The 288,358-nt window shown below is 32.5% G+C and overlaps 24 protein-coding genes and 2 pseudogenes across 24 annotated transcripts; 18 read left to right on the top strand and 8 right to left on the bottom strand.

Annotated features, from left to right (window-relative positions):
* Positions 1 to 5,389: 5,389 nt before the first annotated feature.
* Positions 5,390 to 7,090, bottom strand: LOC117933742 (stilbene synthase 4-like). Its single transcript, XM_034855260.1, has 2 exons — positions 6,846 to 7,090; positions 5,390 to 6,637 (listed from the first exon to the last, which is right to left on the bottom strand). Exons 1-2 carry the CDS (start codon positions 7,021 to 7,023, stop codon positions 5,637 to 5,639), a joined length of 1,179 nt encoding a protein of 392 aa, XP_034711151.1. The 5' UTR covers positions 7,024 to 7,090; the 3' UTR covers positions 5,390 to 5,636.
* Positions 7,091 to 8,664: 1,574 nt separating this feature from the next.
* On the top strand, positions 8,665 to 10,559 carry LOC117933741 (stilbene synthase 3). Its single transcript, XM_034855259.1, has 2 exons — positions 8,665 to 8,921; positions 9,281 to 10,559. Exons 1-2 carry the CDS (start codon positions 8,744 to 8,746, stop codon positions 10,279 to 10,281), a joined length of 1,179 nt encoding a protein of 392 aa, XP_034711150.1. The 5' UTR covers positions 8,665 to 8,743; the 3' UTR covers positions 10,282 to 10,559.
* A 2,387-nt stretch (positions 10,560 to 12,946) lies between these two features.
* On the top strand, positions 12,947 to 14,475 carry LOC117933731 (stilbene synthase 4-like). The gene is made up of 2 exons (XM_034855250.1): positions 12,947 to 13,214; positions 13,351 to 14,475. Exons 1-2 carry the CDS (start codon positions 13,037 to 13,039, stop codon positions 14,349 to 14,351), a joined length of 1,179 nt encoding a protein of 392 aa, XP_034711141.1. The 5' UTR covers positions 12,947 to 13,036; the 3' UTR covers positions 14,352 to 14,475.
* A 10,290-nt stretch (positions 14,476 to 24,765) lies between these two features.
* Positions 24,766 to 26,555, top strand: LOC117933732 (stilbene synthase 2). Its single transcript, XM_034855251.1, has 2 exons — positions 24,766 to 25,019; positions 25,376 to 26,555. The coding sequence occupies exons 1-2, from the start codon at positions 24,842 to 24,844 to the stop codon at positions 26,374 to 26,376; spliced, it is 1,179 nt and encodes a 392-aa protein (XP_034711142.1). The 5' UTR covers positions 24,766 to 24,841; the 3' UTR covers positions 26,377 to 26,555.
* Positions 26,556 to 34,241: 7,686 nt separating this feature from the next.
* Positions 34,242 to 36,110, top strand: LOC117934281 (stilbene synthase 4). The gene is made up of 2 exons (XM_034855956.1): positions 34,242 to 34,515; positions 34,854 to 36,110. Exons 1-2 carry the CDS (start codon positions 34,338 to 34,340, stop codon positions 35,852 to 35,854), a joined length of 1,179 nt encoding a protein of 392 aa, XP_034711847.1. The 5' UTR covers positions 34,242 to 34,337; the 3' UTR covers positions 35,855 to 36,110.
* An 18,349-nt stretch (positions 36,111 to 54,459) lies between these two features.
* On the top strand, positions 54,460 to 56,144 carry LOC117934317 (stilbene synthase 4-like). The gene is made up of 2 exons (XM_034856003.1): positions 54,460 to 54,737; positions 54,929 to 56,144. Exons 1-2 carry the CDS (start codon positions 54,560 to 54,562, stop codon positions 55,927 to 55,929), a joined length of 1,179 nt encoding a protein of 392 aa, XP_034711894.1. The 5' UTR covers positions 54,460 to 54,559; the 3' UTR covers positions 55,930 to 56,144.
* Positions 56,145 to 57,886: 1,742 nt separating this feature from the next.
* LOC117934238 (stilbene synthase 2-like) lies at positions 57,887 to 59,556 on the top strand. The gene is made up of 2 exons (XM_034855902.1): positions 57,887 to 58,164; positions 58,301 to 59,556. Exons 1-2 carry the CDS (start codon positions 57,987 to 57,989, stop codon positions 59,299 to 59,301), a joined length of 1,179 nt encoding a protein of 392 aa, XP_034711793.1. The 5' UTR covers positions 57,887 to 57,986; the 3' UTR covers positions 59,302 to 59,556.
* An 18,213-nt stretch (positions 59,557 to 77,769) lies between these two features.
* On the top strand, positions 77,770 to 79,447 carry LOC117933515 (annotated as a pseudogene).
* Positions 79,448 to 81,203: 1,756 nt separating this feature from the next.
* LOC117933516 (stilbene synthase 4-like) lies at positions 81,204 to 82,885 on the top strand. Its single transcript, XM_034854905.1, has 2 exons — positions 81,204 to 81,476; positions 81,668 to 82,885. The coding sequence occupies exons 1-2, from the start codon at positions 81,299 to 81,301 to the stop codon at positions 82,666 to 82,668; spliced, it is 1,179 nt and encodes a 392-aa protein (XP_034710796.1). The 5' UTR covers positions 81,204 to 81,298; the 3' UTR covers positions 82,669 to 82,885.
* Positions 82,886 to 84,598: 1,713 nt separating this feature from the next.
* LOC117933517 (stilbene synthase 2-like) lies at positions 84,599 to 86,270 on the top strand. Its single transcript, XM_034854906.1, has 2 exons — positions 84,599 to 84,878; positions 85,015 to 86,270. Exons 1-2 carry the CDS (start codon positions 84,701 to 84,703, stop codon positions 86,013 to 86,015), a joined length of 1,179 nt encoding a protein of 392 aa, XP_034710797.1. The 5' UTR covers positions 84,599 to 84,700; the 3' UTR covers positions 86,016 to 86,270.
* Positions 86,271 to 99,922: 13,652 nt separating this feature from the next.
* On the top strand, positions 99,923 to 101,694 carry LOC117932931 (stilbene synthase 4-like). The gene is made up of 2 exons (XM_034854253.1): positions 99,923 to 100,172; positions 100,511 to 101,694. Exons 1-2 carry the CDS (start codon positions 99,995 to 99,997, stop codon positions 101,509 to 101,511), a joined length of 1,179 nt encoding a protein of 392 aa, XP_034710144.1. The 5' UTR covers positions 99,923 to 99,994; the 3' UTR covers positions 101,512 to 101,694.
* A 19,260-nt stretch (positions 101,695 to 120,954) lies between these two features.
* LOC117934067 (stilbene synthase 4-like) lies at positions 120,955 to 122,573 on the top strand. The gene is made up of 2 exons (XM_034855665.1): positions 120,955 to 121,217; positions 121,410 to 122,573. Exons 1-2 carry the CDS (start codon positions 121,040 to 121,042, stop codon positions 122,408 to 122,410), a joined length of 1,179 nt encoding a protein of 392 aa, XP_034711556.1. The 5' UTR covers positions 120,955 to 121,039; the 3' UTR covers positions 122,411 to 122,573.
* Positions 122,574 to 124,467: 1,894 nt separating this feature from the next.
* On the top strand, positions 124,468 to 126,025 carry LOC117934066 (stilbene synthase 4-like). Its single transcript, XM_034855664.1, has 2 exons — positions 124,468 to 124,673; positions 124,810 to 126,025. The coding sequence occupies exons 1-2, from the start codon at positions 124,496 to 124,498 to the stop codon at positions 125,808 to 125,810; spliced, it is 1,179 nt and encodes a 392-aa protein (XP_034711555.1). The 5' UTR covers positions 124,468 to 124,495; the 3' UTR covers positions 125,811 to 126,025.
* An 8,455-nt stretch (positions 126,026 to 134,480) lies between these two features.
* Positions 134,481 to 136,377, bottom strand: LOC117934064 (stilbene synthase 5-like). Its single transcript, XM_034855663.1, has 2 exons — positions 136,113 to 136,377; positions 134,481 to 135,766 (listed from the first exon to the last, which is right to left on the bottom strand). Exons 1-2 carry the CDS (start codon positions 136,288 to 136,290, stop codon positions 134,766 to 134,768), a joined length of 1,179 nt encoding a protein of 392 aa, XP_034711554.1. The 5' UTR covers positions 136,291 to 136,377; the 3' UTR covers positions 134,481 to 134,765.
* A 10,887-nt stretch (positions 136,378 to 147,264) lies between these two features.
* On the top strand, positions 147,265 to 149,048 carry LOC117934063 (stilbene synthase 4-like). The gene is made up of 2 exons (XM_034855662.1): positions 147,265 to 147,526; positions 147,865 to 149,048. Exons 1-2 carry the CDS (start codon positions 147,349 to 147,351, stop codon positions 148,863 to 148,865), a joined length of 1,179 nt encoding a protein of 392 aa, XP_034711553.1. The 5' UTR covers positions 147,265 to 147,348; the 3' UTR covers positions 148,866 to 149,048.
* A 15,190-nt stretch (positions 149,049 to 164,238) lies between these two features.
* Positions 164,239 to 165,924, top strand: LOC117932869 (stilbene synthase 4-like). The gene is made up of 2 exons (XM_034854168.1): positions 164,239 to 164,517; positions 164,709 to 165,924. The coding sequence occupies exons 1-2, from the start codon at positions 164,340 to 164,342 to the stop codon at positions 165,707 to 165,709; spliced, it is 1,179 nt and encodes a 392-aa protein (XP_034710059.1). The 5' UTR covers positions 164,239 to 164,339; the 3' UTR covers positions 165,710 to 165,924.
* Positions 165,925 to 167,724: 1,800 nt separating this feature from the next.
* Positions 167,725 to 194,916, top strand: LOC117933801 (annotated as a pseudogene).
* Positions 171,118 to 172,699, top strand: LOC117933799 (stilbene synthase 4-like). Its single transcript, XM_034855344.1, has 2 exons — positions 171,118 to 171,400; positions 171,537 to 172,699. The coding sequence occupies exons 1-2, from the start codon at positions 171,223 to 171,225 to the stop codon at positions 172,535 to 172,537; spliced, it is 1,179 nt and encodes a 392-aa protein (XP_034711235.1). The 5' UTR covers positions 171,118 to 171,222; the 3' UTR covers positions 172,538 to 172,699.
* Positions 176,945 to 178,885, bottom strand: LOC117933798 (stilbene synthase 5-like). Its single transcript, XM_034855343.1, has 2 exons — positions 178,615 to 178,885; positions 176,945 to 178,256 (listed from the first exon to the last, which is right to left on the bottom strand). Exons 1-2 carry the CDS (start codon positions 178,790 to 178,792, stop codon positions 177,256 to 177,258), a joined length of 1,179 nt encoding a protein of 392 aa, XP_034711234.1. The 5' UTR covers positions 178,793 to 178,885; the 3' UTR covers positions 176,945 to 177,255.
* A 14,071-nt stretch (positions 194,917 to 208,987) lies between the features above and the next one.
* On the top strand, positions 208,988 to 210,658 carry LOC117933800 (stilbene synthase 4-like). Its single transcript, XM_034855345.1, has 2 exons — positions 208,988 to 209,264; positions 209,441 to 210,658. Exons 1-2 carry the CDS (start codon positions 209,087 to 209,089, stop codon positions 210,439 to 210,441), a joined length of 1,179 nt encoding a protein of 392 aa, XP_034711236.1. The 5' UTR covers positions 208,988 to 209,086; the 3' UTR covers positions 210,442 to 210,658.
* A 1,780-nt stretch (positions 210,659 to 212,438) lies between these two features.
* LOC117933765 (stilbene synthase 4-like) lies at positions 212,439 to 214,082 on the top strand. The gene is made up of 2 exons (XM_034855286.1): positions 212,439 to 212,725; positions 212,862 to 214,082. The coding sequence occupies exons 1-2, from the start codon at positions 212,548 to 212,550 to the stop codon at positions 213,860 to 213,862; spliced, it is 1,179 nt and encodes a 392-aa protein (XP_034711177.1). The 5' UTR covers positions 212,439 to 212,547; the 3' UTR covers positions 213,863 to 214,082.
* Positions 214,083 to 223,009: 8,927 nt separating this feature from the next.
* Positions 223,010 to 224,919, bottom strand: LOC117933764 (stilbene synthase 5). The gene is made up of 2 exons (XM_034855285.1): positions 224,658 to 224,919; positions 223,010 to 224,300 (listed from the first exon to the last, which is right to left on the bottom strand). Exons 1-2 carry the CDS (start codon positions 224,833 to 224,835, stop codon positions 223,300 to 223,302), a joined length of 1,179 nt encoding a protein of 392 aa, XP_034711176.1. The 5' UTR covers positions 224,836 to 224,919; the 3' UTR covers positions 223,010 to 223,299.
* Positions 224,920 to 230,725: 5,806 nt separating this feature from the next.
* Positions 230,726 to 232,569, bottom strand: LOC117934282 (stilbene synthase 3-like). Its single transcript, XM_034855957.1, has 2 exons — positions 232,297 to 232,569; positions 230,726 to 231,938 (listed from the first exon to the last, which is right to left on the bottom strand). The coding sequence occupies exons 1-2, from the start codon at positions 232,472 to 232,474 to the stop codon at positions 230,938 to 230,940; spliced, it is 1,179 nt and encodes a 392-aa protein (XP_034711848.1). The 5' UTR covers positions 232,475 to 232,569; the 3' UTR covers positions 230,726 to 230,937.
* A 15,390-nt stretch (positions 232,570 to 247,959) lies between these two features.
* Positions 247,960 to 248,961, bottom strand: LOC117933339 (stilbene synthase 5-like). Its single transcript, XM_034854703.1, has 2 exons — positions 248,695 to 248,961; positions 247,960 to 248,336 (listed from the first exon to the last, which is right to left on the bottom strand). The coding sequence occupies exons 1-2, from the start codon at positions 248,870 to 248,872 to the stop codon at positions 247,960 to 247,962; spliced, it is 555 nt and encodes a 184-aa protein (XP_034710594.1). The 5' UTR covers positions 248,873 to 248,961.
* Positions 248,962 to 260,331: 11,370 nt separating this feature from the next.
* LOC117934174 (stilbene synthase 2-like) lies at positions 260,332 to 262,151 on the bottom strand. The gene is made up of 2 exons (XM_034855806.1): positions 261,905 to 262,151; positions 260,332 to 261,546 (listed from the first exon to the last, which is right to left on the bottom strand). The coding sequence occupies exons 1-2, from the start codon at positions 262,080 to 262,082 to the stop codon at positions 260,546 to 260,548; spliced, it is 1,179 nt and encodes a 392-aa protein (XP_034711697.1). The 5' UTR covers positions 262,083 to 262,151; the 3' UTR covers positions 260,332 to 260,545.
* A 17,091-nt stretch (positions 262,152 to 279,242) lies between these two features.
* LOC117933114 lies at positions 279,243 to 281,140 on the bottom strand. Its single transcript, XM_034854501.1, has 3 exons — positions 280,816 to 281,140; positions 280,188 to 280,276; positions 279,243 to 279,587 (listed from the first exon to the last, which is right to left on the bottom strand). The coding sequence occupies exons 1-3, from the start codon at positions 281,021 to 281,023 to the stop codon at positions 279,546 to 279,548; spliced, it is 339 nt and encodes a 112-aa protein (XP_034710392.1). The 5' UTR covers positions 281,024 to 281,140; the 3' UTR covers positions 279,243 to 279,545.
* Positions 281,141 to 288,358: the final 7,218 nt, after the last annotated feature.

The raw sequence follows: 288,358 nt of genomic DNA, 5'->3' as shown, positions 1-288,358 counted from the left end.
TAATCCTAATAAATATGTCCTTAGTTTTCAAAATCACATTGGAAAAATAGGAAGACTTCCACACTTGAGAAGAATTAGAAAAAACTTCCCTTCAAGACTTAACAAGTTCATCAAAGTCTTAATTCAAAGATTTTAAAACCAAGTTTGAAACTCTTAATTGTTGGTTTGTAGATTCAAAGATCAAGTTTGGAGCTTCAAATATCAAATTCGAGGCATATTTAATCCAAAATAAAACATTTATGCCTTTGATGAATGTCAATGAAACCAAGGTCCAAACCTAATTAAGTTTAAGACACACCAGAATCAAAACTCATACCTAAGACCTGATAAAGTCTAAGCCTAGGCTAAGACAAATTAAGGTCCAAACTGAGTTAAGACCCAAGTCAAGTTAATTTCTTATGATCAAAAGAATCAGATAACCAACTAGAGATCATAACCTAAATATTATCTAAATCAATAAATTTTCAATATGACCACTGGTTTTTCTTCAAGAAAGCCTCATGTGTACATTCCTGCTCTTACATTATTCTTTAAAAGATCTTTAGCCATGTGAAAGGACAATTTCAGCTCCATGAGAACATTGATGATACAATACAACATCACTCTTCTAGTAGATAGTTTGAGGCATTTCATCACCAAGATTCTACGAAATACAAGGTGAGATACTCAAGACATTTTTAATTTAGTCATATGCTCGCTCTTAATGACCCCAAAATAGTAATTAGTGTTATCCATTGTGGCACATTGATCCATTCTAATCTCCTCCACAAATCCGTTGATGACTACATACTAAGATATTTCAAGATTAAAAGTGATAAAAGAATGTTGGGAAGATAAAAGGAGAGATCTAGAATATTCTCCTGCCAAGGTTAAAAGATTTCTCCACAATAATAACCACCACTCAATAATAATAACCACCCCTCAACAATAATAACAACCTAACAAGAATCAAGAATGATAAGCAAGAACATTCAACCAAATATAACATGAAAAACCTCCAAATTGAGGTAAAAAACCATGGAAAAAATTTCTTCCACTTCAATAAATGAGGATACAATATTAAGTCCTTAGGTTTTTTCACCTTGAAAACTTATATAAATATCTCAATACTTGAGGCGGAAATCCATCACCCTAGGAAATATGAACAAAAAGAAATCAAGGAAAAAACATACCACAGAGACTTGCCCAAAAGGTTGATGAAAGAACCTATAACTTCACCTTGAGCCCTAGAATAGTGCCCAGAAAACAACCCTAATTTTTTTTTTCTCAGTCAAATCTCCCTTCTCACTCAAAATACCAAAGACCTAATGCTATTTATATACCTATATTTGGTCTCAGAGAATACCCAAATGTGGCTTTCCCTCATTAATTACTAACATGTACTTAGAAGAGGGACATCTAGTAGAGGGATGATGCTCTTTAGTAGACCTTCTAGCTTGGGTTACCAAATCCTCCTGCTGAAGTGATTGTTCTTCCTTCTCATCATGCTCAACTAGCTCTTATGCATGTATGTCACTAGTACTATCATCTCTTGGTAGCTCATCAATTTTCTTTTTTTTTTTCTTTTTTTTCATTTTTGGGTTGCTTTAATAATAGAGGAATAGGTACCAACTCAATGAAGTCGTCACTTGTACCTTTAGATTGATTAGCTTTGTCAAAATCTCCCAACATTCGATTCTCTTAGAAGGCCACATCTCTACTTCTCACCAATTTCTTCTTGGTTGGATCCTACAATTTGAATCCAAACTCTTCATCACCATACCTAACAAAGACATGTAGAACTGCCTTATTATCAAGTTTGGATCTCTGTTCTTTGGGAACATGCACAAAAGTTTTACATCCTGAAATACCCTTAAGTGGGAATAGAAAACCTCTTTTCTTGTCCATGCCTTCTCTGGAACCTCAAAGTTCAATGGACCTGATGGAGATCTATTTATCAAATAGCAGGCAATTTGAGTAGCTTCACCCCAAAATGCCTTAGACAACTTTACAATCTTCAGCTTACACTTAACCCTCTCAATGATGGTGCGATTCATTCTTTCAGCCACACCATTATGCTATGGAGTGCGAGGAATTGTTTTTTCATGACTTATACCATTCTTAGTGCAGTAAGTTTCAAACTCCCTTGAGGTGTACTCACCTCCATTATCAATCTTGATACGCTTCAATTTCCTTCTAGTCGCTTTTTCAACCATGGCTTGAAACTATAGAAAATACTGAAAGACTTGATCATTTGATATGAGCAAATAAATTCATACCTTCCTGGTAGCATCATCAATAAAAATGACAGTGTTTGTTTCCTCTAAGAGTTTCCATTTCCATGGGGCCACTAACATCAGAGTATACCAACTCCAACTTCTTTAAATTCTTTTTAGATATGCTACTAAAAGAAACACTACATTGTTTTCTAACCAAACAATGATCACAAGAAGACAAGGATTCATTTTTGGCCAAAGGAATTAAGAACTTCCTTGCCAAAACTTGCAATCCTTTCTCACTCATATGTCCTAACCTTTTATGCCACAACTTCAAGGAAGTAGCCTCTATAGCATATAACTCATCATTACAAACTTTCCCTTAGGTTTTGTACAAAGTGCAACATGTTTCTCTTTTTGCAACAGCCAATGGGCCCTTAGTGAGCTTCCATTTGCCTTTGCCAAAGTGATTTTCATAACCTTGATTGTCCAAGACAGAACTTGACATTAGATTAAAGCGTAAATCTGGAACATGACTTACATATTTCAATGTCAACTTATGCCCCATATTGGTTTCAAAGCAAACATCACCCATTCCTACAATCTTGGAGTGACTAGAGTTTCCCATCTTGATTGTGCCAAACTCTCCAACTCTACAATCAGAAAACAACTCCAAGTGAGGAGTAGTATGGTAGAAGGCTATAATGTCTACAATCTACTCAACTCCTTTCTCATCTACATGCAAACACTCATCTAAGAGCACTAAAACTTCATCATTGTTTGATATAGGGGTTGTGGTATTCTTGTCATCTTTTTCTTGATTCTGTTTCCTTTTCCAAATTTGACAATTCATTTTCATATGCCTCTCTTTTCCACAATGAAAACATTTGATTTTATCTCTGGATTGGGACCTTCCTCAAACTTGTCATGACCTTTCTGTCATTTATTCTTGTTTCTTCCTCTACTTCCTGTGATGAGGGTCTGTGCCTTTTCTATGTCATAAGCCTTCCTTCTTGTCTCTTTATTGAACAAATTTCCTTTTACAAGCTCTATAGACAATGCACCATTCGGAACAGAGTTGCTAATAGTCACAACAAAAGTTTCCCAACTATCTAGCAATGAATACAACAACAAAGATGCTTGCATCTCATCATCCATAACCATTTTCATAGTAACCAATTGATTAACAATACTTTGAAAAGAATTTAAGTGATTTGTCATTAATGTTCCTTCATTTAACTTCATGTTCACTAATTTCAATTTCTTCCAGGGATTATAGGCATTTGTTTCATTTTCCGCATGGTTGCGTGAGGATGTGTCAATCCATTACCTAATATAGGTAATTGCCTTTTTGTTCATTTTTTTCCATTCCAAATCAGAAATATCTTTGTGTCTGGATGTTTCACCCTCAAGAGTATCTAACAAATCTTTGATGGTGAGAAAATATTCCATCATGGACTTCCACATAGCCCTATTTGAATTGTTAAGTTTTATCATGTAGGTTCAGTTCCCTTCTATCTCCATAATTTTAAAAAATAAACGTTCCCACAACTAGGCTCTGATACCACTTGTTGGGAAGATAAAAGGAGAGATCTAGAGTATTCACCTATCAAGGTTAAAAGATTCTTCCACAATAATAACCACCACTCAACAATAATAACCACCCCTCAACAATAATAACCACCTAACAAGAATAAAAAATGATAATCAAGAATATTCAACCAAAAAGAGGACATCAAATACAACATGGAAAACCCCTCCAAATTGAGGTAAAAAAACCACGGAGAAAATATCTTCCACTTCAATAAATAGGGATACAATAATTAAGTTCTTAGGTTTCTTCACCTTGAAAGCTTATATAAATATCTCAATGCTTGAGGTGGGAATCCATCACCCTAGGAAACATGAAAAAAAAAATTAGGAAGAAAACATACCATAGGAACTTTCCAAAAGGTTGATGAAAGAACCTGTAACTTCACCTTGAGCCCCATAACAGTGTCCAAAAAACAACTCTAATTTTCTTTTCTTTTCTCAATCAAATCTCCTTTCTCACTCGTAATATCAAAGATCTAATGGTATTTATATATCTATATTTGGGTTTAAGGAATACCCAAATATAAAATAGTCTAAATATGGGCGCATGGGCTGGACAAAACATTGCCCAACAAAGAAAAGAGAGGTATAATTTTATGCGGACTACTGCAGGAAGCTGGCTTCCTAAAGAAGTGTGTGGAAGTTTATGACACCATGGCTTTTGAATTTGCTTTTTGGTTCCAGTGGAGGGGGTGATTATATGAATTCAGCCTCGGCCTGCAACTGCAAGCAAGCAGATCGTCATTTTTAGATTATATTTTAAACTAATGAGAAGGAGAAGTCAACAATAACACAACATTCTATAATTGCGGCATTATTTTTTTCTAAATTCGGTACATGTTTGCTTCGTCCGAAGTCGCCAAGAAAAAGGATAAATCTCTATACTGGTTGGTCTCAATATGATGAATAATTAAAGTTTCATTTGACCCATATTTTTATTTTTTTTGTTGACCAAAGCAGTTTTTATTGTTTAAATATTTTGTAGGATTAATTAATAAGGAAGCTAGACTCAACTTGAATTCCGAGTTCTTGGAAAACAATTATGTTAATAGACGATTTTTCAAAGTTAAGTTGACATGAAATCATGTTTTTATTCTTATTATAAAGATTTGTTTTTTTAAATTCTTGGAAAACAATTATGTTAATCAACTTTTTATTTAAAAAATTATTTTGAGGGTATGAAAAGGATAAGAATACACAAATAAACATATTAATTTATTTAAAATGTTTAAAAATATTAATTTCTTTTTTAAATAAAATAAAAAATAAAACTATTTCCAAATGACTTGATAGATTGGTTATGAAAGAACAACTCAGTTTATAACTCAATTTATGTTATGCAAGAACTTTAGGCTAATAGAATAATAGGACAATTTTATGAAAGAATAACTCATTTTCAAATATGATAATATGATAAAAAAATTTATAATAATAGAAAGTTTTATCAATATAGAAATAGCCTTGTATATGTTTTAGTCTAATAGGAGTCATGAAAGGTGGATTCTTCAAATTTTAGGTTAGTGTTCATCCTTTTAATCTTAATTTTCTAAAAAAAAAAAATTAGACACGTTGGTGTTCAAGTAGAACTCAAACTACATCAGTATGGGAAAATTCATATGTTGAAAATTTCGTACTTAATTACATGCATAAGCAAAGCTCAAATCCATTCCTTCTTTTTATTACATTTTGATAACATACATAAGAATAAACAATGACTACTAACTTTGAGGAATGGTCGGCCTACTACAATGGTGGGAACTTGGACTCTCATGGTTTTAACTTGAAGTATATGAGGAAGTTAAAACCATCTCTTCTATGGCTCACAAATTATTTTTTCTGTTGTTTGACTTAGTTTGAATCCATACAAATGCTATGCAGCACAACAGTCTCGATGGTTAGGCCTGGTCCAAAGCCAAACAAAACACCCCAATCCAATCCTTCGCCTGTAGTTGTTTTTCCTTCCTTAAGCGATTTCTTTCTCATCTCATCCAAGATAAACAACACACATGCACTTGACATGTTTCCATATTCACTTAGAATATGCCTTGTTGCATTGAGTTTTTGCTTATCTAAACTGAGTTTTGCTTCAACCGCGTCAAGAATTGCAGGGCCACCTGGGTGAGCAATCCAAAATAACGAGTTCCAATCGCTAATACCAAGTGGGTCAAAAGCCTGAGTCAAACATTTCTCTATGTTCTCAGAAATTAAAGTAGGCACATTTGGCCATAAATGAAAAGTGAGACCCACTTCACGTAAGTTGCCTGCAATGGCACCTTGGGTATTAGGGATGAATGTTTGGGCAGCTGAGACGAGTTGAAAGAGTGGTCGTTCAATTGAGATATCTGGATCTGATCCAATGATCACAGCTGCAGACCCATCACCAAAAAGGGCTTGGCCAACTAAAGAGTCCAAAGCGGCTTCGGAAGGCCCACGGAATGTAACAACAGTGATCTCAGAGCATACCACAAGAACTCGTGCTCCTGCATTATTCTCCGCAAGATCCTTAGCGGTTCGAAGGACAGTTCCACCTGCATAGCACCCTTGATGGTACAACATCACTCTTCTGACAGATGGTTCGAGGCCTAAAAGATTAGCGAGTTTATAATCTGCACCGGGCATTTCTACACCTGAAGTGGTACAGAATACAAGGTGGGTGATCTTCGATTTAGGCTGACCCCACTCTTTAAGAGCCTTCAATGCTGCTTCCTTACCAAGCTTGGGTACCTCAGCAGTGATAATCTCTTGGCGTATGTTAAGAGATGGAGCCATATAAGCACCAATGTTTGGGTGCTCCTCAAGCATTTCTTCCGTCAAATGAATATAACGCTTCTTGATCATTGATTTGTCACCTGTGTATAAATTAAATGATACTAATTTATGAGCTCAAGGCACACTAGCAATTAAAACAAAACTAATTCAGTAATATGTAGATTCGTTGTTCAAGATGATCAACATTGTTAAAATGAATGTAAAAAGATTCATTTGAGTACCATATAAAAGCATTATCATATGTATACATAACTGTATGCATGTTATGGACATTAAAGTTATACTTACAAATGCGGTTGAACTTCTTCTTAAGCTCGGTCATGTGCTCGCTCTTAGTGACCCGAAAATAGTAATCAGCGAAATCAGACTGATACAGACAGTTGTCCGGTGTAGCTGTGCCAATGGCTAGAACGGTGGCCGGACCCTTGGCACGCTGAGCATTTCTAATTTCCTCCACAGACGCCATTGATGGTGTGATGACTACTCAAAAGTTGAAGAAGGAAAGAGAAGTGAAACCTTTGGAGCACAGGTGCTTAGAGGTGGCTGGCCAAAGTTGTGTCTTAAGGTTGGTATTTATAATCACCCACAAATGCTGTGTCCCACCAACTCTCATCCACTTGCATGGTGTATGCTTGCCCTTTTGGACCAAAGTAGGTGAAACATGTTGAAGCCAGAAGCTCACCCTTTTTGACTCCATGCTGGTAGCTAGGATCACTTTCATATCCCCCAAGTACCATAATGGTTGACCACTGAGTTCGGTTTCTTGACTTGCACTGACAAAAACCCAATGTCTTTCACGTGCTGGGCCAAGCTCATGATTCCAAATTTTTAAATTTGGAATGAAAGTTATTTTAGTCTATAATTTTTTGGACATGTAACACCTATTGGAAATTTTTTAAAATTATGAGTTTTCTATTAATCAAGATCTTTTTTTTTAAATAAAAAATAAAAAATTGCGATCAATAAAATGGGTCTTATGTGTTGGTAATTTTGACCCTTATTTTCTATTTTTTATTTATACAAAAGTGATCAATACTTGTTGAGTTTGGATTCGGATAAATTACCTTTCTAAGTTTAATTAACATTAAGGTACTTATTTTTAGGGTTAGTCTATAGGACTAATAAAATTTTACTAATTACTGTGCTCTTTTTTTAAATTAAGTCGGCTTTAAGATGAGGTACATCACTATTTCTCCAATTAAAGAGAGATAGAGAGAGTAATAAAGAATAACAAAATTCTATTATTGGGTTATAAGGACTTCATTGGTACATAAGTTGATATGACTAAGTGACGATTGAAAACAAAATTACTTCCAATTAATCACTTAGCTATATTGGGAAGCAATGCATATAACATTTAAATATGTTTTACAGACTTGTCTAATTTCAATAGCTATATTGTTTTCCTTGAATGAATTTTACTTTCAATTGCTTTAATGTAATTAGGAATGCTATGAAGTATTGCTAAAATGCTATATATGAATATATTTTTAATCAAATTTATGTTAAAAAAAAATTAAAATAAAAAAGGGAATCTTTGAACTTGAAATGAATTTAAAAAATCAAACGAATGCCCAGCAACTTATATCACGAAATAGTGTCTTACCTTTGTTGAATGCCCAGCAATTTAAAAAATAAAAATGACATATTTGTTGAATTACCTTTCGAATAAGTTAAATGACATGTGATGTAATACTGAACAAGAAAAATAGTCTCTTAGTCGTTGAGATTATAACTTCAAATTTAGAAATCCAACTTTGAATGACTTTGATATCATCAACAATAAGAAAGTTGGTAGCAGCCACCCACAAGTGGAAAAGTCAAATGAAGAAGGGATTGATTTCCAGTTAGAGGCTGGACAAGTCCTTATCTCTATATAAAAAAAAATGTTATAATGAGAAGCCGTAACCCGATTGAATGCTCTCTCGTCATATATGGGTAGGTGAAGAACATAAAACAACACAAATGCATTAACACATGCATACGTGTCTGAGAATCCAAAAATAAACTCACGCACACCAACTTTGAAGCCAACTGATCATTGACTGCCAATGGATGAGAGTTGGTGAGACACGGGTTATAAAAGCCCAACACTCGCACCCAGCTTTCTCAAGCCAACTCCAAGCACTCCTCTTTCCTTCCTCAACTTAATCTCAAGTTTCAATTTGAGTACGTAGCTGGCATCAATGGCTTCAGTTGAGGAAATCAGAAATGCTCAGCGTGCCAAGGGTCCGGCCACCATCCTAGCCATTGGCACAGCTACCCCCGACCACTGTGTCTACCAGTCTGATTATGCTGATTACTATTTCAGGGTCACTAAGAGCGAGCACATGACTGAGTTGAAGAAGAAGTTCAATCGCATATGTAAGTATATTCATGCATTAATTTCTTACATGCATAACAGTTCTGTATATATGTGACTGACACTAGGTGAGGCTCAACTCCAAGGGAATGAATGTTGCAATCTTTCTAGAGTATAGCTTTTAGATAAAATACTACAGAAAACTTGAAAATTATTTTACTTCAGTAATTAATATTCATTTCATCTGACTGTAATGGCTTGAAGAGCTGTTCTTTGATTAATCATGTCGCATTGCTAGCTATAATTAAGAATAACCTTTTATACTTGCTTTGTTGTTAAATGCAAGTCGATCATCTTAAACAATATTCTATATCACTTGTTGATTGGTAAAACTAATGTGTTCATGTTATTTCATTTACAGGTGACAAATCAATGATCAAGAAGCGTTATATTCATTTGACGGAAGAAATGCTTGAGGAGCACCCAAACATTGGGGCTTATATGGCTCCATCTCTTAACATACGCCAAGAGATTATCACTGCTGAGGTACCCAAACTTGGTAAGGAAGCAGCATTGAAGGCTCTTAAGGAGTGGGGTCAACCCAAATCAAAGATCACCCATCTTGTATTTTGTACCACCTCGGGTGTAGAAATGCCTGGTGCAGATTATAAACTCGCTAATCTCTTAGGCCTCGAAACATCGGTTAGAAGAGTGATGTTGTACCATCAAGGGTGCTATGCAGGTGGAACTGTCCTTCGAACAGCTAAGGATCTTGCAGAGAATAATGCAGGAGCAAGAGTTCTTGTGGTGTGCTCTGAGATCACAGTTGTTACATTTCGTGGCCCTTCCGAAGATGCTTTGGACTCTTTAGTTGGCCAAGCCCTTTTTGGTGATGGGTCTGCAGCTGTAATTGTAGGATCAGATCCAGATGTCTTAATTGAACGACCACTCTTCCAGCTTGTCTCAGCGGCCCAAACATTTATTCCTAATTCTGCAGGTGCAATCGCAGGAAACTTACGTGAGGTGGGACTCACCTTTCATTTGTGGCCCAATGTGCCCACTTTAATTTCTGAGAACGTAGAGAAATGTTTGACTCAGGCTTTTGACCCACTTGGTATTAGCGATTGGAACTCGTTATTTTGGATTGCTCACCCAGGTGGCCCTGCAATTCTTGATGCAGTTGAAGCAAAACTCAATTTAGATAAAAAGAAACTTGAAGCAACGAGGCATGTGCTAAGTGAGTATGGAAACATGTCAAGTGCATGTGTGTTGTTTATTTTGGATGAGATGAGAAAGAAATCCCATAAGGGGGAGAAGGCCACCACAGGTGAAGGATTGGAGTGGGGAGTATTATTCGGTTTTGGACCAGGCTTGACTATTGAAACTGTTGTGTTGCATAGCATTCCTATGGTTACAAATTAAGGGAAGGAAAAGAGAATGGTCCTTCAATGTCCTATTATGTCAAATAGGAGTAAGTTATTTATCTCCTAAACTAATTATACTCTTATACTATTTTATTATTTTCTCTAAATTTATATTGTAATCTAGTGATTGTTAGACCCTCTTGGTGAGCTCAAATTAAACGGTTGAGTTTCAAGTTCAGACTGTTTTATTATCTTGAAGATTCCTCAAACATTGTAATGTTGTGTTCATATGAACATTATTGAAAAGTAAATAAAAGAAATATTGGATTTTATAGCTATAGTTGTCATTGAATTGGTTTCTCCTTTGCTTATATTTGATGATATATGAATGGGGACTTGTATGTGGGTAGATGTGCATTTGAATAATCCAGTGAAACATGATCTGATGTCCAAGTTGGTAGGCTGCCGTTTTCATTCATTAATTTTTTTTTGCTTTTGTCTTTCTTCTTCCCCTATACCTGTTGTTCTTATATGCCTCCGCTGGAAGTAGGAACTGAGAAAGTATTCAATTGGATTACGTTTATTTGGCTTTCTCTATATATGTTTGAAAATAAGGGCGATAAAAGTTGTGAGTAATTTGAACCAACCTCAGCAACCTGGGTAACTACCACCACCGGCAGAATATCCATAAAAATAGCAAATTATTTTTAAAATTTGCTATATTTGTTAAAATAAATAAACAAATAAAAATAAAAACATCTTGTAGCCAGAAGCTTACCCTTTTTATCTCCACACTGGTAGGACCACTTTCATATCCCCCCAAGTTCCATAATGTTTGACCATTGAGTTGGGATTCTTGACTTGCAAGGTCAAAGACCCAGTGTCTTTCACGTGCTGGGCCAAGCAAACCATTCGATATTAATACAGAATTTTATGATATCTATGATGAGGTTGATTATATATTCAAGTCATAAAATTAATTATTTTTTATTGAAGTTATTAAAGTTAAATTTTAATTTAACATTATTAAATAACCTTATGATTAATGTAAAATTCAAGTAATATGTAACAACATGTTCCTAACAATAAAGATATTGCTCACTCTGAGCCTAAAATGTCTCAAGTTTTAAAAGGTATTCACAAAGTTAAAAAGAACTCATACATATATAATACTGAAAACTTTTTATCCTATCCAATATGAAATATCACAATCATTTCCCATACAGGTCCTTCATAATCAGTCTTTAACTCAACAACTTGCAATTACTGTTGATAAAAAAATTACATATATATGCGATGAGTAATGCAATTTGCAATGGATTGAGTAGGTGTCTTGGAAATTTATGACAACTTAAATCTATTACAAAAGTAAACTTAAGTGGGTTGGCAAAACTCAATTTTTTTGTAGTGAACAATTATATGAGTTTGAAGATGAATGAAGGAATTGATGTTCATATAAATAAATTTAATAAATGTATAACCTATTTATTGAGCGTAAAGGTCAACATTGACGAGGAAGATGAAACTACTATTTTATTGGCATCCCTACCAAAATCATATGAGACATTGGTTACTACACTTTTAATGGAAAGAAAGAGGGAGTATCTTTGATACATTTTGGATTACTTTTCCGCTCTTTGTTTTCTCTATAATAGATAGAGGATTGAATTTTAGATACTTAGTAAATTATTCCTCCTTGCTTGCGTTTTTATTCTTGATTTTCTTATATTTGTCGTTTTGTTGAAAAAATATGTCATTTTGTTGAAAAAATTGGAAGGTCAAACCAGAAAGTTTATTGAGTTCATTGATTATATATATATATTAAATAATTATTTTTTTAAACAAATTCCAATACACTAAAACAACTTTCATTCAAAATTTAGAAGGTTAGTTAGAAAGTGTTATTTTTTATCAATCATATTTTTCTCTCAAGTGATATTCGATATCAATTTTGTTCAAAGAAGTTCTGATGTAAATAACTTTGACAAAAAGGTATATATTAATTTATGACTTGAATATATAATCTGCCACATTACATATTTCCTAAATTTCTGTATTAATACCGATAATTAGCTTGGCCCAACATGATGTGGAAGATCAAGTCAAGAATTCCAACTCAATGGTCAAATATTATTGTACTTGGGAATATGAAAATGACCCTACCAGCTTGGAGTCAAAATGGGTGAGCTTCTGCCTTCAAAATTAAGGAATTCTTTTTTAAAAAAAAGACTAAATAATATCAAATATAAAAACTTTTAAAAATAATTTTCATAACAAATATCCTCATTAATTAACGAATATTTATGTTCGTTAATAGTAACTAATTTTTACCTTCATTGTTGTTAAACAATAAATTTATTTGTTCAACATCTATATTTATGCTTGGTCCAGCCGGCAGCAGCTGGCCCAGCACGTGAAAATTTTGGGTCTTTTGTCAAATAGTACTCGGGGGATATGAAAGTGATGCTACCAACTTGGAGTCAAAAAGGGTAAGCTTCCAACCGCCTTACGTGGGTTAAGAAGACCAAAAGAGTTTTAGAGGAAGAAGAAAGACAGAAAAATAAAATAAAGAATGAAAACCGAAGCCTACCAAGTTGGAAATCAAACCCCATGGCACCGGATTATTCAAATGCAAGCCTACCTACATGGAAGTGGATGAGAGTTGGTGAGACAGCATTTGTGGTGATTATAAATACCAACCTCAAGACACAACTTTGGCCAGACAGCTCCAAGCACTTGTGCTCCTAAAATTTCATTTCTCTCTCCTTCTTCAACTTTGAAGCTTCCATTTCAGTAGTCATCACAGACTATCCATGGCGTCTGTGGAGGAAATTAGAAATGCTCAGCGTGCCAAGGGTCCGGCCACCGTTCTAGCCATTGGCACAGCTACCCCGGACAACTGTCTGTACCAGTCTGATTTCGCTGATTACTATTTTCGGGTCACTAAGAGCGAGCACATGACCGAGCTCAAGAAGAAGTTCAACCGCATTTGTAAGTCTAATTTTAACATCCTTTTCATACATATAATTGTGTATCCATATACTCACTTGAACAATGTTGATCATCTTGAACAATCAAACTGGTTCCTTGAACTAACATATTAGTATTATTAATAATTTATATACAGGTGATAAATCAATGATCAAGAAGCGTTATAGTCATTTGACCGAAGAAATGCTTGAGGAGCACCCAAACATTGGTGCTTATATGGCTCCATCTCTTAACATACGTCAAGAGATTATTACTGCTGAGGTACCCAAGCTTGGTAAGGAAGCGGCATTAAAGGCTCTTAAAGAGTGGGGTCAACCCAAATCCAAGATTACCCATCTTGTATTTTGTACAACTTCGGGTGTAGAAATGCCCGGTGCCGACTATAAGCTTGCTAATCTTTTAGGCCTCGAACCATCTATCAGAAGAGTGATGTTGTACCATCAAGGGTGCTATGCAGGTGGAACTGTCCTTCGAACCGCTAAAGATCTTGCAGAGAATAATGCAGGAGCACGAGTTCTTGTGGTGTGCTCTGAGATCACTGTTGTTACATTTCGTGGTCCTTCCGAAGATGCTTTGGACTCTTTAGTTGGCCAAGCTCTTTTCGGTGATGGGTCTGCAGCTGTAATCATTGGATCAGATCCAGATACCTCGATTGAACGACCACTCTTTCAACTTGTTTCAGCAGCCCAAACATTTATTCCTAATTCAGCAGGTGCTATTGCAGGCAACTTACGTGAAGTGGGTCTCACCTTTCATTTGTGGCCTAATGTGCCTACCTTGATCTCTGAAAACATTGAGAATTGTTTGACTAAGGCTTTTGACCCAATTGGTATTAGTGATTGGAATTCCTTATTCTGGATTGCTCATCCAGGTGGCCCAGCTATTCTTGACGCAGTTGAAACAAAACTCGGTTTAGATAAACAGAAACTCAAAGCAACAAGGCATATTCTAAGTGAATATGGGAACATGTCAAGTGCATGTGTCCTATTTATTTTGGACGAGATGAGAAAGAAATCGCTCAAGGAAGGCAAAACGACGACAGGTGAAGGATTGGATTGGGGTGTCTTGTTTGGCTTTGGGCCAGGCCTAACCATTGAGACCGTTGTGATCCATAGCGTTGGTACAGATTCAAACTAGGTGAAATGATGGGAAAAGTTATTCATGAGTCATGTTTTATTAATCAAATAAAAGGTAGTAAAGATATTGAATTGTTATTTTACGATTGTTGGAGGACCTCTTCAAAGACCTCAAGTTAAAATCATTGTTTATTCTTGTGTATGTTATCAAAATGAAAGAAGAATATATCTGAGTTTTTGTTAAGCATACAAGAAAATCTTCAACATATGCTGCTGATTTGAAAAATATGTAAAATGAGTGGAATTCAGGTGGGGTACTATACAGTTCATATAAGTTAAATAAGATAGCCACCACCACAACATGGGTGACGTCTACGGCTGTACTATCACCCTTACCTAAAAATGCTGTAAGAAAAATATCACTTTTCATAAGTCCTATTAGACTGAGACATATGCAAGACTAATTCTATACTCATTATACGAAAATCCGATAATTTTTTTTAAAAAATAAAACAAATAAACAAACAAATTTCAGAATACAAAAATCCGACAACTTCTTGATTTAAAAAAAAATCAAATTTTGCTTTATAATTAAGACTACAAACATAATTTTATCTAAACTTCCGCTAAAGACATTGCTGTAATTACAGAAATGTGTCCTTCTCATGAGTTTAAAATCTACACAAAAATTCTTAAAGTTGATGAATTAATTTCCTTAAAAGACGAAATGGACGATCGGGCTTGCAGCTGGCGGCTGGTGCTGAATTTGTTACTTTCACCCTCCACCAAAAAGAGCATTCAAAATCAGCATGAGATCATTGAACAAGTCTCCGCCGCCATCCACAATCTGCCATTATTATAATATGCGAAGATCACGTCCTCTGCCATCTCAGCAAAGATAACGTGTAAGGTACAGATGATAGACACGCTTGAGAAGTGGGCCCATGTAAGAGCAGTGGATAACTTGGCAACAGTTGCCAAGTGCGAAGGTTGGTGGGTGGATAACATGGCTGGACTTGATTGGTTGGCTTGGATTAGAAGAATATGGTGGGCGTTGAATCTGGTTCATGCCGGCTGCTGCTGTGCCCTTGAGGGGCCTGTGAATATTTCTAAAGATTTATTTTATTTGGAATGAGGAGTTTATTTTAATATATATATATATATATATATATATATATATATATATATATATATATATTTAAAATAAAATAAAATAAAATAAAAGGTCTCCTGTGCTAGGGCTATGGCTGCAGGTGAGACTTTAGGATAATTTTGTGACTGTAAATTAGATCTAGGTTTTTGACAAAAATAGTGAATTGAATTTTAGAGCTTCCAATAAATTTACTATTAGACTTACTAAATAAATGTTTTTAAAAAGTTGTAAAAATTTTATAATCCACAACACTTTTAATCATAAATTTGAGTAATAACGGTAATTACATTTATTATTATTTTTTTTCATTTTTCTCATATATTCATATGATTTTTGACATTCAATAATTAGATAAATGTCAATGAAATTAACATTTTTCTTTTAATAAACTTTTTTTAATGAATTTTTTTTTCATAATTATATTTAAAAAATTATACTAAAATGCTTTAACAATGTTAAAATATATTCAATCCCTATTTATCTTTAGTTTCCTTAGATTCCAATCATTGTGATGTCATTCTAATTTCTATCTCAATTTCTCCTTAGTTCCTTTGGCCTTCTTCATTACGATACCATTCTAGATTCTATCTCAGTTTATCCTTGGTTCCCTTGGATTCTTGTCGTTGCGACACGATCCTAGGTTCTATATTAGTTTATCCTTAATTCCTTTTCACTCTCGTCATTACCACATCATCCTAGGTTCTACCTAAGTTTATTCTTAGCTCCTTTGGACTCTTGTCATTGTGACACGTACAATCCTAGTTTCTTTCTTAGTTTATCCTTAGTTCCTTTGGATTCTTGTCATTGCAACGTCATCCTAGGTTCTATCTAAGTTTATACTTAGCTCAATTGGATTCCCGTCATTGTGACACCATCCTATGTTCTATCTTTATTTATGCTTAGTTCCTTTAGACTCTTATTATTACGATGTTATCTTAGGTTTTATCTCAATTTATCCTCATTTCCTTTGTATTCCTCTCATTGTGACACCATTTTATGTTCTATTTATGATGTCATCCTAGGCTTTATATCAATTTATGGTTCGTTCCTTTGGATGCCCATTATTATGACTTCCTCCTAGTTCTATCTAAGTTTATTCTTAGCTCCTTTGGACTCCCATCATTTCCACGTCATCCTAGACTCTATCTCAATTCATTTGGACTCCTATCATTGTGACATCATCCTTGGTTGATCTATCTCAATTTTTCCTTGGTTCCCTTGGATTCTCATCATTGCGAGATCATCATAGGTTATATCTCAGTTTATCGATAGTTCCTTTGAACTCATCATTGCAACGCCATCCTAGGTTCTATCTAAGTGTATGCTTAGCTCCTTTGGACTCCCATGATTACGATGTCATCCTCGGTTTTATCTTAGTTTATCCTTAGTTCCTTTAAATTCTCATCATTACAACGTTATCCTAAGATCTATCTAAGCTAGCTTATTCTTAGCTACTTTGGACTCTTGTCATTTCAACATCATCCTAGTTTTTATCTTAGTTTATCCTTAGTTTCTTTGGACGCTCGTCATTGTGACACCATGCTAGGTTTTACTCAGTTTACACTCCCATCATTACAACGTCATCCTAGGTTCTATCTCAATTTTGGTAACCTTTATTAAAATAAACTCTTTATCATGAGACTTTCTGAAAACTTTGAAAACTTTGAAGGTCTCGTACCTCTCTTTCTTTCTCTAAAAATGAAAGATGACTTTTTGAAAAGTGATTATGAAACCTTAACCCCTAAGGGGATATTTATATGGTTTCCCTACTAAACTTAAGTGAGTTAAACCATATAAGCTCAGGTCACTTATACATAAGAGTGGACCTATAATCAATCCAACTCTCATAAACCATGTCATCATGGTATATGAGCTTAGAGTGGGGACCACTAGGACCCATAAGAGTCCTTGCTCCTTTAAAATCAAATTATGAAGTTGATTCAGCATCCTATTACAAAGAATCAGCTGCACTTCAATACCCTATGTAAATAATAATGAGACAAAGCTTGGGTCTATCATTTATTATCCACTACATGTAGACTCTCTATGAATTGGTGTTTATAATATAACAAGGTAGTGTTATCACCTAACAAGATCACCTCACTAATATTTGAGTTATAGATCTCATTCATTATATGATCAATTGATGTACTCTAGCTCTAATGGGCATATGTTAAATTTCCATTAAAAGAAATACTATGGTCATAGTCTTCTAGATCACATGTCCTTTGGATTACCCAAAGGGACACGATGTCTCAAACCTATAAGATATCACAATGTCTTTATTTACAATACCTGTTGCTACCAACCTCCATCAATAGTGACTCGATTCATAGAGACATGTGACCACCTCAAGGCCTCAGTCAAAGATCAAAGCCTTTTATTGACTTTAACACGAACTCAATATGCTCTCAAGGTTGAAAGTCCATGTAGTATAGTAGTTTAATGATGTTGGGAAATTTGGATTTCTCCATTCCCTAAACTTGAATATCGTAATGTCCATTTAAATTATCCTAGGGCTTCTCTAAATCTACCAAAAGGGAAACATATGGCTACAAAAACCATATTAAGATAAAGATCTAGAGAAGAAAAACTCATACCCTAGCTTAGATGTTCCCAGATCAATTCCATGTTGATAAGAAGAAGTCTAAAGGTCTTGTACACCTAAGATCTTCTACTTGATGACTCAAACCATGATTTTGGCACTCCAAAGTATGGGTAATGGAAAAGAAAAGGCTTTAACCATCTCTCTCTCTCTCTCTCTCTCTCTGGAGGTGGAAAATGACTAATTGAAAGTCATTAGGAAACTATAATCCCTAAAAAGGTATTTATTGGGTTACTCACTAGGCTTACGTGACTTGTGCCCATCGAGGCTTGAGTCACTTAATCTAATCCAAAACAAGTCCTAATTTATCAACTAACCACATAGGGCTTTCTAATTAATCTATTAGACCAATCTAGAGACCTTTTTCACTATCCTTTGTGTTACCTTGCATAATTACTAAAACACTCCTATGTATAAGAGTGAACTTAGAGCTCCAACCTTCATAAATTGTGTCATCATGATATATGAGCTCAGAGTGGGGACCATTGGGATCCATAGGAGTATTGGCTTCCTCAAAATCTAATTTTGAAGTTGATTCAACATTCCACTAAAGAGAATTAACTATATTCTAGTACCTTATGTAAATAACAATGACACGAAGCTTGGGTCCATGACCTATTATCCACTACATGTTGACTCCTCATGAATTAGTATATGTAATCTAATAAGGTAGTTCTATCACCTATCAAGATTATCTCTATAATCCTTAAGTCACAAACCTCGCTTATTATATGATCAATTGACATACTCTAACCCATAAAGAGCATATATCAAATTCCACTTAAGGAATTACTACGACGTTATAGATTTCATGATCACATGTCCTTTGGATCATCTAAGGGGACACACTGCGTCAATTTCATGAGATATCATGATACATTTATTGAAAATACCTATTACCACTAGCCTCCATCAAGAATAACTCAATCTATAAGGATATATGACTACTTTAGGATCTCACTCATAAGTTAAAGCCTCTTGTTGATTTTGACATAGGTTCAATATCCTCTCAAGGTTGAGAGCCTACACAATATAGTAGCTTGGTAAATCATGACAATTGATAGTCTTATGTCATCATTCATCATATGTCTTGTCCAGTATACACTAGTGCACTCACTATGGGAAATTAGTGTTGATGGTTAAGATAAACCATCCTTCAAATGAGGAGGTAATGCACTACAGTCTCTATTGGATTGCCAAATCCATAAATTGACTATGGACAACTTATCTATTTACATGAATCTAATGACTTGTATCCTTTATACAACTCCTAATCCACCCAAGTCATGTACAATGTAAGAGATATGAGTTGAATGTTCAAATCAAAGTCAATGCATAAAAGGGATAACCTGGGGATAGTAAAATCTTACTTTGTTACATTATTTCTTGCTTTTAAAGGCTCAATCCTAACAAGTGAATCATGATAACTAATAGCCTTACGTCATGATTTACCATAAGTCTTGTCCAATGTACATCACATACAATAGTGCACTCGCCATGGGAAAACCATCCCGATGACCAGTACAAGTCATCTCCCCAATTAGGAGATAATGCACTACAATTTCAAATAGATTGCCCAAATCCATTAAAAAACTATAGACAACTCATCACTTTTCAAGGAACCCATGACTTACATCATGATTCGCCATAAGTCTTGTCCAATGTGCATTACATATAATAGCACACTTACCATGGGAAAACCATCCCTATGACTAGAACAAGTCATCCCCCCAATTAGGAGGTAGTGCAATACAGTCTCAAATAGATTGCCCAAATCCATTAACCAACTATGGACAACTCATCACTGTGTAAGGAACCCATGACTTGGATTTTCTATGTAACTCCTAATGCTCCCAAGCTATGTACAATACAAGTGATGTGGGTGTGTATACTCAAATTAGTAACTAATTAATGGAAATATGATAATAAATGAAAAACCAAGAAACATAGATAAAAAATTTATAAATGAATCTCAATCTATTATATCATATCATGTTTTTTTGGACTCAATCCTAACAGTGCAAAAGAAAAATGTGAAATATTTATACACCTTAATTGAGAAGACAATTTTAGGTGAAGCTATAAGGGTGAAGCCACACCATAGAGAGTATTTTCCTAGTGTTAAAGAAGTTGTCAAAGTAGAAAAGTGGAACAAGATGATCAAGATTGTATTTTCAAATAAGAGTACTCATTAGCATAAGAATGATACTAATTGCAAAAGGAATAAAGTTATCAAAAAAGAGAAAAATAGTTTCTCGAGTCTAGTTTGACGAAAATTTGAACTTGATACATGTTTATTCTCATTAATTATGTAAGATTGAATGAATCTGAGTCAATATTGAGGTTTTTGGAAGTTACCTCAAATAACTTATTCTTTATTTTTAGGAAAGACAATATTTATAGAGTTTGTATTTTAATAAATCACCTTTTTAAGTTTGACTAGGATTATGAAACTATTGATTTAGGTTTAAACCATAAAGCTCTATAAATATGTGGTTTTACATATGATTTCAAGAGGGAGTGAAAAACTTAACAACGAGTTAAGAAAGTTAGGCAAAGAGTGTATTAGGTTTATAGTAAAGGGAGGTTGAGAGAGTTTGAGTTTGTATTTATGAAGTTTATTAATAAATTTGACCTCTCTGTGTAGTGGATATAAGCAATTTGGCCAAACCATGTAAATCTTTTCTTCTCTAGTTTATTTTATTTTACTAACTTCATTTAGGTCAAACGAAAGGAATAGAACAAGGAAGCCACATTTTCTCGGTGTTTATGAATATATTTTTACACCAATTCAATATCAAAACAATTTCCTTTTGAATACTAGTTAAATCCATCCTTTTTATGTACGAATCACAAAGCTTATTAAGTATGCAAACTTATTTTTGCCCCACAAACAAAATAGAATAGAATAATTGGTTTTAGGCTATGAGGAAGCCCTTGGACCTAATGGGTCTAAAACTCACAAAAATCATATGATGGGACAATTGGTGAACTGGCAATAAATTCATCTCAAGCTGATAGTTTTATTCATAGGGGGGTGTAAAGGTGGGTATCAAAAAAAAGATAACCTTACATGTAGAATGAGAGAACTTGAGTCAAGGTGGAGATTGTTGGTAAATTTGACTCAAATTATTTATTTTTTAATTTGAGGAAAGTCAATATTTGTAGAGTTTATGTTTGAGTAAATTGGCTTTTTAAGTTTGACAAGGATTCAAAAACTTATCATTAAGGGTTAATCTATAAGACTTTATTAATATATGGTTTTTTTCATAGGATTTCAAAAGAGAGGTCAAAAAGAGAACAAAAAGTGAAGAAAGATAGGCAAAGTTGTTAGGAAAATCACAACACTCAAATACAATAGGAAAAATAAAATAAATTAGAGAAGATAAAAGATTTACATGGTTTGACCTAATTGCCTATGTCCGCAATAGAAGGAGATCAATTTTATAATAAACTTTAAAATGAAAAAATAACAACACCTAAATACAATTGGAAAAATAAAATAAATTAGGGAAGAGAAACAATTTATTTGGTTCAACCTAATCACCTATGTCTATTATAGAGGGAGATTGAATTTATTAAAAAACTTAAAAAATATAGACTCAAACTGTATCAACCTCTCTCTACCCAAAACCCAATGCACCATTTTCTTATTTCTCTTCACTCTTCATTCATTTTTTTCCATCTCTCATGAAATCCTATGTAAAGTCACATGTGGATAGAGTCCTATATGCTAACCCTAAAGGATAAGTTTTAAAATCCTAGTCAAACTTAGAAAGGTAATTTACCCAACCATAAACTCTACAAATATTGACTTTCCTAAAAATAAACAATAGATATTTTGATTCAAAATAACCAACAGTCTTTACCTCGACTCAAATTCTCTCAATCTATATGTATATTTATCTCTACTTGATATCTAACTTTGCAACCTCATGAGTAGGAAGCCACTACTACACAATTAATGAGAACAAACATGTGTCAAGTTCAAATGCTCATTGAACTTGTCTTGAGAAATCATCTTTATCTTCTTTATAGCTTCATTTGTTTTCCAATTAGTCTCATCTTTATGCCTATAAGTACCTTTACTTGAAAATAGAGTCTTGATCATCTTGCCTTAGTGTTTTTTTTTTCTTTTTGAATGGGAGAAACAAAATGAATTGAATGAGAAATGAATGGTACGAACTGAAAAGTTTTTGGATGGGTGAAGAATGCACATAAAGAGACTGAATGGATATGTATGAAAAGTCATATATAAAGGAAATTAATGGATATGAATGATTATGTATGAAAAGTCACTGTAGGAAATGAAACGATGTGAAAAAAACTTTTTTTTTAATAATAATCTTTTTTTTAATGAAAAATATAAAATAAATAGATAATGACTCTTAATATTTATTTTGATAAATAAATATTCATAAAAAAATCATTTTGAATTGATATAACAATGAATACTTTGAATCAAAATAATAATAAATACATGATAGATGAACAATTTATTAAATTTTTAGCGAACAAATTATATCATCTTGAAATATTAATTTTTTTAAAATGAAATAACCATTAAATCCTATTTAAAATTTGGATTAAAAAGACAAATTAATTCAAAACAATTTTTTTATATTTATTTGATTTTTTATCTAAATTTATTTTTTATTGAATAAATTATGAATGGAAACTTAGTTTATGATAATTTTTTTTATAAAGAGAATCATTATCTAAATTAGGTTTTTTTTTAAAAAAAAAACATATATAATTATTTTTTTGAAAGAAAAATATTATCTAAATTAATTTATAGGTTGTCCAAAAACATTATCTCAATTAATTAAATAAAATAATGATGAATATAACTGTATATAAGTGAGATGATACGGCCAAGGAAAAAAAAACTCGACAAACACTTCAGTCTTTTAAATGTAGTATAGATAAATTAAGAATAAAAACTTAAATTATTATATATATATATATATATATATATATATATATATATATATATATATTTATGGAGGACCCTTATCTAATCCCCTCCCCCCCCCCCCCCCCCTCCTTTTTTTTTTATCCAGATATGAAAATTATTGTTAATTAAATTATTATAAATTTTTTGAAAAGTAGGTTGTCCTTGAAGAAAACAAATATTATCTGAATTAATTAAAACATTATTTGAATTATTAATTACATCTAATAATGATAGGATATAAGCATTTGTAATAGAAAAAATATGTAATTCGGATTCTAAAAAAAATACTATTTTGTATTTATGTAACTTTAATTTTATCTAATTTTTTTAATTCAATAAATTAATAATAACAACTTAAATTATCATCATTTTAAAAATTTTAAAGAGGATATTTATCTAATTTAAGTTTTTTTTATGAAGATATTAAAATTATTTTAATTTCATTATAATAATTTTTATAAAGAGTAGGTTGTCCTTCGAAAAATAAACATTATATGAATTAATTACATATAATAATAATGATAGGATATAAGCGCATATAATAGAAATGATAAGACTATTTTTGGGAAAAAAATATCAAAACACTTTGTGTTAAAAACCAAAATTATTATCATTTTTTTAAAAGAGGAATTTTTTTTTATATATCCAAATCTTTTATGAACATATTAAAATTATTTTAATTACATTATAATAATTTTTATAAAGAGTAAATTGTCCTTAGAAAAAATAAACATTATTTGAACTAATTACATATAATAATGATATCATATAAGCGCATAAAATCGAAATAATAAAGTTATTTTTGAAAAAAAAAAGGTTCAAAACACATTGTGATTTTTTATATTGTATAGATAAAAGGAAATTAATGTTTTATAAGGACTTTATAGTGCCTTTTTGGAAAGAAACGTTTTACAAAAATAGCCTATGGGAATGAATTGTTGTCAACTGAAAGAATGATGGAAACTCAAAAGGGCAACATAATAATTAAAGAGTTTTATTGAAGGAGCATTAAAGGTTGGTGTCAATTGAAAAGTGAATCACTAAATGACAAAATAGGTTAAATAAAAATGAGATATTTGTTGAATTACTTTTGAATAAGTAAAATGAAATGTGATGTAATCCTGAAAAAGAAAAATAATGCATTAGGTATTGGGTTGTTGAAGTTATTTCAAATTTAGAAATCCAAATTTAAATTACTTTGATGAATTCTTCAATGTGTGTGAGAGAGAGAATCAAACGAGTTCTTAGCAAGTTAGATGACGAAATAGGTTAAATAAAAATGAGATATTTGTTGAATTACTTATTGAATAAGTTAAATAACATGTGATGTAATCCTGCAAAAGAAAAATAATGCATTAATTATTGGGTTGTTGAGGTTATTTCAAATTTAGAAATCCAAATTTGAATGACTTTGATGAATTCTTCAATAAGAAAGTTGGTAGCAGCTTCCCACACATGGAAAAGTCAAATGAACAATGAATTAATTTCGAGGAGGCTGGAAAAGTCTTTATCTCTATATATAACAAATGTGACCGGATTGAATGCTTTCTCCTTCCTATGGGTAGGTGAAGAACAGAAAACAACACAAATACATTAACACATGCATACATGTCTGAAAATCAACCCCACCAGGAAAAAAACTCAGGCACACAAACTTTGACGCCAACTAATAATTCAAAGACTACCAATGGATGAGAGTTGGTGAAACACGGGTTATAAAAGCCCAACACTCACACCGAGCTTTCTCAAGCCAACTCCAAGCACTTGTGCACACTGAGTTCTCTTTCCTTCCTCAACTTAATCTTAGGCTTTAATTTGAGTACGTAGCTGGGATCAATGGCTTCAGTCGAGGAAATTAGAAACGCTCAACGTGCCAAGGGTCCGGCCACCATCCTAGCCATTGGCACAGCTACCCCCGACCACTGTGTCTACCAGTCTGATTATGCTGATTACTATTTCAAGGTCACTAAGAGCGAGCACATGACTGCGTTGAAGAAGAAGTTCAATCGCATATGTAAGTATATTCATGCATTAATTTCTTACATGCATAACAGTTCTGTATATATGTGACTGACACTAGGTGAAGTTCATCTCCAAGTGAATGAATGTTGCAATCTTTCTAGAGTATAGCTTTTAGATAAAATACTACAGAAAACTTGAACATTATTTTACTTCAGTAACTAATATTCATTTCATCTGACTGTAATGGCTTGAAGAGCTGTTCTTTGAATCATGTCGCATTGCCAGCTGTAATTAAGAATAACCTTTTATACTTGCTTCAATGTTAAATGCATGTCAATCATCTTCAACGATATTCTATATCACTTGTTGATTGGTAAAACTAATGTGTTCATGTTATTTCATTTACAGGTGACAAATCCATGATCAAGAAGCGTTACATTCATTTGACCGAAGAAATGCTTGAGGAGCACCCAAACATTGGTGCTTATATGGCTCCATCTCTTAACATACGCCAAGAGATTATCACTGCTGAGGTACCCAAGCTCGGTAAGGAAGCAGCATTGAAGGCTCTTAAAGAGTGGGGTCAGCCTAAATCGAAGATCACCCACCTTGTATTTTGTACCACCTCAGGTGTAGAAATGCCTGGTGCAGATTATAAACTCGCTAATCTTTTAGGCCTCGAACCATCTGTCAGAAGAGTGATGTTGTACCATCAAGGGTGCTATGCAGGTGGAACTGTCCTTCGAACCGCTAAGGATCTTGCAGAGAATAATGCAGGAGCACGAGTTCTTGTGGTGTGCTCTGAGATCACAGTTGTTACATTTCGCGGCCCTTCCGAAGATGCTTTGGACTCTTTAGTTGGCCAAGCCCTTTTTGGTGATGGTTCTGCAGCTGTAATCGTAGGATCAGATCCGGATATCTCAATTGAACGACCACTCTTCCAGCTTGTCTCAGCAGCCCAAACATTTATTCCTAATTCTGCAGGTGCCATTGCAGGAAACTTACGTGAGGTGGGACTCACCTTTCATTTGTGGCCCAATGTGCCCACTTTAATTTCTGAGAACGTAGAGAAATGTTTGACTCAGGCTTTTGACCCACTTGGTATTAGCGATTGGAACTCGTTATTTTGGATTGCTCACCCAGGTGGCCCTGCAATTCTTGATGCAGTTGAAGCAAAACTCAATTTAGATAAAAAGAAACTCGAAGCAACGAGGCATGTGCTAAGTGAGTATGGAAACATGTCAAGTGCATGTGTGTTGTTTATTTTGGATGAGATGAGAAAGAAATCCCTTAAGGGGGAGAGGGCCACCACGGGTGAAGGATTGGATTGGGGAGTATTATTCGGTTTTGGACCAGGCTTGACTATTGAAACTGTTGTGTTGCATAGCATTCCTATGGTTACAAATTAAGTGAAGGAAAAGAGAATGGTCCCTTCAATGTTTATGTTGAATAGGAGTAAAGTATTTATCTCCGAAACTAAATTATACTCTTATACTATTTTATTATTTTTTTCTAAATTTAGATTGTAATCTAGTGATTCTTAGACCCTCTTGGTGAGCTCAAATGAAACGGTTGAGTTTCAAGTTCAGACTGTTTTATCATCTTGACGATTCCCCAAACATTGTAATGTTGTGTTCATATGAACATTATTGAAAAGTAAATAAAAGAAATATTGGATTTGATAGCTCTAGTTGTCATTGAATTGGTTTCTCCTTTGCTTATATTTGATGATATATGAATGGGGACTTGTATGTAGGTAGATGGGCATTTGAATAATCCAGGGAAATATGATCTGATGTCCAAGTTGGTAGGCTGCCGTTTTCATTCATTAATTTATTTTTGCTTTTGTCTTTCTTCCTCCCCTATACCTGTTCTTCTATTCCTCCGCTGGAAGTAGGAACTGAGAAAGTATTCAACTGGATTACGTTTCTATTCCTCCCCTATATGTTTGAAAATAAGGGCCATAAAAGTTGTGAGTAATTTGAAGCAACCTCAGCAACTGGGCAACTACCACCGCCGGCAGAATATCCATAAAGAATTATGCTCGTTTTAGGTTTTGATCTAATGTCCATGTCGGCGCTTCCATGCATGGTACAAAGAGCAGTAAATTTAAAAATAGAAAATTATTTTTAAAATTTGCTCTATTTGTTAAAAAGAATAAATAAATAAAAATAAAAACAACTTTTTGTCTCCAAGCTGGGAGGATCACTTTCATATGCCCCACATACCATATTGTTTGACCATTGAGTTGGGATTCTTGACTTCTAAGCTAACGATTCGATGTTAATACAAAATTTTATGAAATCTATAATGAGGTAGATTATATATTCAGTCATAATAAAATATCAAAATACGACAAAATTTGTAACATTAGATAATAACGTATAAAAATTAAAACACATTTATTTGATATACCACTAAAATAAGATCTATATAATTTGGATGTATTTAAGAATATAAAAGAAATTATAATATATGTATAATTATTATTTTTAAAATTATGTAATTTTATTTATGAGCTTATATTTCTCTTGAATTTAATCAATATATAAAAGATATAAAAAATATTAATTTATTAAAAAGATTATCATGATAGTTTTTATATTTTTAATAACCAATTAAATGAAATTTAAAAATAAGATTATTAAAATTTATTTATTTATTAAAATTGTATTTAAATATTTCATTTTTTTATATGAATATATTAGAAATATTAGAAGATATAAAATTAGTATATATAAAACTTATGCACATATGTTAATAGGGATGGAGTTTTGCACTTGGCGAGGTCATTCTAGATGCCATCGTGGTATAAGGCAAATCCCAATAAATTTGGTGAAAATCCGAAAAAACTTTTCTACCAATTATTCACTCCTTATATCATATTAGCCATAATCGATACACTAAAAAATATTTGATCTTTTGACGTATTTTCGTAATATTTTAATATATGGTTACAATAGATTAATTCTTACATTTAGATTGGATTAATTAAGACTGTGTAGGAGTATTAACTTAATTAGATTAGGAGTTCTATGATGAGTGATACTTCGTTGATGATTTGTATAAATAAGTTGGATCATCTCTCTTGTCCAAGCATAATACTCACATATATTTAACCATAACTTATTTTGTTTGATTACGATCTCAAAATTTAAAATGAAAAACGTATAAGAAAGTTTCATTGGAGACAAAAAGACTTCGTTTAGAAGAATTTGAGAATATGCTTACTACCTTATTAGGAAATTGATATCAATGAATATATAACATTTGTGATCAATAGAGTGGGCCTTATGTGTTGGTAATTTTAACTCAATTTTTTCTTTTTCTTTTTGGGAAAGTCAATATAGTTTAGATTTGGATAAATTACTTTTTTAAGTTCAACTCGCTAGCATTAAAAAATCTTATTGTTTAGTGTTGCCCTATAGGATTTTCATGGAAAGTGGACTGTGCATATCTTCCTTCCGATTGCAGCCTTGTGGAGTTTAAATGGTATGCGTGGATTCTCCTCCCAATTGCGTGTAGATGGTAAGTCAATGACAGTCCCTCCAAAAGCTAATCATGTCAAAATAAAATTGAAGAAAAAGTATAAATAAATAAATAAGATAAGAAATCATGCCATTAAAAAAAAATATGTAAAAAATAAGTCAGTTATATGTACACAAAAAATCAAGACATCTATTTATGCTATTAAGAACATCAATCTCATGCAATATTCTATAAAATAAATAAATAAATAGTACGAGCGGAAATATAAATATAAAAATCGAATGTATATAATAAAAAGAAATCAAGATATTAAACGAAAAGCAATAAATAATAAGATAGAAATATCACACTCACACAAGTGAATGTTAGAAAGCCATTTCATGCAATAAAAGAACGGAAAATGGAATCAAGTAAAAAAAAACTCACTCAACCCTAAAACTCAAAAATGAACCAAAAACCAAAAACCAAACCTAAGTGAACTAAGCCTAGTGAAGAGTCTAAGTGAAAACCATCCCAAAGCGGTGTTTAAGTGACCTAAGTCTCTAAGACATTGTCTAGGGGAACTAAGTGGAAACGCAACTAAATGAAGCCTAACCTAAGGTTGAAAGGCAACCAAGGTCACAGTGCAGGTCTAGATAAATCCATCAACAAAGGATCCTTGAAGGTGGCTAAAAAAAGTAGCTATTTGAGTATCGATGGGTCACCAAGGGATGATTACAAGGCAAGAGAAAAATATTTGGGAAAACAATTAGTATCACATGTGCTAAGGGGACAAAATGGAAGGTCTACACTTACATAATCAGTCTAAACTCAAGAACTTGTAATTACTGTTCACAAAAAATTACATACATATATAAGCAACAACTTAAATCCATTACAAAAGTAAACTTAAGTGGGTTGGTAAAACTCAAATTTTTTGTAGTGAACAATTATATGAATTTGAAGATGAATGAAGGAATTGATCTTCATATAAATAAATTTAATAAATGTATAGCCTATATATATATTGAGCGTAAAGGTCAACATTGATGAGGAAGTTGAAACTACTATTTTATGGAAAGAAAACGTTTATTATGGATGAGATGTCAATTGCTGATCTGGAAACAAAAATTATTAAGTAGCCAAATAGTTCATCTCATATCCAATAAACTCTTATGATGAAGTCTCAATTATAATATGGTAGGGGTAAATCATAAGGGAGATATTAAGATAGAAGAACTAATCATTTCCAATCACACTATTGGAGAGATGTGGAGTGTTACTATTTCACAAAAGGAACGTATCATAAGATACCGTGAAGAAATGACAAAACACCTAGAAGAAAAGAAAATTCTTGAATCTTAAGAAACTTCAAAATCTATTAATTGATGTTGTTGATGAAAAGTTTGATAAGGTAATGTTTTTTCTACTATAGTTGATGAAAATTTTTATGACTCTTTGATGTTTAATTCATACGGACCTCCATATAAGGAGTGGTCTGATATCTATAAGGCATGCAATGCTAATATAGTTTTAATGATAAATGGTTCAAGCACTAAAACCTTTAGGATTGGTATTGCGAATGTGAAGATTTTTTATGGTGTTGTCAAGACATTGACTAATCTTAAGCAAGTTCTAAAGTTGAGAAGGATTATGATTTCTTTGAAAACTCTAAGCATTGGGTTTTGGGTAAAGAGAGCTTGACAAAATTTGATTCTGTATTTCTAAAGTTTATTAATAAATTCGATCTCCCTCTATAATAGACTTAGGCGATTAAGTTGAACCAAGTAAATCTTTTCTTTTCTCAAATTTATTTTACTTTTCCTGTGTGTATTTAGGTGTTGTAATTTTTCCATTTTGAATTTTATTGTATATTTGATCTCCCTTTATAGTAGACCTAGATGATTAGGTCGAACCATATAAATCTCTTATCTTTTCTAATTTATTTTGTTTTTCCTATTGTATTCGGGTATTGTGATTTTCCCAAAACTTTCCCTATCTCTCTTCACTTTCCATTCACTTTTCTATCTCTCTCTTGAAATCCTATGAAAAAAACCACATATTTATGAAGTCCTAAAGGCTAACCTAAATGATAAGCTCTTGAATCCTTGCCAAACTTAAAAAGTTATTTTACTCAAACATAAACTCTACAAATATTGACTTTCCTAAAATTAAAAAATAAATCATTTGAGTCAAAATTTCCAACAATATCACCTTGACTCAAGTTATCGCAATCCACATGTAAGGTTATCTTTCTTTGATACCTGCCCTTACACCCCTTATAAGTAGAACCATTAGTTTGAGATGTATCCATTGCAAGTTCATCCACTATCTCATTGTATGATTTTTGCAAGTTTGAGATCCATTAGGTCTGAGGGCTTCATCAAAACCTAAAACCAATTGTGCTATTCCTTCTTGAATTTCATTAATGGGCTTGCATACTTAATCGATAAGCTTTGTGATTCCTTTATAAAAGGATGGATTTAAGCAACATTTGAAAGGAAACCATTTTGATATTGAATTAGTGTAAAAATATATTCATAAAAACCAAGGAAATGGGCTTCCTTGTTGTATTCCTTTTGTTTGACCCAAATGAAGTTGGTAAAATAAATTAAATTAGAGAAGAGAAAATATTTACATAGTTTGGCCTAATTGCCTACGTCCACTACACAAGGAGATTAAATTTATTAATAAACTTCATAAATACAAACTCAAACACCGTCAACCTCTATCTGCCCAAAATCTAAGACACTCTTTGCCTAATTCTCATAGCTCTTTTTTAACCTTTTCACTCTCTCTTGAAATTATATATAAAACCACATATTTACAAAGCCCTATGGTTTAAATCTAAATTAATAGTTTCCTAATCCTAGTCAAACTTAAAATGGTAATTTACTAAAATACAAACTCTATAAATATTTGACTATCCTAAAAATAAAGAACAAATTATTTGAACCAACTTCCATAAACCTTCACCTTGACTCAAATTCTCTCAATCTTGCATAATTAATGATAATAAACATGTATCAAGTTCAAATCCTTGTCAAACTAGACTCAAGAAAATTTTATATATATATATATATATATATATAACTTCATTCCTTTTGCAATTAGTATCATCCTTATGCCATTGAGTACTCTTAGGTGAAAATGGAGACTTGGTCATCTTGTTGCACTCTTCTACTTTGATAACTTCTTTATCACTAGCAAAATACTCTTCATGGTGTGGCTTCACCTAAAATTATCTTCTCAATCAAGGTGTATAAATATTTGAACTTTTTCTCTTTCATAGCTATCAAAGTACCTTGATTAATTTTTATTACATAGTTATTTGCTGAAAAATCATAACCCAAAGAGCCCTAAGCCCCCCAAAAAATAATATTCCCTAAATTAGGAACATGCATGCTTAACATTACACAATATCCTCACAACACAATCAAACATCTTCACTATCATGGTGTCAATCCCAATCAATTTAAAGCTTGATTCATTATCCATTCATATAGTACTAGCATCACATTCATTATAGATATCAAACCTCTCCTTATTTGGGCACATATGAAAAGAACACAAAAACCAAAAATCGAAGAGCCAACAAAAATTTCATCAACAATATTAGTAGAGTCTCATGGGATTCAATATTTTTTCTTGTTTCTACATGCTTTGTCAATTCTTCATAGTGCCTTTTAATATGTCCTTTTCTTGGGTAGTAATAAATTTCCATATCAGTTCAAAAGTGTGATTTAGAAATGATAATCTCTCCTATCATAATATCTCTATCATGACTTGGTGTTACCACGATGTGATTTAAAATTCATCACAAGAGCTTGTTTTGTATGAGATGAACTACTTGGCTACTTAATTTTTTGTCTCTAAAAGAGCAATTGATGGCTTATCGACTATTAACATCATCTTTCCAACTAAGAGCACAGTTACCATTTACTCATATTATTTTGGTAGGGATGCCGATAAAAATAATATGTTAATCTTCCTCATCAATCTTAACCGCTACACTTAATAATTGGGCGATGCGCTTATTAAATTTATTTATATAATCCCTACCATCTATTCTTCATCCATCTTCCATTCAAATAGTTGTTTCTTCAAATATAACCTATTTGTTAGCGATTTTTACATATAAATGTTTTCTAGCTTCTCCAATGAATCACAAGGAGATTTCTCATTCAAAACCTTGTGTTTTATTTCAAGAGTCAGACTTAAGCAAATAGCTTCTCCAATGTTCCATTGAAATCTTATTTTATTCAGTTATGTTTTATTCTTTTTAATTTTGAACTTCATTTGAATTCTAAAAATTAATTTTTTTTTCTTTGTATCCTATAAAATAGTTTTTTATACTCTATTATATCTAGATTACTTAATTTTCTAAAAAATTGTAATTATAAGAGGATGTAGGTATTCGATCAAAAGATTGTCAAAAGTGTCCAATCTTAAATTTTAGAGAATTTAGAGAATTATTTAAAACTCCTTGTGACCCTAAATAATTTTAGGTTTTGGGATGCTTTGAACCTCCTTCTGACCATAGAGAATTTTAGGTTTGATTTGAACTTCCTTTATCACTAAAGAAATATAATATATAAGAAGTTGGATCAATAAGATTTAGACTTTTATGCATGGTTGGTTTTTGATGTATTAGGTCGAAAGAGGGAGTATCTTTGATACATTTTGGATTATTTTTCCACTCTTTGTTTTCCCTATAATAGATAGAGGATTGAATTTTAGATACTTAGTAAATTATTCCTCCTTGCTTATGTTTTTATTCTTCATTTTCTTATATTTCTCGTTTTGTTGAAAAAAAAATGTCATTTTGTTGAAAAAATTGGAAGGTCAAACCAAAAAGTTTATTGAGTTCGTTGATTATATTTATTTAATATATATATATTAAATAATTATTTTTTTAAACAAATTCCAATACACTAAAACAACTTTCATTCAAAATTTAGAAGGTTAGTTAGAAAGTGTTATTTTTTATCAATCATATTTCTCTCTCAAGTGATATTCGATATCAACTTTGTTCAAAGAAGTTCTGATGTAAATAACTTTGACAAAAAGGTATATATTAATTTATGACTTGAACATATTAGCTGCCACATTACAGATTTCCTAATTAAATTTCTGTATTAATACCGATAATTAGCTTGGCTCAACATGATGTGGAAGATCAAGTAAAGAATTCCAACTCAATGGTCAAATATTATTGTACTTGGGAATATGAAAATGACCCTACCAGCTTGGAGTAAAAAAAGGTGAGCTTCTGCCTTCAAAAATTAAGGATTTAAAAACAAAAACCAAAAAAAAAAAAAAAACTAAATAATAGCAAATATAAAAACTTTTAAAAATATTTTTCATAACAAATATCCTCATTAATTAACGAATATTTATGTTCGTTAATAGCAACTACTTTTTACCTTCATTGTTCTGCATTAATATCGATCATCGACTTGGTCCAGCCGGCAGCAGCTGGCCCAGCACGTGAAAATTTTGGGTCTTTTGTCAAATAGTACTCGGGGGATATGAAAGTGATGCTACCAACTTGGAGTCAAAAAAGGTAAGCTTCCAACCGCCTTACCAACCGCCTTACGTGGGTTAAAAAGACCAAAAGAGTTTTAGAGGAAGAAGAAAGACAGAAAAATAAAATAGAGAAGGAAAACCGAAGCCTACCAAGTTGGAAATCAAACCCCATGGCACCGGATTATTCAAATGCACGCCTACCTACATGGAAGTGGATGAGAGTTGGTGAGACAGCATTTGTGGTGATTATAAATACCAACCTCAAGACACAACTTTGGCCAGACAGCTCCAAGCACTTGTGCTCCTAAAATTTCATTTCTCTTTCCTTCTTCAACTTTGAAGCTTCCATTTCAGTAGTCATCACACACTATCCATGGCGTCTGTGGAGGAAATTAGAAATGCTCAGCGTGCCAAGGGTCCGGCCACCGTTCTAGCCATTGGCACAGCTACCCCGGACAACTGTCTGTACCAGTCTGATTTCGCTGATTACTATTTTCGGGTCACTAAAAGCGAGCACATGACCGAGCTCAAGAAGAAGTTCAACCGCATTTGTAAGTATAATTTTAACATCCTTCATATACATATGATTCCCCTACGACCACTGAAACATCTTTTTCAAGCTTTCTGTGTACTCATTTTAAATTTATACAACGCATCTATGAGTGATGGTATGAGCAGGTGCTCTTTGAATCACATGGTATAATGCATGGGATCACGTTATTAATTGATGCAATAAAAAATAAGCTTTTATATTGTATTAAGATGAATCTTTTTACCCTCAGTTGAACAATGTTTGATCATCTTGAACAATCAATCTACCCATTGAATTGATTTTGTTTCACTAGTGTGCCTTGAGCTTACATATTACTGTTATTTAATTTATATACAGGTGACAAATCCATGATCAAGAAGCGTTACATTCATTTGACCGAAGAAATGCTTGAGGAGCACCCAAACATTGGTGCTTATATGGCTCCATCTCTTAATATACGCCAAGAGATTATCACTGCTGAGGTACCCAAGCTTGGTAAGGAAGCAGCATTGAAGGCTCTTAAAGAGTGGGGTCAGCCTAAATCGAAGATCACCCACCTTGTATTTTGTACCACCTCAGGTGTAGAAATGCCTGGTGCAGATTATAAACTCGCTAATCTTTTAGGCCTCGAACCATCTGTCAGAAGAGTGATGTTGTACCATCAAGGGTGCTATGCGGGTGGAACCGTCCTTCGAACCGCTAAGGATCTTGCAGAGAATAATGCAGGAGCACGAGTTCTTGTGGTGTGCTCTGAGATCACTGTTGTTACATTTCGTGGTCCTTCCGAAGATGCTTTGGACTCTTTAGTTGGCCAAGCCCTTTTTGGTGATGGGTCTGCAGCTGTAATCGTTGGATCTGATCCAGATATCTCGATTGAACGACCACTCTTTCAACTTGTTTCAGCAGCCCAAACATTTATTCCTAATTCAGCAGGTGCTATTGCAGGCAACTTACGTGAAGTGGGTCTCACCTTTCATTTGTGGCCTAATGTCCCTACCTTGATCTCTGAAAACATTGAGAATTGTTTGACTAAGGCTTTTGACCCAATTGGTATTAGTGATTGGAATTCCTTATTCTGGATTGCTCATCCAGGTGGCCCAGCTATTCTTGACGCAGTTGAAGCAAAAGTCGGTTTAGATAAACAGAAACTCAAAGCAACAAGGCATATTCTAAGTGAATATGGGAACATGTCAAGTGCATGTGTCTTATTTATTTTGGATGAGATGAGAAAGAAATCGCTCAAGGAAGGCAAAACGACGACAGGTGAAGGATTGGATTGGGGTGTCTTGTTTGGCTTTGGGCCAGGCCTAACCATTGAGACCGTTGTGCTCCATAGCGTTGGTACAGATTCAAACTAGGTGAAATGATGGGAACAGTTATTCATGAGTCATGTTTTATTAATCAAATAAAAGGTAGTAAAGATATTGAATTGTTATTTTACGATTGTTGGAGGACCTCCTCAAATACCACAAGTTAAAGTCATTGTTTATTCTTGTGTATGTTATCAAAATGAAGGAAGAATATATCCGAGTTTTTGTTAAGCATACAAGAAAATTTTCAACATATGCTACTAATTTGAAAAATATGTAAAATGAGTGGTATTCAGGTGGGGTACTCTACAGTTCATATAAGTTAAATAAGATAGCCACCACCACAACACGGGTGACGTCTACAGTTGCACTATCACCCTTACCTGAAAATGTTGTAAGAAAAATATTACCTTTCATAAGTCTTATTAAACTGAGATGGTGTTTGTTTTTTTACTTAATTCTAAATAGAACCTTAATACTTAATAGTGTTAAATATTAGGTTGTTTGTTTTTGTAGTATTTTATTTCTATTAAATATTAAAAAGTAAAAAAAAACCAATATGTTATTTTTTCTATTTAAAAAAAGCTACATATTTTGGCTTTTTCTATTTAGTAAAAAGTTTATAATAAGTCATGAAAAAGTAGAAAAACAAACAACCTAAATTCTAAAACTAAATTACTTTCAGTAAAAAGTCAAAAAAACAAACACCACCTGAAACATATGCAAGACTAATTCTATATTCATTATACGAAAATCCGACAATTTTTTTTTTTAAATAAAACAAATAAACAAACAAATTTCAGAATACAAAAATCTGACAACTTCTTGATTAAAAAAAAATTCAAATTTTTCTTTATAATTAAGACTAAAAACATAATTTTATCTAAACTTCCGCTAAAGACATTGCTGTAATTACAGAAATGTGTCCTTCTCATGAGTTTAAAATCTACACAAAAATTCTTAAAGTTGATGAATTAATTTCCTTAAAAGACGAAATGGACGATCGGGCTTGCAGCTGGCGGCTGGTGCTGAATTTGTTACTTTCACCCTCCACCAAAAAGAGCATTCAAAATCAGCATGAGATCATTGAACAAGTCTCCGCCGCCATCCACAATCTGCCATTATTATAATTTGCGAAGATCACGTCCTCTGCCATCTCAGCAAAGATAACGTGTAAGGTACAGATGATAGACACGCTTGAGAAGTGGGCCCATGTAAGAGCAGTGGATAACTTGGCAACAGTTGCCAAGTGCGAAGGTTGGTGGGTGGATAACATGGCTGGACTTGATTGGTTGGCTTGGATTAGAAGAATATGGTGGGCGTTGAATCTGGTTCATGCCGGCTCCTGCTGTGCCCTTGAGGGGCCTGTGAATATTTCTAAAGATTTATTTTATTTGGAATGAGGAGTTTATTTTAATATATATATATATATTTAAAATAAAATAAAATAAAATAAAAGGTCTCCTGTGCTAGGGCTATGGCTGCAGGTGAGACTTTAGGATAATTTTGTGACTGTAAATTAGATCTAGGTTTTTGACAAAAATAGTGAATTGAATTTTAGAGCTTCCAATAAATTTACTATTAGACTTACTAAATAAATGTTTTAAAAAAGTTGTAAAATTTTATAATCCACAACACTTTTAATCATAAATTTGAGTAATAACGGTAATTACATTTATTATTATTATTTTTTCATTTTTCTCATATATTCATATGGTTTTTGACATTCAATAATTAGATAAATGTCAGTGAAATTAACATTTTTCTTTTAATAAACTTTTTTTAATGAAGTTTTTTTTCATAATTATATTTAAAAAATTATAGTAAAATGCTTTAACAATGTTAAAATATATTCAATCCCTATTTATCTTTAGTTTCCTTAGATTCCGATCATTGTGATGTCATTCTAAGTTCTATCTCAATTTCTCCTCAGTTCCTTTGTCATTCTAGATTCTATCTCAATTTATCCTTGGTTCCCTTGGATTCCTATCATTGCTGCACCATCCTAGGTTCTATATTAGTTTATCCTTAATTCCTTTTCACTCTCGTCATTACAACATCATCCTAGGTTCTACCTAAGTTTATTCTTAACTCCTTTGGACTCTTGTCATTGTGACGCAATCCTAGATTCTTTCTTAGTTTATCCTTAGTTCTTTTTGATTCTTGTCATTGCAACGTCATCCTAGGTTCTATCTAAGTTTATACTTAGCTCCTTTGGATTCCCATCATTGTGACACCATCCTAGGTTCTATCTTTATTTATGCTTAGTTCCTTTAGACTCTAATTATTATGATGTTATCTTAGGTTTTATCTCAATTCATCCTTATTTCCTTTGTATCCCTATCATTGTGACACCATCTTATGTTCTATTTGTGATGCCATCCTAGGCTTTATCTCAATTTATGCTTAGTTCCTTTGGATGCCCATCATTATGACTCCATCCTAGTTGTATCTAAGTTTATTCTTAGCTCCTTTGGACTCCCATCATTTCCACGTCATCCTAGACTCTATCTCAATTTGCCCTTAGTTCATTTGGACTCCTACCATTGTGACATCATCCTAGGTTCTATCTCAGTTTTTCCTTGGTTCCCTTGGATTCTCATCATTGCATGATCATCATAAGTTCTAGCTCAATTTATCCATAGTTCCTTTGAACGCCTATCATTGTGATGCCATCCTAGGTTCCATCTAAGTGTATGCTTAGCTCCTTTGGTCTCTCATGATTACGATGTCATCCTCGATTTTATCTCAGTTTATCCTTAGTTCATTTGAATTCTCATCATTACAACGTCATCCAAAGTTCTATATGAGCTTATTCTTAGCTACTTTGGACTCTTATCATTTTGACATCATCCTAGTTTTTATCTTAGTTTATCCTTAGTTTCTTTGGACGCTCGTCATTGTGACACCATGCTAGGTTTTACTCAGATTACCTTTAATTCTTTTGGACTCCCATCATTACAACGCCATCCTAGGTTCTATCTCAATTTTGGTAACCTTTCTTAAAATAAACTCTTTATCATGACATTTTCTAAAACCGTTACTTATTTCTTAAACCGGGACTCCTATGCTAAAGAATTGCTCTTTTATTCTTTTATCCTTGAACCATCTATATCCACGAAAGTCTTTCTTCTCTTAAAGGGGAGAGCCTAAAAGACTTGGTAGTTTTGTCCTTATCTTCGGGGAAAAGAGCCAGGAGGACCACTATCACTAGAGGTGTCATTATCTTTCTCTTAGGGGGAAGAGTTTGGAGAACCACCTATCCAAACCAAGTGGATAGTCTCAAAAAGAAATAACAATATGACTTTTAACAACCAGTTTTAGAAAAATAACAATGGAAAATACTTCTCATGAAATTTATTTTTCTTTAAGAAAAATCCCTAAGGCCATGGGATAAACAAAAATCCAGGTAAAACAACCATTAGCATACCTTAGAAAGCTTATATCATGTTGTTTACTAACCTAAGGCTCCGATACCAATTGTAGGAAACCCCATATATTTTTAACCCTAACCCAAACTTAGGTTAAGTATATGAAACTTTCCCTAGGGCTTCTATATCCTAGCAATGAAGCAATAATAATAATAATAATAATAATAATAATAATAGTAATAAATAATAATAATAATAATAATACATAAGGATATATAAGGACATGGAATAACAAAGCTTTAAAAAACTGTCTAGATTTGGATGTTCCCAAATCAAATCTATGCGGTGAAGAAGATGCTTGAAAACTTTGAAGGTCTCGTGCCTTTCTCTCTCTCTCTAAAAAAATGAAAGATGACTTTTTGAAAAGTGATTATGAAACCACTACAAGAAAAAAGGTCATTGTTGACAGTTTTTTACTATTAAGATAAGGTATATCTGTCAAGATAGGTTACTATCTGCATATGTCATCTATGCCGATGTTAAGAAAAGTCTAAAGCTAGCTTGACATATACATATGTCAAGATTTCTCTATTTCTACTAATGATGAAATCTTAATAGTATGATATCTATCAATGTTTCTTTTACTTCTGTCAATGTTAAATTTAACATATGACAAGATTACTTGATCTTATGTCAAGGTTAACTTACTCTTTTGTTAAGGTTACTCCAACAAGTGTCAAGGTCAGACGTCATATATGTCATGATTAATCCCACATATGTCAAGATTTCTAAATATATATGTCAAGGTTAGATTTTATATCTATATCATAATTGCTTTATATATGTCAATGTTTGGTATCACATATGTCATAGTTGCCGGTGCACATGTCAATATTGGGCATGAGCCATATGTCAATATAACTTATAAAAAATTTAATATTATTTTATTATAATTTTTATTTTTTAATGGAAAATGAACATGTTATATACCATATGAAACCTATCTCAAAATTAAATTTGGTATATTTTTAATTATGATAATCACAATCAAGTCCCTAAAATAATTTAAATAAATTACTATTTAAGGAAAAAAATTATTACATATACATTAAATATTAAGAACACAATTCCATAAATGTTTTTCAAGTACTTCTCTATTTTCTATATACAAACAAAACCTAGCTAAAAACATTCAATTAAAATAATATACAAACTTAAATTGAAAAGTACAACATTATTTTCATAAGAGGTGATCTTTCTTTTTGCATCATTGTCTTCTTCTTGATGTATTTCTTAGATACCTAGTAGAATAAACACAAAAATATAAAATTAAGTAACAAATACCAAAAAATTAAAAGATTTTTTTTCGTAAGACAGTAAATATACTAACCTTCAATATCACATAGATAAAATAAATACACCTATTGACCTTGAATATCATCAATTGTAATTGAATTGATTTTGTGATTCTAGATTCAATTTAAAACACGGCGGATATTCAAACTCACATATCCTCCAAGATGAAGCCTCATCCATACTTATCTCTTGCTTGAAACCCAATCAATGGTGAAGCATGACCTCAACAATCCTGAGGTTCAACAAAACTCCATGGCTCTCAAAGAACCAACCCGCTTATGTGTGCTTGATACTCTTATTATTGGGCTCAACCAAATGAAACACAAGGCCCAAGTAATAAAATATTATAACATCAAACCCATACACCAAATATTTGAAGCCCAATCATAAAGCAAATGAGACCCAAGCCCATATAAAAATTAAATTAAAACTACCTCAACATGTACTGTAGAGATCAAAGGAAACTTACCTACATCTCTTGAAGCCCTAAGATGAAGAATGAAGTGGCAACCACGGAGATGGTGGTGTTGATGTCAGTCCAACAAAATTCAATGGGTAGTGCAGGAGGTACCAAGGTCGTGGGCTGCAACAATGGTGGCTATGATGGTGATGGAACATTAAGAATCGCATTGGGGCTATGGCGAAACAATTGCAACAGTGTCGAGACTGTGGTGAAACATTGGGAAACACGTTTGAGTTGTAGCGAACATGGGAACAATAGCCATGGGGGAATATAAAGATGGTGGCATGGTGGGTGTGGGACTCATGGATGGTAACAACACGGGAGATGGAGGTGGTGGCGTAGGGGCTGCCATGAATATGAGGATGAGAGGATGAAAAAAGAAAAAAGAAAAAAGAAGAAAGAAGAAAAAAAAATAGGAAAAGAAGAGAAAAAGGAAGATGGGGCGGCTATAAGTGGAAGGAAATGGAATAGAAAGGAAAAAAAACTTATTTATTAAGCTTTTTTTATGGCTCAGGCAAAAGCATAAATGTAATGGGCCCAAACTAAATAAAACGGGCTTAAAATATTTTAAAAGAAATGGGTCTATGGATTGATTTTATGGGTCTACGGTTAGTTATAATACCTAAATACTAATTAAGTTATTCTTAGTAGATTTAATGTCTAATTAAACACATAAATAATAATTTAATTACCTAATACTTGTGAGACCCCGACCCAAGTTAGTGGCAATATATTTTAATTCCAACAATTAGAAATATAGAGACATAACTTAGTGTCTTATCCAAAATATTAAAATAAGATTATAGGTATAGTTTTCAATATATTGATATTATTTTTAAATGGAAACATTATCTTATCCTTTTTAATCACAAATTTCTATTCAAAATAATAATGAATATTCTTGTAAAAACTACCAAAATTTGATAAAATTGCCTTAAATTAGGATTTTGTTTTTCAATAACTCAACCTTAATAAATTAAAATAAAATAGGCTTATTTTCACTTACAAATTATATGTTAAAGTGACGCTGCCAAATATTCTAATCTTAAAATATTAATTTATTAAATATTTATTAACTAATAAATTTCTATTAAGGTTGTGTCATTATAAACCATATAAAAATTTAGCAAATGCATATATGTCATTATTACTTTTATTTAGGTAGAAAAGATTAACTATACTTTGACTAATGAATTTTTAGTCAAGATTGCATATCATTAAACCAAGAAAAATTTAGCAAATAATATATATATATATATATATATATATATATATATATATATATATATATATATATGTCATTATTGCTTTCATTTTGGTACCTTGACATATGAACATATTAATTATAGATTGACTTATAAATTATTTGTCAAGGTTGCATCATCATAAGTCATGGAAAAATGCAATAACTATTATATAGACAATCTTCACATATATTATCTTAAGTCAAGATGATATATGTCAATAATGACCTTTTTTCTTGTAGTGAACCTTAACCCCTAAGGGGATATTTATATGGTTTCCTTACTAAGCTTAAGTGAGTTAAACCACATAAGCTTAGGTTACTTAATGTAGCCCAAAAAGGGTCTTAATTGATTAATTGATCACACAAGATCATCTAATTAATTAATTAGCCTAATCTAGAAACCTTATTCACCACCCCCTATGCAACCTTATGTAATTATCAAAACGCTCTTATGCACAAGAGTGAATCGAGAGTCGATCCAACACTCGTAAACCTTGTCATCATGGTATATGAGCTTAGAGTGGGGACCACTAGGACCCATAAGAGTACTTGTTCCTTTAAAATCAAATTATGAAGTTGATTCAGCATCCCGTTATAGAGAATCAATTGCACTTCAATACCCTATGTAAATAACAATGAGACAAAGCTTGGGTCTATGACTTATTATCCACTACATGTAGATTCCCTATGAATTGGTGTTTATAATCTAACAAGGTAGTGCTATCACCTATAAAATTACCTCTCTAATATTTGAGTTATAGATCTCATTTATTATGTGATCAATTAACGTACTCTAGCTCCAATGGGCATATGTGAAATTTCTACTAAAAGAAATACTATGGTCATAGTCTTCTAGATCACATGTCCTTTGGATTACCCAAATGGACACAATGTCTCAAACCTATAAGATATCATGGTGTCTTTATTTACAACACCTATTGTTGCCAACCTCCATCAATAGTGACTCAATTCATAAGGACATGTGACCACCTCAAGGTCTCACTCATAGATTAAAGCCTTTTATTGACTTTAGCACAAACTCAATATCCTCTCAAGGTTGAAAGTCCATGCAGTATAGTAGTTTAATGATGTTGGGAAATCTGGATATCTCCATTCTCTAAACTTGAATGTTGTAAAGTGCACGTAAATTATCCTAGGGCTTCTCTAAATCTACCAAAAGGGAAACATATGGCTACAAAAACCATATTAAGATAAAGATCTAGAGATGAAAAAGAAAAACTCATACCCTAACTTAGATATTCCCATATCAATTCCATGTGGATAAGAAGAAGTCTGAAGGTCTTGTACACCCAAGATATTCTACTTGATGACTCAAACCATGATTTTGGCACTTCAAAGTATGGGTAATGGAAAAGAAAAAGCTTTGACTATCTCTCTCTCTCTCTCTTCGGAGGTGTAAAATGACTAATTGAAAGTCATTAGGAAACTATAATCCTTAAAAGGGTATTTATAGGGTTAGCCACTAGGCTTAAGTAACTTGTGCCCATCGAGGCTTGAGTCACTTAATCTAATCCAAAAGAAGTCCTAATTTATTAACTAACCACATAGGGCTTTCTAGTTAGTCAATTAGACCAATCTAGAGACCTTTTTCACTATTCTGTGTTACCATGCATAATTACTAAAACACTCTTATGTATAAGAGTGAACTTAGAGCTTCAACCTTCATAAATTGTGTCATCATGGTATATGAGCTCGGAGTGGGGACCATTGGAACCCATAGAAGTATTGGCTCCCTTAAAATCTAATTTTGAAGTTGATTCAACATTCCACTAAAGAAATTTAACTGTATTCTAGTACCTTATGTAAATAACAATGAGACGAAGATTGGGTCCATGACCTACCATCCACTGCATGTTGACTCCTCATGAATTGGTATCTGTAAACTAATAAGGTAGTGTTATCACCTATCACCTATCAAGATTATCTCTATAATCCTTGAGTCACAACTCTCACTTATTATATTATCAATTGATGTATTCTAACTCATAAAGAACATATGTTAAATTTCACTTAAGGAATTACTGCGACATTATAGATTTCATGATCACATGTCATTTGGATCATCTAAGGGAACACACTGTGTCAATTTCATGAGATATCATGATGCATTTATTGAGAATACGTATTATCACTGACCTCCATCAAGAATAACTCAATTTATAAGGATATATGACTACTTTAGGATTTCACTCATAAGTTAAAGCCTCTTGTTGATTTTAACATAGTTTCAATATCCTCACAAGGTTGAGAGTCTACACAATATAGTAGCTTAGTAAATCATGACAATAGATAGTCTTATGTCATGAGTCATCGTATGTCTTGTCCTATATACACTACTGCACTCACTATGGCAAATTAGTTTTGATAGTAAAAATAAACCATCCCTCAAATTAGGAGGTAATGCACTACAGTCTCTATTGGATTGCCAAAATCCATAAATTGACTATGGACAACTTATCTATTTACATGAATCTAATGACTTGTATCCTTTATCCAACTCCTAATACACCCGTCATGTACAATGTAAGATATATGAGTTAAATGTTCAAATCAATGTCAATGCATAAAAGGGATAACCCAGGGATAGTAAAGTCTAACTTTGTTACAGTATTTCTTGCTTTTAAAGGCTCAATCCTAACAAGTGAATCATGATAACTAATAGCCTTACGTCATGATTTACCATAAGTCTTGTTTAGTGTACATCACATACAATAGTGCACTCGCCATGGGAAAACCATCCCGATGACCAGTACAAGTCATCTCCCCAATTAGGAGGTAGTGCACTATAGTTTCAAAATAGATTTCCCAAATCCATTAACCAACTATGGACAACTCATCACTTTTCAAAGAACCCATGACTTACATCATGATTCTCCATAAGTCTTGTCCAGTGTGTATTACATATAATAGTGCACTTACCATGGAAAACCATCCCGATGACTAGAACAAGTCATCCCCCCAATTAGGAGGTAGTGCAATACAGTCTCAAATGGATTGCCCAAATCCATTAACCAACTATGGACGGCTCATCACTTTGTAAGGAACCCATGACTTGGATCTTCTGTGTAACTCCTAATGCTCCCAAGCTATGTACAATACAAGTGATGTGGGTGTGTATACTCAAATTAGTAACTAATTAATGCAAATAGGATAATAAATGAGAAAACAAGAAACATAGATAAAAAATTTATAAATGAATCTCAATCTATTATATCATATCATGTTTTTTTGGGCTCAATCCTAACAACGCAAAAGAAAAATGTGAAATATTTATACACCTTAATTGGGAAGACAATTTTAGGTGAAGCTATGAGGGTGAAGCCACACCATAGAGAGTATTTTCCTAGTGTTAAAGAAGTTGTCAAAGTAGAAAAGTGGAACAAGATGATCAAGATTCTATTTTCAAATAAGAGTACTCATTAGCATAAGGATGATACTGATTGAAAAAGGAATAAAGTTATCAAAAAAGAGAAAAATAGTTTCTCGAGTCTAGTTTGACGAAAATTTGAACTTGATACATGTTTATTCTCATTAATTATGTAAGATTGAATGAATTTGAGTCAATATTGAGGTTTTTGGAAGTTACCTCAAATAATTTATTCTGTATTTTTAGTAAAGACAATATTTATAGAGTTTGTATTTTAAAAAATTACCTTTTTAAGTTTGACTAGGATTATGAAACTATTGATTTAGGTTTAAACCATAAAGCTCTATAAATATGTGGTTTTACATATGATTTCAAGAGAGTGAAAAGGTTAACAAAGAGTTAAGAAAGTTAGGCAAAGAGTGTATTAGGTTCATAGTAAAGGGAGGTTTAGAGAGTTTGAGTTTGTATTTATGAAGTTTATTAATAAATTTGACCTCTCTGTGTAGTGGATATAAGCAATTAGGCCAAACCATGTAAATCTTTTCTTCTCTAGTTTATTTTATTTTACTAACCTCATTTAGGTCAAACGAAATGAATAGAACAAGAAAGCCCCATTTTCTCGGTGTTTATGAATATATTTTTACACCAATTCAATATCAAAACAATTTCCTTTTGAATACTGGTTAAATCCATCCTTTTTATGTACGAATCACAAAGCTTATTGAGTAAGTATGCAAACTTATTTTTGCCCCACAAACAAAATAGAATAGCATAGTTGGTTTTAGGCTATGAGGAAGCCCTTGGACCTAATGGGTCTAAAACTCACAAAAATCATACGTTGGGACAATGGGTGAACTGGCAATAAATGTATCTCAAGCTTATAGTTTCACTCATAAGGGAGTGTAAATGTGGGTATCAAAAAAAGATAACCTTACATGTAGAATGAGAGAACTTGAGTCAAGGTGGAGATTGTTGGTAAATTTGACTCAAATGATTTATTTTTTAATTTGAGGAAATTCAATATTTGTAGAGTTAATGTTTGAGTAAATTGCCTTTTTAAGTTTGACAAGGATTCAAAAACTTATCATTAAGGGTTAATCTATAAGACTTTATTAATATATGGTTTTTTTCATAGGATTTCAAAAGAGAGGTCAAAAAGAGAACAAAGAGTAAAGAAAGATAGGCAAAGTTTTTAGGAAAATCACAACACTCAAATACAATAGGAAAAATAAAATAAATTAGAGAAGATAAAAGATTTACATGGTTTGACCTAATTGCCCATGTCCTCAATAGAAGGAGATCAATTTTATAATAAACTTTAGAATGAAAAAATAACAACACCTAAATACAATTGGAAAAATAAAATAAATTAGAGAAGAGAAACAATTTATTTGGTTCAACCTAATCACCTATGTCTATTATAGAAGGAGATTGAATTTATTAATAAACTTAAAAAATATAGACTCAAACTGTATCAACCTCTCTCTACCCAAAACCCAATGCAGCATTTTCCTATTTCTCTTCACTCTTCATTCATTTCTTTTCCATCTGTCATGAAATCCTATGTAAAGCCACGTATGGATAGAGTCCTATATGCTAACCCTAAAGGATAAGTTTTCAAATCTTAGTCAAACTTAGAAAGGTAATTTACTCAACCATAAACTCTACAAATATTGACTTTCCTAAAAATAAACAATAAATAATTTGATTCAAAATTACCAAAAATCTTTACCTTGACTCAAATTCTCTCAATCTATATGTATATTTATCTCTCCTTTCAAATGCTCACTGAACTTGTCTTGAGAAATCGTCTTTATCTTCTTTATAACTTCATTTGTTTTCCAATTAGTCTCATCTTTATGCCTATAAGTACTTTTACTTGAAAATAGAGTCTTGATCATCTTGCCTTAGTGTTTTTTTTTTTTTTTAATCTTATATCAACATCTTGTCATGTTCTTCTAAATCTAATCTAATAATTTCTTTAGGATAAAACTCTTCATGGTTGCTCCATCACCATAACTCCACCTAACATTGTCTTCCCAATCAATGTTTTAAAAATGTTTCATCTTTTTCCTTTTTTATAGCTATCAAAGCCCCTTTATTAATGTTCATAATATTGTTCTTTGTAGAAAAATTATAACCCATAATTCTTAGAGTTCCCAAAAAAATTAAAATCTTTCTTAACTTTAGAACATGTTTAACATTAGTCAATGTCCTTACAATACCATTTAACATCATCACTTTTATAGTACCAATCCTAATGATTTTGGAGCTTGAACAATTTCTTATTAAAGTTGTAGTAGCATTGCATTCCTTATAGGTATCAAACAACTCCTTATATGGGCCCATATGAAATAAACATCAAGAATCTAAAATCTAAAAGTCATAAAAATTTTCATCACCTATAATAATAAAAACATTACCTTATCAAACTTTTTATCAGTAATATTAATAGATTTTGAAGTTTCTTGAGATTCAGGAATTTTCTTTTCCTCTTGTTGCTTTGTCATTTCTTCATGATACCTTATGACGTTTTTTTTTTTTTTTTTTTTTTTTTTTGTGGAAATAATAACACTCCACATACCCCTAATAGTCTGATTCAAAATGATCAATTCCTCTATCTTAATATCTCTCTTATGATTTACTCCTACCACGATGTGATTCATACTTCACAATAAGAACTTATTCAACATGAAACGAACTACTTGGTTTCTTATAGATTTTTATTTCTAGACGAGCAATTGACACCTCATCCACAATAAACGTTTTCTTTCCAATTAAAAGCTTAATCACCAATGTCTCATTTTATTTTGATAGGGATGCCAATAAAATAATAATTGCATCTTCCTCCTCACTATTGACCTTTATGCTCAATAAATAGGTTATACACTTATTAAATTTATTTATATGAATATAAATTCCTTCATTCATTTTCAAACTCATAAATTGTTCACTAGCAAATATATATATATATATATATATATATATATATATATATATATATATATATATATTGAGTTTTGTCAACCCACCTAAGTTTACTTTTTTAATGGATTTCAGTTGTTACGAATTTCTAAGACACCTACTCCATTGTATTAAATTACCCATTACTTATATATGTAATTATTTTATCAACAATAAATGCAATAGTAAATATCCGTTGACAAAAGAGTATTATTGTGATGGATTTAAACCATTGCAAATCGACTAATATACTTTGATATAAAAGTAATTTATCCATAAAAAATAAATGACCTCTCCCAAACAATTTTCTTACATAATACCATACATTTATAGAGTTTATAGGCTAATCCTAAATAATAAGCTTCCTATGATTAGTGTGCTAGTGTGTATAGTTACACATTGGACAAGACCTATGTTATGTCATGACTTAAGACTATCAAGTAGTCATGACTTCCTTATGTTGCTTCATTGTGTTGTCTCTCAACCTTGAGAGAATATTGAGCTTAAAGTTAGCATTGACTTTGACCTATGGGTGAGATCGTAAGTTGATCATATATTCCTTATGGATTAGGTCACTATTGATGGAAACCGATAGTAATAGTTATTCTCAATACAGACACCATAATATCCCATAAGATTGAGACAAAGTGTCCCCTTAGATAATCCTTAGGAGGTGTGTTCATGTAAACTATGGTCATAATAGTTCCTTAAGTGCAACTTGACATAAGCTCTTAGAGAGCTAAGATATGTTAGCTGAATACACAATAGGAGGATTTGTAACTTAAGGATAGTGAGGTACTTTTGAAAGACTGATAACTTTGTTAGACTACGAACATCGGTTCATGGAAAAACTAAATGTAATAGATAGCAAGTCACAAAGCCGAGCACTTAGTGTCTCGTTGTTATTTATATAGGGTACTGGAATGCAATTGATGATTTATAGTGGAATGTTGAATCAACTCCAAAATTGGATTTTATAGAAGCTAGTATTATCCTATGGGCCTTAATGGTCCATTCTCAAACTCATATACCTTGTTGGCATGGTTTATGATGATTAGATTGACTCTAGGTTTATTTTTGGACATTAGGGTGTTTTGAAAATTATACAAAGTTGCATAGGGGTTAGTGAACAAAGTCTTTAGAAATTGGCTAACTGATTAATTAGATGATTGTATTAGGTTAATTAATTAATTAGGACATGTTTTGAGATAGATTAAGTGACCCAAGCCCTTAATGGGCTCAAGTCACTTAAGCCGAGTTGGAGAACCTTATAAATACCCCTTAGGGGTCTATCATTTTTTCATAAGTGAGTCATCTTCCACCATCTAGAGTGAGAGTCATAGTCTCCATCCTCACTTTTTCTCAACCAGTTGTGCACCAGGATTAAGGAAGAGCCATCAAACAAAAGATCTTAGGTATATTCGAGACCTCCAACAACTTTTATTTTCATCTTTATTGTATGGATTAGATTTCAGAATGTCCGAATCTCAAGTGATATTTTCTAATGAACATTTTGAATCCTATTAATGTTTAAAATTGCAATTTTTCTATTGTGCATAGGATTTAGAAAAACCTAAAAAGTTTTGCATGTAGTTAATCTGCTTTTGGGATATGAAATTAAGAAATATAGGATAGGTTTATCTCTCTTTGGTACCTACCTTTGCACCCTCAATGTGTAAGGTGCTACCACTACACAATTATAATAAATGTGTCAAGTTCAAACTTTTGTTGAGCTTAACTCAAGATACCACCCTTGCCTTCTTCATAACTTCATTTGTTTTGCAATTAGTCTCATCTTTGTGCCAATAAGCCTTTAGTTGAAAATGGAGTCTTGATCATCTTATCATTGTGTTTTCTTACAATACTAACATCTTGTCACATTTTTTTCTAAATCTAGTCCAATAACTTCTTTATCATAAAACTCTTCATGAAATTATTCCACCATCACAATTCCAACTAACAATGTCTTTCCAGACTAAGTGTATAAAATGTTTCACCTTTTTTTCTTTTTATAGCTATCAAAACATCTTTATTAATATTTATAATATCGTTTTTTGTAGAAAAGTTATAACCCACAGTGCTTGGAGTTGTCAAAGAAATTAAACTCCCTCCTCAACTTTAGAACATGCTTAACATTAGATAATGTCATTACAACACTATCAAACAACTTCACTTTCCTAGTACCAATCCTAATGGTTTTAGAGCTTGAACCAATTTCTATTTAAACAGTACTAGCATTACATTCCTAATAGGTATCAAACCACTTCTTATATGGGCCCATATGAAGTGAACATCAAGAATCTAAAATCCAAGAGTTACAAAAACTTTAATCAACTATAATAGAAAGAACATCACCTTACTTATTAAACTTTTTATCAACAATATTAGTAGATTTCAAAGCCTCTTGAAATTCAATATTTTTCTTTTCTTCTAGGTGCTTTGTCATTTTTTCACAATACCTCGTGATACATCCCTTTTATGGAAATAATAACCCTCTACATTCCTCTAGTAGTGTGATTGGAAATGATCAACTCTCCTATCTTAATATCTCCTTCATGATTTACTCCTATCACAATGTGATTTAGACTTCATCATAAGAGCTTGTTTAGTATGAAACAAACTACTTACTAATTAATAATTTTTGTCTCTAAACAAGCAGTTAACACCTTATCCATAGTAAACATTGTCTTTCCAACTAAAAAGCATACTCACCAATGTCTTAGATGATCTTGGTAGGGATGCCAATAAAATAATAGTTTCTCATTAATGTTGACCTTTACACTCAACAAATGGGTCATACACTTATTAAATTTATTTATATAAATATGAACATCAGTTCTTTAATCCATATTCGACTTATATAATTGTTTCTTGAAATATAGTCTATTTGTTAAGGGATTTTGATATATCAATTTTCTCTAACTTTTCCCTTAATTGAGAAGGATATTACTTATTCAAAACAATATATTTTATTTTATGAGTCAAACTTAAATGAATAGTGCCTATCGCTCTTACATCTAATTCTTCTCATTTTTCATTCATCATGTTCTCTAGTTTCTTACCTAGTAACACTTTGAGAAGTCATTGTTGCACCAAACTATCTCTAACAGTACCATGCTAGATACTAAAATTATTCTTTCCATCAAAGTACTCAATATCATACATTATGTCAAACATCATTTTCTAAATAATTTTCCCATGATCTTCACAACATGACTCTTGTACCACTTGTTAGGAAATCACAACACCCAAACACACTAAGAAACATAAAGTGAAATAGAAAAGTCAAAAGATTTGCATGGTTCTACATAATCACCTACATCTATGGGAAAGAGGAATCAAATTTATTAGTAAAGTTAAAAAAATACACAACAATACTCTCTCAACCTATTTCTACCCAAAATCTGATACACACGTTGTCTATCTTTGTTCATTTTTCGTTTATTTTTTCACTCTCTTGAAATCTTATATAAAACCACATATCTATAGAGTCGTATAGATTAATCCTAAACGATAAGTTTCCGAATCCTACTCAATGTTATAAGGATAATTTATCTAAACCTAAACTCTTTGAATATTGACTTTCATAAAAATAAAAAGTAAAAAATTTAAGTCAAAATTACCAACAAATAAGGCCCATTCTATTGATAACAAATGCTATATATTCATTGACATAGATTTTCAAATAATATAGCAAGTGTATTCTCAAATGTTTCTAAACAAACTCTTTCTATCTTTTTTAATTTACTTTAGATCTTAAGTTCGTAATTAACCCAAAATAAGATATAGGTAAATGTATGTGAATATTATGTATGAATAAGAGAGATGATCCAACTTATTAATTTATAAATGACATCAACAAAGTATTGCTCATTATAAAACTCTTGATCTAATTAAGTTAATACTCCTACATTGTCTCAATTCAATCTAAATATCAATAAGAAATAATGTAGTGTGATCATAGATTAAAATATCACAAAAAGTCATTGAAATATCAAATATTTTTAAGTATATCGACTATGACGATTATGATACAAGGAAGAGATAATTGGTGGAGAGGTGAATTTTGGAATAATTTCACTATTTTTTTTTTCCAGGATTTCCATGGTATCACATTGGCACAACACCTAAACTCTATTTTTAAGGCATAAAAGGGAAAGGGGTCATTAGTATGGCCCTCACCAAGCAGGGAGGTAGGAATGGCAACGGGGCAGGTTCGGGACGGATCACCCCCATCCCAACCCCACTTGTTTATTAAAAACAATTCCCATCCCCGGCCCCGTTTAACTTTTTTTTAAATTTTTTTTAAAAAAAATTACTTTTAAAATTTTTAATTACATTAAAATAAATATATTTTATAAATAATAAAATTATTATATTTTTTATAACTTATTTTATTAAATTTTTTTATTATTATCTATAGATTAAAAATAGCAAAATTAAATTTAAATTAAATTAATTTTAAAATTTAAATTAAATTTAATTTTAAAATTAATTTTATATATAATTAGTGCAGGGCGGGGCCGGATGGGGCAATACCCGAACCCGCCCCTGGTTTAAAAAAAAATCTCATACTTGTCCCAAACCCGTTTATTAAAATTAAACCCCGTCCCATTAGGGGCGAGTACCCGAAAAAACCCGCCCCATTGCCATCTCTACAGGGAGGCCCATATGTACTTAGGTTTCATATATACTAATTTAATTTTAGTAAATAGATTAATTTTAATTATCTTATTTTTAAATTTCATTTGACTCATTATTGAAAATATAAAAGCAATCATGGTAATTTTCTTAATAAATTAATATTTTTTTATATCCCTTTATATAATAAATAAATAAAATATATATATTTTCAAACAAATAATAATAATTATACATATATCATAATTTCTTTTATATCTTTAAATACATTTAAACTACATAGATCATTATTTTAGTAATAAATGAAATAAACTTATTTCAAGTACTATTGTAAATTTTTTTTAATAAAGTAACTTTAATATTTGTATTATTATTTATTTTATAATTTATTGAAGTTTTTTTTTTTTAAATATTTTTATAAATTTTGATTTTTTTTTTAAATGGATCTTTGATTGAGACATAGGCCATCATGGGCAAAGAATCTCCATAATTACAGCTCAATAGTTAGTGTATCCTCCTTGGACTGCATATTTGATCTGATTTTCATAATTTTTTTTTTAAATCATGATTGGTGAAAAATCATAATTTAAAAAGGAAAATTCAAATAGGTATTATATGGCCTAAAAAATTATACACTAAAAAGCCTTTCATTCAAAATGTAGGAAATTTAAAATTAATTAGAAAGTGTCATTTTTATCAATCATATTTTTCTCTCAAGTGATATTTGATATCAACATTATTCAAAGAAGTTCCGATATTAATAACTTTGATTAAAAAATTATTAATTTATGACTTGAATATATAATCTACGTCAGTATAGATTTTCTAAAATTCTGTATTAATATCGATCTTTAGCTTGGTCCAGCCGGCAGCTGCTAGCCCAGCATGTGATAAATATGGGTCTTTGTCCCGGCAAGTCAAGAATCCCAACTCAATGGCCAAGTATTAATTATTGTACTTGGGGCCCACATGGACACTACCAACTTGGAGTCAAAAAGGGAAAGCTTCCAACCACTTACATGAGCTGAAGACAAAGAGAAAAGAGTTATAAAGGAAGAAGAAAGACAAAAAGAAAAATAAAATAATGGAAACGGAAGCCTACCAAGTTGGAAATCAAACCCCATGTCACTGGATTATTCAAATGCACACCCACATACATGCAAGTGGATGAGAGTTGGTGAGACAAAGCATTTGTGGTGATTATAAATACCAACCTCAAGACAACACTTTGGCCAGCCAGCTCCAAGCAAGCTCCTAAAATTTCATTTCTCTTTCCTTCTTCAAATTTGAAGCTTCGATTTCAGTAGTCATCACACACTAATCAATGGCGTCTGTGGAGGAAATTAGAAATGCTCAGCGTGCCAAGGGTCCGGCCACCGTTCTAGCCATTGGCACAGCTACCCCGGACAACTGTCTGTACCAGTCTGATTTCGCCGATTACTATTTTCGGGTCACTAAGAGCGAGCACATGACCGAGCTCAAGAAGAAGTTCAACCGCATCTGTAAGTACAATTTTAACATCCTGTGTACTCGTTTTAAATTAATTCAATGCATCTGTGCGCGATGGTATGAGCAGAATAAGCTTTTATATTGTACTAAGACGAATTTTTTTACACTCACTTGAACGATGTTGATCATCTTGAACAATGAATGCCTCGAGCTCACATATTACTCCTGTTTAATTTATATACAGGTGATAAATCCATGATCAAGAAGCGTTACATTCATTTGACCGAAGAAATGCTTGAGGAGCACCCAAACATTGGTGCTTATATGGCTCCATCTCTTAACATCCGCCAAGAGATTATCACTGCTGAGGTGCCCAAGCTTGGCAAGGAAGCAGCATTGAAGGCTCTTAAAGAGTGGGGTCAGCCTAAATCGAAGATCACCCACCTTGTATTTTGTACCACCTCAGGTGTAGAAATGCCTGGTGCAGATTATAAACTTGCTAATCTCCTAGGCCTTGAAACATCTGTCAGAAGAGTGATGTTGTACCATCAAGGGTGCTATGCAGGTGGAACTGTCCTTCGAACTGCCAAGGATCTTGCAGAGAATAATGCAGGAGCACGAGTTCTTGTGGTATGCTCTGAGATCACTGTTGTTACATTTCGTGGTCCTTCTGAAGATGCTTTGGACTCTTTAGTTGGCCAAGCCCTTTTTGGTGATGGGTCAGCAGCTGTAATCATTGGATCAGATCCCGATATCTCGATTGAACGACCACTCTTCCAACTTGTTTCAGCAGCACAAACATTTATTCCAAATTCAGCAGGTGCTATTGCCGGCAACTTACGTGAAGTGGGTCTCACCTTTCAATTGTGGCCTAATGTGCCTAGTTTGATATCTGAAAACATAGAGAAGTGTTTGACTAAGGCTTTTGACCCAATTGGTATTAGTGACTGGAATTCCCTATTTTGGATTGCTCACCCAGGTGGCCCAGCTATTCTTGATGCGGTTGAAGCAAAACTCAGTTTAGATAAACAAAAACTCAAAGCAACAAGACATATTCTAAGTGAATATGGGAACATGTCAAGTGCATGTGTCTTGTTTATTTTGGATGAAATGAGAAAGAAATCGCTCAAGGAAGGAAAGACAACCACAGGTGAAGGACTGGATTGGGGTGTTTTGTTTGGCTTTGGGCCAGGCTTGACCATTGAGACCGTTGTGCTACATAGCGTTCAAATGGATTCAAACTAAGTGAAATAATAGGAAAAATGATTCACGAGCCATGTTCTATTAATCAAATATAGATAGTAAAGATATATCACCATGAAATCATCTTTATTTAGAATTTATTATTTGTTATTTATAGTTGTTGGAGGACTTTTTCAGAAACCTCAAGTTAAAATCATTGTTTATCCTTGTGTATGTTATCAAAATGAAAGAAATAATGGATTTAAGTTTTGTTTAGACATGCAAGTGAGAAAATTTTCCAACATATTCCTTTTCCCGTGCTGATTTAGTTTGAGTTCTGCTTGAAAACCCCATGTAAGAATTTTCTTTTCTTTCCAAAAAAATCTTATCCAACTGAAGCCTTAAAAGTGACGCGGACTATTCATTTGAAAAATATGGAAACCAGGTTGGGTCTATAGTACATATAAATTAAATAAGATGGCCACCACAGCAACAACAAGGGTGACGTCTACTGCTACCTGAACATGCTGTAAGAAAAATATTACCTTTCATATGTCCTATTCCAGAAGTCACTTTTGGAGCTGAGAAAGCTCTTTTAATCAAATAGCATTTTTTTTTCATATTTAAACTCCTAAATAGAATTTTATTTTTCAAACAATTAAAAATAATTTAAGAATTATACTCTTTTTTTGTTTGTTTTGCAGCCTTTTTTATAGTCCCTATTGCAGTGAAGTTTTCATACAAATTTCCAGAAAAATTGGACTCCATATAATTCGGACTTGAGTAATTTGAATAGAAAAATCTTCCTTCGGTGAAAATGATTTCAATATTTTTTATTTTTTATTCATTTAGTTTTCCTTTCTTCTAGTCTAGCAATCCTTTCAGAAGACACTGACTTTATCATCTTTGCAGTCAACTAAAAGTGAAAAAGTTATGAATTATTTTCCTTATTATTTTATTTTAAAAACTTAAATAAATATGTTTAATTATAGAAATGTGTGGATTCTCCTTCTCATAATTTGCAGCCGGTCGGCTGATGCTGAATTTGTCACTTCCCCCCTCCACCCCAAAGAGCATTCAAAAACCATCTGATATAATTTAAATCAGCATGAGATCGTTGAACAAGTCTCGGCCACCATCTATGACTTTATCAGCCTACCAGCTGCTAGTGGATTGGGAGCTGGTGGAAGTGCATGAATCCAAACCTATTAAAAATTTAAGCTAAGATATTAACTATGATATGTAAATATTCTTAATATAAGTTTTAAACCTGAGTTAAGATTCTCAAGTTGAGTTTGTAAAACTTAATGTCTTTTATTTGATGATTTAAGTTGAATATAAATTTAATTATTGTTAAATTGTTGAGTTAAAACACATTATTAGAATTTTACTTTAAGCACTTAGCTTATTTAATAAAGTTTAAGTTAAAATTTATTTTAAATGATTAAATTAACATATTTATATTCACTAGTTGTAATTAATTTTTACCTTCATTAGTCTTAAATAGTAAATTTGACTACATAATCTACCTCATTGTAGATTTCCAAACGTCCAGCCGGCAGCAGCTAGCCCAGCATGTGAAAGATTTGGGTCTTTTATCATTGCAAGTCAAGAAGCCCAACTCCATGGTCAAATTATAGCATTCGGGGCATATGGAAGTGGTCCTACCAACTTCGAGTCAAAGAGGGTAAGCTTCCAACCACCTTACGTGGGCTAAAGACAAGAGGGTAAGCTTCCAACAACCTTACATGGGCTAAAGACAAAAGGATTAGAGTTATAGAGAAAGATCTAAAGAATGAAAACCGAAGCCTACCAAGTTGGAAATGATCAAAACCCATGTCACTGCAGCATGGATTATTCAAATGCACGCCTACCTACATGCAAGTCCCTGCCCTTTCATGTATCATCATGTATCCATTGACTGGGCAGGACACCATTCAATTTCAATAGCGTCCAAGTGGATGAGAGTTGGTGAAACACAGCATTCCTTATGATTATAAATACCAACCTCAAGATACAACTTTTTCCAGCCAGCTCCAAGCACTCTGTGCTCCGAAACATTCACTTCTCTTTCCTTCTTCAACTTTTAAGCTTCGATTTCAGCAGTCATCCTACTATCAATGGCGTCTGTGGAGGAAATTAGAAATGCTCAGCGTGCCAAGGGTCCGGCCACCGTTCTAGCCATTGGCACAGCTACCCCGGACAACTGTCTGTACCAGTCTGATTTCGCTGATTACTATTTTCGGGTCACTAAGAGCGAGCACATGACCGAGCTCAAGAAGAAGTTCAACCGCATTTGTAAGTCTAATTTTAACATCCTTTTCATACATATAATTGTGTATCCATATACTCACTTGAACAATGTTGATCATCTTGAACAATCAAACTGGTTCCTTGAGCTAACATATTAGTATTATTAATAATTTATATACAGGTGATAAATCAATGATTAAGAAGCGTTATAGTCATTTGACCGAAGAAATGCTTGAGGAGCACCCAAACATTGGTGCTTATATGGCTCCATCTCTTAACATACGCCAAGAGATTATCACTGCTGAGGTACCCAAGCTGGGTAAGGAAGCAGCATTGAAGGCTCTTAAAGAGTGGGGTCAGCCTAAATCGAAGATCACCCACCTTGTATTTTGTACCACCTCGGGTGTAGAAATGCCTGGTGCAGATTATAAACTCGCTAATCTTTTAGGCCTCGAACCATCTGTCAGAAGAGTGATGTTGTACCATCAAGGGTGCTATGCAGGTGGAACTGTCCTTCGAACCGCTAAGGATCTTGCAGAGAATAATGCAGGAGCACGAGTTCTTGTGGTGTGCTCTGAGATCACAGTTGTTACATTCCGCGGCCCTTCCGAAGATGCTTTGGACTCTTTAGTTGGCCAAGCCCTTTTTGGTGATGGGTCTGCAGCTGTAATCGTAGGATCAGATCCGGATATCTCAATTGAACGACCACTCTTCCAGCTTGTCTCAGCAGCCCAAACATTTATTCCTAATTCTGCAGGTGCCATTGCAGGAAACTTACGTGAGGTGGGACTCACCTTTCATTTGTGGCCCAATGTGCCCACTTTAATTTCTGAGAACATAGAGAAATGTTTGACTCAGGCTTTTGACCCACTTGGTATTAGCGATTGGAACTCGTTATTTTGGATTGCTCACCCAGGTGGCCCTGCAATTCTTGATGCAATTGAAGCAAAACTCAATTTAGATAAAAAGAAACTCGAAGCAACGAGGCATGTGCTAAGTGAGTATGGAAACATGTCAAGTGCATGTGTGTTGTTTATTTTGGATGAGATGAGAAAGAAATCCCTTAAGGGGGAGAGGGCCACCACGGGTGAAGGATTGGATTGGGGAGTATTATTCGGTTTTGGACCAGGCTTGACTATTGAAACTGTTGTGTTGCATAGCATTCCTATGGTTACAAATTAAGTGAAGGAAAAGAGAATGGTCCCTTCAATGTCCTATTATGTTGAATAGGAGTAAGGTATTTATCGACGAAACTAAATTATACTCTTATACTATTTTATTATTTTTTCTAAATTTAGATTGTAATCTAGTGATTGTTAGACCCTCTTGGTGAGCTCAAATTAAACGGTTGAGTTTCAAGTTCAGACCCAAACATTGTAATGTTGTGTTCATATGAACATTGTTGAAAAGTAAATAAAAGAAATATTGGATTTGATAGCTCTAGTTGTCATTGAATTGGTTTCTCCTTTGCTTATATTTGATGATATATGAATGGGGACTTGTATGTAGGTAGATGGGCATTTGAATAATCCAGTGAAATATGATCTGATGTCCAAGTTGGTAGGCTGCCCTTTTCATTCATTAATTTATTTTTGCTTTTGTCTTTCTTCCTCCCCTATACCTGTTCTTCTATTCCTCCGCTGGAAGTAGGAACTGAGAAAGTATTCAACTGGATTACGTTTCTATTCCTCCCCTATATGTTTGAAAATAAGGGCCATAAAAGTTGTGAGTAATTTGAAGCAACCTCAGCAACTGGGCAACTACCACCGCCGGCAGAATATCCATAAAGAATTATGCTCGTTTTAGGTTTTGATCTAATGTCCATGTTGGTAATGTCCATGTCGGCGCTTCCATGCATGGTACAAAGAGCAGTAAATTTAAAAATAGAAAATTATTTTTAAAATTTACTCTATTTGTTAAAAAGAATAAATAAATAAAAATAAAAACAACTTTTTGTCTCCAAGCTGGGAGGATCACTTTCATATGCCCCACATACCATATTGTTTGACCGTTGAGTTGGGATTCTTGACTTCCAAGCTAACGACTCGATATTAATACAAAATTTTATGAAATCTATAATGAGGTAGATTATATATTCAAGTCATAATAAAATATAAAAATACGACAAAATTTGTAACATTAGATAATAACGTATAAAAATTAAAACACATTTATTTGATATACCACTAAAATAAGATCTATATAATGTGGATGTATTTAAGAATATAAAAGAAATTATAATATATGTATAATTATTATTTTTTAAAATTATGTAATTTTATTTATGAGCTTATATTTCTCTTGAATTTAATCAATATATAAAAGATAAAAAAAAATTTAATTTATTAAAGAGATTATCATGATAGTTTTAATATATTTAATATATTTTTAATAACTAGTTAAATGAAATTTTAAAATAAGATGATTAAAATTAATTTATTTATTAAAATTGTATTTAAATATTTCATTTTTTATATGAATATATTAGAAATATTAGAAGATATAAAATTAGTATACATAAAACTTATGCACATATGTTAATAGTGATGAAGTTTTGCACTTGGCGAGGTCATCTAGCCATCGTGGTATAAGGCAAATCCCAATAAATTTGGTGACAATCCGAAAAAACTTTTCTATGTTGTAAAGTTATAAAGTGAAAGGAGAAGAAAACAAGAGAAATCAAAATGTAGGAAGAGAATAGAATGCACGGGAAAACTCTATATTCAATTTCATTAAGGGTCTCTCCCTTTTAAGGAAAGTTACAAGAGATATTTATGGATGATCATCCACAAGTTATCATAATGGTACAAAATCTCATATTTTATAACACTCTCCCTTGGATGATCATAAGAATATGCCTCATTAAAACCTTACTAGGAAAAACCCTATGGGAAAAACCTTAGTGAAGGAAAAAGAGTACAATATTCTTTTGGATTACTATAACTGCCTCGTTAAAAACCTTGCTAGTAAAACCCATTGGGACAAAACCTGGACGAAGGAAAAAAGAGTGCAGTATATCCATATTATCATTCTCCCCCTCATATAAACATGATTATGATTTCTTCAACATTTCAAATGGTAAATCTCTCAATCTTCGTATTCCAAAGTCATACCTTAACTTTTTCAATGCAGTCGAAGGTAACGCCTTTATGAATAAATCTGCTAGATTATTGCATGATCGAATATGTTGAACATCGATCTCACCTTTCTTTGGGAGCTCATGAGTATAGAATAATTTAGGGGAGATATGCTTAGTTATGTCACCTTTTATGAATCCTCCTTTAATTTGTGCAATACAAGCAGCATTATCTTCATGTAACTTGGTTGCATTGCCTCTAATGGAAGGTAGTCCGCATGTTTCTTGAATATGTTGGATCATTGACCTTAAACATACATATTCACAACTTGCTTCATGAATTGCAAGAATTTCTGAATGATTTGATGACGTGACCACCATTGTTTGTTTGATATATCTCCATGAGATAGCAGTACCATTGTAATTAAACACATACCATGTTTGTGACTTACCTTTATATGGATCTAAAAGATATTCTGCATCTGCATATCCAAGCAATTGTTGCTTTGATTCTCTTGAGTAAAATAGACTCATACTAGTAGTTTCGCAAAGATAACGCAATATATGTTTGATACCATTCCAATGTCTTCGAGTTGGAGCGAAACTATATCTTGCTAATAAATTGATAGAAAAAGCAATGTTTGGACGTATACAATTGGCAAGATATATAAGTTCACCAATAGCACTAAGATATGGTACTTCAGGACCAAATAATTCTTCATCCTTTTTCGCAAGGACGAAATGGGTCATTTTTCACATCAAGTGATCGGAAAATCATTGGAGAACTTAAAGGATGCACTTTATCCATATAAAAATGCTTCAAAACTTTCTTAATATATGTTGATTGATGTACTAAAACTCCATTTGGAAAATGCTCAATCTGCAAACCGAGACAAAATTTTGTTTTTCCAAGATCTTTCATCTCAAATTCATTTTTCAAGTAATTTGTTGTTTTTGTGAGCTCTTCAAGAGTTCCAACAAGATTTAAGTCATCAACATACACTGCAATAATTGCAAATCCAGTTTCTGATTTCTTAATGAAGATGCATGGGCATAAAAGATTATTCATATACCCTTCTTTTAGCAAGTATTCACTAAAGCGATTGTTCCACATGCATCCAGATTACTTTAATCCATACAAGGATCGTTGTAACTTGATTGAGTACATGCTACGAGGCTTTGTACAATTTGCTTCAGACAATTTAAATCCTTTAGGGATTTTCATGTATATATCATTATCCATGGATCCATATAAATATACTATAATAACATTCATGAGACACATATCTAGTCCTTCTTGGATTGCCAAACTAATTAAGAAATTATATGTGATTGCGTCCATGAGGGTAGAGAATGTTTCCTCATAGTCAATACTAGGTTTTTGCGAGAAACCTTGTGCTACTAATTGCACTTTATATCTTATGATCTCATTATTCTCATTGTGTTTTCGTACAAATACCCAATAGACTTTACATCTTCATGTGTTTGGACTACAAGTCCAAAAACTTCTCATTTTGTTAATGAGTTTAACTTTGCCTGTATAACTTTAATATTTTGGCCAATCATTTTTATATCGGCATTCTTCTACATCGTGGTTCAAGATCTTCATCATTTCTTATGCAGGCCACTTGGAAAGTGAAAATAATATTATTTTGATCCCATTTTTCTCCCGTGTATACATAACTTATTGAGATCTCACAATTTTCAGGTACCTGTGCCTTTTCAAGGGCTTCTTGTTCAATATATGTGCCTCTTCAGGGGTTTCTTGTATTATTTGTACATTTTCTAAGGCTATAGATTTATCAATTTTAAACTGATCAGTTATTTTTTATAGCATTTTTTAGAGTGCCAAGTTTTTTTTGGATTCTCCTCTTCCGGGGAGTTACATCCTTTGAGCCAATAGGTCTACCATGCTTCAGGTGTATCTTAGATTAATTTGTTAACTGTCCTGCAGGGACATCAATCCGTACTGGAGTATTTGCAGTCGGGATATATGACTTTGTCACTTTCTTTGTATCAATGAATGCGTCTTGTAATTGATTTGTAAGATTTTGCAAATGAATAGTCCTTTGAACTTCTAGTTCACATTGATTTGTATGAGGATCAAGATGAGTCAAAGTCGATGCATTCCAAATAATTTCACGTCGTTCTTCTGGAACCTCTTCTCCCCCTAACGGCGAGAAAATTGTCTCATTAAAATGATAATCTGCACAACATGTCATTCTACCTTTTAAGTGTATAGGTAGACTAGTCACTAATTAAAAACTTCTGGTTTTGTAATGTACATCCATATGACCTTTTACCCCGGGGGACCAAGTTGGTCTTACAAGATTCTTTTGGATCTATCATCGTATAAAGTGTCATTCACATGGAATCAAATACTACTAGTGACATAGTATAAGCTCTTCTGGAGCCTTTAATCAGGTTTCTATCACCTGATATAGTATTAATATTGTTTGTCATCAATGTTGTGCAATTAATGAGACAAGAGTTTCATCAAATTAACAAGTCATAAAACATTGTCATAAAGACTTTGTCTTTGTAGAGTTGAAGAAATGTTATCATAGAGTTAGAGTTAAAATCAATGGAAAAATATTAGTCATCGATGATGACTTAACTTAATAAGTTGTGTAAAAGCAATGAGAGCATATATAACACAATAAAACAAATATGAAAAGATAATTTAAAGTTATATATTTCGTAAGTATCTCACACATTTGATTCTGTAAGTGTGGAACAATTTATACATGAAATAACAAGGTAGTATTTCAATAATCAAACTAATTGTAGTGATGGATCAAGATATGAGAGAGATCCATATATCTTCAAGTATAAATAAAGAAAAGAATTTAAATGATAAATAATGAAATGTGAAATAAACTATAAAAGATGAACAATAAACAATGTGTTTAAAGATGATAACAAAATAAACCTATTTGCAAATAACTAAACATAATGTTTAATCATAACAAACATTTCCATCACCAATTAGATGGTCAATTTTCCCATTAGGATTCTCAAAGAAATTCAAAGCTTCTAAATAGGTTAGATCCACTTGGCCATTACTATCAATGAAGTTCATTTCAACTTTCTTTCCTTTTATTCATGCTTAGTAAAGGTCGACCAAATGTTTGGGCGTACGATAGGTACGCAACCAATGCCCCTTCATACCACATCTATAACAATTATTCTCATGATTCTTAGGAGGTTTATCTTGTAAACACTTCTCATTTTCTTGTTTTACCTCAGTATTATTCCACTTCTGGTGGTGCAATGAGGCTTTCATTTTCTGAGAATTTGGTGAATTATTACGATAAGAACCATGGTATCGGGGATTTCTTCCACGACCACGACCATGTCCTAGTCATCGTCCAGGAGTTTGGGACAATATGGCATTCACTTCAGGGAATGATTCAGATCTAGTTGGACGAGACTGGTGATTTCTCATCAAAAGCCCATTTTTGTTAAACTTTCATGGAGATGATGACGAAGGAAAATCAGTGTTTTTACGCGATCCTGCGGGGATGCTTGATTTCCTTCTTTAATCATAGCTCCAAGATTCATTGACAATTTTGTTTTGAATAACTTCTGGTTATACAAGAGAATTAGAAATTGTATGCATAACTTCTGGCTATGAAACAATTGTTAATAAAAATTGTTTTCCATAATTCCTGTTGTGAAAAATAAATGAGTACAAAATAAAAATTAAATCCAATATTTTTCATAACTTTGAGTTATGATTATTTTGTCAAAACAAGAAAATATTCAAATTTGTACATAGCTTCAGGCTATGAACTATTTATGTATAACTTCTAGTTACACAATATAATTAAAAGAAATTAAAGAAATTAAAAGTTAATATCTTTCATAGCTTCAGACCATGATTATTTTGTCAGAACAAGAAAATATTTAAATTTGTACATAACTTAGGCTATGAGCTATTTTTTTTTTATATAAATTTGTATATAGCTTCAAGCTATGAACTATTCATTGGGTAGATTTGTGCATAGCTTCGAGCTATGAACTTTCATTATGTAGATTTGTACCTAACTTCGGGCTATGAACATTTATTTATTTATTTTATAGCTTATGGCTATATAATATTGTTTGGTATAACATCTAGTTATACTGTATAATTAAAAATAAATAATTAGAGATCATATGCATAACTTCTTGTCATGTATCTGTAATTCTGTCATTTTTCCTCATAACTTCTGGTTATAGGAATTGTACATGTTTTTCATAACTTCTGGTTATGAATTTACCCCATAATTTATAATTTTACCCTATAACTTCTGGTTATAGGGATTATACATATTTATGTATTCAAATAAAATAACTGAAAATAGAGATCAAAGGGTAATAAAATAGAAAATCATGATATAAGTTTATCACGTACCTTTTTGTGAGAAAGAAGAGAGAAGATCTTTCTATTTTTCTGAATAGAGAAAAATCTTTCTATTTCTTTTTTAGAGACTAGTCGTGCTGATAACGTGTTGTAAAATTATAAAGTGAAAGGAGAAGAAAACAAGAGAAATCAAAATGTAGGAAGAGAATAGAATGCACGGAAAAACTCTATATTCAATTTCATTAGGGGTCTCTTCCTTTTATAGGGAGTTACAAGAGATATTTATGGATGATCATCCACAAGTTACCATAGTGGTACAAAATCTCATATTTTATAACATCCTACCAATTATTCACTCCTTATATCATATTAGCCATAATCGATACACTAAAAAATATTTTATCTTTTGACGTATTTTCGCAATATTTTAATATACGGTTACAATATATTAATTCTTACATTTAGATTGGATTAATTAAGACTGTGTAGGAGTATTAACTTAATTAGATTAGGAGTTCTATAATGAGTGATACTTCATTGATGATTTGTATAAATAAGTTGGATAATCTCTCTTGTCCAAGCACAATACTCACATACATTTAACCATAACTTATTTTGTTTGATTACGATCTCAAAATTTAAAATGAAAAATGTATAAGAAAGTTTCATTGGAGACAAAAAGACTTCTTTTAGAAGAATTTGAGAATATGCTTACTACCTTATTAGGAAATTGATATCAATGAATATATAACATTTGTGATAAATAGAGTGGGCCTTATGTGTTGGTAATTTTAACTAAATTTTTTCTTTTTCTTTTTGGAAAGTCAATATAGTTTAGATTTGGATAAATTACTTTTTTAAGTTCAACTAGATAGCATTAAAAAATATTATTGTTTAGTGTTACCCTATAGGACTTTATAGCCCTATCCTTGATGCGTGTTGTGGAAATTTTCATGGAAAGTGGACTCTGCATATCTTCCTTCCGATTGCAGCCTTGTGGAGTTTAAATGGTATGTGTGGATTCTCCTCCCAATTGCGTGTAGATGGTAAGTCAATGACAGTCGCTCCAAAAGCTAATCACGTCAAAATAAAATTGAAGAAAAAGTATAAATACATAAATAAGATAAGAAATCATGCCATTAAAAAAAATAATATGTAAAAAATATGTCAGTTATATGTACACAAAAAATCAAGACATCTATTTATGCTATTAAGAACATCAATCTCATGCAATATTCTATAAAATAAATAAATAAATAGTACGAGCGGAAATATAAATATAAAAATCGAATGTATATAATAAAAAGAAATCAAGCTATTAAACGAAAAGCAATAAATAATAAGATAGAAATATCACACTCACACAAGTGAATGTTAGAAAGCCATTTCATGTGGATAAGAAGAAGTCTGAAGGTCTTGTACACCCAAGATCTTCTACTTGATGACTCAAACCATGATTTTGGCACTTCAAAGTATGGGTAATGGAAAAGAAAAAGCTTTGACTATCTCTCTCTCTCTCTCTCTCTCTCTCTCTCTCTCTCTCTCTTCGGAGGTGTAAAATGACTAATTGAAAGTCATTAGGAAACTGTAATCCTTAAAAGGGTATTTATAGGGTTAGCCACTAGGCTTAAGTAACTTGTGCCCATCGAGGCTTGAGTCACTTAATCTAATCCAAAACAAGTCCTAATTTATTAACTAACCACATAGGGCTTTCTAGTTAGTCAATTAGACCAATCTAAAGACCTTTTTCACTATTCTGTGTTACCGTGCATAATTACTAAAACACTCTTATGTATAAGAGTGAACTTAGAGCTTCAACCTTCATAAATTGTGTCATCATGGTATATGAGCTCAGAGTGGGGACCATTGGAACCCATAGAAGTATTGGCTCCCTTAAAATCTAATTTTGAAGTTGATTCAACATTCCACTAAAGAAAATTAACTGTATTCTAATACCTTATGTAAATAACAATAAGACGAAGCTTGGGTCCATGACCTACCATCCACTGCATGTTGACTCCTCATGAATTGGTATCTGTAAACTAATAAGGTAGTGTTATCACCTATCACCTATCAAGATTATCTCTATAATCCTTGAGTCACAACTCTCACTTATTATATTATCAATTGATGTATTCTAACTCATAAAGAACATATGTTAAATTTCACTTAAGGAATTACTACGACATTATAGATTTCATGATCACATGTCCTTTGGATCATCTAAGGGAACACACTGTGTCAATTTTATGAGATATCATGATGCATTTATTGAGAATACGTATTATCACTGACCTCCATCAAGAATAACTCAATTTATAAGGATATATGACTACTTTAGGATTTCACTCATAAGTTAAAGCCTCTTGTTGATTTTAACATAGTTTCAATATCCTCACAAGGTTGAGAGTCTACACAATATAATAGCTTAGTAAATCATGACAATAGATAGTCTTATGTCATGATTCATCGTATGTCTTGTCCAATATACACTACTCCACTCACTATGGCAAATTAGTTTTGATAGTAAAAATAAACCATCCCTCAAATTAGGAGGTAATGCACTACAGTCTCTATTGGATTGCTCAAATCCATAAATTGACTATGGACAACTTATCTATTTACATGAATCTAATGACTTGTATCCTTTATCCAACTCCTAATACACCCGTCATGTACAATGTAAGAGATATGAGTTAAATGTTCAAATCAATGTCAATGCATAAAAGGGATAACCTAAGGATAGTAATGTCTAACTTTGTTACAGTATTTCTTGCTTTTAAAGGCTCAATCCTAACAAGTGAATCATGATAACTAATAGCCTTACGTCATGATTTACCATAAGTCTTGTCTAGTGTACATCACATACAATAGTGCACTCGCCATGGGAAAACCATCCCGATGACTAGTACAAGTCATCTCCCCAATTAGGAGGTAGTGCACTATAGTTTCAAAATAGATTTCCCAAATCCATTAACCAACTATGGACAACTCATCACTTTTCAAAGAACCCATGACTTACATCATGATTCTCCATAAGTCTTGTCCAGTGTGTATTACATATAATAGTGCACTTACCATGGAAAACCATCCCGATGACTAGAACAAGTCATCCCCCCAATTAGGAGGTAGTGCAATACAGTCTCAAATGGATTGCCCAAATCCATTAACCAACTATGGACGGCTCATCACTTTGTAAGGAACCCATGACTTGGATCTTCTGTGTAACTCCTAATGCTCCCAAGCTATGTACAATACAAGTGATGTGGGTGTGTATACTCAAATTAGTAACTAATTAATGCAAATAGGATAATAAATGAGAAAACAAGAAACATAGATAAAAAATTTATAAATGAATCTCAATCTATTATATCATATCATGTTTTTTTGGGCTCAATCCTAACAACGCAAAAGAAAAATGTGAAATATTTATACACCTTAATTGGGAAGACAATTTTAGGTGAAGCTATGAGGGTGAAGCCACACCATAGAGAGTATTTTCCTAGTGTTAAAGAAGTTGTCAAAGTAGAAAAGTGGAACAAGATGATCAAGATTCTATTTTCAAATAAGAGTACTCATTAGCATAAGGATGATATTGATTGAAAAAGGAATAAAGTTATCAAAAAAGAGAAAAATAGTTTCTCGAGTCTAGTTTGACGAAAATTTGAACTTGATACATGTTTATTCTCATTAATTATGTAAGATTGAATGAATTTGAGTCAATATTGAGGTTTTTGGAAGTTACCTCAAATAATTTATTCTGTATTTTTAGTAAAGACAATATTTATAGAGTTTGTATTTTAAAAAATTACCTTTTTAAGTTTGACTAGGATTATGAAACTATTGATTTAGGTTTAAACCATAAAGCTTTATAAATATGTGGTTTTACATATGATTTCAAGAGAGTGAAAAAGTTAACAAAGAGTTAAGAAAGTTAGGCAAAGAGTGTATTAGGTTCATAGTAAAGGGAGGTTTAGAGAGTTTGAGTTTGTATTTATGAAGTTTATTAATAAATTTGACCTCTCTGTGTAGTGGATATAAGCAATTAGGCCAAACCATGTAAATCTTTTCTTCTCTAGTTTATTTTATTTTACTAACCTCATTTAGGTCAAACGAAATGAATAGAACAAGAAAGCCCCATTTTCTCGATGTTTATCAATATATTTTTACACCAATTCAATATCAAAACAATTTCCTTTTGAATACTGGTTAAATCCATCATTTTTATGTACGAATCACAAAGCTTATTGAGTAAGTATGCAAACTTATTTTTGCCCCACAAACAAAATAGAATAGCATAGTTGGTTTTAGGCTATGAGGAAGCCCTTGACCCTAATGGGTCTAAAACTCACAAAAATCATACGTTGGGACAATGGGTGAACTGGCAATAAATGTATCTCAAGCTTATAGTTTCACTCATAAGGGAGTGTAAATGTGGGTATCAAAAAAAGATAACCTTACATGTAGAATGAGAGAACTTGAGTCAAGGTGGAGATTGTTGGTAAATTTGACTCAAATGATTTATTTTTTAATTTGAGGAAATTCAATATTTGTAGAGTTAATGTTTGAGTAAATTGCCTTTTTAAGTTTGACAAGGATTCAAAAACTTATCATTAAGGGTTAATCTATAAGACTTTATTAATATATGGTTTTTTTCATAGGATTTCAAAAGAGAGGTAAAAAAGAGAACAAAAAGTGAAGAAAGATAGGCAAAGTTGTTAAGAAAATCACAACACTCAAATACAATAGGAAAAATAAAATAAATTAGAGAAGATAAAAGATTTACATGGTTTGACCTAATTGCCCATGTCCTCAATAGAAGGATATCAATTTTATAATAAACTTTAGAATGAAAAAATAACAACACCTAAATACAATTGGAAAAATAAAATAAATTAGAGAAGAGAAACAATTTATTTGGTTCAACCTAATCACCTATGTCTATTATAGAAGGAGATTGAATTTATTAATAAACTTAAAAAATATAGACTCAAACTGTATCAACCTCTCTCTACCCAAAACCCAATGCAACATTTTCCTATTTCTCTTCACTCTTCATTCATTTCTTTTCCATCTGTCATGAAATCCTATGTAAAGCCACGTATGGATAGAGTCCTATATGCTAACCCTAAAGGATAAGTTTTCAAATCTTAGTCAAACTTAGAAAGGTTATTTACTCAACCATAAACTCTACAAATATTGACTTTCCTAAAAATAAACAATAAATAATTTGATTCAAAATTACCAAAAATCTTTACCTTGACTCAAATTCTCTCAATCTATATGTATATTTATCTCTCCTTTCAAATGCTCATTGAACTTGTCTTGAGAAATCGTCTTTATCTTCTTTATAACTTCATTTGTTTTCCAATTAGTCTCATTTTTATGCCTATAAGTACCTTTACTTGAAAATAGAGTCTTGATCATCTTGCCTTAGTGTTTTTTTTTTTTTAATCTTATATCAACATCTTGTCATGTTCTTCTAAATCTAATCTAATAATTTCTTTAGGATAAAACTCTTCATGGTTGCTCCATCACCATAACTCCACCTAACATTGTCTTCCCAATCAATGTTTTAAAAATGTTTCATCTTTTTCCTTTTTTATAGCTATCAAAGCCCCTTTATTAATGTTCATAATATTGTTCTTTGTAGAAAAATTATAACCCATAATTCTTAAAGTTCCCAAAAAAATTAAAATCTTTCTTAACTTTAGAACATGTTTAACATTAGTCAATGTCCTTACAATACCATTTAACATCATCACTTTTATAGTACCAATCCTAATGATTTTGGAGCTTGAACAATTTCTTATTAAAGTTGTAGTAGCATTGCATTCCTTATAGGTATCAAACAACTCCTTATATGGGCCCATATGAAATAAACATCAAGAATCTAAAATCTAAAAGTCATAAAAATTTTCATCACCTATAATAATAAAAAAATTACCTTATCAAACTTTTTATCAGTAATATTAATAGATTTTGAAGTTTCTTGAGATTCAGGAATTTTCTTTTCCTCTTGTTGCTTTGTCATTTCTTCATGATACCTTATGACGTTTTTTTTTTTTTTTTTTGTGGAAATAATAACACTCCACATACCCTTAATAGTCTGATTCCAAATGATCAATTCCTCTATCTTAATATCTCTCTTATGATTTACTCCTACCACGATGTGATTCATACTTCACAATAAGAACTTATTCAACATGAAACGAACTACTTGGTTTCTTATAGATTTTTATTTCTAGACGAGCAATCAACACCTCATCCACAATAAACGTTTTCTTTCCAATTAAAAGCGTAATCACCAATGTCTCATTTTATTTTGATAGGGATGCCAATAAAATAATAATTGCATCTTCCTCCTCACTATTGACCTTTATGCTCAATAAATAGGTTATACACTTATTAAATTTATTTATATGAATATAAATTCCTTCATTCATTTTCAAACTCATAAATTGTTCACTACCAAATATATATATATATATATTGAGTTTTGTCAACCCACCTAAGTTTACTTTTTTAATGGATTTCAGTTGTTACGAATTTCTAAGACACCTACTCCATTGGAAATTAAATTACCCATTACTTATATATGTAATTATTTTATCAACAATAATTGCAATAGTAAATATCCGTTGACAAAAGAGTATTATTGTGATGGATTTAAACCATTGCAAATCGACTAATATACTTTGATATAAAAGTAATTTATCCATAAAAAATAAATGACCTTTCCCAAACAATTTTCTTACATAATACCATACATTTATAGAGTTTATAGGCTAATCCTAAATAATAAGCTTCCTATGATTAGTGTGCTAGTGTGTATAGTTACACATTGGACAAGACCTATGTTATGTCATGACTTCCTTATGTTGCTTCATTGTGTTGTCTCTCAACCTTGAGAGAATATTGAGCTTAAAGTTAGCATTGACTTTGATATGGGTGAGATCGTAAGTTGATCATATATTCCTTATGGATTAGGTCACTGTTGATGGAAACCGATAGTAATAGTTATTCTCAATATAGACACCATAATATCCCATAAGATTGAGACAAAGTGTCCCCTTAGATAATCCTTAGGAGGTGTGTTCATGTAAACTATGGTCATAATAGTTCCTTAAGTGCAACTTGACATAAGCTCTTAGAGAGCTAAGATATGTTAGCTGAATACACAATAGGAGGATTTGTAACTTAAGTATAGTGAGGTACTTTTGAAAGACTGATAACTTTGTTAGACTACGAACATCGGTTCATGGAAAAACTAAATGCAATAGATAGCAAGTCACAAAGCCGAGCACTTAGTGTCTCATTGTTATTTATATAGGGTACTGGAATGCAATTGATGATTTATAGTGGAATGTTGAATCAACTCCAAAATTGGATTTTATAGAAGCTAGTATTATCCTATGGGCCTTAATGGTCCATTCTCAAACTCATATACCTTGTTGGCATGGTTTATGATGATTAGATTGACTCTAGGTTTATTTTTGGACATTAGGGTGTTTTGAAAATTATACAAAGTTGCATAGGGGTTAGTGAACAAAGTCTTTAGAATTGGCTAACTGATTAATTAGATGATTGTATTAGGTTAATTAATCAATTAGGACATGTTTTGAGATAGATTAAGTGACCCAAGCCCTTAATGGGCTCAAGTCACTTAAGTCGAGTTGGAGAACCTTATAAATACCCCTTAGGGGTCTATCATTTTTTCATAAGTGAGTCATCTTCCACCATCTAGAGTGAGAGTCATAGTCTCCATCCTCACTTTTTCTCAACCAGTTGTGCACCAGGATTAAGGAAGAGCCATCAAACAAAAGATCTTAGGTATATTCGAGACCTCCATCAACTTTTATTTTCATCTTTATTGTATGGATTATATTTCAGAATGTCCGAATCTCAAGTGATATTTTCTAATGAACATTTTGAATCCTATTAATGTTTAAAATTACAAATTTTCTATTGTGCATAGGATTTAGAAAAACCTAAAAAGTTTTACATGTAGTTAATCTGCTTTTGGGATATGAAATTAAGAAATATAGGACAGGTTTATCTCTCTTTGGTACCTACCTTTACACCCTCAATGATTAAGGTGCTACCACTACACAATTATAATAAATGTGTCAAGTTCAAACTTTTGTTGAGCTTAACTCAAGATACCACCCTTGCCTTTTTCATAACTTCATTTGTTTTGCAATTAGTCTCATCTTTGTGCCAATAAGCCTTTAGTTGAAAATGGAGTCTTGATCATCTTATCATTGTGTTTTCTTACAATACTAACATTTTGTCACATTTTTTTCTAAATCTAGTCCAATAACTTCTTTATCATAAAACTCTTCATGAAATTATTCCACCATCACAATTCCAACTAACAATGTCTTTCCAGACTAAGTGTATAAAATGTTTCACCTTTTTTTTTTTTCTTTTTACAGCTATCAAAACATCTTTATTAATATTTATAATATCATTTTTTGTAGAAAAGTTATAGCCCACAGTGCTTGGAGCTGTCAAAGAAATTAAACTCCCTCCTCAACTTTAGAACATGCTTAACATTAGATAATGTCATTACAACACTATCAAACAACTTCACTTTCCTAGTACCAATCCTAATGGTTTTAGAGCTTGAACCAATTTCTATTTAAACAGTACTAGCATTACATTCCTAATAGGTATCAAACCACTTCTTATATGGGCCCATATGAAATGAACATCAAGAATCTAAAATCCAAGAGTTACAAAAACTTTCATCAACTATAATAGAAAGAACATCACCTTACTTATTAAATTTTTTATCAACAATATTAGTAGATTTCAAAGCCTCTTGAAATTCAATATTTTCTTTTCTTCTAGGTGCTTTGTCATTTTTTCACAATACCTCGTGATACATCCCTTTTATGGAAATAATAACCCTCTACATTCCTCTAGTAGTGTGATTGGAAATGATCAACTCTCCTATCTGAATATCTCCTTCATGATTTACTCCTATCACAATGTGATTTAGACTTCATCATAAGAGCTTGTTTAGTATGAAACAAACTACTTACTACTTAATAATTTTTGTCTCTAAACAAGCAGTTAACACCTTATCCATAGTAAACATTGTCTTTCCAACTAAAAAGCATACTCACCAATGTCTTAGATGATCTTGGTAGGGATGCCAATAAAATAATAGTTTCTCATTAATGTTGACCTTTACACTCAACAAATGGGTCATACACTTATTAAATTTATTTATATAAATATGAACATCAGTTCTTTAATCCATATTCGACTTATATAATTGTTTCTTCAAATATAGTCTATTTGCTATGGGATTTTGATATATCAATTTTCTCTAACTTCTCCCTTAATTGAGAAGGATATTAGTTATTCAAAACAATATATTTTATTTTATGAGTCAAACTTAAATGAATAGTGCTTATCGCTCTTACATCTAATTCTTCTCATTTTTCATTCATCAGATTCTCTAGTTTCTTACCTAGTAACACTTTGAGAAGTCATTGTTGCACCAAACTATCTCTAACAGTACCATGCTAGATACGAAAATTATTCTTTCCATCAAAGTACTCAATATCATACATTATGTCAAACATCATTTTCTAAATAATTTTCCCATGATCTTCACAACATGACTCTTGTACCACTTGTTAGGAAATCACAACACCCAAACACACTAAGAAACATAAAGTGAAATAGAAAAGTCAAAAGATTTGCATGGTTCTACATAATCACCTACATCTATGGGAAAGAGGAATCAAATTTATTAATAAAGTTAAAAAATACACAACCAAACTCTCTCAACCTATTTCTACCCAAACTTTGATACACACATTGTCTATCTTTGTTCATTTTTCGTTTACTTTTTCACTCTCTTGAAATCCTATAGAAAACCACATATCTATAGAGTTGTATAGATTAATCCTAAACGATAAGTTTCTGAATCCTACTCAATGTTATAAGTATAATTTATCTAAAACCGAAACTCTATGAATATTGACTTTAGTAAAAATAAAAAAATAAAAAATTTGAGTCAAAATTACCAACACATAAGGCCCATTCTATTGACTTTCAAATAATATAGCAAGTGTATTCTCAAATGCTTCTAAACAAAGTCTTTCTATCTCTTTCTTTACTTTAGATCTTGAGTTCATAATTAACCCAAAATAATATATAGGTAAATGTATGTGAATATTATGTATGAATAAGAGAGATGATCCAACTTATTAATTTATAAACGACATCAAGAAAGTATTGCTCGTTATAAAACTCCTGATCTAATTAAGTTTATACTCCTACATTGTCTCAATTCAATCTAAATATCAATAAGAAATAATGTAGTGTGATCATAGATTAAAATATCACAAAAAGTCATTGAAATATCAAATATTTTTATGTATATCGACTATGACGATTATGATACAAGGAAGAGATAATTGGTGGAGAGGTGAATTTTGGAATAATTTCACTGTTTTTTTTTTTCCCAAATTTCCATGGTATCACATTGGCACAACACCTAAACTCTATTTTTAAGGGAAATGGGTCATTAGTATGGCCCTCACCAAGCAGGGAGGTAGGAATGGCAACGGGGCAGGTTCGGGACGGATCACCCCCATCCCAACCCCACCCCGTTTATTAAAAACAATTCCCATCCTCGGCCCCATTTAACTTTTAAATTTTTTTTTTTAAAATTACTTTTAAAATTTATAATTACATTAAAATAAATATATTTTATAAATAATAAAATTATTATATTTTTTATAACTTATTTTATTAAATTTTTTTATTATTATCTATATATTAAAAATAGCAAAATTAAATTTTAAATTAAATTTAATTGTAAAATTAATTTTATATATAATTAGTGCGGGGCGGGGCGGGATGGGGCAATACCCGAACCCGCCCCTGGTTTAAAAAAAAATCTCATACCTGTCCCAAACCCGTTTATTAAAATTAAACCCCGTCCCATTAGGGGCGGGTACCCGAAAAAACCCGCCCCATTGCCATCTCTACAGGGAGGCCCATATGTACTTAGGTTTCATATATACTAATTTAATTTTAGTAAATAGATTAATTTTAATTATCTTATTTTTAAATTTCATTTGACTCATTATTGAAAATATAAAAGCAATCATGGTAATTTTCTTAATAAATTAATATTTTTTTATATCCCTTTATATAATAAATAAATAAAATATATATATTTTTCAAACAAATAATAATAATTATACATATATCATAATTTCTTTTATATCTTTAAATACATTTAAACTACATAGATCATTATTTTAGTAATAAATGAAATAAACTTATTTCAAGTACTATTGTAAAATTTTTTTAATAAAGTAACTTTAATATTTGTATTATTATTTATTTTATAATTTATTGAAGTTTTTTTTTTAAATATTTTTATAAATTTTGATTTTTTTTTTTTAAATGGATCTTTGATTGAGACATAGGCCATCATCGGCAAAGAATCTCCATAATTACAGCTCAATAGTTAGTGTATCCTCCTTGGACTGCATATTTGATCTGATTTTCATAATTTTTTTTTAAATCATGATTGGTGAAAATTCATAATTTAAAAAGGAAAATTCAAATAGGTATTATATGGCCTAAAAAATTATACACTAAAAAGCCTTTCATTCAAAATGTAGGAAATTTAAAATTAATTAGAAAGTGTCAGTTTTATCAATCATATTTTTCTCTCAAGTGATATTTGATATCAACATTATTCAAAGAAGTTCCGATATTAATAACTTTGATTAAAAAATTATTAATTTATGACTTGAATATATAATCTACGTCAGTATAGATTTTCTAAAATTCTGTATTAATATCGATCTTTAGCTTGGTCCAGCCGGCAGCTGCTAGCCCAGCATGTGATAAATATGGGTCTTTGTCCCGGCAAGTCAAGAATCCCAACTCAATGGCCAAGTATTAATTATTGTACTTGGGGCCCACATGGACACTACCAACTTGGAGTCAAAAAGGGAAAGCTTCCAACTACTTACATGAGCTGAAGACAAAGAGAAAAGAGTTATAAAGGAAGAAGAAAGACAAAAAGAAAAATAAAATAATGGAAACGGAAGCCTACCAAGTTGGAAATCAAACCCCATGTCACTGGATTATTCAAATGCACACCCACATACATGCAAGTGGATGAGAGTTGGTGAGACAAAGCATTTGTGGTGATTATAAATACCAACCTCAAGACAACACTTTGGCCAGCCAGCTCCAAGCAAGCTCCTAAAATTTCATTTCTCTTTCCTTCTTCAAATTTGAAGCTTCGATTTCAGTAGTCATCACACACTAATCAATGGCGTCTGTGGAGGAAATTAGAAATGCTCAGCGTGCCAAGGGTCCGGCCACCGTTCTAGCCATTGGCACAGCTACCCCGGACAACTGTCTGTACCAGTCTGATTTCGCCGATTACTATTTTCGGGTCACTAAGAGCGAGCACATGACCGAGCTCAAGAAGAAGTTCAACCGCATCTGTAAGTACAATTTTAACATCCTGTGTACTCGTTTTAAATTAATTCAATGCATCTGTGCGCGATGGTATGAGCAGAATAAGCTTTTATATTGTACTAAGACGAATTTTTTTACACTCACTTGAACGGTGTTGATCATCTTGAACAATGAATGCCTCGAGCTCACATATTACTCCTGTTTAATTTATATACAGGTGATAAATCCATGATCAAGAAGCGTTACATTCATTTGACCGAAGAAATGCTTGAGGAGCACCCAAACATTGGTGCTTATATGGCTCCATCTCTTAACATCCGCCAAGAGATTATCACTGCTGAGGTGCCCAAGCTTGGCAAGGAAGCAGCATTGAAGGCTCTTAAAGAGTGGGGTCAGCCTAAATCGAAGATCACCCACCTTGTATTTTGTACCACCTCAGGTGTAGAAATGCCTGGTGCAGATTATAAACTTGCTAATCTCTAGGCCTTGAACATCTGTCAGAAGAGTGATGTTGTACCATCAAGGGTGCTATGCAGGTGGAACTGTCTTCGAACTGCAAGGATCTTGCAGAGAATAATGCAGGAGCACGAGTTCTTGTGGTATGCTCTGAGATCACTGTTGTTACATTTCGTGGTCCTTCTGAAGATGCTTTGGACTCTTTAGTTGGCCAAGCCCTTTTTGGTGATGGGTCAGCAGCTGTAATCATTGGATCAGATCCCGATATCTCGATTGAACGACCACTCTTCCAACTTGTTTCAGCAGCACAAACATTTATTCCAAATTCAGCAGGTGCTATTGCCGGCAACTTACGTGAAGTGGGTCTCACCTTTCAATTGTGGCCTAATGTGCCTAGTTTGATATCTGAAAACATAGAGAAGTGTTTGACTAAGGCTTTTGACCCAATTGGTATTAGTGACTGGAATTCCCTATTCTGGATTGCTCACCCAGGTGGCCCAGCTATTCTTGATGCGGTTGAAGCAAAACTCAGTTTAGATAAACAAAACTCAAAGCAACAAGACATATTCTAAGTGAATATGGGAACATGTCAAGTGCATGTGTCTTGTTTATTTTGGATGAAATGAGAAAGAAATCGCTCAAGGAAGGAAAGACAACCACAGGTGAAGGACTGGATTGGGGTGTTTTGTTTGGCTTTGGGCCAGGCTTGACCATTGAGACCGTTGTGCTACATAGCGTTCAAATGGATTCAAACTAAGTGAAATGATAGGAAAAATGATTCACGAGCCATGTTCTATTAATCAAATATAGATAGTAAAGATATATCACCATGAAATCATCTTTATTTAGAATTTATTATTTGTTATTTATCGTTGTTGGAGGACTTTTTCAGAGACCTCAAGTTAAAATCATTGTTTATCCTTGTGTATGTTATCAAAATGAAAGAAATAATGGATTTAAGTTTTGTTTAGACATGCAAGTGAGAAAATTTTCCAACATATTCCTTTTCCCGTGCTGATTTAGTTTGAGTTCTGCTTGAAAACCCCATGTAAGAATTTTCTTTTCTTTCCAAAAAAATCTTATCCAACTGAAGCCTTAAAAGTGACGCGGACTATTCATTTGAAAAATATGGAAACCAGGTTGGGTCTATAGTACATAAAAATTAAATAAGATGGCCACCACAGCAACAAGGGTGACGTCTACTGCTACCTGAACATGCTGTAAGAAAAATATTACCTTTCATATGTCCTATTCCAGAAGTCACTTTTGGAGCTGAGAAAGCTCTTTTAATCAAATAGCATTTTTTTTTTCATATTTAAACTCCTAAATAGAATTTTATTTTTCAAACAATTAAAAATAATTTAAGAATTATACTCTTTTTTTGTTTGTTTTGCAGCCTTTTTTATAGTCCCTATTGCAGTGAAGTTTTCATACAAATTTCCAGAAAAATTGGACTCCATATAATTCGGACTTGAGTAATTTGAATAGAAAAACCTTCCTTCGGTGAAAAAGATTTCAATATTTTTTATTTTTTATTCATTTAGTTTTCCTTTCTTCTAGTCTAGCAATCCTTTCAGAAGACACTGACTTTATCATCTTTGCAGTCAACTAAAAGGGAAAAAGTTATGAATTATTTTCCTTATTATTTTATTTTAAAAACTTAAATAAATATGTTTAATTATAGAAATGTGTGGATTCTCCTTCTCATAATTTGCAGCCGGTCGGCTGATGCTGAATTTGTCACTTCCCCCCTCCACCCCAAAGAGCATTCAAAAACCATCTGATATAATTTAAATCAGCATGAGATCGTTGAACAAGTCTCGGCCACCATCTATGACTTTATCAGCCTACCAGCTGCTAGTGGATTGGGAGCTGGTGGAAGTGTATGAATCCAAACCTATTAAAAATTTAAGCTAAGATATTAACTATGAAATGTAAATATTCTTAATATAAGTTTTAAACCTGAGTTAAGATTCTCAAGTTGAGTTTGTAAAACTTAATGTCTTTTATTTGATGATTTAAGTTGAATATAAATTTAATTATTGTTAAATTGTTGAGTCAAAACACATTATTAGAATTTTACTTTAAGCACTTAGCTTATTTAATAAAGTAAAGTTAAAATTTATTTTAAATGATTAAATTAACATATTTATATTCACTAGTTGTAATTAATTTTTACCTTCATTAGTCTTAAATAGTAAATTTGACTACATAATCTACCTCATTGTAGATTTCCAAACGTCCAGCCGGCAGCAGCTAGCCCAGCATGTGAAAGATTTGGGTCTTTTATCATTGCAAGTCAAGAAGCCCAACTCCATGGTCAAATTATAGCATTCGGGGCATATGGAAGTGGTCCTACCAACTTGAAGTCAAAGAGGGTAAGCTTCCAACCACCTTACATGGGCTAAAGACAAAGGGTAAGCTTCCAACAACCTTACATGGGCTAAAGAAAAAAAGAATATAGTTATAGAGGAAGATCAAGAAAGCAAAAAATAATGAATGAAAATCGAAGCCTACCGAGTTAGAAATGATCAAATCCCATGTTACTGCAGCATGGGTTATTCAAATGCACACCTACCTACATGGGAGACCCTTCCCTTTCACATATCATCAAGTATCCATTGACTGGGCAGGACACCATTCAATTTCAATAGCGTCCAAGTGGATGAGAGTTGGTGAAACACAGCATTTCTTATGATTATAAATACCAACCTCAATACGCAACTTTGGCCAGCCAGCTCCAAGCACTTGTGCTCCTACAATTTCACTTCTCTTTCCTTCTTCAACTTTTAAGCTTCGATTTCAGTAGTCATCACACACTATCAATGGCGTCTGTGGAGGAAATTAGAAATGCTCAGCGTGCCAAGGGTCCGGCCACCGTTCTAGCCATTGGCACAGCTACCCCGGACAACTGTCTGTACCAGTCTGATTTCGCCGATTACTATTTTCGGGTCACTAAGAGCGAGCACATGACCGAGCTCAAGAAGAAGTTCAACCGCATCTGTAAGTATAATTTTAACATCCTGTGTACTCATTTTAAATTAATTCAATGCATCTGTGCGCGATGGTATGAGCAGAATAAGCTTTTATATTGTACTAAGATGAATTTTTTTACACTCACTTGAACGGTGTTGATCATCTTGAACAATGAATGCCTTGAGCTCACATATTACTGCTGTTTAATTTATATACAGGTGACAAATCCATGATCAAGAAGCGTTACATTCATTTGACCGAAGAAATGCTTGAGGAGCACCCAAACATTGGTGCTTATATGGCTCCATCTCTTAACATACGCCAAGAGATTATCACTGCTGAGGTACCCAAGCTTGGTAAGGAAGCAGCATTGAAGGCTCTTAAAGAGTGGGGTCAGCCTAAATCGAAGATCACCCACCTTGTATTTTGTACCACCTCAGGTGTAGAAATGCCTGGTGCAGATTATAAACTCGCTAATCTTTTAGGCCTCGAACCATCTGTCAGAAGAGTGATGTTGTACCATCAAGGGTGCTATGCAGGTGGAACTGTTCTTCGAACAGCTAAGGATCTTGCAGAGAATAATGCAGGAGCACGAGTTCTTGTAGTATGCTCTGAGATCACTGTTGTTACATTTCGTGGTCCTTCTGAAGATGCTTTGGACTCTTTAGTTGGCCAAGCCCTTTTTGGTGATGGGTCTGCAGCTGTAATTGTTGGATCAGATCCAGATATCTCGATTGAACGACCACTCTTCCAGCTTGTTTCAGCAGCACAAACATTTATTCCAAATTCAGCAGGTGCTATTGCCGGCAACTTACGTGAAGTGGGTCTCACCTTTCAATTGTGGCCTAATGTGCCTAGTTTGATATCTGAAAACATAGAGAAGTGTTTGACTAAGGCTTTTGACCCAATTGGTATTAGTGACTGGAATTCCTTATTCTGGATTGCTCATCCCGGTGGCCCAGCTATTCTTGATGCGGTTGAAGCAAAACTCAGTTTAGATAAACAGAAACTCAAAGCAACAAGACATATTCTAAGTGAATATGGGAACATGTCAAGTGCATGTGTCTTGTTTATTTTGGACGAGATGAGAAAGAAATCGCTCAAGGAAGGAAAGACAACCACAGGTGAAGGATTGGATTGGGGTGTTTTGTTTGGCTTTGGGCCAGGCTTGACCATTGAGACCGTTGTGCTACATAGCGTTCAAATGGATTCAAACTAAGTGAAATGTTAGGAAAAACCATTCACGGGCCATGTTCTATTAATCAAATATTGGTAGTAAAGATATATCACCATGAAATCATCTTTACTCAGAATTTATTATTTGTTATTTATCGTTGTTGGAGGACTTTTTCAGAGACCTCAAGTTAAAATCATTGTTTATCCTTGTGTATGTTATCAAAATGAAAGAAATAATGGATTTCTATTTTGTTTAGGCATGCAAGTGAGAAAAATTTTCATATTCCTTTTCCCGCGCTGATTTAGTCTTAGTTTTGCTTGAAAATTCCAAAAAATCATATCCAACTCAAGGCCTAAAAGTGACCGACTACGAATTTGAAAAATATGGAAACCAGTTGGGTTCTACAGTGCATATAAATTAAATAAGATAGCCACCATCGAAACAAGGGTGATGTCTTACCTCTCATTAGTCCTATTAGATTAAGACATATACAAGACTGGTTCTATACTAACAAAACTTTCAATTATTATTCAAAATCTTATGATGTTGTTACAATTATATCATTTAAACCTAACTTTTTACATAAGATAACATAACCCAAAATTTTGTTTAGAAGTCACTTTTGGAGCTGAGAAAGCTCTTTTAATCAAATAACAAATTTTTTTCAAACAATTAAAAATAATTTAAGAATTATACTCTTTTTTTTTCTTTTTCTTTTTCCTTTTTGTGTTTTGCAGCCTGTTTTTAAGTCCCAATTTTCAGTGACGTTTTCATACATATTTCCAGAGAACTTTGACTCTGTATAATTCGGACTTGAGTAATTTCAATAGAAAAATCTTCCTTTGTTGAATATGACTTCATCGTCTTTTGCAGCCAACTGAAAGGGAAAAAGTTATGAATTATTTTACTTAATAAATAAATAAATAAATAAATAAATATGTTTAATTATAGAAATGTGTGGATTCTCCTTCTTATAAGTTTAAAATATAGAAATGTGTTCTACACAAAATTTCTTAAGTTGATGAATTAATTTGCAGCCCCGGTCGACTGATGCTGAATTTGTCACTTTCCCCCTCCTCCCAAAAGAGCATTAAAAAAACCATCTGATATAATTTAAATAAGCATGAGATTGTTGAACGAGTGTCCGCCACCATCTGACTTTATCAGCCTACCAGCTGCTAGTGGATTGGGAGCCGGTGAAAGTGTATGAATCCTTACTAAATATTTGAGTTAAGATATTAATTATGAAATGTAAATATTCTTAATATAAGTTTTAAATTGTCGAGCTATGGGTCAATTGAAAAAGTGATTCCCAAGCTGACCGGTTAAAACTTAATGTTTTTTATTTGATGATTTAAGTTGTATTTAAATTAAATTATTGAGTTAAAACTCATTATTAAAATTTTACTTTAAGCACTTAGCTTATTTAATAAAGTTAAGTTAAAATTTATTTTAAATAGTAAATTTGACTACATAATCTACTTCATTGTAGATTTCCGAACGTCCAGCCGGCAGCAGGTAGCTCAGCATGTGAAAGATTTGGGTCTTTTATTATTGCAAGTCAAGAAGCCCAACTCCATGGTCAAATTATAGCATTCGGGGGATATGGAAGTGGTCCTACCAACTTCGAGTCAAAGAAGGTAAGCTTCCAACCACCTTACGTGGGCTAAAAGACAAGAGGGTAAGCTTCCAACAACCTTACATGGGCTAAAGACAAAAGGATTAGAGTTATAGAGAAAGATCTAAAGAATGAAAACCGAAGCCTACCAAGTTGGAAATGATCAAAACCCATGTCACTGCAGCATGGATTATTCAAATGCACGCCTACCTACATGCAAGTCCCTGCCCTTTCATGTATCATCAAGTATCCATTGACTTGGCAGGACACCATTCAATTTCAATAGCGTCCAAGTGGATGAGAGTTGGTGAAACACAGCATTCCTTATGATTATAAATACCAACCTCAAGACACAACTTTTTCCAGCCAGCTCCAAGCACTCTGTGCTCCGAAACATTCACTTCTCTTTCCTTCTTCAACTTTTAAGCTTCGATTTCAGCAGTCATCCTACTATCAATGGCGTCTGTGGAGGAAATTAGAAATGCTCAGCGTGCCAAGGGTCCGGCCACCGTTCTAGCCATTGGCACAGCTACCCCGGACAACTGTCTGTACCAGTCTGATTTCGCTGATTACTATTTTCGGGTCACTAAGAGCGAGCACATGACCGAGCTCAAGAAGAAGTTCAACCGCATTTGTAAGTCTAATTTTAACATCCTTTTCATACATATAATTGTGTATCCATATACTCACTTGAACAATGTTGATCATCTTGAACAATCAAACTGGTTCCTTGAGCTAACATATTAGTATTATTAATAATTTATATACAGGTGATAAATCAATGATTAAGAAGCGTTATAGTCATTTGACCGAAGAAATGCTTGAGGAGCACCCAAACATTGGTGCTTATATGGCTCCATCTCTTAACATACGCCAAAAGATTATCACTGCTGAGGTACCCAAGCTGGGTAAGGAAGCAGCATTGAAGGCTCTTAAAGAGTGGGGTCAGCCTAAATCGAAGATCACCCACCTTGTATTTTGTACCACCTCGGGTGTAGAAATGCCTGGTGCAGATTATAAACTCGCTAATCTTTTAGGCCTCGAACCATCTGTCAGAAGAGTGATGTTGTACCATCAAGGGTGCTATGCAGGTGGAACTGTCCTTCGAACCGCTAAGGATCTTGCAGAGAATAATGCAGGAGCACGAGTTCTTGTGGTGTGCTCTGAGATCACAGTTGTTACATTTCGCGGCCCTTCCGAAGATGCTTTGGACTCTTTAGTTGGCCAAGCCCTTTTTGGTGATGGGTCTGCAGCTGTAATCGTAGGATCAGATCCGGATATCTCAATTGAACGACCACTCTTCCAGCTTGTCTCAGCAGCCCAAACATTTATTCCTAATTCTGCAGGTGCCATTGCAGGAAACTTACGTGAGGTTGGACTCACCTTTCATTTGTGGCCCAATGTGCCCACTTTAATTTCTGAGAACATAGAGAAATGTTTGACTCAGGCTTTTGACCCACTTGGTATTAGCGATTGGAACTCGTTATTTTGGATTGCTCACCCAGGTGGCCCTGCAATTCTTGATGCAGTTGAAGCAAAACTCAATTTAGATAAAAAGAAACTCGAAGCAACGAGGCATGTGCTAAGTGAGTATGGAAACATGTCAAGTGCATGTGTGTTGTTTATTTTGGATGAGATGAGAAAGAAATCCCTTAAGGGGGAGAGGGCCACCACGGGTGAAGGATTGGATTGGGGAGTATTATTCGGTTTTGGACCAGGCTTGACTATTGAAACTGTTGTGTTGCATAGCATTCCTATGGTTACAAATTAAGTGAAGGAAAAGAGAATGGTCCCTTCAATGTCCTATTATGTTGAATAGGAGTAAGGTATTTATCGACGAAACTAAATTATACTCTTATACTATTTTATTATTTTTTCTAAATTTAGATTGTAATCTAGTGATTGTTAGACCCTCTTGGTGAGCTCAAATTAAACGGTTGAGTTTCAAGTTCAGACCCAAACATTGTAATGTTGTGTTCATATGAACATTGTTGAAAAGTAAATAAAAGAAATATTGGATTTGATAGCTCTAGTTGTCATTGAATTGGTTTCTCCTTTGCTTATATTTGATGATATATGAATGGGGACTTGTATGTAGGTAGATGGGCATTTGAATAATCCAGTGAAATATGATCTGATGTCCAAGTTGGTAGGCTGCCGTTTTCATTCATTAATTTATTTTTGCTTTTGTCTTTCTTCCTCCCCTATACCTGTTCTTCTATTCCTCCGCTGGAAGTAGGAACTGAGAAAGTATTCAACTGGATTACGTTTCTATTCCTCCCCTATATGTTTGAAAATAAGGGCCATAAAAGTTGTGAGTAATTTGAAGCAACCTCAGCAACTGGGCAACTACCACCGCCGGCAGAATATCCATAAAGAATTATGCTCGTTTTAGGTTTTGATCTAATGTCCATGTCGGCGCTTCCATGCATGGTACAAAGAGCAGTAAATTTAAAAATAGAAAATTATTTTTAAAATTTACTCTATTTGTTAAAAAGAATAAATAAATAAAAATAAAAACAACTTTTTGTCTCCAAGCTGGGAGGATCACTTTCATATGCCCCACATACCATATTGTTTGACCATTGAGTTGGGATTCTTGACTTCCAAGCTAACGACTCGATATTAATACAAAATTTTATGAAATCTATAATGAGGTAGATTATATATTCAAGTCATAATAAAATATAAAAATACGACAAAATTTGTAACATTAGATAATAACGTATAAAAATTAAAACACATTTATTTGATATACCACTAAAATAAGATCTATATAATGTGGATGTATTTAAGAATATAAAAGAAATTATAATATATGTATAATTATTATTTTTTAAAATTATGTAATTTTATTTATGAGCTTATATTTCTCTTGAATTTAATCAATATATAAAAGATATAAAAAAATTTAATTTATTAAAGAGATTATCATGATAGTTTTAATATATTTAATATATTTTTAATAACTAGTTAAATGAAATTTTAAAATAAGATGATTAAAATTAATTTATTTATTAAAATTGTATTTAAATATTTCATTTTTTATATGAATATATTAGAAATATTAGAAGATATAAAATTAGTATACATAAAACTTATGCACATATGTTAATAGTGATGAAGTTTTGCACTTGGCGAGGTCATCTAGCCATCGTGGTATAAGGCAAATCCCAATAAATTTGGTGACAATCCGAAAAAACTTTTCTATGTTGTAAAGTTATAAAGTGAAAGGAGAAGAAAACAAGAGAAATCAAAATGTAGGAAGAGAATAGAATGCACGGGAAAACTCTATATTCAATTTCATTAAGGGTCTCTCCCTTTTAAGGAAAGTTACAAGAGATATTTATGGATGATCATCCACAAGTTATCATAATGGTACAAAATCTCATATTTTATAACACTCTCCCTTGGATGATCATAAGAATATGCCTCATTAAAACCTTACTAGGAAAAACCCTATGGGAAAAACCTTAGTGAAGGAAAAAGAGTACAATATTCTTTTGGATTACTATAACTGCCTCGTTAAAAACCTTGCTAGTAAAACCCATTGGGACAAAACCTGGACGAAGGAAAAAAGAGTGCAGTATATCCATATTATCATTCTCCCCCTCATATAAACATGATTATGATTTCTTCAACATTTCAAATGGTAAATCTCTCAATCTTCGTATTCCAAAGTCATACCTTAACTTTTTCAATGCAGTCGAAGGTAACGCCTTTATGAATAAATCTGCTAGATTATTGCATGATCGAATATGTTGAACATCGATCTCACCTTTCTTTTGGAGCTCATGAGTATAGAATAATTTAGGGGAGATATGCTTAGTTATGTCACCTTTTATGAATCCTCCTTTAATTTGTGCAATACAAGCAGCATTATCTTCATGTAACTTGGTTGCATTGCCTCTAATGGAAGGTAGTCCGCATGTTTCTTGAATATGTTGGATCATTGACCTTAAACATACATATTCACAACTTGCTTCATGAATTGCAAGAATTTCTGAATGATTTGATGACGTGACCACCATTGTTTGTTTGATATATCTCCATGAGATAGCAGTACCATTGTAATTAAACACATACCATGTTTGTGACTTACCTTTATATGGATCTAAAAGATATTCTGCATCTGCATATCCAAGCAATTGTTGCTTTGATTCTCTTGAGTAAAATAGACTCATACTAGTAGTTTCGCAAAGATAACGCAATATATGTTTGATACCATTCCAATGTCTTCGAGTTGGAGCGAAACTATATCTTGCTAATAAATTGATAGAAAAAGCAATGTTTGGACGTATACAATTGGCAAGATATATAAGTTCACCAATAGCACTAAGATATGGTACTTCAGGACCAAATAATTCTTCATCCTTTTTCGCAAGGACGAAATGGGTCATTTTTCACATCAAGTGATCGGAAAATCATTGGAGAACTTAAAGGATGCACTTTATCCATATAAAAATGCTTCAAAACTTTCTTAATATATGTTGATTGATGTACTAAAACTCCATTTGGAAAATGCTCAATCTGCAAACCGAGACAAAATTTTGTTTTTCCAAGATCTTTCATCTCAAATTCATTTTTCAAGTAATTTGTTGTTTTTGTGAGCTCTTCAAGAGTTCCAACAAGATTTAAGTCATCAACATACACTGCAATAATTGCAAATCCAGTTTCTGATTTCTTAATGAAGATGCATGGGCATAAAAGATTATTCATATACCCTTCTTTTAGCAAGTATTCACTAAAGCGATTGTTCCACATGCATCCAGATTACTTTAATCCATACAAGGATCGTTGTAACTTGATTGAGTACATGCTACGAGGCTTTGTACAATTTGCTTCAGACAATTTAAATCCTTTAGGGATTTTCATGTATATATCATTATCCATGGATCCATATAAATATACTATAATAACATTCATGAGACACATATCTAGTCCTTCTTGGATTGCCAAACTAATTAAGAAATTATATGTGATTGCGTCCATGAGGGTAGAGAATGTTTCCTCATAGTCAATACTAGGTTTTTGCGAGAAACCTTGTGCTACTAATCGCACTTTATATCTTATGATCTCATTATTCTCATTGTGTTTTCGTACAAATACCCAATAGACTTTACATCTTCATGTGTTCGGACTACAAGTCCAAAAACTTCTCATTTTGTTAATGAGTTTAACTTTGCCTGTATAACTTCTTTCCATTTTGGCCAATCATTTTTATATCGGCATTCTTCTACATCGTGGTTCAAGATCTTCATCATTTCTTATGCAGGCCACTTGGAAAGTGAAAATAATATTATTTTGATCCCATTTTTCTCCCGTGTATACATAACTTACTGAGATCTCACAATTTTCAGGTACCTGTGCCTTTTCAAGGGCTTCTTGTTCAATATATGTGCCTCTTTAGGGGCTTCTTGTATTATTTGTACATTTTCTAAGGCTATAGATTTATCAATTTTAAACTGATCAGTTATTTTTTATAGCCTTTTTTAGAGTGCCAAGTTTTTTTTGGATTCTCCTCTTCCGGGGAGTTACATCCTTTGAGCCGATAGGTTTACCATGCTTTAGGTGTATCTTAGATTAATTTGTTAACTGTCCTGCAGGGACATCAATCCGTGCTGGAGTATTTGCAGTCGGGATATATGACTTTGTCACTTTCTTTGTATCAATGAATGCATCTTGTAATTGATTTGTAAGATTTTGCAAATGAATAGTCCTTTGAACTTCTAGTTCACATTGATTTGTATGAGGATCAAGATGAGTCAAAGTCGATGCATTCCAAATAATTTCACGTCGTTCTTCTGGAACTGACTCTTCTCCCCCTAACGGCGAGAAAATTGTCTCATTAAAATGATAATCTGCACAACATGTCATTCTACCTTTTAAGTGTATAGGTAGACTAGTCACTAATTAAAAACTTCTGGTTTTGTAATGTACATCCATATGACCTTTTACCCCGGGGGACCAAGTTGGTCTTACAAGATTCTTTTGGATCTATCATCGTATAAAGTGTCATTCACATGGAATCAAATACTATTAGTGACATAGTATAAGCTCTTCTGGAGCCTTTAATCAGGTTTCTATCACCTGATATAGTATTAATATTGTTTGTCATCAATGTTGTGCAATTAATGAGACAAGAGTTTCATCAAATTAACAAGTCATAAAACATTGTCATAAAGACTTTGTCTTTGTAGAGTTGAAGAAATGTTATCATAGAGTTAGAGTTAAAATCAATGGAAAAATATTAGTCATCAATGATTACTTAACTTAATAAGTTGTGTAAAAGCAATGAGAGCATATATAACACAATAAAACAAATATGAAAAGATAATTTAAAGTTATATATTTCGTAAGTATCTCACACATTTGATTCTGTAAGTGTAGAGCAAGTTATACATGAAATAACAAGGTAGTATTTCAATAATCAAACTAATTGTAGTGATGGATCAAGATATGAGAGAGATCCATATATCTTCAAGTATAAATAAAGAAAAGAATTTAAATGATAAATAATGAAATGTGAAATAAACTATAAAAGATGAACAATAAACAATGTGTTTAAAGATGATAACAAAATAAACCTATTTGCAAATAACTAAACATAATGTTTAATCATAACAAACATTTCCATCACCAATTAGATGGTCAATTTTCCCATTAGGATTCTCAAAGAAATTCGAAGCATCTAAATAGGTTAGATCCACTTGGCCATTACTATCAATGAAGTTCATTTCAACTTTCTTTCCTTTTATTCATGCTTAGTAAAGGTCGACCAAATGTTTGGGCGTACGATAGGTACGCAACCAATGCCCCTTCATACCACATCTATAACAATTATTCTCATGATTCTTAGGAGGTTTATCTTGTAAACACTTCTCATTTTCTTGTTTTACCTCAGTATTATTCCACTTCTGGTGGTGCAATGAGGCTTTCTTTTTCTGAGAATTTGGTGAATTATTACGATAAGAACCATGGTATCGGGGATTTCTTCCACAACCACGACCACGTCCTCGTCATCGTCCATGAGTTTGGGACAATATGGCATTCACTTCAGGGAATGATTCAGATCTAGTTGGACGAGACTGGTGATTTCTCATCAAAAGCCCATTTTTGTTAAACCTTCATGGAGATGATGACGAAGGAAAATCAGTGTTTTTGCGCGATCCTGCGGGGATGCTTGATTTCCTTCTTTAATCATAGCTCCAAGATTCATTGACAATTTTGTTTTGAATAACTTCTGGTTATACAAGAGAATTAGAAATTGTATGCATAACTTCTGGCTATGAAACAATTGTTAATAAAAATTGTTTTCCATAATTCCTGTTGTGAAAAATAAATGAGTACAAAATAAAAATTAAATCCAATATTTTTCATAACTTTGAGTTATGATTATTTTGTCAAAACAAGAAAATATTCAAATTTGTACATAGCTTCAGGCTATGAACTATTTATGTATAACTTCTAGTTACACAATATAATTAAAAGAAATTAAAGAAATTAAAAGTTAATAACTTTCATAGCTTCAGACCATGATTATTTTGTCAGAACAAGAAAATATTTAAATTTGTACATAACTTAGGCTATGAACTATTTTTTTTTTTATATAAATTTGTATATAGCTTCAAGCTATGAACTATTCATTGGGTAGATTTGTGCATAGCTTCGAGCTATGAACTTTCATTATGTAGATTTGTACCTAACTTCGGGCTATGAACATTTATTTATTTATTTTATAGCTTATGGCTATATAATATTGTTTGGTATAACATCTAGTTATACTGTATAATTAAAAATAAATAATTAGAGATCATATGCATAACTTCTTGTCATGTATCTGTAATTCTGTCATTTTTCCTCATAACTTCTGGTTATAGGAATTGCACATGTTTTTCATAACTTCTGGTTATGAATTTACCCCATAATTTACAATTTTACTCTATAACTTCTGGTTATAGGGATTATACATATTTATGTATTCAAATAAAATAACTGAAAATAGAGATCAAAGGGTAATAAAATAGAAAATCATGATATAAGTTTATCACGTACCTTTTTGTGAGAAAGAAGAGAGAAGATCTTTCTATTTTTTTGAATAGAGAAAAATCTTTCTATTTCTTTTCTAGAGACTAGTCATGCTGATAACGTGTTGTAAAATTATAAAGTGAAAGGAGAAGAAAACAAGAGAAATCAAAATGTAGGAAGAGAATAGAATGCACGGAAAAACTCTATATTCAATTTCATTAGGGGTCTCTTCCTTTTATAGGGAGTTACAAGAGATATTTATGGATGATCATCCACAAGTTACCATAGTGGTACAAAATCTCATATTTTATAACATCCTACCAATTATTCACTCCTTATATCATATTAGCCATAATCGATACACTAAAAAATATTTTATCTTTTGACGTATTTTCGCAATATTTTAATATACGGTTACAATATATTAATTCTTACATTTAGATTGGATTAATTAAGACTGTGTAGGAGTATTAACTTAATTAGATTAGGAGTTCTATAATGAGTGATACTTCATTGATGATTTGTATAAATAAGTTGGATAATCTCTCTTGTCCAAGCACAATACTCACATACATTTAACCATAACTTATTTTGTTTGATTACGATCTCAAAATTTAAAATGAAAAATGTATAAGAAAGTTTCATTGGAGACAAAAAGACTTCTTTTAGAAGAATTTGAGAATATGCTTACTACCTTATTAGGAAATTGATATCAATGAATATATAACATTTGTGATCAATAGAGTGGGCCTTATGTGTTGGTAATTTTAACTAAATTTTTTCTTTTTCTTTTTGGAAAGTCAATATAGTTTAGATTTGGATAAATTACTTTTTTAAGTTCAACTAGATAGCATTAAAAAATATTATTGTTTAGTGTTACCCTATAGGACTTTATAGCCCTATCCTTGATGCGTGTTGTGGAGATTTTCATGGAAAGTGGACTCTGCATATCTTCCTTCCGATTGCAGCCTTGTGGAGTTTAATTGGTATGTGTGGATTCTCCTCCCAATTGCTTGTAGATGGTAAGTCAATGACAGTCCCTCCAAAAGCTAATCATGTCAAAATAAAATTGAAGAAAAAGTATAAATACATAAATAAGATAAGAAATCATGCCATTAAAAAAAATAATATGTAAAAAATATGTCAGTTATATGTACACAAAAAATCAAGACATCTATTTATGCTATTAAGAACATCAATCTTGTGCAATATTCTATAAAATAAATAAATAAATAGTACGAGCGGAAATATAAATATAAAAATCGAATGTATATAATAAAAAGAAATCAAGATATTAAACCAAAAGCAATAAATAATAAGATAGAAATATCACACTCACACAAGTAAATGTTAGAAAGCCATTTTATGCAATAATAGAATGGAAAATGGAATCAAGTAAAAGAAAACTCACTCAAGCCTAAAACTCAAAAATGAATCAAAAACCAAACCTAAGTGAACTAAGCCTAGTGAAGAGTCTAAGTGAAAACCATCCCAAAGCGGTGTCTAAGTGACCTAAGTCTCTAAGACAATGTCTAGGGGAACTAAGTGGAAACGCAACTAAATGAAGCCTAACCTAAGGTTGAAAGGCAACCAAGGTCATAGTGCAGGTCTAGATAAATCCATCAACAAAGGATCCTTGAAGGTGGCTAAAAAAAAGTAGCTATTTGAGTATCGACGGGTCACGAAGGGATGATCACAAGGCAAGAGAAAAATATTAGGGAAAATAATTAGTATCACATGTGCTAAAGGGACAAAATGGAAGGTCTACACTTACATAATCAGTCTAAACTCAAGAACTTGTAATTACTGTTCACAAAAAATTACATATGTAAGCGACAACTTAAATCCATTACAAAAGTAAACTTAAGTGGGTTGGTAAAACTCAAATTTTTTGTAGTCAACAATTATATGAATTTGAAGATGAATGAAGGAATTGATCTTCATATAAATAAATTTAATAAGTGCACAACCTATATATTGAGCGTAAAGGTCAACATTGATGAGGAAGTTGAAACTACTATTTTATGGAAAGAAAACGTTTATTATGGATGAGATGTCAACTACTGATCTGGAAACAAAAATTATTAAGTAGCCAAATAATTCATCTCATATCCAATAAGCTCTTATGATGAAGTCTAAATTATAATCTGGTAGGGGTAAATCATAAGGGAGATATTAAGATAGAAGAACTAATCATTTCCAATCACATTATTGGATATATGTGGAGTGTTACTCTTTCACAAAAGGAACGTATCATAAGATACCGTGAAGAAATGACAAAACACCTGGAAGAAAAGAAAATTCTTAAATCTTAAGAAACTTCAAAATCTATTAATTGATGTTGTTGATGAAGATTTTGATAAGGTAATGTTTTTTCTACTATAGTTGATGAAAATTTTTATGACTCTTTGATGTTTATTTCATATGGACCTCCATATAAGGAGTAGTCTGATATCTATAAGGCATGCAATGCTAATATAGTTTTAATGATAAATGTTTCAACCACTAAAACCTTTAGGATTGGTATTGCGAATGTGAAGATTTTTTATGTTGTCAAGACATTGACTAATCTTAAGCAAGTTCTAAAGTTGAGAAGGATTTTGATTTCTTTGAAAACTTAAAGCATTAGGTTTTGGGTAAAGAGAACTTGACAAAGTTTGATTCTGTGTTTCTAAATTTTATTAATAAATTCGATCTCCCTCTATAATAGACTTAGGCGATTAAGTTGAACGAAGTAAATCTTTTCTTTTCTCTAATTTATTTTACTTTTTCCTGTGTGTATTTAGGTGTTGTGATTTTTCCATTTTGAATTTTATTATATATTTGATCTCCCTTTAAAGTAGACCTAGATGATTAGGTCGAACCATGTAAATCGCTTATCTTTTCTAATTTATTTTGTTTTTCCTATTGTATTTGGGTATTGTGATTTTCCCAAAACTTTCCCTATCTCTCTTCACTTTCCATTCACTTTTCTAACTCTCTCTTGAAATCCTATGAAAAAAACCACATATTTATGAAGTCCCAAAGGCTAACCTAAATGATAAGCTCTTGAATCCTTGCCAAACTTAAAAAGTTATTTTACTTAAACATAAACTCTACAAATATTGACTTTCCTAAAATTAAAAAATAAATCATTTGAGTCAAAATTTCCAACAATATCACCTTGACTCAAGTTATCGCAATCCACATGTAAGGTTATCTTTCTTTGATATCCGGCTTTACACCCCTTATAGGTAGAACCATTAGTTTGAGATGTATCTATTGCCAGTTCATCCACTATCTCATTGTATGATTTTTGCAAGTTTCAGATCCATTAGGTTTGAGGGCTTCATCAAAACCTAAAACCAATTGTTAATGGGCTTAATCAATAAGCTTTGTGATTCCTCCATAAAAGGATGGATTTAAGCAACATTTGAAAGGAACCCATTTTGATATTGAATTAGTGTAAAAATATATTCATAAAAACCAAGGAAATGGGCTTCCTTGTTGTATTCCTTTTGTTTGACCCAAATGAAGTTGGTAAAATAAATTAAATTAGAGAAGAGAAAAGGTTTTGTGATGCTTTGAACCTCCTTCTGACCATAGAGAATTTTAGGTTTGATTTGAACTTCCTTTATCACTAAAGAAATATAATATAAGAAGTTGATCAATAACATTTTGGATTATTTTTCCGCTCTTTGTTTTAGAGCTTCCAATAAATTTACTCTTAGATTTATTAAATAAATGTTTTAAAAATTTTATAATCCGCAACACTTTTAATCATAAATTTGAGTAATAACGGTAATTACATTTATTATTATTACTCTTTTTTTTTTCTTTTTTCTTTTTTTATCATTTTTCTCATATATTCATATGATTCTTGACATTTAATAATTAGATAAATGTCAATGAAATTAACATTTTTCTTTTAGTAATCTTTTTTTTTTTTAAAGTTTTTTTTTTCATAATTATAGTAAAATGCTTTAACAATGTTAAAATATATTCAATCCCTATTTATCTTTAGTTTCCTTATATTTTGATCATTATGATGTCATTCTAAGTTCTATCTCAATTTCTCCTTAGTTCCTTTGGCCTTCTTCATTACGATACCATTATAGATTCTATCTCAATTTATCCTTGGTTCCCTTGGATTCTTGTCGTTGCGACACGATCCTAGGATCTATATTAACATACGCCATCTCTTAACATTCATTTGACCGAACATTCATTTGACCGAAGAAATGCTTGAGGAGCACCCAAACATTGGTGCTTATATGGCTCCATCTCTTAACATACGCCAAGAGATTATCACTGCTAAGGTACCCAAGCTCGGTAAGGAAGCAGCATTGAAGGCTCTTAAAGAGTGGGGTCAGCCTAAATCGAAGATCACCCACCTTGTATTTTGTACCACCTCAGGTGTAGAAATGCTTGGTGCAGATTATAAACTCGTTAATCTTTTAGGCCTCGAACCATCTGTCAGAAGAGTGATGTTGTACCATCAAGGGTGCTATGCAAGTGGAACTGTCCCTTAAATTTATTTATATAATCCCTACCGTCTATTCTTCATCCATCTTCCATTCAAATAGTTGTTTCTTCAAATATAACCTATTTGTTAGCGATTTTTACATATAAATGTTTTCTAGCTTCTCCAATGAATCACAAGGAGATTTCTCATTCAAAACCTTGTGTTTTATTTCAAGAGTCAGACTTAAGCAAATAGCTTCTCCAATGTTCCATTGAAATCTTATTTTATTCAGTTATGTTTTATTCTTTTTAATTTTGAACTTCATTTGAATTCTAAAAATTAATTTTTTTTTCTTTGTATCCTATAAAATAGTTTTTTATACTCTATTATATCTAGATTACTTAATTTTCTAAAAAATTGTAATTATAAGAGGATGTAGGTATTCGATCAAAAGATTGTCAAAAGTGTCCAATCTTAAATTTTAGAGAATTTAGAGAATTATTTAAAACTCCTTGTGACCCTAAATAATTTTAGGTTTTGGGATGCTTTGAACCTCCTTCTGACCATAGAGAATTTTAGGTTTGATTTGAACTTCCTTTATCACTAAAGAAATATAATATATAAGAAGTTGGATCAATAAGATTTAGACTTTTATGCATGGTTGGTTTTTGATGTATTAGGTCGAAAGAGGGAGTATCTTTGATACATTTTGGATTATTTTTCCACTCTTTGTTTTCCCTATAATAGATAGAGGATTGAATTTTAGATACTTAGTAAATTATTCCTCCTTGCTTATGTTTTTATTCTTCATTTTCTTATATTTGTCGTTTTGTTGAAAAAAAATGTCATTTTGTTAAAAAAATTGGAAGGTCAAACCAAAAAGTTTATTGAGTTCGTTGATTATATTTATTTAATATATATATATTAAATAATTATTTTTTAAAACAAATTCCAATACACTAAAACAACTTTCATTCAAAATTTAGAAGGTTAGTTAGAAAGTGTTATTTTTTATCAATCATATTTCTCTCTCAAGTGATATTCGATATCAACTTTGTTCAAAGAAGTTCTGATGTAAATAACTTTGACAAAAAGGTATATATTAATTTATGACTTGAACATATAATCTGCCACATTACAGATTTCCTAAATTTCTGTATTAATACCGATAATTAGCTTGGCCCAACATGATGTGGAAGATCAAGTAAAGAATTCCAACTCAATGGTCAAATATTATTGTACTTGGGAATATGAAAATGACCCTACCAGCTTGGAGTAAAAAAAGGTGAGCTTCTGCCTTCAAAAATTAAGGATTTAAAAACAAAAACCAAAAAAAAAAAAAAAAACTAAATAATAGCAAATATAAAAACTTTTAAAAATATTTTTCATAACAAATATCCTCATTAATTAACGAATATTTATGTTCGTTAATAGCAACTACTTTTTACCTTCATTGTTGTTAAACAATAGATTTATTTATTCAACATCTATATTTATGACTTGAAATATTATAGGTTTCCTAACGTTCTGCATTAATATTCATCATCGGCTTTATATCTTTCTTCATTACCTATACCTATACCAATTACCAGAGAAATATTCAAATGCTTTACTTTGAGCCCCTCATAGTAGATCTTTAGATATGGATCAATTTTACCGGAGAGAAACCTACAATTTATTGAAAAAGGTCGATGATGATGTTATTTTAATTTAAACTAGAACTGTTAGAATTTTCTTCAGGGACGCCATTGATGACTACAGTACTGAATCGGTATTATACCCAAAAAAAAAAAAACTCATGTCTGTTTTAAATTAAGAGAGTAATCTGTTCTCCTATTTTCTCTTTTCATTTGTCTCTTCTTCCTCTGTTCTTTCTCCCTCACGACTTCATTTTATCCGTCTGCTTTCATTTTTTCTTTTCAGATTCATCGTTGTAGTCATCGTGGAAGATATAAAAACCTCCTCTCATCACATAAATATTGTCGTACTTGAACGGCATTTTGGGTATGCAAATGGTAGGAAATAGAGTTGCCTTTGAATCTTGTCACAAATGACAAATCACAGGCTTATGCATCGGCACTCCCAAAGAATGGAAAAAGAATCGCATGCCTGCATGCGTTGGCAGAACTGACAAATCACACGGTTATGCATTCGGATTCCCAAAGAATGGAAACAGAATCACATGCCTGCATGCTTTGGCAGATCCCATGTTTGCTTTTTACACGTGAATCCAACCCAAAAAACACACCTTCTAGGTAATTTCCCTCCCACCAACCAAAATTAAAACGTATCGGAAAGGTCACCACAGAATTGCCGGCAAACTGTTTTCAACAATTATTTTCTATTATTGAAAATAGAAAACACTAAAAATATATTTAAGAAAGGGAGTGTGTTTTTATTTTCTATATTTTTTGTGTTTTAATTTTTTTTTTTTAAGAATAATAAAAAAATATTATCCTTCATATTTTCATTATTTTTTCACTATTCAAATAACAGATTATTCTTTCATTTTTTGTGTTTTAGTGAACTCTATCCCATCACCACAACCTCACCACCAAACTCTTTTTTCTTTCTTAAATTATTAAAATTAATATCCTTACATATGATTACAAATTCATCATTTGCTTTAAAAAAATTATAATTAGTGTAAAATATTTAAAAAATAATAATTTTTTTAATTTAAATGAATTATACATATAAATATTATTTATATATTTTTAATAGTAAATTAATTGAAAAAACACTTTATTAATTAAAAAACAATTTTCAAACATGTTTTTTTTTTTATTTATTCTAAAAAACTTCTTTATTAATTCAACCAAACATGTTTTTTTTTTTAAATAAAAACTATTTTATTTTGGGTCCAGCCGGCAGCAGCTGGTGAAAATTTTGGGTCTTTTTGTCAAATAGTACTCGGGGGATATGAAAGTGATGCTACCAACTTGGAGTCAAAAAGGGTAAGCTTCCAACCGCCTTACATGGGTTAAAAAGACCAAAAGAGTTTTAGAGGAAGAAGAAAGACAGAAAAATAAAATAAAGAATGAAAACCGAAGCCTACCAAGTTGGAAATCAAACCCCATGGCACCGGATTATTCAAATGCACGCCTACCTAGATGGAAGTGGATGAGAGTTGGTGAGACAGCATTTGTGGTGATTATAAATACCAACCTCAAGACACAACTTTGGCCAGACAGCTCCAAGCACTTGTGCTCCTAAAATTTCATTTCTCTTTCCTTCAACTTTGAAGCTTCCATTTCAGTAGTCATCACACACTATCAATGGCGTCTGTGGAGGAAATTAGAAATGCTCAGCGTGCCAAGGGTCCGGCCACCGTTCTAGCCATTGGCACAGCTACCCCGGACAACTGTCTGTACCAGTCTGATTTCGCTGATTACTATTTTCGGGTCACTAAAAGCGAGCACATGACCGAGCTCAAGAAGAAGTTCAACCGCATTTGTAAGTATAATTTTAACGTCCTTCATATACATATGATTCCCCTACGACCACTGAAACATCTTTTTCAAGCTTTCTGTGTACTCATTTTAAATTAAAACAATGCATCTATGAGTGATGGTATGAGCAGGTGCTCTTTGAATCACATGGTATAATGCATGGGATCACGTTATTAATTGATGCAATAAAAAATAAGCTTTTATATTGTATTAAGATGAATCTTTTTACACTCAGTTGAACAATGTTTGATCATCTTGAACAATCAATCTACCCATTGAATTGATTCTGTTTCACTAGTGTGCCTTGAGCTTACATATTATTGTTATTTAATTTATATATAGGTGACAAATCCATGATCAAGAAGCGTTACATTCATTTGACCGAAGAAATGCTTGAGGAGCACCCAAACATTGGTGCTTATATGGCTCCATCTCTTAACATACGCCAAGAGATTATCACTGCTGAGGTACCCAAGCTTGGTAAGGAAGCAGCATTGAAGGCTCTTAAAGAGTGGGGTCAACCTAAATCGAAGATCACCCACCTTGTATTTTGTACCACCTCAGGTGTAGAAATGCCTGGTGCAGATTATAAACTCGCTAATCTTTTAGGCCTCGAACCATCTGTCAGAAGAGTGATGTTGTACCATCAAGGGTGCTATGCGGGTGGAACCGTCCTTCGAACCGCTAAGGATCTTGCAGAGAATAATGTAGGAGCACGAGTTCTTGTGGTGTGCTCTGAGATCACTGTTGTTACATTTCGTGGTCCTTCCGAAGATGCTTTGGACTCTTTAGTTGGCCAAGCCCTTTTTGGTGATGGGTCTGCAGCTGTAATCATTGGATCTGATCCAGATATCTCGATTGAACGACCACTCTTTCAACTTGTTTCAGCAGCCCAAACATTTATTCCTAATTCAGCAGGTGCTATTGCAGGCAACTTACGTGAAGTGGGTCTCACCTTTCATTTGTGGCCTAATGTCCCTACCTTGATCTCTGAAAACATTGAGAATTGTTTGACTAAGGCTTTTGACCCAATTGGTATTAGTGATTGGAATTCCTTATTCTGGATTGCTCATCCAGGTGGCCCAGCTATTCTTGACGCAGTTGAAGCAAAAGTCGGTTTAGATAAACAGAAACTCAAAGCAACAAGGCATATTCTAAGTGAATATGGGAACATGTCAAGTGCATGTGTCTTATTTATTTTGGACGAGATGAGAAAGAAATCGCTCAAGGAAGGCAAAACGACGACAGGTGAAGGATTGGATTGGGGTGTCTTGTTTGGCTTTGGGCCAGGCCTAACCATTGAGACCGTTGTGCTCCATAGCGTTGGTACAAATTCAAACTAGGTGAAATGATGGGAAAAGTTATTCATGAGTCATGTTTTATTAATCAAATAAAAGGTAGTAAAGATATTGAATTGTTATTTTACTATTGTTGGAGGACCTCCTCAAATACCACAAGTTAAAGTCATTGTTTATTCTTGTGTATGTTATCAAAATGAAGGAAGAATATATCCGAGTTTTTGTTAAGCATACAAGAAAATTTTCAACATATGCTACTAATTTGAAAAATATGTAAAATGAGTGGTATTCAGGTGGGGTACTCTACAGTTCATATAAGTTAAATAAGATAGCCACCACCACAACATGGGTGACGTCTACAGCTGCACTATCACCCTTACCTGAAAATGCTATAAGAAAAATATTACCTTTCATAAGTCTTATTAGACTGAGGTGGTGTTTGCTTTTTTACTTAATTCTAAATAGAATCTTAATACTTAATAGTGTTAAATATTAGGTTGTTTGTTTTTGTAGTATTTTATTTCTATTAAATATTAAAAAGTAAAAAAAACCAATATGTTATTTTTTCTATTTAAAAAAAGTTACATGTTTTGACTTTTTCTCTTTAGTAAAAAGTTTATAATAAGTCATGAAAAAGTAGAAAAACAAACAACTTAAATTCTAAAACTAAATTGCTTTCGATAAAAAGTAAAAAAAAACAAACACCACCTGGGACATATGCAAGACTAATTCCATATTCATTATACGAAAATCCGACAATTTTTTTTTAAATAAAACAAATAAACAAACAAATTTCAGAATACAAAAATCCGACAACTTCTTGATTAAAAAAAAAATCAAATTTTGCTTTATAATTAAGACTAAAAACATAATTTTATCTAAACTTCACATTGCTGTAATTACAGAAATGTGTCCTTCTCATGAGTTTAAAATCTACACAAAAATTCTTAACGTTGATGAATTAATTTCCTTAAAAGACGAAATGGACGATCGGGCTTGCAGCTGGCGGCTGGTGCTGAATTTGTTACTTTCACCCTCCACCAAAAAGAGCATTCAAAATCAGCATGAGATCATTGAACAAGTCTCCGCCGCCATCCACAATCCGTCATTATTATAATATGCGAAGATCACGTCGTCTGCCATCTCAGCAAAGATAACGTGTAAGGTACAGATGATAGACACGCTTGAGAAGTGGGCCCATGTAAGAGCAGTGGATAACTTGGCAACAGTTGCCAAGTGCGAAGGTTGGTGGGTGGATAACATGGCTGGACTTGATTGGTTGGCTTGGATTAGAAGAATATGGTGGACGTGGAATCTGGTTCATGCCGGCCTCCTGCTGTGCCCTTGAGGGGCCTGTGAATATTTCTAAAGATTTATTTTATTTGGAATGAGGAGTTTATTTTAATATATATATATATATATATTTAAAATAAAATAAAATAAAATAAAAGGTTTCCTGTGGTAGGGCTATGGCTGCAGGTGAGACTTTAGGATAATTTTGTGACTGTAAATTAGATCTAGGTTTTTGACAAAAATAGTGAATTGAATTTTAGAGCTTCCAATAAATTTACTATTAGACTTACTAAATAAATGTTTTAAAAAAGTTGTAAAAATTTTATAATCCACAACACTTTTAATCATAAATTTGAGTAATAACGGTAATTACATTTATTATTATTTTTTTTTCATTTTTCTCATATATTCATATGGTTTTTGACATTCAATAATTAGATAAATGTCAGTGAAATTAACTTTTTTCTTTTAATAAACTTTTTTTAATGAAGTTTTTTTTCATAATTATATTTAAAAAATTATAGTAAAATGCTTTAGCAATGTTAAAATATATTCAATCCCTATTTATCTTTAGTTTCCTTAGATTCCGATCATTGTGATGTCATTCTAAGTTCTATCTCAATTTCTCCTCAGTTCCTTTGGCCTTCTTCATTACAATGTCATTCTAGATTCTATCTCAATTTATCCTTGGTTCCCTTGGATTCCTATCATTGCTGCACCATCCTAGGTTCTATATTAGTTTATCCTTAATTCCTTTTCACTCTTGTCATTACAACATCATCCTAGGTTCTACCTAAGTTTATTCTTAACTCCTTTGGACTCTTGTCATTGTGACGCAATCCTAGGTTCTTTCTTAGTTTATCCTTAGTTCCTTTTGATTCTTGTCATTGCAACGTCGTCCTAGGTTCTATCTAAGTTTATACTTAGCTCCTTTGGATTCCCATCATTGTGACACCACCCTAGGTTCTATCTTTATTTATGTTTAGTTCCTTTAGACTCTAATTATTATGATGTTATCTTAGGTTTTATCTCAATTCATCCTTATTTCCTTTGTATCCCTATCATTGTGGCACCATCTTACGTTCTATTTGTGATGCCATCCTAGGCTTTATCTCAATTTATGCTTAGTTCCTTTGGATGCCCATCATTATGATTTCATCTTAGTTGTATCTAAGTTTATTCTTAGCTCCTTTGGACTCCCAGCATTTCCACGTCATCCTAGACTCTATCTCAATTTGCCCTTAGTTCATTTGGACTCCTACCATTGTGACATCATCCTAGGTTCTATCTCAGTTTTTCCTTGGTTCCCTTGGATTCTCATCATTGCAAGATCATCATAGGTTCTAGCTCAATTTATCCATAGTTCCTTTGAACTCCTATCATTGTGATGCCATCCTAGGTTCCATCTAAGTGTATGCTTAGCTCCTTTGGTCTCTCATGATTACGATGTCATCCTCGATTTTATCTCAGTTTATCCTTAGTTCATTTGAATTCTCATCATTACAACGTCATCCAAAGTTCTATATGAGCTTATTCTTAGCTACTTTGGACTCTTATCATTTTGACATCATCCTAGTTTTTATCTTAGTTTATCCTTAGTTTCTTTGGACGCTCGTCATTGTGACACCATGCTAGGTTTTACTCAGATTACCTTTAATTCTTTTGGACTCCCATCATTACAACGCCATCCTAGGTTCTATCTCAATTTTGGTAACCTTTCTTAAAACAAACTCTTTATCATGACATTTTCTAAAACCGTTATTTATTTCTTAAACCGGGACTCCTATGCTAAAAGAATTGCTCTTTTATTCTTTTATCCTTGAACTATCTATATCCACAAAAGTCTTTCTTCTCTTAAAGGGGAGAGCCTAAAAGACTTGGTAGTTTTGTCCTTATCTTCGGGGAAAAGAGCCAGGAGGACCACTATCACTAGAGGTGTCATTATCTTTCACTTAGGGGGAAGAGCTTGGAGAACCACCTATCCAAACCAAGTGGATAGTCTCAAAAAGAAATAACAATATGACTTTTAACAACTAGTTTTAGAAAAATAACAATGGAAAATACTTCTCATGAAATTTATTTTTCTTTAAGAAAAATCCCTAAGGCCATGGGACAAACAAAAATCTAGGTAAAACAACCATTAGCATACCCTAGAAAGCTTATATCATGTTGTTTACTAACCTAAGGCTCCGATACCAATTGTAGGAAACCCCATATATTTTTAACCCTAACCCAAACTTAGGTTAAGTATATGAAACTTTCCCTAGGGCTTCTATATCCTAGCAATGAAGCAAAAATAATAATAATAATAATAATAATAATAATAATAGTAGTAGTAGTAGTAGTAGTAGTAGTAGTAGTAGTATAGTAGTAGTAGTAGTAGTAGTAATAATAATAATAATAATAATAATAATAATAATAATACTTAAGGATATATAAGGATATGGAATAACAAAGCTTTAAAAAACTGTCTAGATTTGGATGTTCCCAAATCAAATCTATGCGGTGAAGAAGATGCTTGAAAACTTTGAAGGTCTCGTGCCTTTCTCTCTCTCTCTCTCTCAAAAAATGAAAGATGACTTTTTGAAAAGTGATTATGAAACCTTAACCCCTAAGGGGATATTTATATGGTTTCCTTACTAAGCTTAAGTGAGTTAAACCACATAAGGTTAGGTTACTTAATGTAGCCCAAAAGGGGTCCTAATTGATTAATTAATCACACAAGATCATCTAATTAATTAATTAGCCTAATCTAGAAACCTTATTCACCACCCCCTATGCAACCTTATGTAATTATCAAAACGCTCTTATGCACAAGAGTGAATCGAGAGTCGATCCAACACTCGTAAACCTTGTCATCATGGTATATGAGCTTAGAGTGGGGACCACTAGGACCTATAAGAGTACTTGCTCCTTTAAAATCAAATTATGAAGTTGATTCAGTATCCCGTTATAGAGAATCAACTGCACTTCAATACCCTATGTAAATAACAATGAGACAAAGCTTGGGTCTATGACTTATTATCCACTACATGCAGATTCCCTATGAATTGGTGTTTATAATCTAACAAGGTAGTGTTATCACCTATTAAAATTACCTCTCTAATATTTGAGTTATAGATCTCATTTATTATGTGATCACTTAACGTACTCTAGCTCCAATGGGCATATGTGAAATTTCTACTAAAAGAAATACTATGGTCATAGTCTTCTAGATCACATGTCCTTTGGATTACCCAAATGGACACAATGTTTCAAACCTATAAGATATCATGGTGTCTTTATTTACAACACCTATTGTTGCCAACCTTCATCAATAGTGACTCAATTCATAGGGACATGTGACCACCTCAAGGTCTCACTCATAGATTAAAGCCTTTTATTGACTTTAGCACAAACTCAATATCCTCTCAAGGTTGAAAGTCCATGCAGTATAGTAGTTTAATGATGTTGGGAAATCTGGATATCTCCATTCTCTAAACTTGAATATTGTAAAGTGCATGTAAATTATCCTAGGGCTTCTCTAAATATACCAAAAGGGAAACATATGGCTACAAAAACCATATTAAGATAAAGATCTAGAGATGAAAAAGAAAAACTCATACCCTAACTTAGATATTCCCAGATCAATTCCATGTGGATAAGAAGAAGTCTGAAGGTCTTGTACACCCAAGATCTTCTACTTGATGACTCAAACCATGATTTTGGCACTTCAAAGTATGGGTAATGGAAAAGAAAAAGCTTTGACTATCTCTCTCTCTCTCTCTCTTCGGAGGTGTAAAATGACTAATTGAAAGTCATTAGGAAACTGTAATCCTTAAAAGGGTATTTATAGGGTTAGCCACTAGGCTTAAGTAACTTGTGCCCATCGAGGCTTGAGTCACTTAATCTAATCCAAAACAAGTCCTAATTTATTAACTAACCATATAGGGCTTTCTAGTTAGTCAATTAGACCAATCTAGAGACCTTTTTCACTATTCTTTGTGTTACCATGCATAATTACTAAAACACTCTTATGTATAAGAGTGAACTTAGAGCTTCAACCTTCATAAATTGTGTCATCATGGTATATGAGCTTAGAGTGGGGACCATTGGAACCCATAGAAGTATTGGCTCCCTCAAAATCTAATTTTGAAGTTGATTCAACATTCCACTAAAGAAAATTAACTGTATTCTAGTACCTTATGTAAATAACAATGAGACGAAGCTTGGGTCCATGACCTACCATCCACTGCATGTTGACTCATCATGAATTGGTATCTGTAAACTAATAAGGTAGTGTTATCACCTATCACCTATCAAGATTATCTCTATAATCCTTGAGTCATAACTCTCACTTATTATATTATCAATTGATGTATTCTAACTCATAAAGAACATATGTTAAATTTCACTTAAGGAATTACTACGACATTATAGATTTCATGATCACATGTCCTTTGGATCATCTAAGGGGACACACTGTGTCAATTTCATGAGATATCATGATGCATTTATTGAGAATATGTATTATCACTGGCCTCCATCAAGAATAACTCAATTTATAAGGATATATGACTACTTTAGGATTTCACTCATAAGTTAAAGCCTCTTGTTGATTTTAACATAGTTTCAATATCCTCACAAGGTTGAGAGTCTACACCATATAGTAGCTTAGTAAATCATGACAATAGATAGTCTTATGTCATGATTCATCGTATGTCTTGTCCAGTATACACTACTGCACTCACTATGGCAAATTAGTTTTGATAGTAAAAATAAACCATCCCTCAAATTAGGAGGTAATGCACTACAGTCTCTATTGCATTGCCAAAATCCATAAATTGACTATGGACAACTTATCTATTTACATGAATCTAATGACTTGTATCCTTTATCCAACTCCTAATACACCCGTCATGTACAATGTAAGAGATACGAGTTAAATGTTCAAATCAATGTCAATACATAAAAGGGATAACCCAGGGATAGTAAAGTCTAACTTTGTTACAGTATTTCTTGCTTTTAAAGGCTCAATCCTAACAAGTGAATCATGATAACTAATAGCCTTACGTCATCATTTACCATATGTCTTGTCTAGTGTACATCACATACAATAGTGCACTCACCATGGGAAAACCATCCCGATGACCAGTACAAGTCATCTCCCCAATTAGGAGGTAGTGCACTACAGTTTCAAAATAGATTTCCCAAATCCATTAACCAACCATGGACAACTCATCACTTTTCAAAGAACCCATGACTTACATCATGATTCGCCATAAGTCTTGTCCAGTGTGTATTACATAAAATAGTGCACTTACCATGGAAAACCATCCCGATGACCAGAACAAGTCATCCCCCCAATTAGGAGGTAGTGCAATATAGTCTCAAATGGATTGCCCAAATCCATTAACCAACTATGGACGGCTCATCACTTTGTAAGGAACCCATGACTTGGATCTTCTGTGTAACTCCTAATGCTCCCAAGCTATGTACAATACAAGTGATGTGGGTGTGTATACTCAAATTAGTAACTAATTAATGCAAATAGGATAATAAATGAGAAAACAAGAAACATAGATAAAAAATTTATAAATGAATCTCAATCTATTATATCATATCATGTTTTTTTAGGCTCAATCCTAACAACGCAAAAGAAAAATCGTGAAATATTTATACACCTTAATTGAGAAGACAATTTTAGGTGAAGCTATGAGGGTGAAGCCACACCATAGAGAGTATTTTCCTAGTGTTAAAGAAGTTGTCAAAGTAGAAAAGTGGAACAAGATGATCAAGATTCTATTTTCAAATAAGAGTACTCATTAGCATAAGGATGATACTGATTGAAAAAGGAATAAAGTTATCAAAAAAGAGAAAAATAGTTTCTCGAGTCTAGTTTGACGAAAATTTGAACTTGATACATGTTTATTCTCATTAATTATGTAAGATTGAATGAATTTGAGTCAATATTGAGGCTTTTGGAAGTTACCTCAAATAATTTATTCTGTATTTTTAGTAAAGACAATATTTATAGAGTTTGTATTTTAAAAAATTACCTTTTTAAGTTTGACTAGGATTATGAAACTATTGATTTAGGTTTAAACCATAAAGCTCTATAAATATGTGGTTTTACATATGATTTCAAGAGAGTGAAAAAGTTAACAAAGAGTTAAGAAAGTTAGGCAAATAGTGTATTAGGTTCATAGTAAAGGGAGGTTTAGAGAGTTTGAGTTTGTATTTATGAAGTTTATTAATAAATTTGACCTCTCTGTGTAGTGGATATAAGCAATTAGGCCAAACCATGTAAATCTTTTCTTCTCTAGTTTATTTTATTTTACTAACCTCATTTAGGTCAAACGAAATGAATAGAACAAGGAAGCCCCATTTTCTCGGTGTTTATGAATATATTTTTACACCAATTCAATATCAAAACAATTTCCTTTTGAATACTGGTTAAATCCATCCTTTTTATGTACGAATCACAAAGCTTATTGAGTAAGTATGCAAACTTATTTTTGCCCCACAAACAAAATAGAATAGCATAGTTGGTTTTAGGCTATGAGGAAGCCCTTGGACCTAATGGGTCTAAAACTCACAAAAATCATACGTTGGGACAATGGGTGAACTGGCAATAAATGTATCTCAAGCTTATAGTTTCACTCATAAGGGAGTGTAAATGTGGGTATCAAAAAAAGATAACCTTACATGTAGAATGAGAGAACTTGAGTCAAGGTCGAGATTGTTGGTAAATTTGACTCAAATTATTTATTTTTTAATTTGAGGAAATTCAATATTTGTAGAGTTAATGTTTGAGTAAATTGGCTTTTTAAGTTTGACAAGGATTCAAAAACTTATCATTAAGGGTTAATCTATAAGACTTTATTAATATATGGTTTTTTTCATAGGATTTCAAAAGAGAGGTCAAAAAGAGAACAAAAAGTGAAGAAAGATAGGCAAAGTTGTTAGGAAAATCACAACACTCAAATACAATAGGAAAAATAAAATAAATTAGAGAAGATAAAAGATTTACATGGTTTGACCTAATTGCCCATGTCCTCAATAGAAGGAGATCAATTTTATAATAAACTTTAGAATGAAAAAATAACAACACCTAAATACAATTGGAAAAATAAAATAAATTAGAGAAGAGAAACAATTTATTTGGTTCAACCTAATCACCTATGTCTATTATAGAGGGAGATTGAATTTATTAATAAACTTAAAAAACATAGACTCAAACTGTATCAACCTCTCTCTACGCAAAACCCAATGCACCTTTTCCTATTTCTCTCCACACTTCATTCATTTTTTTCCATCTCTCATGAAATCCTATGTAAAGCCACGTATGGATAGAGTCCTATATGCTAACCCTAAAGGATAAGTTTTCAAATCTTAGTCAAACTTAGAAAGGTAATTTACTCAACCATAAACTCTACAAATATTGACTTTCCTAAAATAAACAATAAATAATTTGATTCAAAATTACCAAAAATCTTTACCTTGACTCAAATTCTCTCAATCTATATGTATATTTATCTCTCCTTTCAAATGCTCATTGAACTTGTCTTGAGAAATCCTCTTTATCTTCTTTATAACTTCATTTGTTTTCCAATTAGTCTCATCTTTATGCCTATAAGTACCTTTACTTGAAAATAGAGTCTTGATCATCTTGCCTTAGTGTTTTTTTTTTTTTTAATCTTATATCAACATCTTGTCATGTTCTTCTAAATCTAATCTAATAATTTCTTTAGGATAAAACTCTTCATGGTTGCTCCATCACCATAACTCCACCTAACATTGTCTTCCCAATCAATATTTTAAAAATGTTTCATCTTTTTCCTTTTTTATAGCTATCAAAGCCCCTTAATGTTCATAATATTGTTCTTTGTAGAAAAATTATAACCCATAATTCTTAGAGTTCCCAAAAAAATTAAAATCTTTCTTAACTTTAGAACATGTTTAACATTAGTCAATGTCCTTACAATACCATTTAACATCATCACTTTTATAGTACCAATCCTAATGATTTTGGAGCTTGAACAATTTCTTATTAAAGTTGTAGTAGCATTGCATTCCTTATAGGTATCAAACAACTCCTTATATGGGCCCATATGAAATAAACATCAAGAATCTAAAATCTAAAAGTCATAAAAATTTTCATCACCTATAATAATAAAAACATTACCTTATCAAACTTTTTATCAGTAATATTAATAGATTTTGAAGTTTCTTGAGATTCAGGAATTTTCTTTTCCTCTTGTTGCTTTGTCATTTCTTCACAATACCTTATGATGTTTTTTTTTTTTTTTTTGTGGAAATAATAACACTCCACATACCCCTAATAGTCTGATTGAAAATGATCAATTCCTCTATCTTAATATCTCTCTTATGATTTACTCCTACCACGATGTGATTCAGACTTCACAATAAGAACTTATTCAATATGAAACGAACTACTTGGTTTCTTATAGATTTTTATTTCTAGACGAGCAATTGACACCTCATCCACAATAAATGTTTTCTTTCCAATTAAAAGCGTAATCACCAATGTCTCATTTTATTTTGATAGGGATGCCAATAAAATAATAATTGCATCTTCCTCCTCACTATTGACCTTTATGCTCAATAAATAGGTTATACACTTATTAAATTTATTTATATGAATATAAATTCCTTCATTCATTTTCAAACTCATAAATTGTTCACTACCAAATATATATATATATATATATATATATATATATATATATATATATATATTGAGTTTTGTCAACCCACCTAAGTTTACTTTTTTAATGGATTTCAGTTGTTATGAATTTCTAAGACACCTACTCCATTGTAAATTAAATTACCCATTGCTTATACATGTAATTATTTTATCAACAATAATTGCAATAGTAAATATCCATTGACAAAAGAGTATTATTGTGATGGATTTAAACCATTGCAAATCGACTAATATACTTTGTTATAAAAGTAATTTATCCATAAAAAATAAATGACCTCTCCCAAACAATTTTCTTACATAAAACCATACATTTATAGAGTTTATAGGCTAATCCTAAATAATAAGCTTCCTATGATTAGTGTGCTAGTGTGTATAATTACACATTGGACAAGACCTATGTTATGTCATGACTTAAGACTATCAAGTAGTCATGACTTCCTTATGTTGCTTCATTGTGTTGTCTCTCAACCTTGAGAGAATATTGAGCTTAAAGTTAACATTGACTTTGACCTACGGGTGAGATCGTAAGTTGATCATATATTCCTTATGGATTAGGTCACTGTTGATGGAAACCGATAGTAATAGTTATTCTCAATAGAGACACCATGATATCCCATAAGATTGAGACAAAGTGTCCCCTTAGATAATCCTTAGGAGGTGTGTTCATGTAAACTATGGTCATAATAGTTCCTTAAGTGCAACTTGACATAAGCTCTTAGAGAGCTAAGATATGTTAGCTGAATACACAATAGGAGGATTTGTAACTTAAGGATAGTGAGGTACTTTTGAAAGACTGATAACTTTGTTAGACTACAAACATCGGTTCATGGAAAAACTAAATGCAATAGATAGCAAGTCACAAACTCGAGCACTTAGTGTCTCGTTGTTATTTATATAGGGTACTGGAATGCAATTGATTATTTATAGTAGAATGTTGAATCAACTCCAAAATTGGATTTTACAGAAGCTAGTATTATCCTATGGGCCTTAATGGTCCATTCTCAAACTCATATACCTTGTTGGCATGGTTTATGACGATTAGATTGACTCTAGGTTTATTTTTGGACATTAGGGTGTTTTGAAAATTATACAAAGTTGCATAGGGGTTAGTGAACAAAGTCTTTAGAATTGGCTAACTGATTAATTAGATGATTATATTAGGTTAATTAATCAATTAGGACATGTTTTGAGATAGATTAAGTGACCCAAGCCCTTAATGGGCTCAAGTCACTTAAGCCGAGTTGGAGAACCTTATAAATACCCCTTAGGGGTCTATCATTTTTTCATAAGTGAGTCATCTTCCACCATCTAGAGTGAGAGTCATAGCCTCCATCCTCACTTTTTCTCAACCAGTTGTGCACCAAGATTAAGGAAGAGCCATCAAACAAAAGATCTTAGGTATATTCGAGACCTCCAACAACTTTTATTTTCATCTTTATTGTATGGATTAGATTTCAGAATGTCTGAATCTCAAGTGATATTTTCTAATGAACATTTTGAATCCTATTAATGTTTAAAATTGCAATTTTTCTATTGTGCATAGGATTTAGAAAAGCCTAAAAAGTTTTGCATGTAGTTAATCTGATTTTGGGATATGAAATTAAGAAATATAGGACAGGTTTATCTCTCTTTGGTGCCTACCTTTGCACCCTCAATGAGTAAGGTGCTACCACTACACAATTATAATAAATGTGTCAAGTTCAAACTTTTGTTGAGCTTAACTCAAGATACCACCCTTGCCTTCTTCATAACTTCATTTGTTTTGCAATTAGTCTCATCTTTGTGCCAATAAGCCTTTAGTTGAAAATGGAGTCTTGATCATCTTATCATTGTGTTTTCTTACAATACTAACATCTTGTCACATTTTTTTCTAAATCTAGTCCAATAACTTCTTTATCATAAAACTCTTCATGACATTATTCCACCATCACAACTCCAACTAACAATGTCTTTCCAGTCTAAGTGTATAAAATGTTTCACCTTTTTTTTCTTTTTATAGCTATCAAAACATCTTTATTAATATTTATAATATCGTTTTTTGTAGAAAAGTTATAGCCCACAGTGCTTGGAGCTGTCAAAGAAATTAAACTCCCTCCTCAACTTTAGAACATGCTTAACATTAGATAATGTCATTACAACACTATCAAACAACTTCACTTTCCTAATACCAATCCTAATGGTTTTAGAGCTTGAACCAATTTCTATTTAAACAGTACTAGCATTACATTCCTAATAGGTATCAAACCACTTCTTATATGGGCCCATATGAAATGAACATCAAGAATCTAAAATCCAAGAGTTACAAAAACTTTCATCAACTATAATAGAAAGAACATCACCTTACTTATTAAACTTTTTATCAACAATATTAGTAGATTTCAAAGCCTCTTGAAATTCAATATTTTTCTTTTCTTCTAGGTGCTTTGTCATTTTTTCACAATACCTCGTGATACATCCCTTTTATGGAAATAATAACCCTCTACATTCCTCTAGTAGTGTGATTGGAAATGGTCAACTCTCCTATCTTAATATCTCCTTCATGATTTACTCCTATCACAATGTGATTTAGACTTCATCATAAGAGCTTGTTTAGTATGAAACAAACTACTTACTACTTAATAATTTTTGTCTCTAAACAAGCAGTTAACACCTCATCCATAGTAAACATTGTCTTTCCAACTAAAAAGCATACTCACCAATGTCTTAGATGATCTTGGTAGGGATGCCAATAAAATAATAGTTTCTCATTAATGTTGACCTTTACACTCAACAAATGGGCCATACACTTATTAAATTTATTTATATAAATATGAACATCAGTTCTTTGTTTCTTCAAATATAGTATATTTGTTAAGGGATTTTGATATATCAATTTTCTCTAACTTCTCCCTTAATTGAGAAGGATATTTCTTATTCAAATCAATATATTTTATTTTATGAGTCAAACTTAAATGAATAGTGCCTACCGCTCTTACATCTAATTCTTCTCATTTTTCATTCATCATGTTCTCTAGTTTCTTACCTAGTAACACTTTGAGAAGTCATTGTTGCACCAAGCTATCTCTAACAGTACCATGCTAGATACTAAAATTATTCTTTCCATCAAAGTACTCAATATCATACATTATGTCAAACATCATTTTCTAAATAATTTTCCCATGATCTTCACAACATGACTCTTGTACCACTTGTTAGGAAATCACAACACCCAAACACACTAATAAACATAAAGTGAAATAGAAAAGTCAAAAGATTTGCATGGTTCTACATAATCACCTACATCTATGGGAAAGAGGAATCAAATTTATTAATAAAGTTAAAAAATACACAACCAAACTCTCTCAACCTATTTCTACCCAAACTCTGATACACACGTTGTCTATCTTTGTTCATTTTTCGTTTACTTTTTCACTCTCTTGAAATCCTATATAAAACCACATATCTATAGAGTTGTATAGATTAATCCTAAACGATAAGTTTCTGAATCCTACTCAATGTTATAAGGATAATTTATCTAAAATCTAAACTCTATGAATATTGACTTTAGTAAAAATAAAAAAATAAAAAATTTGAGTCAAAATTACCAACTCATAAGGCCCATTCTATTGACTTTCAAATAATATAGCAAGTGTATTCTCAAATGCTTCTAAACAAAGTCTTTCTATCTCTTTCTTTACTTTAGATCTTGAGTTCATAATTAACCCAAAATAATATATAGGTAAATGTATGTGAATATTATGTATGAATAAGAGAGATGATCCAACTTATTAATTTATAAACGACATCAACAAAGTATTGCTCGTTATAAAACTCCTGATTTAATTAAGTTAATACTCCTACATTGTCTCAATTCAATCTAAATATCAATAAGAAATAATGTAGTGTGATCATAGATTAAAATATCACAAAAAGTCATTGAAATATCAAATATTTTTAAGTATATCGACTATGACAATTATGATACAAGGAAGAGATAATTGGTGGAAAGGTGAATTTTGGAATAATTTCACTGTTTTTTTTTTCCCAAATTTCCATGGTATCACATTGGCACAACACCTAAACTCTATTTTTAAGGGAAAGGGGTCATTAGTATGGCCCTCACCAAGCAGGGAGGTAGGAATGGCAACGGGACGGCTTCGGGACGGATCACCCCCATCCCAACCCCACCCCGTTTATTAAAAACAATTCCCATCCCCGCCCCGTTTAACTTTTTTTTTTTTTTTAAATTACTTTTAAAATTTTTAATTACATTAAAATAAATATATTTTATAAATAATAAAATTATTATATTTTTTATAACTTATTTTATTAGATTTTTTATTATTATCTATATATTAAAAATAGTAAAATTAAATTTTAAATTAAATTAATTTTAAAATTTAAATTAATTTAATTTTAAATTAATTTAAATTTAAATTAAATTTAATTTTAAATTAATTTTATATATAATTAGTGTGGGGCGGGGCGAGATGGGACAATACCCGAACCTGCCCCTGGTTTAAAAAAAAATCTCATACCCGTCCCAAACCCGTTTATTAAAATTAAATCTCGTCCATTAGGGGCGAGTACCCGAAAAAACCTGCTGTAGACCCCTCCAAGAGAGAAAAGAGAGTTGAGATTGTTTTTTTTTTCTTTTCTTTTTCTTTTTGTATATAATCTTCTGACCACCCCGGGAATTAAGCTGATGGGGTGGCCAGATGGGACGTGAACAGGAAATGGAGGCTTGGCTTGCTGAAGAAGACATCAACAGAAGAAGAAGAGATTTTTTTTTTTTTGGAGAGGAGTTTTGCTGAGGAAAAGGGCTGGAAGGAGGAGGGGTGCCTTGGCTGCCACACAGAAGAAACTCTCTAGGTTCATAGGTATGATTTATTTTCTGTTGATTGGTTTGGGCATCAAAAATTACTGATTTGTTTTGCTAAAGCTGTTTATGTGTATGCATGCTCTGTTTAATTTTTCTTTGGCTTCCTAGGCTTCCCCTGCGAACATTTGACGCGTGACTTCATTCACGAATCTGATATGGATAAAAGAATCATGCTCTTGTCTCATGTTTATGATGCCCGCCCCCAGCTCTATTGACTACCCATGAAATATAGCTAGGTTCACTCTATATTTCCATGTTTTTCTTCCTCTCTTTATCACTCTGTTTTTGACTGATTGGTGGAGCAATGCCTTCACTAACTAACCTGCTGAGGTTCAGTGAACCAGGTCATCCTCTCAAAAATCTTCATGCACTTCTCACTTGCACTTACCGAACTTCTCACACCCGCTTTCTCTCATTAAACTCCTCATACCCATCCCACCACTTTGTGATTCATATCCCCATTATCTCCAGCCGTCCATGCTATCAATAATGTCCCCACTCATCTTCATACCCATTTGTTTCACCATCTTGGATTCCCATGCAAGCGGTGCCCCATGCACGCAAGCTGCCCCATCCTTCGTTTTTCCTTTTTGCTGCAAGCATCCTGGGACTGCCGCCACTGCTCCTCACCAGGCCGCAGCTGCAGGCTCCAGTCCCGAATGCGACGGCGAACGCGGCGCGAGTGGCGATAGTCGAGGCGGCGGCGCGGAAAGCGGGCAGCCTGGACAAATTTTGAGGCCCTCCGGCACTGCCTCTTTCACCTTCATTTCCTCCGTCGCCGTCTCCGGAGGTAAGGAAGAAGGGCATGTGATGAAGGGCCCAAGGAGAGATGAAGATTAACTTGGGCCTTAGTGGGCTGGACCAGTTGAAAAGGTCCAGATTTGTTTTGCTGGTAGTGAGTGCTTTGGGTTTAAGTTGTGGCACTAGGCCCAAATGCATGATGGATGATTGCTTTGGGCTTGCCCATGAAAGCATTAGACTTGGGTTTGTGACATTATTTCTATTATTATTATTATTAACTATTATCATTATTATTATTATTACCATAGTCATTATTATTATTAATTCAAATTAGAACTCTCGAAATCTTATTAATATTATTATTATTATTATTATTAATTCAAACTCTCAAAATCTTATTATTATTATTATTATTAATTCAAACTTTCAAAACCTTATTATTATTATTATTATTAATTCAAACTTTCAAAATCCTATTATTGTTATCATTAATTAGAGCTCTCGAAATCTTATCAATATTATTATTATTATTATTACTATTTCAAACTCTCAAAATCTTATTATCATTATTATTATCAATTCAAATTTTGAAATCTTATTGTTATTATTATTATTATTATTATTATTATTATTATCATTAATTCAAACATTCAAAATCCTATTATTATTATTGTTATTATTAATTCAAACTTTCAAAATCCTATTATTATTATTATTATTATTAATTCAAACTTTCAAAATCCTATTATTATTATCATTAATTAGAACTCTCGAAATCTTATTAATATTATTATTATTATTATTATTATTATTATTAATTCAAACTCTCAAAATCTTATTATTATTATTATTATTATTATTAATTCAAACTTTCAAAATCCTATTATTATTATCATTAATTAGAACTCTCGAAATCTTATCAATATTATTATTATTATTATTATTAATTCGAACTCTCAAAATCTTATTATTATTATTATTATTAATTCAAACTTTCAAAACCTTATTATTATTATTATTATTAATTCAAACTTTTAAAACCTCATTATTATTATTATTATTAATTCAAACTCTCAAAATCTTATTATTATTAATTCAAACTTTCAAAACCTTATTATTATTATTACTATTAATGCAAACTTCCGAAATCTTATTGTTACTATTATTATTATTATTATTAACATCATTATTAATTCAAGCTATCAAAATCTTACCATTATTATTAACATTATTATTAATTCAAACTTTCAAAATCTGGTTACTATCATTAGTGTTATTTCAACTTTCAAAATCTTATTATTATTTTTATCATTAATTCAACTTTTAAAAATCTTATTATTATTATTAACATTATTATTAATTCAAGCTTTCAAAATCTTACCATTATTATTATTATTATCAGTTCAAACTTTCGAAATCTTATTATTATTATTGCTATTATTATTATTATTATCATTAATTCAACTTTTAAAAATCTTATTATTATTATTAGCATTATTATTAATTCAAGCTTTCAAAATCTTACCATTGTTATTATTATTATCAATTCAAACTTTCGAAATCTTATTATTATTATTGTTATTATTATTATTATCATTAATTCAACTTTTAAAATCTTATTATTATTAACATTACTATTAATTCACACTTCCAAAATCTTATTATTAGTATTATTATTAATTCAAACCTTCAAAATCTTATAATTGTTATTATCATTATCATTAATTCAAACTTTCGAAATCTTATTATTATTATTATTATTATTAATTCAAACTTTCAAAATCCTATTATTACTATTATTATTATTAATTCAAACCTTCAAAACCTTATTATTATTATCACTATTAATTCAAACTTTCGAAATCTTATTATTATTATTATTATTATCATTATCATAAATTCAACTTTCAAAGGTCTATGGTCTCACAGTTCAATTTCCTAAAGTCCGTTTCTCATTTTCTTTAACAAATTTCGATTTAGTTACCGGGGCTCAAATCTTTTAAATTTAATTCCAAATACTTCAATCTTCAAATAAACTCCAAGGATCCAGTTTTCACTCGAATAGTTTTAATCCCCTTTCAGTTCCTAAATAATCTTCTGATAAGCAATAATGAATTCTTCATAATTCTAAAACACGGAATTTGTGAGACTAGTTCGTGAATAATAAATTGGGCTTTGGTGGGGGGCCCTATGTTTGATCCCTATTGATTGTCAACCGTTGTGTTTAATATATTTTGCTTAATCTTCGTTTTGCACTCCGACATGCATGAGCTATAATTTGTATTTGTTAATTGTGTACTAATCTCATCTCTTGAAAGCGCATTGTGGCTCGTGGCCCAGGTACGCATACACTCTCATTTTGATACTTCACTATACATGTTCCGATTCTCATATGTGCATGATCATCCAGGATATTAATTGATTTCCTCATCAATTGCCATGATTGCTTCATTTTATCAGTAGAGACCCGACTTTAGGGACTTAGAGGGGTGCTACGGTCTCTACCGTACCTTCCCGATAAGTAACCTGACCCCCGAACCCGATCCGGTTTTTCACAAACCACCTTTTCCGAAACAAGGAGTCACACTTAGGGTTTTTCTTTCTTATTTTGTTTACCCTTTTAAAAATAAAACAAAAATAAGTGGCGACTCCAAGTCATGTTTGTTTTTATAAATCAAATCATTTTTCAAATTTTAAAATCGAGCTCACCATCGAGTGGGAAATGCATGAGCCGAAATGCGGGGTCCACACCCGCCTCATTGCCATCTCTACAGGGAGGCCCATATGTACTTAGGTTTCATATATACTAATTTAATTTTAGTAAATAGATTAATTTTAATTATCTTATTTTTAAATTTCATTTGACTCATTATTGAAAATATAAAAGCAATCATGGTAATTTTCTTAATAAATTAATATTTTTTATATCCTTTTATATAATAAATAAATAAAATATATATATTTTTCAAACAAATAATAATAATTATACATATATCATAATTTCTTTTATATCTTTAAATACATTTAAACTACATAGATCATTATTTTAGTAATAAATGAAATAAACTTATTTCAAGTACTATTGTAAATTTTTTTTAATAAAGTAACTTTAATATTTGTATTATTATTTATTTTATAATTTATTGAAGTTTTTTTTAAATATTTTTATAAATTTTGATTTTTTTTTTTTTTAAATGGATCTTTGATTGTGACAAAGGCCATCATCGCCAAAGATTCTCCATAATTACAGCTCAGTAATTAGTGTATCCTCCTTGGACTACATATTTGATCTGATTTTCATAATTCTTTTAAAATCATGATTGGTGAAAAATCATAATTTAAAAAGGAAAATTCAAATAGGTATTATATGGCCTAAAAAATTATACACTAAAACAACTTTCATTCAAAATGTAGGAAATTAAAAATTAATTTGAAAGTGTCATTTTTATCAATAAATTATTAATTTATGACTTGAATATATAATCTACGTCATTATAGATTTTCCAAAATTCTGTATTAATATCGATCTTTAGCTTGGTCCAGCCGGCAGCTGCTAGCCCAGCATGTGATAAATATGGGTCTTTGTCCCGGCAAGTCAAGAATCCCAACTCAATGGCCAAGTATTAATTATTGTACTTGGGGCCCACATGGACTCTACCAACTTGGAGTCAAAAAGGGAAAGCTTCCAACTACTTACATGAGCTGAAGACAAAAAGAAAAATAAAATAATGGAAACGGAAGCCTACCAAGTTGGAAATCAAACCCCATGTCACTGGATTATTCAAATGCACACCCACATACATGCAAGTGGATGAGAGTTGGTGAGACAAAGCATTTGTGGTGATTATAAATACCAACCTCAAGACAACACTTTGGCCAGCCAGCTCCAAGCAAGCTCCTAAAATTTCATTTCTCTTTCCTTCTTCAAATTTGAAGCTTCGATTTCAGTATTCACCACACACTAATCAATGGCGTCTGTGGAGGAAATTAGAAATGCTCAGCGTGCCAAGGGTCCGGCCACCGTTCTAGCCATTGGCACAGCTACCCCGGACAACTGTCTGTACCAGTCTGATTTCGCTGATTACTATTTTCGGGTCACTAAGAGCGAGCACATGACCGAGCTCAAGAAGAAGTTCAACCGCATCTGTAAGTATAATTTTAACATCCTGTGTACTCGTTTTAAATTAATTCAATGCATCTGTGCGCGATGGTATGAGCAGAATAAGCTTTTTATATTGTACTAAGATGAATTTTTTTACACTCACTTGAACGCTGTTGATCATCTTGAACAATGAATGCCTTGAGCTCACATATTACTCCTGTTTAATTTATATACAGGTGATAAATCAATGATCAAGAAGCGTTACATTCATTTGACCGAAGAAATGCTTGAGGAGCACCCTAACATTGGTGCTTATATGGCTCCATCTCTTAACATCCGCCAAGAGATTATCACTGCTGAGGTGCCCAAGCTTGGCAAGGAAGCAGCATTGAAGGCCCTTAAAGAGTGGGGTCAGCCTAAATCGAAGATCACCCACCTTGTATTTTGTACCACCTCAGGTGTAGAAATGCCTGGTGCAGATTATAAACTCGCTAATCTTTTAGGCCTCGAACCATCTGTCAGAAGAGTGATGTTGTACCATCAAGGGTGCTATGCAGGTGGAACTGTCCTTCGAACTGCCAAGGATCTTGCAGAGAATAATGCAGGAGCACGAGTTCTTGTAGTGTGCTCTGAGATCACTGTTGTTACATTTCGTGGGCCTTCTGAAGATGCTTTGGACTCTTTAGTTGGTCAAGCCCTTTTTGGTGATGGGTCAGCAGCTGTAATCATTGGATCAGATCCCGATATCTCGATTGAACGACCACTCTTCCAGCTTGTTTCAGCAGCACAAACATTTATTCCAAATTCAGCAGGTGCTATTGCCGGCAACTTACGTGAAGTGGGTCTTACCTTTCAATTGTGGCCTAATGTGCCTAGTTTGATATCTGAAAACATAGAGAAGTGTTTGACTAAGGCTTTTGACCCAATTGGTATTAGTGACTGGAATTCCTTATTCTGGATTGCTCATCCCGGTGGCCCAGCTATTCTTGACGCGGTTGAAGCAAAACTCAGTTTAGAAAAACAGAAACTCAAAGCAACAAGACATATTCTAAGTGAATATGGGAACATGTCAAGTGCATGTGTCTTGTTTATTTTAGACGAGATGAGAAAGAAATCGCTCAAGGAAGGAAAGACAACCACAGGTGAAGGACTGGATTGGGGTGTTTTGTTTGGCTTTGGGCCAGGCTTGACCATTGAGACCGTTGTGCTACATAGCGTTCAAATGGATTCAAACTAAGTGAAATGATAGGAAAAATGATTCACGAGCCATGTTCTATTAATCAAATATAGATAGTAAAGATATATCACCATGGAATCATCTTTACTTAAAATTTATTATTTGTTATTTATCGTTGTTGGAGGACTTTTTCAGAGACCTCAAGTTAAAATCATTGTTTATCCTTGTTTATGTTATCAAAATGAAAGAAATAATGGATTTCTATTTTGTTTAGGCATGCAAGTGAGCAAAATTTTCATATTCCTTTTCCCGCGCTGATTTAGTCTTAGTTCTGCTTGAAAATTCCAAAAAATCATATCCAACTCAAGGCCTAAAAGTGAGAGACTACGAATTTGAAAAATATGGAAACCAGTTGGGTTCTACAGTGCATATAAATTAAATAAGATAGCCACCATCGAAACAAGGGTGATGTCTTACCTCTCATTAGTCCTATTAGATTAAGACATATATAAGACTGGTTCTATACTAACAAAACTTTCAATTATTATTCAAAATCTTATGATGTTGTTACAATTATATCATTTAAACCTAACTTTTTACATAAGATAACATAACCCAAAATTTTGTTTAGAAGTCACTTTTGGAGCTGAGAAAGCTCTTTTAATCAAATAACAATTTTTTTTCAAACAATTAAAAATAATTTAAGAATTATACTCTTTTTTTTTCTTTATCTTTTTCCTTTTTGTGTTTTGCAGCCTGTTTTTAAGTCCCAATTTTCAGTGAAGTTTTCATACATATTTCCAGAGAACTTTGACTCCGTATAATTCGGACTTGAGTAATTTCAATAGAAAAATCTTCCTTTGTTGAATAACTTCATCGTCTTTTGCAGCCAACTAAAAGGGAAAAAGTTATGAATTATTTTACTTAATAAATAAATAAATAAATATGTTTAATTATAGAAATGTGTGGATTCTCCTTCTCATAAGTTTAAAATGTAGAAATGTGTTCTACACAAAATTTCTTAAGTTGATGAATTAATTTGCAGCCCCGGTCGACTGATGCTGAATTTGTCACTTTCCCCCTCCTCCCAAAAGAGCATTAAAAAACCATCTGATATAATTTAAATAAGCATGAGATTGTTGAACGAGTCTCCGCCACCATCTGACTTTATCAGCCTACCAGCTGCTAGTGGATTGGGAGCCGGTGAAAGTGTATGAATCCATACTTACTAAAAATTTGAGTTAAGATATTAATTATGAAATGTAAATATTCTTAATATAAGTTTTAAATTGTCGAGCTGTGGGTCAATTGAAAAAGTGATTCCCAAGCTGACCGGTTAAAACTTAATGTTTTTTATTTGATGATTTAAGTTGTATTTAATTAAATTATTGAGTTAAAACTCATTATTAAAATTTTACTTTAAGAACTTAGCTTATTTAATAAAGTTAAGTTAAAATTTATTTTAAATGACTAAATTAACATTTTTATATTCGTTATTTTAAATAGTAAATTTGACTACATAATCTACTTCATTGTAGATTTCCGAACGTCCAGCCGGCAGCAGGTAGCTCAGCATGTGAAAGATTTGGGTCTTTTATTATTGCAAGTCAAGAAGCCCAACTCCATGGTCAAATTATAGCATTCGGGGGATATGGAAGTGGTCCTACCAACTTCGAGTCAAAGAGGGTAAGCTTCCAACCACCTTACGTGGGCTAAAGACAAGAGGGTATGCTTCTAAAGATGTTGATTCTCCCTTATCAGCTTCCAACAACCTTACATGGGCTAAAGACAAAAGGATTAGAGTTATAGAGAAAGATCTAAAGAATGAAAACCGAAGCCTACCAAGTTGGAAATGATCAAAACCCATGTCACTGCAGCATGGATTATTCAAATGCACGCCTACCTACATGCAAGTCCCTGCCCTTTCATGTATCATCAAGTATCCATTGACTGGGCAGGACACCATTCAATTTCAATAGCGTCCAAGTGGATGAGAGTTGGTGAAACAGCATTCCTTATGATTATAAATACCAACCTCAAGACACAACTTTTCCAGCCAGCTCCAAGCACTCTGTGCTCCGAAACATTCACTTCTCTTTCCTTCTTCAACTTTTAAGCTTCGATTTCGCAGTCATCGTACTATCAATGGCGTCTGTGGAGGAAATTAGAAATGCTCAGCGTGCCAAGGGTCCGGCCACCGTTCTAGCCATTGGCACAGCTACCCCGGACAACTGTCTGTACCAGTCTGATTTCGCTGATTACTATTTTCGGGTCACTAAGAGCGAGCACATGACCGAGCTCAAGAAGAAGTTCAACCGCATTTGTAAGTCTAATTTTAACATCCTTTTCATACATATAATTGTGTATCCATATACTCACTTGAACGATGTTGATCATCTTGAACAATCAAACTGGTTCCTTGAGCTAACATATTAGTATTATTAATAATTTATATACAGGTGATAAATCAATGATCAAGAAGCGTTATAGTCATTTGACTGAAGAAATGCTTGAGGAGCACCCAAACATTGGTGCTTATATGGCTCCATCTCTTAACATACGTCAAGAGATTATTACTGCTGAGGTACCCAAGCTTGGTAAGGAAGCGGCATTGAAGGCTCTTAAAGAGTGGGGTCAACCCAAATCCAAGATTACCCATCTTGTATTTTGTACAACTTCGGGTGTAGAAATGCCCGGTGCCGACTATAAACTCGCTAATCTCCTAGGCCTTGAAACATCAGTCAGAAGAGTAATGTTGTACCATCAAGGGTGCTATGCAGGTGGAACTGTCCTTCGAACCGCTAAGGATCTTGCTGAGAATAATGCAGGAGCACGGGTTCTCGTGGTGTGCTCTGAGATCACCGTTGTTACATTCCGTGGGCCTTCTGAAACTGCTTTGGACTCTTTAGTTGGCCAAGCCCTTTTTGGTGATGGTTCTGCAGCTGTAATTGTTGGATCAGATCCAGATTTCTCGATTGAACGACCACTCTTCCAGCTAGTCTCAGCGGCCCAAACATTCATCCCCAATACCCAAGGTGCTATTGCAGGCAACTTACGTGAAGTGGGTCTCACCTTTCATTTATGGCCTAATGTGCCAACTTTGATCTCCGAAAATATAGAGAAATGTTTGACTCAGGCTTTTGACCCAATTGGAATCAGCGATTGGAATTCCTTATTTTGGATTGCTCATCCAGGTGGCCCAGCTATTCTTGATGCAGTTGAAGCAAAATTGAGTTTGGATAAACAAAAACTTAAAGCAACAAGACATGTTCTAAGTGAATATGGGAACATGTCAAGTGCTTGTGTCTTGTTTATTATGGACGAGATGAGAAAGAAATCGTTGAAGGAAGAAAAAACAACAACAGGTGAAGGATTGGATTGGGGCGTCTTGTTTGGCTTTGGACCAGGCCTAACCATCGAGACTGTTGTCCTCCATAGTATTCCTAGGGATTCCAATTGAGTGAAAAGGTAGAAAATATGATTGTTCAGTCATGTGCTATTAATCATATCAAGGTAGAAAAAGATATACAATAACAAAGTTATCGCAACTTAAATTAATGTATTGTTATCTATGAATTGTTGGAGGATTTCCTTGGAGATCTTAAATTAAAATCATTGTTTATTCTTGTGTATGTTATCAAAAGGAAATAAAATGAAAGAATGGATTTGTGTTTTGCTTATGAGTGTAAGTCAGAAAATTTTCGACATATGGCGTTTTCCCCTGCTGATCTAGTTTGAAATTTTCTTGAAATTAAAACCAACGTGCTCCATTTTTCTTTTCCTTTTTCAAATAGTCTTAATCCAACTCACGGGCTAAAAGTTGAGTACTGCTGATTTGAAAAATACATAAAATGGGTGGAGACCATGTGGGGTCTAAAGTATATATAAATTAATTAAGATAGCCACCACCAGAACATGGTTGACGTCTAGTTTGGCTGCACTAGAATACATCCAGAGCTTGCATAACTTTTATCCAAACATCAATATTTATCTGACCACACTTCATTAAGAAAATTGCTTTCATAATATAACCTCTTTCCTTGCTTTTGTATTGATAATTATGGTTTTTTTTTTCAAAATTTTTATTTGGGATTATTGGTAACTATTTTCAAAAACAGTTCTAAAAACAATTTATGAGAATAGTTTTTGAAATATGTTCTTTAATGTTTTATAAAATAAAATCCTGTTTGAAAACCTAAAATGTTTTTAACCTATTTTTAATATTAATTATTTTAAAAAATTATATCTACTTTTTATTTTTATCATTCTATTTTTTTAAAAATAACATTTAAAAAACAAGTGAAAATAGTATAAAATAATTAAAAGATATTATTTGAAAACACCTTATTTTTTGTTCTTAAAAATATAAAATATTAAATTTTTTATTGGCAAACATGTTTTCCTAATTTTTTTTTGTTTTGAAGAACAAAAAATTGTTCTAAACAATAGTTGTCAAACAAGCCTCTTTTTTTTTTTTTTTTCCGAGAAAGTAACCAAAACTAAAAAGACTATGGATTCTTTTATAAGTCCAATAAAATTTGAACTTTTACCAATGGATGCACAATAAACCTCTACATCAAGGTACCATTTGGAAAATGTTATACTTTTTTATTTTATTTCAAATATTTAAAAAGTTCTAAAAAAAATTAAATAAACATGTTTAGACTAGTGTATCCTTAAAATAATGTTGCCAAATTTTGAAGAAAAAAAATTCAGAGTACAAAAATCTCGATGACTTCTTGAATATTAAAACAAAATTGGTTTAAAATAAGAATACAAACATAATTATTTCGTATTAATATAATTGTTTGCCAAAAATTAGGAATTCAAGTTGAGATTCCTTATTAATTAAACTTGTAAAATATTTAAACAATAAAAAATGCTTTAGAAAAAAAAAGTTCTAAAGAAAGTTTAATCATCCATCATATTCATGTGAAGGAGGTTGATATTCATATTGATCCTAAATCTAGGAAGCTTAAATTTTTATGAAAATTGATAGTTCAATATTGTATCAAAATTTGGTTCGATTGATATAAATCCAAATTATGTTTATTTTTTAAACTTAATGTTAAGTGCAATTTATTTTCATATTTTAGATAGTTTGTTAATATTTTTTTTTACTTATTACTTTTTTAAAATGTTTTTTTACTAAATTTAAAAAATAAAATATTTGGCATTTTATTGAACGCTAAAAATAATTTTTTAAAACAATCAAAATATAACCTTAACATGACTCTCACCCCTATTGATCCTTAATACTCAACAAAAATAAAATAATAGAAAAACTAACAATTTAATACTTAATATTATTAAATTGAAACTGTTGTCCTGTTTATTTTGAGTTTGGATGAACAAAAACTCAAAGCAACAAGACATGTTCTAAGTGAATATGGGAACATGTCAAGTGCTTGTGTCCTGTTTATTTTGGACTAGTTGAGAAAGAAATCGTTGAAGGAACAAAAAAAATAACCACAGGTGAAGAATTGGATTGGGGTGTCTTGTTTGGCTTTGGACTAGGCCTAACCATCGAAACGGTTGTCTTGCACAGCATTCCTACGGATTCAAATTGAATGAAAATGTAGGAAGTATGATTGGTGGGGCATGCGCTATATGAAAAATATACATCTATGAAGTTATTGTCAGTTAAATCATTGTTTATTCTTGTGTATGCTATCAAAAGAAAATAAAATGAAAGAATGGATTTGAGTTTTGCTTATCGGGGAATGTAAGAAAATTTTCAACAAATATTCTCGTGCTGATCTACTTTGAATTCGGCTTGAAAACCAACGTGCCTGAGTTTTCCTTTCTTTTTTGGATACAATCTCATCCAACTCGGGGGCTAAAAGTGGAGGATTGCTGATTTGATACCACCATTACCTGAACATGCTGCAAGAAAAATGTTACCCAAGGTTTAAGAATCCACTTTCAAAAGTCTTATTAGACTAAGACATAGAGGAAGAAAATATCTTTCTTTTGCTCGGGATGTATCTTACATGGGGTGTAAGAAGCCTTTTATAGGCTTCACAATATGAACTCCCATTACTCATCTTAAAGATGAGTAAATGAAGTTCATAAATAACCATCAATGTGGTCATTCACCATTGTATTTACAACACTCTCTCTTAGATGACCACCATATTAAAAGAATATGTCTCATTAAAACCTTACTAGTGAAAAACCTTATAGGAAAAACCTAGTGAAGGAAAAGAGTACAATATTCTTTTCTTGGTATGTTAGGACTGCCTCATTAAAAACCTTGCCAGTAAAACCCAATAGGACAAAACCTGGACGAAGGAAAAAAAAAGTACAGTACACTAACACCCTTTTACAAGCATACTCCTCCTCATGTTGATATCCTTGAGTTGACTCATTCCAATCCTGTGTATTAACTTCTTGAATGTTGAGGTTGGCAATGATTTTGTGAATAAATCTGCTAGATTATCACTTGAGCGTATTTGTTGCACATCAATTTCACCACTCTTCTGGAGTTCATGTGTATAAAAGAATTTTGGTGAAATGTGTTTAGTTTTATCTCCTTTAATTTAACCCCCTATTATTTGTGCAATGCATGCAACATTATCTTCAAATAATATTGTTGGGTCACCTTTGATAGAGAAGAGTCCACATGATTCCCGAATATGTTGGATCATAGATCTTAGCCATATACATTCACGACTTGCTTCATGAATTGCCAGTATTTTTGAATGATTTTATGATGTGGCCACCATTGTTTGTTTGACATATCTCCATGAAATAGCAATACCATTGCAATTAAACACATACCCTATTTGTGACCTACCTTTATGTGGATCTGAAAGATATCCTGTATCTACATATCCAAGCAATTGTTGCTTTGATTCCCTTGAGTAAAATAAACCTATATAAGTAGTTCCGTGAAGATAACACAATATATGTTTAACATTATTCCAATGTCTTCGAGTTGGAGCGGAACTGTATCTTGCTCATAAATTGATAGAAAAAAGCAATGTCTGGACGTGTACAATTGGCAAGATACATAAGTGCATCAATAGCACTAAGATATGGTACTTCAGGACCAAGTAACTCTTCATCTTTTTCTTAAGGACGAAATGGGTCCTTTTTCACATCAAGTGATCAGACAACCATTGGAGAACTTAAATGATGCGCTTTATCCATATAAAAATGTTTCAAAACTTTCTTAATGTATGTTCATTGATATACTAAAACTCCATTTGGAAAATGCTCAACCTGTAGGCCAAGACAAAATTTTGTTTTTCTAAGATCTTTCATCTCAAATTCCTTTTTCAAGTAATTTGTTGTTCTAATGAGCTCTTCAAGAGTTCCAACAAGATTTAAGTCATCAACATACACTGCAATAATTGCAAATCTGGTTTCTAATTTCTTAATGAAGATGCATGGGCATATAGGGTTATTCACATACCCTTCTTTTAGCAAGTATTCGCTAAGGTGATTGTACCACATGCGTCCAGATTGCTTTAATCCATACAAGAATCATTGTAACTTGATTGAGTACATGCTACGAGGCTTTGTACTATTTGCTTCAGGAAATTTAAATCCTTCAGGGATTTTCATGTATACATCATTATCCATGGATTCATATAAATATGTTGTAATAACATCCATGAGACTCATATCCAGTCCTTCTGAGACTGCCAAACTAATTAAGAAACAAAATGTCATTGCATCCATGACGGGAGAATATGTTTCCTCGTAGTCAATATCAAGTCTTTGCGAGAAACCTTGTGCTACTAATCGCGCTTTATATCTTATGATCCCATTATTCTCATTGCGCTTTCGTACAAATACACATTTGTACCCAACAGGCTTTACATCTTTAGGTGTTTGGACTACAAGTCCAAAAACTTCTCATTTTGTTAATGAGTTTAACTCTGCCTATATAGCTTCTTTCCATTTTGGCCAATCATTTCTATGCCGACATTCTTCCACATTTTATGGTTCGGGATCTTCATTATTTCTTATGATATCAAAGGCTACTTGGAAAGCAAAAATATTGTTAATAACAATGTTATTTCGATCCCATTTTTGTCCTGTGTGTACATAACTTATTGAGATCTCACAATTTTCAGGTACATGTGCCTCTTCAGGGGCTTCTCGTTCAATATGTGGCTCTTCAGGGGCTTCTTGTTCAATATGTGCCTCTTCAGGGGCTTCATGTTCAATATGTGCAAGATTTTGCAAGATTTTGAAAATGAATGATCCTTTGAACTTCTAGTTCACATTGATTTGTACGAGGATCAAGATGGGTCATAGTAAATGCCTTCCAACTAATTTCTTGTTGTTCTTTAGGAATCGACTTTTCTCTCTCTAATGACGGGAAACACTCTCATTAAAATGACAATCCGCAAAGTAGGCTGTAAAAACATCACCTGTCAAAGGTTCAAGATATCTTATGATAGATGGAGAATCAAAACCTACATAAATCCCAAGTCTTCATTGGGGACCCATTTTAGTGCGTTGTGTAGGTGCAATTGGTACATATACTACACAACCAAAGATTCGTAAGTGAGAGATATTTGGTTGTTTTCCAAGCACAAGTTGTGAAGAGGAGCATTCATGGTAAGTTGTAGGTCGAATACGGACTAAAACTGCAGCATGCATAATAGCATGTCCCCAAGCGGAAGTAGGTAATTTGGTTTTCATTAGTAATGGTCGAAGCTATTAATTGGAGACGTTTGATGAAGGATTCTGTTAAACCATTTTGGGTATGAGTATGAGCAACAGGATGCTCAATATTTATCCCTACTGACATGCAATAGCCAATGAATGTTTGAGAAGTAAATTCGCAGCATTATCAAAACGTATTGTCTTAATTGGATAATCTAGAAATTGTGTTCGTAATATGATTATTTGTGCAAGGAGTCTAGCAAAGGCAACGTTACATGTAAAAAGGATACAAACATATGACCACCTAGTAGAAGCATCTATTAAGATCATAAAATAACGGAATTGTCCACATGGTGGATGGATAGGCCCACATATGTCCCCATGTATTATTTCTAAAAAGACCGATGACTCAGATATGATTTTAGTATAAGATGGTCTGACTATCAATTTACCTTCAGAGCAATTCGTGCTGATAATGTGTTGTAAAATGAGAATAAATGTGACTCAAATAAAAGTAGAGATAGTTATGTATTACTTTAATAATATATATATATATATATATATATAGAGAGAGAGAGAGAGAGAGAGAGAGAGAGAGAGGAGAAAGAAATCAAAGAAGAGAAATGTTGAGAGAATGAAAGAAAGAGAGAAAGAGAATATCTTTCTTTTGCTCGGGATGGATCTCACATGAGGTGTAAGAAGCCTTTTATAGGCTTCACAATATGAACTCCCATTACTCATCTTAAAGATGAGTAAATGGAGTTCATAAATAACCATCAATGTGGTCATTCACCATTGTATTTACAACACATTTTGATTAGTTGTAACTAATTTTTATTTTTATTAACCTTAAGCAATAAATTTATTTGTTAAACATTCATATTCAAAATTTTATAAACACATAAAATAACTATAAAGTATTTATCATGAAATATCAATTAGAGATGTGGAGTCATCGGCTCCACATCGGCAAAAGGGGATTTGAAATTTAAAATAAGTTAGTCATTTTAACTTAATACAAAAAATTATTTTTAACTTTAAGTTGTAATATTTAATTATTTTATTAAACATATTTAATCAATTTTTAATTACTTAAATTAAATTAACAAATTATATGAAGTCATTAAATTTATTTATCAAATACTTTCTACCTTATGGATTGAATTAAAAACCCTAGATTCCTCTCAAAAAGCTTTGAACTAATTTTTTACAAAGGTGCTTACAACTTACAAATGAAGAGGAAACCCTATTTACAACTTACAATTTAAGAATAACTTAAATCCCATTTAAATCATCAAGTTAAAAACATTAAGTTTCACAAACTCAACTTTCAAATCACTTTTTTCACTAACCCACAACTCAACAAAGTAAATCAATGTAAACGTTAAGGATGTTTACGTTTAATAAGCAATATCTTAACTCAAATTTTTAATGGGTAATTGATTCATGCACTTTCACCAACTTCCAATCCACTTGCAGCTGGTAGGCTGATGAAGTCATAGATGGTGGCGGAGACTTGTTCAATCACATGGGTTTTTTTTATGATCTTATCAGTGGAGGGGGAAAATGACAAATTCAACATCAACCTCCAACTGCAAGCCGATTGTCCATTTCGTCTTCTAATGAAATTAATTCATCCACTTAAGAGATTTTGTGTTAGACTTATGAGAAGGAGAATTCAACAATAACCAACCCTTTTTTTTATAATTGCGGCATTATTTTTATCTAAATTTCGTATATGATAGTAATTAATATACAAATTTCTGTTAGGTGAAAATCTTCCTCAGCTCCAAAATTAACTTGTGAAGTGATACAAATTTTGGTGCTTACACTTTAGGATGACATTCATGTGCAAGAAGTTTATTTTGAGTTATGTTATGCTATGTAAAAACTTTAGGTTAAAAGGGTAATCTTAGAAAAGAACAACTCATTAGCATGTCGTATTTGTAGGTGATAAATTTTTTATTAATAATCCACAGTTTTATTAACACAGAATTATTCTTGTATATGTCTTGGTCTAATAAGACTTATTAAAGGTGGAATCTTAAATCTTCGGTAATATTTTTCTCACAGCACCTGGTTTCCAACCATTTTATGTATTCTTCAAATCAGGATTTAGCCCCGGAGTTGGATGAGTTGTTTGCAAAAGAGAAAAGAAAAGAAAACTCAGGCAAGTTGGTTTTCATGCCGAAGTCGAAGTAGATCAGCACGGGAAAAGCCATATGTTGAAAATTTTCTTACACTCACCCATAAGCAAAACTCAAATCCATTCTTTCGTTTTATTTCCTTTGGATAACATACACAAGAATAAACAATGATTTAACTCAACGTCTCCGAGAAGGTCCTCCAACAGTCGATAAATAATACTTGATTAAATTTATCTAACAATAACTTCATAGTAGCAGTAATTGTGAGCATGCAGGCTGGCAAATAATTGGCTTCCTTACGTCTTAAAGCTCTTGAGAAGTACGGTTTAAAATTACTCTCCTGCCGGAAGGACCAAAAGGATTTGGCCACCTGCTCAGATGAAATTATTGGACCATGCTATTTATTACAATATCTTCCCAGCTGGGCATCAACAGGAGAGGAGGCATTTGAGGTTTGAAGTGCTTTATGCCATGTTCAAAGGGGAATATGCAGACCTTCCAGCTCTCATTGAAGACAACTTCATCTAGGCTAATGAAAATGCCAAGGTTCCTGACTGAATGCCTTCTAGCAAAGAACCATCCCATTGCTGACGATGAAGAAAAGTTCAATGATTTGAGGATAGGGAGAAGAATCTGCCCAAGATAAGGTTTGGATTTAAAAAGATTGAAGAAGAGTTGAAAGAACATGGTCTGTTGTTAGCTGCAGAAGGAAGGCCTTCTAGTGCCAAATCAGAGCGAGTCCCTCAAGTACATCAACTTCCTCCATTACCTACCGGACTGGAACTTGTTTTCATCCATTCTCTATGCCACATTTCTAAATTCATCCATCCTCTATGGGTTTGACCCCTTACTCCTGGGGTACTATGTCAAAGATTCCATAGCCGAGAGCTGCAGATTCCTTAGCGGAGAGCAGGCAGCAATCTCAGCTGTGTTAACTTGATTGAGGGTCATTTCAAGGAAAAAAAGACGCCCCAAGGGATCCCCTAAGCCTCAACAATTTTGCAAAAGCCTTGTTGATTAAATTTCAGCTGTTGCTCATTTCAATTGCTGGCCTATTTTCAACAAAATCCATCAACCCCATTTTCAAAAAATTGAGCGAGAATTTACCTCCAAAAATTCTATTCATCCACGAGATTATCTCCCTTGCACCTTGATGATCATCTCCCTGTGCTTTGACACCCGATTCAGCGGGAAATTACACTACAACTAATTCTTTATACTTAGGGAAATGACGCTTTGGATTATTAGCATATTTTTTTATCATATTTGTATTTAACCAAAATTCAAATTAATGAAAGTAAAAACGTTACATTGAAATTTTCTTGGTTTACACAAGTAAAACTCGAACTGGTGCTGTATATCTAATTCATTCTTTCTTTTCAGTGGCATTTATAAGAACAAAAAATTTCAACTCTCAGGAAACTTCGCGATAAATGACAAGCACTTGCAGTTTCATCCACTTGCCTGACGTGGCTGCACCCTCCAACAATCACTAAATTACAATCCCTCAATGTTAGGATAGGAATAAAAGATTTAGGAGTACTATTATTAACTTTGAAGATACATGTACATATCTTTCGTAGCACCTCCTCTGTAATACAATAAGACATGTCCCCTATATCATTTCTCTTACCGTTTTCCACTCAATTTGTAACCATAGGAACGCTATGCAGCACAACGGTCTCAATGGTCAAGCCTGGCCCAAAACCGAATAGTACTCCCCAATCCAATCCTTCACCTGTGGTGGCTTTTTCCCCCTTTAGGGATTTCTTTCTCATCTCATCCAAAATAAACAAGACACATGCACTAGACATGTTACCATACTCACTTAACACGTGCCTTGTTGCTTCAAGTTTCTTTTTCTCTAAATTGAGTTTTGCTTCAACTGCATCAAGAATTGCAGGGCCACCAGGATGAGCAATCCAAAATAACGAGTTCCAATCGCTAATACCAAGTGGGTCAAAAGCCTGACTCAAGCATTTCTCTATGTTCTCGGAAATCAAAGTAGGCACATTAGGCCACAAGTGAAAGGTGAGTCCCACCTCACGTAAGTTACCCGCAATAGCACCTGCTGAATTAGGAATAAACGTTTGGGCTGCTGAAACAAGTTGGAAGAGAGGTCGTTCAATCGAGACATCTGGATCTGATCCAACAATCACAGCTGCTGACCCATCACCAAAAAGGGCTTGACCTACTAAAGAGTCCAAAGCATCTTCGGAAGGCCCACGAAATGTAACAACAGTGATCTCAGAGCACACCACAAGAACTCGTGCTCCTGCGTTATTTTCTGCAAGATCCTTAGCAGTTCGAAGGACAGTTCCACCTGCATAGCAACCTTGATGGTACAACATCACCCTTCTAACCGATGTTTCAAGGCCTAAGAGATTAGCGAGTTTGTAATCTGCACCGGGCATTTCTACACCGGAGGTTGTACAAAATACAAGATGGGTGATCTTGGACTTTGGTTGACCCCATTCTTTAAGAGCCTTCAATGCTGCTTCTTTACCAAGTTTAGGTACCTCAGCAGTGATAATCTCTTGGCGTATGTTGAGAGACGGAGCCATATAAGCCCCAATGTTTGGGTGCTCCTCAAGCATTTCTTCGGTCAAATGAATGTAACGCTTCTTGATCATTGATTTGTCACCTGTAAAAGAAGTAACATGAACACATTAGTTTTACCAATCGACTAGTCATATAGTATATTGTTCAAGATGATCAACATGCATTTAACATTGAAGAAAGTATAAAAGGTTATTCTTAATTATAGCTAGCAATGCTACATGATTCAAAGAACAGCTCTTCAAGCCATTACAGTCAAATGAAAGGAATATCGGTTACTGAAGTAAAATGATTTTCAAGTTTCCTAAAGTAATTTATCTAAAAGCTTGAAACATTCATTCACTTGGAGGTGACCCTCACTTAATACCACACTCGTATATGTATAGAAATGTTGTGAATGTAAGAATTAATGCATGAATATATATACTTACATATGCGATTGAACTTCTTCTTCAACTCAGTCATGTGCTCGCTCTTAGTGACTCTGAAATAGTAATCAGCATAATCAGACTGGTAGACACAGTGGTCGGGAGTAGCTGTGCCAATGGCTAGGATGGTGGCCGGACCCTTGGCACGTTGAGCGTTTCTAATTTCCTCAATTGAAGCCATTGATCCTAGCTACGAACTCAAATTGAAGCTGAAGATTGAGGAAGGAAAGAGAAGAGTGCTTGGAGCTGGCTTGAGAAAGCTGGGTGTGAGTGTTGGGTATTTATAAGCTAGCTGTGTCTCACCAACTCTCATCCATCGGCAGTCAATGATCAGGTGGCTTCAAAGTTTGTGTGCGTGAGTTTATTTTTGGATTTTCAGACATGTATGCATGTGTTAATGTATTTGTTTTGCTCTCTGTTCTTCACCTACCCATATATGATGAATGCAACCCACAGGAAGGAGAGAGCAATCAATCTGCTTACGGTTTCTCATTATAACATTTTTTATATAGAGAGATAAAGACTTTTCCAGCCCCTTGACTGGAAATTAATACATTTTCCACTTGACTTTTGAAAAGGAGGCAATCCCACGGGAGGGAAGCTGCTACCAACCTTCCTAATGTTACTGAAATCAAAGTCACTCAACGTCCGAATTTCAAACCTCAACAACCCAATAGCCAATACATAACATGTCATTTAGCAAAAATATCTCATTTTAATTTATTTGACCTATTTCGTCATCCAAGTTGGACCACTCGTTTGATTCCCAAAAATAATTGAAGAAGGAAAAGTAAATATTAATAAAGATGATCAAGAGAAGATATTTAAGTGATCCACGAAACAACTTGACTTTGGTGGGCCCATAGGTCGTTCAAAGTAGGCGCAGGTGTCTTTCTGATCACAAGTTAGGAGGTATTGGGGGCGATTCATCGGGTAAAGGTTTTAATAATAAGTGAGCGTTAATAATTGACTTCACTTGCCTTACGAAATGAGTCTAATTCCAAGATTCAACAGCTTTAAATAATAATTTACTTCTAGCAAAAACTGAGTATTTATATATAATTATATTTTTAATGAAATAAGTGTGTAGTTCTTAAAACTGAGTATTTATTAATTAATGATTTAAATTGATTTTAAATTAAATTATTTTTAATTATTGACTTTAAACTTAATACTTATTTTTTACTATTAAGGTTTTTTAATAAAGTTAACTTAAAATTTATTCCAAATTATTAAATTAATACATTTATCATCATTAATTTTAATTAATAATTATCCTCATTGATTTTAGCTATATTTATTCTCATTAATTTTAAACAATAAATTTTTTTATAAAATATTCATATTTAAAGTGTTATATATATATATTCAAAAAAAAATATTATAAAAAACGAGTCATGAACGTGGAATCATAATTCTTAAATATGTTCTTACTAACATGGGCAAATGAGACAAAAAATAAAAATAAATTTGAAAATAAGAATAAATTAACTATTTTGACTTAATATTTAAAATTATTTTTATTTTAAGTTGTGGTATTAAGTTATTTTACCAAATATACTTAATCTATTTAATAATTTAAATTAGGTTATTAAATCAAATTAAATTAAATCATTAAATTAATTTATCAAATACAATCTAAGTGTTGAAATGAAACAAATCATAATCTATGGAGTCATAAACTGCTAATATGAGCCTGATAAACATCTCAAACTATGGGCTTAGTCAAAGGATTTCAACCATGAGACTCATGGAAATGTGATCCACAATCACTTCGTTTAGAGCTAACCATGTCTTGAATGTGTAATGATATCAAACATCAATGTGTATAAAATTAAGAAATATATGCTACAGTCATACTCTGTGCAACAAATGTTGTAAAATGGCCACTAAGAACACCATTGATGATTTCATTATAGGAGACGAATTAAACAACAATAATTATGATGTGGCACAAAAAATCCAATACTTGTTAAATGAACAAGAGGGCCTTAAAGGTCCTAACTTGATCCCATGATCCAACCTAAGGAAAAGGAATTTAGTCAAACAACATCGTGATATGAAAGCTTATCAGTTCTAGGTTAAGAAAGACCATTGCGCACATTTTAACATGTCGAGTGGTATTTATAACGACTTGATAAGGGAATTGAGCACTACCTCAGTTTTCATGCGATATGGAATAAGTCCAAATTTTCTATGGTTTGATATCTACAACTATAATGTGTGCAATCACTTTGAAGTTTGAGCAATAGGTCATGGATCCTAAACTCATAATGGTTAAGCATTTGAGGACAATGTAAACCTTAATTCATGAATTAAATCCACTAATGAGCAACATATCACAATTGTTATATGCTCTTGCATGAATCATGTGGCCAAATGAAACTTGTGCTCACATGGGACAACGATATTTCTCACTTAATTGAGTTAGAAAAAAAATGTCTAGGGGTGCAATTCACCTTACTTATTACCCAAGAAAGATAATGTCAAGTTAACAAGCCTAAGCATGATAGATAAGGAAAACATGGTAGTCTAGGTAACTTAGGGCCAAAGAAAGGCAATAAAAAAAACATTAGAGAGGCTAATGTGATGGGAATAAGGATAAGGCCAAAATGAAATGCTACAACTTTGAAAAGTTGAGTCACTATGCTCGTAAGCGCACTGAGCCAAAGAAGGTACACCTTAATCCCAAATATTTCTTTTCATATATTTGAATACATGTATTAGTTTCTCATTCTATTCTTAGTGGAGTGTAGACTTAAGAGCAACAAACCATGTTGTAAGGGATCAAGTGAGATTTATGGATTACAAAATGAAACTAATAGGTCAATAGTATATTACCCCTCTCCCCCAGTAACAGATGAATGAGGTGTAGGGAATCCCGGATCTCTTTGTCTCTATCCATGATCAAGTTAGGTTTGTAAGGATTGAGTCACTAAAAATAAGACATGATGCAACAAAGTCATACTTGACTATCTCATTGCTATCATTTTTATACATTGACATTGATTTGAGCATTCAGCTCATATCTCTTACATTATGCATAACATAGGTGCATTAAGAGTTGCACAAAGAATACAAGTCATAGATTTCTTATAAGTAGATAATATATCCACAATCAATTCATAGATTTAAGAAATCCAATAGAGATTGTAGTGCATTACCTCATAATTAAAAGGATGGTTTGTCTTGGCCGTTGAGATGGGTTTCCCATAGTGAATATATTAGTGATGTGATGCACATTAGATAGGACCTATGGTGAATCATGATGTAAGGTTATCAGTTATAGCGATTTACCAAGCTACTATACTACATAAACTCTCAACCTTGAGAGGATATTGAACATACGTTAAAATCAACAAAAGGCTATGACATATAGGTGAGATTCTAAAGAGGTCATATATCCTTGTAGATTAGGTCACTATTGATAAAGGTTGGTGGCAACAGGTATTATTAATAAAGGCACCATGATATCTCATGGGTTTGAGACAGTATGTCCCCTTTTTGGTGATCTAAATGATATGTGATTATGAAATATGTGGTCATAGTAATTCCTTTAGTAGATTTGACATATGCTCCTTAAAGTTAGAATATGTCAATTGATCATATAATAAGTGGTATTTGTAACTCAAATATTTGAGATGTAATCTTGATAGGTGATAGCTCTATCTTGTTAGATTATAAATACCAGCTCATGGGGATCTGCATATAGTGGATAGTAGGTCATAAACCTGAACTTTGTCTCATTATTTACATATGGTATTGAAGTACAATTGATTCTCTATAGTAGGATGTTAAATCAACTTCAAAATTAGATTATGAGGGATTCAATACTCTTATGGGTCCTAATAGTCCCCACTTTAAACTCATATACCATGCTAGCACAAATTATGAGGGTTAGATTGGCTCTTAATTAACTCTTATGCATAAGGGTATTTTGCTAATTATGTAATATTATACAACAGATAGTGAATAAGGTCTCTAGATTAAGCTAATTGATCAATTAGATGACCCAATATGGTTAATTAATCAATTAAGACCTATTTTAGGTTAAATTAAGTAAGCCAAGCCCATGTGGGCTTAAATCACTTAAGCCTAGTAAGGAAACTCTATAAATACCTTTTTATGAGGTTAGGGTTTTCGAATGGCCTTGTAATCGTTGTCTTCTAGATCTAGAAAGAAAGTGAGAATCTAGGCATCCACTCTTTCAAATGCCACTCTTGAGTGTCATGGCCATGGTTCGAGTCATCGGACAAAAGACATTGGGTGTATGAGACTTTTAAATCATTCAAGTACACTCTTCATTGAATAGATTTCGATCTGGGAATATCCAGATCATAGGTATGAGTTTTAATCTCTAGATTTATATTATTCTATTATTTTTTAAGCCATTTTTTTTTATGTTAGATTTAGAGATCCCTAAAGATAGATGCATGCACCCTACAAGTTCTAGGGTATCAAAACGGAGTAATTTGAGGTTCCCAACAAGGTGCATGTGAAACTTTCCTCGACTTTCTTTTAAATACTACGCACGACAAAAACATGTATTTATAAAAAAAATAAGATTTAAAATATTCATTAGAAAACATTACCTTGTTTGGATGTTACCAAATCAAATCCATGCAGTGAAGAATTTGAACAAAGTCATAGGTTGTCATGTAGACCCACAATCTTCCACCATGATAACTCAACCTTACACTTGGCACACAACCGATACACACAACCGGTACACACAACTGATAAGAGGTATGAGAGAGTGGAGGCTATGGCTCTCTCTTTTGATGGTAGAAGACGGTTATCTTGAAAACTCTAACCCTTAAAGAGGTATTTGTAAGGTTCTCTAACTGAGCTTAAGTAACTTGAGCCCACCAAAAGGTTGGGTCACTTAATCTAACCTAAAATAAATCCTATTTGATTAATTAAAATCATGATGTAGACCCTCCATTTTGTCCCTTAGCACATGCCTTAAGTGTTCTTTTAGTATTCTATAGCATGTTCCTTAGTGGTCCATTGATACTCACACAAGCTTATTTTTTTTAGTCACCTTAGAGACTCTGGTTAAGGGATTTATCTGGCCCCCCATTATGACCTTGGCAGTCATGATTTAGACTTAGGTTTTTCCTTCCTTTTTATGATAGGTTATTTAGGTACACCATTAGGATAACATATTTTGGCCTATTTAGGTACACTTTTTAGGTCACTTAGATGCATCCTAAATTGCCTAGATTCACTTAAACACTTCTTAAGCACACCTAGGCACCTTCTAGCTTGCACACACTTGCCCGAGGTCACTTAGGCACCTTTTAGATTACACACACTCACCCTAGGTCACTTAGGTACCTTGTTGATCACCTTAGGTCACTTAGGCTCACCCTAGGTCACTTAGGCACATCATATTTCACCTAGATTCACCTAGTCCCATTTAGACTCACTTAGCCCACCTAGGTCCACAATCAGGCAACACCTTAGGCTCATTTAGGTTCACTTAGGCCCATTTAGGTTACTTAGGCCCACTTAGGCATGCCCTAACCCATTTAGGCATCTTATACCTATTTAGGCCCCCCTAGGCCCATTTAGGCATACCATGCCCACCTAGGCCCATTTGGACACCCCTGGGCCTATTAAGACTCATTAGGCCCACCTAGGTCACTTAGGCCTACTTAGGCCCGTTTGGCTCATTTAGGATCACCCTAGCTTTTTTTTTTAGGTCACCCAAGCCCCTTTAGGCTACTTAGGTTCACTTAGACACACTTGGCACACTTAGATTCACCTAGGCACACCTAGGTTCACCTAGACCCATTTAGGCACATTTGGCCCATCTAGGCTCACTCAGCCCACCTAGGCCTAATTAGACCCACCTATATTCACCTAGGTCCACCTAGGTTCATCTAGGTACACTTAGGTTCACATAGGTCCACCTTAAGTACACTTAGGTCATCTTTTAGGCATTCTTTGTGTGACTTGTATGACTTGCATTGTTGCATGGCTTGCGTGGCTCATTTTTTTTATATGTTTATTTATTTATTTATTTTTATTTTCATTTGTTATCTTCTTTTTTTATTATTTATTTATTTAATTAATTAACTTATTTATTTATTATTGTTTTATCGTTTTCTAATTTATTTATTTATTTATTCATTCAATTATTTAATTTAATAAATTTGATGTTTTTGCAAGAAAACTTACCAATGGAAAAAAATGGTTGACATTAGTTCTTTTTTTTTTTTAATTGAAGAATCGGATTTAAAAAAAAAAGTTTTTAAATTGGAAAATAAAAATATTTATTTAAAAAAGAGATGATAAGTTTTAAAATGTGGGACGATAATATTTTTAAAAAAATGAGAACGGAAAAATTAGGAAAATGATAGGATTTTTGGGGGAGGTTTTTTTTTAGGGTTCACAATCAGGTATTCAATAGAGACAACAACACTAATGATTCTCCATATAAAAGTCACGCACAACATGCGAAGTGAAGAGATTCTAGAGATAAAACCATGAACAACATACATTTAGGGCACAGTTGGGCATTGTGGAGCCTAGTTTTGTTTGATCCTGTTTATGACCCGACCCGAATAATATTGCATGGTTTTTTTATGGGAGATTTATTGAGGCTTAGTCCATGGAGTGAAGGCTTGGGCCGATAGACCCGTTTAGCCCATTGTGGAACCACATTTTGTAATTAGGGTTTTTTAGTGTGGTGTGGTTGTTGTGTTATATATAGAGAGAAAAGATTGTAGCCATAGGTTGTACTCTGTATTCTTCCCTGATAATAGTGATATCCCTGCAGCTCTGTGGACGAAGGCAAATTGTCGAACCACTTAAATATTGTCTTGTGCGTGTGATTGTTTTTCTTTGGCGTGTGTTTTCTCTATTTTTGTTTCTCATAAGTTGGGAATTCAACTTGATTCCTTACAATTGTGACACCATCTTATGTTCTATTTATGATGCCATCCTAGGCTTTATCTCAATTTATGCTTAGTTTCTTTGGATGCCCGTCATTATGACTCCATCCTAGTTCTATCTAAGTTTATTCTTAGCTCCTTTGGACTCCCATCATTTCCATGTCATCCTAGACTCTATCTCAATTTGTCCTTAGTTCATTTGGACTCCTGTCATTGTGACATCATCCTAGGTTCTATCTCAGTTTTTCCTTGGTTCCCTTGGATTCTCATCATTGTGAGATCATCATAGGTTCTATCCCAGTTTATCCATAGTTCCATTGAATTCATATCATTGTGATGCCATCCTAGGTTCTTTCTAAGTGTATGCTTAGCTCCTTTGCACTCCCATGATTACGATGTCATCCTCGGTTTTATCTCAGATTATCCTTAGTTCCTTTGAATTCACATCATTACAACGTTATCTTAAGTTCTATCTGAGCTTATTCTTAGCTACTTTGGACTCTTGTCATTTCGACACCATCCTAGTTTTTATCTTAGTTTATCCTTAGTTTCTTTGGACGCTCGTCATTGTGACACCAAGCTAGGTTTTACTCAGTTTACACTCCCATCATTACAACGCCATCCTAGGTTCTATCTCAATTTTGGTAACCTTTATTAAAATAAACTCTTTATCATGAGATTTTCTAAAACCGTTTTTTATTTCTTCAACCAGGACTCCTATGCTAAAAGAATTGCTCTCTTATGCATTTTCTCTAATTTATTTTATTTTTCCTGTGTGTATTTAGGTGTTGTGATTTTTCCATTTTTAATTTTATTATATATTTGATCTTCCTTTATAGTAGACCTAGATGATTAGGTCGAACCATGTAAATCTCTTATCTTTTCTAATTTATTTTATTTTTCCTATTGTATTTGGGTATTGCGATTTTCCCAACAACTTTCCCTATTTCTCTTCACTTTCCATTCACTTTTCGAACTCTCTCTTGAAATCCTATGAAAAAAACCACATATTTATGAAGTCCTAAAGGCTAACCTAAATGATAAGCTCTTGAATCCTTGCCAAACTTAAAAATTGATTTTACTCAAACATAAACTCTACAAATATTGACTCTCCTAAAATTAAAAAATAAATAATTTGAGTCAAAATTTCCAACAATATTCACTTTGACTCAAGTTATCGCAATCCACATGTAAGGTTATCTTTCTTTGATACCCGCCTTTACACCCCTTATGGGTAGAACCGTTAGTTTGAGATGTATCTATTGCCAATTCATCCACTATCTCAATGTATGCTTTTTGCGAGTTTCAGGTCCATTAGGTCCAAGGGTTTCATCATAACCTAAAACCAATTGTGCTATTCCTTCTTGAATTTCATTAATGGGCTTGCATACTTAATAGATAAGCTTTGTGATTCCTACATAAAAGGATGGATTTAAGCAACATTTGAAAGGAAACCATTTTGATATTGAATTAGTGTAAAAATATATTCATAAAAACCAAGGAAATGGGGCTTCCTTGTTGTATTCCTTTTGTTTGACCCAAATGAAGTTGGTAAAAAAATTAAATTAGAGAAGAGAAAAGATTTACATAGTTTGGCCTAATTGCCTACGTCCACTCCACAAGGAGATTAAATTTATTAATAAACTTCATAAATACAAACTCAAACACCGTCAACCTCTATCTACCCAAAACCTAAGACACTCTTTGCCTAATTCTCCTAACTCTTTGTTACCTTTTCACTCTCTCTTGAAATTATATATAAAACCACATATTTACAAAGCCCTATGGTTTAAATCTAAATTAATAGTTTCCTAATCCTAGTCAAACTTAAAAGGGTAATTTACTAAAATACAAACTCTATAAATATTTTACTATCCTAAAATTAAAGAACAAATTATTTGAACCAACTTCCATAAACCTCCACCTTGACTCAAATTCTCTCAATCTTCCATAATTAATGATAATAACATGTATCAAGTTCAAATTCTCGTCAAACTAGACTCGAGAAACTTATATATATATATATATATATATATATATATATAACTTCATTCCTTTTGCAATTAGTATCATCCTTATGCCATTGAGTACCCTTAGTTGAAAATGGAGTCTTGATCATCTTGTTGCACTCTTCTACTTTGATAACTTCTTTATCACTAGCAAAATACTCTTCATGGTGTGGCTTCACCTAAAATTATCTTCTCAAGCAAGGTGTATAAATATTTGACCTTTTTCTCTTTCATAGATATCAAAGTACCTTGATTAATTCTTTTACTTAGTTATTTGCTGAAAAATTATATCCCAAAGAGCCCAAAGCCCCCCAAAAAATTATACTCCTTAAATTAGGAACATGCATGCTTAACATTAGATGATATCCTCACAACACAATCAAACATCTTCACTATCATGGTGTCAATCCCAATCAATTTAGAGCTTGATTCATTATCCATTCAAATAGTACTAGCATCACATTCATTATAGATATCAAACCACTCCTTATATGGGCACATATGAAAAGAACACCAAAACCAAAAATCCAAGAGCCCACAAAAATTTCATCAACAATATTAGTAGAGTCTCATGGGATTCAAGATTTTTCATTGTTTCTACGTGCTTTGTCAATTCTTCATAGTGCCTTTTAATATGTCCTTTTCTTGGGTAGTAATAAATTTCCATATCAGTTCAGAAGTGTGATTTAGGAATGATAATCTCTTCTATCATAATATCTCTATCGTGACTTGCTCTTACCACGATGTGATTTAAAATTCATCACAAGAGCTTGTTCTGCATGAGATGAACTACTTGGCTACTTAATAATTTTTTGTCTCTAAAAGAGCAATTGATGGCTTATCCACTATTAACATCATCTTTCCAACTAAGAGCATAGTTACCATTGTCTCATATTATTTTGGTAGGGATACCGATAAAAATAATATGTTAGTCGTCCTCATTAATCTTAACCTCTACACTTAATAATTGGGCGATGCGCTTATTAAATTCATTTATATGATCCCTACCATCTATTCTTCATCCATCTTCAATTCAAATAGTTGTTTCTTCGAATATAACCTATTTTTTAGAGATTTTTACATTTAAATTTTTTCTAGCTTCTCCAATGAATCACAAGGAGATTTCTCATTCAAAACATTGTGTTTTATTTCAAGAGTCAGACTTAAACAAATAGTACTTATCGCTCTTACTTCAATTCTTTCCATTTTAATATTTTATTTTTTTATTTGGATATATTAAAAGGCTTAGGAGACATAAAATTAGTATATTTTGGTATATTAGGCTATGTAAAAATTATCATATGTAAGTTATCCAATGAGTAACATATTTTTCTTGATCTCTAGAACAACTAAGTCTTTCTTAAGATCTTAGTTTCCATGTCCAGTTTTAAATTTAGCATCATCAATATGGGAAATCCTTTAGGATTCTCCATTCCCAACACACACACGCGCACACAAAGGAGAAAAAAATTATCATTTTCTTCATATGGAACAACTTTGGATATCTTATCAGGATTGCTTAGTGTGTGGCTTGTGGCTCCTAAGTCAGCATAGAAGTTGGGATCACCTTCTTCATTTAGTGTCATAACAACCAATGCTTGAGGGATTTCTTTTGATTGATAGGAGTAATAAAATCTGTTATAACAATCCAAATTAAGGATTTATAAACAAAAACCAAAAAAAAAAAAAAAAACTAAATAATAACAAATATAAAAGCTTTTAAAAATATTTTTCGTAACAAATATCCTCATTAATTAACGAATATTTATGTTCGTTAATAGCAACTAATTTTTACCTTCATTGTTGTTAAACAATAAATTTATTTATTCAACATCTATATTTATGACTTGAAATATTACAGGTTTCCTAACGTTCTGCATTAATATTGATCATCGGCTTGGTCCAGCCGGCAGCAGCTGGCCCAGCACGTGAAAATTTTGGGTCTTTTGTCAAATAGTACTCGGGGGATATGAAAGTGATGCTACCAACTTGGAGTCAAAAAGGGTAAGCTTCCAACCGCCTTACGTGGGTTAAAAAGACCAAAAGAGTTTTAGAGGAAGAAGAAAGACAGAAAAATAAAATAAAGAATGAAAACCGAAGCCTACCAAGTTGGAAATCAAACCCCATGGCACTGGATTATTCAAATGCACGCCTACCTACATGGAAGTGGATGAGAGTTGGTGAGACAGCATTTGTGGTGATTATAAATACCAACCTCAAGACACAACTTTGGCCAGACAGCTCCAAGCACTTGTGCTCCTAAAATTTCATTTCTCTTTCCTTCTTCAACTTTGAAGCTTCCATTTCAGTAGTCATCACACACTATCCATGGCGTCTGTAGAGGAAATTAGAAATGCTCAGCGTGCCAAGGGTCCGGCCACCGTTCTAGCCATTGGCACAGCTACCCCGGACAACTGTCTGTACCAGTCTGATTTCGCTGATTACTATTTTCGGGTCACTAAAAGCGAGCACATGACCGAGCTCAAGAAGAAGTTCAACCGCATTTGTAAGTATAATTTTAACATCCTTCATATACATATGATTCCCCTACGACCACTGAAACATCTTTTTCAAGCTTTCTGTGTACTCATTTTAAATTAATACAACGCATCTATGAGTGATGGTATGAGCAGGTGCTCTTTGAATCACATGGTATAATGCATGGGATCACGTTATTAATTGATGCAATAAAAAATAAGCTTTTATATTCTATTAAGATGAATCTTTTTACCCTCAGTTGAACAATGTTTGATCATCTTGAACAATCAATCTACCCATTGAATTGATTCTGTTTCACTAGTGTGCCTTGAGCTTACATATTATTGTTATTTAATTTATATACAGGTGACAAATCCATGATCAAGAAGCGTTACATTCATTTGACCGAAGAAATGCTTGAGGAGCACCCAAACATTGGTGCTTATATGGCTCCATCTCTTAACATACGCCAAGAGATTATCACTGCTGAGGTACCCAAGCTTGGTAAGGAAGCCGCATTGAAGGCTCTTAAAGAGTGGGGTCAGCCTAAATCGAAGATCACCCACCTTGTATTTTGTACCACCTCAGGTGTAGAAATGCCTGGTGCAGATTATAAACTCGCTAATCTTTTAGGCCTCGAACCATCTGTCAGAAGAGTGATGTTGTACCATCAAGGGTGCTATGCGGGTGGAACTGTCCTTCGAACCGCTAAGGATCTTGCAGAGAATAATGCAGGAGCACGAGTTCTTGTGGTGTGCTCTGAGATCACTGTTGTTACATTTCGTGGTCCTTCCGAAGATGCTTTGGACTCTTTAGTTGGCCAAGCCCTTTTTGGTGATGGGTCTGCAGCTGTAATCGTTGGATCTGATCCAGATACCTCGATTGAACGACCACTCTTTCAACTTGTTTCAGCAGCCCAAACATTTATTCCTAATTCAGCAGGTGCTATTGCAGGCAACTTACGTGAAGTGGGTCTCACCTTTCATTTGTGGCCTAATGTGCCTACCTTGATCTCTGAAAACATTGAGAATTGTTTGACTAAGGCTTTTGATCCAATTGGTATTAGTGATTGGAATTCCTTATTCTGGATTGCTCATCCAGGTGGCCCAGCTATTCTCGACGCAGTTGAAGCAAAAGTCGGTTTAGATAAACAAAAACTCAAAGCAACAAGGCATATTCTAAGTGAATATGGGAACATGTCAAGTGCATGTGTCTTATTTATTTTGGACGAGATGAGAAAGAAATCGCTCAAGGAAGGCAAAACGACGACAGGTGAAGGATTGGATTGGGGTGTCTTGTTTGGCTTTGGGCCAGGCCTAACCATTGAGACCGTTGTGCTCCATAGCGTTGGTACAGATTCAAACTAGGTGAAATGATGGGAAAAGTTATTCATGAGTCATGTTTTATTAATCAAATAAAAGGTAGTAAAGATATTGAATTGTTATTTTACGATTGTTGGAGGACCTCCTCAAAGACCTCAAGTTAAAGTCATTGTTTATTCTTGTGTATGTTATCAAAATGAAGGAAGAATATATCCGAGTTTTTGTTAAGCATACAAGAAAATTTTCAACATATGCTGCTAATTTGAAAAATATGTAAAATGAGTGGAATTCAGGTGGGGTACTCTACAGTTCATATAAGTTAAAAAAGATAGCCACCACCACAACATGGGTGAGGTCTATAGCTGCACCATCACCCTTACCTGAAAATGCTGTAAGAAAAATATTACCTTTCATAAGTCCTATTAGACTGAGACATATGCAAGACTAATTCTATATTCATTATACGAAAATCCGACAATTTTTTTTTAAATAAAACAAATAAACAAACAAATTTCAGAATACAAAAATCCGACAACTTCTTGATTAAAAAAAAATTCAAATTTTGCTTTATAATTAAGACTAAAAACATAATTTTATCTAAACTTCCGCTAAAGACATTGCTGTAATTACAGAAATGTGTCCTTCTCATGAGTTTAAAATCTACACAAAAATTCTTAAAGTTGATGAATTAATTTCCTTAAAAGACGAAATGGACGATCGGGCTTGCAGCTGGCGGCTGGTGCTGAATTTGTTACTTTCACCCTCCACCAAACAGAGCATTCAAAATCAGCATGAGATCATTGAACAAGTCTCCGCCGCCATCCACAATCTGCCATTATTATAATATGCGAAGATCACGTCCTCTGCCATCTCAGCAAAGTTAACGTGTAAGGTACAGATGATAGACACGCTTGAGAAGTGGGCCCATGTAAGAGCAGTGGATAACTTGGCAACAGTTGCCAAGTGCGAAGGTTGGTGGGTGGATAACATGGCTGGACTTGATTGGTTGGCTTGGATTAGAAGAATATGGTGGACGTTGAACCTGGTTCATGCCGGCTCCTGCTGTGCCCTTGAGGGGCCTGTGAATATTTCTAAAGATTTATTTTATTTGGAATGAGGAGTTTATTTTAATATATATATATATATATATATATATATATATATTTAAAAATAAAATAAAATAAAATAAAAGGTTTCCTGTGCTAGGGCTATGGCTGCAGGTGAGACTTTAGGATAATTTTGTGACTGTAAATTAGATCTAGGTTTTTGACAAAAATAGTGAATTGAATTTTAGAGCTTCCAATAAATTTACTATTAGACTTACTAAATAAATGTTTTAAAAAAGTTGTAAAAATTTTATAATCCGCAACACTTTTAATCATAAATTTGAGTAATAACGGTAATTACATTTATTTATTTTTTTTTTCATTTTTCTCATATATTCATATGATTTTTGACATTCAATAATTAGATAAATGTCAGTGAAATTAACATTTTTCTTTTAATAAACTTTTTTTAATTAAGTTTTTTTTTCATAATTATATTTAAAAAATTATAGTAAAATGCTTTAACAATGTTAAAATATATTCAATCCCTATTTATCTTTAGTTTCCTCAAACTCCGATCATTGTGATGTCATTCTAAGTTCTATCTCAATTTCTCCTCAGTTCCTTTGGCCTTCTTCATTACAATGTCATTCTAGATTCTATATCAATTTATCCTTGGTTCCCTTGGATTCTTATCATTGCTGCACCATCCTAGGTTCTATATTAGTTTATCCTTAATTCCTTTTCACTCTTGTCATTACAACATCATCCTAGGTTCTACCTAAGTTTATTCTTAACTCCTTTGGACTCTTGTCATTGTGACGCAATCCTAGGTTCTTTCTTAGTTTATCCTTAGTTCCTTTTGATTCTTGTCATTGCAACGTCGTCCTAGGTTCTATCTAAGTTTATACTTAGCTCCTTTGGATTCCCATCATTGTGACACCATCCTAGGTTCTATCTTTATTTATGCTTAGTTCCTTTAGACTCTAATTATTATGATGTTATCTTAGGTTTTATCTCAATTCATCCTTATTTCCTTTGTATCCCTATCATTGTGACACCATCTTACGTTCTATTTGTGATGCCATCCTAGGCTTTATCTCAATTTATGCTTAGTTCCTTTGGATGCCCATCATTATGACTCCATCCTAGTTGTATCTAAGTTTATTCTTAGCTCCTTTGGACTCCCATCATTTCCACGTCATCCTAGACTCTATCTCAATTTGCCCTTAGTTCATTTGGACTCCTACCATTGTGACATTATCCTAGGTTCTATCTCAGTTTTTCCTTGGTTCCCTTGGATTCTCATCATTGCAAGATCATCATAGGTTCTATCTCAGTTTATCCATAGTTCCTTTGAACTCCTATCATTGTGATGCCATCCTAGGTTCTATCTAAGTGTATGCTTAGCTCCTTTGGTCTCTCATGATTACGATGTCATCCTCGATTTTATCTCAGTTTATCCTTAGTTCATTTAAATTCTCATCATTACAACGTCATCCAAAGTTCTATATGAGCTTATTCTTAGCTACTTTGGACTCTTATCATTTTGACATCATCCTAGTTTTTATCTTAGTTTATCCTTAGTTTCTTTGGACGCTCGTCATTGTGACACCATGCTAGGTTTTACTCCGTTTACCTTTAATTCTTTTGGACTCCCATCATTACAACGTCATCCTAGGTTCTATCTCAATTTTGGTAACCTTTCTTAAAATAAACTCTTTATCATGACATTTTCTAAAACCGTTATTTATTTCTTAAACCAGGACTCCTATGCTAAAAGAATTGCTCTTTTATTCTTTTATCCTTGAACTATCTATATCCACAAAAGTCTTTCTTCTCTTAAAGGGGAGAGCCTAAAGACTAGGTAGTTTTGTCCTTCTCTTCGGGGAAAAGAGCCAGGAGGACCACTATCACTAGAGGTGTCATTATCTTTCTCTTAGGGGGAAGAGATTGGAGAACCACCTATCCAAACCAAGTGGATAGTCTCAAAAAGAAATAACAATATGACTTTTAACAACCAGTTTTAGAAAAATAACAATGGAAAATACTTCTCATGAAATTTATTTTTCTTTAAGAAAAATCCCTAAGGGCATGGGATAAACAAAAATCCAGGTAAAACAACCATTAGCATACCCTAGAAAGCTTATATTATGTTGTTTACTAACCTAAGGCTCTGATACCAATTGTAGGAAACCCCATATATTTTTAACCCTAACCTAAACTTAGGTTAAGTATATGAAACTTTCCCTAGGGCTTCTATATCCTAGCAATGAAGCAAAAATAAATAAATAAATAATAATAATAATAATAATAATAATAGTAGTAATAATAATAATAATAATAATAATAATAATAGTACATAAGGATATATAAGGATATGGAATAACAAAGCTTTAAAAAACTGTCTAGATTTGGATGTTCCCAAATCAAATCTATGCGGTGAAGAAGATGCTTGAAAACTTTGAAAGTCTCGTACCTTTCTCTCTCTCTCAAAAAATGAAAGATGACTTTTTGAAAAGTGATTATGAAACCTTAACCCCTAAAGGGGATATTTATATGGTTTCCCTACTAAGCTTAAGTGAGTTAAACCACATAAGCTTAGGTTACTTAATGTAGCCCAAAAGGGGTCCTAATTGATTAATTAATCACACAAGATCATCTAATTAATTAATTAGCCTAATCTAGAAACCTTATTCACCACCCCCTATGCAACCTTATGTAATTATCAAAACGCTCTTATGCACAAGAGTGAATCGAGAGTCGATCCAACACTCGTAAACCTTGTCATCATGGTATATGAGCTTAGAGTGGGGACCACTAGGACCCATAAGAGTACTTGCTCCTTTAAAATCAAATTATGAAGTTGATTTAGCATCCCGTTATAGAGAATCAACTACAGTTCAATACCCTATGTAAATAACAATGAGACAAAGCTTGGGTCTATGACTTATTATCCACTACATGTAGATTCCCTATGAATTGGTGTTTATAATCTAACAAGGTAGTGCTATCACCTATTAAAATTACCTCTCTAATATTTGAGTTATAGATCTCATTTATTATGTGATCAATTAACGTACTCTAGCTCCAATGGGCATATGTGAAATTTCTACTAAAAGAAATACTATGGTCATAGTCTTCTAGATCACATGTCCTTTGGATTACCCAAATGGACACAATGTCTCAAACCTATAAGATATCATGGTGTCTTTATTTACAACACCTATTGTTGCCAACCTCCATCAATAGTGACTCAATTCATAGGGACATGTGACCACCCCAAGGTCTCACTCATAGATTAAAGCCTTTTATTGACTTTAGCACAAACTCAATATCCTCTCAAGGTTGAAAGTCCATGCAATATAGTAGTTTAATGATGTTGGGAAATCTGGATTTCTCCATTCTCTAAACTTGAATATTGTAAAGTGCATGTAAATTATCCTAAGGCTTCTCTAAATCTACCAAAAGGGAAAACATATGGCTACAAAAACCATATTAAGATAAAGATCTAGAGATGAAAAAGAAAAACTCATACCCTAACTTAGATATTCCTAGATCAATTCCATGTGGATAAGAAGAAGTCTAAAGGTCTTGTACACCTAAGATCTTCTACTTGATGACTCAAACCATGATTTTGTCACTTCAAAGTATGGGTAATGGAAAAGAAAAAACTTTGACTATCTCTCTCTCTCTCTCTCTTTGGAGGTGTAAAATGACTAATTGAAAGTCATTAGGAAACTGTAATCCTTAAAAGGGTATTTATAGGGTTAGCCATTAAGCTTAAGTGACTTGTGCCCATCGAGGCTTGAGTCACTTAATCTAATCCAAAACAAGTCCTAATTTATTAACTAACCACATAGGGCTTTCTAGTTAGTCAATTAGACCAATCTAGAGACCTTTTTCACTATCCTTTGTGTTACCGTGCATAATTACTAAAACACTCTTATGTATAAGAGTGAACTTAGAGCTTCAACCTTCATAAATTGTGTCATCATGGTATATGAGCTCAGAGTGGGGACCATTGGAACCCATAGAAGTATTGGCTCCCTCAAAATCTAATTTTGAAGTTGATTCAACATTCCACTAAAAAGAATTAACTGTATTCTAGTACCTTATGTAAATAACAATGAGACGAAGCTTGGGTCCATGACCTACCATCCACTGCATGTTGACTCCTCATGAATTGGTATCTGTAATCTAATAAGGTAGTGTTATCACCTATCACCTATCAAGATTATCTCTATAATCCTTAAGTCAAAACTCTCACTTATTATATTATCAATTGATGTATTCTAACTCATAAAGAACATATGTTAAATTTCACTTAAGGAATTATTGCGACATTATAGATTTCATAATCACATGTCCTTTGGATCATCTAAGGGGACACATTGTGTCAATTTCATGAGATATCATGATGCATTTATTGAGAATACGTATTATCACTGGCCTCCATCAAGAATAACTCAATTTATAAAGATATATGACTACTTTAGGATTTCACTCATAAGTTAAAGTCTCTTGTTGATTTTAACATAGTTTCAATATCCTCACAAGGTTGAGAGTCTACACAATATAGTAGCTTAGTAAATCATGACAATAGATAGTCTTATGTCATGATTCATCGTATGTCTTGTCCAGTATACACTACTGCACTCACTATGGGAAATTAGTTTTGATGGTTAAGATAAACCATCCCTCAAATTAGGAGGTAATGCACTACAGTCTCTATTGGATTGCCAAAATCCATAAATTGACTATGGACAACTTATCTATTTACATGAATCTAATGACTTGTATCCTTTATCCAACTCCTAATACACCCAAGTCATGTACAATATAAGAGATATGAGTTAAATGTTCAAATCAATGTCAATGCATAAAAGGGATAACCTAGGGATAGTAAAGTCTAACTTTGTTACAATATTTCTTGCTTTTAAAGGCTCAATCCTAACAAGTGAATCATGATAACTAATAGCCTTATGTCATGATTTACCATAAGTCTTGTCCAGTGTACATCACATACAATAGTGCACTCGCCATGGGAGAACCATCCCGATGACCAGTACAAGTCATTTCCCCAATTAGGAGGTAGTGCACTACAATTTCAAAATAGATTTCTCAAATCTATTAACCAACTATGGACAACTCATCACTTTTCAAAGAACCCATGACTTACATCATGATTCGCCATAAGTCTTGTCCAGTGCGTATTACATATAATAGTGCACTTACCATGGAAAACCATCCCGATGACTAGAACAAATCATCCCCCCAATTAGGAGGTAGTGCAATACAGTCTCAAATAGATTGCCCAAATCCATTAACCTACTATGGACAGCTCATCACTTTGTAAGGAACCCATGACTTGGATCTTCTGTGTAACTCCTAATGCTCCCAAACTATGTACAATACAAGTGACGTGGGTGTGTATACTCAAATTGGTAACTAATTAATGCAAATAGGATAATAAATGAGAAAACAAGAAACATAGATAAAAAATTTATAAATGAATCTCAATCTATTATATCATATCATGTTTTTTTGGGCTCAATCCTAACAACGCAAAAGAAAAATGTGAAATATTTATACACCTTAATTGAGAAGACAATTTTAGGTGAAGCTATGAGAGTGAAGCCACACCATAGAGAGTATTTTCCTAGTGTTAAAGAAGTTGTCAAAGTAGAAAAGTGGAACAAGATGATCAAAATTCTATTTTCAAATAAGAGTACTCATTAGCATAAGGATGATACTAATTGAAAAAGGAATAAAGTTATCAAAAAAGAGAAAAATAGTTTCTCGAGTCTAGTTTGACAAAATTTTGAACTTGATACATGTTTATTCTCATTAATTATGTAAGATTGAAAGAATTTGAGTCAATATTGAGGTTTTTGGAAGTTACCTCAAATAATTTATTCTGTATTTTTAGTAAAGACAATTTATAGAGTTTGTATTTTAAAAAATTACCTTTTTAAGTTTGACTATGATTATGAAACTATTGATTTAGGTTTAAACCATAAAGCTCTATAAATATGTAGTTTTACATATGATTTCAAGAGAGTGGAAAAGTTAACAAAGAGTTAAGAAAGTTAGGCAAAGAGTGTATTAGGTTTATAGTAAAGGGAGGTTTAGAGAGTTTGAGTTTGTATTTATGAAGTTTATTAATAAATTTGATCTCTCTGTGTAGTGGATATAAGCAATTAGGCCAAACCATGTAAATCTTTTCTTCTCTAGTTTATTTTATTTTACTAACCTCATTTAGGTTAAACGAAATGAATAGAACAAGGAAGCCCCATTTTCTCGGTGTTTATGAATATATTTTTACACCAATTCAATATCAAAACAATTTCCTTTTGAATACTGGTTAAATCCATCCTTTTTATGTACGAATCACAAAGCTTATTGAGTAAGTATGCAAACTTATTTGCCCCACAAACAAAATAGAATAGCACAATTGGTTTTAGGCTATGAGGAAGCCCTTGGACCTAATGGGTCTAAAACTCACAAAATCATACGTTGGGACAATGGGTGAACTGGCAATAAATGTATCTCAAGCTTATAGTTTCACTCATAAGGGAGTGTAAATGTGGGTAACAAAAAAAGATAACCTTACATGTAGAATGAGAGAACTTGAGTCAAGGTCGAGATTGTTGGTAAATTTGACTCAAATTATTTATTTTTTAATTTGAGGAAATTCAATATTTGTAGAGTTAATGTTTGAGTAAATTGGCTTTTTAAGTTTGACAAGGATTCAAAAACTTATCATTAAGGGTTAATCTATAAGACTTTATTAATATATGGTTTTTTTCATAGGATTTCAAAAGAGAGGTCAAAAAGAGAACAAAAAGTGAAGAAAGATAGGCAAAGTTGTTAGGAAAATCACAACACTCAAATACAATAGGAAAAATAAAATAAATTAGAGAAGATAAAAGATTTACATGGTTTGACCTAATTGCCCATGTCCGCAATATAAGGAGATCAATTTTATAATAAACTTTAGAATGAAAAAATAACAACACCTAAATACAATTGGAAAAATAAAATAAATTAGAGAAGAGAAACAATTTATTTGGTTCAACCTAATCGCCTATGTCTATTATAGAAGGAGATTGAATTTATTAATAAACTTAAAAAATATAGACTCAAACTGTATCAACCTCTCTCTACCCAAAACCCAATGCACTATTTTCCTATTTCTCTTCACTCTTCATTCATTTCTTTTCCATCTGTCAAGAAATCCTATGTAAAGCCACGTATGGATAGAGTCCTATATGCTAACCCTAAAGGATAAGTTTTCAAATCTTAGTCAAACTTAGAAAGGTAATTTACTCAACCATAAACTCTACAAATATTGACTTTCCTAAAAATAAACAATAAATAATTTGATTCAAAATTACCAAAATCTTTACCTTGACTCAAATTCTCTCAATCTATATGTATATTTATCTCTCCTTTCAAATGCTCATTGAACTTGTCTTGAGAAATCGTCTTTATCTTCTTTATAACTTCATTTTTTTTTCCAATTAGTCTCATCTTTATGCCTATAAGTACCTTTACTTGAAAATAGAGTCTTGATCATCTTGCCTTAGTGTTTTTTTTTTTAATTTTTTTAATCTTATATCAACATCTTGTCATGTTCTTCTAAATCTAATCTAATAATTTCTTTAGGATAAAACTCTTCATGGTTGCTCCATCACCATAACTCCACCTAACATTGTCTTCCCAATCAATGTTTTAAAAATGTTTCATCTTTTTCCTTTTTATAGCTATCAAAGCCCCTTTATTAATGTTCATAATATTGTTCTTTGTAGAAAAAGTATAACCCATAATTCTTAGAGTTCCCAAAAAAATTAAAATCTTTCTTAACTTTAGAACATGTTTAACATTAGTCAATGTCCTTACAATACCATTTAACATCATCACTTTTATAGTACCAATCCTAATGATTTTGGAGCTTGAACAATTTCTTATTAAAGTTGTAGTAGCATTGCATTCCTTATAGGTATCAAACAACTCCTTATATGGGCCAAGAATCTAAAATCTAAAAGTCATAAAAATTTTCATCACCTATAATAATAAAAACATTACCTTATCAAACTTTTTATCAGTAATATTAATAGATTTTGAAGTTTCTTGAGATTCAGGAATTTTCTTTTCCTCTTGTTGCTTTGTCATTTCTTCACGATACCTTATGACATGTTTTTTTTTTTTTTTGTGGAAATAATAACACTCCACATCCCCCTAATAGTCTGATTGAAAATGATCAATTCCTCTATCTTAATATCTCTCTTATGATTTACTCCTACCACGATGTGATTCAGACTTCACAATAAGAACTTATTCAATATGAAATGAACTAGCTACTTGGTTTCTTATAGATTTTTATTTCTAGACGAGCAATTGACACCTCATCCACAATAAACATTTTCTTTCCAATCAAAAGCGTGATCACCAATGTCTCATTTTTTTTTTATACGGATGCCAATAAAATAATAATTGCATCTTCCTCCTCACTATTGACCTTTATGCTCAATAAATAGGTTATACACTTATTAAATTTATTTATATGAATATAAATTCCTTCATTCATTTTCAAACTCATAAATTGTTCACTACCATATATATATATATATATATATATATATATATATATATATATATATTGAGTTTTGTCAACCCACCTAAGTTTACTTTTTTAATGGATTTCAGTTGTTACGAATTTCTAAGACACCTACTCCATTGTAAATTAAATTACCCATTGCTTATACATGTAATTATTTTATCAACAATAATTGCAATACTAATATCCGTTGACAAAAGAGTATTATTGTGATGGATTTAAACCATTGCAAATCGACTAATATACTTTGTTATAAAAGTAATTTATCCATAAAAAATAAATGACCTCTCCCAAACAATTTTCTTACATAAAACCATACATTTATAGAGTTTATAGGCTAATCCTAAATAATAAGCTTCCTATGATTAGTGTGCTAGTGTGTATAGTTACACATTGGACAAGACCTATGTTATGTCATGACTTAAGACTATCAAGTAGTCATGACTTCCTTATGTTGCTTCATTGTGTTGTCTCTCAACCTTGAGAGAATATTGAGCTTAAAGTTAGCATTGACTTTGACCTACGGGTGAGATCGTAAGTTGATCATATATTCCTTATGGATTAGGTCACTATTGATGGAAACCGATAGTAATAGTTATTCTCAATAGAGACACCATGATATCCCATAAGATTGAGACAAAGTGTCCCCTTAGATAATCCTTAGGAGGTGTGTTCATGTAAACTATGGTCATAATAGTTCCTTAAGTGCAACTTGACATAAGCTCTTAGAGAGCTAAGATATGTTAGCTGAATACACAATAGGAGGATTTGTAACTTAAGGATAGTGAGGTACTTTTGAAAGACTGATAACTTTGTTAGACTACGAACATCGGTTCATGGAAAAACTAAATGCAATAGATAGCAAGTCACAAACCAGAGCACTTAGTGTCTCGTTGTTATTTATATAGGGTACTGGAATGCAATTGATTATTTATAGTGGAATGTTGAATCAACTCCAAAATTGGATTTTACAAGAGCTAGTATTATCCTATGGGCCTTAATGGTCCATTCTCAAACTCATATACCTTGTTGGCATGGTTTATGACGATTAGATTGACTCTAGGTTTATTTTTGGACATTAGGGTGTTTTGAAAATTATACAAAGTTGCATAGAGGTTAGTGAACAAAGTTTTTAGAATTGGATAACTGATTAATTAGATGATTATATTAGGTTAATTAATCAATTATGACCTGTTTTGAGATAGATTAAGTGACCCAAGCCCTTAATGGCCTCAAGTCACTTAAGTTGAGTTGGAGAACCTTATAAATACCCCTTAGGGGTCTATCTTTTTTAATAAGTGAGTCATCTTCCACCATCTAGAGTGAGAGTCATAGCCTACATCCTCACTTTTTCTCAACCAGTTGTGCACCAGGATTAAGGAAGAGCCATCAAACAAAATATCTTAGGTATATTCGAGACCTCCAACAACTTTTATTTTCATCTTTATTGTATGGATTAGATTTCAGAATGTCCGAATCTCAAGTGATATTTTCTAATGAACATTTTGAATCCTATTAATGTTTAAAATTGCAATTTTTCTATTGTGCATAGGATTTAGAAAAGCCTAAAAAGTTTTGCATGCAGTTAATCTGATTTTAGGATATGAAATTAAGAAATATAAGACAGGTTTATCTCTCTTTGGTACCTACCTTTGCACCCTCAATGAGTAATGTGCTACCACTACACAATTAGAATAAATGTGTCAAGTTCAAACTTTTGTTGAGCTTAACTCAAGATACCACCCTTGCCTTCTTCATAACTTCATTTGTTTTGCAATTAGTCTCATCTTTGTGCCAATAAGCCTTTAGTTGAAAATGGAGTCTTGATCATCTTATCATTGTGTTTTCTTCTAATACTAACATCTTGTCACATTTTTTTCTAAATCTAGTCCAATAACTTCTTTATCATAAAACTCTTCATGACATTATTCCACCATCACAACTCCAACTAACAATGTATTTCCAGTCTAAGTGTATAAAATGTTTCACCTTTTTTTCTTTTTATAACTATCAAAACATCTTTATTAATATTTATAATATCGTTTTTTGTAGAAAAGTTATAACCCACAATGCTTGGAGCTGTCAAAGAAATTCAACTCCCTCCTGAACTTTAGAACATGCTTAACATTAGATAATGTCATTACAACACTATCAAACAACTTCACTTTCCTAGTACCAATCCTAATGGTTTTAGAGCTTGAACTAATTTCTATTTAAACAATACTAGCATTACATTCCTAATAGGTATCAAACCACTTCTTATATGGGCCCATATGAAATGAACATCAAGAATCTAAAATCCAAGAATTACAAAAACTTTCATCAACTATAATAGAAAGAACATCACCTTACTTATTAAACTTTTAATCAACAATATTAGTAGATTTCAAAGCCTCTTGAAATTCAATATTTTCTTTTCTTCTAGGTGCTTTGTCATTTTTTCACAATACCTCGTGATACATCCCTTTTATGGAAATAATAACCCTCTACATTCCTCTAGTAGTGTGATTGGAAATGATCAACTCTCCTATCTTAATATCTCCTTCATGATTTACTCCTATCACAATTTGATTTAGACTTCATCATAAGAGCTTGTTTAGTATGAAACAAACTACTTACTACTTAATAATTTTTGTCTCTAAACAAGCAGTTAACACCTCATCCATAGTAAACATTGTCTTTCCAACTAAAAAGCATACTCACCAATGTCTTAGATGATCTTGGTAGGGATGCCAATAAAATAATAGTTTCTCATTAATATTGACCTTTACACTCAACAAATGGGTCATAAACTTATTAAATTTATTTATATAAATATGAACATCAGTTCTTTAATCCATATTCGCTTATATAATTGTTTCTTCAAATATAGTCTATTTGTTAAGGGATTTTGATATATCAATTTTCTCTAACTTCTCCCTTAATTGAGAAGGATATTTCTTATTCAAAACAATATATTTTATTTTATGAGTCAAACTTAAATGAATAGCGGCTACCACTCTTACATCTAATTCTTCTCATTTTTCATTCATCATGTTCTCTAGTTTCTTACCTAGTAACACTTTGAGAAGTCATTGTTGCACCAAACTATCTCTAATAGTACCATGCTAGATACTAAAATTATTCTTTCCATCAAAGTACTCAATATCATACATTATGTCAAACATCATTTTCTAAATAATTTTCCCATGATCTTCACAACATGACTCTTGTACCACTTGTTAGGAAATCACAACACCCAAACACACTAAGAAACATAAAGTGAAATAGAAAAGTCAAAAGATTTGCATGGTTCTACATAATCACCTACATCTATGGGAAAGAGGAATCAAATTTATTAATAAAGTTAAAAAATACACAACCAAACTCTCTCAACCTATTTCTACCCAAACTCTGATACACATGTTGTCTATCTTTGTTCATTTTTCGTTTACTTTTTCACTCTCTTGAAATCCTATATAAAACCACATATCTATAGAGTTGTATAGATTAATCCTAAACAATAAGTTTCCGAATCCTACTCAATGTTATAAGGATAATTTATCTAAAACCTAAACTCTATGAATATTGACTTTAGTAAAAATAAAAAAATAAAAAATTTGAGTCAAAATTACCAACACATAAGGCCCGTTCTATTGACTTTCAAATGATATAGCAAGTGTATTCTCAAATGCTTCTAAACAAATTCTTTCTATCTCTTTCTTTACTTTAGATCTTGAGTTCATAATTAACCCAAAATAATATATAGGTAAATGTATGTGAATATTATGTATGAATAAGAGAGATGATCCAACTTATTAATTTATAAATGACATCAACAAAGTATTGCTCATTATAAAACTCCTGATCTAATCAAGTTAATACTCCTACATTGTCTCAATTCAATCTAAATATCAATAAGAAATAATGTAGTGTGATCATAGATTAAAATATCACAAAAAGTCATTGAAATATCAAATCTTTTTAAGTATATTGACTATGACGATTATGATACAAGGAAGAGATAATTGGTGGAGAGGTGAATTTTGGAATAATATCACTGTTTTTTTTTTTTTTTTTCCAGGATTTCCATGGTATCACATTGGCACAACACCTAAACTCTATTTTTAAGGCATAAAAGGGAAAGGGGTCATTAGTATGGCCCTCACCAAGCAGGGAGGTAGAAATGGCAACGGGGCGGGTTCGGGACGGATTACCCCCATCCCAACCCCACCCCGTTTATTAAAAACAATTCCCATCCCCGCCTCGTTTAACTTTTTTTTTTTTAATTTTTTTTAAATTACTTTTAAATTTTTTAATTACATTAAAATAAATATATTTTATAAATAATAAAATTATTATATTTTTATAACTTATTTTATTAAATTTTTTATTATTATCTATATATTAAAAATAGTAAAATTAAATTTTAAATTAAATTAATTTTAAATTTTAAATTAAATTTAATTTTAAAATTAATTTTATATATAATTAGTGCGGGGCGGGGCGGGATGGGGCAAAACCCGAACCCGCCCCTGATTTTAAAAAAAATCTCATACCCGTCCCAAACCCGTTTATTAAAATTAAACCCCGTCCCATTAGGGGCGGGTACCCGAAAAAACCCGCCCCATTGCCATCTCTACATGAAGGCCCATATGCACTTAGGTTTCATATATACTAATTTAATTTTAGTAAATAGATTAATTTTAATTATCTTATTTTTAAATTTCATTTGACTCATTATTGAAAATATAAAAGCAATCATGGTAATTTTCTTAATAAATTAATATTTTTTTATATCCCTTTATATAATAAATAAATAAAATATATATTTTTTTCAAACAAATAATAATAATTATACATATATCATAATTTCTTTTATATCTTTAAATACATTTAAACTACATAGATCATTATTTTAGTAATAAATGAAATAAACTTATTTCAAGTACTATTGTAAATTTTTTTAATAAAGTAACTTTAATATTTGTATTATTATTTATTTTATAATTTATTGAAGTTTTTTTTAAATATTTTTATAAATTTTGAATTTTTTTTTTTAAATGGATCTTTGATTGTGACAAAGGCCATCATCGCCGAAGATTCTCCATAATTACAGCTCAGTAATTAGTGTATCCTCCTTGGACTACATATTTGATCTGATTTTCATAATTCTTTTAAAATCATGATTGGTGAAAAATCATAATTTAAAAAGGAAAATTCAAATAGGTATTATATGGCCTAAAAAATTATACACTAAAACAACTTTCATTCAAAATGTAGGAAATTAAAAATTAATTTGAAAGTGTCATTTTTATCAATAAATTATTAATTTATGACTTGAATATATAATCTACGTCATTATAGATTTTCTAAAATTCTGTATTAATATCGATCTTTAGCTTGGTCCAGCCGGCAGCTGCTAGCCCAGCATGTGATAAATATGGGTCTTTGTCCCGGCAAGTCAAGAATCCCAACTCAATGGCCAAGTATTAATTATTGTACTTGGGGCCCACATGGACACTACCAACTTGGAGTCAAAAAGGGAAAGCTTCCAACTACTTACATGAGCTGAAGACAAATAGAAAAGAGTTATAAAGGAAGAAGAAAGACAAAAAGAAAAATAAAATAATGGAAACGGAAGCCTACCAAGTTGGAAATCAAACCCCATGTCACTGGATTATTCAAATGCACACCCACATACATACAAGTGGATGAGAGTTGGTGAGACAAAGCATTTGTGGTGATTATAAATACCAACCTCAAGACAACACTTTGGCCAGCCAGCTCCAAGCAAGCTCCTAAAATTTCATTTCTCTTTCCTTCTTCAAATTTGAAGCTTCGATTTCAGTAGTCATCACACACTAATCAATGGCGTCTGTGGAGGAAATTAGAAATGCTCAGCGTGCCAAGGGTCCGGCCACCGTTCTAGCCATTGGCACAGCTACCCCGGACAACTGTCTGTACCAGTCTGATTTCGCCGATTACTATTTTCGGGTCACTAAGAGCGAGCACATGACCGAGCTCAAGAAGAAGTTCAACCGCATCTGTAAGTACAATTTGAACATCCTGTGTACTCGTTTTAAATTAATTCAATGCATCTGTGCGCGATGGTATGAGCAGAATAAGCTTTTATATTGTACTAAGACGAATTTTTTTACACTCACTTGAACGATGTTGATCATCTTGAACAATGAATGCCTTGAGCTCACATATTACTCCTGTTTAATTTATATACAGGTGATAAATCCATGATCAAGAAGCGTTACATTCATTTGACCGAAGAAATGCTTGAGGAGCACCCAAACATTGGTGCTTATATGGCTCCATCTCTTAACATCCGCCAAGAGATTATCACTGCTGAGGTGCCCAAGCTTGGCAAGGAAGCAGCATTGAAGGCTCTTAAAGAGTGGGGTCAGCCTAAATCGAAGATCACCCACCTTGTATTTTGTACCACCTCAGGTGTAGAAATGCCTGGTGCAGATTATAAACTTGCTAATCTCCTAGGCCTTGAAACATCTGTCAGAAGAGTGATGTTGTACCATCAAGGGTGCTATGCAGGTGGAACTGTCCTTCGAACTGCCAAGGATCTTGCGGAGAATAATGCAGGAGCACGAGTTCTTGTGGTATGCTCTGAGATCACTGTTGTTACATTTCGTGGTCCTTCTGAAGATGCTTTGGACTCTTTAGTTGGCCAAGCCCTTTTTGGTGATGGGTCAGCAGCTGTAATCATTGGATCAGATCCTGATATCTCGATTGAACGACCACTCTTCCAGCTTGTTTCAGCAGCACAAACATTTATTCCAAATTCAGCAGGTGCTATTGCCGGCAACTTACGTGAAGTGGGTCTCACCTTTCAATTGTGGCCTAATGTGCCTAGTTTGATATCTGAAAACATAGAGAAGTGTTTGACTAAGGCTTTTGACCCAATTGGTATTAGTGATTGGAATTCCCTATTTTGGATTGCTCACCCAGGTGGCCCAGCTATTCTTGATGCGGTTGAAGCAAAACTCAGTTTAGATAAACAAAAACTCAAAGCAACAAGACATATTCTAAGTGAATATGGGAACATGTCAAGTGCATGTGTCTTGTTTATTTTGGATGAAATGAGAAAGAAATCGCTCAAGGAAGGAAAGACAACCACAGGTGAAGGACTGGATTGGGGTGTTTTGTTTGGCTTTGGGCCAGGCTTGACCATTGAGACTGTTGTGCTACATAGCGTTCAAATGGATTCAAACTAAGTGAAATGATAGGAAAAACGATTCACGAGCCATGTTCTATTAATCAAATATTGGTAGTAAAGATATATCACCATGAAATCATCTTTACTTAGAATTTATTATTTGTTATTTATCGTTGTTGGGGGACTTTTTTAGAGACCTCAAGTTAAAATCATTGTTTATCCTTGTGTATGTTATCAAAATGAAAGAAATAATGGATTTGAGTTTTGTTTAGACATGCAAGTGAGAAAATTTTCCAACATATTCTTTTTCCCGTGCTGATTTAGTTTGAGTTCTGCTTGAAAACCCCATGTAAGAATTTTCTTTTCTTTCCAAAAAAATCTTATCCAACTCAAGCCTTAAAAGTGACGCGGACTATTCATTTGAAAAATATGGAAACCAGGTTGGGTCTATAGTACATATAAATTAAATAAGATGGCCACCACAGCAACAAGGGTCACGTCTACTGCAAGGAAAATATTACCTTTCATATGTCCTATTCCAGAAGTCACTTTTGGAGCTGAGAAAGCTCTTTTAATCAAATAGCATTTTTTTTTTTTCATATTTAAACTCCTAAATAGAATTTTATTTTTCAAATAATTAAAAATAATTTAAGAATTATACTCTTTTTTTGTTTGTTTTGCAGCCTTTTTTATAGTCCCTATTTCAGTGAAGTTTTCATACAAATTTCCAGAAAAATTGGACTCCATATAATTCGGACTTGAGTAATTTGAATAGAAAAATCTTCCTTTGGTGAAAATGATTTCAATATTTTTTATTTTTTATTCATTTAGTTTTCCTTTCTTCTAGTCTAGCAATCCTTTCAGAAGACACTGAGTCACTGACTTTATCATCTTTGCAGTCAACTAAAAGTGAAAAAGTTATGAATTATTTTCCTTATTATTTTATTTAAAAAACTTAAATAAATATGTTTAATTATAGAAATGTGTGGTTTCTCCTTCTCATAAGTTTAAAATGTGAAAATGTGTTCTACACAAAAATTTCTTAAGTTGATGAATTAATTTGCAGCCGGTCGGCTGATGCTGAATTTGTCACTTCCCCCCTCCACCCCAAAGAGCATTCAAAAACCATCTGATATAATTTAAATCAGCATGAGATCGTTGAACAAGTCTCGGCCACCATCTATGACTTTATCAGCCTACCAGCTGCTAGTGGATTGAGAGCTGGTGGAAGTGTATGAATCCAAACCTATTAAAAATTTAAGCTAAGATATCAACTATGAAATGAAAATATTCTTAATATAAGTTTTAAACCTGAGTTAAGATTCTCAAGTTGAGTTTGTAAAACTTAATGTCTTTTATTTGATGATTTAAGTTGAATATAAATTTAATTATTGTTAAATTGTTGAGTTAAAACACATTATTAGAATTTTACTTTAAGCACTTATCTTATTTAATAAAGTTAAGTTAAAATTTATTTTAAATGATTAAATTAACATATTTATATTCATTAGTTGTAATTAATTTTTACCTTCATTAGTCTTAAGTAGTAAATTTGACTACATAATCTACCTCATTGTAGATTTCCAAACGTCCAGCCGGCAGGAGGTAGCCCAGCATGTGAAAGATTTGGGTCTTTTATCATTGCAAGTCAAGAAGCCCAACTCCATGGTCAAATTATAGCATTCGGAGCATATGGAAGTGGTCCTACCAACTTGAAGTCAAAGAGGGTAGCTTCCAACCACCTTACATGGGCTAAAGACAAAGGGTAAGCTTCCAACAACCTTACATGGGCTAAAGAAAAAAAAAATATAGATATAGAGGAAGATCAAGAAAGCAAAAAATAAAGAATGAAAACCGAAGCCTACCAAGTTAGAAATGATCAAATCCCATGTTACTGCAGCATGGGTTATTCAAATGCACACCTACCTACATGGGAGGCCCTTCCCTTTCACATATCATCAAGTATCCATTGACTAGGCAGGACACCATTCAATTTCAATAGCGTCCAAGTGGATGAGAGTTGGTGAAACACAGCATTTCTTATGATTATAAATACCAACCTCAATACGCAACTTTGGCCAGCCAGCTCCAAGCACTTGTGCTCCTACAATTTCACTTCTCTTTCCTTCTTCAACTTTTAAGCTTCGATTTCAGTAGTCATCACACACTATCAATGGCGTCTGTGGAGGAAATTAGAAATGCTCAGCGTGCCAAGGGTCCGGCCACCGTTCTAGCCATTGGCACAGCTACCCCGGACAACTGTCTGTACCAGTCTGATTTTGCCGATTACTATTTTCGGGTCACTAAGAGCGAGCACATGACCGAGCTCAAGAAGAAGTTCAACCGCATCTGTAAGTATAATTTTAACATCCTGTGTACTCATTTTAAATTAATTCAATGCATCTGTGCGCGATGGTATGAGCAGAATAAGCTTTTATGTTGTACTAAGGTGAATTTTTTTACTCACTTGAACGATGTTGATCATCTTGAACAATGAATGCCTTGAGCTCACATATTACTCCTGTTTAATTTATATACAGGTGACAATCAATGATCAAGAAGCGTTACATTCATTTGACCGAAGAAATGCTTGAGGAGCACCCAAACATTGGTGCTTATATGGCTCCATCTCTTAACATACGCCAAGAGATTATCACTGCTGAGGTACCCAAGCTTGGTAAGGAAGCAGCATTGAAGGCTCTTAAAGAGTGGGGTCAGCCTAAATCGAAGATCACCCACCTTGTATTTTGTACCACCTCAGGTGTAGAAATGCCTGGTGCAGATTATAAACTCGCTAATCTTTTAGGCCTCGAACCATCTGTCAGAAGAGTGATGTTGTACCATCAAGGGTGCTATGCAGGTGGAACTGTTCTTCGAACTGCCAAGGATCTTGCAGAGAATAATGCAGGAGCACGAGTTCTTGTGGTATGCTCTGAGATCACTGTTGTTACATTTCGTGGTCCTTCTGAAGATGCTTTGGACTCTTTAGTTGGCCAAGCCCTTTTTGGTGATGGTCTGCAGCTGTAATTGTTGGATCAGATCCAGATATCTCGATTGAACGACCACTCTTCCAGCTTGTTTCAGCAGCACAAACATTTATTCCAAATTCAGCAGGTGCTATTGCCGGCAACTTACGTGAAGTGGGTCTCACCTTTCAATTGTGGCCTAATGTGCCTAGTTTGATATCTGAAAACATAGAGAAGTGTTTGACTAAGGCTTTTGACCCAATTGGTATTAGTGACTGGAATTCCTTATTCTGGATTGCTCATCCCGGTGGCCCAGCTATTCTTGATGCGGTTGAAGCAAAACTCAGTTTAGATAAACAAAAACTCAAAGCAACAAGACATATTCTAAGTGAATATGGGAACATGTCAAGTGCATGTGTCTTGTTTATTTTGGACGAGATGAGAAAGAAATCGCTCAAGGAAGGAAAGACAACCACAGGTGAAGGATTGGATTGGGGTGTTTTGTTTGGCTTTGGGCCAGGCTTGACCATTGAGACCGTTGTGCTACATAGCGTTCAAATGGATTCAAACTAAGTGAAATGATAGGAAAAACAATTCACGATCCATGTTCTATTAATCAAATATTGGTAGTAAAGATTTATCACCATGAAATCATCTTTACTCAGAATTTATTATTTGTTATTTATCGTTGTTGGAGGACTTTTTCAGAGACCTCAAGTTAAAATCATTGTTTATCCTCGTGTATGTTATCAAAATGAAAGAAATAATGGATTTCTATTTTGTTTAGCCATGCAAGTGAGAAAAATTTTCATATTCCTTTTCCCGCGCTGATTTAGTCTTAGTTCTGCTTGAAAATTCCAAAAAATCATATCCAACTCAAGGCCTAAAAGTGACAGACTACGAATTTGAAAAATATGGAAACCAGTTGGGTACTACAGTGCATATAAATTAAATAAGATAGCCACCATCGAAACAAGGGTGATGTCTTACCTCTCATTAGTCCTATTAGATTAAGATATATACAAGACTGGTTCTATACTAACAAAACTTTCAATTATTATTCAAAATCTTATGATGTTGTTACAATTATATCATTTAAACCTAACTTTTTACATAAGATAACATAACCCAAAATTTTGTTTAGAAGTCACTTTTGGAGCTGAGAAAGCTCTTTTAATCAAATAACAAATTTTTTTCAAACAATTAAAAATAATTTAAGAATGATACTCTTTTTTTTTTTCTTTTTCTTTTTCCTTTTTGTGTTTTGCAGCCTGTTTTTAAGTCCCAATTTTCAGTGAAGTTTTCATACATATTTCCAGAGAACTTTGACTCCGTATAATTCGGACTTGAGTAATTTCAATAGAAAAATCTTCCTTTGTTGAATATGACTTCATCGTCTTTTGCAGCCAACTAAAAGGGAAAAAGTTATGAATTATTTTACTTAATAAATAAATAAATAAATAAATATGTTTAATTAGAGAAATGTGCGGATTCTCCTTCTCATAAGTTTAAAATGTAGAAATGTGTTCTACACAAAATTTCTTAAGTTGATGAATTAATTTGCAGCCCCGGTCGACTGATGCTGAATTTGTCACTTTCCCCCTCCTCCCAAAAGAGCATTAAAAAACCATCTGATATAATTTAAATAAGCATGAGATTGTTGAACGAGTCTCCGCCACCATCTGACTTTATCAGCCTACCAGCTGCTAGTGGATTGGGAGCCGGTGAAAGTGTATGAATCCATACTTACTAAAAATTTGAGTTAAGATATTAATTATGAAATGTAAATATTCTTAATATAAGTTTTAAATTGTCGAGCTGTGGGTCAATTGAAAAAGTGATTCCCAAGCTGACCGGTTAAAACTTAATGTTTTTTATTTGATGATTTAAGTTGTATTTAAATTAAATTATTGAGTTAAAACTCATTATTAAAATTTTACTTTAAGCACTTAGCTTATTTAATAAAGTTAAGTTAAAATTTATTTTAAATAGTAAATTTGACTACATAATCTACTTCATTGTAGATTTCCGAACGTCCAGCCGGCAGCAGGTAGCTCAGCATGTGAAAGATTTGGGTCTTTTATTATTGCAAGTCAAGAAGCCCAACTCCATGGTCAAATTATAGCATTCGGGGGATATGGAAGTGGTCCTACCAACTTCGAGTCAAAGAGGGTAAGCTTCCAACCACCTTACGTGGGCTAAAGACAAGAGGGTAAGCTTCCAACAACCTTACATGGACTAAAGACAAAAGGATTAGAGTTATAGAGAAAGATCTAAAGAATGAAAACCGAAGCCTACCAAGTTGGAAATGATCAAAACCCATGTCACTGCAGCATGGATTATTCAAATGCACGCCTACCTACATGCAAGTCCCTGCCCTTTCATGTATCATCAAGTATCCATTGACTGGGCAGGACACCATTCAATTTCAATAGCGTCCAAGTGGATGAGAGTTGGTGAAACACAGCATTCCTTAAGATTATAAATACCAACCTCAAGACACAACTTTTTCCAGCCAGCTCCAAGCACTCTGTGCTCCGAAACATTCACTTCTCTTTCCTTCTTCAACTTTTAAGCTTCGATTTCAGCAGTCATCCTACTATCAATGGCGTCTGTGGAGGAAATTAGAAATGCTCAGCGTGCCAAGGGTCCGGCCACCGTTCTAGCCATTGGCACAGCTACCCCGGACAACTGTCTGTACCAGTCTGATTTCGCTGATTACTATTTTCGGGTCACTAAGAGCGAGCACATGACCGAGCTCAAGAAGAAGTTCAACCGCATTTGTAAGTCTAATTTTAACATCCTTTTCATACATATAATTGTGTATGCATATACTCACTTGAACAATGTTGATCATCTTGAACAATCAAACTGGTTCCTTGAGCTAACATGTTAGTATTATTAATAATTTATATACAGGTGATAAATCAATGATCAAGAAGCGTTATAGTCATTTGACCGAAGAAATGCTTGAGGAGCACCCAAACATTGGTGCTTATATGGCTCCATCTCTTAACATACGTCAAGAGATTATTACTGCTGAGGTACCCAAGCTTGGTAAGGAAGCGGCATTGAAGGCTCTTAAAGAGTGGGGTCAACCCAAATGCAAGATTACCCATCTTGTATTTTGTACAACTTCGGGTGTAGAAATGCCCGGTGCCGACTATAAACTCGCTAATCTTTTAGGCCTCGAACCATCTGTCAGAAGAGTGATGTTGTACCATCAAGGGTGTTATGCAGGTGGAACTGTTCTTCGAACAGCTAAGGATCTTGCAGAGAATAATGCAGGAGCACGAGTTCTTGTGGTATGCTCTGAGATCACTGTTGTTACATTTCGTGGTCCTTCTGAAGATGCTTTGGACTCTTTAGTTGGCCAAGCCCTTTTTGGTGATGGTTCTGCAGCTGTAATTGTTGGATCAGATCCAGATATCTCGATTGAACGACCACTCTTCCAACTTGTTTCAGCAGCACAAACATTCATCCCCAATACCCAAGGTGCTATTGCAGGCAACTTACGTGAAGTGGGTCTCACCTTTCATTTATGGCCTAATGTGCCAACTTTGATCTCCGAAAATATAGAGAAATGTTTGACTCGGGCTTTTGACCCAATTGGAATCAGCGATTGGAATTCCTTATTTTGGATTGCTCATCCAGGTGGCCCGGCTATTCTTGATGCAGTTGAAGCAAAATTGAGTTTGGATAAACAAAAACTTAAAGCAACAAGACATGTTCTAAGTGAATATGGGAACATGTCAAGTGCTTGTGTCTTGTTTATTATGGACGAGATGAGAAAGAAATCGTTGAAGGAAGAAAAAGCAACAACAGGTGAAGGATTGGATTGGGGCGTCTTGTTTGGCTTTGGACCAGGCTTAACCATCGAGACTGTTGTCCTCCACAGTATTCCTAGGGATTCCAATTGAGTGAAAATGTAAAAAATATGATTCATCAGCCATGTGCTATTAATCAAATGAAGGTAGAAAAAGATATACAATAACGAAGTTATCGAAATTTAAATTAATGTATTGTTATTTATGGATTGTTGGAGGATTTCCTTGGAGACCTTAAATTAAAATCATTGTTTATTCTTGTGTATGTTATCAAAAGGAAATAAAATGAAAGAATGAATTTGTGTTTTGCTTATGAGTGTAAGTCAGAAAATTTTCGACATATGGCGTTTTCCCCTGCTGATCTAGTTTGAATTTTTCTTGAAAACCAACGTGCCCCATTTTTCTTTTCCTTTTTCAAATAGTCTTAATCCAACTCACGGGCTAAAAGTTGAGTATTGCTGATTTGAAAAATACATAAAATGGGTGGAGACCATGTGGGGTCTAAAGTATATATAAATTAATTAAGATAGCCACCACCAGAACATGGGTGACGTCTAGTTTGGCTGCACTAGAATACATCCAGAGCTTGCATAACTTTTATCCAAACATCAATATTTATCTGACCACACTTCATTAAGAAAATTGCTTTCATAATATAACCTCTGTCCTTGCTTTTGTATTGATAGTTATGGTTTTTTTTCAAAATTTTTATTTGGGATTATTGGTCACTAATTTCAAAAACAGTTCTAAAAACAGGTTATGAGAATAGTTTTTGAAATATGTTCTTTAATGTTTTATAGAATAAAATCATGTTTGAAAACCTCAAATGTTTTTAACTTATTTTTAATATTTTAAAATAATTTGTATATCTACTTTTTATTTTTTATCATTCTATTTTTTAAAAAATAACATTTAAAAAACAAGTGAAAATAGTATAAAATAATTAAAAGATATTATTTGAAAACACCTTATTTTTTATTGTCAAACATGCTTTTCTAATTTTTTTGTTTTGAAGAACAAAAAATTGTTCTAAACAATAGTTGTCAAACAAGCCCCTTTTTTTTTCAATCTAATACTCTTAGCAAAAAAAAAAAAAAACTATATCGTTATTGAAAGTAACCAAAACTAAAAAGACTATGGATTCTTTTATAAGTCCAATAAAATTTGATAAATTATTTTTTTTATTACTTCAAACTCATTTTATTTATTTTAACTCATCAATATAAAGATTAAATAATTTAAAAATACATAAGTTTTTAATTAGTTTTAATTATATTTTATATTTTTCATAAGAGAATCAAACGTGAAAAAATCATTTTCCTTTACATTTTTTTCTTTCCTTATTATTTTCCGAAACCAAACATAATCAAAATGATTTAAAAAATACATAAAATATATAAAAATACAGTATATATAAATTAATTAAGATAGCCACCACCATTACTTGACCATACTGCAAAAAAAAATATTACCTATGATTAATAAAACTGTGGATTATTATTAAAAAATTTATCATGTTGTTACAGTTACATTAATTATCACCTACAAATGCAACATGATAATGAGTTACTCTTTCCTAAGATTACCCTTTTAACGTAAAGTTTTTACTCAACCTAACATAACTCAAAATAAACCTCTTGCACATGCATGTCATCCTGTAAAGTGTTAGCACCAAAACATGTTGAATTTGAGTTAAGATATTGCTTATTACATGTTAACATTTTTTTACTTTGTTCAGTTGTGGGTTAGTGCAAAAAGTGATTTGTAAGTTGAGTTTGTGAAACTAAACGTTTTTAACTTGACGATTTAAGTGAGATTTACGTTAAGTTATTCTTATTGAGCTAAAACAAATTATTTGAATTTTAGTAATTTAACCATTTAGGTTATTTAATAAAGTTAATTAAAATTTATTTTAAATTATTATATTGACAAATTTACTCCCATTAGTTGAACAATATTCATTTTGATTAGTTGTAACTAATTTTTATTTTTATTAACCTTAAGCAATAAATTTATTTGTTCAACATCCATATTCAAAATTTTATAAACACATAAAATATCAATTAGAGATGTGGAGTCATCAGCTCCACATCGGCAAAAGGGGATTTGAAATTTAAAATAAGTTAGTCATTTTAACTTAATACAAAAAATTATTTTTAACTTTAAGTTGTAATATTTAATTATTTTATTAAACATATTTAATCAATTTTTAATTACTTAAATTAAATTAACAAATTATATGAAGTCATTAAATTTATTTATCAAATACTCTCTACCTTATGGATTGAATTAAAAACCCTAGATTCCTCTCAAAAAGCTTTGAACTAATTTTTGACAAAGGTGCTTACAACTTACAAATGAAGAGGAAACCCCTATTTACAACTTACAATTTAAGAATAACTTAAATCCCATTTAAATCATCAAGTTAAAAACATTAAGTTTCACAAACTCAACTTACAAATCACTTTTTTCACTAGCCCACAACTCAACAAAGTAAATCAATGTAAACGTTTTGATTCATGCACTTTCACCAACTTCCAATCCACTTGCAGCTGGTAGGCTGATGAAGTCATAGATGGTGGCGGAGACTTGTTCAATCACATGGGTTTTTTTTATGATCTTATCAGTGGAGGGGGAAAATGACAAATTCAACATCAACTTCCAACTGCAAGCCGATTGTCCATTTCGTCTTCTAATGAAATTAATTCATCCACTTAAGAGATTTTGTGTTAGACTTATGAGAAGGAGAATTCAACAATAATCAACCCTTTTTTTTTATAATTGCGGCATTATTTTTATCTAAATTTCGTATATGATAGTAATTAATATACAAATTTCTTTTAGGTGAAAATCTTCCTCAGCTCCAAAATTAACTTGTGAAGTGATACAAATTTTGGTGCTTACACTTTAGGATGACATTCATGTGCAAGAAGTTTATTTTGAGTTATGTTATGCTATGTAAAAACTTTAGGTTAAAAGGGTAATCTTAGAAAAGAATAACTCATTAGCATGTCGTATTTGTAGGTGATAATTAATATAATTGTAACAACATGATAAAATTTTTACTAATAATCCACAGTTTTATTAATACAGAATTATTCTTGTATATGTCTTGGTCTAATAAGACTTATGAAAGGTGGATGAGTTGGATGAGTTGTTTGCAAAAAAGAAAAGAAAAGAAAACTCAGGCAAGTTGGTTTTCATGCCGAAGTCGAAGTAGATCAGCACGGGAAAAGCCATATGTTGAAAATTTTCTTACACTCACCCATAAGCAAAACTCAAATCCATTCTTTCGTTTTATTTCCTTTGGATAACATACACAAGAATAAACAATGATTTAACTCAACGTCTCCGAGAAGGTCCTCCAACAGTCGATAAATAATACTTGATTAAATTTATCTAACAATAACTTCATAGTAGCAGTAATTGTGAGCATGCAGGCTGGCAAATAATTGGCTTCCTTACGTCTTAAAGCTCTTGAGAAGTACGGTTTAAAATTACTCTCCTGCCGGAAGGACCAAAAGGATTTGGCCACCTGCTCAGATGAAACTATTGGACCATGCTATTTATTACAATATCTTCCCAGCTGGGCATCAACAGGAGAGGAGGCATTTGAGGTTTGAAGTGCTTTATGCCATGTTCAAAGGGGAATATGCAGACCTTCCAGCTCTCATTGAAGACAACTTCATCTAGGCTTATGAAAATGCCAAGGTTCCTGACTGAATGCCTTCTAGCAAAGAACCATCCCATTGCTGACGATGAAGAAAAGTTCAATGATTTGAGGATAGGGAGAAGAATCTGCCCAAGATAAGGTTTGGATTTAAAAAGATTGAAGAAGAGTTGAAAGAACATGGTCTGTTGTTAGCTGCAGAAGGAAGGCCTTCTAGTGCCAAATCAGAGCGAGTCCCTCAAGTACATCAACTTCCTCCATTACCTACCGGACTGGAACTTGTTTTCATCCATTCTCTATGCCACATTTCTAAATTCATCCATCCCCTATGGGTTTGACCCCTTACTCCTGGGGTACTATTTCAAAGATTCCATAGCCGAGAGCTGCAGATTCCTTAGCGGAGAGCAGGCAGCAATCTCAGCTGTGTTAACTTGATTGAGGGTCATTTCAAGGAAAAAAAGACGCCCCAAGGGATCCCCTAAGCCTCAACAATTTTGCAAAAGCCTTGTTGATTAAATTTCAGCTGTTGCTCATTTCAATTGCTGGCCTATTTTCAACAAAATCCATCAACCTTATTTTCAAAAAATTGAGCGAGAATTTACCTCCAAAAATTCTATTCATCCACGAGATTATCTCCCTTGCACCTTGATGATCATCTCCCTGTGCTTTGACACCCGATTCAGCTGGAAATTACACTACAACTAATTCTTTATACTTAGGGAAATGACGCTTTGGATTATTAGCATATTTTTTATCATATTTGTATTTAACCAAAATTCAAATTAATGAAAATAAAAACGTTACATTGAAATTTTCTTGGTTTACACAAGTAAAACTCGAACTGGTGCTGTATATCTAATTCATTCTTTCTTTTCAGTGGCATTTATGAGAACAAAAAATTACAACTTTCAGGAAACTTCGCGATAACAGAATGACAAGCACTTGCAGTTTCATCCACTTGCCTGGCGTGACTGCACCCTCCAACAATCACTAAATTACAATCCCTCAATGTTAGGATAGGAATAAAAGATTTAGGAGTACTATTATTAACTTTGAAGATACATGTACATATCTTTCGTAGCACCTCCTCTGTAGTACAATAAGACATGTCCCCTATATCATTTCTCTTACCGTTTTCCACTCAATTTGTAACCATAGGAACGCTATGCAGCACAACGGTCTCAATGGTCAAGCCTGGCCCAAAACCGAATAGTACTCCCCAATCCAATCCTTCACCTGTGGTGGCTTTTTCCCCCTTCAGGGATTTCTTTCTCATCTCATCCAAAATAAACAAGACACATGCACTAGACATGTTACCATACTCACTTAACACGTGCCTTGTTGCTTCAAGTTTCTTTTTCTCTAAATTGAGTTTTGCTTCAACTGCATCAAGAATTGCAGGGCCACCGGGGTGAGCAATCCAAAATAACGAGTTCCAATCGCTAATACCAAGTGGGTCAAAAGCCTGATTCAAGCATTTCTCTATGTTCTCGGAAATCAAAGTAGGCACATTAGGCCACAAGTGAAAGGTGAGTCCCACCTCACGTAAGTTACCCACAATAGCACCTGCTGAATTAGGAATAAACGTTTGGGCTGCTGAAACAAGTTGGAAGAGGGGTCGTTCAATCGAGACATCTGGATCTGATCCAACAATCACAGCTGCTGACCCATCACCAAAAAGGGCTTGACCTACTAAAGAGTCCAAAGCATCTTCGGAAGGCCCACGAAATGTAACGACAGTGATCTCAGAGCACACCACAAGAACTCGTGCTCCTGCGTTGTTTTCTGCAAGATCCTTAGCAGTTCGAAGGACAGTTCCACCTGCATAGCAACCTTGATGGTACAACATCACCCTTCTAACCGATGTTTCAAGGCCTAAGAGATTAGCGAGTTTGTAATCTGCACCGGGCATTTCTACACCAGAGGTTGTACAAAATACAAGATGGGTGATCTTGGACTTTGGTTGACCCCATTCTTTAAGAGCCTTCAATGCTGCTTCTTTACCAAGTTTAGGTACCTCAGCAGTGATAATCTCTTGGCGTATGTTGAGAGATGGAGCCATATAAGCACCAATGTTTGGGTGCTCCTCAAGCATTTCTTCGGTCAAATGAATGTAACGCTTCTTGATCATTGATTTGTCACCTGTAAAAGAAGTAACATGAACACATTAGTTTTACCAATCGACTAGTCATATAGTATATTGTTCAAGATGATCAACATGCATTTAACATTGAAGAAAGTATAAAAGGTTATTCTTAATTATAGCTAGCAATGCTACATGATTCAAAGAACAGCTCTTCAAGCCATTACAGTCAAATGAAAGGAATATCGGTTACTGAAGTAAAATGATTTTCAAGTTTTCTGAAGTAATTTATCTAAAAGCTATTCTCTAAGCTTGAAACATCCATTCACTTGGAGGTGACCCTCACTTAATACCACACTCGTATATGTATAGAAATGTTGTGAATGTAAGAATTAATGCATGAATATATATACTTACATATGCGATTGAACTTCTTCTTCAACTCAGTCATGTGCTCGCTCTTAGTGACTCTGAAATAGTAATCAGCATAATCAGACTGGTAGACACAGTGGTCGGGAGTAGCTGTTCCAATAGCTAGGATGGTGGCCGGACCCTTGGCACGTTGAGCGTTTCTAATTTCCTCAATTGAAGCCATTGATCCTAGCTACGTACTCAAATTGAAGCTGAAGATTAAGTTGAGGAAGGAAAGAAGAGAGTGCTTGGAGCTGGCTTGAGAAAGCTGGGTGTGAGTGTTGGGTATTTATAAGCTGTGTCTCACCAACTCTCATCCATCGGCAGTCAATGATCAGGTGGCTTCAAAGTTTGTGTGCGTGAGTTTATTTTTGGATTTTCAGACATGTTTGCATGTGTTAATGTATTTGTTTTGTTCTCTGTTCTTCACCTACCCATATATGATGAATGCAACCCACAGGAAGGAGAGAGCAATCAATCTGCTTACGGTTTCTCATTGTAACATTTTTTTATATAGAGAGATAAAGACTTTTCCAGCCCCTTGACTGGAAATTAATACATTTTCCACTTGACTTTTGAAAAGGAGGCAATCCCACGGGAGGGAAGCTGCTACCAACCTTCGTAATGTTAATGAAATCAAAGTCACTCAATGTCCGAATTTCAAACCTCAACAACCCAATAGCCAATACGTAACATGTCATTTAACAAAAATATCTCATTTTAATTTATTTGACCTATTTCGTCATCCAAGTTGGGCCACTCCTTTGATTCCCAAAAATAATTGAAGAAGGAAAAGTAAATATTTAAGTGATCCACGAAACAACTTGACTTTGGGAGGCTAGGTGTCGTTCAAAGTAGGCGCAGGTGTCGTTCATCGGGTAAAGGTTTTAATAATAAGTGAGCGTTAATAATTGACTTCACTTGCCTTACGAAATGAGTCTAATTCCAACATTCAACAGCTTTAAATAATAATTTACTTCTAACAAAAATTTAAAAATATTTTTTGAACACGATAATTAATTGAAACTTTAAATTTATATATAATTATATTTTTAATGAAATAAGTGTGTAGTTCTTAAAACTGAGTATTTATTAATTAATGATTTAAATTGATTTTAAATTAAATTATTTTTAATTATTGACTTTAAACTTAATACTTATTTTTTACTATTCAGGAAAGTTAACTTAAAATTTATTCCAAATTATTAAATTAATACATTTATCATAATTAATTTTAATTAATAATTATCCTCATTGATTTTAGCTATATTTATTCTCATTAATTTTAAACAATAAATTTATTTATAAAATATTCGTATTTAAAGTGTTATATATATATATTCAAAAAAAATTATTATAAAAAACGAGTCATGAACGTGGAATCATAATTCTTAAATATGTTCTTACTAACATGGGCAAATGAGACAAAAAATAAAAATAAATTTGAAAATAAGAATAAATTAACTATTTTGACTTAATATTTAAAATTATTTTTATTTTAAGTTGTGGTATTAAGTTATTTTACCAAATATACTTAATCTATTTAATAATTTAAATTAGGTTATTAAATCAAATTAAATTAAATCATTAAATTAATTTATCAAATACAATCTAAGTGTTGAAATGAAACAAATCATAATCTATGGAGTCATAAACTGCTAATATGAGCCTGATAAACATCTCAAACTATGGGCTTAGTCAAAGGATTTCAACCATGAGACTCATGGAAATGTGATCCACAATCACTTCGTTTAGAGCTAACCATGTCTTGAATGTGTAATGATATCAAACATCAATGTGTATAAAATTAAGAAATATATGTTACAGTCATACTCTGTGCAACAAATGTTGTAAAATGGCCATTAAGAACACCATTGATGATTTCATTATAGGAGACGAATTAGACAACAATAATTATGATGTGGCACAAAAAATCCAATACTTGTTAAATGAACAAGAGGGCCTTAAAGGTCCCAACTTGATCCCATGATCCAACCTAAGGAAAAGGTATTTAGTCAAACAACATCGTGATATGAAAGCTTATCAGTTCTAGGTTAAGAAAGACCATTGTGCACATTTTAACATGTCGAGTGGTATTTATAACGACTTGATAAGGGAATTGAGCACTACCTCACTTTTCATGCGATATGGAATAAGTCCAAATTTTTCTATGGTTTGATATCTGCAACTATAATGTGTGCAATCACTTTGAAGTTTGAGCAATAGGTCATGGATCCTAAACTCATAATGGTTAAGCATTTGAGGACAATGTAAACCTTAATTCACGAATTAAATCCACTAATGAGCAACATATCACAATTGTTATATGCTCTTGCATGAATCATGTGGCCAAATGAAACTTGTGCTCACATGGGACAACGATATTTCTCACTTAATTGAGTTAGAAAAAAAATGTCTAGGGGTGCAATTCACCTTACTTATTACCCAAGAAAGATAATGTCAAGTTAACAAGCCTAAGCATGACAGATAAGGAAAACATGGTAGTCTAGGTAACTTAGGGCCAAAGAAAGGCAATAAAAAAAACATTAGAGAGGCTAGGGTGATAGGAATAAGGATAAGGCCAAAATGAAATGCTACATTAACTTTGAAAAGTTGAGTCACTATGCTCGTAAGCGCACTGAGCCAAAGAAGGTACACCTTAATCCCAAATATTTCTTTTCATATATTTGAATACATGTATTAGTTTCTCATTCTATTCTTAAGTGGAGTGTAGACTTAAGAGCAACAAAACATGTACACTACAAGGAAAAAGGTATATGGTGACATTTATAACGAGTCACCATAAACATAGGGTGTCATTACAACATAGCGTCACCTTCTCCACTGACACCATAGAGGGTACCAATTGGTGACGTATTTGGAAGTGACACCAACGTAGATAAATGGTGACCCATTCGGAAGTGACACCATATATTTCTAGTGATGATAGGGTGTCACATTAAATACATCATCTTTGAGTTATGATGTCACATTAAATGCATCACCTTTAAGTTATGGTATCACATCATTGTAAATTATTGTGGAAGATATGATTGGTTTTAGTTGTTGATTTTTGTAATGCTTATGAATTAATAAGATTAACCTATTTATATTTTGTCCATAAATATAACAATCATATTATATTTAACTCATTTTTCTGTAATGTTTCTGGAATAACTCATAATACATTGATCATCTAATAATATTTGTATATCAAATGTTCACAAAAGGATAGTACGTCTAACATATCAAACCCATCAAAACTAAAAAAGAAGAGTGAATACATACCAAAACATGATTTAGAAATGTTAAAGATCCCAAGATTCATGTATACCTCCATTTCCTAAGCATAAAACTGGCTAACCATAAAATGACATAAAAGTCCCATCTAAAAATCTAAATTTCTCAATTGCAATTAAAGTAACGTTTATGTCATACAACATATAACATAAGAGTTGCATTTAAAAACCCAAAATCTTGTTGCCTTCTTCTTTCTTTTTATTCTCTATTTCACCATCCCAAGAGTGTATACCTGCATTTCAAAATTTAATGAGTTTTAGAGATTTTTATTGAAGAAAAGAAACATGGATCGATGTTATCATAAATGAACAAATCTAAGAACTATTTTTTTTTTTCAAATAGAAACATTATTCAAAGAATAAGCATTACTATACAATACCTATGGAAAAATTCATGTAGTAGCTAAGGGACTCACCATGCATGGTGATCATGATGCATTAACATGATTCATGATTAGTTGTAGCACAAAAGTAGCCCATTCTCCTCTAATTTCATCGAAAGGCGCTTCTTCTGATGAATAAATGGAAATATAATTCTACTTGAGAATATGTTTTTTTTTATCACAAAACTGAAATCAAATAAGAAAATAACATTAAAATGCATAACATTTGGAAGCCTAAAACTATGTACAATTCATTAAATAAGTAATACCTTTGAAGAAATAATTGTAGGATAAAAAATTATCTCTTTAATGAATCTCATAACAAAGTAGCCACATTCGAACCCTCCTTCTTGTCTTGGACACTAATCGATCAATTATAAAATAACATTAGTACTCACATATATAAATGGTGCAAATGCATAAGCTAATGTGTAAAGAAAATTTTTTGGATGTCACTTGCACTAGTTGTTAAGATGACTCCCTCTTAGATGTTTTCTTTGTAGATATTCGAAGAGTCCTATGTAAATAAGTTCAATGGGTACATTTTAAAAATAGGTAAATGTTATATGTTTTAATATATATAAATAATAAAAAAATGTGTTTGAGGTGAATGTATTTTTTTTATTTAAAAATAATACTATGAAAAATAATAGGAAAAACTTACATGTTTACGATATCCTTTAAGTCCTCACATGGTTTGTGATGCATAGGGTCAAGATAGTGGACTATCATTTTCCTTAGCTCAAGCACTACCTAAATATAAACCCTTTAAGTCCTCATATCTATTTTTATTAACAAAATATAAAAACTTTCCAAAACTCAACTACTTAAATATAAAAACAAAATCAAATAAAATATCTAGCTAATTGGATTTTAGAAACTAAATAAACTATAAATAAACTAAATATAAAAACTAAATAAAATATCTATGCCCATGAATTAATTGAAGGGGATAGAAAGACACAGAGAGAACATGGCTATGGTTATGATTTCCATCTTATCATCTCCCGTCAATACCACACATGCCCATTTTAAGGTTGGACACTACTTTTGTTGATGGACTTGGAAAAGGAACTTCAAAATTGAAAACATAAATAAACCCTTATGTAAAAAAAAAAAAAAAAACATTAAAATATAATTGAGCATTAAAATATTTACTCTCTTTCATCACTTTCATTTGAATATTAATAATCTCTTATTGAGATAGATACTTACAATTTAACAAAATAGAAATTCCTAATAATAAAAAATATAAAAATTTCTATTTCTATTAACAAAATATAAAAACTTTCCAAAACTCAACTACTTAAATGTAAAAATAAAATCAAATAAGATATCTAGCTAATTGGATTTTAGAAACTAAATAAACTATAAATAAACTAAATATAAAAACTAAATAAAATATCTATGCCCATGAATTAATTAAAGAGGATAGAAAGACATAGAGAGATCGAACATGGCTATGGTTATGATTTCCATCTTATCATCTCCCGTCAATACCACACATGCCTTCCCGAATTGGTCCTTTTGGGGTTGGATACTCTCAACGAAATTCTATATCTCATTCCCACTTAGATACAAACAGAAAAATCATTTTTTTTTTCCTCTCTCGTTTTTTAGAAAGGATGAAGATTATGTGATAGTATATCTCAAAAAAATTCTGTACTTGTCATTCTCACACAAATAGATATTAAAAATCATTCATTTTTTTTCCTGTTTTTCACTTTTTTTAAGGATTTGATCATGTGTTTGGTTTAGATTAAAAAATCAATTAATCTACAGTTTTTTCTTCTATGCTAGAAGATTAAACCTAAATTTTTCTTCCCTACAACTCAAGAATACACAATTCACAAAAACCATAATACAAAGATGTTGAAACAATTAATATAATGACATTAATAAAAGAAAAAAAAAATGATAGATCCAAGAGATTTTGGGTTACCTGGGAGTCCACAAAGTGAAGAATGTCGGTTGTGAGCGTGTTGACTATGGGTGAGAGAAAAGGTTGAAGAAGATCACGATTTTATATATAGGATTTATATATTGAGATTTTTTGGATTGTGGGTGAGATATGGAAACAATGGGATTTTTATATAGTATCCATCATTATTAATTCTAAAAATGGGTTATAATACTTAAAAAAAATTATTTTATATGATGTCACTTCCCAAAAAATGACACTAGAAATATAAAATTAATATCATCTAACTACCTCAATTGAAGATTTTTTATATGATATGTCACCTTTATTAATTATAAATCCTATGGTGTCATTATTTTAAAAGTGACACCGTAAATAGTGACACCATAAACTATTTTTGTAGTAGTGGTAGTAAGGGATCAAGTGAGATTTATGGATTACAAAATGAAACTAATAGGTCAATAGTATGTTACCCCCTCCCCCGGTAATAGACGAATGAGGTGTAGGGAATCCCGGATCTCTTTGTCTCTATCCATGATCAAGTTAGGTTTGTAAGGATTGAGTCACTAAAAATAAGACATTATGCAACAAAGTCATACTTGACTATGTCATTGCTATCATTTTTATACATTGACATTGATTTGAGCATTCAGCTCATATCTCTTACATTATGCATAACATAGGTGCATTAAGAGTTGCACAAAGAATACAAGTCATAGATTTCTTATAAGTAGATAATTTATCCACAATCAATTCATAGATTTAAGAAATCCAATAGAGATTGTAGTGCATTACCTCATAATTAAAAGGATGGTTTGTATTGGCCGTTGAGATGGGTTTCCCATAGTGAATGTATTAGTGATGTGATGGACATTAGATAGGACGTATGGTGAATCATGATGTAAGGCTATCAGTTATAGCGATTTATCAAGCTACTATACTACATAAACTCTCAACCTTGAGAGGATATTGAACATACATTAAAATCAACAAAAGGCTTTGACATATAGGTGAGATTCTAAAAAGGTCATATATCCTTGTAGATTAGGTCACTATTGATAAAGGTTGGTGGCAATAGGTATTATTAATAAAGGCACCATGATATCTCATGGGTTTGAGACAGTATGTCCCCTTTTTGGTGATCTAAATGATATGTGATTATGAAATATGTGGTCATAGTAATTCCTTTAGTAGATTTGACATATGCTCCTTAAAGTTAGAATATGTCAATTGATCATATAATAAGTGGTATTTGTAACTCAAATATTTGAGATGTAATCTTGATAGGTGATAGCTCTATCTTGTTAGATTAGAAATACCAGTTCATGGGGATCTGCATATAGTGGATAGTAGGTCACAAACCCGAACTTTGTCTCATTATTTACATATGGTATTGAAGTACAATTGATTCTCTATAGTAGGATGTTAAATCAACTTCAAAATTAGATTCTGAGGGATTCAATACTCTTATGGGTCCTAACAGTCCCCACTTTGAACTCATATACCATGCTAGCACAAATTATGAGGGTTAGATTGGCTCTTAATTAACTCTTATGCATAAAGGTATTTTGCTAATTATGTAATATTATACAACAGATAGTGAATAAGGTCTCTAGATTAAGCTAATTGATCAATTAGATGGCCCAATATGGTTAATTAATCAATTAAGACCTATTTTAGGTTAAATTAAGTAAGCCAAGCCCATGTGGGCTTAAATCACTTAAGCCTAGTAAGGAAACTCTATAAATACCTTTTTATGAGGTTAGGGTTTTCGAATGGCCTTATAATTGTTGTCTTCTAGATCTAGAAAGAAAGTGAGAGTCTAGGCATCCACTCTTCCAAATGCCACTCTTGAGTGTCATGGGCATGGTTCGAGTCATCGGACAAAAGACATTGGGTGTATGAGACTTTTAAATCATTCAAGTACACTCTTCATTGAATAGATTTCGATATGGGAATATCTAGATCATAGGTATGGGTTTTAATCTCTAGATTTATATTATTCTATTATTTTTTAAGCCATTTTTTTTTATGTTAGATTTAGATATCCCTAAAGATATATGCATGCACCCTATAAGTTCTAGGGTATCAAAACGGAGTAATTTGAGGTTCCCAACAAGGTGCATGCAAAACTTTCCTCGACTTTCTTTTAAATACTATGCACAACAAAAACATGTATTTATAAAAAAATAAGATTTAAAATATTCATTAGAAAACATTACCTTGATTTGGATGTTACCAAATCAAATCCATGCAGTGAAGAATTTGAACAAAGTCATAGGTTGTCATGTAGACCCACAATCTACCACCATGATAACTCAACCTTACACTCGGCACACAATTGATAAGAGGTATGAGAGAGTGGAGACTATGGCTCTCTCTTTTGATGGTAGAAGACGGTTATCTTGAAAACTCTAACCCTTAAAGAGGTATTTATAAGGTTCTCTAACTGAGCTTAAGTAACTTAAGCCCACCAAAAGGTTGGGTCACTTAATCTAACCTAAAATAAATCCTATTTGATTAATTAAAATCTTGATGTAGACCCTCCATTTTGTCCCTTAGCACATGCCTTAAGTGTTCTTTTAGTATTCTATAGCATGTTCCTTAGTGGTCCATTGATACTCACACAAGCTTATTTTTTTTAGTCACCTTAGAGACTCTGGTTGAGGGATTTATCTGGCCCCCCATTATGACCTTGGCAGTCATGATTTAGACTTAGGTTTTTCCTTCCTTTTTATGATAGGTTATTTAGGTACACCATTAGGATAACATATTTTGGCCTATTTAGATACACTTTTTAGGTCACTTAGATGCATCCTAAATTGCCTAGATTCACTTAAACACTTCTTAAGCACAGCTAGGCACCTTCTAACTTGCACACACTCGCCCGAGGTCACTTAGGCACCTTTCAGATTACACACACTCACCCTAGGTCACTTAGGTACCTTGTTGATCACCTTAGGTCACTTAGGCTCACCCTAGGTCACTTAGGCACATCATATTTCACCTAGATTCACCTAGTCCCATTTAGACTCACTTAGCCCACCTAGGTCCACAATCAGGCAACACCTTAGGCCCATTTAGGTTCACCTAGGCCCATCTAGGTTACTTAGGCACGCCCTAACCCATTTAGGAATCTTATACCTATTTAGGCACCCCTAGGCCCATTTAGGCATACCATGCCCACCTAGGCCCATTTGGACACCCCTGGGCCTATTAAGACTCATTAGGCCCACCTAGGTCACTTAGGCCTACTTAGGCACGTTTGGCTCATTTAGGATCACCCTAGCTTTTTTTTAGGTCACCCAGGCCTCTTTAGGCTACTTAAGTTCACTTAGACACACTTGGCACACTTAGATTCACCTAGGTTTACCTAGACCCATTTAGGCACATTTGGCCCATCTAGGCTCACTTAGCCCACCTAGGCCTAATTAGACCCACCTATATTCCACCTAGGTCCACCTTAAGTACACTTAGGTCATCTTTTAGGCATTCTTTGTGTGACTTGTATGACTTGCATTGTTGCATGGCTTGCGTGGCTAATTTTTTTTATATGTTTATTTATTTATTTATTTTTATTTTCATTTGTTATCTTCTTTTTTTATTATTTATTTATTTAATTAATTAACTTATTTATTTATTATTGTTTTATCGTTTTCTAATTTATTTATTTATTTATTCATTCAATTATTTAATTTAATAAATTTGATGTTTTTGCAAGAAAACTTACCAATGGAAAAAATGGTTGACATTAGTTCTTTTTTTTTTTTTTTTTTAAATTGAAGAATCGGATTTTTTTAAAAAAAGTTTTTAATTGGAAAATAAAAATATTTATTTAAAAAAGAGATGATAAGTTTTAAAATGTGGGACGATAATATTTTTTAAAAAATGAGAATGGAAAAATTAAGAAAATGATAGGATTTTTGGGGGAGATTTTTTTTTAGGGTTCACAATCTGGTATTCGATAGAGGCAACAACACTAATGATTCTCCATATAAAAGTCACGCACAGCATGCGGAGTGAAGAGATTCTAGAGATAAAAGCCATGAACAACATACATTTAGGGCAAAGTTCGGCTTTGTGGAGCCTAGTTTTGTTTGATGCGGTTTATGACCCGACCCGAATAATATTGCATGGTTTTTTTATGGGAGATTTACTGAGGCTTAGTCCATGGAGTGAAGGCTTGGGCCGATAGACCCGTTTAGCCCATTGTGGAACCGCCTTTTGTAATTAGGGTTTTTTAGTGTGGTGTGGTTGTTGTGTTATATATAGAGAGAAAAGATTGTAGTCGTAGGTTGTACTCTGTATTCTTCCCTGATAATAGTGATATCCCTGCAACTCTGTGGACATAGGCAAATTGTCGAACCACGTAAATATTGTCTTGTGCGTGTGATTGTTTTTCTTTTGCATGTGTTTTCTCTATTTTTGTTTCTCACAGGTTGGGAATTCGACTTGATTCCCTACAATTGTGACACCATCTTATGTTCTATTTATGATGCCATCCTAGGCTTTATCTCAATTTATGCTTAGTTCCTTTGGATGCCCGTCATTATGAATCCATCCTATTTCTATCTAAGTTTATTCTTAGCTCATTTGGACTCCCATCATTTCCATGTCATCCTAGACTCTATCTCAATTTGTCCTTAGTTCATTTGGACTCCTATCATTGTGACATCATCCTAGGTTCTATCTCAGTTTTTCCTTGGTTCCCTTGGATTCTCATCATTGTGAGATCATCATAGGTTCTATCTCAGTTTATCCATAGTTTCATTGAACTCATATCATTGTGATGCCATCCTAGGTTCTTTCTAAGTGTATGCTTAGCTCCTTTGCACTCCCATGATTACGATATCATCCTCGGTTTTATCTCAGATTATCCTTAGTTCCTTTGAATTCACATCTTTACAACGTTATCTTAAGTTCTATCTGAGCTTATTCTTAGCTACTTTGTACTCTTGTCATTTCGACACCATCCTAGTTTTTATCTTAGTTTATCCTTAGTTTCTTGGACGCTCGTCATTGTGACACCAAGCTAGGTTTTACTCAGTTTACACTCCCATCATTACAACGCCATCCTAGGTTCTATCTCAATTTTGGTAACCTTTATTAAAATAAACTCTTTATCATGAGATTTTCTAAAACAGTTTTTTATTTCTTCAACCAGGACTCCTATGCTAAAAGAATTGCTCTCTTATTCATTTTCTCTAATTTATTTTATTTTTCCTGTGTGTATTTAGGTGTTGTGATTTTTCCATTTTTAATTTTATTATATATTTGATCTTCCTTTATAGTAGACCTAGATGATTAGGTCGAACCATGTAAATCTCTTATCTTTTCTAATTTATTTTATTTTTCCTATTGTATTTGGGTATTGTGATTTTCCCAACAACTTTCCCTATTTCTCTTCACTTTCCATTCACTTTTCGAACTCTCTATGAAAAAAACCACATATTTATGAAGTCCTAAAGGCTAACCTAAATGATAAGCTCTTGAATCCTTGCCAAACTTAAAAATTGATTTTACTCAAACATAAACTCTACAAATATTGACTCTCCTAAAATTAAAAAATAAATAATTTGAGTCAAAATTTCCAACAATATTCACTTTGACTCAAGTTATCGCAATCCACATGTAAGGTTATCTTTCTCTGATACCCGCCTTTACACCCCTTATGGGTAGAACCGTTAGTTTGAGATGTATCTATTGCCAATTCATCCACTATCTCAATGTATGATTTTTGCAAGTTTCAAGTCCATTAGGTCCAAGGGCTTCATCATAACCTAAAACCAATTCTGCTATTCCTTCTTGAATTTCATTAATGGGCTTGCATACTTAATAGATAAGCTTTGTGATTCCTACATAAAAGGATGGATTTAAGCAACATTTGAAAGGAAACCATTTTGATATTGAATTAGTGTAAAAATATATTCATAAAAACCAAGGAAATGGGGCTTCCTTGTTGTATTCCTTTTGTTTGACCCAAATGAAGTTGGTAAAAAAATTAAATTAGAGAAGAGAAAAGATTTACATAGTTTGGCCTAATTGCCTACGTCCACTACACAAGGAGATTAAATTTATTAATAAACTTCATAAATACAAACTCAAACACCGTCAACCTCTATCTACCCAAAACCTAAGACACTTTTTGCCTAACTCTTTGTTAACCTTTTCACTCTCTCTTGAAATTATATATATAACCACATATTTACAAAGCCCTATGGTTTAAAACTAAATTAATAGTTTCCTAATCCTAGTCAAACTTAAAAGGGTAATTTACTAAAATACAAACTCTATAAATATTTGACTATCCTAAAATTAAAGAACAAATTATTTGAACCAACTTCCATAAACCTCCACCTTGACTCAAATTCTCTCAATCTTGCATAATTAATGATAATAAACATGTATCAAGTTCAAATTCTCATCAAACTAGACTCGAGAAACTTTTATATATATATAACTTCATTCCTTTCGCAATTAGTATCATCCTTATGCCATTGAGTACCCTTAGTTGAAAATGGAGTCTTGATCATCTTGTTGCACTCTTCTACTTTGATAATATCACTAGCAAAATACTCTTCATGGTGTGGCTTCACCTAAAATTATCTTCTCAAGCAAGGTGTATAAATATTTGACCTTTTTCTCTTTCATAGATATCAAAGTACCTTGATTAATTTTTTTACTTAGTTATTTGCTGAAAAATCATATCCCAAAGAGCCCAAAGCCCCCCAAAAAATTATACTCCTTAAATTAGGAACATGCATGCTTAACATTAGATGATATCCTCACAACACAATCAAACATCTTCACTATCATGATGTCAATCCCAATCAATTTAGAGCTTGATTCATTATCCATTCAAATAGTACTAGCATCACATTCATTATAGATATCAAACCACTCCTTATATGGGCACATATGAAAAGAACACTAAAACCAAAAATCCAAGAGCCCACAAAAATTTCATCAACAATATTAGTAGAGTCTCATGGGATTCAAGATTTTTCATTGTTTCTACGTGCTTTATCAATTCTTCATAGTGCCTTTTAATATGTCCTTTTCTTGGGTAGTAATAAATTTCCATATCAGTTTAGAAGTGTGATTTAGGAATGATAATCTCTTCTATCATAATATCTCTATCGTGACTTGCTCTTACCACGATGTGATTTAAAATTCTTCACAAGAGCTTGTTCTGCATGAGATGAACTACTTGGCTACTTAATAATTTTTTGTCTCTAAAAGAGCAATTGATGGCTTATCCACTATTAACATCATCTTTCCAACTAAGAGCATAGTTACCATTGTCTCATATTATTTTGGTAGGGATACCGATAAAAATAATATGTTAGTCGTCCTCATTAATCTTAACCTCTACACTTAATAATTGGGCGATGCGCTTATTAAATTCATTTATATGATCCCTACCATCTATTCTTCATCCATCTTCAATTCAAATAGTTGTTTCTTCGAATATAACCTATTTTTTAGAGATTTTTACATATAAATTTTTTCTAGCTTCTCCAATGAAGCACAAGGAGATTTCTCATTCAAAACATTGTGTTTTATTTCAAGAGTCAGGCTTAAACAAATAGTACTTATCGCTCTTACTTCAATTCTTTCCATTTTAATATTTTATTTTTTTATTTGGATATATTAAAAGGCTTAGGAGATATAAAATTAGTATATTTTGGTATATTAGGCTATGTAAAAATTATCATATGTAAGTTATCCAATGAGTAACATATTTTTCTTGATCTCTAGAACAACTAAGTCTTTCTTAAGATCTTAGTTTCCATGTCCAGTTTTAAATTTAGCCTCATCAATATGGGAAATCCTTTAGGATTCTCCATTCCCAACACACACACGCGCACACAAAGGAGAAAAAAATTATCATTTTCTTCATATGGAACAACTTTGGATATCTTATCAGGATTGCTTATTGTGTGGGTTGTGGCTCCTAAGTCAGCATAGAAGTTGGGATCACCTTCTTCATTTAGTGTCATAACAACCAATGCTTGAGGGATTTCTTTTGATTGATAGGAGTAATAAAATCTGTTATAACAATCCAATATAGAGTGATTAATCTTATTATAGATTTGGCAAATAAGTTTTGAGGTTACTGCTTCTAGAGTGATTAGGAACATTTTAATTGATCTATAAAATGATATTTATAAGTATATATTCATTTATGACTTGAATATATAATCTGCCACATTACAGATTTCCTAAATTTCTGTGTTAATACCGATAATTAGCTTGGCCCAACGTGATGTGGAAGATCAAGTAAAGAATCCCAACTCAATGGTCAAATATTATTGTACTTGGGAATATGAAAATGACCCTACCAGCTTGGAGTAAAAAAAGGTGAGCTTCTGCCTTCAAAAATTAACGATTTAATAACAAAAACCAAAAAAGAAAAAAAACTAAATAATAACAAATATAAAAACTTTTACAAATATTTTTCATAACAAATATCCTCATTAATTAACGAATATTTATGTTCGTTAATAGCAACTAATTTTTACCTTCATTGTTGTTAAACAATAAATTTATTTATTCAACATCTATATTTATGACTTGAAATATTACAGGTTTCCTAACGTTCTGCATTAATATTGATCATCGGCTTGGTCCAGCCGGCAGCAGCTGGCCCAGCACGTGAAAATTTTGGGTCTTTTGTCGAATAGTACTCGGGGGATATGAAAGTGATGCTACCAACTTGGAGTCAAAAAGGGCAAGCTTCCAACCGCCTTACGTGGGTTAAAAAGACCAAAAGAGTTTTAGAGGAAGAAGAAAGACAGAAAAATATAATAAAGAATGAAAACCGAAGCCTACCAAGTTGGAAATCAAACCCCATGGCACCGGATTATTCAAATGCAAGCCTACCTACATGGAAGTGGATGAGAGTTGGTGAGACAGCATTTGTGGTGATTATAAATACCAACCTCAAGACACAACTTTGGCCAGACAGCTCCAAGCACTGTGCTCCTAAAATTTCATTTCTCTTTCCTTCTTCAACTTTGAAGCTTCCATTTCAGTAGTCATCACACACTATCCATGGCGTCTGTGGAGGAAATTAGAAATGCTCAGCGTGCCAAGGGTCCGGCCACCGTTCTAGCCATTGGCACAGCTACCCCGGACAACTGTCTGTACCAGTCTGATTTCGCTGATTACTATTTTCGGGTCACTAAAAGCGAGCACATGACCGAGCTCAAGAAGAAGTTCAACCGCATTTGTAAGTATAATTTTAACATCCTTCATATACATATGATTCCCCTACGACCACTGAAACATCTTTTTCAAGCTTTCTGTGTACTCATTTTAAATTAATGCAACACATCTATGAGTGATGGTATGAGCAGGTGCTCTTTGAATCACATGGTATAATGCATGGGATCACGTTATTAATTGATGCAATAAAAAATAAGCTTTTATATTGTATTAAGATGAATCTTTTTACACTCAGTTGAACAATGTTTGATCATCTTGAACAGTCAATCTACCCATTGAATTGATTCTGTTTCACTAGTGTGCCTTGAGCTTACATATTACTGTTATTTAATTTATATACAGGTGACAAATCCATGATCAAGAAGCGTTACATTCATTTGACCGAAGAAATGCTTGAGGAGCACCCAAACATTGGTGCTTATATGGCTCCATCTCTTAACATACGCCAAGAGATTATCACTGCTGAGGTACCCAAGCTTGGTAAGGAAGCAGCATTGAAGGCTCTTAAAGAGTGGGGTCAGCCTAAATCGAAGATCACCCACCTTGTATTTTGTACCACCTCAGGTGTAGAAATGCCTGGTGCAGATTATAAACTCGCTAATCTTTTAGGCCTGAACCATCTGTCAAAGAGTGATGTTGTACCATCAAGGGTGCTATGCGGGTGGAACTGTCCTTCGAACCGCTAAGGATCTTGCAGAGAATAATGCAGGAGCACGAGTTCTTGTGGTGTGCTCTGAGATCACTGTTGTTACATTTCGTGGTCCTTCCGAAGATGCTTTGGACTCTTTAGTTGGCCAAGCCCTTTTTGGTGATGGGTCTGCAGCTGTAATCGTTGGATCTGATCCAGATATCTCGATTGAACGACCACTCTTTCAACTTGTTTCAGCAGCCCAAACATTTATTCCTAATTCAGCAGGTGCTATTGCAGGCAACTTACGTGAAGTGGGTCTCACCTTTCATTTGTGGCCTAATGTGCCTACCTTGATCTCTGAAAACATTGAGAATTGTTTGACTAAGGCTTTTGACCCAATTGGTATTAGTGATTGGAATTCCTTATTCTGGATTGCTCATCCAGGTGGCCCAGCTATTCTCGACGCAGTTGAAGCAAAAGTCGGTTTAGATAAACAGAAACTCAAAGCAACAAGGCATATTCTAAGTGAATATGGGAACATGTCAAGTGCATGTGTCTTATTTATTTTGGACGAGATGAGAAAGAAATCGCTCAAGGAAGGCAAAACGACGACAGGTGAAGGATTGGATTGGGGTGTCTTGTTTGGCTTTGGGCCAGGCCTAACCATTGAGACCGTTGTGCTCCATAGCGTTGGTACAGATTCAAACTAAGTGAAATGATGGGAAAAGTTATTCATGAGTCATGTTTTATTAATCAAATAAAAGGTAGTAAAGATATTGAATTGTTATTTTACGATTGTTGGAGGACCTCCTCAAAGACCTCAAGTTAAAGTCATTGTTTATTCTTGTGTATGTTATCAAAATGAAGGAAGAATATATCTGAGTTTTTGTTAAGCATACAAGAAAATTTTCAACATATGCTGCTAATTTGAAAAATATGTAAAATGAGTGGAATTCAGGTGGGGTACTCTACAGTTCATATAAGTTAAATAAGATAGCCACCACCACAACATGGGTGACGTCTACAGCTGCACTATCACCCTTACCTGAAAATGCTGTAAGAAAAATATTACCTTTCATAAGTCCTATTAGACTGAGACATATGCAAGACTAATTCTATATTCATTATACGAAAATCCGACAATTTTTTTTTTAAATAAACAAATAAACAAACAAATTTCAGAATACAAAAATCCGACAACTTCTTGATTAAAAAAAATTCAAATTTTGCTTTATAATTAAGACTAAAAACATAATTTTATCTAAACTTCCGCTAAAGACATTGCTGTAATTACAGAAATGTGTCCTTCTCATGAGTTTAAAATCTACACAAAAATTCTTAAAGTTGATGAATTAATTTCCTTAAAAGACGAAATGGACGATCGGGCTTGCAGCTGGCGGCTGGTGCTGAATTTGTTATTTCACCCTCCACCAAAAAGAGCATTCAAAATCAGCATGAGATCATTGAACAAGTCTCCGCCGCCATCCACAATCTGCCATTATTATAATATGCGAAGATCACGTCTCTGCCATCTCAGCAAAGATAACGTGTAAGGTACAGATGATAGACACGCTTGAGAAGTGGGCCCATGTAAGAGCAGTGGATAACTTGGCAACAGTTGCCAAGTGCGAAGGTTGGTGGGTGGATAACATGGCTGGACTTGATTGGTTGGCTTGGATTAGAAGAATATGGTGGACGTGGAATCTGTTTATGCCGGCTCCTGCTGTGCCCTTGAGGGGCCTGTGAATATTTCTAAAGATTTATTTTATTTGGAATGAATATATATATATATATATATATTTAAAAATAAAATAAAATAAAATAAAAGGTTTCCTGTGCTAGGGCTATGGCTGCAGGTCAGACTCTAGGATAATTTTGTGACTGTAAATTAGATCTAGGTTTTTGACAAAAATAGTGAATTGAATTTTAGAGCTTCCAATAAATTTACTATTAGACTTACTAAATAAATGTTCTAAAAAAGTTGTAAAAAATTTATAATCCGCAACACTTTTAATCATAAATTTGAGTAATAACGGTAATTACATTTATTATTATTATTTTTTCATTTTTCTCATATATTCATATGATTTTTGACATTCAATAATTAGATAAATGTCAGTGAAATTAACATTTTTCTTTTAATAAACTTTTTTTAATGAAGTTTTTTTTTCATAATTATATTTAAAAAATTATAGTAAAATGCTTTAACAATGTTAAAATATATTCAATCCCTATTTATCTTTAGTTTCCTTAGATTCCTATCATTGTGATGTCATTCTAAGTTCTATCTCAATTTCTCCTCAGTTCCTTTGGCCTTCTTCATTACAATGTCATTCTAGATTCTATCTCAATTTATCCTTGGTTCCCTTGGATTCCTATCATTGCTGCACCATCCTAAAGTTCTATATTAGTTTATCCTTAATTCCTTTTCACTCTCGTCATTACAACATCATCCTAGGTTCTACCTAAGTTTATTCTTAACTTCTTTGGACTCTTGTCATTGTGACGCAATCCTAGGTTCTTTCTTAGTTTATCCTTAGTTCCTTTTGATTCTTGTCATTGCAACGTCGTCCTAGGTTCTATCTAAGTTTATACTTAGCTCCTTTGGATTCCCATCATTGTGACACCATCCTAGGTTCTATCTTTATTTATGCTTAGTTCCTTTAGACTCTAATTATTATGATGTTATCTTAGGTTTTATCTCAATTCATCCTTATTTCCTTTGTATCCCTATCATTGTGACACCATCTTACGTTCTATTTGTGATGCCATCCTAGGCTTTATCTCAATTTATGCTTAGTTCCTTTGGATGCCCATCATTATGACTCCATCCTAGTTGTATCTAAGTTTATTCTTAGCTCCTTTGGACTCCCATCATTTCCACGTCATCCTAGACTCTATCTCAATTTGCCCTTAGTTCATTTGGACTCCTACCATTGTGACATCATCCTAGGTTCTATCTCAGTTTTTCCTTGGTTCCCTTGGATTCTCATCATTGCAAGATCATCATAGGTTCTATCTCAGTTTATCCATAGTTCCTTTGAACTCCTATCATTGTGATGCCATCCTAGGTTCTATCTAAGTGTATGCTTAGCTCCTTTGGTCTCTCATGATTACGATGTCATCCTCGATTTTATCTCAGTTTATCCTTAGTTCATTTGAATTCTCATCATTACAACGTCATCCAAAGTTCTATATGAGCTTATTCTTAGCTACTTTGGACTCTTATCATTTTGACATCATCCTAGTTTTTATCTTAGTTTATCCTTAGTTTCTTTGGACGCTCGTCATTGTGACACCATGCTAGGTTTTACTCCGTTTACCTTTAATTCTTTTGGACTCCCATCATTACAACGCCATCCTAGGTTCTATCTCAATTTTGGTAACCTTTCTTAAAATAAACTCTTTATCATGACATTTTCTAAAACCGTTATTTATTTCTTAAATCGGGACTCCTATGCTAAAAGAATTGCTCTTTTATTCTTTTATCCTTGAACTATCTATATCCACAAAAGTCTTTCTTCTCTTAAAGGGGAGAGCCTAAAAGACTTGGTAGTTTTGTCCTTTCTTCGGGAAAAGAGCCAGGAGGACCACTATCACTAGAGGTGTCATTATCTTTCTCTTAGGGGGAAGAGTTTGGAGAACCACCTATTCAAACCAAGTGGATAGTCTCAAAAAGAAATAACAATATGACTTTTAACAACCAGTTTTAGAAAAATAACAATGGAAAATACTTCTCATGAAATTTATTTTTCTTTAAGAAAAATCCCTAAGGCCATGGGATAAACAAAAATCCAGGTAAAACAACCATTAGCATACCCTAGAAAGCTTATATCATGTTGTTTACTAACCTAAGGCTCTGATACCAATTGTAGGAAACCCCATATATTTTTAACCCTAACCCAAACTTAGGTTAAGTATATGAAACTTTCCCTAGGGCTTCTATATCCTAGCAATGAAGCAAAAAAATAAATAAATAAATAATAATAATAATAATAATAATAATAGTATATAGTAATAATAATAATAATAATAATACATAAGGATATATAAGGATATGGAATAACAAAGCTTTAAAAAACTGTCTAGATTTGGATGTTCCCAAATCAAATCTATGCGGTGAAGAAGATGCTTGAAAACTTTGAAGGTCTCGTACCTTTCTCTCTCTCTCAAAAAATGAAAGATGACTTTTTTGAAAAGTGATTATGAAACCTTAACCCCTAAGGTGATATTTATATGGTTTCCATACTAAGCTTAAGTGAGTTAAACCACATAAGCTTAGGTTACTTAATGTAGGCCAAAAGGGGTCCTAATTGATTAATTAATCACACAAGATCATCTAATTAATTAATTAGCCTAATCTAGAAACCTTATTCACCACCCCCTATGCAACTTTATGTAATTATCAAAACGCTCTTATGCACAAGAGTGAATCGAGAGTCGATCCAACTCTCATAAACCATGTCATCATGGTATATGAGCTTAGAGTGGGGACCACTAGGACCCATAAGAGTACTTGCTCCTTTAAAATCACATTATGAAGTTGATTCAACATCCCATTATAGAGAATCAACTGCACTTCAATACCCTATGTAAATAACAATGAGACAAAGCTTGGGTCTGTGACTTATTATCCACTACATGTAGATTCCCTATGAATTGGTGTTTATAATCTAACAAGGTATCACCTATTAAAATTACCTCTCTAATATTTGAGTTATAGATCTCATTTATTATGTGATCAATTAACGTACTCTAATTCCAATGGGCATATGTGAAATTTCTACTAAAAGAAATACTATGATCATAGTCTTCTAGATCACATGTCCTTTGGATTACCCAAATAGACACAATGTCTCAAACCTATAAGATATCATGGTGCTTTATTTACAACACTATTGTTGCCAACCTCCATCAATAGTGACTCAATTCATAGGACATGTGACCACCTCAAGGTCTCACTCATAGATTAAAGCCTTTTATTGACTTTAGCACAAACTCAATATCCTCTTAAGGTTGAAAGTCCATGCAGTATAGTAGTTTAATGATGTTGGGAAATCTGGATTTCTCCATTCTCTAAACTTGAATATTGTAAAGTGCATGTAAATTATCCTAAGGCTTCTCCAAATCTACCAAAAGGGAAACATATGGCTACAAAACCCATATTAAGATAAAGATCTAGAGATGAAAAAGAAAAACTCATACCCTAACTTAGATATTCCCAGATCAATTCCATGTGGATAAGAAGAAGTCTGAAGGTCTTGTACACCCAAGATCTTCTACTTGATGACTCAAACCATGATTTTGGCACTTCAAAGTATGGGTAATGGAAAAGAAAAAACTTCGACTATCTCTCTCTCTCTCTCTCTCTCTCTCTCTCTCTCTCTCTCTCTCTCTCTTTGGAGGTGTAAAATGACTAATTGAAAGTCATTAGGAAACTGTAATCCTTAAAAGGGTATTTATAGGGTTAGCCACTAGGCTTAAGTGACTTGTGCCCATCGAGGCTTGAGTCACTTAATCTAATCCAAAACAAGTCCTTATTTATTAACTAACCACATAGGGCTTTCTAGTTAGTCAACTAGACCAATCTAGAGACCTTTTTCACTATCCTTTGTGTTACCGTGCATAATTACTAAAACACTCTTATGTATAAGAGTGAACTTAAAGCTTCAACCTTCATAAATTGTGTCATCATGGTATATAAGCTCAGAGTGGGGACCATTGGAACCCATAGAAGTATTGGCTCCCTCAAAATCTAATTTTGAAGTTGATTCAACATTCCACTAAAGAAAATTAACTGTATTCTAGTACCTTATGTAAATAACAATGAGACAAAACTTGGGTCCATGACCTACCATCCACTGCATGTTAACTCCTCATGAATTGGTATCTGTAATCTAATAAGGTAGTGTTATCACTTATCACCTATCAAGATTATCTCTATAATCCTTGAGTCACAACTCTCACTTATTATATTATCAATTGATGTATTCTAACTCATAAAGAACATATGTTAAATTTCACTTAAGGAATTACTGCAACATTATAGATTTCATGGTCACATGTCCTTTAGATCATCTAAGGGGACACATTGTGTCAATTTCATGAGATATCATGATGCATTTATTGAGAATACGTATTATCACTGGCCTCCATCAAGAATAACTCAATTTATAAGGATATATGACTACTTTAGGATTTCACTCATAAGTTAAAGCCTCTTGTTGATTTTAACATAGTTTCAATATCCTCACAAGGTTGAGAGTCTACACAATATAGTAGCTTAGTAAATCATGACAATAGATAGTCTTATGTCATGATTCATCGTATATCTTGTCCAGTATACACTACTGCACTCACTATGGGAAATTAGTTTTGATGGTTAAGATAAACCATCCCTCAAATTAGGAGGTAATGCACTATAGTCTCTATTGGATTGCCAAAATCCATAAATTGACTATGGACAACTTATCTATTTACATGAATCTAATGACTTGTATCCTTTATCCAACTCCTAATACACCCAAGTCATGTACAATGTAAGAGATATGAGTTAAATGTTCAAATCAATGTCAATTCATAAAAGGGATAAGCCAGGGATAGTAAAGTCTAACTTTGTTACAATATTTCTTGCTTTTAAAGGCTCAATCCTAACAAGTGAATCATGATAACTAATAGCCTTACGTCATGATTTGCCATAAGTCTTGTCCATTGTACATCACATACAATAGTGCACTCGCCATGGGAAAACCATCCCGATGACCAGTACAAGTCATCTCCCCAATTAGGAGGTAGTGCACTACAGTTTCAAAATAGATTTCCCAAATCCATTAACCAACTATGGACAACTCATCACTTTTCAAAGAACCCATGACTTACATCATGATTCGCCATAAGTCTTGTCCAGTGTGTATTACATATAATAGTGCACTTACCATGGAAAACCATCCCGATGACCAGAACAAGTCATCCCCCCAATTAGGAGGTAGTGCAATACAGTCTCAAATAGATTGCCCAAATCCATTAACCAACTATGGACGGCTCATCACTTTGTAAGGAACCCATGACTTGGATTTTCTATGTAACTCCTAATGCTCCCAAGCTATGTACAATACAAGTGATGTGGGTGTGTATACTCAAATTAGTAACTAATTAATGCAAATAGGATAATAAATGAGAAAACAAGAAACATAGATAAAAAATTTATAAATGAATCTCAATCTATTATATCATATCATGTTTTTTTGGGCTCAATCCTAACAACGCAATAGAAAAATGTGAAATATTTATACACCTTAATTGAGAAGACAATTTTAAGTGAAGCTATGAGGGTGAAGCCACACCATAGAGAGTATTTTCCTAGTGTTAAAGAAGTTGTCAAAGTAGAAAAGTGGAACAAGATGATCAAGATTCTATTTTCAAATAAGAGTACTCATTAGCATAAGGATGATACTAATTGAAAAAGGAATAAAGTTATCAAAAAAGAGAAAAATAGTTTCTCAAGTCTAGTTTGACGAAAATTTGAACTTGATACATGTTTATTCTCATTAATTATGTAAGAATGAATGAATTTGAGTCAATATTGAGGTTTTTGGAAGTTACCTCAAATAATTTATTTTGTATTTTTAGTAAAGACAATATTTATAGAGTTTGTATTTTAAAAAATTACCTTTTTAAGTTTGACTAGGATTATGAAACTATTGATTTAGGTTTAAACCATAAAGCTCTATAAATATGTGGTTTTACATATGATTTCAAGAGAGTGGAAAAGTTAACAAAGAGTTAAGAAAGTTAGGCAAAGAGTGTATTAGGTTTATAGTAAAGGGAGGTTTAGAGAGTTTGAGTTTGCATTTATGAAGTTTATTAATAAATTTGACCTCTCTGTGTAGTGGATATAAGCAATTAGGCCAAACCATGTAAATCTTTTCTTCTCTAGTTTATTTTATTTTACTAACCTCATTTAGGTCAAACGAAATGAATAGAACAAGGAAGCCCCATTTTCTCGGTGTTTATGAATATATTTTTACACCAATTCAATATCAAAACAATTTCCTTTTGAATACTGGTTAAATCCATCCTTTTTATGTACAAATCACAAAGCTTATTAAGTATGCAAACTTATTTTTGTCCCACAAACAAAATAGAATAGCATAATTGGTTTTAGGCTATGAGGAAGCCCTTAGACCTAATGGGTCTAAAACTCACAAAAATCATACGTTGGGACAATGGGTGAACTTGCAATAAATGTATCTCAAGCTTATAGTTTCACTCATAAGGGAGTGTAAATGTGGGTATCAAAAAAAGATAACCTTACATGTAGAATGAGAGAACTTGAGTCAAGGTCAAGATTGTTGGTAAATTTGACTCAAATTATTTATTTTTTAATTTGAGGAAATTCAATATTTGTAGAGTTAATGTTTGAGTAAATTGGCTTTTTAAGTTTGACAAGGATTCAAAAACTTATCATTAAGGGTTAATCTAAAAGTCTTTATTAATATATGGTTTTTTCATAGGATTTCAAAAGAGAGGTCAAAAAGAGAACAAAAAGTGAAGAAAGATAGGCAAAGTTGTTAGGAAAATCACAACACTCAAATACAATAGGAAAAATAAAATGAATTAGAGAAGATAAAGGATTTACATGGTTTGACCTAATTGCCCATGTCCACAATAGAAGAAGATCAATTTTATAATAAACTTTAGAATGAAAAAATAACAACACCTAAATACAATTGGAAAAATAAAATAAATTAGAGAAGAGAAACAATTTATTTGGTTTAACCTAATCACCTATGTCTATTATAGAAGGATATTGAATTTATTAATAAACTTAAAAAATATAGACTCGAACTATATCAACCTCTCTCTACCCAAAACCCAATGCACCATTTTCCTATTTCTCTTCACTCTTCATTCATTTCTTTTCCATCTGTCATGAAATCCTATGTAAAGCCACATATGGATAGAGTCCTATATGCTAACCCTAAAGGATAAGTTTTCAAATCTTAGTCAAACTTAGAAAGGTAATTTACTAAACCATAAACTCTACAAATATTGACTTTCCTAAAAATAAACAATAAATAATTTGATTCAAAATTACCAAAAATCTTTACCTTGACTCAAATTCTCTCAATCTATATGTATATTTATCTCTCCTTTCAAATGCTCATTGAACTTGTCTTGAGAAATCATCTTTGTCTTCTTTATAACTTCATTTGTTTTCCAATTAGTCTCATCTTTATGCCTATAAGTACCTTTACTTGAAAATAGAGTCTTGATCATCTTGCCTTAGTGTTTTTTTTTTTTTTTAATTTTTTTAATCTTATATCAACATCTTGTCATGTTCTTCTAAATCTAATCTAATAATTTCTTTAGGATAAAACTCTTCATGGTTGCTCCATCACCATAACTCCACCTAACATTGTCTTCCCAATCAATGTTTTAAAAATGTTTCATCTTTTTCCTTTTTTATAGCTATCAAAGCCCCTTTATTAATGTTCATAATATTGTTCTTTGTAGAAAAATTATAACCCATAATTCTTAGAGTTCCCAAAAAAATTAAAATCTTTCTTAACTTTATAACATGTTTAACTTAGTCAATGTCCTTACAATACCATTTAACATCATCACTTTTATAGTACCAATCCTAATGATTTTGGAGCTTGAACAATTTCTTATTAAAGTTGTAGTAGCATTGCATTCCTTATAGGTATCAAACAACTCCTTATATGGGCCCATATGAAATAAGCATCAAGAATCTAAAATCTAAAAGTCATAAAAATTTTCATCACCTATAATAATAAAAACATTACCTTATCAAACTTTTTATCAGTAATATTAATAGATTTTGAAGTTTCTTGAGATTCAGGAATATTCTTTTCCTCTTGTTGCTTTGTCATTTCTTCACGATACCTTATGACATGTTTTTTTTTTTTTTTTTGTGGAAATAATAACACTCCCTAGTAGTTTGATTGAAAATGATCAATTCCTCTATCTTAATATCTCTCTTATGATTTAGTCCTACCACGATGTGATTCAGACTTCACAATAAGAACTTATTCAATATGAAACGAACTACTTGGTTTCTTATAGATTTTTATTTCTAGACGAGCAATTGACACCTCATCCACAATAAACGTTTTCTTTCCAATTAAAAGCGTAATCACCAATGTCTCATTTTATTTTGATAAGGATGCCAATAAAATAATAATTGCATCTTCCTCCTCACTATTGACCTTTATGCTCAATAAATAGGTTATACACTTATTAAATTTATTTATATGAATATAAATTCCTTCATTCATTTTCAAACTCATAAATTGTTCACTACCAAATATATATATATATATATATTGAGTTTTGTCAACCCACCTAAGTTTACTTTTTTAATGGATTTCAGTTGTTACGAATTTCTAAGACACCTACTCCATTGTAAATTAAATTACCCATTGCTTATACATGTAATTATTTTATCAACAATAATTGCAATAGTAAATATCCGTTGACAAAAGAGTATTATTGTGATGGATTTAAACCATTGCAAATCGATTAATATACTTTGTTATAAAATTAATTTATCCATAAAAAATAAATGACCTCTCCCAAACAATTTTCATACATAAAACCATACATTTATAGAGTTTATAGGCTAATCCTAAATAATAAGCTTCCTATGTTTAGTGTGCTAGTGTGTATAGTTACACATTGGACAAGACCTATGTTATGTCATGACTTAAGACTATCAAGTAGTCATGACTTCCTTATGTTGCTTCATTGTGTTGTCTCTCAACCTTGAGAGAATATTGAGCTTAAAGTTAGCATTAACTTTTACCTACAGGTGAGATTGTAAGTTGATCATATATTCCTTATGGATTAGGTCACTGTTGATGGAAACCGATAGTAATAGTTATTCTCAATAGAGACACCATGATATCCCATAAGATTGAGACAAAGTGTCCCATTAGATAATCCTTAGGAGGTGTGTTCATGTAAACTATGGTCATAATAGTTCCTTAAGTGCAACTTGACATAAGCTCTTAGAGAGCTAAGATATGTTAGCTGAATACACAATAGGAGGATTTGTAACTTAAGGATAGTGAGGTACTTTTGAAAGACTGATAACTTTGTTAGACTACGAACATCGGTTCATGGAAAAACTAAATGCAATAGATAGCAAGTCACAAACCCGAGCACTTAGTGTCTCGTTGTTATTTATATAGGGTACTGGAATGCAATTGATTATTTATAGTGGAATGTTGAATCAACTCCAAAATTGGATTTTACAGGAGCTAGTATTATCCTATGGGCCTTAATGGTCCATTCTCAAACTCATATACCTTGTTGGCTTGGTTTATGACGATTAGATTGACTCTAGGTTTATTTTTGGACATTAGGGTGTTTTGAAAATTATACAAACTTGCATAGAGGTTAGTGAACAAAGTCTTTAGAATTGGCTAACTGATTAATTAGATGATTATATTAGGTTAATTAATCAATTAGGACATGTTTTGAGATAGATTAAGTGACCCAAGCCCTTAATGGGCTCAAGTCACTTAAGCCGAGTTGGAGAACCTTATAAATACCCCTTAGAGGTCTATCATTTTTTCATAAGTGAGTCATCTTCCACCATCTAGAGTGAGAGTCATAGCCTCCATCCTCACTTTTTCTCAACCAATTGTGCACCAGGATTAAGAAAGAGCCATCAAACAAAAGATCTTAGGTATATTCGAGACCTCCAACAACTTTTATTTTCATCTTTATTGTATGGATTAGATTTCAAAATGTCCGAATCTCAAGTGATATTTTCTAATGAACATTTTGAATCCTATTAATGTTTAAAATTGCAATTTTTCTATTGTGCATAGGATTTAGAAAAGCCTAAAAAGTTTTGCATGCAGTTAATCTGATTTTGGGATATGAAATTAAGAAATATAGTACTAGCATTACATTCCTAATAGGTATCAAACCACTTCTTATATGGGCCCATATGAAATGAACATCAACGATCTAAAATCCAAGAGTTACAAAAACTTTCATCAACTATAATAGAAAGAACATCACCTTACCTATTAAACTTTTTATCAACAATATTAGTAGATTTCAAAGGCTCTTGAAATTCAATATTTTTCTTTTCTTCTAGGTGCTTTGTCATTTTTTCACAATACCTCGTGATGCATCCCTTTTATGGAAATAATAACCCTCTACATTCCTCTAGTAGTGTGATTGGAAATGATCAACTCTCCTATCTTAATATCTCCTTCATGATTTACTCCTATCACAATGTGATTTAGACTTCATCATAAGAGCTTGTTTAGTATGAGACAAACAACTTACTACTTAATAATTTTTGTCTCTAAACAAGCAGTTAACACCTCATCCATAGTAAACATTGTCTTTCCAACTAAAAAGCATACTCACTAATGTCATAGATGATCTTGGTTGGGATGCCAATAAAATAATAGTTTCTCATTAATATTGACCTTTACACTCAACAAATGGGTCATACACTTATTAAATTTATTTATATAAATATGAACATCAGTTCTTTAATCCATATTCGACTTATATAATTGTTTCTTCAAATATAGTCTATTTGTTAAGGGATTTTGATATATCAATTTTCTCTAACTTCTCCCTTAATTGAGAAGGATATTTCTTATTCAAAACAATATATTTTATTTTATGAGTCAAACTTAAATGAATAGTGCCTACCACTCTTACATCTAATTCTTCTCATTTTTCATTCATCATGTTCTCTAGTTTCTTACCTAGTAACACTTTGAGAAGTCATTGTTGCACCAAACTATCTCTAACAGTACCATGCTAGATACTAAAATTATTCTTTCCATCAAAGTACTCAATATCATACATTATGTCAAACATCATTTTCTAAATAATTTGCCCATGATCTTCACAACATGACTCTTGTACCACTTGTTAGGAAATCACAACACCCAAACACACTAAGAAACATAAAGTGAAATAGAAAAGTCAAAAGATTTGCATGGTTCTACATAATCACCTACATCTATGGGAAAGAGGAATCAAATTTATTAATAAAGTTAAAAAATACACAACCAAACTCTCTCAACGTATTTCTACCCAAACTCTTATACACACGTTGTCCATCTTTGTTCATTTTTCGTTTACTTTTTCACTCTCTTGAAATCCTATATAAAACCACATATCTATAGAGTTGTATAGATTAATCCTAAACGATAAGTTTCCGAATCCTACTCAATGTTATAAGGATAATTTATCTAAAACCTAAACTCTATGAATATTGACTTTAGTAAAAATAAAAAAATAAAAAATTTGAGTCAAAATTACCAACACATAAGGCCCATTCTATTGACTTTCAAATAATATAGCAAGTGTATTCTCAAATGCTTCTAAACAAATTCTTTATATCTCTTTCTTTACTTTAGATCTTGAGTTCATAATTAACCCAAAATAATATATAGGTAAATGTATGTGAATATTATGTATGAATAAGAGAGATGATCCAACTTATTATTTTATAAACGACATCAACAAAGTATTGCTCGTTATAAAACTGCTGATCTAATTAAGTTAATACTCCTACATTGTCTCAATTCAATCTAAATATCAATAAGAAATAATGTAGTGTGATCATAGATTAAAATATCACAAAAAGTCATTGAAATATCAAATATTTTTAAGTATATCGACTATGACGATTATGATACAAGGAAGAGATAATTGGTGGAGAGGTGAATTTTGGAATAATTTCACTGTTTTTTTTTTTCCAGGATTTCCATGGTATCACATTGGCACAACACCTAAACTCTATTTTTAAGGCATAAAAGGGAAAGGGGTCATTAGTATGGCCCTCACCAAGCAGGGAGGTAGGAATGGCAACGGGATGGGTTCGGGACGGATCACCCCCATCCCAACCCCACCCCGTTTATTAAAAACAATTTCCATTCCCGCCCCGTTTAACTTTTTTTTTAATTTTTTTTTTAAAAATTACTTTTAAATTTTTTAATTACATTAAAATAAATATATTTTATAAATAATAAAATTATTATATTTTTATAACTTATTTTATTAAATTTTTTTATTATTATCTATATATTAAAAATAGTAAAATTAAATTTTAAATTAAATTAATTTTAAATTTTAAATTAAATTTAATTTTATATATAATTAGTGCGGGGCGGGGCAGGATGGGGCAATACCCGAACCCGCTCCTTGGACTACATATTTGATCTGATTTTCATAATTCTTTTAAAATCATGATTGGTGAAAAATCATAATTTGAAAAGGAAAATTCAAATAGGTATTATATGGCCTAAAAAATTATACACTAAAACAACTTTCATTCAAAATGTAGGAAATTAAAAATTAATTAGAAAGTGTCATTTTTATCAATCATATTTTTCTCTCAAGTGGCATTTGATATCAACATTATTCAAAGAAGTTCCGATATTAATAACTTTGATTAAAAAATTATTAATTTATGACTTGAATATATAATCTACGTCATTATAGATTTTCTAAAATTCTGTATTAATATCGATCTTTAGCTTGGTCCAGCCGGCAGCTGCTAGCCCAGCATGTGATAAATATGGGTCTTTGTCCCTGCAAGTCAAGAATCCCAACTCAATGGCCAAGTATTAATTATTGTACTTGGGGCCCACATGGACACTACCAACTTGGAGTCAAAAAGGGAAAGCTTCCAACTACTTACATGAGCTGAAGACAGAGAATAGAGTTGTAAAGGAAGAAGAAAGACAAAAAGAAAAATAAAATAATGGAAACGGAAGCCTACCAAGTTGGAAATCAAACCCCATGTCACTGGATTATTCAAATGCACACCCACATACATACAAGTGGATGAGAGTTGGTGAGACAAAGCATTTGTGGTGATTATAAATACCAACCTCAAGACAACACTTTGGCCAGCCAGCTCCAAGCAAGCTCCTAAAATTTCATTTCTCTTTCCTTCTTCAAATTTGAAGCTTCGATTTCAGTAGTCATCACACACTAATCAATGGCGTCTGTGGAGGAAATTAGAAATGCTCAGCGTGCCAAGGGTCCGGCCACCGTTCTAGCCATTGGCACAGCTACCCCGGACAACTGTCTGTACCAGTCTGATTTCGCTGATTACTATTTTCGGGTCACCAAGAGCGAGCACATGACCGAGCTCAAGAAGAAGTTCAACCGCATCTGTAAGTATAATTTTAACATCCTGTGTACTCATTTTAAATTAATTCAATGCATCTCTGCGCGATGGTATGAGCAGAATAAGCTTTTATATTGTACTAAGATGAATTTTTTTACACTCACTTGAACAATTAATGAATGCCTTGAGCTCACATATTACTCCTGTTTAATTTATATACAGGTGACAAATCAATGATCAAGAAGCGTTACATTCATTTGACCGAAGAAATGCTTGAGGAGCACCCAAACATTGGTGCTTATATGGCTCCATCTCTTAACATCCGCCAAGAGATTATCACTGCTGAGGTGCCCAAGCTTGGCAAGGAAGCAGCATTGAAGGCCCTTAAAGAGTGGGGTCAGCCCAAGTCAAAGATCACCCATCTTGTATTTTGTACCACCTCAGGTGTAGAAATGCCTGGTGCAGATTATAAACTCGCTAATCTCCTAGGCCTTGAAACATCTGTCAGAAGAGTGATGTTGTACCATCAAGGGTGCTATGCAGGTGGAACTGTTCTTCGAACAGCTAAGGATCTTGCAGAGAATAATGCAGGAGCACGAGTTCTTGTGGTATGCTCTGAGATCACTGTTGTTACATTTCGTGGTCCTTCTGAAGATGCTTTGGACTCTTTAGTTGGCCAAGCCCTTTTTGGTGATGGGTCTGCAGCTGTAATTGTTGGATCAGATCCAGATATCTCGATTGAACGACCACTCTTCCAGCTTGTTTCAGCAGCACAAACATTTATTCCAAATTCAGCAGGTGCTATTGCCGGCAACTTACGTGAAGTGGGTCTCACCTTTCAATTGTGGCCTAATGTGCCCAGTTTGATATCTGAAAACATAGAGAAGTGTTTGACTAAGGCTTTTGACCCAATTGGTATTAGTGACTGGAATTCCTTATTCTGGATTGCTCACCCAGGTGGCCCAGCTATTCTTGATGCGGTTGAAACAAAACTCAGTTTAGATAAACAGAAACTCAAAGCAACAAGACATATTCTAAGTGAATATGGGAACATGTCAAGTGCATGTGTCTTGTTTATTTTGGACGAGATGAGAAAGAAATCGCTCAAGGAAGGAAAGACAACCACAGGTGAAGGACTGGATTGGGGTGTTTTGTTTGGCTTTGGGCCAGGCTTGACCATTGAGACTGTTGTGCTACATAGCGTTCAAATGGATTCAAACTAAGCGAAATGATAGGAAAAACGATTCACGAGCCATGTTCTATTAATCAAATATTGGTAGTAAAGATATATCACCATGAAATCATCTTTACTTAGAATTTATTATTTGTTATTTATCGTTGTTGGAGGACTTTTTTAGAGACCTCAAGTTAAAATCATTGTTTATCCTTGTGTATGTTATCAAAATGAAAGAAATAATGGATTTGAGTTTTGTTTAGACATGCAAGTGAGAAAATTTTCCAACATGTTCTTTTTCCCGTGCTGATTTAGTTTGAGTTCTGCTTCAAAACCCCATGTAAGAATTTTCTTTTCTTTCCAAAAAAATCTTATCCAACTCAAGCCTTAAAAGTGACGCGGACTATTCATTTGAAAAATATGGAAACCAGGTTGGGTCTATAGTACATATAAATTAAATAAGATGGCCACCACAGCAACAAGGGTCACGTCTACTGCAAGGAAAATATTACCTTCCATATGTCCTATTCCAGAAGTCACTTTTGGAGCTGAGAAAGCTCTTTTAATCAAATAGCATTTTTTTTCATATTTAAACTCCTAAATAGAATTTTATTTTTCAAACAATTAAAAATAATTTAAGAATTATACTCTTTTTTTGTTTGTTTTGCAGCCTTTTTTATAGTCCCTATTTCAGTGAAGTTTTCATACAAATTTCCAGAAAAATTGGACTCCATATAATTCGGACTTGAGTAATTTGAATAGAAAAATCTTCCTTTGGTGAAAATGATTTCAATATTTTTTATTTTGTATTCATTTAGTTTTCCTTTCTTCTAGTCTAGCAATCCTTTCAGAAGACACTGAGTCACTGACTTTATCATCTTTGCAGTCAACTAAAAGTGAAAAAGTTATGAATTATTTTCCTTATTATTTTATTTAAAAACTTAAATAAATATGTTTAATTATAGAAATGTGTGGTTCTCCTTCTCATAAGTTTAAAATGTGAAATGTGTTCTACACAAAAATTTCTTAAGTTGATGAATTAATTTGCAGCCGGTCGGCTGATGCTGAATTTGTCACTTCCCCCCTCCACCCCAAAGAGCATTCAAAAACCATCTGATATAATTTAAATCAGCATGAGATCGTTGAACAAGTCTCGGCCACCATCTATGACTTTATCAGCCTACCAGCTGCTAGTGGATTGGGAGCTGGTGGAAGTGTATGAATCCAAACCTATTAAAAATTTAAGCTAAGATATCAACTATGAAATGTAAATATTCTTAATATAAGTTTTAAACCTGAGTTAAGATTCTCAAGTTGAGTTTGTAAAACTTAATGTCTTTTACTTGATGATTTAAGTTGAATATAAATTTAATTATTGTTAAATTGTTGAGTTAAAACACATTATTAGAATTTTACTTTAAGCACTTAGCTTATTTAATAAAGTTAAGTTAAAATTTATTTTAAATGATTAAATTAACATATTTATATTCACTAGTTGTAATTAATTTTTACCTTCATTAGTCTTAAATAGTAAATTTGACTACATAATCTACCTCATTGTAGATTTCCAAACGTCCAGCCGGCAGCAGGTAGCCCAGCATGTGAAAGATTTGGGTCTTTTATCATTGCAAGTCAAGAAGCCCAACTCCATGGTCAAATTATAGCATTCGGGGCATATGGAAGTGGTCCTACCAACTTGAAGTCAAAGAGGGTAAGCTTCCAACCACCTTACATGGGCTAAAGACAAAGGGTAAGCTTCCAACAACCTTACATGGGCTAAAGAAAAAAGAATATAGTTATAGAGGAAGATCAAGAAAGCAAATATAAAGAATGAAAACCGAAGCCTACCAAGTTAGAAATGATCAAATCCCATGTTACTGCAGCATGGGTTATTCAAATGCACACCTACCTAGATGGGAGACCCTTCCTTTTCACATATCATCAAGTATCCATTGACTGGGCAGGACACCATTCAATTTCAATAGCGTCCAAGTGGATGAGAGTTGGTGAAACACAGCATTCCTTATGATTATAAATACCAACCTCAAGACACAACTTTTTCCAGCCAGCTCCAAGCACTCTGTGCTCCGAAACATTCACTTCTCTTTCCTTCTTCAACTTTTAAGCTTCGATTTCAGCAGTCATCGTACTATCAATGGCGTCTGTGGAGGAAATTAGAAATGCTCAGCGTGCCAAGGGTCCGGCCACCGTTCTAGCCATTGGCACAGCTACCCCGGACAACTGTATGTACCAGTCTGATTTCGCTGATTACTATTTTCGGGTCACTAAGAGCGAGCACATGACCGAGCTCAAGAAGAAGTTCAACCGCATTTGTAAGTCTAATTTTAACATCCTTTTCATACATATAATTGTGTATCCATATACTCACTTGAACAATGTTGATCATCTTGAACAATCAAACTGGTTCCTTGAGCTAACATATTAGTATTATTAATAATTTATATACAGGTGATAAATCAATGATCAAGAAGCGTTATAGTCATTTGACTGAAGAAATGCTTGAGGAGCACCCAAACATTGGTGCTTATATGGCTCCATCTCTTAACATACGTCAAGAGATTATTACTGCTGAGGTACCCAAGCTTGGTAAGGAAGCGGCATTGAAGGCTCTTAAAGAGTGGGGTCAACCCAAATCCAGGATTACCCATCTTGTATTTTGTACAACTTCGGGTGTAGAAATGCCCGGTGCTGACTATAAACTCGCTAATCTCCTAGGCCTTGAAACATCAGTCAGAAGAGTAATGTTGTACCATCAAGGGTGCTATGCAGGTGGAACTGTCCTTCGAACCGCTAAGGATCTTGCTGAGAATAATGCAGGAGCACGGGTTCTCGTGGTGTGCTCTGAGATCACTGTTGTTACATTCCGTGGGCCTTCTGAAACTGCTTTGGACTCTTTAGTTGGCCAAGCCCTTTTTGGTGATGGTTCTGCAGCTGTAATTGTTGGATCAGATCCAGATCTCTCGATTGAACGACCACTCTTCCAGCTAGTCTCGGCGGCCCAAACATTCATCCCCAATACCCAAGGTGCTATTGCAGGCAACTTACGTGAAGTGGGTCTCACCTTTCATTTATGGCCTAATGTGCCAACTTTGATCTCCGAAAATATAGAGAAATGTTTGACTCAGGCTTTTGACCCAATTGGAATCAGCGATTGGAATTCCTTATTTTGGATTGCTCATCCAGGTGGCCCAGCTATTCTTGATGCAGTTGAAGCAAAATTGAGTTTGGATAAACAAAAACTTAAAGCAACAAGACATGTTCTAAGTGAATATGGGAACATGTCAAGTGCTTGTGTTTTGTTTATTATGGACGAGATGAGAAAGAAATCGTTGAAGGAAGAAAAAACAACAACGGGTGAAGGATTGGATTGGGGCGTCTTGTTTGGCTTTGGACCAGGCCTAACCATCGAGACTGTTGTCCTCCACAGTATTCCTAGGGATTCCAATTGAGTGAAAAGGTAGAAAATATGATTGTTCAGCCATGTGCTATTAATCAAATAAAGGTAGAAAAAGATATACAATAACGAAGTTATCGCAACTTAAATTAATGTATTGTTATCTATGAATTGTTGGAGGATTTCCTTGGAGACCTTAAATTAAAATCATTGTTTATTCTTGTGTATGTTATCAAAAGGAAATAAAATGAAAGAATGGATTTGTGTTTTGCTTATGAGTGCAAGTCCGAAAATTTTCGACATATGGCGTTTTCCCCTGCTGACCTAGTTTGAATTTTTCTTGAAAACCAACGTGCTCCATTTTTCTTTTCCTTTTTCAAATAGTCTTAATCCAACTCACTGGCTAAAAGTTGAGTACTGCTGATTTGAAAAATACATAAAATGGGTGGAGACCATGTGGGGTCTAAAGTATATATAAATTAATTAAGATAGCCACCACCAGAACATGGTTGACGTCTAGTTTGGCTGCACTAGAATACATCCAGAGCTTGCATAACTTTTATCCAAACATCAATATTTATCTGACCACACTTCATTAAGAAAATTGCTTTCATAATATAACCTCTTTCCTTGCTTTTTGTATTGATAATTATGGTTTTTTTTTTCAAAATTTTTATTTGGGATTATTGGTAACTATTTTAAAAAACAGTTTTAAAAACAATTTATGAGAATAGTTTTTGAAATATGTTCGTTAATGTTTTATAAAATAAAATCTTGTTTGAAAACCTAAAATGTTTTTAACCTATTTTTAATATTAATTATTTTTTTTAAAAAAATTATATCTACTTTTTATTTTTTATCATTCTATTTAAAAAAAATAACATTTAAAAAACAAGTGAAAATAGTATAAAATAATTAAAAGATATTATTTGAAAACACCTTATTTTTTGTTCTTAAAAATATAAAATATAAAATTTTTTATTGGCAAACATGTTTTCCTAATTTTTTTTGTTTTGAAGAACAAAAAATTGTTCTAAACAATAGTTGTCAAACAAGCCTTTTTTTTTTTTTTTTTTTCCCGAGAAAGTAACCAAAACTAAAAGGACTATGGATTCTTTTATAAGTCCAATAAAATTTGAACTTTTACCAATGGATGCACAATAAACCTCTACATCAAGGTACCATTTGGAAAATGTTATACTTTTTTATTTTATTTCAAATATTTAAAAAGTTCTAAAAAAATTTAAATAAACATGTTTAGAATAGTGTATCCTCAAAATAATGTTGCCAAATTTTGAAGAAAAAAATTCAGAGTACAAAAATCTCGATGACTTCTTGAATATTAAAACAAAATTGGTTTAAAATAAGAATACAAACATAATTATTTCGTATTAATATAATTGTTTGCCAAAAATTAGGAATTCAAGTTGAGATTCCTTATTAATTAAACTTGTAAAATATTTAAACAATAAAAAATGCTTTAGAAAAAAAAAAGTTCTAAAGAAAGTTTAATCATCCATCATATTCATGTGAAGGAGGTTGATATTCATATTGATCCTAAATCTAGGAAGCTTAAGTTTGTATGAAAATTGATAGTTCAATATTGTATCAAAATTTGGTTCGATTGATATAAATCCAAATTATGTTTATTTTTTAAACTTAATGTTAAGTGCAATCTATTTTCATGTTTTAGATAGTTTGTTAATATATTTTTTTTACTTATTACTTTTTTAAAATGTTTTTTTACTAAATTTAAAAAATAAAATATTTGGCATTTTATTGAACGCTAAAAATAATTTTTTAAAACAATCAAAATATAACCTTAACATGACTCTCACCCCTATTGATACTTAATACTCAACAAAAATAAAATAATAGAAAAACTAACAATTTAATACTTAATATTATTAAATTGAAACTGTGGTCCTGTTTATTTTGAGTTTGGATGAACAAAAACTCAAAGCAACAAGACATGTTCTAAGTGAATATGGGAACATGACAAGTGCTTGTGTCCTGTTTATTTTGGACTAGTTGAGAAAGAAATCGTTGAAGGAACAAAAAAAACAACCACAGGTGAAGAATTGGATTGGGGTGTCTTGTTTGGCTTTGGACTAGGCCTAACCATCGAAACGGTTGTCTTGCACAGCATTCCTATGGATTCAAATTGAATGAAAAGGTAGGAAGTATGATTGGTGGGGCATACGCTATATGAAAAATATACATCTATGAAGTTATTGTCAGTTAAATCATTGTTTATTCTTGTGTATGCTATCAAAAGAAAATAAAATGAAAGAATGGATTTGAGTTTTGCTTATGGGTGAATGTAAGACAAATTTCAACAAATATTCTCATGCTGATCTACTTTGAATTCGGCTTGAAAACCAACGTGCCTAAGTTTTCCTTTCTTTTTTGGATACAATCTCATCCAACTCGGGGGCTAAAAGTGGAGGATTGCTGATTTGATACCACCATTACCTGAACATGTTGCAAGAAAAATGTTACCTAAGGTTTAAGAATCCACTTTCAAAAGTCTTATTAGACTAAGAGATAGAGGAAGAAAATATCTTTCTTTTGCTCGGGATGGATCTTACATGGGGTGTAAGAAGCCTTTTATAGGCTTCACAATATGAACTCCCATTACTCATCTTAAAGATGAGTAAATGGAGTTCATAAATAACCATCAATGTGGTCATTCACCATTGTATTTACAACACTCCCTCTTAGATGACCACCATATTAAAAGAATATGTCTCATTAAAACCTTGCTAGTGAAAAACCTTATAGGAAAAACCTAGTGAAGGAAAAGAGTACAATATTCTTTTCTTGGTATGTTAGGACTGCCTCATTAAAAACCTTGCCAGTAAAACCCAATAGGACAAAACCTGGACGAAGGAAAAAAAAAGTACAGTACACTAACACCCTTTTACAAGCATACTCCTCCTCATGTCGATATCCTTGAGTTGACGCATTCCAATCCTGTGTATTAACTTCTTGAATGTTGAGGTTGGCAATGATTTTGTGAATAAATCTGCTAGATTATCACTTGAGCGTATTTGTTGCACATCAATTTCACCACTCTTCTGGAGTTCATGTGTATAAAAGAATTTTGGTGAAATGTGTTTAGTTTTATCTCCTTTAATTTAACCCCCTATTATTTGTGCAATGCATGCAACATTATCTTCAAATAATATTGTTGAGTCACCTTTGATAGAGAAGAGTCCACATGATTCCTGAATATGTTGGATCATAGATCTTAGCCATATACATTCACGACTTGCTTCATGAATTGCCAGTATTTTTGAATGATTTTATGATGTGGCCACCATTGTTTGTTTGACAGATCTCCATGAAATAGCAATACCATTGCAATTAAACACATACCCTATTTGTGACCTACCTTTATGTGAAGCTGAAAGATATCCTGCATCTACATATCCAAGCAATTGTTGCTTTGATTCCCTTGAGTAAAATAAACCCATATCAGTAGTTCCGCGAAGATAAAACAATATATGTTTGACATTATTCCAATGTCTTTGAGTTGGAGTGGAACTGTATCTTGCTAATAAATTGACAGAAAAAAGCAATGTCTGGACGTGTACAATTGGCAAGATACATAAGTGCACCAATAGCACTAAGATATGGTACTTCAGGACCAAGTAACTCTTCATCTTTTTCTTAAGGACGAAATGGGTCCCTTTTCACATCAAGTGATCGGACAACCATTGGAGAACTTAAATGATGTGCTTTATCCATATAAAAATGTTTCAAAACTTTCTTAATGTATGTTGATTGATGTACTAAAACTCCATTTGGAAAATGATCAACCTGTAGGCCGAGACAAAATTTTGTTTTTCCAAAATCTTTCATCTCAAATTCCTTTTTCAAGTAATTTGTTGTTCTAATGAGCTCTTCAGGAGTTCCAACAAGATTTAAGTCATCAACATACACTATAATAATTACAAATCCGGTTTCTAATTTCTTAATGAAGATGCATGGGCATATAGGGTTATTCACATACCCTTCTTTTAGCAAGTATTCGCTAAGGTGATTGTACCACATGTGTCCAGATTGCTTTAATCCATACAAGAATCATTGTAACTTGATTGAGTACATGCTACGAGGCTTTGTACTATTTGCTTCAGGCAATTTAAATCCTTCAGGAATTTTCATGTATACATCATTATCCATGGATTCGTATAAATATGTTGTAATAACATCCATGAGACGCATATCCAGTCCTTCTGAGACTACCAAACTAATTAAGAAACAAAATGTCATTGCGTCCATGACAGGATAATATGTTTCCTCGTAGTCAATATCAAGTCTCTGCGAGAAACCTTATGCTACTAATCACGCTTTATATCTTATGATCCCATTATTCTCATTGCGCTTTCGTACAAATACATATTTGTACCCAACAGGCTTTACATCTTTAGGTGTTTGGACTACAGGTCCAAAAACTTCTCATTTTGTTAATGAGTTTAACTCTGCTTATATAGCTTCTTTCCATTTTGGCCAATCATTTCTATGCCGACATTCTTCCACATTTTGTGGTTCGGGATCTTCATTATTTCTTATGATATCAAAGGCCACTTGGAAAGCAAAAATATTGTTAATAATAATGTTATTTCGATCCCATTTTTCTCCTCTATGTACATAACTTATTGAGATCTCACAATTTTCAGGTACCTATGCCTCTTCAGGGGCTTCCCGTTCAATATATGGCTCTTCAGGGGCTTCTTGTTCAATATGTGCCTCTTCAGGGGCTTCATGTTCAATATGTGCCTCTTCAGGGGCTTCTTGTTCAATATGTGCCTCTTTAGGGGCTTATTGTTCAATATGTGCCTCTTCAGGGGCTTTCTGCATTATTTGTGCCTCTTTTAGGGCTATAGATTTATTAATTTTAAACTGATCAGTCATTTTGATGGCCTCTTCTAGAGTGTCAAGTTTTTCTTGGGTTCTCCTCTTCTGGGGAGTTACATCCTTTGAGCTGACAGGTCTGTCACACTTCAGGCATATCTTAGATTCATTTGTTAACTGTCTTACATGAACATCAATCCGTGCTGGAGTATTTGTAGTCGGGATATGTGACTTTGTCACTTTCTTTGTATCAATGAATGCATTGGTAATTGATTTGCAAGATTTTGCAAATGAATGATCCTTTGAACTTCTAGTTCACATTGATTTGTACGAGGATCAAGATGGGTCATAGTAAATGCCTTCCAACTAATTTCTTGTCGTTCTTCAGGAATCGACTTTTCTCTCTCTAATGACGGGAAACACTCTCATTAAAATGACAATCCGCAAAGTGGGCTGTAAAAACATCGCCTGTCAAAGGTTCAAGATATCTTATGATAGATGGAGAATCAAAACCTACATAAATCCCAAGTCTTCATTCGGGACCCATTTTAGTGCGTTGTGTAGGTGTAATTGGTACATATACTACACAACCAAAGATTCGTAAGTGAGAGATATTTGGTTGTTTTCCAAGCACAAGTTGTGAAGGGGAGCATTCATGGTAAGTTGTAGGTCGAATACGGACTAAAGCTGCAGCATGCATAATAGCATGTCTCCAAGCGGAAGTAGGTAATTTGGTTTTCATTAGTAATGGTCGAGCTATTAATTGGAGACGTTTGATGAAGGATTCTGTTAAACCATTTTGGGTATGAGTATGAGCAACAGGATGCTCAATATTTATCCCTACTGACATGCAATAGTCAATGAATGTTTGAGAAGTAAATTCGCCAGCATTATCAAAACGTATTGTCTTAATTGGATAATCTAGAAATTGTGCTCATAATCTGATTATTTGTGCAAGGAGTCTAGCAAAGGCAACGTTACATGTAAAAAGGATACAAACATATGACCACCTAGTAGAAGCATCTATTAAAATCATAAAATAACGGAATTGTCCACATGGTGGATGGATAGGCCCACATATGTCCCCATGTATTATTTCTAAAAAGACCGGTGACGCAGATATGATTTTAGTAAAAGATGGTCTGACTATCAATTTACCTTCAAAGCAATTCGTGCTGATAATGTGTTGTAAAATGAGAATAAATGTGACTCAAATAAAAGTAGAGATAGCTATGTATTACTTTAATAATATATATATATATATATATAGAGAGAGAGAGAGAGAGAGAGGAGAAAGAAATCAAAGAAGAGAAATGTTGAGAGAATGAAAGAAAGAGAGAAAGAGAATGAGAGGAAGAGAATATCTTTCTTTTGCTCATGATGGATCTTACATGGGGTGTAAGAAGCCTTTTATAGGCTTCACAATATGAACTCCCATTACTCATCTTAAAGATGAGTAAATGGAGTTCATAAATAACCATCAATGTGGTCATTCACCATTGTATTTACAACACATTGTGATTAGTTGTAACTAATTTTTATTTTTATTAACCTTAAGCAATAAATTTATTTGTTAAACATCCATATTCAAAATTTTATAAACACGTAAAATAACTATAAAGTATTTATCATGAAATATCAATTAGAGATGTGGAGTCATCGGCTCCACATCGGCAAAAGGGGATTTGAAATTTAAAATAAGTTAGTCATTTTAACTTAATACAAAAAATTATTTTTAACTTTAAGTTGTAATATTTAATTATTTATTAAACATATTTAATCAATTTTTAATTACTTAAATTAAATTAACAAATTATATGAAGTCATTAAATTTATTTATCAAATACTCTCTACCTTATGGATTGAATTAAAAACCCTAGATTCCTCTCAAAAAGCTTTGAACTAATTTTTGACAAAGGTGCTTACAACTTACAAATGAAGAGGAAACCCCTATTTACAACTTACAATTTAAGAATAACTTAAATCCCATTTAAATCATCAAGTTAAAAACATTAAGTTTCACAAACTCAACTTACAAATCACTTTTTTCACTAACCCACAACTCAACAAAGTAAATCAATTTAAACGTTAAGGATGTTTACATTTAATAAGCAATATCTTAACTCAAATTTTTAATGGGTAATTGATTCATGCACTTTCACCAACTTCCAATCCACTTGCAGCTGGTAGGCTGATGAAGTCATAGATGGTGGCGGAGACTTGTTCAATCACATGGGTTTTTTTTATGATCTTATCAGTGGAGGGGGAAAATGACAAATTCAACATCAACCTCCAACTGCTAGCCGATTGTCCATTTCGTCTTCTAATGAAATTGATTCATCCACTTAAGAGATTTTGTGTTAGGACACATTTTTGTACATATGTTAAACTTATGAGAAGGAGAATTCAACAATAACCAACCTTCTTTTTTTTTTTTTTTATAATTGCTGCATTATTTTTATCTAGATTTCGTATATGATAGTAATTAATATACAAATTTTTTTAGGTGAAAATCTTCCTCAGCTCCAAAGTTAACTTATGAAGTGATACAAATTTTGGTGCTTACACTTTAGGATGACATTCATGTGCAAGAAGTTTATTTTGAGTTATGCTATGTTATGTAAAAACTTTAAGTTAAAAAGGTAATCTTAGAAAACAATGACTCATTATCATGTTGTATTTGTAGGTGATAATTAATATAATTGTAACAACATGATAAAAATTTTATTAATAATCCACAGTTTTATTAATACAGAATTATTCTTGTATATGTCTTAGTCTAATAAGACTTATGAAAGGTGGAATCTTAAACCTTCGGTGATATTTTTCTCACAGCATGTTCAGGTAATGGTGGTGGCTATATTAATTAATTTATATATACTGTAGAACCCACCTTGTTTCCAACCATTTTATGTATTCTTCAAATCAGCAATCCTCCACTTTTAGCCCCTGAGTTGGATGAGATTGTTTGCAAAAAAGAAAAGAAAACTCAGGCACGTTGGTTTTCATGCCGAAGTCGGAGTAGATCAGCACGGGAAAAGCCATATATTGAAAATTTTCTTACACTCACCCATAAGCAAAACTCAAATCCATTCTTTCGTTTTATTTCCTTTGGATAACATACACAAGAATAAACAATGATTTAACTCAACGTCTCCGAGAAGGTCCTCCAACAGTCGATAAATAATACTTGATTAAATTTATCTAACAATAACTTCATAGTTGCAGTAATTGTGAGCATGCAGGCTGGCAAATAATTGGCTTCCTTACGTCTTAAAGCTCTTGAGAAGTACGGTTTAAAATTACTCTCCTGCTGGAAGGACCAAAAGGATTTGGCCACCTGCTCAGATGAAATTATTGGACCATGCTATTTATTACAATATCTTCCCAGCTGGGCATCAACAGGAGAGGAGGCATTTGAGGTTTGAAGTGCATTATGCCATGTTCAAAGGGGAATATGGAGACCTTCCAGCTCTCATTGAAGACAACTTCATCTAGGCTTATGAAAATGCCAAGGTTCCTGACTGCATGCCTTCTAGCAAAGAACCATCCCATTGCTGACGATGAAGAAAAGTTCAATGCCTTGAGGATAGGGAGAAGAATCTGCCCAAGATAAGGGTTGGATTTAAAAAGATTGAAGAAGAGTTGAAAGAACATGGTCTGTTGTTAGCTGCAGAAGGAAGGCCTTCTAGTGCCAAATCAGAGAGAGTCCCTCAAGTACATCAACTTCCTCCATTACCTACCGGACTGGAACTTGTTTTCATCCATCTCCATCATCCATTCTCTATGCCACATTTCTAAATTCATCCATCCCCTATGGGTTTGACCCCTTACTCCTGTGGTACTATTTCAAAGATTCCATAGCCTAGAGCTGCAGATTCCTTAGAGGAGAGCAGGCAGCAATCTCAGCTATGTTAACTTGATTGAGGGTCATTTCAAGGAAAAAAAGACGCCCCAAGGGATCCCCTAAGCCTCAATAATTTTGCAAAAGCCTTCTTGATTAAATTTCAGCTGTAGCTCATTGCAATTGCTGGCCTATTTTCAACAAAATCCATCAACCCCATTTTCAAAAAATTGAGAGAGAATTTACCTCCAAAAATTCTATTCATCCACGAGATTATCTCCCTTGCACCTTGATGATCATCTCCCTGTGCTTTGACACCCCCGATTCAGCGGGAAATTACACTACAACTAATTCTTTATACTTAGGGAAATGACGCTTTGGATTATTAGCAAATTTTTTATCATATTTGTGTTTAACCAAAATTCAAATTAATGAAAGTAAAAACGTTACGTTGAAATTTTCTTAGTTTACACAAGTAAAACTCGAACTGGTGCTGTATATCTAATTCATTCTTTCTTTTCAATGGCATTTATGAGAACAAAAAATTACAACTTTTCAGGAAACTTCGCGATAACAAAATGACAAGCACTTGCAGTTTCATCCACTTGCCTGACGTGACTGCACCCTCCAACAATCACTAAATTACAATCCCTCAATGTTATGATAGGAATAAAAGATTTAGGAGTACTATTATTAACTTTGAAGATACATGTACATATCTTTCGTAGCACCTCCTCTGTAATACAATAAGACATGTCTGCTATATCATTTCTCTTACCGTTTTTCACTCAATTTGTAACCATAGGAACGCTATGCAGCACAACGGTCTCAATGGTCAAGCCTGGCCCAAAACCGAATAGTACTCCCCAATCCAATCCTTCACCTGTGGTGGCTTTTTCCCCCTTTAGGGATTTCTTTCTCATCTCATCCAAAATAAACAACACACATGCACTAGACATGTTACCATACTCACTTAGCACGTGCCTTGTTGCTTCAAGTTTCTTTTTCTCTAAATTGAGTTTTGCTTCAACTGCATCAAGAATTGCAGGGCCACCAGGGTGAGCAATCCAAAATAACGAGTTCCAATCGCTAATACCAAGTGGGTCAAAAGCCTGACTCAAGCATTTCTCTATGTTCTCGGAAATCAAAGTAGGCACATTAGGCCACAAGTGAAAGGTGAGTCCCACCTCACGTAAGTTACCCGCAATAGCACCTGCTGAATTAGGAATAAACGTTTGGGCTGCTGAAACAAGCTGGAAGAGGGGTCTTTCAATCGAGACATTTGGATCTGATCCAACAATCACAGCTGCTGACCCATCACCAAAAAGGGCTTGACCTACTAAAGAGTCCAAAGCATCTTCGGAAGGCCCACGAAATGTAACAACAGTGATCTCAGAGCACACCACAAGAACTCGTGCTCCTGCATTATTTTCTGCAAGATCCTTAGCAGTTCGAAGGACAGTTCCACCTGCATAGCACCCTTGATGGTACAACATCACCCTTCTAACGGATGTTTCAAGGCCTAAGAGATTAGCAAGCTTGTAATCTGCACCAGGCATTTCTACACCGGAAGTTGTACAAAATACAAGATGGGTGATCTTAGACTTTGGTTGACCCCATTCTTTAAAAGCCTTCAATGCTGCTTCCTTACCAAGTTTAGGTACCTCAGCAGTGATAATCTCTTGGCGTATGTTGAGAGATGGAGCCATATAAGCACCAATATTTGGGTGCTCTTCAAGCATTTCTTCGGTCAAATGAATGTACCGCTTCTTGATCATTGATTTGTCACCTGTAAAGGAAGTAACATGAACAACTTAGTTTTACCGATCGACAAGTCATATAGTATATTGTTCAAGATGATCAACATGCATTTAACGTTGAAGAAAGTATAAAAGGTTATTCTTAATTATAGCTAGAAATGCTACATGATCCAAAGAACAGCTCTTCAAGCCATTACAGTCAAATAAAAGGAATATTGGTTACTAAAGTAAAATGATTTTCAAGTTTCCTGAAGTAATTTATCTAGAATATACTCTAGAAAGCTTGAAACATTCATTCACTTGGAGGTGAGCCTCACCTAATAGCACACACTCTAACATGTATAGAAGTGTTATGTATATAAGAATTGATGCATGAATATACTTACATATGCGATTGAACTTCTTCTTCAACTCAGTCATGTGCTCGCTCTTAGTGACCTTGAAATAGTAATCAGCATAATCAGACTGGTAGACACAGTGGTCGGGAGTAGCTGTGCCAATGGCTAGGATGGTGGCCGGACCCTTGGCACGTTGAGCGTTTCTAATTTCCTCAACTGAAGCCATTGCTGCTACTCCAATCGAAGCTTAAAATTGAGTTGAGGAAGAAAAGAGAAATTAAATTTCAAGTGGTTGGAGCTGGGTTGCAAAAACTGGGTGTGAGAGTTGGGTATTTATAAGCTGTGTCTCACCAACCTTCATCCACTTGATGGTAGGCGGATGTGAACTGATAACAAAAGTGCGTGATATAATTGAGCTTCGCAGTCAACAAAGAATGATGAAATCAATGAAAGGGGTTTTACTTTCATTCTCCCCTGTTCGATCTTTCACCTACCCATTGATGCATCGCAGTCAATGATATATGATATGAAGAAGAAAGCATCCGATCCACTTACGTCTATTGTTGAATGAAAACGAGGTTAGGTTTTAAAATTTGAAATAGACTCAACAACCCTTGTTTTTGACCAGGTACTCTAAATATTCTAAATTATATCAGTCAATATATTAATTGTGCACTGATTTGAATTTTGTTTAAAATCATATCAAGCTCAAACCAAGATTTAATAAATACAATAATTGAGCACTCCGTCCTTGGCCAGCAAGAACTGAATGAAGACAAATAAAAATATAACAATTCGTCTCATTTCTGCTAGAAAGATGAGGGAAGGTTAGTGATATGAAAAAAAAAATAAAAGAAGGTAAATCTTCCATGTTTTGCATGCTGTACTGCATCTCATCTTGCAAATAATTCCGATAGGAAACTGCCATCTGTCGGTAGCCTTGACATTTGGTTGGTGGGAGCAGCCATTGGTTGGTGAGGACAGTGGACTGTTGACCGCCTCTAACTTGACTTTGAAGAGCTTCCTTAATTAAATAATTAATTTAATATCTTAAAACTCTTTCTATTATCTCTTTAAATGTATTTTATCTTATTTAGGTTATTTTTGAAAAATTTGAAGGAAAAATTCAAGGAAATAAAATAGAGAGGAAAAGTAAAAAAAAATAAAAATTGGAGGAAAAAAATATAAAATTAAAGTTAATAAATTATTTTTTATATGTTGCTTCAATTTTATTTAACTTATTTCAACTCTTTTATACAAAGATTAAATAAATTTAAAATACATGATTTTTTAATTAATTTTCATTAATATATTTAATTTTCTTTCATATTTTACATAATAAAATCAAATATAAGAAAATTATTTCTCTTAGAAATTGTTTTCTTTGCTTAATATTTTTCAAGAACCAAACATAACCTTAAATTTTCTTTAAAAACTATAAATTTTAATTCAAAAAAGTAGAAATTAGTGTATTAGAAATAACTATATCCCTCTTGTATCGCTTCTTGGTACAAATATCCCAATTTTACTATTTTAACATGTCATTTTGCTCCACTTCCTATGAACAATATATCAACTTATTGTAAGTCCCTCAATGGGTAAATAAGTTTTGAATGGAGTTAGTTAACTTCTTCAAAATTTTCTATTAGGTAAACGAATTTTGAATCAAGTAAGATTTAATAATAATTCTATTAATTTTTAAAAATAATTTAAAAATTAAAAATTGAGTAAATCAATATCATATATTCCCTCTTTTTAACTTCAAAAACATAAAACAAACAAAAATGGAATATAAAACATATGTAGTCGGTGATCTTTTTCAGAACTTTTTCCAAAGATATATTATGATAATATGTTTTGGTGTTTAAAAAAAAAAAAAAGAAAAAAGTTTTGATCATATATTTTGATATTCTAGAAAAATGTGAAGTGAAGTCATTGAGGGGTTCAGATCCTCTCCCTTGAAGAGAGGTTTATCTGCTACATCAACCAACAACTTTGGGGAATCTGGATCCAGGAGTCTTTATTCATCTTAGGTTCTTAATTTTATTTGTTCTTATTTCAAATTTCTATATTTGCTCCTAGTTTTGAATTGTTTTTTCATTACGTGCACAATTGAACCATTTCATTTTATTAGTTTAATGTAATTTCATATTTGAATTTAATGTTTCAATGTTCAATTCCTAGGTTTGTTCTTCATTCGTTTCAATTTAATATGCTTTCAATGATTTGTTAGTAGTCATCTAGGTTGAGGAAAGGGAACTCTAGGGCATCTAATCCATCCATTAGAATGAATTAATCCCTATAGGAACAGACATTTTTTATTCAAAGTAGCTTGTCATTGTAACCCTTTTATTCATTAGAAAGCGTCGTATTTCAACATTTGACAATTAATGATTGTAAGTCTCGATAGAGTATCCTAAGCACTTAATGGTAAAGTCATTTTGACTTAGGGTGACCTTGATTAAGCCCTAAATACCAAAATTGGACAATGATTTTCCTTCCAAGTGTCAAGGCATACTCAACTCAACAATGGTGCTTCTTAAAAGCATCAACATTTCCTTGAAACCGCTAACTGATGGCACTTTTAAAAAACGTCAAGGTTTGTTATTGTTAACAATGAAACCTTTAAAAGTGTTAACAAAATCTAACATAGTTAACAATGATATTTTTTCAAGCGCCAAGGTTTTCTTCAATGGCGTTTTTTGGAAGCACCATTGTATACTGAAACATTATGACAAGCTAGAAGATGACTTTTTGGAGAAGTATCATTGAATGTCTTTCTTAACGCATAAAAAGCGTCATGGTTGGCCTATTTTCTTATAGTTTGGAATATTAGATTAAGACATATAAGCAAAGAAATGATGGATAAACTAGCTAGAAAAAACCTTTTAGGGTGGATTGCTAATGTTAGCCTACCTATGTGAGAGACTTGTCTAGTAGGTAAAGCATGTAGAAAGCCTTTTGAAAAAGCACCTAGAGTCTCATACCCCTTAGCGTTGGTGCATTCAAACATTCACAAACCTATGAATGAAAGGCATTTCATAATGCCCCTTAGTTTCTCAAGTTTCATTCATGTATATCTAATCTCTCATCATTTTCTAACGTTAGTTTACTTCAAGCACTTTATAGTAGAGATTGAGAATAAAAAAGAGAACACTTAGAAGATTCTTTGAACTAATAGAGGTCATGAATACTTGTCATAATATTTCTAGAAACTATGAGAAAGAAGAGAATATGTAGACATCTAACAATTTTTGGCACTCCTCAACAAAATGATATAGAAGAAAGAAGGAATTGTACTTTAATAAACATAGTTACGTCAATGATAGCATAGTGTCATGGATTGTTTGTTTGGTGTCCGTGACCGCAGCGGAAATGTTGATCAAGAAGAGTATGTTGACTAGTTAGAGCATAATGAAATGAGAACTGTTCCAAGGATAGGGTGTGTAAGTGATGTTGGAAGCTTCTTCAGAGTTCAGGCAAGTCAACCCAGTTAAGTTCGGGAACTTGTCGCTAGTCAAAGGCTTGACAATGAAGAGGAGTTTGGCCACTCCTACACAAACCGGTTGAGATCTAGAGTCGTTGCCTTGATGAGTCCATGGCAAGACAATACCAATCAACATAAAGCCTTTGGAATGCGCATGCAAGCTAAGCCTCTTAATTTATGCCCACGGGAGTTGTTGTATGGGCCATGCTGTTGTGTTGGAACTTTAGGCCCGTGACAATAGGCTAACCTCATAATACCTTTTAGAAAGATGCTCTCTTAACTGCTACCTACATCCTCAACTGAGTGTCTTTTAATTATTAGTCACTAGAACTCCAAATAAGCTATGGAATGACACAAAACCAATTCTAAAGGATTTTCAATCTTAGGGTTATGCAAGTTTGGTTCATAACATTTCTCATAGATATAGGAATTTAGGCCCTAAAGAAAATATAGATGTGTGATGTATGGTGAACATCTTAATGGAGAATTGATTGAAATATATTCACATGATATTGATTCTAAAGTATTTTTCCCAATATTGGTGAAATAAAGAAGATTCTTAAACTTCATGAATTGCAAGATGAATCAGCATAATCTCTTAGCAAGGATAGGGAATTACGTACGAACTTATCTTGAAATCATCAAAGATAGTGGAAGTAACTTGTCTCCTGGTGGGAATGTAACACCAGAAGCCTCTTTACAAGGTCTTGACTTAGATAGAACCCAACATGGCAATATTCCCCCTTCGTTGCTTTTAGATTGAAGAGGATTCCTATATTGCACTCTATTAGACCTTGATGAACCTGCTTCTTATAAGGATGCATTGACTTCACCTAAATCCACAAATTGTTTACTACTATAAGGGAAGAGATGAATTTCATGGCAATTAATTTAGGATTTGGTTGATCTTTTGCTTAGTCATAAGACCGTAGGAAATAAATGCAACTTGAAAATCAAAGGCAAAGCATATGACAAGTCTACTCACATATAGATTATAAATAAATATTCTCCCTAGTGGTGAGATTTATCTCTATTCAACTTATTTTGGCTAAGGTAAAACATTCAAACCTAACTTAATAGATTCCCTATAGTTTGGGGTTCTAGACTTTCGCATATACATTTAGGAGTGATCATAGTTGATTATAAGCATATTTTCAACTATGTTTGTGTTAAACCATGATTAAAACAAGAGGAAAATAAATAAAGTTGAAAATCTCTTAAGTACACTACCAAAATAAAAATTAGTGTTATATTTCTAATTCATCTTTTTTCTTTTCAATACAATTGTGAAACCAAGGTTTGGTTAATCTTGATTTTGATGATAACAAAACAAGGTTTAGAACTAATGACTACATTTTAAGTGTGATTAGGCAAGACGACTTCCAAAGTGGCAATCCAAAGACAAATCAAGCCAAGGAGAAATCATGAAGAAAAATACCACCTCAAAGAGAAGAGTTTTTCAAGACCAAAGCTTCTTAAGATCTCTTTGTAAGGTTGTTGGTGCACTAGGAGTTTCATGCATTTCATTCTTTATTTATGCACCAAAATCATCCAAGAGTAATATTGTTTTAAATATCTTAAGAATTGGATGATTTCATGTTTTCAACTAAAACCTTGTGTTAAATGATTTTCAAACTTGTGTTAAAAGGTTTTAAGTTGAAAAAGGTTGAGTGTTGAGCCAAAAAAATGGCTCAACCGGTTCAACCGATCGACCGGTTGTGCTCGTCCGGTCGAGGACCGATTGAGGGAGCCAAAAAGTTTCTCTCTCTCCCAGTGGCTTCCTCTTCTTGGTCAAGGTTGAACCTCAACCGGTTGAAGTCCGGTCGAAGTCCAGTTGAGGTCTGGTTGAGGCCCAACGGTCACTTTTCCTAACGGCTAGTCAACCGGTCGACCCCTAGCTCAACCGGTTGAACCCCCAACGGCTAGTATGACTTTTTTCTTCTATAAAAAGGCTCCAAACTTCATTGTTTCATAAGCAAAACCTTCCCAAATCTTTCTTGATTATATTTGAGCCTTGGAAGAGTATTTTTGAGTGCATCATTATTCCAAAACTTGCATATCTTTAGTGCACCATTCAATCCTAGTTTCTCTTGTATCATTTGAGTTTAAAGTTCTTGTGCTAGGATTTTTGTGAGATCATTATTTGTATATCTTTGAGAGGAATTTTCTCAAGTGAGGGGTATCACTTGAGAGGTTGTTCAAGAGTGGGATAACTCTTAAGAAGTGAAAAGTGTGCTTGGAGCCAAAAGTCCAAGAGGGTGAATTGGAACCATTATCCAATTGTATTGCTTGAAGGCTTGGTTTGGAAGCCTTGGATTAGTGGAACATTAAGCTCGGGATTGAAGCTAGAGGAGAGTGGATGTAGGCCGGGTTGTGCCGAACCACTATAAACCCTTGTGTTTGCTTTCTCTCTTCCCTACTCTTTAATTTATATGCAATTGTCTTTATATTGCTTATTATATACTTGCATATAATTGTCTCTTCATTCACATAGTTTATATTTGCGAAAAGAGACCATCACCCTATTCACCCCCCCTCTAAGGTGATTACCATAGGTTGGATTAGCCTCAAATTCCTAACAACAATTGATAAGAAAGGAAAATTACAACTTTTACGGACATTTCAAGAATATAAAAAAACGAGAACTTGAAGTCTCATCCTTTTAACTTAAGGACACTACATCCACCAACAATCACAAAATTACAATCCCTCAATTTTATGATAGGGATAAAAAAATTTAGGAGTATTATTAACTTTGTAGATATATGTATATATCTTTATTAACACCTCCTTAATTCAATAAGATAGGGATCATTTGTCATTTTTCTTACTCTTTTGCACTCAATTGGAAACCATAGGAATGCTATGCAACACAACAGTCTCGATGGTCAAGCCCGGCCCAAAACCAAATAATACTCCCCAATCCAATCCTTCACCTGTGGTGGCCTTTTCCCCCTTAAGGGATTTCTTCCTCATCTCGTCCAAAATAAACAATACACATGCACTTGACATGTTTCCATACTCACTTAGCACATGCCTCGTTGCTTCAAGTTTCTTTTTATCTAAATTGAGTTTTGCTTCAACTGCATCAAGAATTGCAGGGCCACCAGGGTGAGCAATCCAAAATAACGAGTTCCAATCGCTAATACCAAGTGGATCAAAAGCTTGAGTCAAGCATTTCTCTATATTCTCGGAAATCAATGTAGGCACATTAGGCCACAAGTGAAAAGTGAGTCCCACCTCACGTAAGTTACCCGCAATGGCACCTGCTGAATTAGGAATAAATGTTTGGGCTGCTGAGACGAGCTGGAAGAGGGGTCGTTCAATCGAGACATCTGGATCTGATCCAACAATCACAGCTGCAGACCCATCACCAAAAAGGGCTTGGCCAACTAAAGAATCCAAAGCATCTTCGGAAGGTCCTCGAAATGTAACAACAGTGATCTCAGAGCACACCACAAGAACTCGTGCTCCTGCATTATTCTCTGCAAGATCCTTAGCGGTTCGAAGGACGGTTCCACCTGCATAGCACCCTTGATGGTACAACATCACTCTTCTGACCGATGTTTCAAGGCCTAAGAGATTAGCGAGTTTATAATCTGCACCAGGCATTTCTACACCAGAGGTTGTACAAAATACAAGATGGGTGATCTTGGACTTTGGCTGACCCCACTCTTTAAGAGCCTTCAATGCTGCTTCTTTACCAAGTTTAGGTACCTCAGCAGTGATAATCTCTTGACGTATATTAAGAGATGGAGCCATATAAGCACCAATGTTTGGGTGCTCCTCTAGCATTTCTTCGGTCAAATGAATGTAACGCTTCTTGATCATTGATTTGTCACCTGTAAAAGAAGTAGCATGAACACATTAGTTTTACCAATCGACTAGTCATATAGTATATTGTTCAAGATGATCAACATGCATTTAACATTGAAGAAAGTATAAAAGGTTATTCTTAATTATAGCTAGCAATGCTACATGATTCAAAGAACAGCTCTTCAAGCCATTACAGTCAAATGAAAGGAATATCGGTTACTGAAGTAAAATGATTTTCAAGTTTTCTGAAGTAATTTATCTAAAAGCTATTCTCTAAGCTTGAAACATCCATTCACTTGGAGGTGACCCTCACTTAATACCACACTCGTATATGTATAGAAATGTTGTGAATGTAAGAATTAATGCATGAATATATATACTTACATATGCGATTGAACTTCTTCTTCAACTCAGTCATGTGCTCGCTCTTAGTGACTCTGAAATAGTAATCAGCATAATCAGACTGGTAGACACAGTGGTCGGGAGTAGCTGTTCCAATAGCTAGGATGGTGGCCGGACCCTTGGCACGTTGAGCGTTTCTAATTTCCTCAATTGAAGCCATTGATCCTAGCTACGTACTCAAATTGAAGCTGAAGATTAAGTTGAGGAAGGAAAGAAGAGAGTGCTTGGAGCTGGCTTGAGAAAGCTGGGTGTGAGTGTTGGGTATTTATAAGCTGTGTCTCACCAACTCTCATCCATCGGCAGTCAATGATCAGGTGGCTTCAAAGTTTGTGTGCGTGAGTTTATTTTTGGATTTTCAGACATGTTTGCATGTGTTAATGTATTTGTTTTGTTCTCTGTTCTTCACCTACCCATATATGATGAATGCAACCCACAGGAAGGAGAGAGCAATCAATCTGCTTACGGTTTCTCATTGTAACATTTTTTTATATAGAGAGATAAAGACTTTTCCAGCCCCTTGACTGGAAATTAATACATTTTCCACTTGACTTTTGAAAAGGAGGCAATCCCACGGGAGGGAAGCTGCTACCAACCTTCGTAATGTTAATGAAATCAAAGTCACTCAATGTCCGAATTTCAAACCTCAACAACCCAATAGCCAATACGTAACATGTCATTTAACAAAAATATCTCATTTTAATTTATTTGACCTATTTCGTCATCCAAGTTGGGCCACTCGTTTGATTCCCAAAAATAATTGAAGAAGGAAAAGTAAATATTAATAAAGATGATCAAGAGAAGACATTTAAGTGATCCACGAAACAACTTGACTTTGGTAGGCTCATAGGTCGTTCAAAGTAGGCGCAGGTGTCTTTCTAATCACAAGTTAGGAGGTATTGGGGGCGATTCATCAGGTAAAGGTTTTAATAATAAGTGAGTGTTAATAATTGAAAATGAGTCTAATTCCAAGATTCAACAGCTTTAAATAATAATTTACTTCTAACAAAAATTTAAAAATATTTTTTGAACACATTAATTAATTGAAACTTTAAATTTATATATAATTATATTTTTAATGAAATAAGTGTGTAGTTCTTAAAACTGATTATTTAGTAATTAATGATTTAAATTGATTTTAAATTAAATTATTTTTAATTATTGACTTAAAACTTAATTCTTATTTTTTACTATTAAGGTTTTTTAATAAAATTAACTTAAAATTTATTCCAAATTATTAAATTTATACATTTATCATCGTTAATTTTGATTAATAATTATCCTCATTGATTTTACCTATATTTATTCTCATTAATTTTAAACAATAAATTTATTTATAAAATATTCATATTTAAAGTGTTATATATATATATATATATATATATATATATATATATATATATATATATATATATATATATATATATATATTCAAAAAAAATTATTATAAAAAACGAATCATGAACATGGAATCATAATTCTTAAATATATTCTTATTAACATAGGCAAATGAGACAAAAAATAAATAAATTTGAAAATAAGAATAAATTAACTATTTTGACTTAATATTTAAATTATTTTTATTTTAAGTTGTGGTATTAAGTTATTTAACCAAATATACTTAATCTATTTAATAATTTAAATTAGGTTATTAAATCAAATTAAATTAAATCATTAAATTGATTTATCAAATACAATCTAAGTGTTGAAATGAAACAAATCATAATCTATGGAGTCATAAACTGCTAATATGAGCCTAGTAAACATCTCAAACTATGGGCTTAGTCAAAGGATTTTCAACCATGAGACTCATGGAAATGTGATCCACAATCACTTCGTTTAGAGCTAACCATGTATCGAATGTGTAATGATATCAAACATCAATGTGTATAAAATTAAGAAATATATGCTACTGTCATACTCTGTGCAACAAATGTTGTAAAATGGCGACTAAGAACACCATTGATGATTTCATTATAGGAGATGAATTAGACAACAATAATTATGATGTGGCACAAAAAATCCAATACTTGTTAAATGAACAAGAGGGCCTTAAAGGTCCTAACTTGATCTCATGATCCTACCTAAGGAAAAGGAATTTAGTCGAACAACATCGTGATATGAAAGCTTATTAGTTCTAGGTTAAGAAAGACCATTGTGCACATTTTAACATGTTGAGTGGTATTTATAACAACTTGATAAGGGAATTGAGTACTACCTCACTTTTCATGCGATATGGAACAAGTCCAAATTTTCTATGGTTTGATATCTGCAACTATAATGTGTGCAATCACTTTGAAGTTTGAGCAATAGGTCATGGATCCTAAACTCATAATGGTTAAGCATTTGAGGACAATGTAAACCTTAATTCATGAATTAAATCCACTAATGAGCAACATATCGCAATTTTTATATGCTCTTGCATGAATCATGTGGCCAAATGAAACTTGTGCTCACATGGGACAACGATATCTCTCACTTAATTGAGTTAGAAAAAAAAATGTCTAGGGGTGCAATTCACCTTACTTATTACCCAAGAAAGATAATATCAAGTTAACAAGCCTAAGTTTGATAGATAAGGAAAACATGGTATTCTAGGTAACTTAGGGCCAAAGAAAGGCAATAAAAACAACATTAGAGAGGCTAACGTGATGGGAATAAGGATAAGGCCAAAATGAAATGCTACAACTTTGAAAAGTTGAGTCACTATGCTCGTAAGCGCACTGAGCCAAAGAAGGTACACCTTAATCCCAAGTCTTTCTTTTCATATATTTGAATACATGTATTAGTTTCTCATTCTATTCTTAAGTGGAGTGTAGACTTAAGAGCAACAAAACATGTAGTAGGGGATCAAGTGAGATTTATGGATTACAAAATGAAACTAATAGGTCGATAGTATGTTACCCCCCCTCCCCCAGTAACAGACGAATGAGATGTAGGGAATCCCAGATCTCTTTGTCTCTATCCATGATCAAGTTAGGTTTGTAAGAATTGAGTTACTAAAAATAAGACATGATGTAACAAAGTCATACTTGACTATCTCATTGCTATCATATTTATACATTGACATTGATTTGAGCATTCAGCTCATATCTCTTACATTATACATAACATAGGTGCATTAAGAGTTGCACAAAGGATACAAGTCATAGATTTCTTATAAGTAGATAATTTATCCACAATCAATTCATAGATTTAAGAAATCCAATAAAGATTGTAGTGCATGACCTCATAATTAAAAGGATGGTTTGTCTTGGCCATTGAGATGGGTTTCCCATAGTGAGTGTATTAGTGATGTGATGCACATTAGATAGGACATATGGTGAATCATGATGTAAGGCTATCAGTTATAGCGATTTATCAAGCTACTATACCATATAAACTCTCAACCTTGAGAGGATATTGAACATATGTTAAAATCAACAGAAGGCTTTGACATATAGGTGAGATTCTAAAGAGGTTATATATCCTTGTAGATTAGGTCACTATTGATAAAGGTTAGTGGCAACATGTATTATTAATAAAGGCACCATGATATCTCATGGGTTTGAGACAGTATGTCCCCTTTTTGGTGATCTAAATGATATGTGATTATGAAATATGTGGTCATAGTAATTCCTTTAGTAGATTTGACATATGCTCCTTAAAGTTAGAATATGTCCATTGATCATATAATAAGTGGTATTTGTAACTCAAATATTTGAGATATAATCTTGATAGGTGATAACTCTACCTTGTTAGATTATAAATACTAGTTCATGGGGATCTGCATATAGTAAATAGTAGGTCACAAACCCAAACTTTATCTCGTTGTTATTTACATAGGGTATTGAAGTACAATTGATTCTCTATAGTAGGATGTTAAATCAACTTCAAAATTAGATTCTGAGGGAGTTAATACTCTTATGGGTCCTAATAGTCCCCACTTTGAACTCATATACCATGCTAGCACAATTTATGAGGGTTAGATTGGCTCTTAATTAACTCTTATGCATAAGGGCATTTTGGTAATTATATAATATTATACAAAAGACAGTGAATAAGGTCTCTAGATTAAGCTAATTGATTAATTAGATGGCTCAATATGGTTAATTAATCAATTAAGACCTATTTTAGGTTAAATTAAGTAAGTCAAGCCCATGTGGGCTTAAATCACTTAAGCCTAGTAAGGAAACTCTATAAATACCTTTTTATGAGGTTAAAGTTTCTGAATGGCCTTGTAATTGTTTTCTTCTAAATCTAGAAAGAAAGTGAGAGTTTAGGCATCCACCCTTCCAAATGCCACTCTTTTGAGTGTCATGGGCATGGTTTGAGTCATCGGACAAAAGACATTGGGTGTATGAGACTTTTAAATCATTCAAGTACACTCTTCATTAAATAGATTTCAATCTAGGAATATCCAGATCACAGATATGAGTTTTAATCTCTAGATTTATATTATTCTATTATTTTTAAGCCATTTATTTTTTTATGATAGATTTAGAGATCCTTAAAGATAGATGCATGCACCCTACAAGTTCAAGGGTATCAAAATGGAGTAATTTGAGGTTCCCAACAAGGTGCATGCGAAACTTTCCTCGACTTTCTTTTAAATCCTATGCACAACAAAAACATGTATTTATAAACAAAAATAAGATTTAAAATGTTCATTAGAAAATATTACCTTGATTTGGATGTGACCACATCAAATCCATGCAGTGAAGAATTTGAATAAAGTCATAGGTTGTCTTGTAGACCCACAATCTTCCACCATGATAACTCAACCTTACACTTGGCGCACAACCGATACACACAACCGGTACACACAATCGATAAGAGGTATGAGAGAGTGGAGACTATGGCTCTCTCTTTAGATGGTAGAATACGGTTATCTTGAAAACTCTAACCCTTAAAGAGGTATTTATAAGGTTCTCTAATTGAGGTTAAGTAACTTGAGCCCACCAAAACTTGGGTCACTTAATCTAACCTAAAATAAATCCTACTTGATTAATTAAAATCATGATGTAGACCCTCCATTTTGTCCCTTAGCACATGCCTTAAGTGTTCTTTTAGTACTCTATAGCATGTTCCTTAGTGGTCCATTGATACTTACATAAGCTTTTTTTTTTTTAGCCACCTTAAAGACTCTGGTTAAGGGATTTATCTAGCCCCCCATTATGACCTTGGCAGCCATGATTTAGACTTAGGTTTTTCCTTCCTTTTTATGATAGCTTATTTAGGTATAGCATTAGGATAGCATATTTAGGCCTATTTAGGTACACTTTTTAGGTAACTTAGATGCATCCTAAATTGCCTAGATTCACTTAAACACTTCTTAAGCACACCTAGGCACCTTCTAGCTTGCACACACTCGCCCGAGGTCACCTAGACACCTTTTAGATTACACACACTCACCCTAAGTCACTTAGGTACCTTGCTGATCACCTTAGGTCACTTAGGCACATCATATTTCACCTAGATTCACCTAGTCCCATTTAGACTCACTTAGCCCACCTAGGCCCAGCATTAGGCACCACCTTAGGCCCATCTAGGTTACTTAGGCCCACTTAGGCACGCTCTAACCCATTTAGGCATCTTATACCTATTTAGGTGCCCCTAGGCCCATTTAGGTTCACCTAGACCCATTTAGGCATACCATGCCCACCTAGGCCCATTTGGACACCCCTGGGCCTATTAAGACTCATTAGGCCCACCTAGGTCACTTAAGCCTACTTAGGCACGTTTGGCTCATTTAGGATCACCCTAGCCTTTTTTTAGGTCACTCAAGCCCCTTTAGGCAACTTAGGTTCACTTAGACACACTTGGCACACTTAGATTCACCTAGGCAAACCTGGCACACCTAGGTTCACCTAGACCCATTTAGGCACATTTGGACCATCTAGGCTCACTTAGCCCACCTAGGCCCAATTAGACCCACCTATATTCACTTAGGTTCATCTAGGTACACTTAGGTTCACATAGGTCCACCTTAAGTACACTTAGGTCATCTTTCTTTGTGTGACTTGTATGACTTGCATTGTTGCATGGCTTGCGTGGCTCATTTTTTTTATATGTTTATTTATTTATTTATTTTTATTTTCATTATTATCAATCACTTGTTTATTTTTATTTGTTATCTTTTTTTATTATTTATTTTTTTTAATTAACTTATTTATTTATTATTGTTTTATCGTTTTCTAATTTATTTATTTATTCATTCAATTATTTAATTTAATAAATTTGATATTTTTGCAAGAAAACTTACCAATGGAAAAAAAATGGTTGACATTAGTTCTTTTCTTTTTTTTTAATTGAAGAATCAAATTTAAAAAAAAAAAATAGTTTTTAATTGGAAAATAAAAATATTTATTTAAAAAAGAGATGATAAGTTTTAAAATGTGGGACGATAATATTTTTGAAAAAATGAGAATGACAAGATTAGGAGAAGGATAGGATTTTTGGGGGAGGTTTTTTTTTAGGGTTCACGATCAGGTATTCGATAGAGGCAGCAACACTAATGATTCTCCATATAAAAGCCACGCACAACATGCGAAGTGAAGAGATTCTAGAGATAAAAGCCACGAACAACATACATTCTAGGGCAAAGTTTCCATCTTCAAGGGAACCACTACCAGAATTTTAAAGGGGTCTACCCAAATTTTCAAAGAGAAAAGACAGGCTACCTCCCAGCATATAGCTACAACTTTGAGGGGAAACAATCATTCGCACCACATAATTTCTCCACATGACACACCATAAGATGAAAGGCAGGTTGCACCATTAAAGAATGAAAGTGAAGGCTGCATCTTGGAATGATCACACACGTACAACTTGGAGACATTGCTACAATCCGCGCACCTATTCGAAGAGGTAAGTGAGTTTATTTGTTCTTTAGTTTTTTATTTTTTTTATTAATTATTAAAAAAAATTAATTAGATTGAAAAGTTAAAGTTTTGTTTATTAGTTTTTTTATTCAATTTAATTTTCGTGTCTTTAAAATTCTAGTCGATTAATTTATTTGGTTTTATGTCATTATCATCTTGTTTTTTTTAATTTTAGTTTCCGGGTTCATCTTAATTAATTCGTGCGATGCTTTAGGATTTTAGTGGATTAATTTATTTGATTCTATGTCATTATCATCATGTTTTAATTTTATTTTATTCTTTTTTATTTCATCTTAGTTGATTCATGTGATGCTTTGGGTTTTTAGTTGATTAACTCATTTGATTCTATATCATTGTCACCATGTTTGTTAATTTTGGTTTTTTGGATTGATCATATTCAGTTTACAAGTCTTTAGAATTTTAATTAATTAATTAATTTGACCTCTTGTCATTATATTCATGTTTTAAGTCTATTAAGTTTCAGTTCTTGATTGATCTTTATTTAGTTCAAGTGTTTTAGAATTGTAAGCGCTTATGGTACTATATTTTACATTATTTTAATCATAGGTTTATGTGTTCGATTGATCTAATTTAATTCTTGATTATATCTTCAGTTTATGCGCTTGATTAATCCTTGTTAGTTTTTTATTGATATCTGGTTAACTTTATTTGATCTAAGGTCGTTTAGTTATTTGTTTTGATGTTTGTTCATTAAATTTAATTCTTGGAGGTCATCAGAAACTCATAAAAGTTGGCTCCTACTTCCACCATATTGGTTTGGTTGGTTGTCAAAAATTTTACTTTGAAATTTTGTCTTTCTCTAGATTGTCTTTGTTTGATTCTTGTGTATTGTTGTTCGCAAATCATGTCTTTCTTTTTAAAGAGAAACTTTTTCTCAAAATATTCCCCGTTAAAATGCATTTCAAAAACTCATTTAAAGTCCTTAGAATCAAAATCTCATTTTCTTAAATAATATGCAACCATGTCTTGATCGGTTTGAATCTTTCTCGGTTTTCAATAAAAATTATGGTTTTGAGTAAAACATGAATCCAACCTTGTGTCCCAAATAAATGGGATATTTTTAGGCTATATTTGTGTATATCAATTGGGGAATTGGTGGAACCCCTACATAAAATCATTTTCCAAAAACCTTTTATTGATTAGCGTATTCAACTTACTGCGTTTCTTAAAAGAAAATTTGATTTGTTCTATTTATGATGCTTCTAAATTTTTTTCAGTGATTTTATGGTATTTTAGACTTCTTGAAATTGAATTTAGAACTTTGTTTGAGTTAAAAATAAATTCTAAAATGGAAGCTATGAATGAGTCTTTTAAATGGTTTTATTTTCACCCAGTTCCAGACACCTAAATCTTTTTTGTAAAAAATAAATTATTAGATGACTCTATAAATTTGTTATGATATCCCTAATTCTAGACTTCTTGAAATTGGTTTTTAACATGTAAAATATTTATTTAAAAAAAAAACATCTTTCTTGAGGGAGATATCATTTTTCAAAATTGAGCCTATTGTACATGATGGATTCTAGACACTTTGAAAGATGTGTGTGATTTTTTTTTTCTGATTTTATGAGATCTCTAATTATTTTTAAAAATTCAATTTATGCATGTCACTGTTTTCTGCCTAGTTCTGGACCTTCTCAGATGTTTTTGTAAACCGGGATTAAATAGAGCTTTGTTAAATTGTTTGGACAATTGGATGATCATTTAGACACATAGGAGAAGTTCCCTAAATTTTTTTGTAGTTAATTCTCATTGTATATATTTTTTAGCAATTGTTTTGTGAAACCTTATGCTCTGACAGCATGCTAGAAATTCTATATAGTCTTTAACTTATCTTTTAATCTGGAGTTAATTGATATATCTTTGCTTGATCTTGGCTTTGGTATTGTAATATAGACATGATAAGAATGTTGTTTGTTTTTTCCCATGACAATAATGTTTTTAGATATTTGTTTACGATTTTTTCAAGTGAATGCAACCATTCTGCCCCTTGTTGCATGTTTTTGTCTTAGTCACTAATTTTGGTACTTATGGCTATCTTGAGCATTAGTTTAAATTTAAAAAATGAGCTTGTATGCATGTCCTATGTGATAATTGTTGTTTCTTTAGACTTATGTCATTTCATTTGAGTTGTATATATACCATGTATATTAGGGTTTATTGTCATAGTTATTTGTTATTATTTGTGAGCTAACCCTCTCTAACTACATGCAAAGACATTGTAAGTTATGTTTGCTATCCAAGTATGTCCCTTAACCCCTTCTCTTTTTAATTCTATAAATATGCAAAATTTGTTTGTGAATACTCTCATGTTTGATATTGTCTTGATTGCTCTGATTTATTTCTTGATTATTTGAATGGATTGAATGCATGAGATATATTGTATTATATTGTCAAACTAACTTTGATGTCTTGTGATAATGCATAAGAAGTAGTCTAGGTACGCATACTATCCTTTCTTTATGATTGTGATTTGAATCCTCGTTTGGCATGCTAGAATTTGTAGAATTTTAAAATCACTTTAGCCTATCTAGGTATCCATAATCAACTAATTAATTGTCATACTTTCGTCAAGTTAGCTAGTAGAAACCATTTTAGGGTTTAGAGGGGTGCTAACTCTTTAAGGTACCTTCCCAACAAGTAACTTGATTCATGAACCTAGACTCAGGCTTTTTGAAGACATGACTTTCCAAAACTATGGAGTCACATTTTTTAGGGTTTTAGTTTCTTATTTTATTTTCCTTTAAAAAAATAATAGAAACAAGTGGCAACTCTATTTTTTTGTAAAATACAATTTTTCAATTAAAAAAGCGAGTCCCGCCAACGAGTGGGAATGCATGTGAAAAATGTGGATCCACACAGGCTTTTAATTAGTCGATTAGCCTTAATCCAAAGACTTTATTCACTAACCCCTATGCAACCTTACATGATTACCAAAACATTCTTGTGCACAAAAGTGAACCAATAGTCAATCCAACCCTTATAAACCATGCCAACAAGGTATATGAGCTCGAGTGGGGACCACTAGGACCTATAGGACAATATTAGCTCCTTTATAATCTAATTTTGAAGTTGACTTAACATCCCACTATAGATAATCAACTTCACTCTCTAATGCCCATTATAAATATCAATAAGACACTTAGTATTCGAGTCTGTGACCTACTATTCATTATGTCCAGTCACCTCATGAACTAGTATCCGTAGTTTAACAAGATAAACATTGTCAGTCTTTCAAGACTACCTCTACTATCCTTGAGTTATGGATTTTCTTATTGTGTGTTCAATTGACATGTCTTAGCTCTCAAAGAGCCTATGTCAAGTTCTACTTAAGGAACTACTATGGTCATAGTTTCCATGAACACACCTCCTTAAGATCACCCAATGGGACACACTGTCTCAATCCTTAAAGATATCATGGTGACTCTATTGAGAATACCTATTGCAATTAGTTTTCATCAACAGTGATCCAATCCATAGGGAATATATAATTAGTTTATAATCTTACCTATAGGTCAATGTCACTACTAACTTTAATGCAAGCTAAGTATTCTCTCAAGATTGAGAGACATTACAATGAAGCAACTTGGTGAAGTTATGACTGTTTGATAGCTTTATGTCATAACTCACCATAGGTCCTATATAATGTAAAAACCACACACACATTTGCACTCACCATAGGCAACATATCCCGATAGTCAATACCAATCATCCCTCCAATTAAGAGGTAGTGCAATATAAACTCTGATGGGTTGTCTAAACCCACAAACCAGTTATAAACAAGTCATCTACTTGTAAAAAGCTTGTGACTTGGATCTTCCGTGCAACTCCTAATGCACCCAAGTCACGTACAATGCAAGAGATCCAAGTCAGAATCTTTACAAGGTAATGCATGGAATGAGGATAGATAAAAGTGAACTAAAAATTTATTAATAAATAATAAAATCCAAAATTCTATTACATCATGTCATGTTTTTAAAGGCTCTATCCTAATAGAAAGATGCTCTAAACATTGGCATACAAAAGCTTAAGTTGTGTTTGAGGCACACACTACTCTTCCATGATTTATCACATGCACTTAGTATCCAATGTAGTCTACATTCAATTATAGTTATATTTGAACTGAGTTTCATCTGTCATTTTGTTTGGCCAAAGGTGAACTCTAATAAAATAAGGCCATGTATAGACAAGGTTTTTTACTTAATGGTTTATTTATGTTGGATTTAGATTCTTCATCTTCTTACGTGGCTCTTATAATACCATTGATTCTTTCAGATGGCATGCTAAATTAAGACATATATGCAAAGAAACGATGATTAAACTAGTTAGGAAAGGGCTTCTAGAGTCTCTCTCTCAATGTTAGCCTACCTATTTGAAAGACTTGTCTAGCAAGTAAAACCTATAGGAAGCCTTTTGGACATACACCTAAGGTTTCACACCTTCTAGAGTTGGTTTATTGAGACATTTTTGAACCTATGAATATGAAAGCATGCCATGGTGCCTATTATTTTTTTTCACATTCACTGATGACTATTCGTGTTTTAACTATGCATATCTAATTTTCCATCGCTTTTGTATTGTCCTAAATTAAATTAAAGGTTAATTTAAGTTTACTTAATCCTTTAATGCAGATTATGGTTTAGCTAATGAATTATGTATAATTATTCTTCAAATGTGTTTAGTCGAGTACTAAATATGTTACATTAGTTGATTAATATTTCACATGTAGTTAGCAATGGTGGAAACCTCTACTTTTTAATGTTTAGCAAGTTGGCAGCTTAGTCAATTGCTTGCTTGAGCAAGTGGTTGAAAATTCAAGAAATATGTTAATTTACTTGTTGTAATAGAGTCATTTGTCACCTTAAATTTTAATTAAAAAATGTTGAAATAGGTGTGAGAAACTTGTTAGTTGTATAACACTAAGAGCGTTTCAAAGCTAAATATCTAGCAACAATTTCTTCAAGACAATTGCCTACTAACTTTAATCTTTGTTTTATGTCAAAAGAAAATGACAACATATGGGAGAACTAGAGACTCAACTAAAAGGAAAACTAAGGGAAAAGTTGAAAGCTAAAGTCAATCAAGTTACTATAATAGGTAAGGAAGTTTTGTTTGAAAACTCTATTTAATACTGTATACAAAACTTGAGCAAACGTATTTATTGTATGTAATGTTTAAAAATAAATTGAGATGTGAAGTTATAGAAATTTGGATTTCGTACAACACTTGAATATGAGAAATTCTTATTGAAACTTGTTGCTCGTGATTAAGATACACTCTGTAGTGATGAGACATACTATATTTTACTTAAATTAACTTGTTAATGTAGCATGAGCAACATGGAGTGTTGAAAACACTCGTATATCTTATTGTAAGGCATCATGATGCGTGGCCCAAATTAAATAAAAAATAAATAAAAGGAAACAGTCCCTGGGTGAGAGCCCCTTAAGGAAAAAGGGTAAAGTACCCTAGAATGAAAAACCCAAAACATTCTTAAGAAGATCTATCCATATGTGGATTAATGTGGGGCATGGAAGCATGTCCTTGGGTGAGAGCCTTATAATACTTTGTGTATTGATACTAATGTTATAGGTTATGAAAAGAAGTTGTTCCAAGAAAGGTAAATGGTATGATATTTGTTGATAGATATGATATAATTGCATATGTTGAGTAAAATCCATATTTTATATGAATTGTTGTTTTAAATGATGCGAAATAATTTAAACAGTTGCTTTACAATTATTTTGTTAAATTAGACCCTTCTTTACTGAGTTGAAGCTCACCATTTTTATGTAAAATTATTTTATACAAACCAGGATAAAAAAGGAAGAAAAAGTCGGTATTGTGTTGCTATTAAGAGACCTAGAAGGTTGTGTTGTTGTAGTATGGGTGTTTTTGTTGTTAAAGAAATTTTGTAATGTTATAAAAGTAAAGAATTACAATTGTATATAATAGTTGTACTTTTTTTTGTAATCTAAATAGTATGTATAGCATTCGGAGAAAGTAAATAAAATGTATATTTTCTATATTCTAGCTTGAGTTGGTAGTGCACAAATCTAAGGTGCACAAATTTTAAGTTCAAATGCGCAATTTGGTCTCTAGAGCGCTCAGCATCTCAACACAGTTTTACTCTCAACACATAACTCATTTATTATTTTGTCATTTATGGCTCCATTTACTTTTACTTTCTAATGTAAATAACGGAATACCCTTCACTTGAATCCAATAAAAATACTTTTAGAACCTAATTCCAAGTAAATCAAAACCTAATATTCCAAATTCAGTCATAAATTGACAACTTTTATTGTATTTCTTTAGGAAAAAGTCCACTCAAGTAAATTTATCAAAGATAAAAATCCAACATATATATATTGAGTATTACCAGGATTAAAACAAAAAAAATCTACTACTTTTTATCTTAAATTTGAAACTTTTAAAAATAGTTTGTTTTCCATATGAAATTTATGCATGGCTAAGATAGTATAAAAGACATATTTGAAAACTCTATTGGACCACGTTATCTATACTCTTAAACAAAAAGAAAATTTAAATTTAAAAGTTGTACTACGTATATGGATAAATGATTAACATACTAGTTGTATGATAGAACTTGAATTCATGAACATGAAATATAAATTATTAACATACTATATTACGAATATTATATCATTATACTTTAATTCCCATTTCAAATTCTAGAATTGTGGGTTAACCCTTTTGTATTATAATTAAACCATAGTTTTAGAATTTGGGGTGTGATGGCTTTGAAGCATTGGATTACTTCAAGTGCTTTATATATAGCCAAGGTTGAAAATCATAAAGATAAGAATTCAAAGATTCTTCAAACTAATAGAGGTTGCAAATACTTGGCATATTAGTTTCAAAACTCTATGAAGAGAAAGGAATACACACACAATTGACATTTTTTTAGCACTTACAACAAAATAGTATAACGAAAAGAAAGAATCAAATATTTTAATTAACTACTTAAAGGGTTATGTGATGTATGGTGACTTCCTAATTAATGAAGGATTGATTGAAATAGAGTCCCTTGATATTGATTTTATGGAAAGTATTTTTCCCAATATTGGTGAAGTTGTGAAGAAGAGTCTTGAATTCCATGAGTTGTAAGAAGAAGCAACACAATTTTTGAGCAAGGATGAGGAATTACAAACTCACCTTGAAATTGCTAAAGATAATGAAAGTGACTTGTGTCCTAGTAGGAATGTACCAGTAAAAAGGCTTTTCACAAGGTCCTAAGTTATGTAGAAGCAAATTTTACCATATTCTCCATCATTGTTTTTCGATTGAAGAGGAATCCTACATTGTGCCCCATTAAACCTTAATGCCCCTAGTTCTTATAAGGAAACATTGAATTCACCTAAATCATCATATAGGTTAGCCATTATGAGGGAAGAGATGTGTTCCATAGCAAAGAACCATGTTTAGGAGTTGGTTAATATTTTGCTTGGCCATAAGACCATAGGAAATAAATGTATATTAAAAATCAAACACAAAGTATATGGTCGATCAAAAAATACAAGGCTTATCTAGTGGCCAAAGGATACACCAAAAGAGAGAGTATATAGATTATGAAGAGACTTTCTCCCTTACATTTACCTCTATTCACCTTATTCTAGCTATTGTTGCACATTTAGACCTAACATAACAAATTCCATGTAGTTTAAGATACTAGGCTTTGGCATACACATTTAAGAGAGGCCAAAATTGATTACAAGCAAACTTTCAACTATATTTGTGTTCAATCAGAATTCAAACAAGAGGAAAGTAAATTAAGTTGAAAAATTCTTGGCTACATTACCCAAATTTAAAATTGGTGCTATATATCTAATGCTTTTGGGTTTTTTTTTTTTAATGGTATTTATGAAAAAAGAAAACTACAACTTTCGAGGAAACTTCAAGAATATAAAACAATAAGAACTTGAAGTCTCATCCTTTTAACTCCAGGTCACTACACCTTTCAACGATCACTAAATTACAATCTCCTCATTTAAAATAGAAATAAAAGATTTTTCAAATTATTACTAACTTTGCAAATATATGTATATATCTTCATTAACACCTCCTTAATACAATAAGACATGGCTTGCATATAACTTTTCTTATCGTTCTTTACTCAATTTGTAACCATAGGTATGCTATCCAGCACAATGGTCTCAATGGTCAAGCCTGGTCCAAAACCAAACAATACTCCCCAATCCAATCCTTCACCTATGGTGGCCTTTTTTCCCTTCAATGATTTCCTCCTCATCTCATCCAAAATAAACAACACACATGCACTTGACATGTTACCGTACTAACTCAACACATGCCTTGTTGCTTCAAGTTTCTTTTTATCTAAATTGAGTTTTGCTTCAACTGCATCAAGAATTGCAGGGCGGCCACCTGGATGAGCGATCCAAAATAACGAGTTCCAATCGCTAATACCAAGTGGATCAAAAGCTTGAGTCAAGCATTTCTCTATGTTCTCGGAAATCAAAGTAGGCACATTAGGCCACAAGTGAAAGGTGAGTCCCACCTCACGTAAGTTGCCCGCAATGGCACCTACTGAATTAGGAATAAATGTTTGGGCTGCTGAAACTAGCTGGAAAAGGGGTCGTTCAATCAAGACATTTGGATTTGATCCAACAATCACAGCTGCAGACCCATCATAAAAAAGGGCTTGGCCAACTAAAGAATCCAAAGCATCTTCGGAAGGTCCTCGGAATGTAACAATAGTGATCTCAAAGTACACCACAACAACTCATGCTCCTGCATTATTCTCTGCAAGATCCTTAGCGGTTCGAATGACAGTTCCACCTGCATAGCACCCTTGATGGCACAACAAAACTCTTCTAACTAAAGTTTCAAGACCCAAGAGATTAGCAAGTTTATAATTAGCACCAGGCATTTCTACACCTGAAGTTGTACAAAATACAAGGTGGATGATCTTGGACTTTGGTTGGCCCCACTCTTTAAGTGCCTTCAATGCTGCTTCCTTACCAAGCTTAGGTACCTCAGCCGTGATAATCTCTTGGCGTATGTTAAGAGATGGAGCCATATAAGCACCAATGTTTGGATGCTCCTCAATCATTTCTTCGGTCAAATGAATGTAACGCTTTTTTATCATTGATTTGTCACCTATAAAAGAAGTAACGTGAACACATTAGTTTTACCAATTGACAAGTCATATAGTATATTGTTCAAGATAATCAACATGCATTTAACATTGAAGCAAGTATAAGTGGGTATTCTTAATTATAGCGGGCAATGCTACATGTTCAAAGAACAGCGCTTCAAGCCATTATAGTCAGATGCAAGGAATATTGGTTATTGAAGTAAAATTATTTTCAAGTTTCCTAAAGTAATTTATCTTAAAGCTATACTCTAGAAAGCTTGAAACATTCATTCACTCGGAGGTGAGTCTCACCTAATAGCACACACTCTTATATGTATAGAAGTGTTATGTATAGAAGAATTAATGCATGAATATACTTAAATATGCGATTGAACTTCTTCTTCAACTCAGTCATGTGCTCGCTCTTAGTGACCCTGAAATAGTAATCAGCATAATCAGACTGGTGGACACAGTGGTCGGGAGTAGCTGTGCCAATGGCTAGGATGGTGGCCGGACCCTTGGCACGTTGAGCGTTTCTAATTTCCTCAACTGAAGCCATTGATGCCAGCTACGCACTCAAATTGAAGCTCAAGATTAAGTCGAGGGAGGAAAGAGAAGAATACTTGGAGCTGGCTTGAGAAAGCTGGATGTGAGTGTTGGGCTTTGATAACCTGTGTCTCACCCAACTCTTATCCATTGGCTGTCAATGATCAGTTGGCTTCAAAGTTTGTGTGCTTGAGTTTATTTTTTGGTGGGGTTTATTTTCGGACATGTGTTAATGTATTTGTGTTGTCTCTGTCTTCCCTGTTCTTCACCTACCCAGAGGAAGACTTTTTCGCTGATTGTTTATTTTAGTTTTCCATGTGTGGGAAGCTGCTACCAACTTTCTTCATTGCTCGTGAAAAGGTCATTCAAAGTTGGATTTCTAAATTTGAAATCATAACCTCAACAACCCAATAACCAATACACTATTTTCCTTCTTCAGGATTACATCACATGTCATTTAACTTTAATATTCAAAAAGTAATTCAACAAATATCTCATTTTTATTTAACCTATTGATTCTCAAACGTTTTTTTTTTTTTCTTCAGAATTTATTAGAATTTTTAAATTATCTATACTTTTTTCAATTTTTAAAGTGGTTGAAGGTGTCTTTCCAAGCACAAGTGGGGAGTATTGGGAGGGGATTCATCAGGGAAAGGTTTTATTAACAAATGAGCTTCCATAATTGACTTCACTTGTCTAGTAAGTTTCATCAACTTTAAGCAATAATTTCCTCCTAGAAAAATTAAAAATATTTTTTGAAAATTTTCAGTTAGTCGAAACTTTAAACTTTATATTGATATATAATTATACGTTTGATTAAAGAAAGAACAAAAATGTCACCATCTGGACGGAACGAATGAGAATTGCCTGATTTTTTTTTTATATTTTCCCAAAAAAAAAAAAAAATTCAAGATATTCCAATGATATTTCATAATTTTATCCCAATTTTGTCATTTTTCTCTCATTTTTGTGTGCACACATCACATGTGAAATGACAATGGGTGGATTTTCGTATGATTTTTATAATAATTAATTACAAGACAAATACAAACTAGTAAATAAAATTATTAATATTTAAATAAAAATAGTTTTACGTATGTAATTATTTCTTTTATATGCCCAAATACATCTAAATTTTCGGAGGTGTTTTGGTACATACTTGAAGATGATTTACTCGGGAATCACCTACAGAAATCCGCAGGTCAAGAACTATTCTTTGAAATTTTTCTCCCATCTTGTGATTAAGAGGGAGAGAAGGTATTTATAGAAGAGAGATCCTAAAAAACTTTTCCCAACTCTTTATTTGGTTAGGATTAGGATTAGATGGTAATAGATTCCTCGTGTACCACTTATCCCTTAATTGGTCCAGCCCACTAAGGATACCCCTGTTAGTCTACCCATAACACCCAAAATAATAAATAATCCAACATCTCCTATTCACACATAATAGGCTCAAACATCTCTCAACATCTTATTAACTATTCCATACATATTTATTAATGAGTTACACGATGGTCTAGCCACCTATAAAAGAAATTTGCGAGCAATATACCAAATCTTATCTAGACCATCCTAGAGCATTCTATCTCTCATTATGCACCAAATTCATTTGGTCACGTCTCATTTTTAGCATCTCAAATCCCTTTAAGTGATATCTCATAGCCTTGCTAGAAGCCCCTCTATCAAGTATTTATGTTCATAGTTAAATATGTAGCACCTAAGCACTAAATAACTTGTCAACAATGAACATAAAACATGGATATGTTATTAAATAGTTTTCCTATCGCCCTCATACCATTTTTTATTCTTTTTTGTCTAAATGTTTTCTAAACATGGCCATAAAAAATATGCTAGAGTAACATACATTATAGCTCCATTTCATGGAAAAGTCAAAAGTCACAAAGAGCATAACAAAATATAGAATCATCTAAAGTATAATGATCTCTAAGGACTCATATAGTGAAGAAGCAAGAATTCAATCTTCAACTTCCTTATCTTAGCTGCCAAGCACATGTAGTATGGAATACATGTTATAGTGGAATGTTCTTTAAAGAGCAGCTATCTCTCCTCAAAAACTCTATACGGATCTTAGTCCAGTCACTACTAGGTGTCTAACCCGAATCTCCATAAATTTGCTAATCCTAGTGTCATGCATATTAAGGTTTTGTATCCAACCATTCTATAGGTTATGTATGGATAGTGAGATCTAAACATTTTTCTATACTCTATCTGGAAGAGGGAAAAAAAACCTCATCTTGGTTCCCTCCAAGACGACACTCAAATAGATTTGGCTTAGCTCGTTATTCTAGCATCTCAAGCTCAACATGTTTCATCTTAGCTCAGTTTCCAAGAGCGCTAAAGGAGGCCGTCAAGTGAGTGAGTCTATATATACCTATTGATATACCTTACTATGTGTGTGCCAAAATCTATCATGCAACAATTAAACATAGACAATGAAATATGTGTATCATAAATAACAATATCTTGAATAATAAAGATCTAATGCCATAGTCAATTAGTAAATAAAAAACAAATCACAATCCATGGAGTCTTAAACTCCTAATATGAGCTTGATAAACATCTGGAGCTATTGGCTTAGTCATAGGATTTGCAACCCTATGACTCATACAAATGCATTCCACAATCACCTCATTTAGCCAACCATGCCTTGAATGTGTAATGGTATTTAATATCAATGCATTTGAAATTAAGAAATATATGTTAATATCATACTCTATGCAATAAATGTAATGAAATGACCACCAAGAATGTTGTTGTTGACTTGACTTAAAGAGACAAATTAAATAACAATAATTATGATATGTAGCACAAAAAATATAATAATTTTTAAATGAACAAGAGGTCTTAAATCCCTTGACTTGATGCCATGATCCAACTCGAGAGAAGGAAATTCAATCTAATAACATTGTGATATGAAAGTTTATCAATTCTAGGTTAAGAAATATCATTGTGCAGGCTTTACCTTGTTTATTAGTATGCACAATGACTTCATAAGGATGTTCGAGCACTACCTCACTTCTCAGAAAATATGGAATAAGCTCAAAATTGTGTATGGCTTGACAATTGCAACTAGGTTACGTGAAGTCACTTTGAAGTTCAAGCAAAATATGTCATAGATGCCAAACACATGATGGCTAAGCATTTGAGATTAATTTCAACCCTAATTTGTGACTTTAAAGTTGACGATAATAACATAACTAATGAGCAAAATATCATAATAGTATTTTGCTCTTTGCCCAAATCATGGGGCTAAATAAAACTTGTGCTCACGCACAATAAGAATATCAAAACCTTTTCTGATATTTCTTACCTAATTGAGTTATAAGTAATGCACCTAAGGGGGTGCAACACACCACACTTGTCATTTATGGTAGTACAGGTAATTTAGGTCCAAAGAAAGGTAATAAAAAATTGTCAGAGAGGTAAGCATGATGAGAATAAGAAGGCTAAAATGAAATGCTACAACTATGCAAAATTGGGTCACTTTGCTTGTGAGTAGATTGAGCCAAAGAAGAAATACTTTAATCCTAACTCTTTCTTTTCATATGTTCATACATATGTATTAGTTGTTCATTCTCTTCTTGGGTTGATTATACACTCAAGAGCAACAAAATATGTAGTAAAAGATCAAGTGAGATTTGTGGATTACAAAACAATATTAATAAGCCGATAGTATGTTACCCTAGGTAACAAAACAAAGGAGGATGTTTTAAGAGTTGGCATATAACAACTTAAATAGTGTTTGAGGTGCACACTACTTCTCTATGATGATGTATTATATGCACTTGATATCCAATGTAATTTGCTTTTAGTTACAACCCTACTTGAACTGAGTTTCATGTTTCATTTTGTTTGGTCAAAGGTTGAATTCCATTTAAATAAGGCCCTATTTGGGCAACGTTAATTTTATTATGGCTTGTGATAATTCCATTTTATGTTGAATTTAGATTTTGCCTCTTCTTATATAGCTTGTGATAATACCACTAATTCTATGAAGTGGCATGCTAGATTAAGATATATGTATTTAGAAAAGGCCTTCTAATGTATCCCACCAATGTTAGCCTACCTATGTAAGAGACTTGTCTAGCTAGCAAAGCCTATAAGAAGCCTTTTAGAAAGGCACCTAGGGTCTCATACCCTTTGAAGTTGGTCCATATAGACATTTGTAGACCTATGAATGTAAAGGTACATCATGGTGCCTCTTATTTTTTCTTCACAATCTATAATAATTACTCATGTTTCAATTTTTCATATCTTATCTCATATTACTTTAAAGCATTAGATTACTTCAAGCGCTTTATGGTAGAAATTGAGAATAACAAAAAAAATGAATATTTTTCAAACTAATAGAGGTCATAAATACTTGTCACATTAGTTTCATAAACTATGTGAGGAGAAAGGTATACACAAGAAGTTGACAATTCTTGGCACTTCGCAATAAAATGGTATAGCAAAAAATTAAAATATATATATATATATATATATATATATATATATATATATATATATATATATATATTCATACTTTATTAGACATGGTTAGGTCAATGATGCCATATGCTAACCTCCTAATATCTTTTTCAAGGTGGATGCTCTTTTAATTACTACCCACATCTTCAATCGAGCACCTTCTAAGTTAGTCGCTACAACTCCATATAAGCCATGGAATGACGCAAAACCAAATCTAGAAGATTTGCAACCTTAGGGTTACACAAGTTATGTTCATAACATTTCTCATAAATATGAGAGGTTAGGCCTTAGAGCAATTAAGAATGTCTTTATAAAATATTCTAACTGCTTAAAAGGTTATGTGATATACAGAAAACGTCTTAATGAAGGATTGACTAAAATATTCAGATGATATTGATTTATGGAAAGCAGTCTTCCCAATATTGGTGAAATAAAGAAGAATCTTGAACCCCATGAGTTGCAAGAGGAAACAACATAATCTTTAAGTAATGATAAGGAATTACAAACCTATCCTAAAGTCACCAAAGATAGTAAGAGTGATTTGCCATCTAGTAGGAATGAACCATGAAAATGCTCTTCACAAGGTCTCGAGTTACATAGAAACCAATACGGCCACGTAAAGTCACCAAAGATAATGGGAGTGACTTGCCATCTAGTGGGAATGTACCATAAAAATGATCTTCACAAGGTCTCAAGTGACATCGAATAAAATATTGTCACATTCCTAATTGTTGCCTTTAGAATGAAGAAGAATGCTACATTGTGCTCTATTAGACATTAATGAACCTACTTCTTACAAGAAAGCATTGATTTCACCTAAATCAGTCAATTGGTTAGAAATTATAAGGGAATAAATGAGTTCCATGGTAAGGAACCATGTTTGAGAGTTGATTGATATTCTACTTAAGCATAAGATTACAGTAAATAATTGGATCCTAAAAATAAAACATAAATCAAATGGTTCAATTGAAAAATTAAAGGCTCGTTGTAGACCCTCCATTTTGTCATCCTAGCACATGTCCTATTAGGTATTTGTTCCGTACTTTACAGCAATTCCCTAGTGGCCCATTACTACTCGTGTAGTCTATCTTTTCTAAGCCACCTTAGGGACTTTGGTTGAGAGATTTATCTAACTCCATTGTGACTCTTGGCAGCCCTAATTTAGACTTAGGCTCACTTAGCCACCCCAGGCCCATTTAGATACACATGGCCCATTAGGCACCATTTTAGGCCCACTTAGGCACCTTAGGCCCATTTAGATACACATGACCCATTAGGCACCACCTTAGGCTCACTTAGGCACCCTAGGCCTATTTAGATACACATGGCCCATTAGGCACCGCCTTAGGCCCACTTAGGCACTCTAGGCCCATTTAGATACATATGACCCATTAGGTACCACTTTAGGCCCATTAGGCACCTTATGCCCATTTAGATACACATGGCCCAGTAGGCACCTTAGGCCTATTAGGCACCACTTTAGGCCCATTAGGCACCTTAGGCCCATTTAGATGCACATGGCCCATTAGGTACCACTTAGGCACCCTAGGCCCATTTCGATGCACATGGCCCATTAGGCACCACCTTAGGCCCACTTAGGCCTCCTAGGCCCATTTAGGTACATTTGGTCCATTAGGCACCACCTCAAGCCCACTTAGGCACTCTAGGCCCCTTTAGGTACACTTAGCCCATTAGGTACCACCTTAGGCCCACTTAGGCACTCTTGGCCCATTACACACAACCTTAGGCCCACTTAGACACTTCATTGGGCTTAGTTCACTTAGGCTCACTTAGGTATACTTGGCCCATTGGCACCACCTTAGGCCCACTTAAGCACCCTAGGCCCATTAGGCACCACCTTAGGCCCACTTAGGCACCCTAGGCCCATCAAAGGATACCATGGCCCATCTAAGCACACTTGGCCCACATAAGCACATCTAGCCCATCTTAGCCACACTTGATCCACCTAAGCACTCCTGAGCCCACCTAGGTTTAAGTAATCTTTGCATAGGTTGCATGGCATGCATGATTGCATGGCTCACATTTTTGCATGGCTTGAGCGACACTTTTTTTTATGATTATTTACTTATATTATGATTTTTTTCATTTTTATTTATTTATTTATTTATTTTATTCTATCATTTTATAAAATACCTCTTTTATTCATTTATTTAATATAATAATTTTGTGCTTTTGTAAGGAAATTTATCAATGAAAAGAAAAGGGTGGCCGATTGAATCTTACCATTAAGGACTCTTCTCATGCTTCGAAAAATACCATACAACATTTAGCCTATGCTTAGATATTTAATTCAATTATGAAAAGGGCTGCAAGAGAGAGAGTAAGACTTATACCAAATGAAAGGTCAATGGGGAAGGGAAGTTTGAAAGACTAATTAGAGAATAAATCATTTACTAAAGGGAAGAAAATTTGAAGAAAAGAAGACCATTTTTTTTTAAGGAAAATTCAAAATGAATATAGAATGAAAGGGGTTGCATTTATGAAGAAGATTCAAATGAAATAAAAGGGGTCACACTTATGTGGAAGATTGAATATGAATTTGGAATGAATAGGATTGCGTTGAAGAGAAAGATTCATATGAATTAGAATGAATGGAGTTGCATCTATGAGGAAAATTCAACATGCATATGGACGAAATGGGGCTAGGTTTAAGAAGGAAAATTCATCATTAGTATGGAAAGATTGAGGTGGTGTTTAAGGAAAATAATTCAAGATGCACTGCCAAATAAGAAGAGGGAAAGAAAATAAAGGAAAGTGAGAACGGAAAGAAGGAGAGGGGGGGGCACGATAGGCAGTGGAAAAAACGGGAAGTGGAGGTGCAGTCGCACCTGGAGAAGAGGAGGTGCAACCACACCATTGAGAAAAAAATTTCAGCATGTGGATAGGGCTTTGAAAGTTTGGTTTTTCGAGAAATGGGGCACAATTTGCAGCAGAAAAATGAAAAGAAAGGTGCAACCACACCATTCTAGAGCAAAAAGGGGGGCCTGAAAAGCTTAGCTTGTTGGGAGAAGATGAGGATTGGCAGTCACACCATTGAGGTGAGAGAGATTGATTGAGAAGTGAGAGAGATCGATTGGAAAAGAATAGAGAGGTGGGCCGCACCAGAAAAGCTTCGGGAAGCACTACTGCATCAAGGAGTCGCACCATCAAAGGAGATAGAAAAGGAGGACGTATTTTTTTTGTACATTGTACACACTAGAAATTTTTTGAAGGAACACTCACTATCAACAACTTCTTTTCACCGACAGCCAAACAACAATGTTTTCTCTTCCTCTACCAAAGGTAAATTTTGAACACATTAGTTTGTTATTTATTTTAAATTTTAAGTTTTGATTTTTTTTTTTTTAGAACTTTGATGGATTATATTTATTTACTTTTTAAAAAAATTTATATTCCTTCAGTTGTGTGATAATATTTTAGATTTAAGAATTCTTAGATTAATAGTGTTAACATTTCATAATATCTAATTCCAAGCTTTGTTTGTTTGGAGAACTTGATTGAACTTGACCAAAATTTTGCATTGCATTTTGAGACATGTCTGAATTTTATTTAGCCAAGCATTTAGGTTGATATTGGGTAAGATTTTCAAGTTGGATTAGCTTAGAATCAAGGTTGGTTATTATTTAAAATTTGGGCCGCATCTTTGATCGAATATAAGATGATTTATCCATGAAATATGGGTTGTTGTCAAACTGTTTTGAAATAAAAAAAAAATGTGGATTGATATTGCTTTAAAATCAGGGCTGGTGTAAAATGAAATTTATAGCCACCAGATTTTTAAATGAGAGAGCACCAAAATATTTGAGAAAGCCACCAGATTTTTAAATAAAAGTGTACCAAAATTTTTCTTTAAGTGAGATAGCCACCAGATTTTTAAATAAGAGTGCACCAAAAAATTTTCTTTAAGTAAGAGAACCACCATATTTTTAAATGAGAGAGCACCAAAATATTTGAGAAAGCCACCAAATTTTTAAATAAGAGTGCACCAAAAAAATTTTCTTTAAGTGAGAGAGTCACAAGATTTTTAAATGAGAGAGCACCAAAATATTTGAGAAAGCCACCAGATTTTTAAATGAGAGAGCGTCAAAAGATATTTTAAGTGAGAATGACGCCAAATTTCTTAAATGAGAGAGCACTAGAAGGTATTTTGAGTAAGAATGTCGCTAAATTTTTTAATTGAAAGGGCACCAATTTTTTTTTAATCAGAGCCGCCAAATTTTTAAAAGAAAGACACAACAGCAAAATGTAATCTTCAATTCTTTGTCATCCTTTTAATCTCACCTTGATTCTTTCATATTTATCTATTTTTAGGATCCATGATTCTTCAATAATCTTCTTCAAATCTTATGTTATTAGTTTCCATTTACCTTTTGTTAGTTTGTGGCTTAAAAGTCTTGAGATATTGGTTTTATTATTACCTAGTTCTCATTGATTTCCTACTACTTCATTGCTTATTTTTCTCTAGTATTAATTTGACGATTCCTTTGTTGATTTGTATCCTTAATAATTATATTTGTTGGGTGTATTAGTCCTTCATTAGTTCTTTTTTTTATATCTCGGTGTTAGTTTTTATAAGTTTCACTATAGTCCATGTACTTAATATCTTTAGAATTTTGGTTGGCTAATTCATTTGATTCCATATCATTAACTTCATATTGCACATTTTAATTCTCTTGGTTGATTTCATTTTGTTTATGAGTTTGTTTTTTAGCCATATCTTGTCTTTATTGATAACTCTAGTTAGGCTAATTATTAAGTTTGTTAAAAAATTTAGTTTTAGATAATTATGTGGTATGTCCAAATTGATAATTAGTTAAATATTAAGGCTTATAGTTATTATGCTAGTTATATTGTAGTCATAGTTTAATTCATGCCTATTTTTAAATTGATAATTCCTGAGTTTGATTGATCATTGCAATCATTAAGTTGGTTAGAATTTTTGTTTTAGTTAAATCTATGTCTCCTCTTAGTGGTTTATTTTAGTTGGATTGACCTCATTTGTTTATTTATTTATTTTTATTTTAAAATCTTAGTTTTAGTCAAATTCTTGTCACGTCTTTAAATTGATAACTTTTTACTTTGATTGAATCCACTTAGTTTTTAGGATTTAGGTTTTAGTTAAATTTTTTCCATATTTTCAAGTCGACAATTCTAGTTATTTTTTAATTGAACTCTATTAAGTCTTGAACTCAAACCTTTTTATTAAGAAAAGAGCTCTTTTAAATTGACATCTTGAATTATGTCAAAATAACTTATTTTCTTTCAAAAAAATGAATATTCTCCATCAAAGGTGTGGCTCCTAGATCCCAAATGAAAAGGTAGCCAATAAGGGGATCCAAGTTGATATTATTTTGTTTTCAAACCCGTTTTAAATTAGAAATGAAAAGAAAAGGAAAAATCTTCATTTTGTGTCCTGTGTTATGGATTTATCAAATCACATGGTTCCTTTTGCTTTCCTAAAATCATTCTCAAAGGAAATAAAATCTTTTAACAATTTTTTTTAAATAATAATAAAAATCCATTCTAGGATTTTAGTGCAAAGATCTCACTTTCTTTTTAAAAATATGCAACTTAGTTTTATCCAAGTTGTATTCCTTTTTCTCAGTTTCCAAAATTTTCTTTTCTCAACATAGGTTTGAGCTTGTGTTCCCAAGCTAATGGGAATACACAGGTTAAATTTGTGAATATTAACTGGGGACTTGATGAGACCCCTACATAAAATAATCTTTCCAAAACTCACATTTCCTGCCACTTTAGCTACTTTCTATAATCAAAATCATCAATTTTTTTAGGAATTATATACAAGATGTATGTGATCATTGATGATTCTTTATACTGTGATCATTGATGATTTCGTATACTTTGATCATTTTTGCTATGCTAATTAAATAACAAGCATGCTAGGATTTCTATATTTTATTATTTATTATTTAACCCCTCATGTCTTGTGGATGCCTGTTACGAGTTATCTATGCTATCCAAGTACACCCCCTATCACCTATCTTCTAAATTCTGTGAATATGATTGTCACTGTGAACCGCACCTATGTTTGATAGTGCTTGGGTGTCTTGATATATTGTTTCGTTGTTTGATTATTTCTGATAAAGCACATGCTGGATGATATATTATTTGAACTAACTTTGATGTCTTGTGATAGCGCTTAAGAAGCAGCCTAGGTACACTCCCTAAATCTTCTTTTTGATTTGTGATTGGTTTTCTTGTTTAGCATACTATTTTTTAAAAAAAAATAAAAAAAAAATCGCCTTAGTCTATCTAGGTAGCCTCAACCAACCAATTACTTGCCTCAATTCCCTCAACTTAATCAGTAGAGACCTTTGTAAGGCTTAGAGGGGTACTATCTTTTAAAGGTACCTTCCCAATAGGTAACCTAATCCCCGAACCAAGACTCAGGTTTTTCAAAGACACATGTTTCCAAAAAAAAACTATGGAGTCACTTCTTTAGGGTTTTCTTTCTTGTTTTATTTTCCCTTTTAAAATAAAATAAAATAAGTGGTGACTCCAACTTTTCCAAAACTAAATTCTTCACCAATAAAAGCAAGTCTTGTCGATCAAGTCGAAGTGCACGTGAAAAATATGGGTCCACAGTCACCTAATGGCAAAAGGGTATACCCAAAGAGAATGAATAGATTATGTAGAGACATTTTCCCCATTGATGAGATTTACCTTTATTCACCTTATTCTTGCTATTGTCACACATAAACTATAATTTAGGGTACTAGGTTTTGGCATAAACATTTAGGAGTGACTATAATTTATTATAAGAAAATTTGCAATTATATTTGTGTTCAATCAAAATTCAAATAAGTGCAAAGTAAATTAAGGTGAAAATTTCTTAGTTACATTACCAAAATTGAAATCAGTGCTATATATATAATTCTTTCTTTCTTTTCAATGGAATTTATGAGAATAGAAAATTAAAAATTTCAAGGGAACTTCAAGAATATAAAAGGACAAGAACTTGAAGTCTCACTTTTTTAACTTGAGGTCTCTACAATCTCCAACGATCACTAAATTACAATCCCTCAATTTTATGATAGGAATAAATTATTGTAGGATTATTTCAAGCTTTGCAGATATATGTATATATCTTCATTAACACCTCCTTAATACAATAAGACATGGCTTGTATATAACTTTTCTTATCATTCTTCACTCAATTTGTAATCATAGGTATGCTATGCAGCACAACGGTCTCGATGGTCAAGCCTGGTCCAAAACCAAACAATACTCCCCAATCCAATCCTTCACCTGTGGTGGCATTTTCCCCCTTCAATGATTTCCTCCTCATCTCATCCAAAATAAACAACACACATGCACTTGACATGTTACCATACTCACTCAACACATGTCTTGTTGCTTCCAGTTTCTTTTTATCTAAATTGAGTTTTGCTTCAACTGCATCTAGAATTGCAGGGCCACCTGGATGAGCGATCCAAAATAACGAGTTCCAATCGCTAATACCAAGTGGATCAAAAGCTTGAGTCAAGCATTTCTCTATGTTCTCCGAAATCAAAGTAGGCACATTAGGCCACAAGTGAAAGGTGAGTCCCACCTCACGTAAGTTACCCGCAATGGCACCTGCTGAATTAGGAATAAACGTTTGGGCTGCTGAAACTAACTGGAAGAGGGGTCGTTCAATCGAGACATCTGGATCTGATCCAACAATCACAGCTGCAGACCCATCGCCAAAAAGGGCTTGGCCAACTAAAGAATCCAAAGCATCTTCGGAAGGTCCTCGGAATGTAACAACAGTGATCTCAGAGCACACCACAAGAACTCGTGCTCCTGCATTATTCTCTGCAAGATCCTTAGCAGTTCGAAGGACAGTTCCACCTGCATAGCACCCTTGATGGTACAACATAACTCTTCTAACTGAAGTTTCAAGACCCAAGAGATTAGCAAGTTTATAATCAGCACCAGGCATTTCTACACCAGAGGTTGTACAAAATACAAGGTGGGTGATCTTGGACTTTGGCTGGCCCCACTCTTTAAGTGCCTTCAATGCTGCTTCCTTACCAAGCTTAGGTACCTCAGCTGTGATAATCTCTTGGCGTATGTTAAGAGATGGAGCCATATAAGCACCCATGTTTGGATGTTCTTCAAGCATTTCTTCAGTCAAATGAATGTAACGCTTTTTGATCATTGATTTGTCACCTGTAAAAGAAGTAACATGAACACATTAGTTTTATCAATCAACAAGTCACATGGTATATGTTCAAGATGATCAACCTGCATTTAACATTGAAAAAAGTATAAAAGGTTATTCTTAATTATAGCTAGCAATGCTACATGATTCAAAGAACAGCTCTTCAAGCCATTACAGCAAGATGCAAAGAATTTTGGTTACTGAAGTAAAATAATTTTCAAGTTTCCTGAAGTAATTTATCTAAAAGCTATACTCTAGAAAGCTTGAAACATTCATTCACTTGGAGGTGAGCCTCACCTCATAGCGCACACTCTTATATGCATACAAGTGTTACGGATATAAGAATTAATGAATGAATATACTTACATATGCGATTGAACTTCTTCTTCAACTCAGTCATGTGCTCGCTCTTAGTGACCCTGAAATAGTAATCAGCATAATCAGACTGGTAGACACAGTGGTCGGGAGTAGCTGTGCCAATGGCTAGGATGGTGGCCGGACCCTTGGCACGTTGAGCGTTTCTAATTTCCTCAACTGAAGCCATTGATGCCAGCTACGTACTGAAATGAAAGCTTAAGATTAAGTTGAGGAAGGAAAGAGAAGCGTTCTTGGAGCTGGGTTGAGAAATCTGGGTGTGAGTGTTGGGTATTTATAAGCAGTGTCTCAACAACTCTCATCCGGTGGCAGTCAATAAATGATGATGGATATTTGAATGAGTAGTTGACTTCAAAGTTTGTGTGCTTCAGTTTATTTTTGGATGCGTGTATGTTTATGCATTTGTGTTGTTTTCTGTCCTTCACCAACCCATATATGATGAATGCATCCACAGGAAGGAGAGCGCACTCAATCTGATCACGGCTTGTATGAATATTCTACATATATAGATATATATAGTAAGACTTTTCGGGCCACCAACTGGAAATTAATACATAGCAAATGACTTTTCCACGCGTGGGAAGCTGCGAGCAACTTTCTCATTCGTAATGAAATCAAAGCCATTCAAAGTTGGATTTCTGAAATTGAAGTAATAACCTCAACAACCCAATAACTGGTATACCATTTCATTTTCTTCCTCGCGATTACATCACGTCTCATTGTTCTTATTCAAACAAATATCTGATCATTTTCATCCGGCTAGGTGTAAATTCACTCTGTGCATATGAACAAGTTTCGAACCGCCCCAAAGTGGATGACCAATTCTTTTTAGAACAGATTTATTTTCTAAAATAGCTAAATAATAATAATAATAATAATAATAATAATAATAATAATAATAATAATCATCATCATCAAGGATTGAAATATCGGTTGTTACGGATATATCGGTACTTCGATTTTACGGATATATCGAAAATATCGGAGAAATATCGGTGAAGTGAAAATTATTTAAAATTAATAGGAATGCTTGAAAAAACTTCAAAAAATAATAAAATAAATAAGAATACACATTTTAAAGTTATCTTATAAGTGTAATTGACATATATATAATTAAGAAGAAAAATATCGTACAGAGATATACCAGTAGATTCGATATTTGAATTTTAAAAATAATATATATGAATTTTGAAAGTGTATACAGAGTTAAGAAATATTTGATTTTATTGAATAAAAATAATTTATACATAATATAATACATATGAGATTGCAATAGTCCTTATACTAAGAAAGAGATCGATGTGGTTTCATTATATTGTTAGATGAAAGGAGTTCATCTTGTTGAAGACAATATTTATTTTAAAATTTTTAAAATACTTTTATTAAAAAATATTTTATTAAATTTTAAATAAAAAATTAAATTAATTTATATAAAACATCTTATTTGAGATTTAATTTTTTAAATTTTATTAAAAATACGTAATAACAACTTTTTTTATTAATATTAATTTATTTAATAATCAAAATAAAGGTTGATAATTAATAATTATTTATATAGAGAGTGGAAAATTGTTCTCATGATTTTTTTTTCTTTTTTTTTATCTCTACTAAATCTAAAAATCAAAACGGCACCCACTCCTCTCTCGAGCATCAAGAACCCTTTTCTGAAGTTGTCCTCTAATGAGAATCCCTAAAAAAGCCCTATTTTCCTCTGCTACTCTCAATCCTCGCAGGTACTAATCTAATCATGTTATTATTATTTTTTTTGCAACCCCCGTTTGATTCCCAAGAAAATCCATCCCCCATTCGATTTCCAGGAAAATTCATCCTCGTTTGATTTCCGAGAAAATCCATTCAAAACCCCCAAAGAAAACCAAAAAAATTACTTTTCTTTTGCTCCCTTTGTTTTCTGGATCTATTTTAGGGGTCTCTTTGTTGTTGTGCCATTGGATTTAAATTTCACAAACCCTAAATCCATGATTTTTGAGCCAGGCTGAAAAACACAACTGCGCGGGCTGGACTGGTAGGAAATATCGGGAAATTTTCCGAAAAATCGGTAAAAATACCGAAATATCAGCGATATTTTCAGCGATTTTTTGAAATTCTCCTCCGGTTGCTCCGTGCGTCAGCTCCACTCGCGACTTATCTTCGATTTATCGGTGTTTCGCCAATATTTTGCCGATATATCAACGATTTTGCCGATATATCGACGATAAATTCCGATTTTTCAATCCTTGATCATCATCGATATTTATTTTATTTTTATATTTTTTTTTCAAATGAAATATATATATATATATATATATATATATATATATATATATATATATATATATTAATTAGTAAAAGATTAGTGAAATTTGAATATAATTATTGGATTTTAGTTTTGCTTTAATTTTTATTTCAAAGCAATAAAATTTTGAATTTTTGAAGAAATAGTTTTATTGTTATATTGTAGACCCCTCCCCCCAGTTGGTTGAGACCCCAAGGCAAAGTATGGTTTTTTATTTTTATTTTTTTATTATGAGAGTGGGTGAGATGGGAAAGAATTGAGGTGGAGTTGTTGGTGGCAGCAAGGGTGGCAGAGAACAGGGGGGCAAGAAAATAAAAAGGAAGGAAAAATGAGTTACATAGGGGGAACCTTCTGCCGGGGAGAAAAAGGAAGAAAAGAAAAGAAAGGGAGAGGGAACCAGGGGAGCTAGCTCGGGAGAGAAAGCTTGTTGTTGGGGAAGCTTTCACGAGTTCCAGGTGAGTCCCTCTCGAGTTTAATATGTTTCTTTCTCTTGATATCTGAGCTGGGGTTGAAGGCTGGCTGTGGAGGCTATCCAAGTGTTGGAGCTCCGAGCGGCACGCGCCAGCGACGACCATGCGCAGCCCCGTGACGCCGGTGTTGGTGGCGTCACTCTCACGGTCAACAAGTCCAGCATCCTCCAGGCCACCGTCGGCGCTCATAGCGATGACCTCCACACCTTCGGCGTCGCGGGCGATCCTAGCACCGGCTACCATAGCGCCTTTGCTGACGAGCTCCTTGTTGAAGACAATGCCCAAGTGGAGCATTTAGTCTTGATAGGCCTAAGGGTTGCTAATGGGCTAGAGTTGCTAGTTTGGGTTTGGGCTTATGATTGGAGATGGAGCCCAAAGCCCTATTATTATTATTATGCTAGTTTGGGCTTGGTGGAGATGGAGCCCAAAGCTCTTTTAATGATGGACGTGGGCTTGAGCTCATGGACTTGGGCTTATGATGGAGATGGAGGGTAATATTTGCCAAGTGGGCTTGGGCTTATGATGGAGATGGAGCCCAAAGCCCTTTTAATTCATATCATTATTATTAATTTTAATTATTATTATTATTATTATTATTAACGAATATTATTATTATTATTATTATTATTAGCAGATATTATTATTATTATTATTATTATTATTATTAACGGATATCATCATTATTAATTATTATTATTATTACTATTATTATTATTATTATCATTGTTATTATTATTGTTAATTCAACTTTCAAAATCTTATTATTGTTATTATTATTATTATTATTATTGTTAATTCAACTTTCAAAATCTTATTATTATTATTATTATTATTATTATTATTATTTTTAATTCAACTTTCAAAATGTTATTATTATTATTATTAATTCAACTTTCAAAATCTATATTCTCGCAATCCGATTTCTCAAAGTTCATTTCTTATAATTACTATTATTACAAATTCAACTTTCAAAATCCATAGTCTCGCAGATCAATTTCCTAAAGTTCATTTCTCATCTTCTTTGACAAATTTCAATTTAATTACCGGACCTCTAATCTTTTAAATTTAATTCCAAAAACTCCAATTTTCAAATAAACTCCAAGAATCCGGTCTTCACTCGAATAGTTTTAATCCCCATTTCGATTCCTAAATAATCTTCCGATTTTTTTTTATTTTACGTAAGCAGTAATGAGTTCTTCATAATTGTAAAACACAGAATTTGTAAGACTAATTCATGAACAATAATTGGGGCTTTGGTGGGAGCCCTATGTTTGATCCTTTTCGATTGTCAATTGTCATGCTTAATATATTTTGCTTGGGCTTCGTTTTTCACTCCGATATGCATGGGCTATATTTTGTATTCATTAATTGTACACTAATCTCGTTTCTTGATAGCACATTGTGGCTCGTGGTCGAGGTACGCATCCACTCTCATTCTAGTCAATCTCTATTGCGTGTTTAGATTCTCCCATGTACATGATCACTCTGAGTATTCATTAATTTCCTCATCAATTGTCATGATTGCTTCATTTTATTAGTAGAGACCCAACTTTAGGGACTTAAAGGAGTGCTACGGTCTGTACCGTACCTTCTCGATAAGTAACCTGACCCCCGAACCCAATCCGGTTTTTCACAGACCACCTTTTCCAAAATAAAAAGTCACACTTATGGTTTTTCTTTCTTATTTTGTTTACCCTTTTAAAAATAAAACAAAAATAAGTGGCGACTCCAAGTCATTTTTCCTAATCAATAAAGATCAATTTTTCAAATAAAAATCGAGCTCGCCATCGAGTGGAAAACGCATGAGTCGAAATGCAGGGTTCACATATATTTTCACTTTTTATTTCTTAAATTTGAGAATTTATAAAGCATGAAAAAACAAAAATAAAATGCATTCATTAAAACACATCCCTTTTAAGAGTTTTAAATAATTTTTATTTTAAATACAAATTAAATAAAGACGGCAAAACTATATCCAACTACCGCCTTAGCCTGTGGATGTCTAATAATGTTAGTCACTAGTCAAGAGTTTTTAAAATTTATTAGAATTATTAAATTACATATACTTTTTTCAATCTTGGTAGGCTCATAGCTTGTTAGAAGTAGTTGAGGTTGTCTTTTCCTGGCACAAGCAAGGAGTACTGGGCTTGAATGATTGTATTAACAAATGAGAGTTGATAATTGTCTTCACATAAATCTTGTCGTTGACTTGTATTTTTCATATTAAATGTGATGTGTTTACTCAATAAAGGAGTACGAAAACTACATATGACCAATAAATCATAGTTTAGGCAAACAAGAACCAAAATAATAATAATAATAATAACTCAAGAAATATTGTGCAAATTACCATAAAAATCTCACAAACTTAACCCTTATCATAGCTCCAATCTTATGCCTAAATCTGAGACTACTAAGTAAGATATCTAATACCTAAATCATAGGCTAAGGAAGTGAGACAGATGCAAGGATGAATAAAAATAAATAAAATAAAAATCCTAGAAATTTATATTTTGTACTTTGCATAAAATGAATGATAAAAAGATAAAATAATTTAGGTTTTTAAAAGGATTGGTTTGGAATTTTATTTAAAAAAAATAATAATAATAAAGGAACAAAGATGGAATTATAAAAGTTTTGTTAAAGTCTATATAGCTCCCTAATAAGTCAAAAAACTTCTTGTATAAGCTATCTTATTTTTGCTTTTATATTAAGTTTTTTCTTAAGTAATAAGTTTTTTGAATAAAATTAACCAAGCAAACAAAGAAATTGATATATATTAAAGGATATATGTTATTTGGTTATAATATATTAAAGAATATAAAATAAATAAAAAAAGTGTTATATATATACACGTGTGTATCACACGCATATTATAGGCTTGAAGCCGAGAAGAAAATATCCCCAAAAAAATGTTATATATACACAGACATGTGTGTGGAACTTTTGACAAAAGTAAAGTAATTTAAAAAAATTATTCTTAAATTACCGTAAAAGAAAAAGTAATTCCAAATGTATGATAGTTTTTGCCAGGTAAGAAAGAAGGTCTGCGGATAAAAAAAATTTTAAAGTAAAATCGTCTTTAAGAGACAATTTCCCTTGGAAATCCAAAAAAAAAAATTCAAAGAGATGATTTTCTATTAAAAAAAAAAATTAATATTACAAAAAATAAATTTAAAAAAAAAATTAATATGACAAAAAATTGAAAATCCAAACTAATTTTAAAAAAAAATCAAAAGGGAAATCGTCTCTTCAAGAGACGATTTCCCATTTTAAAAAATTAATATTACAAAAAATAAATTTTAAAAAAAAATCTCAAATTAAAAAAAATATTACAAAAAATTAGAAATCCAAACTAATTTTAAAAAAAAAATCAAAAGGAAATCATCTCTTGAAGAAACGATTTCCGATTAAAAAAAATCGTTCCCATTAAAAAAAAATTAATATTACAAAAAATAAATTTTTTTAAAAAAAAATTAATATTACAAAAAATTGGAAATCCAAACTAATTTTAAAAAAAAAATTATTCAAAGGTAAATTTCCCTTTGAAATTTTTTTTTTTAATTAGTTTGGATTTCCAATTTTTTGTAATATTATTTTTTTTTAATTTATTTTTTGTAAAAAAAAAAAAAAAAAAAAATCAGAAGGAAATCGTCAGACTGTCTTCCACATTTGACAAAAGAAATAAAACAAACAAAAAGTTAAGTAGTGGGAGATTCATGAGATAATTTAATATTGGGAGCAGTGATCCCGCGATTATCCAAGTTTCAGCTCCATTAATAAAGAAATCATCACGTGGGTATAGTATAAAAATGCCCCCCAACATATGCAATCCGATTATGCGGAATCTGTGAACAAAAATTCCTCTCTAGCGCTCCATGATTCATGAAACTAAAGCTGATTGGGAGAATCCAATGCTAGTTGAAAATGTGAATCTCAATAATAAACTACACTAGAGGGGAAAATGTGAATCTCAATAATAAACTACACTAGAGGGGTGAATGGGTGTTGTAGAACAATTTAAAAATTCTCCCAACAAAGATTACATAACCTTAGACTATCTTAATGTCAAGAAATTTTTCTTCCAATAACTTTTCAACAAAGCAAAACATCCACAAGCAATAATGTATGCATCAACACTCTCCCAATAATTTATAAATGCAAAACACATGTAAATGATTCAACACTCCTCAAAAATAAATCAAAATATAGAGTGAGAGAAAGAGACAATGAACACCGGATTTTTAACGTGGAAAACCTCCGAAGAGATAAAAAATCACGGGCCTATCACCGATTGAAAACTCCACTATGAAGAATAAAAACTGAGTACAAGATTTTACCTAGTTCAAGCCAACTAATCCTTCCCTGAATACTTGACTAGTACCTTCATTTTCAGCTTCTCCTTTTGGAGCACACTTGGAGTCCGCACCAAGCTCAATCTCGGCCTCTTCTTGAATCCACACAAGAAGAAAATGGGTTTTTGCACAAACCCAAATAGAATGAGAGATTGAGATATGAAGGAAGGAATGAATCAACCCATTTGCTGCTCAAGAAAATCCATTAAAAACCAGTTTGGAAAACATTAAGAGAATGAATTTTCTTTGCAATCAAAAACCCCAAATTGGGAAAACAAAATGAGAAGATGAAGAACACAAGGAGTGTGGCTGCTCTCTCCACGTTTCTGCAGTCACTCTTTTCAGAAAATGAGAGAAGATTGGTTTTTAAAGTTTAAAAAAAAGTTCTTAATCTAATGGCTAAGATTTGATCAAAAAAACATTAGTTGGATCGATCCACTCCTACACTTGGATCGATCCAGAAACAGGGAAATGACAGTCTTGCACCAAAAACCATTTCTCCTAACTTTCTAACACATTTAAAGCTTAAAAACCGGGTTGATTCACATCCAATCACCACACACTCGACTGCATATCTCGGCCTCTTAGCAAAGTCTTAGTCTTCAAAGTCAAGTAGTTCGAATAGAAATAGGAAAGCCGAGTTAGGGGACACTTTGGAATTTTGTCCGGAATTACCAACCTAGCTAAACACTCACACTAGCTTTTTTTGGCACGGGGAGGAGAAACAGAGATGAGCGGCACGGCCAGGGTTTTAACCATGCAGATGAAAAACGTGTGGGAAAGAAGAGCTTCAACTTGAGTACCTGGGGGCTGGGGCCATTCACAACCCCACATTTTAATGTAGAACCAAATAATTTGTGGGTTGGTGCTACGTTCGAGAAATCCAGAGGCGGGAGGTGGGTGAGAGAGAGAGAGAGAGAGAGAGAGAGAGAGATTCTCTGCTTTGTGGGGTGGCAATTATAATAGTACCGAGGCTCAGCGCACTCTAACCTTTTGGCCGCTGCTCTATAAAGGGACAGATTTTTGAAAAGTTGAAAGTTCAAATGACCTATTACGAATGGGATAATGTTGGGTGTTAATGACCCATCTTCTCTTGACCATAAATACAGGATGCGTCCAAATCAGTGGATAGAAAGCAGGAACATCGACAACAAGGACAACGAAGAGGGTTGAATGGTTGAAAAAGTGATCAAAAGTTGTAGCTGTCGACTGTTTATCCCATCATCATCTCATGAATTGTATGGCATGAAATAAAGATATCATCATCTTTTCATTCATGTTAATATTATATATATATATATATATGTTATATTAAAAAAAGAAAAAAAGATATCGTTCCCATTCAAAAAAATTAATATTATAAAAAATTGAAATTCCAAACTAATTTAAAAAAAAAAATTATTCAAAGGTAAATTTCCCTTTGAATTTTTTTTTTTTAATTAGTTTGGATTTCCAATTTTTTGTAATATTAATTTTTTTTAATTTGGAATTTTTTTTATAAAAAAATTTATTTTTTGTAATATTGATTTTTTTTTAATTTGAGATATTTTTATGTTATTTTTTTTGAATGAAAGAGACGTTTTTCCTTTTGATTTCTTTTTTCCTTTTGAATTTTTTTTCTTTTAAATTAGTTTGGATTTCCAATTTTTTGTAATATTAATTTTTTTTAATGGGAAATTATCTTTTCAAGAAACGATTTTCCCTTTTGAATTTTTTTATTTTTTTATTTTTAAATTAGTTTGGATTGCCAATTTTTAGTAATATTAATTTTTTTTAATTTAAATTTTATAAAAAAAACAATCTTTTCAAAGATTTTGTTTTTAAAAAAAAAAAATTATTTGTGTCCCTCTTTTTTACCTGACAAAAACTACCATATATTTAGAATAACTTTTTCTATTACAATAATTTAAGAATAATTTTTTTAAATCACTGTACTCTTATCAAAATTCTCACTTGTGTGTATCACACTCGTATTATGACATAAGGGCATGGATGGTCTATTGTAGGCTTGAAGCCGAGAAGAAAATATCCCCAAAAAAATGGGTTGCGTTAAGCTCAATCATGCTCAGCTCCTTCCTCAGAAGGACTACTACAGCTCACATGTATCAGGGCCAGGCTTTTAATGCCAAAAATTTTAACATTAAAAGGGTGCTGACATGGTATCGATTTTTCGGTGATAATGTTGACATGTCGATAAAATATCAAAATACTGTCCATAGATTGACAAAAATTAGATAAAATATCCGAAAATTCAGATGATCAATATTTGCACTCCATGTTTCTTGTTGGCATCGTCCGATAAGCGATATTTCGAAAATATATCAAGATATTTTTGTCCTTACATCCAAGAAGGGAGGGGGGACAAATTCGGATATGATAAATTAGGTTATAGTCTCTTTTTACAAATTTTGGCAAATATAAACTAAGTAGACCAGTCGACCCCGCTAGGTTGAGCTAGAAAAATTACCATAACTCACTATAATAATTATGCAATGAAGCACTTAAGGGACACAGTCAGCTACTCCTGTTGATTGCCAGTTGATCCCACATCTCAACTGTCCCTTGGTCCCAAGCTTTAAAAACCTTGTTTTTCAAGTTAAAACTTATACCCGTTAACAGTCATTAAGTTTGAAAATCATTTTTATGCATGAGTAGAACTAAAACAAGTGTGGTTTTCATATGAAAACTTCATTCAATTTTGAAAAGATTTTGCACGAGTTTGAGATCAATTGGATGAGTTTTAGAGTATTGGGTGCTCAATGAAGCATAGAAGGCATGATCCCGATGCACTAATAGCCTTTCAAGGATCTTAAATTAATGAACTTCGAACATCTCTTTGAAGTTTTCTCCTTCTTGATTTTCTTTTGATTTAATATTTTTATTTCCTCTTTAAAAAAAAATTACTTAACACAAATATAAATCATTAGATATGAATCTTGTTTTGTTATCATCAAAATTGAGATTAATTAAACTTTAGTCTAAAAATCTCCTTATTTTTTATGTTGACAAAATCATGGTTGCTAAAATATTTTCCTTCAATATAGGTCTATTTTTATTTAAGAAAATATCCAATTTAAGAATTTAAGTATATTAAGGGTGTTCAAATAGTATAATGAATATGAGTAACACAAAGAGCAACTAGTATTTGACGAATAAAGATATTAAACAAGATGCTTACGCATATGATCCTAAAATAGTATAATGAATATAAGTAGCATCAACATTCAAGATTGCTAAAACAAAATACAACACATATCATGTATAAGATGATATCATTAAAACATGTAAGGACATAAGCATCCTATTTCTAAGGTATTTTTTTAATTAAAAAAATACATATTCTTCTTAATTGAAACCTTAGACTAACAACAATACCAATTTTATCAAAATGATATATCAATTTTTCTTTGCACGACCATAATCCAGCAATTATTAATTTTGTTTTATGATTAAAAAAATAAAAAATAAAAAAATAAAAATTCAATTCAATGACATAAAAAGAGCAAATTAAATCAATTTGAAGCATTTCTATGCGAAGGGCAATGGATTTTATCCCCCTTATACAAATTTGATCATTTCATAATGAGTGATGTTATCTCTTCTCATTGATATTCTTTGTTTGCTTACTCTTTCTTATGTGGAGTTTTCTTCATTATTTATCTAACTTTACATTCTCTTTCATTCTTTGCTGTTGTTGAGCCAAGCTTTATCAATATTTTTCTTAAATCCCAACTCATTACCACTTCGACAATTTCCCAATAACGATGATTAGATTGATCAAGCATTATAGATATCTCTATGAATTTTGAATATCCCATTTTGTAACCAAGAGAAACTTCTTTGAATTTTCAAAAAAAAAAAGTTCTTTTAAATTTTTTAATATCAAGAAACATGTCACTTAAATGGCCCATGAAAATTATTTGATAAACTTTGAAAATTCTTTATGATGCATTTATATGATAGTTCAAAAATTACTTTAAAATTTTATGAATCAAATGAATAACCAAGAGAATGTTTCCAAAAAGGAAGAGATGTGTTTACGAAATTAAGTTACCAATACCAATGATCTACCTTTTCACATTTATATATCCAAAATGAGGACATCTTCCTTTCTTCTTGGTTGGATTCCAACAAAACAAATTTATGTAACCTTATATTTCTCTCTTCTTGAGTCCTAGAGGGTTAGCTTTTCTCTTATTTAGAATCCAAAATGATTTAGAACTATATACAACATTGGGGGGGATTTTCTCAAAGGACAAATACCTATAATGTGACAATTTATTCCCCAAAAATTAAAAATGGTATTTAGATTACTACTTGAAACCTCTTTCACAAAATAGTTTTTATAATACCTTTTATTTTTATATAGCCAATAAGTTAATCCATTTTTATCAAAAATACATTTTTGACTTGCTAAGATCATATTGAAGGTCATGCAACCATTTAAAATTTTGAGAATTTTGTTTTTCAAAACCTCATTTTCTTTTTCAAATGATGTTTTATCTTTTCAACACTTTCAAATTTCTTTTTGAGCTCATTAAGCTTATCTTGAAAAAAGGAAACTTTCTTTTTTAGAGAGACATTTTCCAAACCATGTTTTTAAAGATCAGTAATTCTTAAAAAGTATCTTAAAGATTATAGTTAGGATTATAATTTACTTCATTTTCATGATCCTCTAAAGTCATAAAGTATATGCTGAAACTTCATTTTTACACTCTTCTTTATCATTTGCACTCCATATTGTCACCATTACTTTCTTCTTGCTAGCACTTGAGAACTTTTTCTTTGATTGAGATGTTATCCCCTTGATCTTCTCTACTTCATGAACTTCTTTGTGATGGTATCAAAGTCCTCACCTTCACTTTCCACCTATTCATTATCAATTATTGATGCTTTGAATTTTGTGTCATGCTTCTTCTCTTCAACCTATTGATGATTGTTCATGTTGATCTTATGGATCATACATGACCCAATGAGTGCTTCAAGAGGGATCTTAGTAACATCCTTTGCTTCTTGAACTATCATCATCTTTGCTTCACGTTTGTTTTGGTAGAAACCTTAGGATCTTTATGACTTTCTCCACCTTGGTGTACATCTTCTCCAAAGCTTGAAATTCATTTGTGATCTTCATGAACCTAGCAAACATTTTACCAATAACATCCTTTGCTTCTTGAACTATCATCATCTTTGCTTCACATTTGTTTTGGTAGAAACCTTAGAATCTTTATGACTTTCTCCACCTTGGTGTACATCTTCTCCAAAGCTTGAAATTCATTTGTGATCTTCATGAACCTAGCAAACATTTTACCAATAGATTCAAAATACTTAATGATGAATATTATGCATAAGGATAGTGATTTAGACTCTTTAACTTGGTTAGTGTCTTTATGAGTGGTTAATTAGTGTCTTTATTAGTTATTTCTAAGAGTCTTCATATATATTTTTGGCCGATTCAAATGATGAGATCATATTATTCTCTTTTCTATCAATGCACAATGCAAGTACCATATAGTTTTAGCATCTAATTATGTATTTATTTTGTCTACCTCATCCCACTCGTAGCTAGGTTTTGGAATGGACACTCTATGTTCAATTTTAGTTGGAAAATGATATCCATGATAAATGACTTCCCATAAATCAAAATCAGTAGACTTTAGAAAATAAGGGTCTGTTTGGTTGAGGTTTTTTAAAACTGTTCTGGAAAATAGTTTTTTAGAACAATTTTTAAGAATAGTTTTTGGTGTTTTCAAAAAAAAAAAATGTGTTTGAGAACTGAAACAAAAACAACAAAAAACATGTTTGAAAGATGTTTTTTTTCCAATTAATAAAGTGTTTTCTTCAAGTAACTTTATATTATAAATTTATAAATAATTTTTATATACACAATTCATTTAAATTTAAAAAAATAATATTTCATTTTAAAATTTTAAAAATAGATTTGATATTAATTAGATTTTAAATACTTTTTTTTTTAGTTTTTATAAAATTTGAAACAAAAATTGGGGGAAAATGAAAGAAAAGTAAATAAAAATGATAATAGTTTGATTAATTTTATATTTGATTAATTTTAAAATAAAAATATTTTTTATATATTTTTAAAATAAATCATGATAAAATCATTTTTATTAAGATTTTTTTTCTTGATTTAATCTTTAATTTTATTAAAAATTATAGTATATTCTATTAAGATGAGATAAAAAGTTTTAAAATGAATTAATTTAATTTTTACAACTGATTTTCACCTAACAAGCTTGTAAATAAAATAAATAGGACATGAAAATAAATACAAGTAAAGTGAAGTTTGAAGGTGGTCACTTTCCAATGGATTCCCAATATGGTGTTATATTTGTGTTGACCAATATATTTTACCAACCAATTTGCTTTGACCAATAGATTTGCACTTTATATATGAATTTTTTTTTACCAACCATTTTATCCATACAAATGACCCTCATATCCCTTAAAAATATCTCAGATCATTGCAATCTTGAGAAAAGTCTTTACCCAATATTACTACCTTATTTACATATTACTACCCTCATTCTCTACAATCTCTCATCTTCTTCAAAACCGAGAAAAAAATCACTTACAAAACCCTTTCAATAAGCAACTCGTTTTCTTTATCTTCCATGTCCTTAAGCAGGTTTTTTGTTTTTCTTGAACAAAACAACTCAAGAAAAATCAGGAATTTTTTTTTTCTTTCTCGTTCCCCACTTTTCTCAACATCCAAACGGAAAAATATAAACAAGAAAAATAAAAAAAAACTAACAACACATGATAAATAAAAAATAAAAAATAAAAAACTTAGATCTCATTTGAATAACAGAACTGAGAAACGGGAAGAAAAAAAACACGGAGAACAATTGTTCTCTTATGGCTTTTTTTTGTTCTGTAAACAATAAAAAACGGGGAAAACAACATTTTTTTTGTTCTCTAAAAAGTGTCATTTTGAAAATACAAAGAACAAGAAAAACAAAAACAACTTTCTCAACCAAATAAGTTTTTAATATTTTTTGTTTTCAAGAACAGAAAACAGTTCTTAAAAACACCAACCAAATAGGCCCTAAATCACTCTTGCTTTTTAATAAGCATAATCATGTTTGTAAGATAATAAGAGTTTAGAAATTGAAAATTTGTCTATTATTGGTGAATATGGTTGATTAATTATTCCTCGAAGGTAGTTAAACCCCATATTAGAGTTCATACTTTGATACCCATGTTAGGATTATGTACTAATCAACTAAAGTTAATCACCGAAAGAGGGTGAGTTGGGTTATGAAAGAGCAATTGCATGCAAAAATAAATATAATTAAGGGATAGAGAAATACAAACACAAGGTTTTATAATAGTTCTATGCAACCCAATCTATATCCACTCTCATCAAGCTTAACCACGTTAAGGGTTCCACTAACAAGGCTTTTAACCCAAGGTTTCCAACCCAAGCCTTCAAACTTTACACTCGATTATAGTTCCAATGGACCCTTTACAACCACAAGACTTTCAAAACCAAAGTTTTCAAACTATCGCCCTTGGATTATGATTTCAATGGACTCTCTCAAGCAATACCCACTCTTGAAATCTTCAAGTGATCTCACAGTTGGAAATACCTCATAAGACTACAAATAATGGAAATTCCTAGTTTACAATTATTTGACTCAATTACATACAAATAAAACTAAGGCACTTAAAAACACTCACTCATTGATTGACATTAAATTCATGGTCATTAAATCATAAATGAGAGTTAATAGACCTTTATATATATAATGGATGAAAACAAGTTGTTGGAAACAAAAACCTTAAAGTCCTAGTTGAGGGTCCGATCAACCACCAACTAGTAATTAGACATAATTAGTGCACTACTACAGGTGACTATTTGGGCGAGTCCCAAGTGAACCAGTTAGTTGATTGCTCAATTGAGTTGGAAAGGTCATCACAAATCACTAACATATTAATTATGCATTAAAGCACTTAAGGGACACAACCAATCACTCTAGTTGACGACCACCCATTTGAGTGAGGGGCTTAATTGCCCCTAGGTCCTAAACTTCAAAAACTCTTATTTTTAAGTTAAAACTTATACTTCTTAACACTCATTTGAATATGAAAGTTTGAAAACCATTTTAAGCATAAATAGCAATAAAACAAGTACGATTTTCATATGAAAATGTTTCATCCAATTTTGAAAAGATTTTAATTTATCTTGGAGTGTTAAGTGCTTAATGAAGTGTAAGATGTAGTATGAATCTAAAATAGTGTCTGATAAAGTAACTTAATGACTTAATAATTTAATTTATGTCATAAGTAGGTTAGGTATGTTTAACAAAATAATTTAATATCACAACTTAAAGTAAAAAATAATTTTAAATATTAAGTCAAAATAGTTAACTTATTTTTAATCTTAATTGTTTTACATCATTTACCCATGTTTAGTGAAATTCTATATTCACAACTTATTAATTACCTTATATATCTACATTAAATGTTTAAAAAATAAATTCATTGCTTAAGATTTGTTAAAATATAAATATTAGTTAAAATTAATAAGAGTAAATATGTCAATTTAATTATTTATAATGAATTTTAAGCTAATTTTACCAAACAATTTTAATATTTAAAATAAAAAATAAATTATAAGTTTAAGTCAACAACTTAAAAATAATTTAACTTAAATTCAACTTAAATAAGTAACAAGTATTAAGTTAATTTTACCAAACACTCACTTATTCTTAATCTTAATTCTCCTTTACCTCAATTGTCCATGTTTAGTAAAAGCATATTTTACAACTATAATTCCACACTCACAACTTATCTTTTATAGTAAATATATATTTTGTAATTATCTTATGCATTTACAATACTTTAAATATAGGTGTTTAATAAATAAATTTATTGCTTAAGATTAATAAAAATAAATATTAGTTAAAATTAATATGAGTAAATGTGTCAAATGATGATTTAAAATTAACTTTACCAAATAACCTTAATACTTAAAGTAAAAATCAAGTAATAAGTTTTAAGTCAACAATTTAATAATAATTTAACATAAAGTTAACTTAAGTCATTAATTAATAAGTATTAAGTTTTATCAAACATACTCTAAAGTGGTGTTTGTGTTTTTTTTTACTTAATTCTAAATAAAACTTCAAATTAAATAGTGTTTAATAGTATTAAGTTGTTTATTTTTGTAATATTTTATTTCTATTAAATATTAAAAAGTAAAGAAAAATTAACATGTTATTTTTTATATTTAGAAAAAGTCTAATATTTTAGGGGGTGGATGATAAAACTTAATATTTATTACTTAATAACTTGAATTGACTTTTAAGTTAAATTATACTTAAATTGTTAGCTTAAAATTTTTTACTTAATTTTTAATTTAAGTATTAAGGTTGTTTGATAAAATTAACTTAAAATTTATTCTAAATCATTAAATTAATATATTTATCTTCATAAATTATAGCTAGAGTAAAGTAGATTGAGTAACAAATGATATCGTGAAGTTAAATATGATAAATAAAGGTAAAAAAGTAAAATGAAGATGTAGATTTAAAAATTAATTAATTATTTTTACTTTTTACTTAAAATTATTTTTAACTTTAAGCCAGATCATTAAGCTATTTTATCAAACATACTTAATTTATCAAATGATTAAAATCAAATTATTAGTTTATTTTAAGTTATTAAATTGGTTTATCAAACAACTATTTTGATTTTTTTTATTCAATCAAAAATTTATAATAAGTTATGAAAAAAATTAAAATAAATAAATAAATAACTTAAAGTATGAAAACAAATTACTTTTAATAAAAAGTTAGAAAAAAACAAACATATCGATATTAATCAAACTTTTGCCTTACCGACATCGATCTCCTTTCTAATTAAATTATGGAGATTAAATCTTAAAATTTAATGGGTCCTAGTAGATCTTTTATATGGTACTTCAATATCCTAGAATTTTTGGAAGTTTTATATATGGATTAAGCTCGAGTTAACCAACCACCCCATCCAACCCTCAAAGATCACCATCCCTAAGTCTCTCTTTATTTGTTGATTTGGACGTGAAAAGAATGAGTAACCAACCAAGATAAGGATGTGATTGGATGTATAAATTGAATTGTTCCCTTGTCCTTTTCCCAATGCTCCATTATCTCCTCCTACAAATTTTTCCAAATAAATTAAAGTAATTAATTATTTATTCACAACAAATATCTAATAATAAAAAAACTAATAAATTAATATTACATCATAGAGTTCCAACATTCTCGATTGATGGAGATAGCGAGTAGGGCCTCTCCCATCTTTGGAGTGCATGCATTTTAGTGATAAAACATCATCTTCAACCTTTTTCTCAATCACCCAAATGCCCTCTAACTGATATTTTCCCTAGAAAATCACCAGCACTGCCATATTTACAAGAAAGGAAAAGAAAAAAAATAAAATAAAAGAAACCCTAATGGAAGAAGAATCTTTCTCAGTTAGCAGTAGAGATGGAGACACTGGAGTGGTCTCTCTCAAGCCTTATCACCTGCTCTGCTTTCAAGCTGTGGGACCACCTGTGGACCAAAAATAAAATAAAAACACTCCTCTTTAATTAAAGGTTCATAAAAAATACATAAAGTAATGCAATTACACATCAAGGGTTGAAGTCCACTTTGCCCCTCCAGCTTCATTCTTTTGCACTTTCAACCTCTCATATTCAAACTTTCAACCTTTTACTATACGAAACTTTAGCTAAAAGGACATAAAATAAAAAATAAAATTCTCATTTATTAAAAAAATTTATTTTTTATATACTTTTTATTCTTAAAATAAGAAACTTTTTTTTAAATATTTTCCCATATATTTTTAAAACTATTTTAAAAAATAATTAAAAATAAAACACTATATATATAAAAAAAAAAAAATACTTTCAAAAGCCTAATAAATTACCTCCAAACCTTAAAAATTTATAAATTAATTATGATGTCACACTCCACAAAGATGTGGACATATGACACGTCATTAAAATAATTTATCATTTATCAAATACCATGCATTAAAACAGTATAATATTTCTATGAAGCAGGATATAAATTAAAATATAGAAGAAAAGAGTTAAATTTTTATGATGTGATACGGTGCTACAGGGTTTATATTATTAATGTGCTGCTAACCTGATCCTGTGAAGAATTGTACGGTTGAGATGATAGTGGTCTGCTAGCTTTCTTGTCAGCTCCACGGTCACTCCTGGCTCTTGAACCTACTGCAATTAAACCCAAAAAAAGATCTCAGCCAAATGGGTGAAAAAAAATCAATCTTTATGACATATTCTCAAGGTCAAGATTCTTAAGGCGGCGTTTGGATGCCAACCCCAACCCCAAAAACCCATTTTTCAGGGTCAGGCTTGAACACAATATTGTCTAGTAATCATCACCCACGAGTGTGATCACTGAGACGGCGTCGTTTTCAAGTGAAAGTCTCTTATGGTCGTAGACATTACTTGAGATTTGAGAAGAACATGTATTATCTTAGTATGAAGAAACAGCATTACTGCCAGAAAACACGGTTTTTGTTGTTCTAATTACGTGCACACATCCAAACACCTCTCTGCAAATTTTTCCGGCAGAGTCTAACATGCCCCAGTTGCACTCCGTTGCACGATCCAAAACACGAAAGCAGTGTCAAAAGATGATGGATTCAGCGCTAAAATGCGCCGTCGCGGCATGGAAGAGAGAGAAGACAACCCATGTGGAAAATAAAATATCGTTAGGAGCGGCCTGCAGATGAATTAATTATGAATACCTGGAGTGGAAAATCTTCTCGTGGGGTGAGTTTTCAAATCTAGAGTGGAGTCAGACGTGTCTGGTAGGTAACGGTCGAGACGAGGAAGAGGATGACCGTTGCTCTCAAACATTGCCCGAACGAAGGAAGCTTCCATGGAGTTGAGGAATTGGACGTGCTTTTCGTTTGTCCAACACCCACTTGGATTTATCGATCTGTTCGAATCCATCGCCCCCGAAACTTGTTGGTTCCTATCTTCTGAGGTCGCCGGAAGGAAACGCCGCCTGTGGTGCCCGAAAACCGCTAACTGGGTACGCGGTTTGGAAAACTTTAGAGTGAGATCGGGGGGTTTCTGGGTCTCAACCTTTTATAGCGTGAGCTATGGTGGCTGTCTTTTTGTTGCAGGCGGCTATGTGGTTGTATCGAGAGTCTTCATTATAATTACTCGCTATGCATGATTGACAGGTGTCGTATAACAATAATCGTAAAGAGGGCCTGCCGGCTCTTGTTCCCCCACCTTTCGAAAAATTTGGGATGTTGGTAATATTTTCAAATCATTTTTTTTTAAAATGGTTATTAAAAATAATTTTTTATTATTTTCAGAATAAAATCATATTTGATAATTTAAATATAAAAAATATTTTTTTATATTTTTAATTACTTTTTAAAATGATTTATAAAAATACTTAAAAAAATAGCCTCAAATTTGTTTTAAATATTTTACATGCATTCATCCGGAGGTTACATTTCTAACAATCAGTTCACTAACATGCGGCTCCCCAAAGATGCAGCTCTTACGACTCGGACTTGAATGATCTGATACCACTCGTTAGAAGAACAGGAAAGAAAAATTTACTCTTACGACTCGGACTCAGACTCATGACCTGATACCAGTTGTTAAAAGAAAAGGGAAGAAAAAAGAAGAAAATCAAGGCTTAACCATTCTCAGATATATAAAAAGACTTAACGCCTAATATAATGTATCCATCTTGGAACCTTTGCTTATCCCAAAACTAATAAATGGGGTCCAGCCATCTTTGATCTTAGACACTCATCTAACTCCATGTTCCAATGTCGTTTTTCTAGAAAATAACATTATTACATAGAGATAATAATAATGAAACAGGTTCGGGATATTTCGCTTCATCCTAATCTCATCCTATTTATTCAAAATAATTCTTATTTTTATCTAATTAAAAATATTAAACAAGTCCAGATGGGACGGTATGGGTGTGCACAGTCTCATTTTACTTTTTTTTAAAAGAAAATTTAAATTTTTAAAAATTATTTTAAAACAAAATTTAATTACATTAAAATAAATATATTTTATAAATAATTAAAATATTATAACATTTTATAACTTATTTTATTAAAAGTAATTTTTTATTATTATTAAAACTAAGAAAATAAAAATTAAATTAAATTAATTTTATACATAATCAATGAGATAAGGTGGATAGGATGACAAAAAACAATACCCCAACTTGCTTCAAACTTATCCTAGGTTTTATAAAAAAATCTCAAATATAAGCTTAATTCATTTATTTAAATTTCAAACCCATCACCTAGGATTAAGATAAGCAAATATCGGAGAATACCCCTCCATTCTCATCTCTAATATTATATACCAAATAAGATTTTTGTATACAAGGAATTATAAGACATGTCTATAATTAATTTAAACAAAATTATTTCCTATTATATTTATAAAAATAAAGTATGAAAGTCCATAAAATTATTCTTACATCTATAAAATTTAATGTAAAAATATTATTTAAATTTTAAAAATTTGATAACAGTTAGGTTATGTTTGGTTCCCGAAAAATACTAAGGAAAAAAAATACAAAAGAAAATAATTATTTCCTGTTTGGTTATCTTATGAAAAATATAAAATCAAATCAAATATAATTAAAACTAATTAAAAATTTATATATTTTTAAATTATTTAATTTTTATATATAATGAGTTAAAATAAATAAAATAAACTTGAAACAACAAAAAAAATCATTTATCGACTTTTAATCTATTTTTTATTTTCCTTCACTTTTTCTTTCTTTTGTATTTTCTTTCCTATCGGATTATCCGGTAACCAAACATAGTCTTAATCTCTTTGCGTCGTAAGTCGCAAGTAGGAAAAGAAACGTACTCGAGCGCGTACAAGTAGGGAAGGTGGAGGAGAAAATATCTGAAGAGAGATAAAATTATCTCGAGAAAGTGTGAGATATTTTTGTGGATGAATTTAGAAAATCCTTCCTGGCAATTTGGAAAATAATATTAAAACAAAATATGGAAAAATATCTTGTGAGTTTTCCTGTGAAAGCGACCCATATCCAGATGCGCTATATGATTTTTTGTTGTCTTAATAAACTGACCTTGCTACTACCACTAATTTACATGTATGCCCTTCGAGGCTCCATGCAGATGCAGTGCACAACATCAACACGTAAGGTTTACCAACAAAATGATGGCTTTCTTTTTTGGAAATTTGTCATCATTTTAGCCTCTTTTATTATTTTTCTTTTATCTTTAACTTTTTTGTTTTTTAATGCCTGTTCCAACTTGAGAGGTTATGCCTCAGTTTGATAATTGTTTTTTAAAAATAGTTGAAAAAAGTAATTTTTAAGAATAATTTTTTATGTTTTATAAAATAAAAATTTATTTAAAAACTTAAAATATTTTAATTTTTTTATAATATTTTTAAATATATTTTAAAAATAACTTTTATATCTAATATTTACTTTTTAATCATTTTTATATTTATATAATTAATTTTTAAAATAATCCTCAAAAAATAAATAAAGACATAAAATAAATAAAATATATTATTTAAAAATACCATATTTTTTATTCTTAAAAATATAAAATATAAAATAGTTTTTTATTATTAAACATATTTTCTTATTTTTTATTTTAAAAAACAAAAAACTATTCTTAAAAACACTTACTAAATGTTTTCAAGATTATTGTATAGAAATAATGAACTTATATATATATATATATATATATATATATATATATATATATATATATATATATATATATATATATATATATAATTAAAATAATAAATAAAAATACAAAAATAGTTTTGAAACCTTTTTTCCTCTTTTTGATAAGTAAAACCTTTTTTTCCTCTTGTTTTTTTATAAAGATGTCTCATTTTCTGAATATAATTTGGAAATAAAATTTTGAAAGCATGTAATGAAGTATATCTCTTTAATCTTCTATTATTTTCTTTAGTTTATAAATTTACAAATAGGACTTATTTTCATTACCAAACATGGCTATTAAGAGAAGACCCAATACTTCTTATATTTTTAATATTCAACCATCCAAAAATAAAAAATAAATAAATATAAAAAGAAAAATTGAATAATTTTTTAAGTTACTTGAATAACTAGATCCGTGTTTGGTAAATCAACCTAACTTAAAATGACTTAATAATTTAATTTGATTCATTAAGTAAATTAAGTATATTTGGTAAAAACAACTTAATAGTAAGAATTAAAGTGAAAAGTAATTTTAAGTAATTCTTAAATTTATATCTCCATATTACCTTTTTATCCTCATCTACCCTAATTACCTTTACAATCATTTTTATTACTCCATGACCTTTATTATTACTCGATCTCATTTACCCTAATTATAATTTATGAGGATAAATATATTAATTTGATTGTTTAAAATAAATTTTAAATTAATTTTATCAAACAACCTTAATTCTTAAAGTAAAAATTAAGTAATAAATTTTAAGTTAATAAATTAACTTAAAATCAACTTAATAGTAAGCATCAAATTTTATAAAATATCTCCAAAAAGTTAAATTGTTAACAAAAGTACAAGAACTTGTACCTTTATATTTTATATGATATAATTAAATAAATAAATAAATAAAGCATTACATTAAAAGTATCAAAATTTGCATGTTGATATTTCATGTGGGATGTCTAAGGATCCAATGGAAGAAACATACCACATGATCAAAGATAAACTAAAAAAATCAGGGCCTTCAATTCACTGTTGAAACCAGTAAACTCATTTGTCCTTTCCCATTGAACCCTCCACTCATCCTCTGGCCCTTGTTCTTCTCATCCTTCACCATTACTAACTATTATTGAAGGAGACATATTTTATTATATTTTGGTTTCATAATAGTATATTATATGAATGTGGAAAAACAAACAAAATTAAAAAAAATAAATAAATATTGAAGGAGGCACATGCTATAAATGCATGAAGTCAATTAGAGAGCACCTGAGGGTCTCATTAAACTGATTTTATTATTATTATTATTATTATTGGCCTAAGATTATATTTTATAGTTAATTTTACCTAGGTATTGGACCACTTCAAACTATAAAATATTTGTAACTTTAAAATTTTGGATTTGGGCTTGGGTATGGCCTGGCCCAGTGTTCGATTGGGGCCCAACATAGTAAGCCCAAGTTGACCCGGTGTCTCAGCCCCTTCATGCTTGATTAGCATCACTCTATAGAATCAGTATATTCTATACAAGTTTTTTTAAAAAAATTATATATTATTTTGACAAAATAACACTTATTAGAAGTAGCAGTGAAAAAGCCCTCTGTTACCAAATTACCATATCTGAATAAAGAATCGAAGCCGAGTAATTTTAGTTCAAGCTTTTTTCTATATTTAAAGTTTATTTGATAATAATTTTAAGAAATGTTTAATTTTTTAAGTATTAGAAAAGTTAGAAACGTTTTCTAAAATTATCGTCAAATACATTTTTATTTTTGTTAGTATTTTCTTTTTCTTTTTTTACTAAGTGAAAAGTCTCTTAAATTCTCCAAATTTTCAAAACTAATTTTTAAAAGTTTAAAAAATACTAATTTTTATAAGAAAATATTTTCAACGAACGGTTTTTAACTCGTTTCAAAATCACTTCTACAAAGACTTTTTAGGTTATATTTGATTTCTAAAAAATTTGAGGAAAAACATAGAAAAAAGAAAATAAGGAGAAAAAAAGAAAAAAAATAAAAAATTGATTTAAAAAAATTAATATATATATATAGATATTGTGTGTGAGAGTTTTGCATAATAGGGTAAAGCTAGGAGCCTAGGGGGTCCAACTCCTTGACTGGATCAATCCAAATATCTGAATCAGTCCAATGCTCCAAAATTCAATAAAATTCCTTAGACCAAGCCCCCCATTGCACTTTTATGATTTCCTATGGGCCTATTAATGCTTTAAAATTTCCTATAACACTATCCAAACAATGAACTTTTTTCATAAAGGGACCATTAAAAGGAAAAGCTGATATAGATATTGGCTTGTTCATGGGCCTACTAATGCTTTAAAATTTTCCTTCTACCACTATCCAAACAATAGACTTCTTTCATAAAGGGACAATTATAAAGGAAAAGCTGATATGGATATTGGCTTGCTAGTGCTTTAAACTTTTCCTTCTAACCTCATCCATCCAATAGACTTCTTACATAAAGGGTCAATTAAAAGGAAAATGTAATAGAATTCTTACAAAAGGGGAAAATTAACAGGAAAGATGATACATGCTATGAATATTTGCATGGATTTAGAATGTTTATTATTGAACCCTAGAATAGTTAAGGAACATAATACTTTGTGGTAGTTTAAGTTATAGCTTTTTCAAATGCTATAAATATTTACATTGATTTATAAAGTTTTATTATTGAACTTTGAGGTCTTTAAGACACAAAATTCTTTATGGTGGTTTAATTTTTTTTTTTTTCAGGTTTCAACAAAAAAACTCATTACCTTGTTACAAAGATTCAAATTATCATTAGTTATTTTATTTGAAAGCAAATTGGTTGTTAATGACATTAAACAAAACCTCTTTTATTTGGTTTGATATCATATTTATTTCACGATGGATTTAACCATCCCACAATTCACCTATCTCAATATTTTCTCATTTATAGGCTCATTGAGTGAGGGTCTCGTTATCATCTTGAGGTTTAATTCCTCTCTTAATAAGACGCTTCTACAACTTAAATTTGACCTAAATTTGTTGTTGCTTTTTAAGCTCAGTGTATTACTTGTCATTTTGTGGCGTTTGAAGGCACAATTACCCTGAGACATACTAATACCCACCTCAAGGTATATATGTTGTGATGTTCCTATGACTCGGACCTTTTTTATGCAATTTAACATCACACTAATCATAGCACTTAATTATCACACAACATACAAATTCTAGTGTTTTTCTCATCTTGAGGCTTATGGCTAACCTAAACCATCTTTTTAAGTCATCAATTCCCAAGGAACCGTCGCATTACATTCTTTTGATACCCTTGTGACGCAAACCCCATATTTTAGTTGTAATACAATTTGTTAAAAAAAAACACACAAATAAGATAATTCTAATTGTAGGACTATCATAGTGAAACAAGTTAATTATTATTCATTCTTTGTGACTGTAAATGGGCATATGAAAACCAAGCAATAGTCAACAAGTAAATCATGAAGAATAACTTAATAAACCACATAAAAATCAAAACCCAAAATTTTGTGTGGAAAACCCCTTATATGAAATGAAAAACTACAAAACTTAGTTCAACAAAAATCTTATAAAGTAATGAATTACAACAAGTTCTTCCCTAGTAAAAACTAGAGGCTATTGTTTATCAATAACTTTTCACTAAAAGGTATATTCAACAATAATCATCAAACTAACAAGTTTGGATCTCACCAAATAAAAGTAATACAAGGGAGGAAACAATGATTTTAATAAAGTTTTCATAGGCATTTTGAAGGTGTACTTTGAGGCAAAGTGGTGTAAAAACACATTGAATCAATGGGGAAAAAATGGGAAACTCCAAAGGCATACATCGTGTGGGTTAAACTTAGGTTGAGGCATACTATGCATTTACCTAACTAAGAAGAAAACAAATGACATCATATTTATGCATTTAACTAATCAAAAGCATGATGTCAAGATCAATGCAGTTTCTCACAAACTTTAACTCATAGTAAGACCAAGAAATGATGCCACACATCCATGTCAAGATGGATCTCAAGATAACCTTAAAATTTGTCCTAAAAGAAGGATGCCATAGAAAATATTTGAGTCTCTTAAAATGAGTTTCTCCCCATAAATCAACTAAAATATCTAATATTAAAGACACTAAAAGAAACATAGGATGGTGGATCTCATCTTTCTCTCATATATGTAAAACATATACACAAAGAATTGAGGTTAATATAGATGTCGATTCGTTATCAACCATCAAAATTTCAATATTTTGATGGAAAACCTAAAACAATATGTAGCTCACTTTGTGGAAATATGCAATAATGTTCAAATAAAAGGAGATCTTTTAGTCAAGCAAATTGTTCACTCATTAAAAGGATATGCATTTGATAGTACACAAATCCTAAGCCAATTATGTAAATAGTTGGGAACAAATGGAAAAAGAGTTCCTTAATTGCTTCTATAGGACTCCTCATACCATTAGCATGTTTGAACTCACAAATACTAGATAACAAAAAGGTGAACTAATAATTGATTATTTCAACAAGCGGGGGAATTTAAGTCTTAATTGCCACAAAAAAAAAAAAAAA

This window comes from Vitis riparia, chromosome 16 (assembly GCF_004353265.1).
Source record: "Vitis riparia cultivar Riparia Gloire de Montpellier isolate 1030 chromosome 16, EGFV_Vit.rip_1.0, whole genome shotgun sequence".
Classification (NCBI taxonomy): domain Eukaryota; kingdom Viridiplantae; phylum Streptophyta; class Magnoliopsida; order Vitales; family Vitaceae; genus Vitis; species Vitis riparia.
Note: the sequence above shows the minus strand (reverse complement) of the source record. Positions and strands in the feature narration are given on the sequence as shown.

Excerpts from the sequence above, each read along its gene's own strand:
- LOC117933798 (XM_034855343.1), bottom strand. The coding sequence starts at position 178,792 with ATGGCTTCAATTGAGGAAATTAGAAACGCTCAACGTGCCAAGGGTCCG. Across the intron at positions 178,257-178,614 it reads GAAGAAGTTCAATCGCATAT|GTGACAAATCAATGATCAAG; the intron begins GTAAGTATATAT and ends CTTCTTTTACAG.
- LOC117933742 (XM_034855260.1), bottom strand. The coding sequence starts at position 7,023 with ATGGCGTCTGTGGAGGAAATTAGAAATGCTCAGCGTGCCAAGGGTCCG. Across the intron at positions 6,638-6,845 it reads GAAGAAGTTCAACCGCATTT|GTGACAAATCAATGATCAAG; the intron begins GTAAGTATAACT and ends ATTTATACACAG.
- LOC117934282 (XM_034855957.1), bottom strand. The coding sequence starts at position 232,474 with ATGGCTTCAATTGAGGAAATTAGAAACGCTCAACGTGCCAAGGGTCCG. Across the intron at positions 231,939-232,296 it reads GAAGAAGTTCAATCGCATAT|GTGACAAATCAATGATCAAG; the intron begins GTAAGTATATAT and ends CTTCTTTTACAG.
- LOC117933764 (XM_034855285.1), bottom strand. The coding sequence starts at position 224,835 with ATGGCTTCAGTTGAGGAAATTAGAAACGCTCAACGTGCCAAGGGTCCG. Across the intron at positions 224,301-224,657 it reads GAAGAAGTTCAATCGCATAT|GTGACAAATCAATGATCAAG; the intron begins GTAAGTATATTC and ends CTTCCTTTACAG.
- LOC117933516 (XM_034854905.1), top strand. The coding sequence starts at position 81,299 with ATGGCGTCTGTGGAGGAAATTAGAAATGCTCAGCGTGCCAAGGGTCCG. Across the intron at positions 81,477-81,667 it reads GAAGAAGTTCAACCGCATCT|GTGACAAATCCATGATCAAG; the intron begins GTAAGTATAATT and ends ATTTATATACAG.
- LOC117934238 (XM_034855902.1), top strand. The coding sequence starts at position 57,987 with ATGGCGTCTGTGGAGGAAATTAGAAATGCTCAGCGTGCCAAGGGTCCG. Across the intron at positions 58,165-58,300 it reads GAAGAAGTTCAACCGCATTT|GTGATAAATCAATGATTAAG; the intron begins GTAAGTCTAATT and ends ATTTATATACAG.
- LOC117933517 (XM_034854906.1), top strand. The coding sequence starts at position 84,701 with ATGGCGTCTGTGGAGGAAATTAGAAATGCTCAGCGTGCCAAGGGTCCG. Across the intron at positions 84,879-85,014 it reads GAAGAAGTTCAACCGCATTT|GTGATAAATCAATGATTAAG; the intron begins GTAAGTCTAATT and ends ATTTATATACAG.
- LOC117934067 (XM_034855665.1), top strand. The coding sequence starts at position 121,040 with ATGGCGTCTGTGGAGGAAATTAGAAATGCTCAGCGTGCCAAGGGTCCG. Across the intron at positions 121,218-121,409 it reads GAAGAAGTTCAACCGCATCT|GTGATAAATCAATGATCAAG; the intron begins GTAAGTATAATT and ends ATTTATATACAG.
- LOC117934066 (XM_034855664.1), top strand. The coding sequence starts at position 124,496 with ATGGCGTCTGTGGAGGAAATTAGAAATGCTCAGCGTGCCAAGGGTCCG. Across the intron at positions 124,674-124,809 it reads GAAGAAGTTCAACCGCATTT|GTGATAAATCAATGATCAAG; the intron begins GTAAGTCTAATT and ends ATTTATATACAG.
- LOC117932869 (XM_034854168.1), top strand. The coding sequence starts at position 164,340 with ATGGCGTCTGTGGAGGAAATTAGAAATGCTCAGCGTGCCAAGGGTCCG. Across the intron at positions 164,518-164,708 it reads GAAGAAGTTCAACCGCATCT|GTGATAAATCCATGATCAAG; the intron begins GTAAGTACAATT and ends ATTTATATACAG.
- LOC117934317 (XM_034856003.1), top strand. The coding sequence starts at position 54,560 with ATGGCGTCTGTGGAGGAAATTAGAAATGCTCAGCGTGCCAAGGGTCCG. Across the intron at positions 54,738-54,928 it reads GAAGAAGTTCAACCGCATCT|GTGATAAATCCATGATCAAG; the intron begins GTAAGTACAATT and ends ATTTATATACAG.
- LOC117933339 (XM_034854703.1), bottom strand. The coding sequence starts at position 248,872 with ATGGCTTCAGTTGAGGAAATTAGAAACGCTCAACGTGCCAAGGGTCCG. Across the intron at positions 248,337-248,694 it reads GAAGAAGTTCAATCGCATAT|GTGACAAATCAATGATAAAA; the intron begins TTAAGTATATTC and ends CTTCTTTTATAG.
- LOC117933114 (XM_034854501.1), bottom strand. The coding sequence starts at position 281,023 with ATGGATTCGAACAGATCGATAAATCCAAGTGGGTGTTGGACAAACGAA. Across the intron at positions 280,277-280,815 it reads GAGAAGATTTTCCACTCCAG|TAGGTTCAAGAGCCAGGAGT; the intron begins GTATTCATAATT and ends GTTTAATTGCAG. Across the intron at positions 279,588-280,187 it reads ACAATTCTTCACAGGATCAG|GTGGTCCCACAGCTTGAAAG; the intron begins GTTAGCAGCACA and ends TTTGGTCCACAG.
- LOC117934064 (XM_034855663.1), bottom strand. The coding sequence starts at position 136,290 with ATGGCTTCAATTGAGGAAATTAGAAACGCTCAACGTGCCAAGGGTCCG. Across the intron at positions 135,767-136,112 it reads GAAGAAGTTCAATCGCATAT|GTGACAAATCAATGATCAAG; the intron begins GTAAGTATATAT and ends CTTCTTTTACAG.
- LOC117932931 (XM_034854253.1), top strand. The coding sequence starts at position 99,995 with ATGGCGTCTGTGGAGGAAATTAGAAATGCTCAGCGTGCCAAGGGTCCG. Across the intron at positions 100,173-100,510 it reads GAAGAAGTTCAACCGCATTT|GTGACAAATCCATGATCAAG; the intron begins GTAAGTATAATT and ends ATTTATATATAG.
- LOC117933741 (XM_034855259.1), top strand. The coding sequence starts at position 8,744 with ATGGCTTCAGTTGAGGAAATCAGAAATGCTCAGCGTGCCAAGGGTCCG. Across the intron at positions 8,922-9,280 it reads GAAGAAGTTCAATCGCATAT|GTGACAAATCAATGATCAAG; the intron begins GTAAGTATATTC and ends TTTCATTTACAG.
- LOC117933800 (XM_034855345.1), top strand. The coding sequence starts at position 209,087 with ATGGCGTCTGTGGAGGAAATTAGAAATGCTCAGCGTGCCAAGGGTCCG. Across the intron at positions 209,265-209,440 it reads GAAGAAGTTCAACCGCATCT|GTGACAAATCAATGATCAAG; the intron begins GTAAGTATAATT and ends ATTTATATACAG.
- LOC117934281 (XM_034855956.1), top strand. The coding sequence starts at position 34,338 with ATGGCGTCTGTGGAGGAAATTAGAAATGCTCAGCGTGCCAAGGGTCCG. Across the intron at positions 34,516-34,853 it reads GAAGAAGTTCAACCGCATTT|GTGACAAATCCATGATCAAG; the intron begins GTAAGTATAATT and ends ATTTATATACAG.
- LOC117933799 (XM_034855344.1), top strand. The coding sequence starts at position 171,223 with ATGGCGTCTGTGGAGGAAATTAGAAATGCTCAGCGTGCCAAGGGTCCG. Across the intron at positions 171,401-171,536 it reads GAAGAAGTTCAACCGCATTT|GTGATAAATCAATGATCAAG; the intron begins GTAAGTCTAATT and ends ATTTATATACAG.
- LOC117933731 (XM_034855250.1), top strand. The coding sequence starts at position 13,037 with ATGGCGTCTGTGGAGGAAATTAGAAATGCTCAGCGTGCCAAGGGTCCG. Across the intron at positions 13,215-13,350 it reads GAAGAAGTTCAACCGCATTT|GTGATAAATCAATGATCAAG; the intron begins GTAAGTCTAATT and ends ATTTATATACAG.
- LOC117933732 (XM_034855251.1), top strand. The coding sequence starts at position 24,842 with ATGGCTTCAGTCGAGGAAATTAGAAACGCTCAACGTGCCAAGGGTCCG. Across the intron at positions 25,020-25,375 it reads GAAGAAGTTCAATCGCATAT|GTGACAAATCCATGATCAAG; the intron begins GTAAGTATATTC and ends TTTCATTTACAG.
- LOC117934063 (XM_034855662.1), top strand. The coding sequence starts at position 147,349 with ATGGCGTCTGTAGAGGAAATTAGAAATGCTCAGCGTGCCAAGGGTCCG. Across the intron at positions 147,527-147,864 it reads GAAGAAGTTCAACCGCATTT|GTGACAAATCCATGATCAAG; the intron begins GTAAGTATAATT and ends ATTTATATACAG.
- LOC117934174 (XM_034855806.1), bottom strand. The coding sequence starts at position 262,082 with ATGGCTTCAGTTGAGGAAATTAGAAACGCTCAACGTGCCAAGGGTCCG. Across the intron at positions 261,547-261,904 it reads GAAGAAGTTCAATCGCATAT|GTGACAAATCAATGATCAAA; the intron begins GTAAGTATATTC and ends CTTCTTTTACAG.
- LOC117933765 (XM_034855286.1), top strand. The coding sequence starts at position 212,548 with ATGGCGTCTGTGGAGGAAATTAGAAATGCTCAGCGTGCCAAGGGTCCG. Across the intron at positions 212,726-212,861 it reads GAAGAAGTTCAACCGCATTT|GTGATAAATCAATGATCAAG; the intron begins GTAAGTCTAATT and ends ATTTATATACAG.